This window comes from Nyctereutes procyonoides, unplaced genomic scaffold, assembly GCF_905146905.1.
Source record: "Nyctereutes procyonoides isolate TBG_1078 unplaced genomic scaffold, NYPRO_anot_genome, whole genome shotgun sequence".
Lineage (NCBI taxonomy): Eukaryota > Metazoa > Chordata > Mammalia > Carnivora > Canidae > Nyctereutes > Nyctereutes procyonoides.
The window spans coordinates 12,561,529-12,844,010 of NW_026575052.1; the positions used below are offsets into that span (position 1 = coordinate 12,561,529).

Here is a 282,482-nt window from a genome sequence, read left to right on the forward strand (position 1 = left end):
TTACATTTAAAAAAAATAATTATAAACTATTTCAAACTTTTAAAAAAGTACAGATAATAATATAATCAGCAAGATAAAAGTTTAATATTTTTCTATATTTACTTCTAATCTTTTAAGATATAAAATGTTACAAACATAGTTAAAACCTCATCCCTCGCCTCTTCTTTCATTTTTTTTCCCAGGGGCAACCATTCTCCCAAAATTGCTGTGTGTCTTTCCCATTTCAGTTTGTGTATTTTTACCGCCTATATAAGTATCTGTAATAAATGGTATTTTTTGTGTTAAATTTTACATAAATGTCACAGTGAATGTATCATCTTTCAACTTCCTTTTTCCATTCATTATTATAACTATCTTGACAGCATGTAAATAATTTAGCTAGTTGTCTAGTACTTTATTTTATGAAAAAAACATAATTTATCCATACATTCCCCTACAGAAGGACAGCTAGGTTGTTTTGACTTTTTTTTTGCTATTTTTTTTTAAATTTTTATTTATTTATGATAGTCACAGAGAGAGAGAGAGAGAGAGAGGCAGAGACACAGGCAGAGGGAGAAGCAGGCTCCATGCACCGGAAGCCCGATGTGGGATTCGATCCCGGGTCTCCAGGATCGCGCCCTGGGCCAAAGGCAGGCGCCAAACCGCTGCGCCACCCAGGGATCCCCTTTTTTTTTGCTATTTTAACAAGGCTGGAAGTAGGGTTCCTTGCCCATGTCTCCTTGTGCACACATGCAACAGTTCCTCTAAAGTTTAGAAGTAAAATTTCTGGGTTGTAGAACAAGAGCATCTTCAATTTTAGGTCAAATATGCCTCCTTTTGCCCAAGTGTCCAATCAGCAGATGAAAAAGTTTGTATCAGTGACTATCTCTGCAGAGCTGATCAATTGAGGCATTATCCAGTGCACTTAGGAGAGAAAAAGGAGCTACATTCGTTGTCACAAGCCTTATTTGAATAATCCTTGTCTTCTTCCAAAAGCCAAACAAGGGAATATTGGAATTAGTCACTTAAATATCTACCCAATAAAACAACTGTTCCTGTAGTATCCTGGACAGATGATTATATATCCTAGCCTTGAATACTACCAAAGACAGAGGGTTTACAACCTCCCAAAGTAGCTCAGCTCTGTAAGTTAGAAAGTTTTCTCTGAAATTATCCAAAAACACCTATGGCTGGGAGGGGTGCCTGATTCTGAGCTTAATTCTCCTGTGAGCCTGTTTTTCCTTTGTGAAAATGGGAGTAAGAATAATACCTAATTCATAAGGTAGCTATAGGAATCAAATGAGTTAGTGTGTATGCGAATGTATGTGTATACATAGATAAATGTATGCAAATATACATGTACGTATGTACACATATATATATGCAGTATACACATATAATATATATGCATATATTCATATATGTAGAAAACAGAAAGAGAGTACATGAGAGGGCAAGTGAGCTCCTGGTAGAAAATAATCAATTAACTATAGCTGCATCTATTTTCTTTTTAAAATTTTATTTATTTGAGAGAGAGAATGAGCGATGGCGGGGGGTGGGGTGAGAGGGAGAGGGAGAAGGACAAGCAGAGCCCAATGTGGGGCTCGATCCCAGCACCCTGAGATCACAACCTGAACCAAAGTCAGACCCGACTGAGCCACCTAGGCATCCCCCAGCTCTTATTAATATTCTTTATCCTATCATCCATTCCTCACCAACAAAAGTTCATTCTGCCAACAAATATTTACCATCTACTATGTGTCAAAGACTGCTAGGAGCCACAGACAAATCACCCACACTTCTCTGTTGGTATTTCTAAGAGCCTCTGTGATATTGGCAGCAGAGAGCAAGAGTTTAAAATGGGAATTCTGGATTCAAAGAATCTGGATTTGAATCCCAACTGTATCTCTTCCTAGCAATGCAACTTGTGAGGACAGAACTTACCCCTCATGGTAAGTGTTCCATACATGTTAGTTATTATTCAGTTTAATTGAGCCAGTGACCTTAGCCAGGTTTCAGCCTGAGCCTGGAGAGCTATGGAGAGATAGTCTCAAAGCTTCCTTCTAGTCCCAAAGTTTATGATATTTTATATGCAGTGGAACATCTGTGGGGGGAGAGATCAGGAAGATGACCCACAGTTACAAGAGAAAAACATTTCACAAAGCTGAATTCACAAGTAGGTTCTAACTCCTCCAAATGGGAAGAAATCACCCTTTGGGAGCTCACAGACTAATTTATACACTTGATGTGAGCAGAAGCAGAAAAAACAAGCAACTCGTGGAGTGATAAACACGGAACAAGCGCTATGGATGCTAAATATGTCTAGTCCTTCCTGAGAGTGGGTGCTGCCTGGTTCTCACTGGAGGGACAGGGAGTCTTCAAAAAGCTCAGACTCTGAAGTAATGCAGATCTAGGTTTGAGTCCCAGTTTGGTTCCTTGTCAGCTATGTGACCCTGGGCAAGTTGCTTTTAATCTCTTTGTGCCTTAGCTTTCTCTTCTGCAAAACCCAGTAAGAGTATCTAGCAAACTGTACTTAATACAGCGGTGACACAGTAAATACTAAATAAAAGCTAATTATCGTTATCTGACAAGTGGCCCCCACCCTATGGGTGAGTGACAAGTTCCATTCTCAGTAGATGATGACAGTATCTTCTTTTTCTGACTTGAGGAGCCTCATGGGTGGGGCCTGGTCTCTGCCTTCAGAAGTTGGGCAAGATGCCTCCTCCCTTGTCACCTTGGGAACTTCCTTAGAGAGGACGGTGTCTCCTCCATCAGACTTGGCACTCCGCTAGGCTGGAACTGCCTCTTCCTTCGAGGCGGGAAACAGCAGTGCTTCCACCGTTAGTCCCACATGGACCCCGTCTCTCTCTCTCTCGGTCAGGCTGAGGGTTTCCAGAGTGTGTGTGGCTGGCTCCCGACCGAGCCACTCGGTTGTAGGACTGATTACCTTTTATCCGCCTCCTTCAGGCCCAGGAGCAAGAGTGAGGAATGTGCCATTTCAGCAGCCCCCCAGGGCAGGAAGAAGTAAGATGAAGCTCGGCTCCGGGGGATGGGAGGGAGGCACTGGGGCCCCAGTCTGAAAAGTCTCTGTGGAGCTCTTAGGAGACTCCGTCGGGCTCTGAGGGGCAATGGGTGAGTGTGATGGGTGTCCCAGAAGCCACATGAGGGAGCATTTTCCTTGGATGTGGGGTGGGAGGTGCGTCAGGGTAACTAATGGCAACTGGGCGGGGTGAGCCCACGCGGCAGGAGCTCTTCCACGGAGAGAAACTACGACTCCCAGGATGCCTCGGGGCTTAGTCCGGCTTTCCCGCCTGCCCACTGGCTGCCGGTCCGGTTAGCGCAGGAGCGGATTGGTCGCGGCGGTGCGGGGCTCCCCCACTAGCAGGTTAGTAGGCACCGCCGGCAGCAGACGTTGACCGGGCGCGCGGGGCGGGGGAGGGGCCCGGCTAGCCATTCTGGAAGCCGCCGGACGCCGTCTCCGTAGCGTAGCCGCCGGCTGTGAGGCGCGGGGCGGGGGCGGAGACTGCGTGGCGCAGGCGCGGTGCCGGGCTTCTCCTGGGTCCCCAGACAGCTGGAGGAGATAAACAGAGGAGGAGGAGGGAGGGGAGTGCGTGTGTGAGAGCGCGCGAGGGAGTGTGAGTGTGTGTGAGCGCGGGTGTGAGGCGGTGCGCAGGGGCGGGCGGAGGCGCTGTCCGGCCCCGGCCAGGCGCCGGGCGGGGAGCATGGGAAGGGGCTAGAGCTGCCCGGGCCCCCAGCCCCCTCCCCGGGATCCGCGCCCCCCCCCTCCCGGGAGAGGGGCCGGGCCCCCCGGACGGACATGGGCTCCTGAAGTTGCGCCGCCGCCGGTCCTGGGAAGAGGCCTGACAGGTACCGGTAGCCACCGCCCCCTGCCCTCGCCCGGCGCCGGAGCGAGAACCGGCTCCCGCAGTCCCGGCACACGGGCCGCCAGCTCTGGGCCGCCCGCAGCCCTGCCGGCCCCGGGGCCTGAGGCCGCCAGCCTCGGGGCTCAGGGGTGTCCCGAGAGGGGGCAGGCCTCTCTGGGACGAAGGGCAGAGTGGGCCGGGGGCGGAGTGGGATGGAGGGTTGGCCGGGACGTGGGTGGTGGGGGAGGCTCTGGGAATCCAGGGAGACTCTGCCAGCGGAGAGGTGGAAGTCGTCCCATCACGGGACTTTTTTTTGCGGAGTTTTTGTTTGACATCTGATCTGGCGCCGGTCTCAGGAAGAAGGGGGCAGGTGGAAATGCCGGGAGGGCTACGTTGACCTGACCTGCTCTCTTAGTTTCCTGCTCTCCTGCTCTCGCTCTGTCTCGCTCGCTCTCGCTCTCGCGCTCTCTCTCTCTTGCTCTCTCTCTCTCTCTTGCTCTCTCTCTGAGAGAGAGAGTGTGTGTGTCCGTGTGTCCGTCCGTGGTCAGGCTTTTTGCAGCCGCAGATGCCTTCAGTGGCCCATCCTGGCACCAAGCTGAACTCTGCCAAGGTGTTCCCTCCGGGCGACTGTAACGCCCTTACAGAGGGCCTTTACTTGGGTACCAGCTATTCAGTACCCACTTCAAAGGGAAATAGGAAGTGTGGAATAGAAGAGAGACTGTGAACCGACCAGCGGGATCCAATTCTTGTCACTGAAAGCTGCAGTGGGACGCCCCCTTGCCAGCCAGGTTGAATTTGCTTAGTGACCTCTGACTCTCCTCTGCAGGTGTACCACCAGGGTCTCTAAGAAAAGAGGTATCAGGACTTATGACTAAAGTCTAACTGCCTAATTTGACTATTTTCCTCAAAGTCCTTTTCTTCTGTGACTTTTTTTTTTAAACTTCCTGAGGTAGTGGTAGAGCAACTTTAAAGTTTTCCTCTTAAGTTTATGAGTTTAGAAACCTGATAGGGTGTCTGTAACTTCCCCATTCTTCCCAAGGATGCGGTAGATGATCAGTGTAAAGTGGCAGTTAAGTGTTCCCTTTTAACAAAGTCTGAAACGGTTTTGAGAAGAAGATGATTCAGAGGACACCAACTGACTCAAAGATATTAGGAAGTCTCTGCCTAGGGCACAAGGTCTGTCCAGTGGTCTGTACCTTACAGTCCCTCCTGAGTGGCTAGTGTCTTCACTAAGTGAGGGAACTACTTAAGGCTATTTCTGGTTTGAGTTCTGGCTTATTCTTCCTTGTAATTCTTATATTTTTAAAGAGATTGAATTGAATCTTGTCTGTTGAGTATAATAATTGGATCCTCTAGCACAGACTAGGGAGTAACTAGAAAGGCTCATTTGGGCTGACCCTGAGACTTAACAATGAAGCTTCATTGCAGGTTGTTGCATTTCATTGGCAGGTGGGAAGCAGCCTTTTCTGCCATAGTTTATGATCCTGCTGCTTTAATACTGGGATATTTTGACCTATTTGGGGGCACTTATGATCAACCCACATCTCAATTTGTAGTGCTTTAGGTCAACTCTGAAGAATAATTGGACAACAATCCATAGTTCTGCCTGAGACTCCTTCCCTTGGACTTACTAAAAGAAAAAGCGTATGTGTAATGATTATGGTGATGATACTAACATTGGCGATTTGCCACTTGTGGGTTTTAGAATTTTCATGCACTGACAAATTTTCTAGCTAGAAGAAACTCAGTAGTGACTCATGGGACATCCTATTAGGTTCTTTTTTCACACACCTAGGCTTTAGGACCTGAAAGGATACAACTGAAGATCTTAAAGCCCTTTGCTAAACGTCTTTGGATTTTGAGGGACCAAATGCTGCAAAGACCCAGAACTGTGACTTTAATAATTTTTAAATTTTTTTCTAATTATTTTCTTCTCTCCTTTTTGTATTAGGGAATGTGGTCCACATGTGCAGTCCTGGGTCTCAAAGAGGGAATCATAGACAACATTTAGTATGGTGATACTTACCTGTCTTTTGGGTCACTGATTCCTTTCCACTGCATCTTTGGGCTGCCATTGCAGAGGGACTCACATAACTTCTTAGGCTTTAAAAACACAAGCCCTGAGAGTTTCCATCAGAAAACAATCCCTTGGTGTTAATATTTAATTATGGCTACTTACTTTGAGAGATATTTACTAATTAGAATACATTCTTAAAAGTGACTCTGGCATTTATTGAGAGCTTGGTATATGTTGGGCTGTGTGCTAAGTGGTGTTTTACTTTATCTAGCTTAGCCCTCATTACTGTCCTATATGAGGCAAAAATCATCTTCCCTGTTATACATATGAAGATACAAGTACAGAGAGGTTAAATAACTTAAGGCCACATAGCAAATAAGGGAAAGCATCTAACAAATGGCTGGCACACAGTAAGTATGCAATAAAGGTTAGTTTTTTACAGATCAAAATGACAGGAGTTTGGGATCCCTGGGTGGCGCAGCGGTTTGGCGCCTGCCTTTGGCCCGGGGCGCGATCCTGGAGACCCGGGATCGAATCCCACGTCGGGCTCCCGGTGCATGGAGCCTGCTTCTCCCTCTGCCTGTGTCTCTGCCTCTCTGTCTCTCTCTGTGTGACTATCATGAATAAAGAAATAAAATCTTAAAAAAAAAATGACAGGAGTTTGACATCATTTCCATATAAAAACAGGGTGTAAGGACACCTGGGTGGCTCAGCAGTTGAGCTTCTGCCTTCTGCTCTGGGCATGATCCCGAGGTCCCGGGGATCATGTCCTGCAGGGAGCCTGCTTCTCCCTCTGCCTGTCTCTACCTCTCTCTCTCTCTGTCTCTCATGAATAAATAAATAAAATCTTTAAAAAAACAAAACAGGGTTTAAAATACCGAAAGATGGGAGCCTGGGCAGCTCAGTGATTGAACTTTTCCCTTTGGCTCAGGTAGTGATCCTGGGGTCTTGGGATCAAGCAACGCATCAGGCTCCCTGTGGGACTCTCCCTCTGCAACTCTGATGAATAAATTTTTTAAAAAAATCTTAAAAAAATTAAAATACTGAAAGACTACTTATAGTCTAATTACTTACATAAGTATGAACTCCTCTACCAAATCATTGTAAGAAGTGGCAATGCCTCTGCTTGAATGCCTACGATGATGGATAACTCCTTCCTTCACAAGGTGGCCCATTTTACTTTTATAGAGCCAAATTCTCTCCTATCAAGCCAACCCCTCTTGGAATTTCCATCCCTTGATCCTTGTGCTGCCTTCCAGAATCACACAAAGAAAGTCCAGTTCCCTTTCTACAGGACAGTTAAATACTTGAAGGCACATATTGTGTTCTCCCAGGCTCTCAGTTTTGGTCCTTTCAGCTCTTCATGTGTCATAGCCCAAAAGGAGACACATGAAGTCTAATGGGCTGCTTGATCCCAGGACCTGAGGATCACTGTCTGAGCCAAAGGGAGAAGTTCAATCACTGAGCTACCCAGGCTCCCGTCTTTCAGTATTTTAAATCCTGTTTTGTTTTTTTTAAAGATTTTATTTATTTATTCATGAGAGACAGAGAGAAGGTAGAGACAGGCAGAGGGAGAAGCAGGCTCCCTGCAGGATCCTGATGCAGGACATGATCCCCGGACCCCAGGATCATGCCCAGAGCAGAAGGCAGAAGCTTAACTGCTGAGCCACTCAGGTGTCCTTACACCCTGTTTTTATATGGAAATGATGTCAAACTCCTGTCATTTTGATCTGTAAAAAACTAACCTTTATTGCATACTTACTGTGTGCCAGCCATTTGTTAGATGCTTTCCCTACAATATTTACCCTCAGATCCCCTATGAGGTAGAAATTATCATTATTCCCACTTTACAAATGAGGAAACTGAGGCTCCAGAAAATTAAAAAAAAAAAAAACAGACTAACGTACAGGTTACACAGCTAGTAGTAGTAGGACTGATATCCGAACCTTTGTCTGTACCTTCTTAGCTCTGTAACATAGGGTAAATCATTTTTCTCTGAGCTATAGTTTATTCCTATGTGAAATGAAATTTGTGACAGTACCTCCTTACAGTGGGTTTATGAGTACTAAATGGTATAATACTTTTCACTAGACCTCACTGATTGCCCTTTAGAGCCTGGTTTGCGGTAAAAGAGTACCACTTTGCTTCTTTAGGGTGAATACAGGCCTGACAAACCCTGAGAATTCTGGGGTTCATTCTTTGTACTATTTGTAATAGTTGCTGACTCTTTGAAGGGCTTTGTGGCATTAGTGACTAATACCTTAAAAACTTGAGGCTGAGAAAGAGGAGGGTTCAGCCAATAGGTTGGAGACTAGGAGGCAGTGTCAGAGGCCTTGTGGGAAGAAAGTCCTTACCCTACTAGAGAGTCAGACTCAGGGTTCACTGTTTACATTTTTATATTTAATGTCTGATTTTAGAATGAACAAGGTCACAATTGCTAGAGCTCTGATAGAGCTGGATGCCAAGAATAATAACCCTTAATCCTCCCTGTAGCCATCTGGGGAGGTATTAACCCCATTTTCTTGGGGAGTGGGGCAGAGCAGGATCAGACCTTACCCAGGTAGCTATCCAGGGGCTCCCCTGAGGCAGTGTTAGGATCAGGATGGTGGCAAAATTTTATCCTTGTTCACAGCCCCCAGATTCTGTTTTCAGAAAGTACAAAACTGCTTATCTATATACCTTTTAGGGAGACTTTCTCAGAATGGGAGTCAGGCATTTCTGGTGTTGGAGCTTCATCAGTTGAGCCCTAAGTATTTGGGTCCAGTAGCTTTACCTGGTTCCTTCTTGAGTCAGACATCTGGATGTAAGCAATTGAATTAACAAGGAAGCATTTCCACATTGATTGGCTTAGTTTTCCTTAACCTTACGGCTAGGAGGAAAGTTAGAGGGTGAAACTTCAAGGGCTTTATTATGAGACATACTTTGTATAGTGGCAGAATTTGGAAAGATGCAGGTTAAAGGCAAAATCCAAGACTGCAGATGCTCATACATACAGTGAGAGAGGACAGCATTATCAAAGTATGCTCTGTTTTGTTTTCTCTTTCTGTTCCCTTCCATTACCTTAAGGTAATTGTGGCTTTAGGAGAAAGCAGATAAATTAGCTGTAATCACTGAAAAGCAAAGTCTGAAAACATCAAAAAAAATTTTTCACAAAACACAAATGGCAATACAGAACCCATTCATGCAGAGAAGCCATCGAAGTGAGTTTTTATCCAGTTTCCCACAAAGTGAAGCATTTCTTAGGATAGACTTCCATAGAGAAAGCTTTAGTCAACCCTTTATGGAATCATTTGAGTCAGGAACCTCAAAGATGGCAAAAAACTTTTCCAAAGATGCTTTGCTGATGGGCCTAGCCCATCAACCAAAACTTTCCCAGATACTGTCCCTTGTGCCAACTTACCATGACTCCGAAACACATTCTTGAAATTTATGTTTGAGACTGGCAGAGTCAAGATGATTTTAATTCCTTAGCTTAACCAAGGAATGCTAAGAGCTTCTTTTAGATCTTTTAAAAGATCTGCTTAAAGATAGTAACTATTATTTAGTGGCCAGTGACTTGGGTTTTAGAATTAAACTATCTAGTTTGACTCTCCATTTAATAACTGTAACTTTGGGCAAATTAACTTCTCTGTGCCTCAGATCCTGCATCTGTAAAGTGAGGATAACAATAGTGCCTGCCTCATAGGTTTATGAGGAATCTGTCAGATAACACTTATGAAATGCTTTGAATGTTCACTGAATATTTTTACCAGGCTTGATATCAGGCATCTTACATGCGTGGATCTTCACTCTGAAGGTAGGCATTATCATCCTTGTTTTGCAGGTTAGGGAGCGGAGGTTTAGAAATGCAGTCACACAGAAAATAGGTGGCAAAATCTGTCAAACTCAGCGCCCAGCTCTTCATTTTATTATGCTACTTCCGATGACCTTTATACTTTGGAAGTGCATTTTTTTTTTGTCATCTATAGGGTTGCTCCAGTAGGTAAACCACTGCAAATAGAGTGAAAGGACTTGCATATGTCTCTCGCATAATTCAGAATGTTTAAAGGGGGGGCAGTGGTCACTCAGGCTGGGGAATTTTTCTGCAGTGGGAGGCAGCATGTCCAGAGGAAAAAGAATACAGATAACTGAGGTTCCATCTCCACTCTACTGCTACTAGCAGTGTATCCCTAGAATCATGAGAAGAGGTTTTATAGCTCATCACAGAGTCTGCCTCTCATTTTGCAGATAGGGAGATAGGCTGAGACCATGAAATGCCTCACATGGGGTCCTTCAGCCAGTTAGAGGCAGAGCCTAGCCTGGAGCACAAGACCCTAGATCCTGGTCCAGTGCTTATTCCTCAGTACCACACAGCACTCTGCTTCAGTTCTCCTTTGTTAAAAGCGGTGATGATAGCTTTCTAATTTCCTTACAGGATTGTTGTGAAGTTCAAGTTAAAAGAAGGAACAAAAGCACTCTGATGGGTATAAAGCACTGTATGTATTGCAAGATAGTCATGCAGTCATTCATTCAGCAAGTACTTATTGGCACCTGCTAAGCCCACATCACTCCTTAGAGACCTAGGAGGGTCAGTAGATGAACCAGATGAAGAGCTGGCCCTCAGGATGCTTTTAGTCTCTTCAAGAAGCTACAAAAATAATTAAGGCAGGAGATAGAAGGAAAGGGTGAGAACAAAATTTTCATAAGTTCTGATTTTGAGGCAGAGAAAAGAAGAAATGGTTTTGTGGACTTTGTAATTGAGATATAATTCACATGCCATAAAATCTACCCTTTTAATGTGTAGATTCTGCACATTAAATTTCAATTCTGCACTTGTTAATATATCCACAAAGCTGTGCAACCATCACCACTATCTAATTCCAGAACATTTTCATCATGCCCCGAAGAAACCCATACCCTTTAGCTATATCATCACCACCCCAATCACTCCCATCTTCTTCCTCAGTCCCAAGCAACCACTAATCTACTCTCGGTCTCTGTAGCTTTTGCTATTCTTGACGTTTCATATAAATGGATTCATATAATATTAGTGGCCTTTTGTGACTGACTTCTTTCAAATAACAGTGTTTTCAAGTTTCATTCCATTGTAGCATGAATCAGTGCTTCATTCCTTTTTATAGCTGATTAATATTCCATTATGCGGATATATCACCTTTTACTTATCCATTTGTGGACATTTATCCACTGGTGGACATCTGGGTTGTTTCTACTTTGGGGCTATGAACATTCATTTGTGAGTTTTTGTGTAGACATATGTTTTCGTTTTTCTTGGGTTATACCTAGGAGTGGAATTTCTGGGTCATATGGTGACTCTATGTTTAACTTTTTGAGAAGAGACCTGTCTTCTTCCCCCCCCCCCCTTTAAGAGAGGGAGAGGGGCGGAGAGAGGGAGAGGTAGAGAGAATCTTAAGCAGGCTCCAAGCCAGTATGTAGCCCAACATGAGGCTCAGTCTCACAACCCTGAGATCATGACCTGAGCTGAAATCAAGTGAGATGCTTAACTGACTGAGCCATCCAGGCACCCCAAGAGGAGGCTTCTCTTAAACAGTTTTTTTCTTATTGCAAGTAATACTATCATTCATACTTAATAAGTATTTACAGTATTTACAATGTGCCAGTTATCCCATATAATCCTCACAATTCTGAGGTAGGTGCTATTATATAATATATCTTCATGTAACAGGTGAAAAATATCCAGTATTTCTTGAGCACTTGCCAGGTATTATGCTAAGTGTTTTATAATGCATTATCTCATTAATGTTCCCAATAACCCTATGAAGTAGATATTATTACATATATCTACATGTAAAAAACAAACAAACAACCCAGGAGCTTAAAAGGTAAATAGTTTTACCCAAAATCACACAACCTAGTGTATAATAGACCCCGGTTCAGACTCCAGTTTCTTTCAGTTCAAAGCTTTTTCCTAATGGCTATTTCTATATTATTATAAAAACAATAAATGTTCACAATAGAATACTTGGTAAGTACAGAGGAACACACACACAAATATATATATATATCACCTGTTGTCTTACCAGAGAGAAGACCACTGGCACATTTTTGATGCATATTCTTTTTGTTGTAACATTGGAGAGATTTACACTTTTGTGTGTCTTCTTTTTCTCCAAGGCTAAGATGGCCATAGATATATCCTAAGCCTGATTTTTTAAAACTATATATGAATGGTTTTCTATTTTATTAATCAGTCTTCCATGTTTTGAATGATTCTGTAATAGGAAAAAATAATTTTAAAAGGACTTATGAGAGGGACACCTAAGTGGCACAGTCAGTTAAGCATCTGACTCTTGGTTTTGGCTCAAGTCATGATCTCAGAGATTGAGCCCCACATTGGGCTCCCTACTCAGTGAGGAGTCTGCTTGAGATTCTCCCCCTCTGCCCCTCTTGCTCATGTACTCTCTCTTTCTCTAAAATAAATAAATATTTTCTTTAAAAAAGGACTTTATTAGAATTTCAAATTTTATGAAGTAAACAATATTGAACCCCCATATATCTGTCCTCCTATTTCAATAACTGTCAGTATTCTGTCATTCTTGTTTTATCTATATCTCCTCTGCTTTCCACCTCCATTCTATTTTTAAGTAAGATTTCCAAACATTAAAATTCACTAATCTTGATGGTGCTATTTTGACAAATGGTTATACTCGTGTAACCCATACCCCAAATACCCATGTAACCATGTTCCTATCAATATATATAGAGAGAGCCTGTCACTCTAGAAAGTTCTCAGGTGTCCTTACCTTGTCAATCTCCACCCAAGCAGCACCTTTTTGTTTTTTTCCACTGAATTTTTGTCAATTCTAGAACTTCATATGCAGTTGACTCTTGAACGATGTGGGAGTTAGGGGCATCAACCCTGACACCCCTCCATGCGGTCAAAAATTCACATATAACTTTTGACTCCCCCAAAATTTAGCTACTGTTCACCAGAAGCCTTACCAATAACAGTTGACCACATATTTTGTATGTTACATGTATTATGTACTATATTCTTATAATAAACTAGAGAGAAAATTTGTTAAGAAAATCATAAGGAAGAAAAATACATTTATAGTATTATACAGTATTTATTGAAAAGAATCCACATATAAGTGGACCCACATATTTCATATTTTCATATTTCTTCTGTTGTTCAAGAGTCAACTGTAAAGGGGATTGTACAGTATGTGCTTTTTAAAAAGATTTTATTTATTTATTAGAGAGTGCGAGTGAGGGAGGAGCAGAGGGAAAGGGATAAACAGACTCTTGCACTGAGTACAGAGCCCTACATGGGGCTTGATCCCATGACACTGAGATCACGACCTGAGCTGAAATCAAGAGTCAGATATTCAACCAGCTGAGCCACCCAGGCGCCCCCAGTATGTACTTTTTTTTATATCTGGCTTCTTTTGCTCATAATCCATGAGATTCATCCATATTGTTACCTGTATCAGTAGTTCCTTTTTAAAAGTATAATAACTTCAATAGGATATAATTTACATACCATACAATTCACCTGTTTAAAGTGTACAATTAGGTGGTTTTTAGTATTCTCACAGATGTGCGCAACAATCACCAGTTAATTTTAGGACATATTCATTACCTCACAAAGAAACATCAAGTCACAATGAAATATCACTTCATACCCACTAGGGTAGCTATAAATAATTTTTTTAAAGCAAGCATTGGTAAGAATGTGGAGAAATTGGAATCTTGTACATTGCTGGTGAAATTGCAAAATGGTGCAGCTGCTATGGAAAACAGTTTGTCCATTCCTCAAAAAGTTAAATATAGTATTACCATATGACTCAGCAATTGCGCTCCAAGGTACATACACTAAAGAATTGAAAACAGGTAGTCAAACAGATACTTGTATATGAATGTTCATAGCAGCAACTATTTGCAATGCCCCAAGTGGATAAACAGTATGCGATATAGCAGTGCAATGGAACAGTATTCCACCATAAAAAGGAATGAAGTACTGATGATACATGCTACAACATGGATGGACCTTAAAATATTATGCCCATTAAATGCCAATTTAAGTGAAAGAAGCCAGTCTCAAAAGGCCACATATTGTAGGAGTTTATTTATATAAAAATTTATATAAAAATTCTAGATTATATATATAAATATATATATATAATATATAAATTATATATATAAAAATTCTAGAATACGTAAATTTGTAGATGTAGAAAGTTAATTGGTGGTTGCCAGATGGCGGGTGGGGGCAGTGAGGAAGGAAGAAGGACTGACTTCTTAATAATTATGAGATTTTCATTTGGTGCAATGGAAATGTTTTGGAACTACCTAGAGGTGATGGTTGCATAAAATTGTGAGTGTACTAAATATCACTGAGTTGTACACTTTAAAATGGTTAATTTTATATTATATTAATTTCACTTCAATTAAAAAACACCTATCCTTTAGCTATCACTACTCTATCCTCCATCCCTCTAGCCCCAAGAAACCACAAATCTACTTTCTATTTCTATGGATTTGCCTAATTCTAGGCATTGCATGTAAATGGAATTACAGGCATCCTCAATTCTTAAAAGTTCAGATTATGCCACTTCACTTTGTGAAAGACCTACATTAGCACCTGTTTTTGCTAACCAAAGGAAATCTAAAGAAGATTTTTGCTTTTATGAAAAGGATGAAAATTGGATATAGTGTTCAGCATTTGTTTTGCTGTGAGCCCATTATAGAGGCAGTGCACACCTTGAGCAGCGAGGGTGGCACTTTCCAGCTTCTCCCCTGGGAACTACATTCGGCATCAAGACACCATTGCTTTGAACTGTGTCTTTGAGCCTCTGTGCTTTATCTTCATTTATTTTGTTCATCCATTAGCAAGGTGATATCAGAAAAAGCCTAAGAGAGGTTATTTTTTGGTTTGGGAATGCTCAAAAAATTTTCCATATGAACTAATGGTAACTGCTTCTTCACGTTATGTCACTGCACCTTAGGATAGGTTTCATAGGAATGATTTACTTTTGGATAGCAGGAGAAAGCTATATACAACATGTGGCCTTCGTTCACTTAGCATAATGTCTTTAAGTTTCATCCATGTTGTAACATGTATCAGCTCTTCATTGCTTCTTATGGCCAGATAACATTCCATTGTATAGATTTACGACATTTTGTTTATCCATTCATCACTTGATGGGCATTTGGGTTTCTGCCTTTTAGCTATTATGAATAATCCTACTATAACCTTTCTTGTACACACTGTTGTATGGAGTTACTTTATTTTTAACAAAGTCACCTTTTTCCTCCTGATCTTGCAATTCTAAACTAGCAGAGGTGAGAAAGACATCCCACTCTCTGTGCCCCACCAGGCTACAATGGAGTCCTCAGTATCAGCTTTGTCTCTCTGGTAGAAAAGGAAGTAAGGGAGAAATGTAACCACACCACTTCTGAGCATAGATCAGAAGCTATCAAGTCTTACTAGAATTCAGATTTAGCTAATAATATCTGTTGAGCACCTACTGTAATCCAGGTACTATTTGTACCTGTACCTTCATATATATTTTATCATTTATTCCTCTAACAACCAATTTAAGTAGATGAGCATCCCCATTTTACACATAAGGAAATTGAAACTCAGAAGGGTTGAGTAACTTGCCTAGGTAGGTACTAATCGGTAAGAGAGGGCTGGATTTGAGGCCCAAGTACCTAAGTATTTTAAATTTGCTTCCCTTTCTGCTACCAGAGTCCAAACAAGGACTATGGCACACCTGATATGGGTGGCTCCTCATGTTTATTTGGATATTACCATTCAATCTTTGGTTCCAAATGAGTTATCTTTGCCAGGTGTACTTTGTTCTAAGGCCTGTTAACCTCAGGCTATTATATTACTAGTACCTTTTGCATTAGGAAGTAGATTAATTCCTCCAAATTGAGCTGTTAACTGAAACTTCTTATTAACTTCCTTTGTAATAGCAGAGATCTGCCCATGGTAGAAAGTTTCCCAATAGCCTGAGTTAAAAATTTGTGGAAGGGATAGGGTTAAGTGGTGACATGCTAGGCATTTTAGACTCTAGGAGTAGAATATACCTTTTGGGAGGTATATCATATGCATGGGAGCTCATATTTACTCTAACATTATGTCATATGTTTTCCTCTGTGCTTTAGGCATTTTTTATATTTTTCATATTCCCAATTCCCAGAAGCAGGCTTCCTTCTTCCTTCTTTTATTGTCAACTAGAGTTGGCTTGCAGTATCCTCAATGACAGCAGATGCCATTCCTAAACCTTTGTACTTTACCTAGAGAAATTTTTTTATTGAGCTTTCTTGTTCTGCTAATTAGTCCTCAATGTCATTAGAGCTTTAAGATGAACATAAGTTCACTGTGCTATCCTTAGAATGAAGAATACACATTAAAAGTTGGTTGTGGTTTGTTATAGTCCTAGTTTTTTGCTTGTGATTTCCAGGTGCCCTTTCTTGCTCTCCTGCCATGTTTAGTTTGTTTTTCCCCACTGTCATTTTTATGCTTTCTTCTAAGATGTATGAGTAAATGAGCATAAATAAGATTTAATTTATTATTCTTGTTGTTCCTTCTGAATTTACTGTCCTAGCTGTTCATTTTGGTCATTTGGTTAAATTGGCCGTTTTCAGTCCCTTTAAGGTGTTCTGGTCACAATAGCCTTGGTGCCATTGATACTCAATTCATGACAACTATATTGTGTGCTCTTGAAGAGAATGGTCTGTGTTTGGCTTGTTCTTTGCTGTATTTTCAGAGTCTCGTGTGGTGCTGGAATACTAGGCATTGAAAATGTTATCTTATGGATTCTTGAAGTCACTTATTTCAGTATTTTTGCATCTCGGCAGAACTGAACACATTATTTGCATACTGCACCAGAGATAGAAATCCCCTTGATGTAGTCTTTTCTGGTGTTTAATCATGTCATTCTATATCTGTGAGTTCTCTTTGTTCTATGGAATTTACTATTCCAGGACATTCCTTAAAATAATGCTTTTAAATTTTGACTGTGATTAATTTTCTTCATATTCAAATGACTATTCCTTTATTGATTTTATTATTTGTATTTGGGGGACTTTTGAATCAAAGTATGAAACTAATTATGCCCCTTATAGATATGGGGTTATTTCCCTCCTAATGTGAACCTTTTAAATAATCTCTGCTTAGAAGTGTTTCCAGTTAATGATTGCCTGCCTAAAAAAGTTTGTAGAAGGTACTGAATCCATGTTTCCTGAAAGGGGAGTGAAGATGGGCTGTGTTCTAGAATGAGCTGTCTGCTGGTATGCTATCATTTCTTCTTAGGAGGGGATCGATCAGAAGTGTCTACCAAAATACTAATGGAGCAGTAGTTTTATTAAATTAGACCTTTTGATTTTTAAACCTCTGCCTACCTGTCTGATATTGTTTTAAATCCCAGTTTTCATTTTACCATTTATCTGAATTGTAATGGCTCTTGTGTGTGTGTGTATCTACTTTTTCTGTTTTTTCTCTTCTGTTCTTCCTTTTAGTTTTTTTTTTTTTAAGATTTTATTTATTTATGCCTGAGAGACACAGAGAGAAGCAGATATAGACAGAAGGAGAATCAGGCTCCTCACAGGGAGCCCGATGTGGGACTTGATTCCCGGACCCAGATCACGCCCTGAGCCAAAGGCAGATGCTCAACCACTGAGCCACCCAGGCGTCCCACCTTTTCATTTTTGTAAACACACACCAATCTTAGCTAAAGTCCCTTGCCTTTGATTTCCTGCTTTCTTGGGTGCTGTGTCTTTCATCCCAGTCAGTATTCCCCCATGTCTAGCGCAGTGCCTGATACTTAGTACAAACCCAGTTATTGTTTTAAGAAAATTAATGAATGAGTAGTAACAATTTAGTTGACTCCTATAGTATATTATCATAGTGAGCATTACTCTAGGAAATTACATGATTTATTCATACATACAAAGTGATAGTGTACATATAGCTCTGGGTTTGAGTCTCTGCTCTAGCTTCACTTATTACCTGTGTGACATTGTGAAAATTGTTTCGTGTCCATGACTCTGTTTCCTGTTCTGTAAGATCATGATAGTAACAGCATCCACCACACAAGCTTTTTGAACCAGTCTTCTCCTGTACTCTTTTAACAGTGGTTGTTCTTTCTCCTCAAAAGCACCCTCCCCAAGTTCTTTGTGACTTCTTCCCATTCATGTTTCACCCTGAGTGTCATCTTTTGAGAGGGTTCTTCTCTTTCAGGCAGGATTTGTAGCTGTAAGCAACAGAAACCAACTTTGGCTGATACTGAAAGGTTATTAGGGAAACTAATAAAATATCAGGGAAGGCCACAAAGCCAGGCCTGAAGAATGGGCTAGAACAAGGGAAGTTGGGTAGTAGCCAGGACTCTCAGCCAAAATCATTCACAGAACCAATCCATGAGGTCACTGCTGCCGCTTATAGGGCTTACACCACTATGACCAGCTGACTGGACTTTAACAGCCACTATAGCCACACTTTGCTGCCAACATGGACTCTCCATGGTCCTCTGATTCTTTGATACCAGATCCTACTTAAGGTCTGAGGTTGATGTGTCTGTGTATATTAAGCCCTTAGCACAATTCCTGGTACATAGTAAGGGTATATTTGGCAACTTACTATTTCTTAGCAGATAATAGTATATTATTCTAAGAGTAAAATTAAAGAAAAAACTTGTACCTACATTATATCATTTGGCCTTTTTAGTAGTCTTCCAAGAAAAAAAGTGTTGAGGCTGAAGCACGTGTGGCCCCTTAGGTGTTTGTCCTAGTTCTTCCAGTGCCTGTGAGACACAGGAATAAGAGCCTACGTGGAGACTGAGACTTGACCAAGGCTGCATAGCTTACTTAATACCAGATATACTCACTGATTTTGGTGTTCTTTCCATTCTGATAGGTCTCACCGTATATTCTTGGTGATTGTGAGGGAAATTACTGTTGTTGTTGTTGCTGCTGTTGTTTTGGAAGATGGGGAGGTTGACCACTGTATCACAAACCATAGCCATAAACATAATTGCAGGCCAGCATTAGTTTATGCTAATCTATCCAAATTCACATTTTTAATTTGTTGGCCAGATACCCCTGGAAAAGTTATCATGAAACCATAGTTTTCAGTTGGCATCCCTAGGTGTTCTTCATGTTCACAGGTTTTATGATTCTAAACAATGCCAGTGACTTCCATATCTCCCTGGTAATCCTCACTAAGATGCAATACTCAGTGGCTCCCACATTGTGAGGGAAGGCTCTTGCCCTTTTAAGAGTTTATGATCCCAAAATAGATCATGGAGACATAAGTCCCAAAGAACTTGGGCTGAGTGGGAACATCTAATCAGTAAGATTTTTATTGCCCTACTGTGTGCCTAATGCTAAAGAAGAAAATTTGCAATGATATAGTGTTTATATAGTTTCTTTTGTGATTAAATGCCAAAGGAAAAGGAGTCTGCTTACAGGTCAGGTGGAGAGTGATTTCAGGAGGGTGTGCTAGGAATCTGTAGGAGGGCAGCTGATGGAATACCAGGGCCAGGAGATCCAGAAGCAGTCTTGAGAATCCTGCTGGCTTGGGAGGGTTGGCAGAGAGGCTTGGTGGGTCCTGAAAGCCATCATCACAGCACAGAGGGCTATAATGGGGAAGAAAGACCAGACCTTCTATGTGGCTTCATTGGTACAACCAAGACCAAAAGTTGGAAATAACAGGAGGCAGAACTTTCCTTTAAAGCCTAGTGTTTGTTTTTTCCTCTAGCGTTTTCCCCCGATTGCAATATTAATGTGCTTTTGTAGGAAAAAATTGAAAATATCAAAAAACAGAAGGAAAAAATCACACTACTCTTCAAAGATGGCTATTATTATTTTATATTTCCTTTTTTCAACCTAGCTTTAATAATAGTATTTAAAATCATGTTATATAAACATTTGATGTGATATAAGCATTTTTCCTTCATAAGCAGCATTTCTAATGCTGCTTAATATCATATGGCTATACATTGCTGAGCCATTCCTCTATAATTGGAAATTTGGGCACTTTAAATTTTTTTTAAATAAAGTCTATGATAGGGGTACTTGGTTGGTAGAACATGGGACTCTTGATCTCAGGGTCCTGAGTTTGAGCCCTGTGTTTGGCATGGAGCCTACTTAAAATAAAAATAAAAACAAAATCTGTAATGAATATGCTTGAGTATAGAACTTTTGTATTTCTTGTATTTTTGCATTTTCTAATGGTAAGTTATCATAAATGAGATTAGTAGATCTTTCTAATCATCATAGTTTATTACAAAAAAATAAGTTGGTTCAAGAGGTGAGTGAGACTGAAAGCCTACCTACCAGGATGTTGAAGGGGGATTTCTTTATTAGATTGGATCTTAGCCATAACTACCTTACATTTCCTGTCCACTCTTTGATTCTCTGCATCTGTTAGAGGGTTGAGTACTCTATATTGATATGATTTGGTTTTGGAAAGAACCAAGATGAGGGTCAGGGATTCAAAATATAATGAGAAGACTGGTTGCCACAGATGCATAGTGAGCAAGTAAAATTTGAATCTTTCTTGCTGCATGCCTTGTTCTTATTTTCAGGATATGCTCCCACCATCCTTCTTACTGCTACCCAACCCTCCATTTTCTGGTGAAGCATACATGACTCCGTCAGTGTTTGTTCCCATACTTCCTGTGGCTCTGAGTCATTGTCTCCCCCACCACACACATACACACACACACACACACACACACACACACACACACACACCACCCTTTCACCTTCCAGAGGTTCTTCAACGCTAGGCAGCAGGGCCAGCCCACTGTGTCCTAAATCACAGGCAGTAGCCAGTTCACTAGGTAGGCTGGTGGGCTGTTTTAGGAATGGAACCAGAACTCTGAAGCCACCTTATTCCATTCCTCAGGGTTTGATGATTTTTTTCCCCAGGTAATTAAATGTGTGTCTTGTGGACCTGGGCTTGGCTGGAATGCTCAAGGGTCCTGAAGATCCTTCTATAGCTTCCTGCTGTTGAATCCATTAAGAGAAGATGGCAAAAGTCAACATAACTAGAGACCTCATCCGTAGGCAGATCAAGGTAAGCAGCTTAGACCTTTGAACCAGAGCATGAGGTCCTTTCTTCCTAACAGATTCATTTTACAGCTGAAGAAACTGAGGTTTGGAGTTGGTGACTTGCTTGAAATCACACAACTAGTTAGTGGCAGACCCAGGACTAGAATGAAGGTCTCTTGACTCCCATCTTTTGCCCAAGAACAGGGAAATCATGGAGACTCCTCTGTCCCCATGCTGTGTATCTGCTGAAATTAATGGAGGCTGGTGAGAGAAGGGAGCCATCAGTGTGTTGTGCATGTGTATACACAGATGTGTGCATATATAGGTGTGTGTGTGGGTGCAGCAGGAGAAAATATGGCATCTTCGTGTTGCTCCACCTGCTAGGTTGTGCATGTAACAGAGCCTGGAAGAGTCTTAGTCCCAGTTCACATAGACTCTTCCATTTCTTTAAGGGTCTCCTGTACCTGACTTGTGCAGTTTGTACATTCTGTGAGATGAATGGATGACAGGCAGTCAAGTTTATTTAGCAAGGTTGCCCAGGCTTTGTCAGAGAAACCCACAGTAAAGGAGCGCAGGGATTTAATGGAAGAGTTTCCAGCAAGACATGATATGCTGCTGTAGTAAGAGCTCCAAGCTGGGGTCAGGAGCTTAATCTCACCACTGACCTAATTACCTATAAGACTTGAGTCAATTACCTCCCTGTGTTTTCTGTTGTTAAATGATAATAATGTCTGTCTTTGGGCTGATCATAGAGAGTGAAATCTGAAAGAACATGAGGAAGTTCTTTGAAAAGGTTTAATTAAAAATCTTTTAGGGATGCCTGGGTGGCTCAGTTGTTGAGTGTCTGCCTTTGGCCCAGGGCATGATCCCGGGATCAAGTCCCACATCGGGCTCCTTGCAGGGAGCCTGCTTCTCCCTCAGCCTATATCTCTACCTCTCTCTCTCTCTCTCTCTCTCTCTCTCTCTCTCTCTCTCTCTCACTGTGTCTCTTATGAATAAATAAATAAAAATCTTTTTTAAAATCTTTTAAAAATTAAGTGGCATGCAGCATAAGCTGTGATCATCATCAAAAAGGATTGAGTGTATGCCTCTACATGAACCATGTATTTGGTGCACAACAATCTATGTTTCATGTGTTTTTCCCTGCATCCCTGAATTCTTTGGGAGCTTTGTCCATTTGTGGGGTTTTTTGTAATTTCTTTAGCATGGATGACCCTCAAGGGCTAGGATCATTTCCTAGAGGCATAGAATCATAGAGTTGGAGGAACCATGCAAGTTATTTATTTTCTTTGAATATCCCCCACAGTATGTGTCCTAAAAATGATGCCCACCCTCTCTAACCTAAAAATGGAAACTCTATTTGTTGTTTTCTTTTTTTTAAGATTTTATTTATTTATTCATGAGAGACACACAGAGAGAGAGGCAGAGACATAGACAGAGGCAGAAGCAGGCTTTCTGCGGGAAGCCTGATGCAGGACTTGATCCCAGGACACCTGGATCATGACTTGAGCCAAACACAGGCACTCAACCACTGAGCCACCCAGGTGTCCCTGTTTGTTGTTTTCAATTTTCTTCTTCTTTCTTCTTTCTTCTTTCTTTCTTTCTTTCTTTCTTTCTTTCTTTCTTTCTTTCTTTCTTCTTCTTCTTCTTCTTCTTCTTCTTCTTCTTCCCTTTTTTTTTGTAACCCAACAAGCACAATTTAGTGCTTAATTTTACAGTCTTTTATTATTCTCTATAATCCCTGCCCAAGTATAGTGCAGGCTCCTGCAGGCCAACTTCTTGTTACATTTCATAACTCCTGTGGTGCCCAGCACAGTGCTGGATACATAATAGGCACATCATAAGTCATGTTGGATTGAATTAATGAAACTGTGAGTTTGTTTTTGTTCCCCAGGAGCGAGGTGCCCTGAGCTTTGAGCGGCGCTACCATGTCACTGACCCCTTTATCAGACGGCTGGGCCTGGAAGCAGAGCTACAGGTAAGAAATCCAGTTTGCGTCCTAGGTGCAGATAGCCGGCTCCTCCATTCTCTGTCTGTAATCTTTTGCATTAATCAAGGCATAAACAAGATTTTCTCTGCAGGTCATATCTGATGGTTACCTCTCCTTTCCAGCAGTTTTATTAGGCAGGTAAATATAGGCAGGTGAATCAAAGTTAGTGATTGGCATGGTCACACAGAAATTGTTTTTTGATCGTATTATTTGCTTTGTGCTTGGAAAAAAAAGATTGTTGAAAGACATACCACTGTTTTTACTATTGGCATGGACAATAATCTTACCTTTGCAGAGGAAGTTAGAGTTTACATAGTGTTTTTACACACACACACACACACACACACACACACACACACTTTCTCATTCTAGCTTCAAAGTAATGTTGTGGGGAGGTATATAGGAAATGGGTCTTTAAAAACAAAGTTTAGAAAGGTCCAACACCTTTTCCAATGTTGTCCAGTCCATGGAGAGCCAGGTCTTCGGTACAGAAGTTCAGTTTTTTTCATTATGTCTAACACAGAGACACTCCATAATGTTAGTTCCAGTCCCTTTCCTTCCTCCAGATCATGTTTGGTTTGTTGTTTTTTTTTAAGATTTTAATTTATTTGAGAGAGACAGACATAGATAGCACAGAGATAGCCACACAGCACGAGAGAACACCAGCAGTGGGGAGAGGGAGAAGCAGGCTCCTCACTGAGCAGGGAGCCTGACAACAGGCTTGATCCCAGGATCCCGGGATCATGACTTGAGCTGAAGGCAGACATTTAACTGACTGAGCCACCCAGGGGCCCCATAAATCATGTTTTTAATCCAACTTTTAGCTGTCCTGTCCAACTTAGTGTTATCTGCAGGTTGAGTTAGAATTCTTTTTTGCTTCCTTCAAGTTAGTGTTTATAAATGATCATGTTGATCTTAGAAGAAGACTAGACAGAAATTTTTTGAATGTTCACAAGTGTTATCTCGAGGTAGTGCGACTTACAGATGATTGTTACTATTTTCTTTTAATTATATACTTTTATCCGTTTTAAAATATAACTACATTAATAGGGCAGCCCAGGTGGCTCAGCGGTTTAGCACCACCTTTGGCCTAGGACATGATCCTGGAGACCTGGGATCGAGTCCCACATCAGGCTCCCTGCATGGAGCCTGCTTCTCCCTCTGCCTGTGTCTCTTCCCCTCTCTCTCTCTCTCTCTGTCTCTCTCTCTCTCTCTGTGGGTCTCTCATGAATAAATAAAATCTTTTAAAAAAATAACTACATTAATAATAATCTTGAAAAGATAAAAATTAATAAAAATTACTTCTTAGTCCCATTTCCCTAATAGAATTACTATTAGCATTTTGTGTACTTCCTTTTATCTCTTGCATATTTTCACGTGATTGTAATCCTACTCTACATTGAATTTTGGATCTTAACATATAATAATCCTTTTCTCCATGTTAACAAGTATTCTTCACAACTTTCACTTATAATTTTTCTGATTATAGAAGTAATAAATATTATCAAAGTAGAAAATATGGAATAGAAAAATATAGTGAAGAAAATAAAATTACTTTAAATTCTATCATTTAGAGATAAATATAATTAACATCTGGTAGGCTGCCTTTGGACATTATAAAGCAGAATACTAGTTAATAAATGGGTATTACAGCTGGATAAATTTAGTTTTAAAACTTGTTTCCAGGCAGTCGGGTGGCTCAGCGGTTTAGGGCTACCTTCAGCCTAGGGCCTGATCCTGGAGACCTGGGATCAAATCCCACATCATGCTCCTTGCATGGAGCCTGCTTCTCCCTCTGCCTGTGTCTCTGCCTCTCTCTCTCTCTCTCTCGCTCTCTCTCTCTCTCTTTCTCTGTGTGTGTGTGTGTGTCTCTCATGAATAAATAAAATCTTTAATAAATAAATTAATTAATTTTTAAAAACCTGTTTCCTTGAGCTGTATGGCCTTGTACAGGTTATCCCTAGCTTCCTGATCTGTGAAATAGATCTGTGAAATAGAGCAGTAACTGAGAATTGTTGTGTTGATTAAATGAGATTTGTGTGAAGCACTAACACAGTGCCTGGATCATAGAGAGCTAGTTCAGTGATAACAATTATGATTCTTAAGTCTTTCATTTTTTTCCCATGCTTATATAATTTTTTTTGTCCACAAAATGGGGCTTGTACCATTTAAACAATTTGGTAAACTCTTTTATACTTTTCTATCATGATTGCTTTCCCATATTTCTAAAAAATTATTTGAAAACATAATTTTTAAAAAAGATTTTATTTATTTACTTAATTGAGAAAGCACAGAGGGAGAGGGAGAAGCAGACTTCCCACTGAGCAGAGAGCCTGATGCACAGCTCAAACCCAGAACCCTGAGATCATGATATGAACTGAAGGCAGATGCTTAACCAACTGAGCTACCTGGAACCCTGAAAACATCATTTTTAATACATTTATTTATCTTAGCATGAATTAAAGCAAACAGCAACAAATTGTCATTGACTTATTAAAGCCATGCATTTGCAGTAACAAAACAAAACAGGTTTTACTTAAAATGTCCTTGATGTGAAGCAGTAAAAGTTACTAGTTTTATTAAATCTCAACCCTTGGAGATCCCTGGGTGGCTCAGTGGTTTGGCCCCTGCCTTTGGCCCATAGCATAATCCTGAAGTCTCTGGATCAAGTCCCACATCGGGCTCCCTGCATGGAGCCTGTTTCTCCCTCTGCCTATGTCTCTGCCTCTCTATCTCTCTGTCTCTCTGTTATTCTCATGAATAAATAAATAAAAAAAATTTTTAAAACACCTTATGAAAAAAAATCTCAACCCTTACATACACATCTCTTTAGTATTCTGTATTGGGGATGGGAAGTACCCATAAAGTACTACTAGTGCACACTGCACTATGATGGTTGTCTTGAGGAAAGAGCACTGGTGCAATTGTTTGAGTTGCAAGCCCAACCAACCACTTTTTTCATGAAGTACTACTATCTGAAAGAACCAGACAAAAACTGGTTATTCAAATATGAGTATTTGGTGTACTTTTTCTTAAAAATAAATGAACTGAACAGTTAATTCAAGAAAAACAACTGACAGTATTTGTTGCTAAGGATAAAACTTGAACATCTAGGGAAAAAAAAACAAAAAAAAATAGAATATAGGAAAACTTGTATCTGCTGCAATGAGCTTGATAACTTCTCAATACTTAAAAGGGTTTTTTGACAGGATCTGTGGTAATAATGTATAATGAATGTTAACATTGAAGACCTTTAAATTCAGTGAGTCACTGTTTTCAAAATGACAAATGTATGGTGTAACAGACTCATACATGTTAAAAGACCTATGCATTAAAAAAAAAGACTTATGCATAATATGTACTAGACCAAGGCATTTTAACATAGTAGGGTACCAATAGTTCATTTATATGGTTTCAGATTCTACACTCTAACTTAAGAAACCATTACTTGTGAAGTTTTGGTGCAGTATCAAAGAAGAATATCTAGAATTATCTGAAAAGGGTATTAAAATACTCCTCCATATTGCAACTACTTATCTTTGTGATGCTGTATTTTCATTATATACTCCAATCAACCAAAATAACATATTGCAGCAGACAATACAAAAGTAGATATGAGAACCCAGTTACCTTCCATTAAGCTAGACATTATGTAAAGCAATGCCTCTCTTTTCATTAAATTCTTTTGTCTTAGAAAATATATATACTTTTCATTTAAAATGTATTAACTTGGGCAGCCCAGGTGGCTCAGCAGTTTAGCGCCACCTTCTAAACTGATCCCAGGGTCTGATCCTGGAGACCCGGGATCGAGTCCCACGTAGGGCTCCCTGCATGGAGCCTGCTTCTCCCTCTGCCTGTGTCTCTGCCTCTCTCTCTCAGTCTCTCTCATGAATAAATAAATAAATCTTTTTTAAAAAGTCATTTAAGAGTTAGAATAAACAGAATTCTTGGTAACTTGATATGAAAAGTTAGGAAAGAGGGAGTCAAGAGTGAAGGTCAATTTTCCGGCTTGCCTGACATGTAGTATTATCATTCACTAAGTTAGAGAGCACTGGAAAAGGAATAGGTTTGAGGGGAAAGATAACAAGCTCAGTATGGATGTTGGAGCTGTATGCTGTGTGTTATTTGGTGCTTTCTGGATAAGTAGTTGGAATACTTGGGTCTGAGCTTAAGATAGAGGTATATACTGGAGATGTTGATTTGGGAGCAGTAAGCAGCATAGTGATTGGATTAGTGAAAGAGTTTTGGTTCCCTTTGGGGAATGTGTAGTGGGAAGAAAGCCTAAGGTAGAGACTTAAAGAAGACCAACGTAAGGGCCAGTGAACAAGGAAGAATATGCAAAGGGTACCAAGAAAGAGTAACTAGAGGAGTAGGAAAGAAAACAGAGACGGTGATGCTACAGAAACCAGAAGAAAGTTTCATTGAGGAAGTGGTCAGCACTATCAAATACTACCAGGGGCCAAGTAAGATAAGGATTAAGAAGTGTCCATTGATTAAGGGCAAGGAAGCTGAATAGTAACCTTGGCATGAGCCATTTTTGTATGTATGGTGTAGATGATAGAAATGGGTTGAGGAATTACTGGGAAGTAAGACAGTGAAAATATTAAGTATAGCTACTCTTTCAGTCTAGCTGTGAAGGGGAAGAGAAATGGAAGGCCATAACTAGATGTAAATTTGGCATAAAGGAAGTACTTTTCTGGGCAGCCTGGGTGGCTCAGTGGTTTAGTGCTGCCTTCAGCCCAGGGCGTGATCCTGGAGACCTGGGATCCAGTCCAGTCCCATGTCAGGCCCCCTGCATGGAGCCTGCTTCTCCCTCTGCCTGTGTCTCTGCGTCTCTCTCTCTCTCTCTCTCTCTCTCTCTCAAATAAATAAATAAATAAATAAATAAATAAATAAATAAATAAATTTTTTTGTTAAACAAGGAAGTACTTTTCCAGATTAGAGGAACTTGGGCTTATTTAATTACACAGGGAAAGAATCAGTATAGAAAGGGAAGTTGAAGATAGAGGAGAGGTACGCCTGGGTGGCCCAGTGGTTGAGCGTCTGCCATCATTTCAGGGCGTGATCCTGGGGTCCCGAGATCAAGTCCTCCATCGGGCTCCCTGTGTGGAGCCTGCTTCTCCCTCTGCCTGTGTCTCTGCCTCTCTCTCTCATGAATAAATAAATAAAATCTTAAAAAAAAAAAAGATACAGGAGAGCTAGAATATCATCCAGGGTTGGGGTTCTGTCTGATAAATGTTGGAAGAGTATGATTTTAGTAATGAATCATGGATTCTTAGGGGAATAGGAAGGGAAGTAAGGGCAGTATGTAAAGAGAGAATAGAGGGGTTGAAGGTTGACTGACTTTGAGGACTTTTTGAGGATGAAGAATCAGTGAGGCATGACTTGAGATTATATATATGTATACATACACACACACACTCTTTTCATTTACCAGTGTATCTTGGAAATCACTTGTATCAGTTCGTAGAGTTCTTTTTCATAACTGGATAGTACTATATTATGTAGATGAGCCAAGATTTATTATTTTTAAATATTTTATTTATTTATTCATGAGAGACACAGAGAGAGAGAGAGATACACAGAGACACAGGCAGAGGGAGAAGCAGGCTCCATGCAGGGAGCCTGATACCCGATGTGGAACTCCATCCTGGGACTCCAGGATCATGCCCTGGGCCAAAGGCAGGCGCTCAACTGCTGAGCCTCCCAGGTGTCCCATAGCCAAGATTTATTCAGTGAATTTCCCATGTGTGGATTCAGAGTTGTTTCTAATAGTTTATAATTACAACAATACCATCATGAAGAACCTTGTGTATATGTATTTTAGTTTGGCTGGAGATGTATCTTTAGGGTAAAAACCTAGAAGTAATAGTGCTAGCCAGAGGGTAAACACATATATGGTTTTGTTAGATATTACCAAATTTTCCTCCATGAGAGTTGCACCATTTTGCCTTCCCCGTAGTAATGCATGAGAGTGTCTGCTTCTCCACAACTCAGCAACAGACTGGGATGTTAGGCTTTGGAATTTGTTTTTTACCATTCTAACAGATGAAAAATGGTGTCTCAGTATATTTTTAAGTTATATTTCTCTTATGAGTCAAATTGGATATCTTTTCCATATGTTTAAGGACTATTTTAATATAATTTTTGCCAATTTTAGTGTAACAAAAGAAGGGGAATAAGAATTTATAGAGGTACCTACATATTTTTGCCAACACAAGCATAGAATAGATAAGCAGAAACTAGTAAAATTGGTCACCCCTAGTGGATGGAAGATAAAGGGTAGAGAGGTTGAGAAAAGGGAGGTGACTTTTTTCTGGACATTTTGGTAGAGTTTTTACTTTTATTTTGTATTTTTTTTAATAAATGTATTTATTGGTGTTCAATTTACCAACATACAGAATAACACCCAGTGCTCATCCCATCAAGTGGCCCCCTCAGTGCCCGTCACCCATTCACCCCCACTCCCCTTCCACCACCCCTAGTTCGTTTCCCAGAGTTAGGAGTCTTTATGTTCTGTCTCCCTTTCTGATATTTCCCACACATTTCTTCATATATATCAGTGTTGTTCTCACTATGGGAGAAAGGAAATTTAGATATGGAATAAGGAAAGGCAAAGAATAACTCTGAGGTAATGGATTGGAGTTAGTATCAATATGAACTCATAGTTTGGAGCACCTGGGTGGCTCAGTCTGCAGAGTTCTGGGATCAAGCCCCTCTTTGGGCTCCCTGCTCAGGGGGGAAGGGAGTCTGCTTCTCCTTCTTCCTCTGTCCTTCCCCTTGCTCATATGTGCCCACCGTCTCTTGCTGTCTTTCTCTCTCTCTCTCAAATAGATTAATAAAATCTTTTTAAAAATATGCACTCATAGTTTAACAAATATGTATATATTAATATATACTTGCATATTACTTCCAGCTCTATGTTTTGATAGAGTCCAGAAGTAATAATACCTCAATAACTATAAGCTGTATAAATAGCATTCCCCACTAAAAAGAAACTAAAAGGTCTTAGAAAAATAACAGATACTAGGTCTCAGACAAGGAGTGTACAACATATTCTAGCAGAAGATAAAAAGCAAATAAATACATGAAAAATGAAAGAAGAGAGATATCATTAGGACACAGGGGCTAAAAAAAAAAAAGGACACAGGGGCTAGCTCAAAAGGCATGCTACTGGCCAAATCTTTGACAATCTTTTTTAAACATTTTATTTATTTATTTATTTATTCATGAGAAACACAGAGAGAGGCAGAGACACAGGCAAAGGAAGGAGCTGATGCAGGACTCGATCCCAGGACTCCAGGATCACACCCTGGGCCAAAGGCAGGCACTAAACTGCTGAGCCACCCAAGGATCCCCAACTATTTGAACATCAGGATGAATAGTGACAGTAATGAATTAAATAAAAAATAAAAAATATCTGAGTTACACTGAAGAGAGAGGGAGGGAGAGAAGAATGGGAGGGGAAGAAAGAGAAAAGCCCTTTATTCCAGTTGATTGCCGACTCCTGAATGAAGAAATGATAGAGTTTGAAAAACCACCATTTTATAAACATCATACCACATTATCCTAGTAATTGATTCAGACAAGAATAATCAAATAGTGAAACCTTTGAGTGGAAATGTTATAGATATTAGGACCTTTATTTGCACAACGTAAAAGTATTTCCTCACAGATAACAAAAGGAAAATAGTAAAATTATAGGGGAGAAACTTGAGAGATACCACCTTAAGCAAGACAAATAGTACACATACACCACCAAATTATGTACAATGACAAAGACACAAAATTGCTTAGGGAGTATTTCTGTCAAAATTCATTACCTAAATCTAATCATGAGAAAATAATCAGACAAATCCAAATTAAGAAACATTTCTCCAGGATAGCTCTATATTCTTCAAAAATGTCAATGATATAGAAAACAAGATGGGCTGAGGAATTGTTGTTCCAGGTTAAGGGAGACTAAAGAGAAGCTGACCTCATTGTCATCCCAGTTTGGGATCCTAGATTGGATCCTAGATCAGGAAAAATCAAAAGAGCATTATTAGACAGTTGGTGAATTTTTAATATGGACTACATATTAAATGATAGTGATGCAATGATATCAGTGTCATATTTCTCAATTTTGATAATTGTGCTCTGGTTAAATAAAAGAATGATCTTGGGATGCCTGGGTGGCTCAGTTGGTGAAGCCTCCGAGTCTTGATTTTGGCTCAGGTCATGACCTCAGGATTGTGAGATAGAGCATTATGTTGGACTCCATGCTATGTGTGGAGCCTGCTTGGGATTCTCTCTTTCACTCTCCGTCTGCCCCTTTCCCAGCTCTCTCACACACACACTCTCTCTCAAAACAAAGAAAAAAAAATGAATGATCTTATTCTTAGAAATATATACTGAAGTAGTTGCGTGTGTAAGGGGTCCTGAAATCTACAACTTATTCGCAAATGGTTCAGGAAAAAAATGGATATGTGTGTAGAGAAAGGAGAGAAAGGGAGAGGGAGTAAGCAAATGTGGCAAAAATGTTAACAATGAATTAGGGGAAAGGTATATATGGGTGCTTTTGTATTATTCTTGTACCTTTTTTATATGTTTGAAATTGTTTCAAAATAGAAAGTTATGGGGTGCCTGGCTGGTTCAGTTAGAAGAGTATATGACTTTGATATTGGAGTTGTGAGTTTAAGCCACACATTGGGTATAGAGATTACTTAAAAAGAAACTGGTATGAAACTCAAACAGTATGGAGGTTCCTCAAAAAAGTTAAAAATAGAACTACCCTACAACCCAGCAATTGCACTTCTAGGTATTTATCCAAAGGATATAATTTTTTTTTATTTATTTATGATAGTCACACAGAGAGAGAGAGAGAGAGAGAGAGAGAGAGGCAGAGACACAGGCAGAGGGAGAAGCAGGCTCCATGCACCGGGAGCCCAACGTGGGATTCGATCCTGGGTCTCCAGGATCGCGCCCTGGGCCAAAGGCAGGCGCTAAACCGCTGTGCCACCCAGGGATCCCTATCCAAAGGATATAAAAACTGATTCACAGGGAGTACATACATCCTAATGTTTATAGCAGCAACGTCCACAATGGCCAAAATATGGAAAGAGCTCAGATGTCCATTAACAGTTTAATGAATAAAAGAAGATGTGAGATATGTATACACACAATGAAATATTACTTAGTCATCAAAAAGAATGAATCTTGCCAGTTGCAGTGATGTGGATGGAACTAGAGGGTATTATATACTCTAAGTGCAGTAAGTCAGGGAAAAACAAATACCATATGATTTCACTCATGTGGAAATTAAGAAACAAAACGTAGGGGAAGGGAAGGAAAAATAAAAACAGAGAAGGAAGCAAACTATGAGACTCTTAGCTATAGGAAACAAACTGAGGGTTGCTGGAGGGAAGGTGAGTAGGGGTTAGGGTAACAAGGGCACAGGATGTAATGAGCACTAGGTGTTATATGCAACTGATGAATCACTAAATTCTTCCTCTGAAATTAATAATACACTATGTGTCAACTAAATTTATTTTAAATTTAAAAATATTAAAAATAAAAATAAAAAGGCAAAAAATAAATAATAAAAATAAATAAAACTTTTAAAAGTTTAAAATGTTCATTAAGAAAATACAAGGAGTGGTGTAGTCAGTTAAGCATCCAATTCTTGGCTTCAGCCCAGGTCATGATCTCAGGATCCTGGGATTGAATCCCATGTTGGGCTCTGCATTCAGTGTGTAGTCTGCATGAGATTCTCTCTCTCACCCTCTGCCCCTGGTCTTGTGTTGTCTGGCTCTCTCTAAAATAAATAAAATCTTTAAAAAGAGAAAATAAAAAGAACTGGTATATTGGCAGCAACTGAGTAAGAGCCAGAAAAGAAGTTGAGATTAGAGGATTTAAGTTTAATATTAATTAGTATTAATTCTAAGATGTTCTAGTATGTATTTTCCTTGGACATCTTTGCTGATTACTCCACGTCCCACTTTAGTTACATGTGCTAGCTCATCTTGTCTTGGTGAGTTTTAATGTCATAACTGGACAGGAGCCAAATATCCTGGGATTCTAGTTTATAGCCTGCAGGGCAGGGATCCTGAAATCTACAGGGTCCTGAAATTTTTTTGCAGGACACTTTCATTTTTGGTGCATCATCAGGATCTCCCAAGTTCCACTTTAAAGTTTTGACCACACTTTGATCCATTCTATTTCTTTCACTTGTGGGGGTTCTTGGCACAATGTTCCACACCTGTAGAGAGAGGGCGAGGAAAGGATCTTCCTTTACAAATAAGAAAAGTAAAATCTAGCTTCCAAGGTCACATAAGTGCTAGAAACATGATTAATAACATTGTATCAGGCTTGTCTGGCCACACAGTTTATAATCCTTCCTACCTCAACCATGTGTCTACTTTTTTAGAAAGGGTTGAGCAGTACCTGGCTGGCTAAATCTGTAGGGCAGGCAATTCTTGATCTCTGGGTCATGAGGTCAAGCCCCACATTGGGTGTAGAGCTTACTTTAATTAATTAATTAATTGGTTTAACAAATAGTTCTTGGCTTAGTGGATTTATTCTCTTGCCTTATTAGTTTTTTTTTTTTAATTATTTAATTAATTTGAGAGACAGAGGGAGAAGCATACTCTCCACTGAGCAGGAAGTACAACTTGAGGCTTGATCCCAGGACCCTGAGCCAAAGGCAGCTGCATAACCGACTGAGCCACCTGGCTTATTAGTTTTCTTAATATTTTCCTTAAATAAGTTGCAAACATTACCTATCTCACCTTCACAATTGGCTTGATTTACTTTTTTGTTTGTTTTGTTATATAATTTGAGCATAAATTCACTAGAAACAAGTCATATCGAACTAGATTGGTTTTCTTTTTGAATATAGTAGTAGACCAGGGAAGTTTTATTCTTCCTTATTCTAACAAAGACTTGTCAGAATTCTTTTTATAATATCCTTATAGAGAAGTAAATTATATACCAAGTTTATTAAATAGTCACCCACAAAGAAAAAGATGGAAGTGAGAACTGACTTTGTAAGAGATTTCAAGGAATGTCCTTCAGATCCAGGGGTCAGCATATCAGGGCCAAATCCAGTCTGCCACCAATTTGTTGGCTTGTTTTTAGTTCCTTTTTTATTTTATTGAAGTGTACGATTCAGTGTGTTTTTTAGTGTATTCACAAAGTTGCATAACTGTCACCACTATCTAATTCTAGACATATTCATCACCCCCAAAGAAACCCTTTACCCATATTAGTTATTCCCTCTCCCTGCCAGCCCCTAGTCTACTGGCTATCTCTGGATTTTCCTATTCTGGACCTCTCATAAAAATGGACTCATACAATACATGGCTTTTCTCTCTGGCTTATTTTACTTAGCATGATATTTTTTTTAAAGATTTTATTTATTCATTCATGACAGAAAGAGAGGCAGAGACACAGGCAGAGGGAGAAGCAGGCAGAGGGAGAAGCAGGCAGAGGGAGAAGCAGGCTCCATGTCAGGACCCCAACGTGGGACTTGATTTGATCCCGGGACTCCAGGATTGTGCCCTGGGCCAAAGGCTGGCACTAAACCACTGAGCCACCGAGGAATACCCTTAGTATGATATTTTTACGATTCATCCATGTTGTAGCATAAGTCAGTACTTCATTCTTTTTTATAGCCAAATAATATTCCAGTTTGGATATACTGCATTTTGTTTATCCATTCATAGTTGGTAGACATTTTGGTTGTTTCCACTTTTCAGCCATTATGAATACTGCTATGAACATTTGTGACAAGCTTTTGTGTCGATTGTACATTTTCATTCCTTCAGGTTTATACCTAAGAGTGAAATTGCTGAATCATATGGTTTTTGTTTTTATGTTTAATTTTTTGAGGAACTGCCAAACTGTTTTTCCAGGTGACAGCACCATTTTACATTCCCAGGAGAAATGAGAGTTCTGATTTCTCCATATCCTCACCAAAATGTATTGCTTGTCTTTTTTATAATAACCATCCTAGTGGTTGTAATGTGGTATTTTATTTTTGATTTGCATTTCCCTGATTAATGATTTTTGTGTTTATTGGCCATTTGTATATTTTATATGGAGAAATGTCTAGTTAAATCCTTTGCCCCATTTTTTTTTTAAATAGGCATTACATCAGCATGGAGCCCAACACAGGGCCTGAACTCAACCCTGAGATCAAGACCTGAGCTGGGATCCCTGGGTGGCGCAGCGATTTAGCGCCTGCCTTTGGCCCAGGGCGCGATCCTGGAGACCCGGGATCGAATACCATGTCGGGCTCCCGGTGCATGGAGCCTGCTTCTCCCTCTGCCTGTGTCTCTGCCTGTCTCTCTCTCTCTGTGTGTGTGACTATCATAAATAAATAAAAATTAAAAAAATATATTTAAAAAAAAAAAGACCTGAGCTGAACCAAGAGGCAGACACTTAACCAACTGAGCCACCCAGGCACCCTTCCTTTGCCAATTTTTTATTTTATTTTATTTTACTTTATTTTTGAAGATTATATTTTATTTACCCATGAGAGATACAGAGCGAGAGAGGGAGGCAGAGACACAGGCAGAGGTAGAAGCAGGCTCCATGCAGGGAGCCCAGCGTGGGACTAGATTCCAGGTCTCCAGGATCACGCCCTGGGCTGCAGGTGGCGCTAAACCGCTGTGCCACCGGGGCTGCCCCTTTTGCCCATTTTTTAATGGAGTTTTTTGTCTTTTTATTGTTGAGCTGTAAAAATATCTTTTTTTTTTTAAATATTTTTTTATTTATTTATTTTTATTTATTTATGACAATCACACAGATAGAGGCAGAGACACAGGCAGAGGGAGAAGCAGGCTCCATGCACCGGGAGCCTGACGTGGGATTCAATCCCGGGTCTCCAGGATCGCGCCCTGGGCCAAAGGCAGGCGCCAAACCGCTGCGCCACCCAGGGATCCCCCTAAAAATATCTTTATATATCCTGGGTACTAGACCCTCATTGTATATGTGATTTTAAATGGTTTTCTGCCATTTTTTGGGTTGTCTTTCACTTTTTTCATATCACCTTTGACACACACAAGTTTTTAATTTTAATGAAGCCCAAATTGTTTTTTTTACTTTTATCACTTGTATTTTTGGTATCATGTTTAAGAAATCACTAATTATCAATTATAGCCCTACCACCAAAAAAAGGGGGAAAAAAGAAACCATTACCTAATCCAAGGTCACAAAGATTTATATATCCATGTTTCCTTCTGAGAGTTTCATACTTTTTTTTTTTTTAAGATTCTATTTATTTAGGGATGCCTGGGTGGCTCAGTGGTTGAGCATCTGCCTTCGGCTTAGGGCGTGATCCCGGAGTCCTGGGATTGAGTCTCACATTGGGCTCCCCGCAGGGAGCCTGCTTCTCTCTCTGCCTGTGTCTCTGCCTCTCTCTCTCTCTCTCTCTGTGTCTCTCATGAATAAATAAATAAAATCTTTTTTTTAAGATTTTATTTATTTATTTGACAGAGAGCACCGGTAAGGGGAGAGGCAGAACCAGAGGGAGAGTGAGAAGCAGACCCACTGCTGAGCAGGGAGCCCCTCCCATGGGGCTTGATCCTAGAGCCAGGGATCATGACCTGAACTGAAGGTAGCTGCTTAACCAACTGAGCCACCCAAGGCACAAGGTTTCAATACTTTTTCAGATCATATGTGTAGGTCCTTGATCCACTTTGAGTTAATTTTGTGTATGATGTGATATAGGGGCCCAACCTCATTCTTTTGCATGTGAATATGCAAGCCAGTGTCCTCAAAGATCCTTTAAGCTTGTTCCGAAAGCCAAATGTTCCTATCTTTTTCTAGGTTTTTTGGGTATCTCTCTCCTTTATTATGGTAGAGCTTTGCCTCATGTTGCCATGGACATGGGCCTGTTTTTTGTTTATCCAGTATTTATTCCCTTTTCTCCCAGTACTTTATACATAATGGGTACTGAATAAATGAATTTTCTGTTTGATCATAGCTTAGGATAGCAATTTAATAGCTGTAGAAAATAACTCTTTTGGAAAAGTAAGTAAATAAGGAATCCAGTTGTTCAAGATCTTTATCCTTTGTGAGTATCCTAGCTATGTGAATATACCAAGTATATGAGAGATTATACCTGAGGACTAGTTCCAGGGAGGGGGGCCAGTGTTTACCAAAATGTGCTTGCATATATTACATCATCTGATCTTCACAGTGATCTTGTCAGGTTTACATTATCATCACCCCCATTTCTAAATGAAAAATCTGAGATTCTGGGAATCTTAAGTGACCACCCATACAGCTTGGAAGAGGCCAAGCCAAAGTTGAACCCAGACGACTTTCACTTACAATTCTGATTCTCACTAACTAGCCTCAGCTTATTTAAAAAATAAATAAATAAACTTGGGACGCCTAGGTGGCTCAGCGATTGAGCATCTGCCTTTGGGTTCAGGGCATGATCCTAGAGTCCCGGGATCGAGTCCCACATTGGGCTCCCTGCATGGATCCTGCTTCTCCCTCTCCCTATGTCTCTGCCTGTCTCTTTCTGTGTCTCTCATAAATAAATAAATAAAATCTTTTTAAAAATAAATAAACAAAATAAGTCTGGACAAAAGGCTCTCTAATCCTTTTGGTTATACCAGGATACACACTGATTTGTAGACTTCTTAGCTCTTTGCTTCTCTTTTTTTATTATTATTTTTATTTCCTTATACAATGGGTCCCATTTTTTTTTCCTCTAGAAGTGAATGACTAGAATGACTTTTCTTTTCTCCCTTTGGATTCCCACATTTTGATAGATTGCTGTCTACTAACTTGTACTTATTTATTTTCAAAGATTTTACTTATTTATTTATTTGAGAGAAGAGAGAGAATGCATACACATAAGTGGGAGGAGGAGCAGAGGGAAAGGGAGAAGCAGATTGCACACTGAATGTGGAGCCCGATGTGGGGCTTGATATCATGATCTTGAAATCATGACCTGAGCTGAAATCAGGTTAGGCACCCTTACTAACTTGTATTTATTAACAATGTTTCCCATTTTAGTACAGTTTTTCACACCATGACTGCTCATCATGCTCCTAAATAGCACAGGTGATATCTAGCATTGCAACACAGATTTCTAGGGGTCCCTGGGTGGCTTAATCAGTTGAACATCTGACTCTTGGTTTCGGCTCAGGTCAGGATCTCAGGGTCGTGATATTGAGCCCTGTGTCTGGCTCCGTGCTCATCAGGGAGTCTTCCAGAGGTTCTCTCTCTTTTCCTTTCCCTCTGCCCCTCCCCCTTCCCCTCCTCTCTCAATAAATAATTTTTTAAAAAACACAGATTTTATATATTTCCGGTCAAGTGCCATAAAATAAAAAGAGCAAAAAGCCCCCCAAAACATGACATTATACCTAGTCAGAACTGGCCAGTCACCTGTAAATGTTCTTTTCCCACTAGAATTTTAAAATAAATCATCTCGCCAAATTTGCAACTAACTTATGTGTATAACACTAAGGTAGGGGTGGATATGGTTTAACCTTTGGAGGAATATTCTTTTTTTAAAAAAAGATTTTATTTATTTATTCATGTCAGACAGAGAGAGAGAGAGAGAGGCAGAGACACAGGCAGAAGGAGAAGCAGCCTCCATGCAGGGAGCCTGACGTGGGACTCGATCCTGGGTCTCCAGGATCATACCCCGGTCTGAAGGCAGCGCCAAACCACTGGGCCATCAGGGCTGCCCTGGAGGAATATTCTATAACCATTTGAAGTGATGCTTTTGAGGAGATTATAACAACATGGGCAAAGGCTAATGTTACATGTTTGGAGAAGAGGAGGAGAAAACCTCATCAGCTCTATGAGGATAGAAGATGTGTCTGACTCAGTCATGTCTCTACGAGCCCATACAATACTGGTGGGCGCATAGCAAACATTTAAGTTTTTAGGAGAGACAGCTCAGAATTTAAAAATTTAATATATGGTATTAACTTTTTCCTCACCTGAAAGATGAAAATAGTAATGATGTTTCCATCATAAGACAGTTATAAAGATTAACTAAAAGCTTATATGTGGGGCACCGAGGTGGCTCAGTTGGTTAAACTTCTGCCTTTGGCTCAGGTTATGATATCAGGGTCCTGGGATGGATCCCCGTGTCAGGCTCCTTGCTCAGCGGAGAGCCTGCTCATCCCTCTCCCTCTCTCTTTGCCCCTCCCCCTCTGCTTGTACTCTCTCTTGCACTCTCCCTCTCAAATAAATCTTTAAAAAATAAAAATAAAAGTATATATGAAGGGCATAGTACTGTCCCTGGTACATGGTGAAATAGTGCTCAGTATATATCAGCTGATATATTATCACTATTGCTATTATTACCTTTTTCTCTCTTTATTGAGGTATAATTTACACAAAATAAAGTGCATAGGTCTCAAGTATTGAGTTAGATGAGTTTTGACACTTGTATAACTACCATCTGCAATAAATTAGAAAGTACTTCCATCACCATAGAAAGTTCTCATGGTGCCCTTTCCAGTCAACCCTCCTACCTCAGAGCAGCCACTTTCTAGATTTTGTCTCTAAAGAGTAGTTTTGCCTGTTCTTTATCTAATGTAAATAGAATTAAATGGTACATTTTTGTGTGTGCGTGGCTTCTCTTGCTTAGCATAGTGTTTTTTGAGTTTCATCCATGTTGTTGCATGTATCTATAGTCTGTTCCTCCTTTTCATTGCTGAGTAGTATTCTACCATGTGGATAGACTATATTTTATTTATCCTTTTTCCTGTTGATTACTATTTGGTTTCTTTCCAGTTTGGAGCTTTTATTTATTTTTCATTTTTTAAAGATTTTATTTTTAAGTAATCTCTATACCCAGCATAGGGCTCTACCTCACAACTCCGAGATCAAGAGTCACATGCTCCTCCAGCTGAGCCAGCCAGGTGCTCCTGGAGCTTTCAGAAATAAAGCATCTACAGATATTCCATAGATGTCTATCTTTGTGTGGGAAAATGTTTTAATTTCTTTCAAGTAATTACCTAGGAATAGAATTTCTGGGTCATAGGGTAGATATAAGTTTAACTTTACTTGACACTACCAAACAGTCTTTAAGGTGATGGTAGCAATGAGATCTCTTTTTAATACAGACAGTAATAAGCATGGCAGCTGAGATAGTCCAGCATAACCAGAGAAATACTTTGGTGTTATTCTGACCTGAGTTCCCATCTGGGCTCTGATATTTATAATTTGTGCGACCCTGGGTAAATTATTTCATATCTCTAAGACTTGGTCTTACCTGTGAAAAGGGAGTGATAATTAAATCATGTATATTAATATCTAGCATTCTTTCTATTAGTGGCATACCAAGGTGGGGGCTGTAGTGCAGGCTATAAGGGGTACATAGTGTGTAAAGAATTTGAAAGCAGTAAGAAAACCCACTAAAAACCTTTTGCTTTTTAATCATCATTATGTACCTAAAATATTGAGCAGTGTCAGAATAAAACACTTCTTGCCTCGTCCTTCTCCCATAGACCACACTACCTAGCAAATTATAGGGACTTCTAATAAATAGTAATTACAATCAATATTTAACAAAGTTAAACAGTGACTAAGATCATAATTTGGAAGGTAAGTGAGATTGCACTGGTTAAGGGCTTAGTCCAATAAGACTGCCCTGCTGCCCCCTGCACCACCCCCCTCAGATGCCAATCCAAGTTCAGGTTATCACATGTGCTTCTGACAAACTGTCTATAGACTGGAGGTTCCAATAACCTCCTCCTTGAATTTGATTAATTTGCTAGAGTGGCTGACAGAACTCAGAAACATTTTACTTCTAGATTACCCATTTATTCTAAACAGATACAACTCAGGAACAGCCATAGAGAAGAGATGCCTGGGACAAGATATGTAGGAAGGGGTGCAGAGCTTCCATGCCCTCTTGGAATGTGCCACTCTCCCCCAAACCTCCACATGTTTATTAACCCATAAGCTCTCTGAACCCTGTTTTTTTTCAAGATTTTTATTTATTTATTTATGAGAGACAGAGACAGAGAGAAGCAGAGGGAGAAGCAGGCTCCATGCAGAGAGCCCAACATGGGACTCGATCCCAGGACTCTAGGATCATGCCCTGGGCTGAAGGCAGGCGCTAAACTGCTGAGCCATCCAGGGATCCCCTGAACCCTGTTCTTTCGAGTTTTTGTGAAGGCTTCATTATGTGGGCATGATTGATTAAATCATTGACCGTTGGTGATCTGTTCAGCCTCCAGCTGCCTCTCTGCAGAGTGGGCCTGAAAATTCTAACTCGCCAGTCACGTGGTTGGTTCCTCTGGCAGCCAGACCCCATCCTTAGGTACTTTCCAAAAATCACTTCATTAACACAACTTAGATGTATTTGGGAGGGACTTGTTATGAATATCAAGACATCTTTTTCACTGTTACCACTTAAGGAAATTTTAAGGGCTTTAGGGGTTCAGAAATGGGGAACAAGACCAAATATGTATTTCTTATTATAAATTACAGTATCACAGGTTAGCTATCCTCTCTGAGCAGTTTTTCTTACCTGTGAAATGAGTAGTGATAACCTGTTTCTTAAATAGGATAATGGATGTAGAGTGCTGTATTAGTGTCCTGTTGCTGTCATAACAAGTTACCACAAACTTAGTGGCTTGAAACAATACAAATTTATTATCTCACAGTTCTATAGATCAGAAGTCTGCTCCAGGTCTCACAAGGCTAAAAGCAAGGCCTTGACAGGGCTGTGTTCCTCCTGGAGGCTATAGGGTAGAATCTGTTCCTTTGCAATTCCCAACTTCTAGAAGCTGTTGCATTTCTTGACCCATAAGCCCCTTCTTCATCTTCAAAGCTAGAATAACAGGACAAGTCCTTTTTATAACTACATATCTCTGTTCTCTGCAGCCAGGAACCGTTCTCTGATTTTAAGGACTCATGATCATATTGGGACCACCTGAATAATCTAGAATGCTCTCCCCATTTCAGAGACCTTAACCTTAATCACATCTGCAAAGTCCCCTTTGCCACCAAACATAACATATTCATAGGTTCTAGAGAATCAGAACATAGACACCTGGGGGCCATTTTTCTGCCTACCACAAGTACTTAGCCCTGTGGAAGCCCTCAGTGGATGGCAATCACTCAAGGCTTTTGGTACTTTGGAACATTGCAAGCTATAGATGTGACAACCCCCCCTCCCCCCCAGGCACATCATTTACATCCTAGTGGGAAAATGAAATGGCTGAGGACAGAAATGATTCTGACCTAAAAAGAGTGACCAGAGCCATGCATGGAGGTTTCAACCAAGTATGATGAGAATGTGAGAGAGGCTCAGGTCACCAAGTGATCTGAAAGTCTGAACAGAGTGAATGCACATAAGTGCAGAACCTGGAAAGAAATCTGATTCAACCCCAGTGAGAATCTTTATAGAACAAAGGGTAAAAGGGAAGGAGAAGGCAGAAGAAAAGCATTTCTAACCAGATAGTTGGGGAATTAGATTTGTTCATATTGCTCGATCCTTCCCACTAATCCCATTGGTCTTGTTTGTTCATTCAGGCAATGGATATGTGCCAGGCTCTGTATCTGGCCTTGGGGATGCAATGAATATAAGACACAAAGTTTGCTTTCTCTGGGCTCAGTCTGGTGAAGCAAACAACGATGTCAACACAGAGCCATAATACAGTGTGACAATAGGAGTCCACAAGGAAGGGTGTTCCTCCCTCCCAAATTTACGGGACAGGAAAGGCATCTTAAAGGAAGTACCCATAAACTGAGACCTGAAGAGTGAGTTGGAGCTATCAGCACACTTTGGGCCACAAGTAGCAGCCTGAATCAAATGACCTCAAACAATAATGAATTGACTGTCTCACTTAACTAGAAGTCCAGAAGTAGAGTAGGCATCAGTATTGGTTACTCTGGTCACTCTTGCTCCATATTTGTATGATTCCCTTTGGCAGGATTATCCTCTGCGTGTTGACTTCACTCTCAGGCTGGCTTCCCTTGTGGTGGCAATTCCAGATGTCACATCAATACACTCAGCATTCAAAAGAAGAAAGGCATCTATCTCTTTCATAGACTGTCCTCTAAGAATGAGGAAATTCCTTTTCCAGAAGCATCCCAGCCGCTGTGGCCCTGGCATCTGATTGGGGTCACAGGGTTACTTCTGAGCCAATCCCTGTGCCCAAGTGAATGCCATGTCCAATTTGACTAAGACCTAAGTTTCTAAACCTATCAGTATGGCAAGGACAGTGGATTTACACTTGCTAAAACCCATGGTCTAATTTAAAACAGGGAGATAAATAAATGAACATCTAAGTACCATTTAGGAGTAAAGGAGAGTGAAAGAACAGAAAACAGTATGTAGGAATGCCTGGTGAGTTGCTCCTTCCTTCTCCCATGTAAGACTAATTTCTGCCAATTTATACCTTCTGCTTTTCATGGGTTCTGTTTCCTCATTGCTCTAGCTTTGCCATGATTTCTCTCCATGCATGCTCTCACCTTCAGTGTATTGGTAACTGCCTCACTCTCTCCATGTTTCTCAATTCAGACCTCTAAGCTCAAGACTGTCCCAATTAATCTTTCTATATCAGGTTTCATCTACTTGTAGTAAGCTCCAGAAGATCAGGGACTTTGTTTTGTATACTGCTGTATCCCCAGTTTCTAAACAGTACCTGATATGCAGTAGGTGCTTGACAAATTAAATATATGGCAAATGGATGAAAGATCAATCAGCCTCCTAGTTAACTGACTGCCTTTGGGTCACATACTCCTCTGGGCAAATTTTCTGTGGCTGAGGGGATGTCCCTGGAAGGGGACATGTCCCTTTTGTGGTAGAGCCAAAATTTGTTTGGATCTCATTCCCACTGCTTACTTTAATCTGAACTTCAGTTTACATTTCTGCAAAATAGGATCGATAAAACCTGTCCTTTAAAAGGCACCTGGAAAAATAAAAATAATAATAATAATAATAAAAGGCACCTGGGTGGCTCAGTAGGCTAAGGGTCAGCCTTCGGCTCAGGTCATGATCTCAGGGTCCTGGAATGGAGCCCTGAATAGGGCTCCCTGCTCATTGGGGAGGCTGCTTCTCCTTCTTCCTCTGCCACTCCCCTGCTTTGTGCTCTCTCTCTAGCTCTCTCTCTTTCTCTCTCAAATAAACAAGTAAAATCTTTTTTTTAAGATTTTATTTATTCATGACAGACTCAGAGGGTGGGGGGTGCAGAGACACAGGCAGAGGGAGAAGCAGGCTCCATGCACGTAGCCTGATGTGGGACTCGATCCCAGGTCTCCAGGATCACACCCCGGGCCAAAGGTGGCGCTAAACCGCTGAGCCACCGGGGCTGCCCAAAAGTAAAATCTTTTTAAAATTTTAAATAAAATCCGGGGATCCCTGGGTGGCTCAGCGGTTTGGCGCCTGCTTTTGGTCCAGGGCACGATCCTGGAGTCCCGGGATCGAGTCCCGCATCGGGCTCCGGCATGGAGCCTGCTTCTCCCTCCTCCTGTGTCTCTGCCTCTCTCTCTCTATGTCTATCATAAATAAATAAATCTTCAAAAAAATAAATAAATAAATAAATAAATATTTAAATAAATATTTAAATAAATATTTAAATAAAATCTAAAAAAATAAATTTAAATATTAAATAAAAGGCTCAGGGGTTCAGTATTAAGTGAGATTGTGATTATGAAAGTAGGTTATATATTCTTAAGATTCCAGGCAGTTTAATTCAAATCTGGTCACTCACATGCACCAGGAAAACATGGATGATGGAAAGGCCAGCTTACCTGTTTAATTCTTTTCGGTGTTGTGTTCCCCCAGAAGAACCTCTAACTGGCTCTCTTCTTGTTCCTTTCCGTTTACTCCCCCAGGGTCACTCAGGATGTGTCAACTGTCTGGAATGGAATGAAAAGGGAGAGTGAGTATGAGCTAGTGCACCTCAGAAGGTTCTGGAGATGGGAGTGAGGAGGCTGAGAGGGGATACTTTCCTCCTCCTTAGTAGAACTAAGGAAGAGAGACTGCTGCACTTTTCTGTATACTTCAGTTTAGTCCATCATTATCAACACAGAGTTGAATGATGAATTGGATAACTGCCCAAACCCTGTTTTTCTGATAACATAAGGCACTTAAGGAATAATGAGAAATCCTTAGGACAAAATAGAAGAAACTCAAGTAATGTTTACAAGATAACCTTGAATTCTGTGATATCCCTGTTTGTTGTACTCTATGTGGCTTCATTCCCTATGAATAGGGAATGTGGGGTAAGGGAATGGAGCCTGGGAACTTGAGAGGTCAGAACCCCTCATTATGCTTGCAGTTTGCTTGCCTCTGGTTCCGATGACCAGCACACGATTGTGTGGGACCCTCTGCACCACAAGAAGCTGCTCTCCATGCACACGGGACACACAGCAAATATCTTCTCTGTCAAGGTGAGCAGGATAAGGCACAGAGCAAGTACAAGGTGTGACTAGGCTGTGCACATGGTTGTATTTGCCCATTGGTGTTCCATGTTCCCCCTGGGGTCACAGACACCTTTGTGATCTAGAGCATCTGACTATGATTCCTGGAACCCCATCTCTTTTTCATGTTCTGCTTCCTTACATAGAGCCACAAGGCCAGCTCTAGGTGAATTTACATTTATTTGAGTGGTGATCGTATGTGGTATGGTTCCAAGCATGAACTTAGATAGCAGAAAGACTTCTCTGCCTCTTAGAAGCTGTGTGACCTAGGCAAGCCCCTTTACTCATCTGTAAATAGGAAGTTAGCTTAGGAAAACCCCCCAGATTCATGAATAAATGAGTAAATAAATCATTTAATTTTAAAAGGGAAGCAGCAATCCATAGGCTTAATATTATAGTTCAATGAGATGATTGTAAAAAGGCACCTGGCACAGGTGCTTTTAGCTATTCTACATTTGGGCTACTGACTCGTTGGTGGAAGTTGAGCTGAGGAGAGTTGGGAATAGGACTTAGAAGTGTCTTCAGACCTCTGAAGGCTTGTAAGTGGAAGTGACATGAACTTCTGCCTTTTGGTCCCAGAGAACAGATGTGAGATTAGTGACTCTTAAGTCCACAGGAGCAAATGTGGACCAGATGAAGGAGAGAACTGTCTAATGCTAGAGCAATTTGGAAAAGGTAGAATGGACCCTTTGAGAATATAGGAAATGTCCAAGCACTGAGGTACTCTCCACACTGGGAACTTTATCTGCCAGGTATAAGGTTGGAGGAAACGACCTTTAAGGACCTTTCCAGCTCTGAAATTCTATAATGGATGTATGTGAGAATGAGGCTGTCTTTTGGAAAGCCTCACTAATCTAAGAAATATTTCCCTAATTAATATCAAGAAGAATTACAAGATACATGAAGAAGGTAGATTTGAGAGTGGAGAACCTACTTATCTCCCTAAACCCTGCCTCCTTCCTAAGCTCTGATTTTCACCTCCTGTTCCAGGGACCAATCCTAGATGATTTTCTGCAATTTTAGAGACAGAACAATGCTGACTCACCTCTTGCATGGCAAGCAGGGACTGTTTTCTGCCTCCTGAAAAGTGTTAGATTCAATTTGAATCCAGGGGGTGGGATCTGGGAAAGGGACCTATGCCATCAGTTTGGCATCATACAGCACAAAATGTTGAGTTCGGAAACCAGAATTTGACAATGGTCTTGATACTCGCTAATAGTTAGGGCAAGGCACTTACATTCACAGACCCTCAGCCTCCTCTTCCATTCAAGTGTAGAAAAGGATTCTTCTCTCTAGATAGTAAGTAGCACTACACACAATTTTATTTAACCCACAAGCTCCCCCTGGTGGCAACTACAGTGTGTGAGTGTGGCTCTAGCCCTCAAGAGCTCACCTGTTCATTTCTGTTGTGCATGAGGTATATGCTGTCTCCAGACAGGATTAAAGACAACTAGTTGCCCCTGAAAATGATTAAATTCCATCTATTTCATCTATCCCTTGCCCTGGTGATCCATTAGAGAATGGTATGTGGAAAGAGTGAATTGTTGTTCTTTTGTGAACAGTTAAGTGGGACTTGAGCTCCTTAAATGCAGAATAATGCCCTACCCCCAGCACCCATTCAGCCTTATTTTGGGTAGGAAGAAACTTTTCAATTAAGAAAGAAGATAATTAAATTTTTTGAACTCAAGAAAAAGGAAAAAGTTAACTAACACCACACAACACCACACCTAAATTTTTTCTTCTCAAAGCTAGGTGACAGAACTGCACACTTTTGTAAAATTACTGTTCAAAGCTATGCTTATGGCTGTTTTGTTCATATCACATGTCATCTGGAATATTTTGTTCTCAACTTCTTCTGAATGGCGGGGTTCTCATTCTTTATAATAGCTACATGGAGATGTTGTCTCCTGATGCTCAATCTTTCCCTAGGGTCCAATATTTGAGCCATTTCCAGTATTTGTTATTATGAGGAGGGCCACTGAGCATTTCTGCACAGGTCCCTTTTTTCTAATAGAATTATTTCTTGGGAGTGGAATTTTGGGGTCGAAAAATAGAAACAGTTTTTATTTTATTACCTATTACCAGATTATTCTCCAGAAATATTTGAAGCCAACTTAAAATACTACTTCCTTCTTAAAACACTGGAAGTACTTTTCATTTTAAAGATAATTTATTACAGAATTCTCAGTTTATCAAAAAGTCCTCATAAAGTAGTGTGCATATGGGAATCAGACAGACTTGAGTGAACCCAGTGTTAGTGCTGAACCTCAATTTTAAGGGGTTATTTTAAATATGAATAAGATATTGTACCTGCTCAGGTGTCTAGCGCATAGTAAATGCTTAGTAAATGGTAACAGTCATGATTAGCATCCACTCAGCTCTTACCTGGGGAAGAATCAAAAGAAAGGGATTCCTTAGGTAGTCAGTTTAGCATGTCAGGACTACTACAGCAAAGTAAAGGTGTATGCCCCAATTTTGACCTGTAGGCCTATGGACTGATTCTTGAGATCCAGTTTTCTTAGTGGACTGTCTTAGATGGGCTCATTTTCTTACCTGATATGAAGAAAAGAGGGTGCTAACATCCAGGCTAGTCTTCTTTCCTGGCCAGCCCTACCCCCACTACCTGCCAATCTCTTCTTCAATCTTTCTGGAGCAGTTCCTGCCTCATGCTGGGGACCGAATCTTGATCACGGGGGCAGCCGACTCCAAAGTGCATGTCCACGACCTGACAGTAAAGGAAACGATCCACATGTTTGGAGACCACACAAACCGGGTGAAACGCATCGCCACAGCGCCCATGTGGCCCAACACATTCTGGAGTGCTGCTGAAGATGGGCTTATCCGGTAAGGGCCTGAGGGATGAAGCAGGGCCTGTGCCTTCCCTGGTTCCACTGCATGTTGGCTCCCCTGTCCCATCTGCTGCTTCCTTCTACAGGCCTCGTTCCTTCCCTTCAGCAGAGTTCCAGCCTCACTTGTCTGCCCAGGGCACTTGTCTGTGAACATTTGCTCTCATCTTCCCCACTCTTTACCCTCTCCTGCACTATATCCAGGCCTGCCAGCCTGCTCTCACCAGCACAGAGTCTGCTTCCTCCGGGCTTTCACACTTGCTTTCCCTCCATGTGGTTTCCTCTGTCCTCAGTTTTTTCAGTGTTTGATTTTCTCACCCTGAGATCACCTTAAGAATCACCACCTCAGAAGCACCTTCTCTGACTATCCTGTCTGAAGTAGAACCCCCTTCCATTATTCTGTCTCAGCACCCTAATTATATCCTCTATAACTCTAATTACCATCCGTAGTTCTCTTATTTTATTTACTTGTTGGTTTATCTTCTTGTCTGTATCACTCACCAAACAGTGAACTGTCAGAGCACTCCACCTGTCTCTTGTCCCTGGTTGTGTCCTTAGAGACAGTGCCTGCCACATAAAGGTGCTTGATACACTTCTCTCGAATAGTTGATCAGTGAGCGTATGTGTGAGAAGAGAGAGATAGCCAGCCAGAAATGGTAAAGTGGGCTTTCTCCCTTTGCAGTGGCCTGGATTGTCACACCTTTGCCTCTACTTCCCTTCATCCTAAAATGGTCTCAATGCCCTTTAACTCCTTTCTTCAGAGGTGACCTTAGAACTTTTATCTTATCTCCCCAACCTGCTTTAATGCTTCCCTTTAGATCTTATAGGGCTTTATGCCCTCTTCCCTGTTACAATGGTGGAGAGATATGTAAATCATTCATAAACAGCAGTTAGAAGCAGGGCACTGATGTCAGACAGACCTGGGATCAAGTCCTACCTCTGTCACTCAGTGTTTGGGGCAAGTCACTTTACCCCCTGAATCTTAGTTTATTCATGTATAATGGGAATTATATTATCCCCCTTGCTGGCCTGAGTATTAAAATTGAGATAACGGCTGAGTGTAGTAAGTCAATCGGAGAAGGACAAACATTATATGTTCTCATTCATTTGGGGAATATAAATAATAGTGAAAGGGAATATAAGGGAAGGGAGAAGAAATGTGTGGGAAATATCAGAAAGGGGGATCCCTGGGTGGCTCAGCAGGTTTAGTGCTGCCTTCGGCCTAGGGAATGATCCTGGAGACCCGGGATCGAGTCCCGCATCGGGCTTCCTGTGTGGAGCCTGCTTCTCCCTCTGCCTGTGTCTTTGCCTCACTTGCTCTGTGTGTGTGTGTGTCTCATGAATAAATAAGTAAAATCCTTAAAAAAAAAAAAGGAATATCAGAAAGGGAGACAGAACATAAAGACTCCTAACTCTGGGAAACGAACTAGGGGTGGTGGAAGGGGAGGAAGGCGGGGGGTGGGGGTGAATGGGTGACAGGCACTGGGGGGGGCACTTGATGGGATGAGCACTGGGTGTTATTCTGTATGTTGGTAAATTGAACACCAATAAAAAATAAATTTATTTAAAAAATAAAATAAAACAGAGATAATGCCTGTGAAAACCTTAGGATAGTACTTGGAAGAAAGAAAGCGCTTGGCGATGGCAGGTGCAACTCCATGTTACTCTTGTTGACCTTGACTAATTACTGTGTGCCAGGGATGCAGGTAGAAGCTAAGCATCTAGAATTGGAGCCTAAGCACTTAAGCAAAGGCGCAGTCAGGGAAGGTGTCCTAGTAGAAGGTGAGCATACACTGGGCCTTCCAGAATAGACAGGATTTGCGTGGGCAAGGAAAAGCAGAGTGGCCTCCCCAACTTAAGCAGAGTTTGTAAAGGCAGGGGTAGATAGGCCACATAGGGGATAGTTGTAACTGACACAGAAAACTGAGGAATAAGACTGGTATGAAATCAGGTCTTGGAAAACAGACTGAGGAGTTTGGTAAAAATAAACTAACAATAAACTCATCCTAGAAGTGTTGGGGAATCTGCAGTTTTTTGAGCAGGAGAGTGATATAACAAAAACAGTATTTTAGGAAAAGTAATCTAATGAGATTGGCTTAGAAAGGTAAGGCAGACAGGGTAGAGATTATTGCCAATGTCTAGGTAGGAGGTGAGTGAGCATACAGGCGACATCCTCCCTCTTTCTCTGTGCCATTCTCGACAGCACAACAGTCCCCCAAACTGCACTGAGGGGCGTGTTACTGCCCGGGATGTCTGGCATGACCTTTACCGCCTGAGTGGGATTCAGAGTTGTCTTGGCGCACTGTTTCTAGATAGCTCTTTGGTGACCTCTAGATTCTTTTTTCTGTCACCTCTATACTTCTTCTGTTTCCTGTAAGAAATTAGATTAAAAGTAGAGTTAAGGAGAAGAGCCAAGTGGTTAAAGGCTGTCTCGCCAGCTCTGCACTATCACAGCTTCACACTTATTGGCAGTGTCATCCCAGATAGGCTCTTTACCTGCCTTCAGCCTCAGTGTTCTAATGGTACCTGGGGATGGTGGAAGGATTTAATTAGATAAGCCATGCACAACACTTAGGGACAGTACTGGACACAAAGCAATTTCTCACTCTTATTAATCAAGAGTAATAGTATTTAATAGCAATATCACTGATACCTGTTAAAAAAAACAGTACAATAATATTTACCTTCAGTAGTTATATGAAGAATAAGACAGATTGTGTGAGAAGCCTATTTCAGGTGCCTGGCCCACAGTGAGCACTCAAGAAATGGGAGTGGTTTTTCAGGGCATCTGGCTGGCTCAGTTGGAGGAGTTTGCAACTTTGGTATCAGGGTAATGCGTTCAAGCCCCACACTGGGTGTAGAGATTACTTAAAAATAAAATATTTTAAAAAGAAAAAGAAATAGGAATGGTTTTTGCCATTCTTATTATTAAGGAACAGGTCAAAGCCACTCTCAGTTGCTTTATATAACAAGGCATTAGCTTCTACCCTGCTTCACAGGAGGACCCAACCCCCACCCCCTAACATTGTCCTCTCTCACAGCCAGTATGACCTTCGGGAGAACAGCAAACACTCGGAAGTGCTGATTGACCTGACAGAGTACTGTGGCCAGCTGGTGGAGGCCAAGTGCCTCACTGTCAACCCCCAGGACAACAACTGCCTGGCAGTAGGGGCCAGTGGGCCCTTTGTGAGGCTCTATGACATTCGCATGATCCATAACCACAGGTATGAATAGTTCGGCTTCCCCTGGGCAAGTCTCTGGGAACCTGCTGCCCCTTTCCCTCGTTGCCATGCCCTCTTCTTTTTGAGGTAGGTTTTTAAAATTTTGTGATTTAAAAAAAAAAAATGTAATCCATACTTGTTTTGGAAAATATGGGAAGTATAATAAAGAAACTACCCGTAGTCCACCACCTGAAAGAAATCACTGTGTATAATATTTTCTTCTGTTCTTTTACTCTGAGTATTTGTACAGAGTTATAATCTTGTAATTCTTTTTTAGAAAATTTAATTTTTTTATTCTTTTTTTTTTTTTTTAAACAAACGTAGAATATACTCAGAAACTCCACATAAGTCCCAGACCTGCTTTGCTAGCTTGGGTTTTCACTTGACTCCTGGGACAGACACAGGGATGTCTGGCCTGCTTTACTTTCATTTGTGGGTTTAGGCAACCACTGCTTCTCCTCACACACTACATGACCTGGAGTGGACCTTAACCCCTACCTTCATCATCTGTAAAATGGGGATGATAGGGTGGTCATGAAGACCAAGACAATGGACAGGACCTACTTGTAAAGCACTGTAATGTATGTGGCCATGGCTATCTAGTTGGTGAACCTTTGGGGTTGCTGAGGTAAGGAAGAAAGGTACCTCCTTTCAGAGATACTCATTTAGGTTTTCTTTTTTTTTTTAATTTTTATTTATTTATGATAGTCACACACACAGAGAGAGAGAGAGGCAGAGATGTAGGCAGAGGGAGAAGCAGACTCCATGCACTGGGAGCCCGACGTGGGACTCGATCCCAGGTCTCCAGGATCGTGCCCTGGGCCAAAGGCAGGCGCCAAACCACTGCGCCACCCAGGGATCCCTCATTTAGGTTTTCTTTTAGGAATTGTTGTCTGGGGATCCCTGGGTGGCACAGCAGTTTGGCGCCTGCCTTTGGCCCAGGGCGCGATCTGGGAGACCCTGGATCGAATCCCACGTCGGGCTCCCGGTGCATGGAGCCTGCTTCTCCCTCTGCCTGTGTCTCTGCCTCTCTCTTTCTCTCTGTGTGACTATCATAAATAAATGTAAAAATAAATAAATAAATAAATAAATAATAAAAAAATACTACCCTGTCACTCTTCAGTTCCACTTCCACCAATCATCACATTAGAACATAGCCAAAAGACAGGACTTTTTTAAAAAAAAAAAAAAAAAAGAAAAAAGGAATTGTTGTCTGGTCCAGCCAGGGGTAGTGCTAGGGGTTATAATCTATATGCTTTGCCTTCCCACCAGGAAGAGCATGAAGCAGAGCCCTTCAGCAGGTGTCCACACCTTCTGTGACCGGCAGAAGCCCCTTCCGGATGGTGCAGCCCAGTATTACGTAGCAGGTAGGACTGAGTACAGCTCTGGCCCCAAATTCTTGGCTGGGTGCTGACTCTCTCTGGGGTGGTACAGGAGACAGCATGGCATGGTGGTCAAGAGCAAGAGTTTTAGAGTAAGGCAGATGTGGACTTTAATCCTGTCATTGACCAGCCATACTGTGACCTTGGCAAACCATTACCCTTTATAAATCTTAATTTCTTTTCCATAAAATGGCATCATAATGATTAAATGAGATAGAGTATTTAAAAAGCAATTAGCCTAGTGCATCTAGTAAGTGTTCAACACTTGAAGCTTCTCTTATGATGAATGTAATTGCTACCATTATTGATATGGTTGGCTTCATACAATCCCCTGCCCCTCTGGGGGGAGATGGAGAAGCTCAATTAGGGTAACTAAGCTGTTCCCCACAGGTCACCTGCCAGTGAAGCTGCCTGATTACAACAACCGTCTGCGAGTGCTGGTTGCCACCTATGTGACCTTCAGCCCCAATGGCACAGAGCTACTGGTCAACATGGGAGGGGAGCAGGTATGTATGGCTGCCCAGGGTGGCTTTGTTCCACCACCCATATTCAGTAGCCAGGTCTTATTTCTCACTTCCCACTACCATGAGGCAGACAAGAAGCAACAGCCTTATTGTAAATGACTTTATGGTGAAATGTAGGAGCAACAAGGCATCATTGGAATTCCTAGAGAAGTGCCCTGGCCTTGGCTTTTTCTTAAACTTTAGAACTGACAGGACCGGGATCCCTGGGTGGCGCAGCGGTTTGGCGCCTGCCTTTGGCCCGGGGCGCGATCCTGGAGACCCGGGATCGAATCCCACGTCGGGCTCCCGGTGCATGGAGCCTGCTTCTCCCTCTGCCTGTGTCTCTGCCTCTCTCTCTGTGTGTGTGTGCCTATCATAAATAAATAAAAATTAAAAAAAAAAGAAATTTAAAAAAAAAAAAAAAAAGAACTGACAGGACCTATCTTCTGTGTACTGTGAATTCATTCTTCATACTGTGTCTTCATTCTTCTGAGCCTCAATTTCCTCATCTTTTTTCCTAGGAGAAAATCCTGGGGCTCAGAGCCAGGCTGTGGGTTAGGGCCAGCTGTAGGAGTGTTCCTTGATTATGGCAGGTTACTATTTGCATATTCTCAGGATATTTAGTAAGCCTTGCTCAAATCCATTTATTCTGCATACATTCACTGAGTACTTTCTGTGGGACTAGCATTATTATAAACATGAAGGAAACAAATGTGAACCATGATCCAGCCCAGGTTGACAGGGGAAACATGACAAGCGAACCAGTTGATGACATTACAAGGCAAGATGGGTTATGTACCAAAGAACTGGGATAGAGAACAGGCGAGCACCTGAGTTCAGAATATAGTTCTGGCTTCAGATTGCTGAGCCATCACCTGGCCTAAAGGTAACATACGGATGAGTAGAGAGGCAGTCTAGCAGATTGGTTTGGAGCCAGACAGACTTGGTTTTGGGTCCTCGCTGTGCTACATGTTGCTTTTATGGCCCTGGGTAAGTAAAGTCTGAGCCTGTATTTCTTCCTCTATAAAGAGGTGATAATAGCAATTCTTAGGGCACCTGGCTGTCTCAGTCAGAAGAGCATGCAATTCTTGGTCCCTGGGGTTGTGAGTTTGGGTCCCATGTTGGGTGTAGAGATTATTAAAAACAATAAACTAAAAAAACAGTAGTACCTCTCTATGGGGTGGTTTCTAGGATGAAATGAGATAAATCATATAAAACAATTTGCAAAGTTTCTAAAGCAAAGTAAGAATTCAAAAAATGTTATAATAGATAATAGTATAATAGATATATTACTATTAGCATAATAGATATACTATAATAGATACTATGGATGCTATAATAGATATACTAATAGTATAACGGATAATAATATAATAGATAATGTTTGCTGAGATAAGTAAGTAGCAGTGTTAATTTGGGCAAATTGCTTCCCTTCTCTGAGGCTTCAGTTTTCCCATCTGTAAAGTGAGACATTTGGCTTTGTGACCTCTGAGGACCTTTCCAACTTAAACGTGATTCTAATTAATGGCAGTGTTTTAAGCAGTCTACCCTAAGGGCCAGGAACTGGGAATATTTTCCTGTCTGAGGTTTGCTCCATAGGAACCTCTCCTGGCCTTGCTTGATGGCTCCCTCCTCAACACCCACTGTGTTCCTGAGAGCCATCAAGCCACCAAGGCCTTGCTCATGGCTAGCCACATTCTTACCTCATGGTCTCTGTCTCTTTTCTTGACCCTTCCTCTCTAGGTCTATTTGTTTGACCTGACTTATAAGCAGCGGCCATATACCTTCCTCCTGCCTCGAAAATGCCACTCCTCAGGGGTAAGTTCTCTCTTGGGATAGGGTATCTCTGCTGGGAGCTTGAATGTGTGTCACCTCTGCTGAGAAAGCTGCCTCTTCTCTTGTACTGTGGCTGTGATCCACCAAAAGGAATGATTCCCTGAAAGAACATTTTTCTGTATAGTAAGAAGGAAGATAACAGTAGGCCAGAGAGATCCATCAAAGAGGTTGGCATCACGGTCCTTTTCACTTCCTTCTGAAAAATCAGTTTCTTTCCATGGCTTGTCTCTTGAGGACCTGAAGTAGTTGCCCTTCCTTTCTCATCCTGGATCAGTCTCCTCACTGACTCCTCTCTGAGCCTTACTGTTGATTTAGGCACCTCTACTTCTCCCTCCCCAACCCCCAGCTAAGGGTAATGTCAAGTTGAAGCTGTGTCCCTCTCCAACCAGCAGAGGGCGCACAGGCTTTTCTTTATGCATTTGCCTGTGTGTCAGAACTTGCTTTCTGGGAATGGATCTCACCCCGGGAGAGATCCATTCACCCCGGGAGAATGGCCCACAGTGGAACCATCAGGTCCTGTGATGGAAGCTGGAAGGCTGCTGAGGAGAAATGAGGACTTTCTCTTGAGTTGTTGCTGTTCCTTTCTCCCCACCCCTGCCAGAAGTTCAGAATGGCAAGATGTCCACCAATGGTGTATCCAACGGTGTGTCCAATGGCCTGCACCTTCACAGCAACGGCTTCCGGCTGCCAGAGAATAGGGGACATGTCAGGTGAGGCCAGACTGACTTGTCCAGCCCTCTCAGTCCCAGTTACACCTTATGGTACCTTACCATATAATTGGAGAAAAGAGCATGTCCTGTAAAGCATCCAGGCACACACCTCAGAGTTTGAGGGGCTGGGGCAAGGGTTGTAATGAAGTAACGGAGTATTTCTGGATATGGCTAGTGTTTCCAATACTGCTTCTCCCTGGTAGGATTCCAGTCATGCTCAAACTGAAGCTTCAGTCCCTTGGTATCAGTAACTAGGTCAGGAACTGGGGGCCAGCTGCCTCTTAGTACTGAGCTCTCTCTTAAAGGTGTTCCACACAGATGGACCTCCCCTATTATATTTTTCTTTGTCCCATACCATCTTTTGGTTTCTGTTCACTGCCAGGCCCAATGCTGGACTTTAGATACAGAGGTGCTCAAATCCTCTGAGCTTTGAGAGAAACAGATGTCTCTATAGATCCATGGGAGGAACTTGGGTGGTCATAAGGTTCATGTCAGTGCGGAGACAGGTGGCTAGCTACTGTCATGCCCAGGAATTTGATTAAGAATTGCCTCTGGGAAATAGAGTAGAATCGCTCTTGGGGTGCCTGGATAGTGGAGCATGCAGCACTTGATCTTGGGGTCATGAGTTTGAGCCCCATGTTGGTTATAGAGTTTACTTAGAGAGAAAATTGCCTTTAACCTGTCTGTGATAGCTTCATTTCTGTTTCTCTTTTTTTTTCACTGGTTCAGTGTATCTGGACTGTGCCCACTACCTATTACAGTAATCCAGGCCAAGGATAGGAGTGGTCCCCTCTTCTAAATGATAATGGAGATCTCACAGACCAAGAAAATACGGGTGGCCCTCAGGCAAGGCTGCAGACTTCTCTGACCTTCTTTGGCTGGCCTGACTTGGTTCTCCTTCCCCAAAGCCCCCAGGTAGAGCTGCCCCCATACTTGGAGCGTGTGAAACAGCAAGCCAACGAGGCCTTTGCCTGCCAGCAGTGGACCCAGGCCATTCAGCTTTACAGCAAGGCCGTGCAGAGGGCCCCTCACAATGCCATGCTCTATGGGAACCGAGCTGCTGCCTACATGAAGCGCAAGTGGTGAGTGGACTCTGGCCAGGATGAGGGATGAAGACGGGGACTGGTGGAGCCAAGTTGCCGAGGCCTCCAGGGAAGGTGGCAGTGGCATTCCACTGCCTCTTAGGGCTCCTTAGCCTCAGGCTTCTCCTCCCCACCTCCAGACTGGAAGTCAGGAAGTCTCAAGCACCAAGGAAGCTCATAATGAAGTAGGACAGGTTCACAAGTAGCTTCAACACAGTATTTTGTTATAAAATGATGTGGTCACTGGGCAAGTAGGATTTGAAGAGAATGATTAATCCCAATTGCTGCATAATTGTGCCTTGAATTGGACTATGAAGGAGCAGTGGAATTCTTGTTAGATAGAAAAGAGGCATTTGGTGAATTCAGGTGGTATCTATCTGATTCTGCAGCTCCTTGACCTTGGGGCCTGCTTCCCTATGCTCTTAGACCATTGGACCAAGCACAAACAAGATACCAGGGATCTAAAGCTGGCTGTGGGTCATGTTGGGTCATAGTGGCTGGTGGTAAAAGGGTGGGTCCATATCCTGAAGAACCCGCTATCTTTGGAGACCATCAGGGCTCTCAGCCCTTCTGCCTGCAGCACCAGCAGGCAAGCAGGCAGGCATACCCCATCCCCCAGCCGAGGCCAGGACTGGAGATGGATAGAGCTGGGCCCACAGCCATTTCTGCTCCGTCTGGCATCCGTCGGCTCTGCCCAGACAGACAGGCCAGCTGGTGTGCCATCGTCTGGCTGCAACAAGGCAGGCCAGAGAGGGAAGTTTAAGAAACCCACCCAAGTCAGCAGGATGGTAGATGGGGGTTTGGGAAGATGCTACCCCCATAGGCCTTAGCTTAGGCATCAAGAGTTTGCCAAAGGTTCAGATGGCAACCCAACCCAGGAGGTGATGGTTTGGGGGCCATCCTGATGTGTTTTGCTTCTCTGTCCAAGGAGTTGGGTAGAATACAGTGTCCTCATCCAGGCTTTAGACTGAGAGCTGTTTCACTTCTACATTCTTGCTAAGAATGGCTAATGATTTCCCAATCCATGGGTGCCCTTGACATGTTCTCTGAATTCCTACTATGCACTAGAGACCAGGGACACAAAGTTCTTCACTTTGAGTTCCTGTGTTCCAGAGTGCCCAGCCTTTGGACGGAGGACAAAGACATCATGGTTCATCATCAAAGAGGCAGGAAGCAATGAGTCTTTGAGTGATCAGGTGAAGCGCTGTGGGCATCAAGAAAAGTTAGGTCACTTTAGCTGGGGTCAAGGAAATGTCAGGAAGATGAGGTGTCTGATGAGCTTTAAGTGTGGGCAGGCTTAGGCAAGGAAATGAAAAGGAGGAGGGGATTACAGGGAAGGACATTCCCAGGAAGATGAATGGTGTGAACAAAGGCGTGGGGGTGGGGGACTGACTGAAGAGCTTGTTTGCAGAACAACAAATCCATTTGGCTGGAGCAGAGGGTTCTGGAAGGGACTGGCAGGAGATGAGTCTGTGAGGTAGCCTGGGGCCGGCCTGGGAAGGACTTGGAATGCAGAGCGGTGGCGTTTTGGCCTGGATTCAGTGGGATGATGGGCAGCTACTGAGGAGTTTTGAGCAGGAGAGGGATGTGCTGAGGGCTGTCCTTTAAGGGAGATTGATCTGGCAGTGAGTCTGGATGGGTGAGCCCTGGGGCCAGCCTGCTCTCCCCATCCCCACATGCCTGCCAGTGACCCCTAGAATGTCACATTCTGTCCCAGGCCTGTCTCTCCAGGGCTGCCATCTGCTCCTGGATGCACTGGGAGCTGTCACCCCCTGGCTCCTGGTTGGTCTCTGTCTAGCTCTCTCCAGGAGCTCTGAGGGGCACTTTGCAGGTGGTAATTGGGTTTCTAAACAGTGCCTGCTCCTTCATCACAGCCAGTCGTTCTGACGCAGGCCTTGCCTTCAAAGCACTCTGTCCCCTGCCTGCTCCCACACTGATGAGCTGCTTGTTGTCGAAGTGGGCATGGCTGCTGCAAGGGCTGAATGCTCCCTCTGAGTGCTGTAGGAGAGGAGGGTCAGGAGGGCATTTTCCCTGTCGGGCCTGCTTTGGCCCTATGCAGGAGGGTTGTGAGCTCTATGTTGGTGGAAGGAACATCAACCCTGGAGAGTGCTGCTTGGCACATTTGGGTCCTAGGCCCATCTCAGCTCAGCAGGGAAAGGAAAAAAACAAAACACAAAAAAACAAAACAGTTACCGAAGGAGAAGAAGTCGTTCTTATGACCTCTCTGGCTCTCCAGATGACAGGTGGGAACAGATGAGAGGTGCTGGGGAGTGTATTCTATATTCTGGCATAGGGTGGGAGAGCAAGAGACTTTCCTTTGACCCCTCCCCACTCACTCTCCCCACAAAACCATCCCCACTTCCCTTCGACCATGCTATGGGAGGTTGAAGAAGTGAGTGGGGATGATTTGGAGCTCCTGGCGTGCCCACCCCCCTTTGCCATCAGCTTTCAGAGAGCTGACTCTGCCAGTCTGTCAGTCCCCATTCTTCAGCCCCGGGAGGTAGAGGCCACAGCTGCTGTGGATCAGTCAGCCAGGACAGAGGGGGGTCTGGCTGAGGGCTTGCTGCCTGCTGATCAGACCCTGAGTCCCCAGCCTGGCACTTCTGGCTTCCCCAGACCACAGAACTGTCCTTGAGGGCCCCCTGCCTTGGCCATGGCTTTGAAGACCAGCCGGGGGGATTTGAGGAGGTAGTTGGAGGAAAAGAAAAGGAGGGCTTGGGGAGCCTGAGATGGGCAAGATGCCAGGCCTTCTGCTGCAGAGAGCTGCGGGTGCCTGGGGTGAGCCAGTGCACAGTTGCACTCTGTGCCCAGCAGAGGGCAGCCTGACACTGCTTTCCCCCCCAAGAGCACACACAAACCATCACCACCACCCACCACCCACCCCACCCTACCCCCATCCGCCATCCCCACCATGACTTCAGGGTTCCTGACTTAACTCCTTAACATACTCTGTCTCCTGGGGATCAAGGCCTGGGCTGAGCTAGAGTTCTTTCCATCCCCAAGTACCTTCTCCCTGAGATCCATCAGAGGTGGGCAGAGGTGGCCACAGCAAGCAGAAGAGACTGAGTGGATTCCTTGCTCGCTATGTGGCCCCACCTCCAAGTCACACTCCCCTGCCTTCCCAGGGATGGTGACCACTACGATGCCCTGAGGGACTGCCTCAAGGCCATCTCCCTAAACCCATGCCACCTGAAGGCACACTTTCGCCTGGCCCGCTGCCTCTTTGAGCTCAAGTATGTGGCTGAGGCCCTGGAGTGCCTGGATGACTTCAAAGGGAAGTTCCCGGAACAGGCCCACAGCAGCGCTTGTGACGCATTGGGCCGAGACATCACGGCAGCCCTCTTCTCCAAAAATGATGGTGGTGAGTGAGCACTGAGGAGGGGTTACTGTCACTTTCTATTTGAGGTCCTATGTGACATGCTAGAGAGGATATAGTTCTGAGATCAGTGACGCCTGGATTCAGAAATCATGTGGCTTTGGAACAGTCATTTGGTCTCTCTGAGACTCAGTTTCCTCATCTGTAAAGGGGGAGTGATAGTACCTCCCATTCAGAGTTTCTGTGGAGGATTAGCAATAGCGTGCTTAAAGCACCTGGTATAATGCCTGGAACTCAGGACCGGAATAAGCTCAGCTCAGGCCATCTATGTAGCTCCAGCTGGGCCTGCTCAACCTGCTCACAGATAGGGCCTTGGCCGTTCCATTGGACATCTGAGTAAGAGGCAGCAGCTGGAGGTTGCACTATACCAGTTTGCACACTTGGAACAGAGGCAGCAGCATAGCACAGTAGAAATACCTCATGCATGTGGTGTAAAACCTTGGGTTCCAACTTCGGCTCTGCCGTGTGGTAATTATGTGATCTTGGGTGAAGCGCAGCCTCCCTGAACCCACTGCCTTACCTGCACAGAGAGCATTCAAAAGCCCTGTCTAGCTCACCTCAGCAGCATTGGAGAGTGAGCTGGGTATTTGGTGAAATGTGAACTCACTGGAGGCAGACATGGATCCTCATCTCTCCTATGCAGTTTACTAACCGTGCGATTGATTCATTTGTTTGAGTAGTTATCAAGCATCTACCATGTGCTAGGCACTGTGCTGGGTCCTGGGAGTACAGCTGTGAACAAGTCAGATGAGATTTCTGTATTCATGGAGTTTACAGCCCTAGTGAAGGAACCAAGCGATGGAGGAGAAACAGAGTGTGATGAGTGCCATGGGGACCCGATATGGTATGGGTGCATGGGGCAGGGCTTGGTATCAGACTGGGGTTCTAGAGGAGGAGACATTTAACCTGAGATCTCGAGGATGAGGGAGAAGAGGTAACTAGATTAAAAGTAGCTGTGGGAGGTGAAGACTTCCTGGTCTCGGGACCAGCACATGCAAAGGCCTGGAGGCAGGCAGAACCAAGGCACTTTTAAGGCACTGAGAAAACTGTTGTGATTTTACCCAAGGCTCTTAACCAGTCAGTGCCTCAGTTAGGATCTGTAACTTGTCTTCCAACGAGGAAGGGCTTGGACCTTACTGCCTTCAGAGCCATGGATCTATTTAGAAAAATCTCCCCTTCAAGGCTCTCGGTAGTGCTTCACCTTCTCCTCCCTGCCTCTCACCTCCACAGAAACAGACTGCGGGCCTCTGCATCCCTGGGGCTTTCAGACATTTTTCAGGGACCTGAGCCAAGGCCCTCCTAGCATCTGAGGTCCCCTCTTGAACATCCTCAAGGGCTCTGTCCAAAGATGCTTCTTCCTCAGTCATTCTCAGCTTTCCAGGGTAGGGGTAGGGCTGAAAACAGGGCCAGGGGTGGAGACAGGGGAGGGCAGGGGAAGAGGGACAGGCCTCACCTTTCCATGCTCTCTGCCCCCAGAGGAGAAGAAGGGAGCTGGTGGTGGCGGTGGCGGCCCTGTCCGCCTCCGCAGCACAAGCCGCAAGGACTCCATCTCGGAGGATGAGATGGTGCTGCGGGAGCGAAGCTACGACTACCAATTCCGCTACTGTGGCCACTGCAACACCACTACGGATATCAAGGAGGCCAATTTCTTTGGCAGGTCCGAGGTCCTGAAGAGGAGGAGGGCACAGGCTAGTTGGCAGCAGGAGGTCAGGGGTGGGGGTGGGGGCATAATGCTTTTAGAGAAGTCTCAAATCCCAACTCTGCCTCTGTATCCTTGACCAAATGGCTTCACCTCTGTGGGCCTCAGTCTCTTCATCTATAAAATGAGACCAGCCATCCCCACTCAGAGGTCATCCATAATGAGGATTAATGAGGACAACCATAAAGCATCTAGCACAGGGCCTGGACTCTGCCCTTATCCCCTACCTCCTCTCCCTCGGTCTCCATGTGCCAGAGCTTGGTTTTTTGATATTGATACTTGGAGCTTTCCTCTGCTGGAGGTATGAGGCAAGAGCCCTCAGAAGCTGGCGGTCTTGGCACATCATGTGCTCAGAACTGTGCCCAGTTACTGAGGGACATAGCCCATGTCTCAGATTCCATCACCCCTAACCCTCCTTTGTAGATGGTGTAACTTTCTTTGGGTAGGTGAAACACTTGAATTCGAGAATCTCTCCATCAAGATCCCCTCTAAGTGTAAGTCATGTGTGAGGGGCAGATGTACTGTAGGGTCTGGACCCGGGAAGGCTAGAGCTGCTGAGGGAAGGCTTAGACAAGAGTGTTCCCAGAGACCTAAGAGATGCAAGATCTGATCCAGCACCCAGGGAGCTTATAATATGCTTTGAGGGAGAGTATCTTGAAGGGACTGAAACAGTCCCTAATCCTGAGCTTAATAATAGCTGGACAGTGACTAGGGCTCAGCAGTTTGGAGAGAGGATTACCACGTGTGGGAGTTCTGAGTCAAGTGAAGATCCCAGAGTTCGGGGGGCTGAGCAGCTCCAGATGTCCGTGTTCCCCCTCGCCCTAAGCCACACAGCCTCTACTTGAGGCTGTAGGGCAGTACCCCACCTGACCTCCCTGCCCTTTGCCCCTCTGCCAGCAACGCTCAGTACATCGTCAGTGGCTCTGATGATGGCTCCTTCTTCATCTGGGAAAAGGAGACCACCAACCTGGTCCGCGTGCTCCAAGGGGACGAGTCCATCGTCAACTGCCTGCAGCCACACCCCAGCTACTGCTTCCTGGCCACCAGCGGCATTGACCCTGTTGTGCGGCTCTGGAACCCACGGCCAGAGGTAAGGGTATAGAGAAGATGGGCAAAACTAGACAGGGAGGAAGGTTGGGCTGGACACTGTGCAAGGCCTCTGGCTGACTCAGGAAGGGTTGGGAGGGGAAATGAGTCACCCAAAGGCTAAAAGCTGCTAAGATGAGTGAGCTATTACCCAAGGGTCCAACACTGTGTCAAGGTGGGAACCATCAAATTCTGGAAGTGCCAAATGTAGTGAGTGGGCAGTTCCGGGGCAAGAGTTGGCACCTGCCTTCTAGGGGCATATCCCTGAGCAAGTGGAGATGAGACTCATATACAGGAAATAGTAACCAAGGACAGGGGTACAGGAGACAGGGAGGGAGGGAACCAAAGCAGCTCCAGCACCACCTCGTGAGAACAGTACCTCAGACGCCTCCTAGGTACCTAAGTACCCTGCCCCTCATAGACCACTGTGTTGTGTCCCCCAGAAGCTGGGCAAAAACCAATCCCTTGGTTACATGGGAAGTATGCAGGCTTTGGAGTCTGGTGAACCTATGTTTGAATCCTAGTCCCTTCACTCACTGCCTGAGGGATTTAACCATCTCTGGCCCAGGTTTTTATCATCCGTACATTGGAATGGAAATGACAATACCACCTCAGAAGGCTGTTTTAAAGAAGTGATTCCTATGAAGTGTCCAGTCCATAGCGACACTTAGGGTGTTATGGTCCCTTCTACTCCCAGAGTGCGTAGCCAGGCAGGCTGGCCTGAGGCCTCCCCTGCCCTCTGACCCACTTCCCTCCCCTTTCTAGCCAGCAAAGCAGAAATCAAGTGGTGTATCTAATTACAGAGGCAATTTACTGTGAATTTTAAAGAGAACCCTACAGGCCTCTCCCATGAGGGGAGAAGAGAAGGATAAAGGAAGCATTGTTGGGAGTGATGACAGAAGGGAATAGGATGGGGGTGTTGTCCGTGCTCCCCATCCTGGGTATCTAGCAGGTGTGCCCAATAGACCCTGTGTGAGTCCTCTCTTGTATGTGTCCATGCACAGGCCCCCCATGTGGTATGTCCCCATCATTTCTGGTATGGGGCCCCATCAACATGTATCCTGATAGGTGTGTGCCCCCATATATATATCTCAGTGTATTGTGTTGTTCCCTCCCAATGTATATTACCAAATGGGCCCCCCATGTGGTATGTCATATCCTCACAGAAGTATCCTGGTGAGCATGTCCCCGTACATGTCCCAGTATGTGTATTCCCCTGCACCCAATATACACACGAGTTTATGTACAAATCTCATGTACATCTCCTGGTATGTATGTCCCCTCCAAATTTATTGCTCCCTGTGTGTGTGTTTGCCCCTGCATACACATTCATCCCAGTGGTGTGTGTGCCTTCCCCCACAGAGTGAAGACCTCACAGGCCGAGTTGTGGAGGACATGGAGGGTGCTTCCCAGGCCAACCAGCGGCGCATGAATGCCGACCCACTGGAGGTGATGCTGCTCAACATGGGCTACCGGATCACAGGCCTGAGCAGTGGGGGTGCTGGGGCTTCTGACGACGAGGACAGCTCCGAGGGCCAGGTTCAGTGCCGGCCCAGCTAGACCCTCCTAGCTCTGGTCCCCAGCCTCTGCTACTGGCTGGACCCTCCGCCATGGGCAGGAGGTCAGGGGGTTCTGTTTTGGTTTGTCTTCCCCCCCCCCCCATTTTTTCATTTTCCTGTTTTGTTTGTTAGTTTGGCATTGGGGGTGGGGGGTTGCTACAACTTGCTGGCTTTCAGACTTTTGGGCAGATTGCCCCTTGACTGGTCCCAGCCCTGAGCAGAAGAGCAGGAGGGGAAGCCCCTCTTAATGCCCCCCACCTCCCACTTCCATGTCCCTGGAGGGCTCTGGCCTGCCTCAGGTTGGGAGACAAGGGCTGAAGCTGTCTTCAAGGACTGCCCTATACTTCAGTTGGCGGCAGGAAGGGGAGTGGAATTCCAGTCCGTAAGGGCTAGCCTTGTCCTGTTGCCACTCTTGCTCCTACGGGCAAGGCTAGCTCCTCCGTGGCTTCAGGGAAGGTTCTGAAAAAGGATGGGGTCCCACCCTCCCTCCAGAGCTACCATGTCGGGGTGGAAGCAGAAGGAAAGTGGGAGTTCTGCAGTAGGCAAGACCAGCCCCCTGCCTGGGCAGTAGAGCGACCTCGCCCTTCTCCCAGTGCTGGCTCTGGACCCTGCGCCTGCTCTCTTTGGCCACCCCTGGGGGCTTAGCCTTTCCCAAGGGCCCTGGCAGAGGGTAGGGCACCATGCCCGTACCTTTCTGCACTGCACTACGACTACTCCCACTCCTCTTTCTGGGGGCTCCTTGGCCTCACTGTGACCTTTCTGCCAGAGCTCCCAGCCAGTCCTACTCTGCTGAGGTGGCACTCCCCGCTAAGGGCCCATTCTGCCCTCCCTCCCACCCCACTTGCTGAGCCGCCACAAAGACCAAAGAAGTGATGGCTTTTCTCTGTCCCCTGCTGCTCTGGGAGGGGGGGGGGTCTCCGGAGCCACTCAGATGGGAAAATCCCTAACTCGGCCCCCTCCCTCCTCAGCAGCCCCAAGCTTAACACTGGACAGCGGTCACCCACCACCCACCAAGCCTCTCTCTGCCCCCTGGTCTCAGCTGGGAGCTGCTCCTGAGAGTGGCTCAGCCTTCCTCCCCTCTCCCTCCCTCTCCTTCTCTCTCCCTCTCCCCTTAGTGCTTACTTGGCTCCAGCCCTCCAGCTGCAGCCTCTGGGGAGCAGCAGCCTCCCTCCTTCCCTCCCTCTGCCTGGTCTCTGCCAGGTGCCTCCTCTCAGTCAGGCTTTAGAGCAGCCCTGGAGACAGGAGGGCCATGTTAAAAGCTTTTTCACAGTTTTAAGAAGAAGGTTGGGGGGTGGTGAGGTTAGTGGTGGGGGGTCTGGCACCATCTCGTCATTGCTTTAATCCCAGCAACACAGGTGGCAGCTTCTCCCCCCTTCCTCCCCACCCAGTCCCTCTCCCACCCCTCTCTTCTAGCTTGGTAATGAAGTATATTTATTGGTGAAGGAAACAGCTGCTGCTGCTTTTCCTGCTGCTGGGACTTGCTCCCCTGTCTCTTCTCCATGACCTTTCTCGAGCCAGGGAGGGGAAAGCAGGAGTACTGGGGCTGGGCCCTGGGGCCCAAGGACCAGCAGGGGCCCCTTTGCTTTCCTGTGTTCGAGCCACCTGCCATTTCCTCTCTCCCTGCCTCCGTCCCACCCTCCCTCCCTCCCTGCCTTCTGCCCCCTGCCTGCCCAGCCTGGGCCCTGCAGTGTGGAGAGACACATAAGCCTTACTGTCCTCTGGGGGCAGGAGCCGAGCCTTTTTGTTGCTCCGCTCCCAGGAGAGTGAGGGTGACGCAATTGATTAAAACCATTTTGTTCTAGGTGTGGCTGCTGGCATTTGTGGGGTGTAAATGGGTCTTGGAACCAAAATGAGGGTAACTGATCCCTCACTTCTGTAGCTATGTGACTTTGAGTGACCATACCTCTACAGGGTAGAATGAGGCCTGCCTTGGAGGATCCCTGTGAGCACTGGCCACCCAGCATAGCAAGGCTGAGTGCAACAGAGCCTGCCACTGGTGGCTGTGAATTGCAGTAATCAGCTTTCACTCTCCTGGCTGTTTTCTCATCTCTAAAATAAGGAGGTTGAAGTCTTAGTGGCTTTTCAGCTTCTAAAATCATCCCAAACAAGAAATACACATTTTACATTGTGACCCAAGATACCCATACTTATTTGTATGTATACATAATGAACATAAGTTTTATGCAATAATATTTACCTTTGCTACATGCAATGTGTTCTATTTACCAATCTATTTTATTAAGGAGGAAAAAAATGCTGGCCACAACCCACTAAATGGACTTCACAAACCTACAGTTTTTTAATGTGCCCTGAATTAGAGGATTTATTAGACTAGAGGTTCCCAAACTTTCTCAGCTCACAGCACTCACCTCAGCACTAGTGGCTCAGTCATTTTCTCATGGAGCCTTTAAACCATAAGAAATGCCTAACAGTTCTATTTATCAAGTATTTATGCTCAAATCACATAACAAAAATTATGTCCTACTAAGTCATTTAAAAAAAATAGTACATATAAACTAAAGGGAAACAATACTTTTATTTCATTCTTAAATACAGTAAGTAATGGGATCAGTGTGCCTGTTGGGCACTATAAAACTTGTCACACTTTCTAATCAGATTAGACACTACTGCCTTTATTTCCTGTTCTGCATCAACTTTCAGTTGCTTTTTATCACAGCAACCACTAAAAACCCAGCTCCTCAAAGATGACATAACCATAAGAATGTATCACAACTTAATGATGAAACTATGAACTAACTACGTTGAACTAGTAGATCTCTTTGTAGCCAATAGATGTTGAGTATCTCCCAAATTTAAAATCCTACCATACCGCTAAAATTTGTTATGGCACCTCAAGGTTGTTGATGCATAGTTTCAGGACTGTGGTTCAATATTGTGGGAATAATAGCTTCATTCCTGAAACGTGATTCTTCTGTTTGTACATTTGGAAAGAACAGGGGGTGATGAGGAGGCAGCAGGGTATGTTAGGGTATGCTCAGTTTAGTGCAGGAGACTGGAAGGAGATCCTGACAGAAACAGGTGCTCCAGACAGAAACACCTATTGTGGTGTTATGAAGCAGGTGCTTTGGACTAGTATCACTTCTTCGTGCCCAAGTTGAAGTCTGCAGGAACTTCAAGACATTTGCAGATCAGGCAAGGGAGGGACAGTGTTACAGATCAAGAGAGTATTGTAAAGTCCCAGATTGCCTCCTGGAGCCTGAGTGATTCAGTTCAGCTGCACTGTAGATGTTGGGGTGGCTCATGGGCTGAAGGGGCAGTCCAGTTATAGAGGACTCTGTGCTTGGTAAGAGGCTATAGGCATGTCAGCAAGGAGGAGCCACTAGAAGACTTCATTCACCAGGCGTTCCCTTTCATTTGGAGTTGGTATTCACCCTCCCCGCCTCTTTAAAATACTTTGGTTTTTTTTAGAGCAGTTTTAGACTTATTCTTTTTTGTTTTTAAGATTTTTATTTATTTTTGCATGTGTGCACACACGTGCCCATGAGTGGGGGCGGGGGGGGCGGGGGAGGGCAGATGGAGAAGCAGACTCTCCCCTGAGCAGAGAGCCCGATGGGTCCTGGTATCATGACCTGAGCTGAGCTGAAGGCAGACACTTTTTTTTTTCTTCTTAAAGATTTTATTTATTTATTCATGAGACGGGATCCCTGGGTGGTGCAGGGGTTTAGCGCCTGCCTTTGGCCCAGGGCGCGATCCTGGAGACCCGGGATCAAATCTCACGTCGGGCTCCCGGTACATGGAGCTTGCTTCTCCCTCTGTCTATGTCTCTGCCCCCCCCCCTCTCTCTCTGTGTGTGTGTGTGTGTGACTATCATAAATAAAAAAATAAAAATAAAAATAAAAAATTATTTATTCATGAGAGACAGAGAGAGAGAGAGGCAGAGACATAGGCAGAGGGAGAAGCAGGCTCCGTGAAAGGAGCCTGATGTGGGACCCGATCCCAGGACTCCAGGATCACGCCCTGGGCAGAAGGCATGCACTAAACCGCTGAGCTACCCAGGGATCCCCCTGAAGGCAGACACTTAACTGACTGAGCCACCCAGGTGCCCCAGGCTTACATGCAACTGAGCAGATAGTAAAGTCAAAGAACAAAGGAAAATTGGCACTACTCAACTTCAAGATTTATCATAAAGTTACAATAATTAAGACAGTGTGGTATTGGCAAAGGACTAGACAAATAGATCATTGGAATGAGTAGAGAACCCTGAAGTAGATCCACATAAATATAGTCAGCTGATCTTTGTCAAAGGAGCAAAGTCAATTCAATGGAGAAAGGATAGTCTTTTCAATAGATAGTGCTGGACTTAAACACTATACACCATTCACAAATGTTAACTCAAAACGGATCGTGGATCCAAATGTAAAACACAAAACAATAAAACTTCTAGAAGATAAACAGGAGAAAACCTGGGTGACCTTGGGTTTGGTGATGAGTTTTTAAATTTTTTTTTTTTTATGATAGCCACAGAGAGAGAGAGAGAGAGAGGCAGAGACACAGGCATAGGGAGAAGCAGGCTCCATGCACCGGGAGCCCGACGTGGGATTCAATCCCGGGTCTCCAGGATCGCGCCCTGGGCCAAAGGCAGGTGCCAAACCGCTGCGCCACCCAGGGATCCCGGTGATGAGTTTGTAGAAACAACATCAAAAGCACAATCCATGAAAGAATAGATAAATTGGGTTTCATTAAAAACTTCTGCTGTACGAAGCCATTGTTACCAAAATGAAAAAGACAAGCCAGGACTGAGAGAAAATGTTTCCAAAACAGGTCAGATAAAGGCATTGTACCCCCAAATATACAAAGATCTACAAAGAACTCTTAAAATTCAACAATATGAAAACAACCTAATTTAAAAATGGGCAAAAGATCTGAATAGACACCTCACCAAAGAGGATTACAGGGGACTAATGAGCATACAAAAAAAAAAAAAAAAGCTCAGCATTGTGTCATTAGGGAATTGCAAATTAAGTCAACAATGAAATATCATCACCCATTAGGATGCCTAGAATCCAAAAACTGACAATACCAAATCCTGACAAGGATGTGGAGGACCAGGAATTCTCATTACTGGTGTGAATGCAAAATAGTACGGCCTCTTGAGAAGATAGTTTGGCAGTTTCTTACAAAGCTAAATATATAGTCTTTCCATAAGATCCAGCAATCGCTCCTTAGTATTTACCCAAATTAGTTGAAACTTATGTCCAAGTTGGAAGCAACCAGGAAGTCCTGTAAAAGGTGAATCAGTAAATTATGATATAGCCACATAATGTATTATTCAGTGATAGAAAGAAACGAGCTATCAAGCCACAAAAACATGGAGGAAACGTAAATGCATATTGTTTAATGAAAAAAGCCAGTCTGAAGGCCACATTGTATGATTCCAACTATATGACATTCTAGAAAAGACAAAACTAGAGAGAAAAAAGTTCCCTTGTGCTCCATTTTTAATGTGCTTCCGCATATGTGACTCACCCAAAGCTCTTACCAGCCGTACTGGTAAGAGAGGCGGGGGTCGGATAAGCCCTCTCAGTGAATGCACAGCAAAACAATCCTTTTTAAAATTTTTGTTTTATTTTTAAGTAATCTCTACACCCAACGTGAGGCTCACAACCTCGGGATTAAGAGTCACATGTGCCACCAACTGAACCAGCCAGGTGCCCTGGCAAGCATAACAGACATTAGAATTGGGCCCCCTGTGGGGCACCTGGGTGGTTCAGTTGGTGAGCGTCCAAGTCTCTATCTCAGCTCAGGTCCTGATTTCAGGGTCATGAATTTAAGTCCCTGCCACCACATTGGGTTTCACACTGAGTGGAGCCTACTTAAAAAAATAAAATTGGGTCCCCTGTTTGTGGTGAGCAGTTGTAGCCCTTAGAGGCCTGCTCCCCATCTCCATGCTTCAGCACATGCTGAAATGTGGCTGCAAAATGTAAAGAGCAATGAGAGATCATCTAGCTCAGAGGTTCTCCACTCTGGCTATACCATCAGAATCACCCAGGATACTTTTTGGGGGGATGGTCAGAGGCAAGAAGAATCTTCAGCAGCCTCCATCTGCCCTCAACATGGAGCCTGACCTGGAGCTTGATCTCATGGCCCGGAGATCATGACCTGACCCAAAATCAAAAGTCAGACTGAGCCACCCAGGGGCCCCTCACCCAGGATACTTTAAACAATGTCCCACCCCAGAGATTGTTTTAGTTGATCCGAGGTGGGACTCAGGCATCCACCCATTAGTTTTAAGCATCCCAGATTCATTCTAAGTATGGCTAGAGCTGAGGATCACTGATCTAACCCTAAAGTCTACATTTTCTGAAGAGACAGAGTTCCAAAGAGGGGCAGGAAAAAGGGATGAGCTGTCCAAGGACTCCAGTGAGTTACAAGCAAAACCAGGGTGGGGTGGGGGGTGCATATTTAATTTTATAAGGCAGGGGGCACCTAAGTGTCTCAGTGGTTGAGTGTCTGCCTTTGGCTCAGGGTGATTCCGGGGTCCTGGGATCGAGTCCTGCATCAAGCTCCCCACAGGAAGCCTGCTTATTCCTCTGCCTGCCTCTGCCTCTCTCTCTCTCTCTCTCTCATGAATAAATAAAATCTTTAAAAACAAAAACACCAAAACCAGGACTAGATCCCTAAACTCTGATTCCTAGTCCAAGTCTTTTTTTTTTTTAAGATTTTATTTATTCATGAGAGACATACAGAGAGAGGCAGAGACACAAGCAGAGGGAGAAGAAGCAGGCTCCATGCAGGGAGCCTGACGTGGGACTCGATTCCGGGACTCCAGGATCACACCCTGAACCAAGGCTCAACTGCTGAGCCACCCAGCGATCCCACCTAGTCCAAGTCTTTAAAAATCATCTTATTTAAATATCATGAAACTTTTTAAACTCCTCCTCTGTGCCCAGCACTGGCTTAATGAAAGTGCATACAACAGACTAATCCCTGCCCTCCTGGTACCTCCACATTATTTGGAAGATATGGAATAGATATGCAGACTGTGCATCGTCCCTGAACATTGGATTTCAGTGGGAATCAGGAGTCCTCCCCAGTACATTCTCCCCACTGGTTTGCCAGACTCTGTGTCTGGTATGGGTGGTAAAGGAGGAAAGCATTCTGATGGATATGATGGCAGGCATGGGGTACTCTATTGTTTAGTCTTGTTCTGCCTCCTGCTCTTGACTGGTTTCTTTTTTTATATATAAAATAGCCTGGTCCTAATGAGCTATACTTTGCACCTATTTTGTGGTGATTTACGGAATCTCAAGCTGGTCTCAGCCTCGTGACTCTTCAGTAGACCTAAGAGGGGTCACCAGCAGAGACAGCCAGGGTTGAGGCTCAAAAACCCCAACTCTTATCTAATATGTGCTTAGATTTCAGAAAAGTTCTTGAACCTCTCTGGGCTCATTTTTCTCATCAGTAAAATGGGTATATTAATTTACTCCATACATTTACTTCACTACATTGTAAGAAGGTCCCAAATCATAGATTATATGCATCAAAGTGCTTTTTAAGTAAGAGTTCTACAATTGTGATGTGTGGCTTTCACTGCTATAATACCTAAAATTGAGTTTATTTGGGGCCAGGAGCTGTTCAGGTATAGCCTGTCAAATAAACCTTATAAGAACTCTATATGTGAATTACCATTTCCCATATTAGATGTGAGGAAACTGATGCCAAGAGTCTCAGTTACTTTCCTAAGATATGACAACCACTGACAAAGCTTAGGTTGAAACACTGGGCTTGCTGGCTGACTCCAGAGTTCACATGTTTAACCGTCATGCTTTACTGTCCACCAGGGTGTAGGAGATGTAGATTCTGGTCCTAGCTGTGCTTTCAATAATCTCAGGCAAGTTTGCCATCTATAAAACAGAACAGAGAAGGAAGTCGTTTTGTAAACTCTAATGTCCGAAGACTCAGATTGTCTATTCTCCCCACCATGGAGAGGTTTGGAGCCATCCTGAAAGACAGTTCAGGGTTTAATGGGGGAGAATCCCAATGTCCAGGAGCCAGAGAAGATAATGAATGGAGCAGGAACAGAAAGGCTGAAGAAGAGAGGACTCCACCCTCCCACAGGCCAGACACACTGCATGATGCCCAGCAGCAACTCCAGCCTGTCCCTGACCGCCCACTGGCTTGGCCCTGCTTCCCTGGGGTTATTGATCGAGGTCATTCTTCCCCAGAGCCTGAAGGAGACCACCTATGGTCAATAAATAGCAACGGTGGCGTTCCCTGAGCACTCCTATCTGCAGGTGCTGTGCTTGGCTACAGGGACCAATAGATCCAGTCAGACCCCTTCTCAAGGAGTTCACAGTCCCTCAGCGGAGACAGACACGTAAACAGCTAATGCTAATGCAAGTACACATGAATATTCAATAGGTAGAAACACAGCCTTCGTGCTCTGGGAGCAAAGAGGGAACATTTGCCAGAAACCTTGAAAGTAGTATGAGAGAGTAGGGGAAGGGCATTCCACTGAAGGAATAGTGTAAGCAAAGACATGAGGTATGAAGTCCAGGTCTCATTCTCTGAAGGGCAAACAGCTCAGTGAGGTTAACTCCAAGCAAGTCCGGAGGGAAATAGTGAGAGATGAGGCTTGAAAAGTAGGTTGAGGTTCAGAGCCAGACCATGGGGGCCTTGAATGCCAGGATGAGGAGTGAGATAGTGGAAGGCAGGTGGCGTGTGAGCCCCGGGGACTCATAAATGGAGCCAAGTGACGGGGTGCCCTGACTCCCACCGAGAGAACGTGCCCTGAGTTCACCCATCAAACAAGCAGCATCTTGCCCTCCAAGATTTCCCAGCTTGACAGTTCCGGCTCTACTATCCTTCCCTCCCCCAGCCAGCCCTATAAGTGGATCCAGATGGTCATTCCTATTTTAGGTCGGTGTGTGTGTGTGTTGAGGGGAGGGGTAGCTATGAATCCTATCAATCCTTTCCTGAGCTGCCTGTTAGTGGAGCTTCTTCCAGGACCCTGCTGTGATCCTCTGAGCCTGGAAGGAAGTGTTAGTCTGATGGAGATTTCCCATCTGTCTGTGGGTGATAGAGGTGGCAGCAGCAGAGGAGGCAAGGCACAGGCTAGGGAGGCTTTTACGTTGGGTGGGAAACCCAGGTGATGTGTGCATGTGAGATGGGGCCTTGTGGAGAGACTGAGAGGTGGCGAGGGGAGAAGCCTGGGAGAGAGCCCCAGAGACGTCAGAGGAGCTGGTTTCTTTCTCCAGGTACCTGGCCATCTTTATGCCTACACTTCTGCAGCTGCCTAGGCCAAGGAGCTAAGGATCTTTGACTAGACGCTACTCCCAAGCACTGTGCCCAGCAACCTCCATGGGCCCCTTAAAAAAGCTTGGGACACCAAGAGGTAGCAGGTGATAAAGACAGGCCCCTGTCCTAGGACAGTCTGTAGCCAGCATGATACCAAGTTTATAAGTGTGTGCCATTTCATTCATTTTTGCAAATATTTATTAAGCAGATGCAGATGCTATTCTGCTAGAGACTACTAGGCACTAGGTTTACAGAAGTAAACAAATGTATTATCTGCCCTCAAGGAGTTTCCAGCCTAGTGTGGGATTCCAAAAATACAGTTAAAAATGTGCTTTGAAGGAAAAGAACAGGATGTCCCAAGGGAGATTAACAGGGGCCTTCTGATTTACATTGGGAAGGACTCTCTGAGAAAGCCACATTTAATCTAAGACTTGAAGGATAAATAGAAGTTAGCCAGCGTGGGCAGCCCCAGTGGTTTAGTAGTTTACCAGGTTTACCACCGCCTTCGGCCCAGGGCGGGATTCTGGAGACCAGGGATCTAGTCCCACATCAGGCTCCCTGCAGGGAGCCTGCTTCTCCCTCTGCCTTGTGTCTCTGCCTCTGTGTGTGTGGGTCTCTCATGAATAAATAAATAAAATCTTAAAAAAAAAAAAAAGCTTAAGGGGCGGGTGGGAACATTCAGCAAAGAAGTGTGTGCCAAGTCCCTGGGGGCATGAAAGAGTGTGGTACATGAGAGGAACTGAAAAAGAAGCCAGGGTGGCTATAGTGTAGTGAACAAAAAAAAAAAAAAAAAAAAAAAAGGCCTATGATGCAGGGCCTTGCAAGCCATGGTAAGATACTTGTGTTTTGTCCTAAGTACAATGAGAAGCCACTAAGGCTGTCAAGAGTAAAGGTGGTACTTGTGTTAGTACTACCACATTTGTGGCAGACCCTAAGAAAAACTTACTTTGGTTATTTATTCACCCATATACACAATATGTGACTAACGGGCACCCGCCAGCCCCGTGCCAGAATTATGGATTGACTGTGATGACGGAAGAATATCTAAGCCAAAGACCTTCCTCAGAGCCTGTGATCCAGAAGAGATTACCTATCTTGATTGAATCAAGAAGTAATATAATTTATTCATCAACAATCATATACTGCACACCTAATAAATTCCAAACTCTGTGCTAGATGCTGGTTGTTGGTCTTCAAGGATTCCACACTACACATGGGTCACAGGAGAGGCACAAACCTACTCAAAAAATTTTGAGAACATTAGAATCATTTTCAGCTGTGATATCTGTAAGGCCTTTATAAAACATCCATTCAATCATTAAAACACATCTAGTGGGCATCTGCTCTGTACTAGGAGCTAGGCTAAGTACTGAAATCGAGGAATTTAGAGTTCCATAACAGATATGTAACAGGACAGCAGGCTTTCTATAGGTCAGCATTGAGAGGGTAATTCAGTGGAAGAAAAAGACGTTCCCAAGAAGGCATAGCTCTCATTTTTCTGATTTTGTCCCTACCTCCTCCTAGCCTGATTTTTAGCTGCTGTCTTCCTTCTCATCCCACATTTCCCCTTCCCATCCCAGTGGATTCCATTTTCTTTGGCTATCTTGGCATCCTTTAGAAAGCCCAAAAAAACCCAAGATTTAAGCCTGCCTGCCTTATACTGGTTGTGCGTGATCTCAAACAATTAATGAACTTCCCTGAGCCTCAGTTTTTCCATTTGCGCCACGAAGGGTTCGGATCACAGCTAAGGTTTGTGATTGATTGCAACCAAGGTGATATTCACAGTCCTGTACCCTGCGCTCTGCAAAGCCTTTTCTTTCTTTGCACGGCTTCTTTCTTTGCACGGCTGCACGCATCCCTGCACCCCCAACCTCTGTGCCACCTGGCCAACACCAAGACGGCCCAGGCAGCTCCCGGCAAGTCTCCCCTGCTCCTAGCACACGACACGGCATCTTAAGTCTGGCCTTCCTCTGTGCCACCACCTCATGAGAGACCACAGAATGGAAAGGGCAAGGGACATAGACTTGGGCTCGAGCGTGGCCACTCACCGCACCTCTTGAGCCTCAGTTTCTCACTTGCAACCTGGGGGAAACACCTAAACTCGCTTGTCAAACCAGTTTATGGGGGTTAAAAGCAATGTATGTCCAGTGCTTGGCCCCCCAGGAAGCGCTCAATAAATAGCGACTGCATCGCACCTCCTGGGAGGCCTCGCGTTCTGAAGCACGGAGTTCTCGGTCTGGCTCCCGCGCCAGACTGCGCGCTGCCTGAGGGCATCCCTCCCTCCGCGCGGCCGTGCGGCCGCAAACCCGCGAGGCTGGCCGGCGCCGAGGCAGGGGGCCCGGCAGGCCCGGCCCAGAGGCTTGCGGCCCCGATTCCCAGGGGGAAGGCAAAGCCGGCGGACCCCACCTCCAGGAAGTGACGCCACGGGGCGAGCGGCGCCGGAGCCCGGGGCCCGCCGGAGCGGGGGGCGCGCAGCATGGCGGAAGCGGAAGGGAGTTCGCCGCTCCTGTTGCCGCCGCCGCCGCCCCCACCCGGGATGGCGGAAGTGGAGGCACCGACGGCGGCCGAGACGGACAAGAAGCAATTCAGCGGCTCGGGCAGCAGCGCCATGGACGTGGACCGGAGCCGCTTTCCCTACTGCGTGGTGTGGACGCCCATCCCGGTGCTCACGTGAGTCTCGCCCGGCGTCCGCCGAGGGACGGGGAGAGTCGGGGGGGCGGGGAGGGCCGGGCCAAGCCTGCGGCTCCGACGTGCTGCAAGCCCTTCCCTCGGTCCGGCCCGCACCCCTCGCCCAGTCACAGAACCCCGTCACCTGCGCCGTGCCAGTTTCTGATGACAGATGGGACTCGCTCCTCGCCCTCATGACACCTGGTGTAGTCAGGGAGAAGGACGGTTGTAGAGCGGCGGAAAAGGTTCTGTGTGTCTGGGAAGCGCAGGACCTGTGGGCGTACGGAAGAGGGGCCCCTCACCGGGGCTGAGGAGACACCTTCACTCATTCACTGCTTTATTCGTTCATTGAGCAAATGCTTGCTGATCACTTCCTTATACGCAAGACAGTCCAGAGGCGAGAGCGGGAGTGTGGCTGGGACCACTCTGCCTCCTGAGATGTCAACAGTGAAAAGGGGCCCCAGAGATCTGGGAGTCCAACGCTTTGTCTCCCAGGTGCTGAGGCTGGAGATCACACACTATTTCAGTTGCAAAGCGAGGTTAGGTCCCAGGATGTCTGCCTCCCAAGGCAGCGCGCCTTCCTTGACCTCCTTCTTTGTCAGGAGAGAGAGCAGGTGCTCCTATAGGAGAGCCACCTTTTAGAGAAGAGCTCCTGGGTTGGGGGAGCTGGTTTGCTCTCCTCCCTCAGCCTTGACAACTGCTAAAAACCACACCTCACAGTGCTGGACCATCGGTCAAGTTCTTTCACACCCATTTCCTCTGAATGGCACGGTCATTTTCTAAGGTAGTAATTTCAGATGATGACACTGAGCTTCCTCTTTACCATTAAAGGTCTTGGTCAGGTTCACATGCCAGTGAGCAAGGGCATCCCAAACTCAGTCGACTTTCTGACTCCATAACATGCTCTCTTTTGATTGCCTCCCCTCACCTGATGAGATAAATTTGTTCCCTGTATCATAAACAGCCAAGTGGTGTGGAGAAGGGATCATTTTTCTGGTCTTATATGTTGATGATCCAAAAATGACTTTTTGTATTATGTTAAAATACTTCACTTGCTTGTGTTTTCAAATGTTTATGCATTTGGTTTAAAAGTTTTCAAGTCTGAATCCTTTAAAAATAAAAATGTTAAGAAAGTGTGTTCATTCATTCATTCATTCATTCAGTGTTCTTGTAATACATTTGCTAAGTTGACTCCTTTGTGCCTAGAGTAGTTCAAAGTGATAAAAACATAAAGTGACAAATGAAGCAGATAGGATCCTTGCTGTCATAGAGTTTAAATCATGGTGAAAGGAGATAGTAAACAAGTAAGCTAATAAAGTACTTCTGATAGTGACTAGTGCTATGAAGAAAATAAAATGTTAACATGAGAATAACTGGAAGGGGTATTCAAGGAATGTATCGGTTTTACTGAAAACCTGTCTTTTTTTCTTAAGCCCTCTTTGGTTTTCCCTGTTTTCAGAAACACATTCATAGAATCCTCTCTTTTCCAGAGACCTGGTAACATCAGGTGGAGGCATCACGATCCCCAGTCAGCTGGGCCAGGAGCAGCTCACACCATTTCTGTTCTCACCTATGTGCATGTGTTCATAAAATAAATAAGCCAGAGTTCCCCTGTCAAACCTCCAGTAGAAGGGGGAAACAGGAACTAACCATCGCAGTGCATCGTGTTGATAGCTGACCTAGAGTACAGAGCTAGGAATAGATGTGGCACAAGGAACTGTCATCTGTCTTTGGAAAGGGGATCAAAGAGGAGGCAAATGAATCCAAGGATCTGTCCACCCCTCAAAGATGTGATAATTCTGCATGAAAAGCCAGATAATAGCTACTGCTACTAATAAAAGTAGCTAAGATTGGATACATGCTCTGTTCTGGACTCTATTCTAAACATTTTATATTCATTATCTCATTCAGTCCTTATGTCAACCTAATGAAAATAGATACTGTCATCCCCATTTTGTAGATGAGGAAATAAAGGCTTAGAAGCCAGCGTGAGGCTTTTTCCACTGAGATAGTCTACCAGGTGGAGCTCTCCAAGGTTAGGAACTTCCTAACTTCTTTCCTTCCTTCCTCCCTTCCTTCAATGAGTAATTATTAAGGATCTATTATGTACTGGGTCTGAGTGGATAGTAGTCCACAAAGCAGCTTTGGAGTTTGCCTTCATGGTGCTTCCAGACTGATAAATACTTAGAGAGTTTCTTCTCTGAGGCTTCCCTAGGCTGAGGGCTCTGCTGTTGTCTCCAGCCTTTACTCTGATTTCCGGCATAGCTGTGGTATGTGGGTTACTGGTCAAACCCAGACCTTCTCCCCATCCAGATGAAAGGAACTGAGATGGGGGTGGAGGGTGGTTTCTGAAATCAGGGTCTGAGAAAAGCCAGAGGAGTTACTTTCCCATAATTCTGAGTGTCTAGCCTATAGCCACCGTAGCTCTTTAGCAACTTATTCTATGCCAGTCCAGCCAATTAGATAGCAAGTACTTATCGAGCACTTCATGGTAACGACATTGAGCAACTACAAATGCAAGGAAGTGTGTTAAGCACTTCGCAAACATAGCCTGTTAATCCTCAGAGTAGCCCCACATTGAGGTAATTATTACTATCCACCTCTCACTGACAAAGTTGGGAATGAGTAACTTGCCCAAAACAAAGTCAAGATTCAACCCAGCCCTGAATTCAGAGCCTGACTCCACTAAAAAATTCAGGACATTCCGTCATTCATCATTTATCAGTCAATGAATTCTTAGCTCCAGCTGCATGCCAGGCACTGTTCTGGGGACTGTAACAAATAAGGAAATCCCTGCTTTCTTGGAGTTTATCTACTAGTGGGGAAAGAGAGTATCCCTGTGAGTAAACAAGATTAATTTCAGATAGTAGTAGATACTATGAAGAAATTAAAGCAGAGTGATGAGATCTGGGATTCCTGGGGTGGTGTGTGGCTACTCTAAAAGACATGGTCAGGGAAAACCTCCCATGTGAACAGTCAAGCTGAGGCCTAAATAGTGAGAAGCAGCCAGCTGTGTGAAGCTCTGGAGGAAGAATGTTTCAGACAGAGGCAAATGCAGAAAGCATTGAAGTGGGAACATTTGGTGTGTTTGAGGAACCTGAAGCAGGCAATGTAGCTAGAAAGAGGGGTGAGGTTGATATCAAGGAATAAGCAAACCCAAACTGTTGGAAGGAATTTTAAGTATATTTTAAGTGTAACAGGAAGCCATTAATGAGTGTTAAGCAAGGGAACGGTGGAACCTGGATTATGTTCCCAAGACACGGCTCTGGCCACATCATCCTTTCAGATGCCTAGGAAGCAGATCTAGGAAGGCCTTTGTCCCATTGGTCATAAAACTGCCCAGTGTTCTTTTTAAGGATCTTTTGAATCCATCTGCGTCTCAGCCACCTTACCACCCACCAATACTCTAGTCAGGATCACCATCATCTCTTGCCAGTATTCCAAAACAGCCTCTGAACTGGCTGCCTTTCTTCCCTCCACTCTTGGTCCCCTCACGTCCTCCAGACACATGCAGCACTTTGCTGCTTTGGAGTTTTGCTTTCTGCCTGATGACAGACATCCTGTCCTTTCACGGGTCAGGGTTAAAAGTCACCTCCTCTGCAAAGCTTTTGCTGACTGCTCCATCCCCTAATGATTTAGGTTTTACCTCTCCCTAGCAGGATGCAGCTTTCAAACCAGCACTCGGCCACTGGCCTTGTAATGAGTTCTCTCCCCACCCCCTCCCCACGAGTCCTCAAACTGGATCAGTCTGTTCAGCACCTACACCCTTGTAGTACCATGGTTCTCATGCCCTAGACAGATCAGGGGTTCCTATATGTTTTGCATATTGGGGTCCAACTGAGATTTGGTTTTTTAAAAATTTGGGCTTTAAGTTCCTGGAATACACCGTGCTTTTGTCTTCATTATCCTTCCACCTATTGTTACTTCATCATCTCTTAAGAGCAGCCATCCCTGAAACCCTTCCCCCACCAACAGATTGGTTTCAGTGTCTCCCTCTCACACTTTTTGTAACTTTTTTTTTAAAGATTTATTTATTTATTTATGATAGAGAGAGAGAAAGGCAGAGACACAGGCAGAGGGAGAAGCAGGCCCCATGCCGGGAGCCCGACGTGGGACTCGATCCCGGGACTCCAGGATCGCGCCCTGGGCCAAAGGCAGGCGCCAAACTGCTGAGCCACCCAGGGATCCCTACAGTGTTTCTTATGTCTCAATAAAAAAGTTACAAAAAGGGGATCCCTGGGTGGCTCAGCAGTTTGGCGCCTGCCTTTGGCCCAGGGCGCGATCCTGGAGTCCCGGGATCGAGTCCCACGTCGGGCTCCCGGCATGGGGCCTGCTTCTCCCTCTGCCTGTGTCTCTGCCTTTCTCTCTCTCTATCATAAATAAATAAATAAATCTTTAAAAAAAAAGTTACAAACACTGTAAAGTGGACAAATCTTAAGTATGTGGTTCAGTGAATTATTGTATATGTATATACTCATGTCACCCAGGTGAAGATAGAGAGCATTTCCAGTACCAAAGGACTCCCTTGTGCCAGTTAATTCTGCCACAGAAATCACCCCTCTTTTCCCCTCTAGCACCATAGGTTAGTTTTGCCTCATAGTTTCTATAAGCAGAGAATTTTTTTTAAAGATTTTATTTATTTATTCATGAGAGACACAGAGCAAGGCAAAGACATAGGCAGAGGGAGAAACAGGCTCCCTGCAGGGAGCTTGACCCTGGAACTCCAGGATCATACCGAGCCGAAGGCCGATGCCCAACCACTGAGCCACCCAGGCGTCCCCATTAAAGCAGAGTATTATACATGGACTTTCGTGAAAGGTTTCTTTCACTGCCTAATGCCTGTGAGAATATGTGTTGTGTGTAGCAGAAGAATATTCTTTTTTTTTTAAAGATTTTATTTATTTATTTATAGAGACAGAGAGGGAGAGAGAGAAAGAGGCAGAGACACAGGCAGAGGGAGAAGCAGGCACCATACAGAGAGCCTGACGTGGGACTCGATCCAGGGTCTCCAGGATCGCGCCCTGGGCTGCAGGCGGCGCTAAACCGCTGCGCCACCGGGGCTTCCCCTCTTTTTTTATTGTTACATACATTTCATTTCATGACTATACCCTAATTTACTTACTCATTTTACTATTGTTGGACATATGGATTATTTCTAGTTATTTTTTTGAAAGATTTTATTTATTTATTCATGATAGAGAGAGAGAGGCAGAGGGAGAAGCAGGCTCCATGCCGGGAGCCCGACGCGGGACTCGATCCCGGGACTCCAGGATCGTGCCCTGGGCCAAAGGCAGGCACCAAACCGCTGAGCCATCCAGGGATCTCTTCCAGTTGTTTTTAAAAGCAACTTTATTGGGAGAGGTGGAGAGGAGGATGGGTTAAACAAGTGACGGGTATTGAGCTGGGCACCTGTTTCAATGAGCACCAGCTGCTGTATGTAAGTGATGAATCACTAAATCCTACACTTGAAACTAATATTGCACTGTACATTAACTAGCTGGAATTTAAATAAAAACTTGGGGGAAGACATCAACTTTATTGGGATATAATTTATTTTTTTTATTTTTTTGGGGGGGATATAATTTATATACAATAAAGTACATACATTTTAAATGTGCAGTTCAGTGAGTTCTGACAATGTTATTTTGAGGTATGCTGAATGAAGGTGCTATGAGTATTCTCGTACCTGGCATTGGTGTACATTTGTTTCACCTGAGTGTCCACTCTTAAGTGGGATTGCTGAGGCATAGAGTAACTGCTGGTTTTTGAAGGCAGTAGAAACATTTCCAGTTGCCCCCCAACCTCCCCATACTCCATGTTACCATCCCTATGGTTTAGCCATTCTTGGGGTGCAGTGGTATTCCACTGTGGTGTTTGTTTGCACTCACCCCTCTTCTGTCCTTCCCCAGCCTCCCAGCCTCCCTAACTGGCACTCATTGCACAATATTCACATACTCTCACACTGGATGGAGTGTCCCCAGTGTCTTTCTGACCAGCTGAAAGACACCCTAAGCTCTGTCCCTTCCCTGTCCTTTTTTCGCAGGTGGTTTTTCCCCATCATCGGCCACATGGGCATCTGCACATCCACAGGAGTCATTCGGGATTTTGCTGGCCCCTACTTTGTCTCGGTGAGTTCCCGTCTGGCCTCCCTCCAGTGGGTTCCAAGGCTTATGTGGAAGACTGGCCTGTCCTACCTGAGGCAGCTTTCCAGTCTGCCCAAGGCCCAGGAGAATGTAGGTACCAGACAGTCCTGGCACTGGCCCTCTGCTCTTCACCAGTGTTTGACCCCTCTCCCCCTTCTCTTGCCTCCAGGACAGGCCAGGAGGGCAGTGTGGCCAGAAGGATTCTTAAGTAACTGACCCAGTCCTTTGCCCATCCCTGGGGTACCAAGACATGGGTAGGGGTTAGAGGCAAGAGTGGAGAGTCAGACCATCCAGGAACCACATCTCTGGACCTTCAGAAGGTGGGAGTCACAAGGTGGGGACACGGGAGGCTGATGTGGTTCTCTGGGTGTGACCATGGAGAAGAGGGGGTGGGGCTTATAGAATGGAGCAGCTGTGTTCTTAGGGGATGTGCTCAAGATGGGTACAGTGGGCCTGTTCCAGATGAGCAGCAGCACCCTGCCTGTTGCCAGGGCATAGCTTTATCTCCATCAGAGGCTGGAATGAAGGGATGTGATGGTACCAGTCTGTTTGTATTAATAGTTGTCATGACCATCTTAACATGACAAAGGTTTTTTGCTCTTATATATTCTTATCATAATTCATCTTTGACCAGCTCTGTCAGCTGGGTCTTCTTGATTCTGAACCCAAAATCTGCCCCGGCCCTTGTATGGCAGGTCTGGAGCTTGAATGAAACATCCCTCCCTCATAGGAAGCCTTCCCCAACCCCTAGACTTGCTCTGAATGATTCAGTCAGGTTACCAGACAGAGAAGAGCCTCTGTGGGCCACTGTTGTCGGGTCAGGAGGTCAGAGAGTGTTGTCATTTATACCACAGAGGAATCTGCCTCCCCGTGAGCAATCTGAGATTGATCAGAGAACTTGGAGCAAATGAGGGCTAGAGAGAGTGAGAGAATTATACCTGGGAGCCACACAGAAGGGCAGTCGTGACTGGCCCTCCAAGTGTTTGGTTCCTGGGTGCAGAGCTCTGTGCAGTCCTGCCGAAATGCTGCCTTCTCACAGAAAAGCTGCTGCTGGCACTTTAAATGCTCTGCCAGCCCCAGAGCAGGGCCCAGATGCCACTTCTGCCCACCTCACATACCCCCTTCTTAATCACTGCACTTCCACCGCTGGCCAGTCCTGTCTGCCAGGCTAGATGCAGGTCCTCCACTGACTTCTGCTCTTGTCCCTCAACAGGAAGACAACATGGCCTTTGGGAAGCCCGCCAAGTAAGTGATGAGCACCCATGTGACTAGCCCTAGGGCCAGGCCTTCTGGGACACAGTGAGAGTCAGCACCCCGAGAATGGGATGAGGGGAAGGATAGCCAGGCTCTCCCAGAGCAAACAGCGTGTGCCAAGCATCTCGTGCACCAGTCCCTGGCTGGGTCTTCACCCACAGACCATCTAGAGTTTGCCTCAGCTCTACAAGGTTGTATTCAGGTCCCTTGGAAGGATGAGGAAAGAAAAGGGTCACAATCATACAGGAAGTGGCAGAGCTGAGACTCATACCCAGGTATCTCATTCCAAAATCTAGATTCTTCTCCTCAGAAATAAACAAGCCATTTAAGGTATAAAGGAGGCACTGCTTGGAACTCAGCTGGAAAGTTCTGGTTAGAATAAAAGTAGTCAGGCCCTCTGGGAGCTATTGGTATGTCTGGGTGTTTGGAATTATTGGTCTTCGTTTTTTCTGTCTTTTTTTTTTTTTAAGTGATCTCTATACCCAGCATGAGGTTTGAACTCAAAACCCCCAATATCAAGAGTTACATGCTTCACCAACTGAGCCAACTAGTCACCCCTTAATTTTTTCTGTCTTGGGGGCCCTCTCAGCTGTGGGCCTGGTGACAATGTCTCTGTCATCAGTATGCTTAGAACAGCCCCTGTGGTCTGGGGCTGCCCCTGGTGAGTCAGGCCCCAGGGAAGAGTTGGTATCCCGCACAGCAGAGGCAGTCTGGAACTGGTTCCCCAATGCTTGCTGACTTCTACAGGCAGGTGGAAATGTTGGCCAGGGACCTCTGGGCTGAATGTCTGCTGCCAGGCTGTTTTTTTAAAGGCACCTGTTTCCAGACAGGAGCCTCTGCACAGCCAGCCACAGGACAGGCACAGCCTCTAGGCTCTTCCACCAAGCTGTTCCCACACACAGCAGCCAGAGGGCGCCCTGCCCTCCCAGCACTTCCCAGCTGGAGACCCTCTGGGCCCTCTGCCCCTTGGCATAGCCACTCTTACTCAGCTCCAGGTCTGTGAGCTTTTAGCTCCACAGGCTCTTCTCCCATTCACCCTAGTCTCGTGTGGGGAAGGGAGGGGCAGAGAGCATGCTGCCTGTGAATAAACTCAAAGTGACATTCAGGTCCATGTGGCCTCACCTGCATTTCCTGATTCCCCTTCCAGTGTTCTGTCACTCTGTTCCTCTCTCTGACCCCTCCAGCCATGCCCAGTCACTTAACTCCTGGTACATGCTGCACAATTTTGTGCCTCTCCCTCTATTCACACTGTGCCCTCTGCCTAGAATGCCCATTCCCTTTTCTGTACATGGCCAACCCCTCTTCCTTCAAACTAGATTCAGATGTCACCCCCGAAGCCTCTCATATTCCCCCATATCATCTCCAGGATTCACACGGCACCAGGCATGTCACACCATGTTGTCCCCTGTGTGGCTCTTTTCCTGGACTTGTCTCACCCCTGCAGCCTCAGCACACAATCAGGGCCCTGCACAGAGCAGGTGTCCAGAACATTTGTGAGGCTATCTGTAAGAGAGGTGAGCCAATGCCCAGAACCCCTTCTTTCCTCCCAGGTACTGGAAGTTGGACCCTGCTCAGGTGTACGCTAGCGGGCCCAATGCATGGGACACAGCTGTGCACGATGCCTCTGAGGAGTACAAGCACCGCATGGTAGGTGGGCTGCTCCTGATCACAGGAACTGGGGTGGGAGTTCCCCCACAGCCCAGCCTAAAGCAACCCTTCCTGCATCTCTAGCACAGTCTCTGCTGTGACAACTGTCACTCACATGTCGCATTGGCCTTGAACTTGATGCGCTATAACAACAGCACCAACTGGAACATGGTAACGCTCTGCTTCTTCTGCCTGCTGTATGGGAAGTATGTCAGGTGAGCTATCCACCCGTAACTCACTTCTGGGGCTGCTCTCCCAAGGATCCCATCAGGGCCATTTGTGGAGTCCTGCAGTGAACAGGGACAAAGCAGTTGCTGTTTGGAACCATGTGAGTTCTAGAGTAACTAGCTGAGATCCTGATGGAAAGGAAGGTGACCATGCTGAAGTCTGTGCAATCTCAGCCACCTGCCTTGGCCTCTCTAAGCTGCAACTGCCCCTGGTCAAATGGAGGTAATGATTCTGACTCCTTGGAGAGGCTGAGAGCCCACAGAGCCCTGTGCTCAGGTCAGGTGAACATGGAGACCCTCCAAGGAGGGGGTGGTAACTGCCCTACAGGATCCCTTCCCACCCTTCCTCATCAGAGGCAGGGTTCTGGGCAGGTGGGCCTTAGTGGTGGCCTGGGAGGACCTTTGAAGCCACAGGCTCAACCTGTAAGGTCAAAGGCATTTTGACCTCAATTCTTAGGTTGAGGATGGTCAGAGAGGTTGAGTGATTCACCCACCTGGGAGCCAGCACGTGCCTGGTCTCACCTCGAAGCCTCTCTAGGCTTCTCGCTAGCTTTATGCATCATTAAGAGCTTCTGAAAAGGAAACTCTTAGGGGTCTTTTTTTTTTTTTAAGTCCCAAAGTCTTTTAGAGGTCCCCAGAGAAGACCGTAACCATGGTCACACACAGACTGAGGCAGAGCCCTGACTCCCAGCCCCTCAGCTCCGGCCACACCATCCTGTGCTAACTTGCTGATCCCTCCCCTCCCGGTGGGCCTCATGAGAGGGCAGCCCTTGGCTTCCACACCAAGAGTGAAGAGTTCCCCAGAGAGGGGTGATTGTGGATAGAGCAGTGAGGCCCAGAGACGGTGGACGCATCTCTTGTACTTGCTCAGTGAGATGTCAGATGCTACCAGGAACCTGGAACAGCCCTTGCCCGGGACTGTAATTGGCAGCCCTACAGGGTCGGTGCTGAGCCAGGCTAGGCCCATTCCCTTGACTGACCAAATGTGGGAGTGGAGGAGTGGTTCCAGGAGCTTCCTCAGGAGCAGCAGCCCCATCTGGGTCCGTGGGCAGACAGGACTCTGTGAAACACACCCCACTCATCGGGTCTTCCTATTCAGACTCCCCTCTCTCTTCTCTGTCAGTGTCGGGGCTTTCGTGAAGACCTGGCTGCCCTTCGTCCTCCTCCTGGGCATCATCCTAACTGTCAGTCTCGTCTTCAACCTTCGGTGATGGCTGCGTCATGGCCCTGAGCCCACCAGATTCCTGAGCAGGCAGTTGCCACCCCTTTTGGTTCCAGATTCTTCTTTCTTCTTGCCCCAAAAGGCAGGGATGGGTTTGCTGGTTAGACCCAGGGGTCTGGGCTAGACGGGATTGAATAGGGACTGAAGACAAGGGGGGGTGGGGGTGTTTGCTTGTCGTGTCTCACTGGTCACTAAGAAGCTCCCTGTCCCCTCCTCTCCAGGCTTGTGAGCCCTGCCCTTGAGGCACCCTCTTTGTTCATCTGTTGGAAAGGCCTTAGCTTCCCTCTGTAGAGCTGCTCCTGCCACTGCCTGCTGGGCTTCCTCTGCCTCAGCCCAGTGCCTGATGGGGAAAGGGAACACATTTGGACCACCGGACAAGGCACCACAGGGGGCCAGAGCTGGAATTGGAGAACATCCGCCTGCCAGGTCTCTGGTCCCAGGGCAGGTGGAGTATACTAAGAAGTCTCCACAAGCTAATCTGCCCTAGGACTTTCACCACTAGACTCTAGAATGATCTAGTAGGGCTGGATGGGCCCCCAATCAGATGTCTGCCAGAAGCTGCACTAGGGGCAGTGTGCCCCATCTCCTGGCACCCTCCAGCCCATGTAGCCCCTGCTTCCCACCCTGGGTTTCCCAGCACTTGAGCCCATCTTCCCCTGCAGTTGGGGGCCTGGGCTCCCCCAGCCAGCCTGGAGAGATGAGTGATGGCTGACAAGTCCAGGGTGACCACCCATAGACCAGAGCAGTGGAAACAAAGCTTGGGTCCCACCCCAGCTACAGGCCTTGCCTGGGGGCACTGGTGATGGTGCCCCATGGGTCCAGGATGTGGTGGGGGGCATCAGAGCAGCCAGTGCCCAGGTAGCTGGAGGGGAGCTGTTTCCTTCCACCTGCCACTGGCGCCCCCTATCTTCAAGTTGTGGAAAGGGCATGTGCTGCCCCTCACTTTTGCTCTGTGGATTCCTTGCAGGGCTCCCTGGGCAGGGCAATAAAGAGTTTGACTCCAGACTGTGTCTTGTCCTTGTTTCTCCCTCCAGTGGCCCCTGGGCCCTCGAGCTCGTTTCTTCTTGATGTCCTTGAGTACCTCTGCCCCCTGGCGAGGGCTCTGGTTGCCAGGGCCATGGTTGAGTCCTCATCCAGTGCCTACATCAGGCAGAGCTTACAGAGAGGTCTGCCTCCCTCAGGTCCCTCCTGCCATGGGTCCAGGCTGTGGGAGCCCCCACCCTTCCACGTGTACCATTCCAGAGCTTTCTCCTCAAGGCAGGTGAGTATTGAAACCCTCCTGTATTTCCTGTTGGGAAGAACTGGCAGTAGCATTGGGAGGTGGGGCTGTGCAGACCAGTGCCCTGGACCTGTCGGGTGCACAGCTGGGGATAAGCCAAGGTGATCACCCCGGCCTCTGGCCTCTCCATGTCCATCGGTCCTATTGCCAAGTTCCTCATGCCCACCCCCAGTGATCAGGTCACTGCCCTGCCCTCCAGCAAGACGGCAGAGCCTGCTCATTTCTGGTCCTTTGCCTCCCACCTGTTGAAATTGTGGCCCTCCTTTCCAAGGCTTGGTGTAAAAGCCACTTCCTCGGTGACGTCTCTCCTAACCTTGCCATGTGTCATGTGTCATTTTAGTTGAACTAGCAAAGAATTTGGTCTCTGAATCCTGAGGGCCTTTTGTGTTCTTCCTGAGGCTGGCCTTGAGGACAGCCCTAGCTGCTCTGGAAGGTTCTATCAGCTTATCCCAGACCCTGCAGTGCTGGGGTTTCTCCAGAGCAAGAGAGATGTGCCCCCTCCTTCTCCATAACGATTCCATTTTCAAAAATATGTTCTGCATGTATATTGAGGTCCAGCTGAGAGTTGGTTGCGGGGAGGAAGAGTTCCAGTATAGAGGACAACCACAGCAAAATTGATAGAGAAAGCAATAAGGCCTGCCCCCGCCCGGCAGAACTTTAAAATTAGCCTGGGGGAAACAGGATACAGAGAGGTGCCATAAAAATCACCAGGTTACTGAGTGTTCAGTGTGTGCTAGGCCTCATCAGAAAGTCCTTTACCCTCACCACAGCCCCATGAGTTTGGGGCTATTGTCCCCATTTTACAGATGAAGTGAGCGCAGAGAGGTAAAGTGCTTTGCTCAAGGACACAGAGGCAGGAAGAGTGGAACCATGTTCAAGCCCAGTAGCCTAGTTCCAGAGCCCCCACTCAGAACCACCATGTGGGCAAAGCACAGGGGGTAAGGTGGGGAGGGGCTCTTCTCCAAAGGACTGGGTGCTGTGACCTAAGAGAAGGGAGAATGGATGCTGGAGGCAAGCCAAGGGACACTCCTTAGAGCAGTCCCAGGAGATGTCTGCTGTCACTGCCCTGGTTTTATAAAGGCAGACAGTGAGGCCTACAGAGATTGTCACTGATCCAAGTCCACTGGGGACCACATGGCAGAGCCAGAAGTTTAAGCCAGACCTGTTGGCCTCCAGCCCCCCGCCCCCCCTCTTCACCTAAGCCCTAAGCTCCTTGCATAGTGTGGAGGCAGGGGAGCCCAGGGAGAGTTGGGGTGGGAGGGGCAGTGGTAAGTGGGGAGGGACAAGGGAGCATCAAGGGAAGTGGAGCTTTTGGGTAGGCCCCTAAGGATGTGGGTGGCAAGGACACCAGAGCTGCACTTACCTTGCAGCTATGAGAGTCAGGCCTAGGAGTGGGGCAGCCCAAGAGTTAGTCAAAGGGCCTCAGGGAGGCCGGGCTTCTTGGGAGGACTTTGGAACCAGAGGGTCACCCTGCTTGTCTGTCAGCACCTTCCAAAGCTGAGGAATCACAGATAAAAGTAGGGCTCAGAAAGGGCCTCCGACAGCCTTGTGCAGGCAGGACCGGAGGGGCTGAATGGAGGCCAGGAGATAGGGAAGAGGAGGACTCCAGAAGAGGCTGGGCCGGTACTGACTGACACTTGGGCAGTAGGAGAGCAAAAGTGATGGGGGACAGATGGGGATGGGGGGCAGGGGGCAGGCAGTCTGGGCACTGGCAGCAAGCAGCAGGAGGCCAGGGGCTGTTCACAGCAATGGGAACTTGGAAATAAAATTTGGTTGGGGGTGGAGGATACAGAGTTAGGGGGCAGCGCGGCTGGGCTGTGGCCAGCACTTCCTGGGAGTTGCATATGGATATAGGGAGGGGCAGCAATGCCAAAATGTACCGTGTCTGAGAGGGGACACCTGGCACCTCCTATGTGCTGGCTGGGCAATTTCTTGCCCCCTGGAATAGGCTCTTCACACCACTGCCCATAGTTTGCATAGGAGGAAATCGCAGCTCAGCGTGGTTGAGACACCTACTTAAGGTCACACAGCGGCAGAGAAGGAAATCTACTCAGGGTCGAAATCTACTCAGGGTTGTCTGCCTGCAGTCAGCAATCCTTCCTTGACTCTGCTTCTTAGAAAGGTTTCTAACCTTGCTTTCAAAGCAAGTTCCTATCAGCAACTCAGCAGTCAGGGTGGGGCAGCCACCCATTCTATAGATGAGGCAACCAAGGCTCTGAGGGGCTGGTGCCTGCCCTGCTCCCAGGAGTTACAGAATCAGTCTGCAGCAGGGCTGGGGCCAAGCCTCAGGTGTCTCCCACCCACCAGATCAGCTCTGGGTTCTCTGAAAGCCAAGGCTGGCGTGCACCCCAAGGGTGCCAGGAGTCCAGGCCCGGTTTTGCATCAGGCCCTGCTAAGAAGGTGTTTCCTCCTCCTCCTCCTCCTCCTCCTCCTCCTCCTCCCTGGGCAGCTGCTTAGGGTGGCTGGTTGAGTCAGCCTTAGTCCCTCTCTGCTCTTCTCCAGAAGTTCTGCCCTGAAAGTCGGCTGCCAGGAGTGCAGGAGAGCGTGGGTCACCCTGCGGAGGTGTCTGATCCATACTGGACCCCTACAGGTAACACACCTCAAGGCCAGTTCCCTGACAGCGTCCCAAGGGGCAGATGGTCCCACCTCGTATCCTGGGTACCTTTTGGGGCCTTGGGGGTCCAGGGAGGTGGGAGCAGGCCTGGGACTGGTACAAACTGACCAATGGATCTGTCCTATAGTGTTGAAATAGAGTGGGGAGGACGGGACACTGAATTCCGCCTCTAGGAGAAGGAACTTCAGGGAGGGCTTACTGCTGGGGACCCTCGGCTCAGATGCCCAGAGCTGAGCCCAGGCTGACCCTGCCGAGCAAGGGCAGGGTCAGGTCTGCAGGACGTCCCCCACCTCCACCCGCAAACACACACTCCGCCAGCCGGTGGTCCCTGGGGCACCAGAGCACACACCACCACACAGCCCGTCACACAGCCAGCATAGGGAGAAATCTACAATGCATGAACCACACAGTGCTGTCACCCAGAAAGTTACTGAACGCAGACAACAGTCACCCACGCGGCATTGCATTGTGACATGATGCATTGACACACATGCGGTGACACAATATTCACATCCACAGAACAAACAGCCTCAAAGACCCCACGGTATGCAGACATGTGTGCCATACTCAGACTCTCACAAGGGCACAACATAACACAGAGACCTCAGCACAGGCTTGTGCACCACGCCATATAAGAGCCCTCAGCCGTGCATTTGCAGCACCCAGCACTTTGAGCACGCAGATGTTCAGGAAGTGTTGTTAATATGGGGCAGCCAGGCATTCACACAGGGTTAGACACAGTTCTACCCCTAGACAGGAACCCTAAGCTCCCTGGTGAGGGTGAGGCAGCAGAGGGAGAGTGCTCTCTCGGGCTCAGACACTGACTCAGCTGGGAGGGCACAGCTCAGGCAGTGGCGGGCACAAGCCAGGACTTGCCTGCAGAGATCCCTCTTCCATCTCAGTCCTGCCTGTCCCTGGACCTGGCATGGGAGGGGGTGGGAGGGGCAGCAGGGGAGGAGACTGCCCGGTGGGCTTGGGCCATGCCTCCACTCCGCCTGTGGCTCAGTCATGGGCCCCTTGCCACGTCCACATGCCCCTCAGAGCTGGGCGAATGTTTTCCTTCCGGAGTCACCATGGTACCTGGGCAGCCTGAGCTGCTTTGCAGCACTTGGCCTCCACCCCTGGGACCCCAGCCAGGTCCTGGGTTGGGGGAAGGGGGAGAACCAATGTGGCCAGAGCAGAGGGGCCCCAGGCTCCAGGCAAGAGGGTAGGGCTGGCAGCGGGGACATCCCTGGCTGGAGGCCTCAGTGGGAGTGGGTACAGTGGTTACCTCAGGGGGGAGGAAGTGGAGGTGTAGGCTGGGGAGGAGGTTGCCTCAGACAGGAAGGCCAAATGGGACAGGGCAGGGTGGAGGTGAAGGGTGGAGGGAGGGAACCCATATTGGGAGCTTCCCAGGGTGGGGGGCTATGGAGCGGGGAGCAGATATGTGTGTGCACCTGTGTGTCTGTGTGTGTGTATGTGCATGCACATAAGTGTATTTCTGCATTCGGTTAATCAAACTTTTACCAACCGTCTGTTGTGTGCAACGTATGGGCTTCTGAGGTGAGGCCCTGTCCCTGTCTTCAAGGAGCTCATGATCCAGTTGGTGGAGGGGCGATATGTATGCAGAAGTCTGTGTGACCCGTGCATATCTCGGGTTGTGTTTTTGTCCCCAAGTTCTACATTCTGTGGAGCCTTGTATGCAGGTTTAAGAGTGTACATCTCTTGGTGTGGGCATGGGCCTAGCACTAAGACTGCATTGGGTCCTGAGCGGGGGAATGGGCATGCACGTGCCTGTCTATGCAGCTATCTGTGTGCGCATGTGACCGAGTGTGCATCTCGCTGTGGGTGGATGTGTCTACATGTACCAGCATGTGTGCATCTATGACTCTGCACACACCAGCTCCCTTAACCATCTTCAAGTGTGCCTGTGTGTTCATGAGCCAGCGTATGCACAGGTCCATGGGTGCGTCTGATGGCACCTTGATCTCAGCCTTCCTGGAGTTGTACCATGCCCACCACCTGGGCATGTATTTGGGCAGAAAAGAGCAGTCAGCTCCAGGATGTGCCTTGTATTTGACTTGCCCCTTGATCTGCTCCCAGGGAACCACGCGTGCCCTCCTGGGGCACTGCCCCAGCTGATGCCCCAGAGGGGCCACCCATCTCAAGAGGGGCTGTGGGCCCTGCCCAGCCTCCCCATGGCGCATGAGCCAGAGCCTGAGGCTGATGGCCTGTTGGACCTCAGCTTCCTGACGGAGGAGGAGCAGGAGGCCATTGCCGATGTCCTGAAGCGAGATGCCCACCTTCGCCAGTTGGAGGAGGGCCGGGTCAGGTGAGGCAGGGCAGAGGAGCTGGGGAGGACAGGGCCTCGGGCACTGGGAACTCAAGTGCACCCCTGCCCTCTCCCAGTGTGTGGCCTGTCAGATATCTGGGTGGTTCCTGTTTTTGCCCACTGGTCACCTCCGCCCTTAACCCATGCAGCTCTCTACCTCTCCCAAGGTGGCTGCACCAGCTCCCTTACCAGCCTTCCTGCCCACAGGCTTGTCCTCTCTGACCACTGGTCATACTGCAGCCCAAGCTCCCAGATATGTCCGTAATATCCCCTGCTAAGGGACGCCTGGGTGGCTCAGCCATTGAGTGCCTGCCTTTGGCTCAGGGCATGATCCCCGGATCAAGTCCCACACCGGGCTCCCCACAGGGAGCCTGCTTATCCCTCTGCCTGTGCCTCTGCCTCTCTCTCTCTCCCTCTCTCTCTGTGTCTCTCCTGGATGGATAAATAAAAATATTAAAAAAAAAATCCCCTGTTGAAACCGCCCATGGTTCCTCAGCACCTTGCTTCAGGGGCAAGTTCCTACGCGTGCTCCACAAAGCCTCCCTGATGAGTTCCCTGCCAGCCTCCCCCATCTCATCCTCCACCAGTAACCCCTGCCCCTGACAGACATACACAGAGTATCCACTAGAGCCACTCAGGTGCTTCAGAGTCCCTGAACACACCCTTCACTTCTATACTGTTCCTTCTTCCTGGAAGAACACAGTGGCAGAGGAACATGGGGCTTACCAGGAGTATTTGGAGACAGACACCTCTTAGCTATATAACCTTGGGCAACTCAGCTGACCTCCCCAGCACCACTCTCCTCATCTGTAAAATGGGACTAAGGAGCACTATCTCATAGAATTAGAAGGAGAGATTATGCACAGTAGTCATTTATTTATTTTGACAGAGTGTGTGTGTGTGTGTGTGTGTGTGTGTGTGTGTGTGAACACAAGCAGGGGGAGTGTCAGGCTCCCCATACAGCAGGGAGCCCGATGTGGGGCTCAATCCCAGGACCCTGGGATCATGACCTGAACTGAAGGCAGACACTTAACTGACTGAGCCACCCAGGTGCCCCCACAGTGGTAGTTTAATGAATAATTACTCTCCTTCTCTGCCTGGAGAACTCCAATTTGTCTTTCAAGAAGCAATTCAAATGTCACCTCCTCTGGGAAGCCCTCTTGGATTCCCACAGGCAAAGCTGGCCTTTGTCATATCCATCATGGCACCCACCTCATTATAGTGTACTTGTCTATTCTGGATCCAGTCTCCCCATCAAACTGAGCTCCTTGATCCAGAGTAAGCATTGAGTCTGATTTGCTGTTGTGTCCCTGGCCCCAGGTACAGGGCCTGGCACAGAGTGGGTGGCAGAAATGTTGGTTGGGTGACAGTCGTGCCCTCCCTCATCCTCTAGCAAGCTCCGGGCCTCAGTGGCAGACCCTGGGCAGCTGAAGATTCTGACAGGAGACTGGTTCCAGGAAGCACGCTCACAACGGCACCACCATGCCCACTTTGGCTCTGATCTTGTCCGAGCCTCTATCCGCAGAAAGAAGAGCTCCATGGGTGAGAGGAGATCCCCGGGATGGGGCTGGCGTCATACAGCCCAGGGCACTGGGTGTACACGGACAGGAAGAGAGGGCCCCTGGTAATGTGTCTCTGGGTGGGCACCACCCCTCAATGAGCTCCGGGCAGTGAGTGAACAGCTCCAAAGGCCAGACTTCCTGAGACCAAGGGTTCACAGAACTTCTCACCCAGGCACAGGAGATCAGGCTCCAGGCAGCGATGGGGAGGCTGAAGCTGCTGAGAAAGATGCTGAAGAGGAGGTGGAGTCCAGGTGAGGCAGCCTGGCAGGGAGAGGAGAGAAGGGTGTCTACTAGTCCCCTGGGGCCTCTCCCCTGACAACCACTTCTCCCTTCTCTTAGGCTCCCCATGGACAAGGCACCCCAAGAGATGCCCAGCAAGGCTAAGGTGAGTAATGAGTGACAGAATGAGCTAAGCAGTGGGCCTCCAATGCTGCTCAGGTGGAAGTGGGATGTGAGACTCAGGAAACCCTGGTCTGGGCACTGTCATCGTCCTCTGTCAAAATGGGGTTATGGACCTGGCCTCTAAGGGAATCTCAGAAGCTGGCTATTAGGGGTGGTGGGGGACTGTGCTGGGTGAGTTTCAGGTCTCAGGTACTGTCTGCCACCCACGGACCCTGGGAGTCAGGCGGAGCAGCGCCTGAACATGAGGAGGTGTGAAGGACAGGCCCAACTGGTCCTGCAGCTGGTTGCCAGCCCTGCCTTGAGCACTGTGCCCAATAAATCTGGGGTAACCAGCTGGAGCCTCTGGTGGCTGACCCCATTGTGACCTTTGACCCCTTCATCACTAGTTTCCCCCACACACACCCTTTGCTTCTTTCAGGAACCTGATTTTCCCTCACCGTATGTCCCCCTAAAGGCTTCAGATCAGGAGGAAGAGCCCCAAGCCCAGGAAGGTGAGTAGGAGGGTGAGTGTTGGGGAGTACAGAGAGGTTTCAGGGATCGGAGGCGGCTCTAAGTGACCCCAAACTGTGTTCCCCTTCCTTCACCTTCCAATTCTCTCCTTGATTCCTGCCCATGCGTGTGTGTGCGTGCGTGGGTGTGGGTGTGGGTGTGTGGTCTCCAGGGGTTTCCCGCAGCACCGGACCTGAATCTGCAGGTCACAGGGATCGCAAACCAGTCCCTCCCAATCTGCTTAGGGCGGGCCGGAGAGGGCCAGGCTCAGGAGCTTATGCCCCACCCCAGCCCCGGGCCCCGGGGACCCGCAGGTCTCGGCAGAGGAGGCGGACCCGGAGCCGGAGCCGCGGTCGCGCGGAGAGGAGCCGCCGCCTCCCCCAGCCCAGGTAGGCGGGTGGCCCGCGGCTGCTCCCAAGACCCGGAGCGGATTCTGGGCGGGGAGTGCCCCCGCCCCAGGCTGAGAGCCGTCGGGGGAGGGGCTGGGAAAGAGAGGGCGCCCAGTCACTCCCCACCCCCCAGACCCAGGCGGCACCCGAGATCCTGGAGAACGGGGAAGAGGCTCCGGGGCCCGGCTCCTCAGTCGACCGCATGCTCAGCAGCAGCTCCTCCGTGTCCAGCCTCAACTCCTCCACGGTGAGGGGTGAGGGCTAGGGCCGGGGGGCAGAGGAGACGGGTGGGGGACGCCTTCCCTGCAGATCCCGGCGCGTAGCCCTGGCCTGAACGCTCCCTCGCCCCCTGACCGGCGCCCCGCGACCGCCACGCCCACGCCCTCCCGGCCCCCCAGCCCTGACTTCCAGCCCCTCCCGCAGCTGAGCGGCAGCCAGCTGAGCCTGTCCGGGGAGGCCGAGGCGGGCGCGGTGCAGGTGCGCGGCTCCGTGCACTTCGCGCTGCGCTACGAGCCGGGCCCCGCCGAGCTGCGCGTGCACGTGATCCAGTGCCAGGGCCTGGCGGCCGCGCGCCGCCGCCGCTCGGACCCGTGAGTGCCCGACCCGCTCTCACCGCCCCGCCCCACCGCTCTTCTTGGCCTCAGTTTCCTTGTCTTCAAAATGGGACTATCAACGTCCTTGGGAGGCGTGGGGGTTGAGTGAGCTAACTCTTGGACAGCCCCGCTAGGGAAGCTGTGCCCCGGGCTGGGGCCGGAGGCCCCCCGGGTGGGGGTAGGAGCTGGGAGGGCCCCCCACTAAGCCCGGGTCCTCCTCACCCCTACCCCGCCCCAGCTACGTCAAAAGCTACCTCCTCCCGGATAAGCAGAGCAAGCGCAAGACCACAGTGAAGAAACGGAATCTGAACCCGGTCTTCAACGAGACCCTGCGGGTGAGGCTGCGAGACCGGGCGGCCCCCCATTAATGAACCGGACGCCCCTTTCCCCGGGGGCCGGGTGGCAGGGGCAGCCATAGTATGGTCGTTCCCCGTCGCTCCGATCCTCCGTTCCGCGGGAGGAACCGCAGGGAGGCCCTCCGTCCACGCGTTCTCCAGTGGGTCCGTCTAGGGGTGGGCATGGCGCTAGTCTAGACCCCCACTAAGGCCCCTCGGGGCTCCCCTGGATTCCCTCGTGCAGGGAGCGCTGTAGGACAAGCCCCCGTCCACACTGCCGGAGCGCTGAAGCGGGGGCCAGGCGCGACGGTCCCTTACAGCGCACCCCCTGTCCCCAGTACTCCGTCCCGCAGGCCGAGCTCCGGGGCCGCGTGCTGAGCCTGTCCGTGTGGCACCGCGAAAGCCTGGGTCGCAACATCTTTCTGGGCGAAGTCGAAGTGCCTCTCGACACGTGGGACTGGGACTCTGAGGCCACCTGGCTCCCCCTGCAGTCCCGGGTGAGGCAGCCAGGCCGCGGAGGGAGGCCCTGACGCCTAGGTCTCCTGCACCCCGCCGCGCTTTCCTCCAGCCCCCTCAGACACCGCCTGACCCTTCACCTCCCCCTCGGCCTCACCTCCCCCTCGGACGGCCTGTTCGGTCCCCTCCGGCCCCCCACCCCCCCTCGGTGTCCGGAGACCCCGCCCCTTCAAGGCCCCTTTCCCCGGGGCGGGCTCCCGCCCCTGACCCGAAAACCTCTCGCAGGGCCCGCCCTCTCCCGACGACCTCCCCAGCCGCGGGCTGCTCTCCCTGTCCCTCAAGTACGTCCCCGCCAGCTCCGAGGGTGAGTGACCGCCCCGAGACCCTGGGAGGAGGGGGTCTCCGGTCCTGCTACGGTGGCGGGGGCAGCGTGGCGGGGGCAGCGTGGGGCAGCGGGGCCTGAGCTGAGCCTCTCCGCAGGCCCGGGACTGCCCCCCAGTGGGGAGCTGCATTTCTGGGTGAAGGAAGCTCAGGACCTCGTGCCTCTGCGCTCAGGAACCCTGGATACCTACGTACAGTGGTGAGGGGCATGGAGACCTCCCCACTTCCCTTCCTCCACCAGCCCCCCATGTGCTCTGGAGCTCCCCACCTCTGACAAACCCCTCCTAATCAACCACCGGTGATACCCTGCTCCCCCACCACAGTCTGATCTTTGACCACTGTATAGGGGTGAACGGGACAACTTGAGCAAAAGCCTGGAGTCAGGAAAGTCAAAACACATCCTTGAGGAGTTGCATTTCAGAGTGACTGACACCCATAGGACTCGGAGAACTGAGGCTGGGACCTGGGAGGTCACAGGGACTCTTCCATGAAAAGACCTGGAAGGCCAGGCCTTGGGGCTTGGCCCTGAACTTAAAGTTCAATAGTTTTCAAAGTAAGCTCTGGGGGGCCTCTAGGGGGGCCTCCAGGTGCTACCCCACACTTAGAGCGTGAAATGCTAAGAGTTAGGTGGATCAGGTTCTAAGTTCCTAGCCCTGATTCCACCACAGACATTGTGCTTTTACTTCTGAGCAATATTTTGTCTTGCAGAAAGGGTTGGGAGGCTTTAAAAAGTTTGAAAACTACTTCTGGGGGCAACAGGGAGCCGATGAAGGGAATTGTGCAGGGAAGTAGCAGAACTGTATTTCTGTATTCTGTGGGGTCCTGTGAATAACAGCTGTCACTTTTAAAGACAAGAGGCCTGAGAGGGGGCTGGCCCAAAGGTCCACGAGTAGTGAAGGTCTGAGGCTGGGTCCCAGGCAGGAGCCAGAGGACACGGACATTGTGAGGGAGAATGGGGAAGATCTGGTGACTGGCTGGTCCTGGGGAGTGGGAGGGGATAGCCATTTGACTGCTCCCTCCCGCACAGTTCAGTGCTGCCTGATGACAGCCGGGCCAGCCGCCAAAGGACAAGGGTGGTACGGCGCAGCCTCAGCCCTGTGTTCAACCACACCATGGTTTACGATGGCTTCGGGCCTGCTGACCTGCGCCAGGCCTGTGCCGAGTTGTCCCTCTGGGACCAGGGGGCCCTGGCCAGCCGCCAGCTGGGGGGCACACGCCTCAGCCTGGGCACCGGTGAGTAGGGCTGGGCCCTGGGAAGACCTGACACCAAGAGACAGGGGCTCAGTGTGTGGCCCTGGGCATTTCTCTGCCCTTTGCTGGTGTCCACTGAGAACTGCCTGCAATTCAGAATCTGGGACCAGGCAGGTGTTCCTTAGGACCTAGAATGTCCAATGCAACGATGCCCTTCACCCCTGTCGGCACATATCCAGGCAGCAGCTATGGGCTCCAGGTGCCCTGGATGGATTCCACGTCAGAGGAGAGGCAGCTGTGGCAGACGCTCCTGGAACGACCGTGCGAGTGGGTGGATGGCCTTCTGCCCCTCAGAACCAACCTGGTCCCCAGGACATAGCTGCCCTGCAAGCCCCACCAGACTCCTCTCCAGACCCCCCCCCCCATCTCAGGGCCTGCCCTTGGCTAAAACCAATAAAGTCTATTCAAAGGGCAGCGAGGGGCTGATGTCTGTTTTTGGGCAGCAAGAGTGATGGCAGGAAAGGGTAAGGTTAGTGAAGGGGAACAGGTGAAGGAACTTTAAACTCAGACAGACAGACCTCAGGGAGCTGGTGCCAGGACCCCCCCCACACACACACACACCTCAGAAGTTACCAAGGCCCAAGTGTACAAAGGTGTTCTGTTTAATAGTCTTTGCCTGGTGGTACTTGATATGCTTGGGGCATCTCTGTGGTTGACTCCCCCCATGGGGCTAGGCCTTGGCCCTACCCTGCCCGCTACCCCCAACCTGGCCTCCTCCAGTTGGCCCCTGAGTCCTGGGGTAGGTGTATCAGAAGCTGCTTGTGTCTTCATTCATCTGTCCTTGGGTCTAGCCTCTTGTCTCAGCTCTCATTCGGCCTCCTGTCGGCCAGGGGTAACTGGTGTGGCTCCTGCTCGCTGTGCCAGGATGGCTCTCCAGATGCGGCATACCATCCCTCCCCTGGGGACAGCAGGCTCCATGTGGTTCAGCCAGAATAAGGCCCTGGGCTCTCTCTGTTACCCCACTCTCTGCCTGATCCCCCCTCTGTCCCCAGAGGACACTGGTTTCCAGGGAGGAACCTAGGCAGGCATGCAGCAGGGGGTCAAGATCTGGCCAGCACGAAGCCATATACATGAGTCATCCCTGAAGGGCTGAGGACATACCTGATGCGGGTGTAGATGAGGTCATCTCGAGTGGCACAGGTCAGTAGGGTACGGAGGGTGAAGCTGTGGTTCAGCAGCTGGTTGTGGTCAAAGACCCGGATGTAGAAACAGTGGAAAAGAAAATCAGAGGAAGATGTGTCCAGAGACCCAGGCACTAGCTCTGTTCTGCTACCAATATGCCAGGGCAGATAACACCCCTTCCTGAGCCCCCCTTCTCGTCTGTACAATGGGGAGTAGACTAAGTTCTCTTCCAGTACTGAGATTCTCTACATGCGGAAAAGAGTGAGAAGAGCTGAAAGATGGACAGAGATGAAGTCTTTGGTCAGTGGGGATCAAGGGTGGCCAGCCCTCTCCCCCTCACCATCTGGATGGTGCCTGGATCCACGTTCAGTTCCTGTAGCCACTCTACCAGGCCCTGGTCCCAGGTGGGAACAGCTGTCGAGGAGAAGTCAGGTGGTAAATCCAGGGGTACTTCCCGGCAGAGGCAGCCTCACACTTGCTATTAGTGTTCTCCAGCCAGGTGCCACTCACCTGGGGGCTCGGAGGCCAGGGCGCAGATCCGGGCCTCCCCATTCACCCTCTGTAGAGCTTGTTGCACCAGGGCCTGGCACTCCCGTTCTTTCTCAGCCAGGACATCCCGAAGCCTGGGGGAGTGCAGAGGCCGTGTGAGTAGAAAGAATGGAGTAGCGAATGAGAGGGAAGCTGGCCCAGAGGCCATGGGCAAGTCCCGGGGGCTTCACCTGTCAGTCTCCGCTCGCAAGAGGCCCAGCTGCACCATCCGGGGCGGGGGTGCCTTCTCTGCTTCCTTGGGGAGCTGGCTGAGCTGGACCAAGGTCTCCTGCCGCTTGGACTGGGGTTCCTCTTCTTTACTCGACTCCTCTGACCTCGGTGGGATGGCCTCCGTCTCCACTTCTGCCAATCCAAGTGACTGGGGTGAGCTCGGGCAGGGAGAGAAACGCCCATTTGGGACCCCCAAACGGCCGGCTGGCAGAGGGCACAAGGCTCTGGCTACCCCGGGGTTCCTAACAGCCGGCCAGAGCCTAACCCCCGATGGCCACGCCCCCTACCGGCCCCATCCGTGCCCGCCACGCCCCCCTCGGGCGGGATAGCTCCTCGCCAGGTTTACCGGGGCCCAACACAGCCAGGGCTGCCCGGACCGCTCGGCTGAGCAGCGAGTCCAGCACGAACATCCAGTGTGGGCGGATGTGGCGCCTGCGGAGGATCTGCTTCACCTGCAGAGCGAGAAAGGGCGCAGCGACTCTCAGAAGTGGGACATTTGCTAGAAAGGCCTAGAAAGTCTTCCGCCAGAGGCAAGTCTGGCAAGTCGTGTAGGCGGGCTGGGGGCAGAGAGAGGCGCTGAGAAACTAGGATTGGGCAGATGTCCCTTTCCTGATGGCTCCATCTTCACGGGGAAGACCTGCAACCTTGCAACATCAAGTCCTTGCACATTCCCAGGCACAGGGAGCTCACTACCTCTTATTGGGCAGCCTGAGCCGCGAGCAAGCACCCTCACCGCATCCGGGAAGGCGAAGAGCGGTCCGTGCAGAAGCGCAGGCCCGAGGCCTTGGGCCCGCAGCTGCGCCTGCAGCGCCCGAAGCTCCTGGGCCAGCTGTCGGCGGTTGGGAGTGTGGATGTGCGCCCCCAGGCAGCGCAGGAGCTGTTCCACATGATTCCTGCCTGGCCCGGGACCCTGAGAAGGCAGAGGGTCGTCAGCGGGCGGCCGCCTGAGTCGGCAGAGGTGCTGTGGGGGTGGAGGTGAGGGGGAGCCAACCCCCGGGAGCGCTGGGCCGGGCTCGCCCACCTGTTCCTGCTTCAGGCACAGACTGTCCGCCAGCGTGGACAGCTCCTGCTCCAGTACAGCCGCCAGCATGGCCCGGCGCTTGCTCTCTTGATGCAGCAGGCTCAGCCCAGAACTCTCCTCAGGGGACGTGGGCTCCTCTGCTCCCGGTTCCTCGGGCACCCTAGTGCAACAGGGAGCTGCGGATGGAGGGCGGGTAGCAACACCATCCAGCCACCTCCACCCCAGGGTTCGAATCCTGGCTCTGCCTTTTACTTTTATGCCAACCTCACAGAGGCACCATAAATACAGGTTGGAGCATCTGGAAGGGAGGCACCAAATGCCATCCTTGAACGTGGTGGAAGGTGCCCAGGCCCCCAGGGGGAGGGGGCTTCTTTTGGAGGGAGTACAAAGGCAAACCCAGATGAGGCAAGGCCACTCTAAGACCCTGGGCTCTCACCGGAGCTGGCTGGTGTCTCCATAACTGAGGCAGCGCTTCGGGGGACTGGATGGGTGCTGAAAGGGTGCCTGAGGGCGTGGGAATGTCTGGGACTGGGTGGTCAGGTCAGCTGAAGGAGTGGGGCTGGCTGAAGGGGCATCTGAGGGAGAGACGAGGCTGTCAGCCTGCCCCCCCCCACCGTCAGCCCTCTCCCCTCCACAGCTCCTCTGCCCTCGCCCCAGTGGGCCCACTCCCTCCACCTGCAGAGTACCTGAGGGCCGCAGTGTATGGCGGGGGGAGCCAGGGCTGCGGCTCCTCTTCCCGGGCTGCAGGAAGGGGTCCCCCAGCAAAGCTTGAGCACTGGCTCGGAGACGGGGGTCTGGCTCAAAAGTTCGGAGAAGAAAGGCTTGCGCCTCCGCTGACAGAGAAGGGGGCATTGGCGGATGCACCTTGTACATGCCCACCTGGGAAGGGTCAGGGAGGGCAAAGGTCAAGGTCAGAGGAGTTCGGGGCTCCGTCTGTCCCCATCCCACCTCATGAGCCAGGCTGTGAGGAGTCTCACCTGAAACATGGCAGCCTGTGGGCTCCCTAGCTCATGGAAGGGTGGGCGACCTGTGGCCATCTCGATGACAGTGCAGCCCAGTGACCAGATGTCAGCTGCCTTCCCATACCCTCGTGGGCCCTGGTCAATGATTTCTGGTGCCATATACTGTAGGGTCCCTAGGGCAGGAGCAGTAGCAGTAATGCTCACCTAGGCTCTAAATGATTTGGCGGGGTGGGGGGTCGCTCTCATCTTCTAGCCACCTGCACCAACCCTGAAGTCTGTCATCCAAACAATTCCTGTCACCTACCCTGCTGGTAGGTGACATCTATCCTGAGTTTTCCTCCCTCATCTTAGGTTCCATCACATTCCAACTTCTTCACCCACAGTAGGTTCCATCATACATCCTGGACAGCATCACCCACTCTGAATCCCATCACACACTTTTGCCCGTATCGACTCTTCTGGGTTCCGTTTCAGTTACTAAATTCACCACCAGCAGCTACTCAAGCTCCAGTTCTAGATCCTGTCACCTCAGCCCGGCTCAGTCACTGGCCCTTGGTTCTGTGTCCCATTAGGGTTCTAACTCCATGGCCAGGAGAAGCACCATTCCCTGGAAGGCCCTAAGGGTCCTTCTGTCCCAGTGCAGCATCCCCACTCACCACCCCACACCCCACTACCTGTGAAGGTCTCAGTGCAGGGTGTGATGCCTGCCAGCCTCTTGGAGGTGCCAAAGTCAGAAATCTTGAGCAGCCCACTGAAGGTGTTGATCAGTACATTGTCCCCCTGAGTAGAGCAGACACAGTGGACATCAGGCTGGGCTCTTGGTGGCGGAACTGGATCCTCTCCTGGGATCCCATCTCCTACAATCACAGCCTGACTCTGCCTCTATCGACCTCCTCCCTCTGCCATCCCACTTATGACCCCCTGGGAGCTGGCACCTGGTTTGGGTTCAGGTCTGAAGTTCTCTCCTTCCCTAGGAAGTCTCCTTGCTGGATTCCCCATCCTTTCCAAAAGGGTGTGCCTTCTTAATATAAACTGCCGGCCTCTGTCTAGAGCCACATGTCCTCTCCCCCTCCTCCAGCAAGCCAGGGTGGGCAGCTACAGGACTTGCCTTGATGTCTCGATGCACTATGCGGTTGTCGTGCAGGTAGCTGAGTCCCTGCAGGATCTGGCGGGTGTAGAAACTGATGGTGCTCTCGTTGTCCTGCAGGGGTCCCCACACGGAGCGCAGCAAGGAGGACAGGCTGCCTAGGCAGACACAGTCCAACATCAGCACTGGCACCCACTTACTCTAGCCCTCAGCTCTCTGCTCAAGGCCAGGCACACCCATGCCACCCCCAAGACCCCATCACCACCCAGGTGCACTGTGTCAGCTAATTATGGGCTACACCACCACCACATGCTAGGATTCATTGTCCCCTAGGGTTCTCCACCCCTACGTGGCTCCATCCCTATGCCCCACACTTCCAGTTCCACTGCCATCCCACACAGGGCACGTACCTCCGGGCACTTCCTCCATGAAGATCTTGAGGTAGCCGCCCTGGCTGGTCGAGCCCAGGTAGCGCACGATGTTCTTGTGGCGAAGGCGTTTGTGCAGAGCAATCTCTTCGTGCAGGGGCTGCGAGAACCTGGGGCAGGAAGGGAGAGGAATAGGCCGCTTTGGGACAGAGGTGCCCACCCAAGTCCAGCAAGAGGCAGGCCACCGCCCCTCCAGACCCTGGGGCCGCGGGGGTTCCCTGCCATTCTGCCCCCCCCCCCCCCCCCCGCCTGGGCCCCTCTGCCATGTGAGCCCGACCCCCTGGCCTCGTGGCCCCGTCCGCGCCCGGCTCCGCACCTGCTGTCACGCTCAGGGATCTCCTTAATGGCGATGCGCACCCGCGTGTGCCGCTCGCGGCCCGCGTACACCACCCCGTACGTGCCCTTGCCCAGCACCAGCCGCTCGCCCGTCTCCGTGTACTCATAATCAAACTGCAGGGGGCGGCGGAGACGGGGTTCAGCCCGTAGGCCTTGCCCCTCCTCGTGCTCCCAGGCCCCTTCCTCACCTCCAGCACCTCCCTCACGCCCTCCGCCTCCTCCGAGGGCGCCGTGGAATCCGGATTCGTCACCAAGGCTTGGATCAGGCCGCAGAACCTGTGGGTGGAGGTCAGGCCGGCGGGAGGGGCACCTTGGGTGGGATCTCTCCCCTCCCAGGCCAGGAGCACCCAGGGAACACCGCCCTTGGTTTCCCCCCTCACCATCACTACCACCCCCCACCCCGCACCCGGGCACCCGGAGAAGCCGCGCACCACCGGCAGTGCCCGACGCTGGGGAAGCACAGCTGGACGTCCTGAGCCGGGGGAAGCGCGTAGAGGAAGCAGCAGCGCTCGTCCCGCTTGGAGGAACTGGGAAGGGATGAGGAGCCACAGTGAGTGCCCTCCGGTCCATAGCACCCCCACGCCGCACTCCACCCCAACGCCCCAGGTCTCCCCTCGCACCTGACCCCGCAGATGGAGGCCACGGGGAAGGTCCAGCTGGAGGGAACGTCCTGGGAGAAGAAGGTGGGTCTGAGGGGAGAGTCGGGGGACTGGGTTTGGGGATGGGAGAAAGGTTCCAGAGAAGGGGTGCACAGCGGTGAGTGGAGGGCCTCAGCGACTTCACCTGAGTTTCTGGCTCCAGCAGACTCAGGGTCACCGCGCTAACGGGATCAGTACCCTGAATCTCAAGCCTCCCAGGCAGCAGCACCTTGTTCATCTCCAGGACCAGCACCTACAGATGACAAGGAAGGGGGCGGGTGAGAAGGGGCCCTCTCCTCTCCTAGGCCCCACACCCCCACTGGGCAGCCTCACCAAGCACTGGTCCCCCTGGGGACCAAGCACCACCTCACCAAGCACTGGTCCCCCTGGGGACAGGCCGTCTTGAATGGCTGACAGGACTGCAGCAAGAAGTGGAGCCAAAAGTGGGCACGGTGTGGGGGTCCTTCCGGAAGCTCTAGCATCGGTCTGAAGTGCTGGTACAGCAGGAAGGTTTCCATCATGGACACCAGGTACCTGCAGGCACAGGTACCCTGTGCTCAACTCAGCCCCGGCCCCAGTTAGCACTGCCGGGGGAGCAGACTGGCCTGGATGTAGCCTGAACATGGGCGCTGAGTGCACCAAGCAGTGGTCTGGAAGAGGCCAGGTCATTGGCTAGAATGCCAGCGGACACGCAGCCTGGGCCCGGCCGAGACTAGAGAGGGGCCCACCTACCATATGGGAGCATTGAGCTTGTACAGCTGCTCTGCAGCCAGTGCCACCTGGGCGAGGTCATTGGCGAGGATCTGAGCTCCCAGGTAGAAGCCTACGTCCCAGTAATACTGCATCTTCTCCACACAGCCTTTTCGGGCCAGCAGGCAGCCCAGCTTCATGCCTGGGAGAGAGGGGTATGGGCCCTAGGGAGTGTGGTTGCAGGTTTGAGCAAAGCATAAGTGTGGGCCACAACATCCAAGTGGGCAGGACCATAGAAACAGGTGACGGGTGCCTGGGTGGCTCAGTCAGCTAAGTGACCAGCTCAGATCATGATCTCAGGGTCATGAGATCAAGCCCCACATCAGGCTTCAGGCTCCGTGCGGAGTCTGCTGGAGATTCTCTTTCTCTCTCTCCTTCTGCCCCTTTCCCTACTCTCCCTCCCTCTCTCTCTAAAATAAATAAATAAATCTTTAAAAAAATAAAAGACAGGAATATGTGAAAACTTAGGTATGACTCTCAGGTGGGAGTAGGAGCTCAGGCACAAGGAAGGTTTGGGGAACAAGTGTATGTTGAATTCAATGTGTAGGGAGTGCAGGTGTGGGCTCAGGAACACTGTGGCCTCAAGGGCTCATGAGGACCCAGGACGGGTATGAGGGTCCAGATGGGGGTTCAGGAAGAATAGGTCCAAAGGGGGACAAGGCCAGTCCCAGCTCCAGCCCAGTGTCCTCTCTGCCTGAGCTCTGTCCTGGCCCCTCTGAGGCCTGCTGGTGGGAGGAGGGGTGCAGGACAGGGACTCACCTATTAGCCGGAGCTCCTCAGAGTCCTCAAAGCGCTGCCCAGCAGCAATGAGCAGCACAGCTGCGTTGATCCCCGAGTGGAGGCTGGGCTCTATGTCAAAAGCCTTGCGATACCTGGGGTAGGGGGCAGAGACTCAGGGCCAGACTGATGCCCACAGCCCCGTCCTTCAGCCCACTGCCCACTTGCTGCTGCCCCTTACCAGTGATACGCCTGCTCCCGATGCCCAGCATCCTGGAAGCCAGAGCTAAAGAACATGTCCTTGTAGACGCGGCCACACATGCAGTATAGGTCAGGGGCCACAGAGCCCTCCCCCTGCACCAGTGGCAGCAGCACAGCCAGTGCCTTCTCCCGGTCCCCAGGCCTGTTCCTCCTAGGGAAAGGGGGAGATAGGCTGGGAACTTACGGATGGCCCTGCCCCCACTCTATCCAGGAACCCCAAGACCCTGAACAGCAGGGACCCTTCCAAAGGCCTGACCATAATGAGCCCAGAATAACTGTGACTCTGGTCAGCATTGACCTTTCTAGAAGTAATAATCCCAGATAGAGGTGATTCCTAGCAGCTCTGACTCTGAGGGACAGTGACTGTGGAAGCTGTGACCACTCCAAGGACAGCGGCACCATCCCACCACACCCCAGGCAGCAGTAATAGAACAACAGGGACCATCTGACATCAGTGTGACCCTGGTCAGTCAATTCCCTGAACAGCCCTGATCTCAGACTGCAATGACCTCACATAGCAAGACCCACGTCTCCAAGGGGGCTATGACCTGAACCGTGTGCTCTGTCACTCACCGGTTGAGGGCAAACGTGTAGTGGAAGCAGATGTTGTGCTGCTCGGCCACGTCACAGGTGGGCAAGGCCTGCAGTGTCTCCACCAGCTCAATGATGGCTGAGTAGTCCTGTGGGAGGGAACGGCGCACACTGGCACGGTGGCCTCTGGTGGGTCCCATCGCCCCCGGACCCAGAGGAAGACCTTGAGTTGAGATCCCCTCCCATCCCTGACACTCCATCTACCCACCCACCATACCTGAGGCCCGGGAGGTAGTGTAGACACCACACCTTACACAGAACCTGCTGTGTGCCCCTCCTTCCCTACTGCCCCGGGAGACAGTGACATGACCATTCTCTATACGGATTAGGAAACTGAGGCTCAGAGACCTCAGACAGCCAGGAGATGGACTCGGGTTTTCCTGACACCGAACGCCGCTGCCCTGCCTGCCTCTCTGAGCGCCACACACCTGCACGTCGCGGTAGGAGAGCAGCAGGTTCATGATGATGTCGGGGCTCAGCAGCTCCACGCTGTCGAGCCTCCGCTGCAGGCGAGCCAGCTCCTGCCGCAGCTGCTGCCCGGAGAACCGCTCCCGGGCCCGCCGGATGTCCTGCCGAATGGTCTCCCGGAAGTAGCCACTAAGGCCCCCAGCAGAGGAGGGAGGGGGAGAGCGTGATGGGGCCTGTCCCTCAGCCCCAGCCTGCTGTGCCCTCACCAGCCTTGTCCCGGTGCACCCTCCCTGCACCCCATTACCAAGAGTCCGTGGGCGTGGTCTCCAGCAGGCGGGCGAGCCGGCCCACCAGGGGCGTTAGCAGGGCCTCGCTGCCCACCCCTGCCTGGACTAGCCCATCAGCCAGGCCTCTCAGGAGGCCCGCATCACCGCACAGCACCCGGCCACTGGCTGTCACCACATAGGGGATCAGTGTGTAGCTGCCAACACAGTCCTGGTGGGAGGGAGGCAGGAGTCAGTGCGGGTCAGAGGTCAGCACCAGACAGAGATTAGAACAGCTGAGAAGGGGCATACTTCACGAAGGCTGGCAATAGGGAACAGAGGCCACCCGGATGTCAAGAGAATCAGAGAGGTCAGAGGTGACTGAGGAGGCCAGGAATGGTAGTAGAGAGTGGAGGTCAAAGGGTACATTGGAGTAAAGGGTGGATTCTGCTCACCGAATTCTTCTGGAAAACGTCTTCCTGCAGGGGGACAGTCAGATTGGTATCGTAGATAGGCCCCAACCCAGCCTGCCCCCCACCAGCCACCTGGCCACCTACCCGAAGGGCCTGCAGGTCAGGGAGGTCAGCCTGGGAGCAGAGGAGCACATTGTTGGTCATGCTGAAGCTCTCACGCACACCAAGGTGGTAGAAGAGGGAGGGCTGTGCCAGGGAGCTGCTCACCTCCAGTACTACCACGTCTGCGGGCACACAGGTGCATGCCCTGAGCCCCTCAGCCTAGCTGGTGGGGGAGGAGTCTGGGGACCCCTCCTGGCTCAGGTGGCCTTCCCACGTGACTCCAGCAGGGTCCAGTTTTGCTCTGGTCTCAGTTTCCCCTTTCTAGATCCCTCTGGCTCTCATACAGAACTGATGATATCTGTGGTGTTGCGGGAGAGGATTGGGCTCAGTGGGCTGGGACCCTCATCCCACTGTTCCAGAACCTGTGGGCACTCAGCACCGAGAAGAGGAGGCGGGCACCAGCCACCAGCCTGTTCTAGGCCATGTGAGAGGCAGGTGTTGCCCAGACACAGACGTCCCCTACCCTGGGAACTCAGCGCAGTCTCTTGAAAGGGGGGGCGGCACCAGCAGTGTGTAGACAGTGCTGCGCCTGTGTGTGGGGCTGTTTCTATTTCTGTGTGTGACAGTGTCTGCGAGGGCCAGTGTGAGTCAACACATGTGCGATTTGCGAGTCTAAGGCCGTGTGTGTCTTTGAGTCCTCGACGTCAAGTCAGCCTTCATTTTTAGGCTGCGATTTTAGGGCCATCAGGCAAGGCAGGTTGCCAGCCAGACTCTTGGAGGAACAAATAAGTGTCAAGGGCGAGGCGTCGGGGTGGCGGAAGGGAGGGGTGACGCGCGCGGGAACCGCCACCTTTCTAGCCCCGCCCCCTGGCGACCCCGCCCACCACCTCGCCACTTCTGGGACCTCAGAACCCAAGCGCCCCCGCCTAGAATCCCGCACCTGTGGGCCCCTTCGTGTCTCTTTCCCCCTCTCTAGCCCGATCCTCGGAAGTAGCTACCGGCCCTGAACTCCAGCCCCCAAGCACGGCCCCTGCCCCTAGTCCAAGTTCCACCTCCCAGGATCCGCTCTCACGAGCTCCACGGAGATCGCCTTCAGCCCCACTCTTGAGGTCCCACGCTCCGCCCCGCCCCCAGCCTCGCCGAACTCCCCACCCCGCTCCCCAGGCACCGGACCAACCCCAGAGTGCTTTAGCCCCAACCCTGGACCCCGGGGGCTCCGGGCCCGCAGCCAGTAAGTCCCAGCCCAAGCCCGGCTGCGCCCCAGATCCCAAATTCCACTCTTATGGTGACTCTGCCTCGAACCCCTCAGCCTAGTCACCTTGTGTCCCCCAGACCCTACACCCATCCCGGGGTCTCCCCGCATCGCCGAGCCCCGCCCCGTTCGGCCCTCTCCGGGCCCCCAAGCCCCGCCCCGGCCCGGCCCCGCCCCCGGCGCGCGCTCACCCGCGTTGTAGAAAGAATCCAGCGCCGCGGTGTCGCCCAGCGCCAGCGTCCCGAAGGGCAGGCTGCATAGCTCGGGTCGCGCTCGCGGCCCGGGGAGCTGCGCGCAGGCCTCGCGCAAGCAGCGCAGGGGCAGCGGCTCCGCCTCGGCTCCCGCCTCGGGCTCCACGCGGGGCTGCGGCTCCCGGGTCAGCACGTAGACCACGCGGAGCGGCCGGCTTCGCGCGCAGCCCCGGCCCGGGGACGCGGCGGGGGGCCGGCCTCGGCTCAGCGCCTCGGCCAGCGGGTCCTGCCAGCAGCTGCCGGCGCGCTCCAGGGCTCCGGACCGCACGCACCGCCCTGCCGTGCTAGGGCGCTCGGGCGTCGGGCGGCCGGCTCTGGGCACCCGGGCCGGGACAGGAGCCAGCGGCTACGGATCCAGGGAGCTCAGCAATCTGGCACGGGATCTGGAAATCCAGACTCGGCCAGAGGTCCTGTTCCGGGAATCTGGAGCCCAGGGCGAGATCCGAGGTCCGACTTGCAAGGTCCTGAGGATCCCAAGTCGGGGACAGGGTCCCGGGAATCTGGGGCATCCAGTGACCCGCGGCTGAGTCACGTAGGGGATCCCGGGAATCGGTCCAGCCGCGTCCAGCACCCGGACACCGCAGGAAAGAGTCTGCCTGCCTCTCCCCTGCCCTCACATGTAGGCCGGGCCCAGCCCTTTCCCGGCCCACTGGGAAAGCTCCACCCTCGGCCCTGGGGCAGCGCCCCTCCCTAGCGGCCCGGGACTTGGCCTCTCCCCTCCCTGCTCTCCCGGCAGAACCTCCTGGCGGCTTCCGGAACCGCCTGTGCCCCTGTGCAGGCCAACCGGTGTGGACCGCACAGGCCAGGGCTAGGGGGACGTGTGAACCGCAGGACCTGCCCTGCAGGGACCTGTTGAATGAGTGGATCTCCAGAGACAGCAGGGTGTGCGGAACACAGCGAGGAGCCGACATCCCCCCACTCCACCCCAGCTGTGCAGGCCCTTTTGCCAGGGGGCTGCTTTCCCCCAGAATCCCATCTGACCTTTGACCTCCACCCAAACAGGACTACGGGACCTGAGTCCCCACATTTCTCTGCCACCTGAAGAAGAACCAGAAACCAGAAACCCTTGAGCTACCACACCTGCACAGCTCCAAAACCCCCTGGCCTTCCAGTGTGAGCTAAGGAGGCAGCAGCCTGGTGTAAACCTCGGTGTAAACCTCGGTGGGTTCTGAAATCAGGAACTGGAGACTCAGCTGCAAGATAACTCAGCTCCGGGACAGGGCAGCATGCAAGCCCAGGACTCCCTGCCGGACTGCAGTTATCACAGTCTCAACTGTGTGTTGCTCTGCCACTTTCTAGAATGTGCTTGATAACTGCTACCCTGTGGAAGACAAACATACCTTCCCTGGCTTGACTCTGAGTTCAAACTAGCCCAGAATGGGACAGGCAAGAAATAGTAGAGAATGAGAACTTGGCTCACAAGAGAGGTGGCAGTGAGGGGGAAGGGGGCACAGATGGCCTAGAAGCACAGGTATGTGCCAACTGGGTGAGATGCTACACAGGTCGGCCCACAAAAGCATCCACTTGTAGGACCTGGAGGGCACCAGAGTGCTATCCGTGGATGCTTGAATCCTTCCAAGTCCTCCACTACATGCTCCTCTGGCCTCGGCTTGCACACCTCCAGAGATGGAAGCCTCACTACCTTACGAGGCCAACCCTTCCATCTTCCTGACTGGAAGGAAGGTCTTCCTTGAATGAAACTGAACTCTGTGTCTCTGCTCTGCCCTCTTGAGTTTTTCCCAGTAACTGGAAGAGTCCTACAAGTCAGGAAAGGGTTAACGTGTTTTAATTTTTAAATGTGGGCAGGAGAGCAGAGGCAGTTAGCCACAGGGAGGGTAGCTGAAGGTCCGGAAGCTGCACGGGAGAGATAAGGAGACTGGCTGACAGGGTATCCTAGTAAGCATCATGTGAACCTTGCAGTAAGGGTGGCCCATGCCCTGGCCTGAGGCCCACTGATGCCATACTTGTGAGCAGTGGCCTCTGACATTGTGTAGTGTCCACTGAAATTGGACTGGCAGTGTGATGTGTACTGCCTGGCACCGTGGATGACCTGGCAGCACATGCTTACATCATGGTCAGCATCGTAGGTGGTAAAGGGCTTCCGGTTGTGGCAGCTCGGGGAGTCCCCCGACAGGGAGGCTATGGAGGCACCCTGGGGCGGGACACCATGCCTGGAATCCTTGAAGAGACAATCTTACAGGAGCCTCAGAGCAACTGTGGGGCAGACGTCATCAGGTCCCAGGAGAAAACAGCAGCACCAAGGAGCCAGAGTCTTTTCCCAAGGTCACTGGGCCCGTCACAGGGGTACTGGGACTTGAACTCAGTACTGTGGCTCTAAAGCTACTAGCTCCTCCCCCTGCCTTGCCCCCTCCCAGAATCCCCAGTTCCCAGTAACAGCCTGAACAACTCTGCAGGGTGAGGGGAGGGGGGACTGGGAGGGCTTTCCCAATGCCTGGGCCTGCAATGAGGATCCTGGGGCACCTCCTCATAACCACTTCCCTCTTGGAAGTCTCACAACAGTCACTGTTACTCTGAAAAAAACAAAAAACATAAAAAAACAAAAACCCTTCCCCACTTCCTCTTCTTTTTTTTTTTTAATTTATTTATGATAGTCACAGAGAGACAGAGAGGCAGAGACACAGGCAGAGGGAGAAGCAGGCTCCATGCACCGGGAGCCCGACGTGGGATTCGATCCTGGGTCTCCAGGATCGCGCCCTGGGCCAAAGGCAGGGGCTAAACCGCTGCCTTTGCCACCCAGGGATCCCTCCCACTTCCTCTTCTGAAGCAGATAACATAGGCATGCAGCAGGACCTCAGATGGCTCCCACAGCCTCCCTCCCTGCCTCCTTGCCCATTTTACTGGGGAGGAAACTGACACGGAGGTGACTTGCCCAAGGTCACATGATTAGTAAATGAAAGAGCTAGATTTGTACTCAGGACTCTTTGCCTCCAAAGCCCAAGATCTTCACTCCTGCACCGCTCTGTCTCATGATTGCCATTTCTCAGATGAACAGACGGAGGCCCACAGAGGGGAAGGGATTGCCCTGGATCATTTACGAAGGTCATGGTAGCGCTGGGAAAGGATCCAGCCTCCCTCACCTTCTTCTCCAACTCCAGGCCCACCTCAGGCTCACTCGCTTGCACTGCCCTCTGAGAACTTGTCCAACACCAGCTGGTACCCATCTGCCTCCCCAAGGAGGTGGAAGGCCTCATGGGGGCAAAGGTGTGTTCGCCAAAAAAGTCTTCCAGCTCCCCCTGCAGCTCCCAGGTACCTGGGCGTAAGGAAGAGGCAGGGATGGAGGGGTCCCCAGATCCCAGGGTGGGGATTCAGAGTGCCAAAGAAATGCCCCCCAGGCTCCCTGGGCCCTGCTGGCAACTTACCCTGAAGAGTGAGCTGGTGCAAATTCTCATGCCCCAGCCAGAATTCAGATTCTTGGCTCCCCAAACCTGCTTTATAGGAGGACCAAGAGCAGAAGAAATCCACAGAACCACCCTGTCGCTTTTGGAACACTTAGGGAGACAGAGAAGGCCAGCACAGCAGCCATTGCTCCCGGCTGGACAAGAGATGAGGAGAAGCGGGGGATGGTGGCGGCAGAGGGTAAGCACACTGTGAGGGGGCTCCTCTGGATTGGGGGCTTGTTGATAACGTGTGAGTCCGAGTGATCTTTGCTCCTGAACAGTGACGAACTCGTTCCCCTGACGTTCCGCCCCCACCGCAGTGCGCCCTCCATGGTGCAGCCTGAGTGCTTTCCCTAAAACAAAAATCTGACTGTGTCCCTTCTCTGCTTACAATGCTTCCATGGCTCCCCATTGCCTCCTGTGCTTCTTGGTCAGCCCTTCAGAGCCCTCCATGAACTGGCCTTTCTAGAAGCCCTAGAAGCTTCATGCTTGACCTACACCCGTACATCACCTACATGCCTGACCTCTTACTGCCCTCAGCTCATTCACACAATTTCCTCAAACCCTCTTGTACTCTCTGCCTCCCTGTGTGTTTGTCTATCCCTCTACCTGGAACGTCCTCAGCTCCCATCTAGCTGGAGAACTTCTACACAGCCTTCAAGGCCCTTTCAAATGGCATCTCCCCTGTGAAGCCTTCTGAGACTTCTTCAGGCCCTCTGGGAGCTCAGGAAGCCCTGGTCAGTGGGGGACTAGGAGGCCGGCCTTGCTCCAGTGGGCTCTGGCTCCCCCTAGAGGCCAAGAGGAGAAGTGCCCATTGGGCCTGGCCTCTGAGCCCTTTGAGCCTCTCTGACACTCACCCGCTTTGGTGTCCGTGTCACACAAAAAAAACTAGGAGGGCTCTGCCCTCGAGTAGGCACAGATTGCACCAGCCACTCAACGTGCCATGCCGGCTCAGCAGCCCCTAGAAGCTTCTGGGCCTGGGGAAGGGGAGATGGGCTGAGGGGAGTCGCCAAGAGGGCGCCGCCAACCCTCACCCTGCAGGCAATGGAACAGGCCAACAGTGGGACCCCAGGAGCCCTCTCGGCTCGGTCGGCCCCTGAAGAGGGCTCTATGGAGGGCTGAGCCATGTCTGGCAGCTGGCGGACACCCCAGCACCCCGTGATGCCAAGTTCCTGGCTCCCGTGAAGGCTGCCTCCTGGAACACAGCAGGGTCTCTGGATCTCCTGCCCTAGGAAAAGACAGAGTGTTGGCTCTGAGGTCTGAGTACTTCCAAAGCCCACAAACCAGAGGGGAGGGTGCCCAGACCCCTGTCCTAATCCTTTCTGCTTCTCCCAGCCTTCCATCCCCCTGGAGGGCAATCATAGTGGATTGCACAACAGCAGCCAAGCAGAGACACCCCTGTGTAGTCCTGGGGACAGAAGCAAAGGAAGCAGAGGAGTCCTGTAGTCCCACACATTCCCAGACTCACCCTTGGGCTGAGTGGCCACAGGGTCGACCTGGGGGAGTGGGCATATCTCTTTCAGACCCCTCTGCGGTTCTCTTTCCATCTCCAGAGTCCAGCTATCAGGACTCTTGCCTCCAGAGCTGCCAAGGGTAGAGGGTTTGCACCATTTCCATCTATTTTTGCATAAATTTACAACGCAGAGCCCAGATTCTCACCTTCCTATCCTGCTCCTTGAGGCTAATGCGCCTGGATGGGAGATAGACACCAGGGAAGGAGTGAGGGTTGGTGGGGAGAGCACCCTCGGCTGCTACCTGGGCAGCTGGGTGAGCTGGGTCCTTTGGCGGCCTGGCTTCACCAGCAAGAGGAGCAAAAGGGAGAATAGGGTCCACAGTAGGCCCATCTTACCGGTGCCCCTGAGGGAGGATGCCTATAAAGGGGCCAGGCTGGTGGGAGGACATGAAGCAAGACTTCTGCCCCTTGTCCCTCAGAAGGGGCACCCCACCCAGGCTAGAACCAGCAGGGGGTAGAGGCATTTCCTCCCTCAGCTCCTGAGGCCAGAACGGAGTCCAACTTCTGATCCTGGCCTCCAGACCTTTGGATTCGCACAGGGTGAATTGCCTTTGCACCTTTGCTTGTTCTGGGCCTTCCATCTGGAATGCCCTCCTTTCCATCTCTACCTGCGAAGCCCCACCTGTCTGTGAAGGTCCGGCCCTACGGCCATCTCCTCCAGGGGTCCTTCCCTGGTCCTTGTCAAGTGTTGTGACCACCACACCTACTGCACTCCCCGGGTCCTGCTGGGGATGCTTGTGTGTTGGCTCTGGTCCTGACACAACCTGGCTCCTAGTCATTATTGGCCCTGGGCTATAGGCCTGGCACAAAGCAGGCACTCAATAAATATTGGTGAAATGAATGAATAAACAAGGAGAAACTGAGGCCCAGAGACAGGGCATGGCTTGTTCACTGCCTGGCATTTCTATGCCCAGGGCCACAGAGATTCTGTTCAAGCCTCCCACCAGGAGGAGACATTCTCGGCAAAGTGACCTCATGCCCACTCGCGAGTCCGCTGGGGAGCTCCCGGCAGCAACTAGGAAATAGTTGCTAATACAGGCAGGCCATTGAGTTGGGCAGACCGTGCAGGGCAGGCCTGGAGGCTAGGAGGCCAGTGAGCGGGCAATAGCCACAGTGCAGATGTGAGGGTTGAGGTCTGAGCTGGGGAGGGACCTTGGGTGATAGGAGAGGAGAGGGATGGCTCATTCACTTGTTTGCTTACTCATCCATTCACTCATTCGTTCATTCATCAAGCCTTCCTTGAAGGTCTTCTCTATGCCAGGCCCAGTGCTTGTGGGGGCGGGGAGGGCTGAGGTACCAGGGGGTGTCAGGGAAGGTGGAGGCCAAGTTCACCACATGGGATGGAACCATGAGGACTCTCTGGGATCATGAAATTCTAATTTCAGGGATCTCTCCTCTCCAAACTCTCCCACAAGGGTGCCAAGATCTGCAGACAAGCCCAGTTATCATGTGAAATTTTTTTCAAAGATTCATTTATTGGGGGATCCCTGGGTAGCTCAGCAGTTTAGCGCCTGCCTTTGGCCCAGGGAATGATCCTGGGGTCCCGGGATCGAGTCCTGCGTCAGGCTCCCTGCATGGAGCCTGCTTCTCCCTCTGCCTGTGTCTCTGCCTCTCTCTTTCTCTGTGTGTGTCTCTCATGAATAGATAAATTTTAAAAATCTTTTAAAAAAATAAATAAAAGATTCATTTATTTATTTGAGAGAGAGAGAGCATGAGCAAGAGGGGCAGAGGGAGAGGGAATCTCAAGCAGACTCCATGCTGAGCCCAGAGCACAATATGGGACTAAATCTCAGGAACCTGAAATCATGACCTGAGTGGAAACTGAGAGTCAGATGCCCTTAAAAAAAATTTTTTTTAAATGGGTACCTGGCTGGCTCAGTTGGTAGAACATGCTACTCTTGATCTTGGCCTCATGAGTTCAAGCCCCACATTAGGCATAGAGATTACTTAATTTAAAAAAATTTATCATGTGCTGTTTATAATCAACATGGGGGCACCTCTGTGGCTCAGTCAGTTAAGGGTCTGACCTCAGCTCAGGCCATGATTTTGGAGTGCTGGGATCAAGCCCCATGTGGGAAAATCCCTGCTCAGTGAGGAGTCGGCTTGTCTTTCTCCTGCTCATGCTAATCAAATCTTTTATAAAAAAAAAAATCAACATGGAAGTGAGCCAACTGAACACGAATAGGATACAGGCAAATAAAATATCACCATCTGGACAAGTCATAGGGCAAATCAGATCTCTAATGAAAGGGGCAAAGTTTCAGAGCAACATGTATAGCAGGACCCCACTTTGTATTTTTAAAATGCTGAATGTGGGGGTGCCTGGGTGACTCAGTTGGTTGAGTGTCTGCTTTAGGCTCAGGTCATGATCCTGGAGTCCCAGGATGGAGCCCCACATTTGGCTCCCTGCTTAGCGGGGGGGGGGGGGGGGGGGGGGGGGGGGACTCTGCTTCTCTGACCCTTCCCCCTCTCATGCGCGCGCGCATGCGCGCTGCGCTCTCTCTCTCACTTTCTCCCAACTAAATAAAATCTTTAAAAAAATTTTTTTTAAATGCTGAATATGTGTACGTATGTTGCAAATTTACAAAAAAGGTCTGAAATGTACTGTTAAGCACAATTATTTCTGGGGAGTGGGACCAGGGGAAAGTGTTTCTCACTCTTCATATACATTTCCTTATAGTCCTTTTGTTCCCTACAGGCATTTACTACTTTGGAAAAAAACAAACATCCGATAAAGAAATTTCCATAACTGAGTGGAAAATCGAGGGAGGTGGGGGTATTTTCTCCTTCTTTCCCTGGAAAGACTGGCACTATCCCTGCCAGCACTTAAGTGCTGGGAGGAGAAGCCAGGGGAGGGTGATCCAGGCAGGAGAAACTGCATGTACAAAGGCTTGGAGAAGAGAGAAAGCAAGACAGGCTGGGTAACAAGAGGGAGATCCAAGTATGGAGAGAGGGGTGCTCGCAGGGGAGGCTGATGTCTGGATGGGGGCTTTGATGGAAGAGAGTGGAGGGGTGAGGAGGTGGACTGTATGGCATGTGGATGGTGGCACGACGTGTGGGCAGGTAAGCCATGAGGCCAAGGAGTAACCAGAACTGCTCGTGGGCCCAAGTGTCCCTCAGAGCCTGTCCAGCTGGAGGGCAGGGAGGCTGGGCCTGGGGGAGCAGAAACACTAAGGCTGTGTGGGCTGCACAGCTGGAGGGTGATGGGTGCCCTGCAGTGCAGGTGGGGCACGTGCACCGGCTCTGAATCTGTCCCACATCCCACTGAGATGGACACTGCTGTTACCCCCCTTCACAGATGGGGAAGCAGGACCAGAGCTGCGAAATAACTTCCTCCAGTTCACAGAGCAGAGCGGTCGGGCTCCACAGGCCGGCCACGCCACTGCCACCATTACCTGCTATGGCCTCTCTGCTTCCTCGGACAATCATGGGATGAAATCAGATAACACTGCCAGACTCTTAGCCACATGTCCTGTTTCCAGCAAATGCCCAGCAGCAGGAGATGTTATCAGTCAAGGAAGACTTCTGGGCTGGGCGGGGGTGGGGGGATGGGGATGAGGGGGGAAGGGGGAAGAACTGGCATGGGAGGGCACAGGCTTTCCAGAAGGGCCTGAGTGAGGAAGGCCAGAAGTGCAGAAATGGCTGTTGAGTCCTAGGGGCATCTCCACCATGGCAGATGGGCGGAGACCTAACTTTAGGAGCCAAGAGAGCCTAGAGATGCCTCTGCAGGGAGATTCTGAACTTCTGCTTATTCTGAGTCAGAAAAACCTCGCTTCGGGGCACCTGAGTGGTTCAGTCAGTTAGAGGTCTGCCTTCAGCTCAGGTCATGGTCCCAGGGTCCTGGGATTGAGCCACTACATCAGCAGAGAACCTGCTTCTCCCTCTCACCCCTGCTCACTGTGCGCGACGCCCCACCCCCAAATACATGAATAAAATTTTTTAAACAAAGAAAAGAAAAGGAAAGTCTGAATTCAAATCCCAGTCCTGCCTCATCCCACCGTGTGATCTTGAGCAAGTATACTTACCTTTCTGAATCTCCACAGACTTACCTAAAAAGGCTAGGGGCAGGGGGTAAGACAGGGAGAGGGTGAACATGTATAACAAACGAAAATATTTTAAAAGGTGATGGGGCGCCTAAGTGGCTCAGTCAGTTAAGCGTCTGCCTTCTGCTCAGGTCATGATCTCGGAGTTCTGGGATTGAATCCCGCATCAGGCTCCCTGCTGAGCAGGGAACCTACTTTTCTCTCTCCCTCTGTCACTCTCCCTGCTCTCTCTGTCAAATAAATAAATAAAATCTTAAAAAAAAAAAAAAAGAAAGAAAAGGTAGTAGTAGCAATCCAAGGCTGAATTGAATTCCCATTAGGGAGACAATGGCTATACCCCAACGCCTACAAATCCACACACAGCCCAAGACACAGGACATGAAGCAAAGTGCCAGAAAGAGTTGTTTTATTTGGGGGCAGTGCCAGGCCGGGGGGGTGGGAAGAGGCAGGCACAGACCTCGTGTCAGGAATGGGGCCCACAGTCATGATGGATAAGACAGAGATGATTGAAGAATGCTCTCAGCCGCAGGTACCAGGCCCAGGCCAGGAGGGAATGTCACACAGCAGGCCCTGAGTCTGCTTGATGGCCCACAGGGGCCAGAAATTTGTGGCCAAAGTTTTTCCCACCCCCAGTGCCTACAAGGGGGCCAAGAGGGCAGCCTCTTCGTCCTCCTTCCCCTGTGGAATCCAGGCCTGAAGGGGGTCAGATTCTGCAGAGGCCAGACAGAGAGAGCTCTCAGGACAGTGGCCCTACCTCAGCTGGGCTGAGGACCCCCACCCCCAGACAGCAGGCAGTGGCTGGAAGAACACACTTTAATGGAGGCTGCAGCAACCCGCCCCATTGCACACACGGCACACGGGGGCCTCGGGGCAGCTCCCCTTCCTCGAGGAAAACCAAACCGCACACATGTCCCATGCTCCTGCCTGCGGCCACGGAGCTGCAAAACGAAGGCTTGCCTGGGCTACCACCTACTGGTTCTCCTCCCTGCTGGCAGCATGAGGGACAAAGACAGGTGGGCTCAGCTGGGCTCTCAGACACGGGTCCAGGCTGAGTCCTGGCCCCAGCCAACAAGGGCAGAGAAAACCCCACAAGTTGAGAAGGGAGAAGTGTGACTCATGTGGGTGACGTCAGGAGGAAGACAAGGCCCTTAGGGCTGCCCCATTGAGAAGACAGTGCAGTGGGGACTGGGGGAAGTGCTGGTGGGCCAGGTACTCACAGTGTCTGGTAGGTGCTGTCCTTGGCCTTGAGGAAGCGTAAGATGAAGAAGGCCGCTGCCTGCAGGCTCAGCACCAGCACGACACCCCCAATGAAGCTGGCTCCATCAAAGCCAGAGCTGTGGGGCTCAGGAACTAGGGGGCTCCCTGCAGAGTCCAGGTCATAGCAGATCACTGGGGCCCAGGATCCCAATCCCACCCCAGTAACCAGCACAGGTCACCTGGGGGACCCAGTCCTCACAATAGGAGCCTTGAGCAGCAGGCTCAGAAGTTCAGCCCAGATCCAGTGGGCAGTTGGGAAGTGCCTGGCTGGGGAGGGTGGGGCCTGGGCTCCAGCCCTGGCTCTGCTCCCAGTTTGCTCTGTGGCTTGATGTCTTTCACATCTTCTCTGGGCCTCAGGATCGCATGGTCCTGATAGCGATGGGCCCCCTTCTAGCCTCCCTACCCACACTGGCCCAGTAGGGTGGCCTTGGGTCTCAGGGTTCAAAGCCTAGTTACAGATGATATCGACCTTTTTCAGGACTCCTAAGTCCTGAGACCCTGGAGTCACCCAATGTCAGAGCCCTTAAAGAAGGAAGAAGTGGAGGCCACACCCTACCAAGTGGATAAATGGAGACTAGGTGATGTATCTTAAAGGTCAAAGCTGGCTTCTGAGGACCAGACTTGTCCAAAGTCACCTCACGGTTAAGGGGTAAGTCATACAGTGTCCCCTGATGTTTTCGAAACCCGCCCCCCCACCTGCCATCTTAGGGCCCATGGTTGTCAGGCTGTCTGGATGGCTCCCAGCTGTGCCACGTTAGCCATCCACTCCCACTAGGGATTCGATTTCAGGTCCTAGGCCAGGTGCCAGGGCAGGGCTGCTGGCAGTGGATCATTCTGGGGCAGTGGAGAGGGGCCTAGCTGGGAGCTAGGTCCACCTCTCAGAGGGTGTAGCTTGTATCAGGGTGTCTGAGAATATGAAGGGCAAAGGGTGGTCCCAGCTACAGCTGAGGGGGCCCCAGAAAAGGACACTGGGGGAAAAGGAGGAGAGGGAAGAAATCAGCTGCCCAAGACCGAGCTGGGGCTCAGCCAGAGGGAGCTGAGCCATCAATAATTCAGCCTCCAAGATCAAGTTTCTGGCTTTAATTAACCAAAGCCTCTGCAGCCATCCCTACCAAGCCCAGTGACCTCCAGACCCTGAGGGGCAGTGGGAATCAAGGGGCAGAATTCTTGCTCCTGCTCTGCCAGGAGCCTGCTTTGTGACCCTCTCTGGACCTGGTGGTTGCGGTAGGTAGTGACTGAGCTACACCTCATTGGCGACCTGAGCCGGACACCCTTCAGCACCAAGGGCAGGTCCCGAGAGGGTCAGCCTGAGCTCCCAGAGCTGGTACTGGGCAGAAGGGATGGGAATCCTCGTTTGCTGACTGCTTTCCATGCGTCAGACACTGGGCTAGGTGCTATACACCTGCTCATAAAATTCTCACAGCAACTCTGTAAGGTATTACCCAATCCATTTTACAGATGTGGGAACAGGCTCAGCAGAAGAGTCACAGGGCTGAGGTCATACAGCATGTCAGTGCCTGAGCCCAGCTGTCTTTGCTGGCACCTCTAGTTCTCCCACCACTACCATTCTCCCAGGTAGCACTTACCTGTTGTGACTGTCTTTGGTTCATAGGTGGGGTGGTGGTGGGCAGCTGGAAGACAGGGAATCCATACTAAATCAGCCCTCCCACTCCCTGACTCCCATCAAGACCCCAGCCCCAGGCAACAGCTGGTCTTCTGACTCATATCAGGCCCCCTGTTCCAGGTCCAGGTCCAGCTGACATACTTTTAAGTCTTAGTTCACACAGTTCCTTCCACCAGATGTGCCCTCCCTCCACCTCTACCTTTCAGAGTCATCTCTGATGACACCTCCTCCAGGAAGCCCTCCCCCACATTCTCTTCTGGACTTCTGATTCTGAAGTCCTCACTATGTTTTACATTAGGCAAGCTAACTCCTCCATCCCCTCTGCACATCTGTCCTGGATTCTCTGGCTGTGCCAATTTTTAAATGGGGAAACAGGCCAGAGAGGGGAAGGGGACTTCTCAATGAGCTAAAAGCAGACCTGAAACTGGACCCAGGTGTTCATGAGTACAGTCTGCTCCCTGAGAGAGGCTGATTCCTTCCTGGAGGGCAGGCTCTGGCTGGGGACACCTTAACTCCCCCTCTCCAACTTGGCTTAGGCCAGCAGAAGTCCCCTTACCTGGACACAACTCTGAGCGGTTATAGATGGAGCAACCTTCCTTGACCGCCTCAGCTTGGGCCACACAGTGTCCTGGTGGGAGAAGGTATAGGGGAGAGATTTGGAGAGAGGTCCCAAGGCCCTGGGGTTCAGAAGTGGGGGCACTTAATTTGGGGTGGGCGCAGCTCCATACCTGGCTCCTCTGGCCGGCACTGCTCCCACACGCAGCCAGAGAGGTTGTGTGCTTTGTGTCCCTCCACACAGTGCTCACAGAGCTTGAACTGTTTGCAGGCCCCTCGGACAGCTGGCCAGATGTTCATGCGGAGCAGGGCTCCCCGCCCAAAGCCTCGAGCTCCTTTGCCTGAGAGTGGGAGCAACTCCTTGAAACTGAGCTGCAGCCCCCCTTCCCCACTACTGTGGCTCTCACCCCTTTGCACACATACACTCACCTGGATCCCCTAAGCCCCACTTACACATCTGGAATTTCCACAAACGCATAGTTACACACACCCACAACCTCCCCTACATTCACCCAGAGTTCCCTCCCTTTGCATACACCTGGGTTCCCTGATACGTGTGGCGCTGTCACCCCCAGACACACCTGAAGCCTCTAATCCCCCACATCTGGAGCCTATTACATACCGAGGCTCCACACAGGGCTAGAACCCCCTTCACCCAACGCTGGAGCCCTGAACTCTCTGGACAGTCCCCTCCTGCCCCCACCTCCCACCCCCAGCCCAAGGGCTCCCGAACGGACGCGCTGGGTGAGGGTACGCTCCGCCTGCCCCTGCCCGGGGTGGGCCTCCAACCAGACCCTGGTCCGCGTTACCAGCCGCAACGAGCTGGGCGCACAGGAGGAGGCAGCAGCAGCCGCCACAGAGCGCGACCCGTAAGGCGCGGGGTCCCGGCGCGGCCATGGGCAGGGCGGGGGCCGGGAGTCGGCGGAGAGCTGGTGCGCGGCGTCCCTCCCGGACTCGTCTCCGCCGGGCTGTGGGGAGCGAGCCCCGGGCAACCTGGGCGGGGCCCGGTGGGCGGGGCCCGGTGGGCGGGGCCTGCCCTGGGGGCGGGGGCGGGGCGGGGCGGGGCCCGTGGGCGCGGCCGGGCGGGGCTCGGACAAGAGGGGGCGGGATCAAGGGCTGGAGGTTCACCTGGTCCTGGGAGCCCCCACCTGCAGCCTCCCGGAAACCGCTGGTTTTCCCTAGAGGTGAGGAAACTAAGGCTCAGAAAAGGTGAGTGCGTAGGCAGAGGTCACAGTGGCAAAGCCTGGATTCTAAGCGAGGTCACTTTCCCGCAGGCTGGGCCTTGTCGCGTGAACGCAACCAGGCCCCGCGCGCGACTGGGGGACTGGGTTCAGCTGGCCCCTAGACCCTGTCCACTTCGCTTCACCCCTTGCACCCTACCCTCCTCTGCCCCTCAGCCTCCCACCACACTCTCACTATTTTTTTAAGATTTTATTTATTAAAAAATAATAATAAAGATTTTATTTATGAGAGGGAGGTAGAGACCCAGGCAGAGGGAGAAGCAGGCTCCATGCAGGGACCCCGACGTAGGACTAGATCCTGGGTTTCCAGGATCACACCCTGGGCTGAAGGCCACGCTAAACCGCTGAGCCACCTGGGCCGTAGGACAACTGGGGCTTTCTGCAGCCTTCCCTCCGGTCTCAAGTCCTACCCTGGCACGGCCTCCTCTGGTTCTTTTCTGGCGCTTCTTCTCAGGTTCCTGAGAGCACCTCCTCTTTCTCTTTCCCCCCTCCTCTTTCACTTCCATTCTCCTTCCTCTTCTCTGTTGCCCCTCCTTTTCCTCCATCCCCCTCTTCTTCCCTGGTGGCCTGATTCCTTCCTCAGAGCTACCTCTTCTGGAATCCTTCTGGCCATTTCACTGCCATCGGTTCCCATCTGAAAGCCATCAGGTCTCATCTCCATCTCCAGCCCAGTGCTCCCTTCCCAGCCGCAACCTGTAACTAATAATATGGTTCACACTATTGACCACTTACTCTCTGCAGAATATATATTCCACTAAGAGTTTTTACTTGCACCTTCTCATCTAATGTCCACAACTACCTTCTAGGCGTGGCTTTTGTTATTCTCAGTTTGTAGGCTTCAGAAGTAAAAATCAGGGGGCACCTGGATGGCTCAGTTGGTTAAGTGGCTATCTGCGGCTTGGATTATGACATCAGAGTCCTGGGATTGAGTACCCCTTTGTATCGGGCTCCCTGCTCAGTGAGGAGTCTACTTCTCCCTCTCCCTCTGACCCTTCCCCTGCTTATACTCTGTCTCTCAAATAAATAAGATCTTTTTTTTTTAAAGATTGTATTTATTTATTCATGAGAGACACAGAGACAGAGAGGCAGAGACACAGGCAGAGGGAGAAGCAGGCTCCATACAGGGAGCCCTATGTGGGACTTGATTCCGGGACTCTGGGATCACACCTTGAGCCAAAGGCAGATGCTCAACCGCTGAGCCACCCAGGCATCCCTCAAATAAATAAGATCTTAAGAAAAAAAAAAAAATTTGGGTGGCTGGCAGACTCAGTCAGAAGAGCATATGGCTTTTGATCTTGGGGTTGGTCTCAAGCCCCATGTTGGGTATAGAGATTACTAAAATAAATAAACAAACTTAAAAAAAAAGTAAAATCACTTGCTCGAGGGCACATGGTTACAATGAGGGGGGCCAGGATGTGAACCCAGGATCCAGTGGGCCCATCTGCTTCCTGGGCACCTCCACCTGAGTGTTTCTCAGGCTCCTAAAACTGTCCCTGTCTCTCTTCCCCACTCATGATACTTCCTTTTTCCTTCAGAACATGTATCAAATGTATAATTAATTACTCTTTTGTATCCTAGGCTGTAATTTCTGTGAAGGCAGGAAACCATGTTTATCTTTTTCTGTAGTTAACTCCCTCTACACTTAAGGACTGAGTGAGTATTTATTAAATAACCATATTGTGGGGATCCCTGGGTGGCGCAGTGGTTTAGCGCCTGCCTTTGGCACAGGGCGCGATCCTGGAGACTCGGGATCAAATCCCACATCGGGCTCCCTGCATGGAGCCTGCTTCTCCCTCTGCCTGTGTCTCTGTCTCTGCCTCTCTCTCTCTCTCTCTCTCTCTGTCTATCATAAATAAATCTTTAAAAAAAATAACCATATTGTATCATGTTGTGACTGTGTACATGTTTGTCCTTCTGGTCTGTGAGACCCTCAGGGCCCCCTACTTAATATCATATGAAATGTTTATTTGTAGATTGCCCCTGTTTCCCCATCAGAATGGAAGCTCTGTGGAGAAACCAAGTATTTTCGTTCATTGCTTTCTCCACTGTGCCTAGAACCATGCCTGGAAGATAGCACATGCTCAATAAATATCTACTGAACGTTGAAAATGCAGGGATGTGGGGGCGCCACGCTGGCTCTTTGTAAGGCATGCTACTCTTGATGTTGGGGTCATGAATTTGAGCTCCGTGCGTGGCATGGAGTTTACTTTTAAAAAGAAAGATTTTTTTAAAAGGAAAAAGAAAAGAAAATGCAGGGATGTGGCCAGATCACCTTTCCATCCACAGCACCCACTCAAAGCCCAGGGAATTGTCAGTGAATACTGGCTGAATGACCAAGTGGGTCTGTGCTAAGAATGTGTGCGCTGGCTATGCTCAGATTTTTGGGGACTGTGCCTCACGGTGGCTCAGCGGTTTAGCGCCACCTTCAGCCCAGGGTGTGATACTGGAGACCTGGAATCGAGCCCCACATCAGGCTCCCTGCATGGAGCCTGCTTCTCCCTCTGCCTGTGTCTCTGCCTCTCTCTGTGTGTGTCTCTCATGAATAAATAAATAAAATCTTTAAAAAACGATAACTGTGCCTCAGACACACACCCCTCCCAAGAGAGCCTGGGTCCATGGGATTCCCCAGACTGAAGAGAGAATGGGGAGGAAGTCCTACCTGGAAGCGAGTGCTCACAGCCATCTGGTGGTCACCTGGGGAACTGCAAGTATTGTCAACCCCTGTCAAACTTCACCCCCAGCCTCTTTTGGGGAGATGGTGATGTTTAGGATAGAATGGAAGGCATTCCTTGGATTAGGTTGCCAGCTTCAGATCCCAGCTCTGCCATTTGCTGTGTGATCTGGGCAAGTCCTTCAGCTTCTTGAGGCTTCACCTATGAAATGGGAAGGCAGGGTTATTGTAAGCCCTGGGATCGGGTCTGGCACCTGGTAGGTGGGAAGGACTGGACTGGGTATTAGTGGTGGGGAGGAAGCAAGGAGGTACGGCAGAGGGCATGAGGGGGAGAGAAGAGGAAAGGGCAGCTCTTTCTCTAGGTAGCAGATCTTTGGGGAAGAGAGACCCAGTTGGCACTGATGGCCTCCATTGTCCCATTCTCATAGGGCAGTTTTAAACAGCATGGAGAGAGTGCCCATGTGAAAATCCATAGCTTGGGCAGCCCTGGTGGCGCAGCGGTTTGGCGCTGCCTGCAGCCCAGGGCGTGATCCTGGAGTTCCGGGATCGAGTCCCACGTCGGGTTCCCTGCATGGAGCCTGCTTCTCCCTCTGCCTGTGTCTCTGCCTCTCTCTGTGTATCTCTCATGAATAAATGAATAAAATCTTGAAAGAAAGAAAGAAAGAAAGAAAGAAAGAAAGAAAGAAAGAAAGAAAGAAAGAAAGAAAATCCATGTTTCACTTGAGTCTCTTGCATCTCTGGGGTTTCTCATGGCTAGAAATATCACTGCACTCCTTTCCTCCCTGGCTGCCTGAGGATCCACTACCATCTTGAATGACACTGTGACTTTCTGGATCAGGAAGTTTTAGCCAACCAACCACTTCAGTGGAAACATGGTCACTGATGTTCTTCACACTGAGAAGGCAACAGTACCTAAGACAGAACTTTGGGGAAAATCAGCCAAAATGTACAAGACCACACCAGATGTCATCTTTATATTTGGAGTCAGAACCGTTGTGGTGGTGGCATGACAACTGGCTTGGGCATGATTTATAATTCCTTGGATTATGAAAGAAAAATGAACCCAAAGACAGCCTTGCAAGACATGGTCTGCATGAGAAGAAAAAGACCTCAAGAAAACAGCAAATGGGACATGAGAACAGAACGAAGAAAGTCAGGGCACCACACAGGCCAATGCTGGTGCAGGCAAAAAGGAGTAAAGATTCTGGAGTGACTTTATCTGTGGTGATTGTGCATGAGAGGATTAATGAACTATGAACATATACAAAAAAAAAATAAGGAACTGGGGCACCTGGATGGCTCAGTTGATTAAGCGTCTGCCTGTAGGTTGGGTCATGATCCCAAGGTCCTGGGATGGAGCCACAAGTCGGGCTCCCTGCTTGGTAGGGGAGTCCGCTTTTCCTTCTCCCTTTACCCCTCCTCCTGCTTGTTCTCTCTCTCTCTCTGTCAAATAAATAAAATCTTTTATTTTTTTTAAATAAGGAGCTATTACTGTCACTCAGAGTAACAGAAGACAGTCTCTCATACAACTCTCTCCTGCCAACCTCCCAGCCACCTTTGCCCATCCCAGAGACCCGCTGAGCGGTTGCTGGGATCCAACTCTGATGGAGAAGAGAGCAAATACCTGAGTTCTGGGGGGCCTGATGCCCCTGTATTCTCTCTCTTTGGTACCCCCACCTTTCTTGACACTGTGCGTATCACTATTCTTCTCTTTCTCTAGATGCTGCTTTTGACTTTAGGCATCCAGTTGACGAGTATTTGTACGAGGCCAGGTGCTGTAGTAGCACAGAATGGAACAAAGTCTCAACCCTCACAGAGCTTATATTCCGGTGGGACTGATCCATAGTGAAAAAGAAAATACATGAAGAAACATATAATCGGAGGAGTACTAAGTGCTCTGAAAAATAATACATGGAGGAAAGGGGAGAGAGAGGGATGGAGGGGCGGGGTCACTAGGATAGAGGAAGGGAAGCCTACTGTGGAAGTGATGAAGACAAAGGCCTGAATGAAGGGAAATGGGTTCCAGGCAGAGGGAAGCCCAGGACCCTTTGCAAGGACACACTCACCCACAGTCCCTGCCTTCGATGACAGTGTTCCCTGGCGCTTTTCTTCCCATGCTCTTCTCCCTCCCGAGTAATATCATCTTACCCCTAGAAACTCAATTACTACCTGCACACCTATGCCTCCCTAGTGTCATCCTCCTCCCAGATAGACACAGCCAGTGCTGATAACGTGCCAGGCCCTACCAACAATCCTGAGGTAGACACTAACATTATCCCTATCTTACAGATGAGAAAACAGGCACAAAGAGCTTGAGAAATTCACCCGAAGTCACACAGTGAGGAAATGGAGGGTTTCATCACCTCCATCCTCGACTCAGCACATCCAACCTGAAACACATCATTTTCCCCAGCCCCTACCCTCTCCTCTTCCCTTGTACCCTGCCACTGGCCTGTCACCTCCTTCCCCCTCCCCACACCTACTGAGGGGACTACAGTGGTGCTGTGCTGGGGGGAGAAGTCAGTGGGGCCTGGGATCTGAGCCCCTCTGGTTTCCTTAATCCCTAACCTGGTCCCTGCCCTCCACCCCCCATCCCAGAGGCCTGGATAATTCCTTTGAGGATCAAAGCTAGAGACAGAGGAAAGAGAAGCAGCCAGTTCCTGTCCCCCTGGGCATATCTGACACCTCTGGAAAAGTCAGCTGGGGTGGTGTGTGTCCCTGCTACATAGGACAGGCAGGGCTGGGGAAGATGGAGCTCCTTCTCCTTGCCCCACCCTGTCAGATGCCTAAGAGGGGAGGTTGAGAGGGGCCTGCCCTGGGGACTGCGCTGCCAGGTTTTCTGCTTCCAAGTTCTTCCCGGCTCCCCCTCCCCTGCTGCTTCGGGGAAGTGCCCCCTCCACCACCACCACCACCACCACTACCCTGCTGGCTTTCCAGATCTTTGAATAAATAATTCAGGTTTTGAAATCTTGCCAGGCCCACCCCTCCCGTGCTGAGAGGGCGCTATTGGGCGGACATGAGTGACGTCACCCAGCTCCTTACCCCAGCCCCAGCATCACGAGGACCTGCCCTGGCAGCAGCTCACCTGCCTGGTCACTGTCAGTCCAGACCCTCTACTCTGTCCCTCTCACCCTGGGGCTCATTCAAAACAGTCACCCGGTATCTTCATTCTAGGACCTTACAATCCTTTACACTTTGTTTTGTCACCTCAGTACCTCAGTAACAGGGTCAGGGTGACCTGAGGTCCTATCATCTGGACACTCCACCTTCCCTTTCCCTCGGCACTGCCTCTGCCCCCATGGGATCCCTGAGCCCCATCATGTCACAGTCACCCTGACACTGCTATAGTTGCCCTGGGGGCTTCCTTTTCTATGCATGGCAGCGTCCTTTGGCCACCATCCCCCAAGATCCTGTCACCATGCTCATACTGTCACTGCCACCCACTTCCCTGCTCCCTCGTGCTACTGTCACCACCACCTCAGGGCCCCATCATCTTGGCAACCCCCGTCATCCTCACCGAGGACGCTCATTCAGCCTCATCACTCGGTCTCCGTCACCCGAATTCCGTCCGTCCCTGCCATCTGAGGGTCCCATCACCCCACAGCCTTTCGGGGTCCCCTATCTGCTTCCCCTTGCATATTCCCTACAACCTCCCCGGGACTTTTCCAAGGCTCTCCCACCGGCGCCCCCCGAAATCCCGGCCCGCAGAGGGCGCCGCGTCAAGGACAGCGCGGGCCAAGTGGGGAGGGGCGGGGCCGCGGCCACGATCGCTTTTTATGAATGGGGGAGCGGGCGGTGCGAGGCCTCATTACTATGCCGCGCAACGCGCGCTGCGCCCCGGCGCGACGCACCCATTGGCCGGCCGGGCCGCTGACGTCACCGGTCCGGTGGCCGGGGGCGGGGCGGGGCGGGGTGACTCACGCCGCTTCTCCCGCGGCCGCGGGGGCTTCTCCGGGTCCGCGCAAACCCTGCGCCGCCGGGACCCGAGCAGAATCTCCCCGCGGCCCGGCCGCACCAGGTCCTGAGAGGTGAGTAGCGGGCCCCGCCGCAGCCACCAGGCATCTGGAAGAGCACGTAGGATGCTGGGGTGCTGGGCCAGCGGACAGGCTCCCAGCGGCTGGCAGAGGTCGGAGGTCGAGGCTGGGAACCCAGAATCTGGGCTAGCAGGCGGGGACCCAGTGTCCGGGTGCTGAGAGCCGTCAGCTGGGTGACCCCTCTTGGGGTGCGCATTCCTCCAAGGCCCAAGGCCCTGGAGGGAATGATGGGTCCTCTGCGATTGGGCCGGCAGGAGGCATCTGAGTCAGGGACCCAGGCGTCCGAGCAGGTGTCTGACTTAGGGATCCAGACATACGGGCAGGATGCCGAGTCAGGCCCAGGATCCAGGTGTCCGGGCAGAAGGAGGGGTCTGACTCAGGGATCCGGGCCTCCAGCAGAGGGTGTCTGTTCCAAAGACCCAGAGGTTGAGGCAGGAACAGGGGTCTGGTGGGGACAGAAGTCTGGGCCGGTGTGAGCTGGGGGTGGGGCCGAGTTCCTAGGTGGTGTTATCCTGGGAGTGCAGGGTGGGGGCTGGCGGGACCTTCACGCGCCTTCCCTGGGGGCGGAGCCTCGCTGGCGGAACGGAGAATCGTGAGGGGTCTGGAAAGCCTCAGAAACTGAGCGTCATCCTCCCTGATGGGGAGGGAACAGAGCTCAGTCTAGAGATGTGTTTCCCTTCCCCAGTCCCGGGCCTACCTGGCGTCTCCTGGATCCCGTGGGCCCTCATCCACTTACGGTAGTCCTTCATCGGGTTCTCAGCTGGCCAGGCACGTGGGAGAAAGGCCTGGAGGACCCAGGGAGTTGGAGAGAGACTGAAGAGACCCAGGACAGTGATAGGAAAATAGGCCCCTGCTGGACTGGGGGCTGGGGGTGGGGGCAGGGGGAGACAGGTATGTCCCAGAAGCAGCCCTGGGGTGTGGCTGGGGGGGGGGACAAGGCCCTGGGACTCAGCTGGGTATCCGGAGGAGACACTCTCACAATATATCCTGAGTGGCACCTTGTCCCCTACAGACCCCTTTACACAGCACCCAGCCCTGCCAACTTCTCACAGGGCCTTTCTCCTACAGGTACCACCATGTGGGGTGCAGGAAGCCCCCTGGCTTGGCTCTCTGCTGGCTCAGGCAACGTGAATGTGAGCAGCGTGGGCTCAGCAGAGGGGCCCACAGGCCCAGGCGCACCTCTGCCCTCACCCAGAGCCTGGGATGTGGTGCTGTGCATCTCGGGCACCCTGGTGTCCTGTGAGAATGCGCTCGTGGTGGCCATCATTGTGGGCACTCCCACCTTCCGTGCCCCCATGTTCCTGCTGGTGGGCAGCCTGGCTGTGGCTGACCTGCTGGCCGGCCTGGGCCTGGTTCTGCACTTTGCTGCTGTGTTCTGCATTGGCTCGGCGGAGATGAGCCTGGTGCTGGTTGGCGTGCTGGCGATGGCCTTTACTGCCAGCGTGGGCAGCCTACTGGCCATCACCGTCGATCGCTACCTTTCTCTGTACAATGCCCTCACCTACTATTCAGAGACAACGGTGACTCGGACCTATGTGATGCTGGCCCTCGTGTGGGGTGGCGCACTGGGCCTGGGGCTGCTGCCCGTGCTGGCCTGGAACTGTCTGGATGCGAGGGCCACATGTGGCGTGGTGTATCCACTCTCCAAGAACCATCTGGTGGTCCTGGCCATTGCCTTCTTCATGGTGTTTGGCATCATGTTGCAGCTCTATGCCCAGATCTGCCGCATCGTCTGCCGCCATGCCCAGCAGATTGCCCTCCAGCGGCATCTGCTGCCCGCCTCCCACTATGTGGCCACCCGAAAGGGCATCGCCACGCTGGCCGTGGTGCTTGGCGCCTTTGCCGCCTGTTGGCTGCCCTTCACTGTCTACTGCCTGCTGGGAGATGCCCACTCTCCATCTCTCTACACCTATCTCACTCTGCTCCCTGCGACCTATAACTCCATGATCAACCCCATCATCTACGCCTTCCGCAACCAGGATGTGCAGAAAGTGCTGTGGGCCATCTGCTGCTGTTGTTCCTCTTCCAAGATCCCCTTCCGGTCCCGTTCCCCCAGTGATGTCTAGTCATATCCTGGTGACCCTTCAGCCCTGATCACTACAGAATTCCAGAATGTTAGGTTCTCCAGGGCTTTGTTCCAACCCCCCCCCCCACTCTCCCAGCTCCACACCCCCAAGACCCAGCTGGTTCTGGAGTTCTAGGACATTGGGTGTTTCATAGGATTCTGTCCAGATCCCTACAGGGCCCAGTTGGCTCCATGGTTCTAGAACGTTCTGGTGGCCAGGGTTCCACTCAGAAATGTCCCACAGCCCAGCTGGCTTGGAATTCCAGAATGCTGCTGGGTGTTTTACAGTGCCATTCCAAGTCCCTGATCTTCCCCTCCCTTGACCTTAATCATGTCACTTTACTTTTGAGTTTCTGAACTAAAGAGTCAGAGAGGTTAGTCACTCAGTTGCCTACATAGGAGAAAGAGAGAAAAATGTATCTATATATATGTGCACATACAAAAAGAGTACCTATTTATAATTTATTTATTTACTTATTTATTTACTTATTTATGGGTGATAAGGGGAAAAAAGAGACCCACACCTTGAAATCCAGGCCATACCAGGGTACCCCCAGTTCCCACACCCCCATTGCTGACCTCAGTTCCTAGAGGGGGGAAAAAGGGAGAAAGAGAAACCACGTATTTTGTTATTATTTTTGCTTATTTTTTATCGAAGAGATCATAGAAACCAGAGCCTTCTCCCCAGGCCCGCCCCTCTCGGGTTTGCTGGGGGAACACACCAGCCTCTGGTTTTTTATTTTTTTAAGAAGCCATCACCTGAGCAACCAAGAATTCCTCTGCGCTGGGGGCCGGCTGCCCTCTGGTGGCTGTTTGGGGGAAACTGCAGCCCGGCCAGGCAGCCGGGCCAGACCACGCGGAACCCCAACTCCACTCCAGCCTGGCATCCAGCGCCACAGCCAGGACCTGGGGGCCAGGCCCCACCCTGCGGTGCCCTAGAAGAGGCAGGGTGTGTGAGCCAACACCTGACCCCTTTGCCAACCGGGGTATGGCCTCCAGTGCTTCCCTATTCCTGTCCCTGACCCATCACTCAATAAAAAATGATTTTGTGATAAGTATGTTTCTGTCTCTGTGTGTGGAGGAGGGTGGGGTGGGCCTGGGGTAGGGGGAGCTAGGTCAGACCTGGGAGCCTGTTGAATGGCAGGGAACTAGGTCAGGCCTGGGAGCCTGTTGAGGGATTTGGGGAAGCTAGAGAACCAGGGTGGAGGATGGCTGGCAGGTGACACCTCCACCCTTTTATTTTTTTTTTAAGGATTTTATTTATTTATTCATGAGAGATACAGAGAGAGAGGCAGAGACACAGGCAGAGGGAGAAGCAGGCTCCCTGCAGGGAACCCCATGTGGGAGTTGATCCCAAGTCTTCAGGATCATGCCCTGGGCTGAAGGGAGGTGCCAAACCGCTGAGCCACCCAAGTATCCCCCCACCCCTTTAGAGGTCGATCTAATGGGCCCTTCTGCTCAGACCAGGGCACTGCCAGGCAAGGACCCCACCTTATCCTGAGGACAGAAACAAGGGTGCTAGAGCCTTCTCGGACTGAGAATGCCCACGTTAGCTTTTGTTTGGAGCTTTGGCATGAAGTATATGCTCAAAGCATATCCATTTCCTTGATAATAGCTCCTTCAAATTGTGGGTGTTTACCACATGCCAGGCACTATGCCAGGTGTACACGTATGTTACCTCCTATGCTGAACAAGCAGCTCACGGCACAAGCAGCTCAAGCAGCTCACGGCACAGGTGGTATCTTCTCCATTTTACAGACGAGAAAACTGAGACTGAATGAGGGTTAGTCACTGGCCCCAGGGACTATCCATTTTCATAACCTGTGTTCTGTTAGCCCATGGCCTCTCATCTCCCTCCTCTCCAGGCCTCTCATCTCCCTCCTCCTCCTCTCATCTCCGTCCTCCCCATTAGGACGTTCTGGATTTTGACTGGTGGGGTCCATCCTCAGAGTCAGAGGACATATTTGGGAGGAGGTTGGATACAGTGTGGTCATTCTGGAGCTGGAGTGATGATGGTAAGTGTGTACATTTGAGGACACAAGTGTGTAGGCCCCTGAGTGTGGGTGTTTTGGAACCAGAGAGTATGTTGACCAGGCAAGGGCAGGAGCAGGTTTAGAAGTGTGGCTAAAGAGGAAGCTCTTTCTTGACTAGCAAAGGCTCCCAGCCTCCCAGGGTAGGCAAAGCCTGGAGATAGGACCCTCAGAGCACCCCTCCATTGTACAGATGGAGGGGGGTCTGAGACCTGAGGAACAGTCACTTGCTCAAACTCCCATAGCTGTGCCAGGCTAGGACTCAGGTCTTCCTCCATTTCCATGGCCAGAGCTCTTTCACCTGGTGTGAACCTCCTAGTGTTCAAGTCTCCTCCCCAGCAGAGGCCACGGGATTCCAAGGGGAGTGGACATGCCAACAGGGGCTGGGGTAGAGGTGGTGGAGGGCAAACTGGGCCAAGCTACCCCAATTCCAGTCCAAATACAAAGCAGGGGAGCCCCACCAGGTCAGATGGTGACCTTCCAGGACTTCCTTCCTGGAAGGTCCCTGGGAAAAGACCCCCAACTCAGCAAGCAACCTCCCCCATACCAAGTTTTGGCCCAAATATTTCATACATCGCCATGGCCCTTTGCACGGTATTACTGTTCTCTTCATCTTACAGATGTGGAGGCTCTGAGAGTAGAGGCTCTCTTTCGTTCATTGCCATCCTTTTTTTAAAATTTTATTTTTTTAACTTCATTTATTTATTCATGAGAGACACAGAGAAAGAGAGAGGCAGAGACACAGGCAGAGAGAGAAGCAGGCTCCATGAAGGGAGCCTGACGTGGGACTCGATCCTGGGTCTCCAGGATCAGGCACTGGGCTGAAGGCGGCGCTAAACTGCTGAACCACCCGGGGCCGCCCCAGTTCACTGCCATCCTTGAAGACAACTTACATTTCATAGAGGAGACAGTAATAAAGAGACAAGTTTAAGATTTGGTAATGTCAGAGACTGCAGAGTCCTCAGAGAGAAATAAAGTAGGGAAGGGACACAGTACATATAATCTTTAAATGAGGGCTCCCAAGAAAGGTCTCACTGAAGGTGACAATTGTCCTGCCTAAAGTCACATAGTAAAGGTTTTTTTTTTAATTTTTATTTATTTATGATAGTCACAGAGAGAGAAAGAGAGAGAGGCAGAGACATAGGCAGAGGGAGAAGTAGGCTCCATGCACCGGGAGCCCGACGTGGGATTCGATCCCGGGTCTCCAGGATCGAGCCCTGGGCCAAAGGCAGGCGCCAAACCGCTGCGCCACCCAGGGATCCCCATAGTAAAGGTTTGAACTGGGATTTGAACTTAGGTCCATTTGACTTCAAATCTGTTCCTTTCTTTAAATTTTTATTTACTTATGATGGTCACAGAGAGAGAGAGAGGCAGAGACACAGGCAGAGGGAGAAGCAGGCTCCATGCACCGGGAGCCCAACGTGGGATTCGATCCAGGGTGTCCAGGATCGCACCCTGGGCCAAAGGCAGGCGCCAAACCGCTGCGCCACCCAGGGATCCCTCCAAATCTGTTCCTATCCTGAGTAAGGGAGTCCATCTTTACTTTTTCTTTCTTTCTTTCTTTCTGTCTTTCTTTCTTTCTTTCTTTCTTTCTTTCTTTCTTCTTTCTTTCTTTCTTTCTTTCTTTCTCTTTCTTTCTTTTCTTTCTTTCTTTCTTTCTTTTTCTTTCTTCTTTCTTTCTTTCTTTCCTTTTTTATTTATTTCTTTTTTATTTATTTATTTATTTATTTATTTATTTATTTATTTATTCCTATTTTATTTATTTATTCATGACAGACACATATAGAGAGGCAGAGGCAGAGTCACAGGCAGAGGGAGAAGCAGGCTTCTCGCAGGGAGCCTGATGTGGACTCGATCCCAGGACCCCAGGATCCCAGGACCTGAGCCAAAGACAGATGCCCAACCACTGAGCCTCCCAGGTGCCCTTCCTTTTTTTTCTTTTTAAGATTTTGCTTATTTATTTGAGAGAGAGAGAACATGAGCAGGGCAAAGGGAGAAACCGATTCCCTGCTGAGCTGGGAGCCTGATGTGGGGCTCCATCTCAGGACTCTTAACCAGGGTGCCCCAGGGAGTGAATTTCAAGAGCAACTCAGAAAGAGGCTAAGCAAGGAAACCTGGGTGGAGAGCCCTGTCCCCAGGTTGGGGAGAAGCTAGAGGTCTCCAGGCTAACCCACAGACCTTTGGGAGGGGTGGTGTGAAGAAGTGCCTCCTTGCTGCCTACCCGTGTTCCCCAGGAGACCCCACAGGGGAGACCAGAAGGAAAGGGTGCAGGTGCCTGGACTATTCAAGGCAAGTTTCTGGCTCCAGAGCTCAGCAGAGCCTAATGCTTCTCGGCTGGGAGGGCCTGTGGTAGGCTCCCACACTGTGGGTTCTCCTCTGTTGTCCGGGTGTGGTTGTATGGTGGATCTGAGGCATTTCTGGGAGCCTGTATCTGGGGTCTCTCTGCCTTGGGCTCTGGGCCCACCCTGAGGGACACCTGCCTCAGCTACTCGGGTTGGAGCCTGTGAGTGTGGTGGAGCTGGCTGGCTTTTCCTTCCTGCAGGGATTCTGTAGATACAGCTCAGGTCTTCCTTCCGTGACCTCCTACCCTGTGCTTCCTCCAGGAAGCCTCCTTGGCTAAGTCCTCCTGGGGCTATGAAGATGTGGTTTATACAACATGCCTTGCAATACTTCTGGAGTAAATATTAGAGAGAAGTCTTGCCTTCTTCATCAGCATAGGGACCCAGAAGGCAGGGCTGTGTGTCCCCCTCCAACTGAGGGTCCCTGAGAGAAGGAACATGCCTGTGCTCTCAAACTGAAGTCTTCTGTGTCTCTTTCAGCCTCAGATTCATCTGGTACTAGCCTGGAGCTACTTAGCTTTGCATGCCTGGTGCATATGTGTGTGCATGTGTGTTTTTTGGGGGGAGGTTGTCCAGGCCCCTGACACCTTTCCTTTTTCCTTTTTTAAGATTTTATTTATTTATTCATGAGAGACACAGAGAGAGGCAGAGACACAGGCATAGGGAGAAGCAGCCTCCATGCAGGGAGCCCGATGTGGGACTCCATCCCGGGTCCCCAGGATCGGGCCCTGGGCTGAAGGCAGCGCTAAACTGCTGAGCCACCCGGGCTGCCCCTCTGACAGCTTTCCAACCCCATGCCTCATCCCACCAGCTACAGAAGCTTGGGAGGTGAGCTGGGTAGTGGATTGGGGGGGGCAAGGGCTGGGGCCTAGAGCCCTCCCTGCCTTCCTGCCTAGGTAGGCCCTTGGGCCCATCTCTCCTCTCCTTCTTCCCAGGTCCTGGGTGGGGGAGGGGAAAAGCCCCATGTGCTGAGCCCCCACTGGGGCCATGACCGCCTCTCCCTGCAATAAGTGAGGAGACAGCAGCTATTAATATAAGATGAGTTCACGGGCTCACAGCTTCCGCAGGCTGGAAAACAGGCTCCCGGGGCTGGGGGCTGCAGCAAGGCTGGTCGTCTGTCAGATTCTCTCCTGGAGCCTGGAGCCTGGAGCCCGAAAGCCCCACATTCCCCAGCTCCTAACACGCTGAGACTTGCATGCGTGCAGACCTATGCGTACACACACATGAGCACACACAGGCGCCTTTGCGGGGCTCCAGGCTCGTGGCCGTTCAGCTAACACACACACACACATGCACATACATCCAGCATGCATGTATACCCCGGTGTACCTGCACACTGGTATACACATACATGCGGATATATCATTGCACACACATTAATAGACCACATCAACTTATGCACACGTTTGCATGCAGGAGCACATTCATCAGCGCACATATGTGGCCTCACACACAGGAGTATACACACACATACTTATCCCTGTATACACATGAACACACGGGTCCAGACATGTTTGCAGTACAGATCCATTTACACACCATTGCACACCCACTTATAGACAGACACAACACCGCACATGTATCTATAGATGCTATCCAGGCAGGTACACACAAGTACACACACATGTGTGTAAGGCACATAGGCCCACATTCAAGGACTTGAGTGCATGTGTATATGCCCCTTTGCACATAGAGCCACACGGGCTCCCTGCTGTCAGTGCTCAGCAGTCACGAATTCACAGGCAGACCCTTGGTTTCCAGGCACCGGGCTGGCTCAGCCTCCCCTCCTTGTCTCTCCCCTCCCCCACTCCTGTGACAGGCAGCGAGTGCTCCTGCCAACCCCCATGCCTGCCTTCGGCTTCCCGCCCCCCGGGGGTCCCCAGATCCCTGATTAACCCCCTCGCTAATTGGCCACCAGCCCCTTGACTTTGCTGCAGGCCTTCTCAGGAGCTGGGAGCGAGAGGCTGCAAATTGGCCAAGCAGGATGGGTCTGGGGAATAGAGTGCGGGGGTGGGGTGCGGGTGCTGTGAGCCCAGTGGCTGGCGGGAGCCAGGCAGTGCACTCCTGATACCAGAGCTTCAGGAAACACTGCCATCATATTCTCTTGGGAGGGCACCCCTATGATTCATGTGTACACAGTCACATGAAGCCTTCCCTGCACACACATTTTACACACACTCACCAGTCATGTGCATGGACATGATTCACTCTATATTTTCACACAAATGCACGTGAACATTTGCAGATACCCAAGTACATTCATGAACTCTACATGTACAAGCAACATCTTACATGTGCATAAATTTAACTGCCAGATGTAGAGACCATATATACATGTGCATCCAAACACATCTCACCAAAACATACAAGCTCAGTCATATGTATGTAGGCTTGCAAACATGTACACTTACATGTTACACATACCTATGAGTGGACTCTTTTTTTTTTTTTAAAGGAGATGTTTTGTTTTTAATTTTTATTTATTTATGATAGGCACACAGTGAGAGAGAGAGAGGCAGAGACACAGGCAGAGGGAGAAGCAGGCTCCATGCACAGGGAGCCTGACGTGGGATTCGATCCCGGGTCTCCAGGATCGCGCCCTGGGCCAAAGGCAGGCGCTAAACTGCTGCGCCACCCAGGGATCCCCTATGAGTGGACTCCTAAGTGTACTTGTAGACATACATCTACATGTGAGTGCACACCCATGGAGCCCAGGCATGCATTCACAGGTCACTCACGTGTGTGTACATACCTTGATGAACAGGTTACCGGGTGGCCACTGAGTAAGGAGAACCCTCTCTAGCCTGCCTCTGGCTCTGCAGAGGAAGCTCCAGGTTTGTGCAGTTCACTGGTGGGGGTGGGGAGCAGTAGCGATGGAACCCACCCAGGGTGCAAGTTGCCATCACCCAGGCTCCATCTCAATACCTAAACCTGGGACTTCCACTGGGTTCCCCTCAGCCTTCGGTTTCCAGACAGAAGGGCAGAGCTTTTGGAGCACCTGGCTGGCTCAATCAGTGGAGCCTGTGACTCTTGATCTCGGGGGTGGTGAGTTCAAGCCTCCTGCTGGGTATAGAGATTGCAAAACAAAACAAAAAACCTTTTAAAAAAAAAAAAAAAGGAGGGGCAGAGCTTCTGGCTTTAGTCTCTGTTGTTCCTGTCTCCTTGGTTCTGGGCTTGAGCCCATGGGGAGAGTTCTGCTTTCTTGTAGGCAGCTTGGGGCCCAGAAGAAGAGGATTTCTATTTCCATGCCTGCTGCCAACTTGCTGTGTGACTTTGGGTAAGTTGCTGTGCCTCTCTGGGCCTGTTTCCTCAACTGTAAAATACCGCTAAAAAGCTTTGCGTTGATAATCCTCCCAGGACTGGCCTGAAGTCAGTCCATGGGGTCATGTTTATGGATGCGCTTTATTCAGGCACACTACATTTGGGAGAGGTGGATTTCCCAAGATGGTGAGACTCCAGGGTGGAGGGGTCACATACATCATGGTCAATGTGAGGGGACAGCAACGTGGGAGCTAGAAGATCTGACCTTTGACTTCTCAGCCAGGAAGTCTGCTTCTCTTTAAATATGTACACAGTGCGAGGTGTGTGCAGTTCCCGAGGTGAGGGCGGGCTGGCTGCCTGCTGAGGTGGGAGGGGGTCTATGCAGGACTCCTGCCACCACCATACCGAAAATTCTACCATGAGAGAGATTCCTTTGGGTGTGAAACCCTTTTTTTTTTCCTGTCGTCCAGCGCCAGACCTCCCTCTAGACACCCTCATCTCCTGGGGCTGAGGGACTGTCTATGAGGAGCTCCTGAACCTGCTCCCAGCCTCATTATCCAGAAGGGAACTAGCTGACAACCACCCTAGAACAGAACTCACAGGAAATGGTGCCAGGTTGCCCTGGCCACCGGGCGGCCAGGAGGGGGCAGTGAGGAACTGGCGGAGGCAGCGCGAAGGGAGGGGTGGCTCCTGAGGACTCTGTGTGAGGTTTGCCTGCGATTATGTGTTCCTGTAACTGTGTGCCGATCTGTGTCCTTGTTTGCACAAGGGCAGGGCTCTGCGTACGGTGTGTGCACGTGTCCTTGGGCCTGGGTTCTCAAGTGTGCCCACTCACGTGTGTAGATGTCGCCTTGTGTGTGTGTACCTGTCTTCGTGTCTGAATGTGTGCATCTTCACAGGTGTGCACGCGTGTACGGAGCAGGGTGCACCTGTGGGAAGCCCCAGCCCACACCCAGGGGGCCCACTTTGTTCCCCGGCAGCTCAGGGTGCAAGGGCTTCCAACTCTCAGGGTCTACGCGTCGGGCCCTCGGTCCTGCCCGCTTGATTTCAGAGCCAGGGCAAGAATAAGGATCACCTGTAACAGGGCGCCAGAGGGAGGGGCAGGCCGGAGGGAAAACCTTAACAAGACTGGGATTCTAGACGGGAGAGGGCCCAAGGCGGCAGGGTGGGCAGACCATGACCTCTGCGGAACAGAAGAGACCACGTGTGAGCTGTGGCTGCTCCCGGCCAGCCACGTGACCTTAGGCAACCCAACCTCTGACCCTTCCCTCTCGAGGCTGAAACGAAGTGTGTGCGGGCTTGGCAGGTGCAGGCTCAGCAAACGCTCATTCCCCTCAGGACTGGCCCAGGAGGGGAAGCCGGGGGCACAGCTCCCAGGGGAGGCGCGCGCTTTGGCCGGGCCGCCTGCTTCCCAGAACCACACTCCTCCCCTCCAGTTCCCCAGCAAGGGCGGCTCCCGACACCACCATTTTGTCTTCTCCCAGGGCGGGCGTCTGGCTGCCTGTCAGTCACCGGCCCGAGGAAGCCAAGTGCTGACTAAACACAGGCCTGAGCAGGAGGGTGGAGCAGCGAGGGGCTCCGGCGGGGCGAGCTGGCTCCCGCGCCCCCTCCCCTGCACCCCCACCCCGGGCGATGAGCTCAGAGCGGCTGGCGCGGCACTTGCTGACAATTCAAAACTTCTGCCCCCCCCCCTCCTGGGACGCCGGTGGGGGACTCTCCTTCCCTGAAAGGCAGGCGTGGCCACTGGGGTCACCAACCTTGCTCCCCGCCCTCTCCCGGGGCAACTGGAGCTGGGTGTCTGCCCATCAAGTGCCCCCAGGGACGGCCACCCTCAGCAGCTGTGCTGCCAACAACCGTTGCTTCCTGGGTAGGTCACTTTTGGGGGTCAGAATATAAACCCAGCCCCTTCGCCTTCCCAGGCAGGAGGGGTACACACAGCAGCCTCAACTTTTTATCGGATTCCACTGAAAGTCCTTCTACATTTAAGGTACGTTGCCTGGGTCAGAGAGGCAGACAAGATGCCGGCCAGATGCTGGGAGGCAACATCGGCATCTGCCAGCGCCTCTCTTCTCCCTGATGCAAGTGGCCAACTGCTCGTCTCCCCAGCTGAAGACGGCTGGGGATCCGGGCTTCCGGGTCCCCCAGCTTGGGTCTCCTCCTAAATCAAAATGGTTTCTGGCCTCCACCTCCCCCTCCCACAAAGGCTACGCCATCCAGACCCGCAGGCCTCCTGCTCCTCGAACCCACTCACACAAGACCTCCCTCCAGGGCTCCGGCCACCACCTGTGGCTATCAGTGTCGGCCCCTTCCAACCACTTTCCCATTAGAGACAGACAGAGACAGGCACAGACGCACAGACACACACAGACACCAAAGGTGGCTGAGCAGCTACAAAGATTTATCAAATTATTTAAAATGTTGGCATTTACATATTTGCACGTATAACATAAAATCGTTACGTGGAATCCTCAGGCCATGGGGTGCTAACGTGGTGCACACATGAGCCAGCCAGGGAAACAAATGAGACCAGGCTTGGAGCCACAGGGCTTTAAAAAAAACTGGACGTCCTTCTAAGCCTAAGAGGAGCAGGGCGAAGAGGAAAGAGTCACCTCGGGGGTTTGATTTAACCCCACCCTCACAGGTCTCTAACCCCCACCTCTCCTCTCCCACCCTGAGGGGAAAGGGACCCATTTCCAGACTATATCCCTACTACATATATGCCCACTCCCTAAAATCGATGTGGCAAACACACCCAAGAATCCACTGGAATAGGTGCTTATAAATATATTTATATCAGAGAAAAACAAGGCACTTTGGGAGCATTATAGCTCACTCTCCTACATGTACATCATTCTAGACAGAAAGTAAAAATTGGTTAGTTTCTCAAGTGAGTTAACTGAGTCAAGTTAATACAATAACAGAATTGTTCCCTAGCCCTCACGGAGGCACAGCATGAGGCATATCTCCTAGTGACACCTGGTCCCAGGTCTGCTGGACCCCAGTAGAGCTCAAAGCCTGATGACGGACGCCAGGAAGCCTGACATCTCTCCTGAGCAACAGCCCTTTGCCCTGGGGCACTGGCCCCCTCCCCAGGCCCTGAGGTCAGGTGACGGGGTGCTGTGGAAGGAGGCAGGCTGAGAGCAAAGCTGGGACACGGTGGGAATGCTTAAGCAGGGTCACCAAAGCCACAGAGACCTCAATCTGTCCAAGCTGGCGCTGCAGAGCCGGAGGATCGGCGCCACGGGAAGAAATTTCACATTAGCCCTGACAACACTGCCTCGGCTCTGCGGTGACATTGGCCAGGGTCGTTTCTGAGGGCGCTTGAGCTTCCGTTGGAGGCGAGCTGGAGCTTGGGCCAGCTGCTCTGAGCCTCCAAGGGATTGCAGAGCCTGCCCCCTCCCTGTGGCTGCTCCTTTGGAATGTAGTCATCTCACAACCATGGCAAAGCCACAAGTCACTTCTGACACTGCCGACTGGAAGCTGGGTCCCTGGGCCACAGGAATGGGGGCAGGTCCCCTGGGCTGGGCAAACTAGGGAAGGGAGGTGGCTCCTTAGCTTCAGCGCTTGAGTCCTTATGAACTACTGCTCCACACTCTTACCAGCCTCAGCCCAGTTTAAATAATCACTAAACTTTGCATTCTACAATTACAGGATTCCAAAGACACACAATTACCTGCATAGGGTCCTTTATCATCTTAAAGGGCTCTGGGTTTAGGGAAGCATTGTGGGTTTTTTGTTTTGTTTTGGTGCACATATGCATAAATAGAGCCCAGAGGGCCTCTCGGCTGACTGGGTCCCCAGCCCCCCGAGCTGAGGAGGCTTCGCAAGGCCGGCTGCTACAAAGCACAGAGCTTGGCTGCATAGATTTTAATGAGAGCGTCAGGCAGAGCTGTGCTGTTGCTCTCCGGGACTTGCAGATCATTACCAAACCAGCTGTAGGATGAGAACACAGCACATCGAAACCCTAGGAGGTCACTGAGCTAATGATCTAATCCTACCTTCCGCAGGCAGTGCCCCCCCTTCTGCCCCCAGCCCTTTCCAGGGCAGACTGTGTCCATTCCAGAAGCCAGGCCAACACCGCCCCCTTCAAGGTCAGAGCAGAATGATAGCAAGTGACGCTAGCTCCCCCTTTTCCGGAAAGGAGGGGGATGGGGGTAATTTAGTCAAAGCCATTAGGCCCGAACCCTGGCCTGGCCAGGCCCCAGGACTCCTATTTGGGAGAACCACTGCCCTCCACCTGCCTCTCGAGCCACTGCTGGGCTGCAGCCAGGGACACCTTCAACAGCCATTTTAGGGTTCTGAAGAAAGCACCTTCAGCTTCCTAAGTACAAGGTGGGAAGCAAGGTGTGGGCACACACAGTAGGGTATGGCCAGCACGGAGCACGGTGCCCGCCCCATGGCAGACATCTGATCTGGGGAGGGCGGGGGTACAGTCTGCAGTAGCCCCGGCAGGAGGGCATGCTGGCCCCTACAGGCTCAGTCCCCACGATAGAGTTCAAGGAAAGAAGGCAGACGGGGAGCATCCAGCCAGGGCACAGCGGTAGTACCCATGATTACACACTCCCCTCAAGCCGGAGGGGTTTATGAGGGCTTTGGCAATTACTACAACCATTTGCTGTGCTGGGTAGAGACAGATCCTGTTTCTCTTTGTTTCAGGGCTCTGAAAGCCAGAGAAGCCAGGAGAAGCCGGTTTCAGCATAAGAGGCTACACAATAGGGCAGAAGAGAAGAAACCTCACTGTTGGCCAAAGCTGACCAGTTTTTTTCTGAATAATAGCACCTGTGTATTAGCTCTGGGAAAAGGGGGAGTGAGGGAGGGAACATCACGGCACACAGTGAGGAGGGAGCTGGAAATAAGACCCAGAGCCCCTCAGCCTTTCAGCCCTGCTCACAGCTGCCAGGCCCCCCTAGGCAGCTACCTGCGGCAGCCGCCAGCCTGAGGGACTGAAGTTTCTATAGTTGGCAGAACCTATGCTTAAATTGGGGAAATAAAAGGGGGACGAGTTGTAGAGGAATTGAAAGCAGCACCTGTCAAAGCTGCATACCCCCTTCCTTCTTTCACTACCTCTGGTCCCCCAGAAGGGCAGCTCCCAAGGCCATGTGGTTCAATGGCGATAGTAAAGGGGGAGCAAAGAATTGTAAGACAGGCTATAAGGGTCTGAGCAGCACTGAGAGGTCCGGCACTGGCTCTGAGCCCTCCTCCTGGGACTCCCACCTATGGTGAGGTCTGGAGTAGCAAAGAGCCAAGACTGCTCTACCTGGACTCCTCCAAGTGCCCACTATTTGGTCCCAGAAGGCACAGGTGACTTGGAACCAGGAATTCTGGGCTCTAGAGTTCTGTCACCATCCAACCGTGTGACCTGAAGACCTGAAGCAAGTCATTTCCCAGCATCATTAAGAGGGTAGGATCCAAGGAGTTCCATCATTCTTCCAGTTCTGCAGTTCTGAGTCTCTAAGCTTGGCCCCTGACGGCCAACAGAGGTCCAGATCCCTGTCAAGGCTAGTTTGGTCATGGGTACTGGAGGTTTGAACTAGGCTCTGGTGCCTAAAGCACCTGGTAGTGAGGGAGGAGTATTTAAAGGACACTTGAACACCACACTCTGCAGAAAGAGAGCCTGAGGGGAGGCAACAACTTCAGCCTTCAGAAAGGCACCATTTCTGGGTAGAGAGGGAGACACTCTTTAGGGCCTGATGGCTCCTAGAATAAAGCGCACCGAGACACAGAGATGGCTTAGCAAAAGATAGCTAGCTCACCCTGCTGACCACGGCACAAAGGTGTGGCAGTCTGGCTGCTAGGGCATGTGGCCTGCTCTGCCCTCTCAGCGCGTGGGAAAGAGGCCAGCCATGCCCATGCAGGCTTTAGGACCAGAAGATGGCTGGCACTATTTGAAGGGTAAGGATTTTGGAAGGAGACTACAGATGAAAATGGCTCCCAAGGGAAGATACCAACTCCAATCTAAACCCAATCAAAGGGATCTGCTTTGGAGTTTTGCCTTCTCTTCAATATGCAACAGTCACTTGAAGGGAAGAGGGAACATCTCAGCTACTGAATCTCAGGAGCCCCCATGGGGCCTGTCCATGGGGAGATGGGAAAATATATGTTGATTTGGAGGAAGCACTTGGATATATCTTTGGTTGCTTCAGGGAAGACTTTGGCCCCTTGAAATTCTTTTTTCCTCTCCCCACCCCCCATCAGACTGTTGGGATATGCATCAAAGAAGGCAGCAGGAGGAAAGAAAAAGGAGGAGGGCAGCAGGCAGAAAGAGTTAATCCGACCAGTCGTCCTCATCAAACTCAGAGGAGTCATCTTCTGAGTCGCTGTACTCCACGGCAATTCGACGTGACAAGATGGTGGCTACATCGTTGCCCACGACATCTCGTTTCTCTTGTTCCTGCTGCTCCTCAACCTTGCGCAGCTGAAAGCCTGATGAGATAGAGACAGAGAGAAGGGTTCAGAAGGTGAGTGGGTCTCCAAAGGTCTGGGGATCCACACAGGACTGAGGAAGGGGGCGTGGCCAGGGGTGGGCAGAGTCTGGGAAGGTGTGGGGATCCTCTGAAAAAGTAAAAAGGGAAAAGAGAAAGCAAGAAAAGAAGTAAAGATGAGGGTTTATCCAAGCCTGGCCCCAATGCAATAGGCATGTTGGAAAGAAGCCTGCCATTCTTTCCATTTCCACAGTCAGGCTGGTGAGGATGGCACTTCTCAGGAGGCTCTGAGTGGGGAGTAGCCACCAAACTGTACCCACTAGGCACTCAGTCTCCCTGGTTCACTGATTACCACTGAGCCCAGCTGCCCCAACTGGTCTCCCTCAGACAACCCCTAGTTCCAGGAGTCTCACAAACCGAAGAAATGACTTTAAACCACTGGGATTAGACCTGACCTCTGAAAGAAAGAGAATAAATACTCCACAAGGGTGAGATGATAAGGGAGGGCAGGAAGGTGGGAAAAAGGGAGGGAATGAGACAAGGAGGGAATAGGAGAAAAAGGGGAGAAGGACGGGGTGAGAAAGGGGAAAGAGAGAAGGGACAAAGGGTAAGAGGACAGGGCATGACTGGCCAGAGAAGTATCTTCTAGGGCAGTGATACTTGGTTTTCTCTGGGGCACAAAATGAAGGCAAACACAGGCAAAGCCATGTCTTGTCAAGGAGTTCAAAGACCCCAAGTTAAGAATCTCCTACTTTACTTATTTAAGGTAATCTCTACACCCAAGGTGGGGCTTAAACTCACAACCCTGAGATCAAGAGTCACCTGCTCTTCTGACTGAGCCATCCAAGGCCCCAAGAATCATTATTTTATCTATTTTGTTTTTATTATTTTTTAAAGCTTTTATATATTTATTTGAAAAAGAGAGAGAGCACAAGCAGGGGGAAGAGCAGGCAGAGGAAGGGGGAGAAGTAGGCTCTCCACCGAGCTGGGAGCCTGACTTGGGGCTCAATCCCAGGACCCTGGGATCATGACCTGAGCCGAGGGCAGATGCTTTGGCTCAGGTGCCCCAAGAATCCTTTACTTTAAACTAAGATGGAAAGAAATCTAAATCTCCGTATTTTCAGAGTGAAGCCTTTCTTTAGGCTGATGTGAGGCCTGAGGTCCCTCCCAATCTCTCCCCACCCAATGGAAGCTATCCCTTGGGAAGGGCATGGAACCCCTAGGCCACCCTCTAACCAGTCATCTCGGCTGTAGAAATTGACAAGTGGTCCTGGACCCAGCACTGGGAATTACCTTGACGTATGGCTGAAAGTAAGTCGCTGCGGGCATCACTCACAGGAGGCAAGGAGGACTTAGGCTTGGTGGCATCAGAAAGTGGTGGTGGTGTGACAGGCTGGACATTGGGACCACTGAAAAGGAGAGGAGGGGGCCCCGGGGGAGGGGGAGGCGGGGGAGGCGGAGGTGCACTTCCTATTGGTTGGGACAAGGGAGGTGGTGGCAGAGTCGGGTAGTCAGCTGCAGGCGGTGGGGGAGGAGGTGGAGGGGCAGCAAAATCGGGGTGAGGTGGAAAAGATGGGGGTGAAGGTGGTGGTGGGGTCCCTGGAGGCCCAAATCCTCCAGGCGGTGGAGGGGGTGGAACGCTCATCATTGGAGGTGGAGGTGGAGGGGCAGGTGGTGGAGCAAACCCGGGTTTGGAGCCTGGTGGAGAGCCCAGAGGAGGAGCTGGCGGTGGATGGCTTGGGCTGACCACACTGGATCTTTTAGGTCCAGCTAAGCCAGGCCCTCTTTGGTTGCTGTCTGTTGGGCAGCTAAAAGGACAAAGAAAAAAGACCCACCATCAGTCTCAGCACGCAAGCATCCACCTCTAATAAAGCTTATCTAGGAGCCTAGGTTTATTTTGGTTGACTACTATCATTTCATTTTAGCTCAAATAGAAAAAATGATCAGAACAGACCAACAATGCAATGGGAAGCCTTGTAATGCAATGAAGCTTCTCATCAGCAGAGGGATATAACTAGTAATTGAGAAAAGCTATTTGAAAGAAGTTTACACTGAGTTCCTCTATCAGGTAAGGGTTGGCTGAAGTCATTTTCTAGGTCTCCCTCAAACTTTCCAGCTCTCCAAAGGAAGGCACCCTCCTGAACCCTCCACTAAAAGGGATAGTCAGTTTAATCCTGAAACCAGGAGCAAGAAGGCATGCAAGAAGAATTGGAATAAAAATCTAAACATTACCCACCCACTGGGCTCTATTACTCAGGCTATTATCATTTACCAAATCTTGTGAGGGCAGGAAACCCAAGCCAAGCTAACCAAAGCTGAGCAGAGTACAGATTTAGGTAAATGCACCTCCAGTGCTCACGTGGAAAAACCTGAGAAGGGATGACGATCTGAGGGTCAGCATAGATGGGAAATGAATGTGCCACCAGACTTTAACTGGGTTGAGAGACAACTGAGTTGTACCTTTCCCGGGTCACATGTGCTTGGCTGTGGCTGCAAGGTCTCAGGCTATGTGTGAGGCTGAAGGATTTTTTTCCACCTTGGTACCTGCCCTCCACTAATAGTTACTTCTTAGAATAAAGCATCCATCTTGGGATTTTCCATAGACCTTCCAGCCTTGGCTGCATGTGATGGCACAATCAGCGGGAAGTGATCTGGGATGAGTGGTTTCTTTTATTTATTTATTTTTTTTTAATGAGTGGTTTCAAGAGCCAAGAAGAGTGGATCCGCGTGAGGGGAAGGGGTTTATAGCACTGCTTTAGGTGTCCATCTGAGGGGTCCTCAACATAACCAACCTCTGATTCAACAGTGTCCGAGGAGAAAACTGTACCTTTCAAAGCTCTCATTTGTCAGGCATCAGAAAGGGCAAAGTAACGGAGCAAACACTGAAATCTGAATACTCTTCAGATCCCCATTCAGTCATTACTTTCTTTTTTTTCTTTCCTTTTTTTTTTCTTTTTGAAAGATTTTATTTATTTATTCATGAGAGACACAGGGAGAGAGAGGCAGAGACACAGGCAGAGAGAGAAGCAGGCTCCATGCAAGGGAGCCTGATGTGGGACTCGATCCCAGGTCTCCAGGATCACACCCCAGGCTGAAAGCAGGCGCCAAACTGCTGAGCCACCCAGGCGTCCCCAGTCATTACTTTCTAACTCTTCCCCTGTACACCTCTGCCAAACACCAGTACCAACAGAGTCTACGTTTGATCTCCCTTTTCCCTTTGTTTCATTCTTTCTGGAGATCTATCCAGCAGTGAAATGAACCAGAACAGGGGAGGAAGGTAACTGCTAGGTTCCTAGATAACAGGGCACAATGTCTGCTAAATACTGTAAGGATGGCAGATTATACCACTTCATCATGCCATGCTCAGTTAAAGCTAGGTAAAAACAATAAGAGATATGATGGTGATCTCCATCTGTTCTAGTATAGCTAACAGTTAAGAATATGGGCTCTGGGATCCCTGGGTGGCTCAGTGGTTGAGCGCCTGCCTTCGGCCCAGGGCCTGATTCTGGAGTCCCAGGATCGATTCCCACATCAGGCTCCCTGCATGGAGTCTGCTTCTCGCTCTGCCTTTGTCTCTGCCTCTCTCTCTCTCTCTGTGTGTCTCTCATGAATGAATGAATGAATGAATGAATGAATGAATGAATAAATAAATAAATAAATAATCTTTAAAAAAAAAAGAATATGGGCTCTGCAGACTGAATGACCTGCTTTCCAATCATGGCTCTGCTTATGACTGGCTGTGTGACCTTAGGTAAGTTCATTGACTTCTGTGTGCCTCACCATTTACTCATCTGTAAAATGGGTACCTACCTCAGGAGGACTATTGTGAAGATGAAGCATCATATACAGTGTTTGGCATAATGCCTGGCACCTCACAGACACTTAATAAACATTTTATTATCTACACAGACTTGACTCAAGTTATTTTATTGGTCCTGCCCTGAATTTGGAACACTTATATTTTTTTTTCCTTAAGATTTTATTTTTTAAAGTAACCTCTAGGGCACCCCAGGGGGCTCAGCAGTTTAGTGTCGCCTGAATCAGCCCAGGGATGATCCTGGAGACCCGGGATTAAGTCCCACGTCAGGTTCCCTGCAAGGAGCCTGCTTCTCCCTCTGCCTGTGTCTCTGCCTCTCTCTCTCTCTCTCTCTGTGTCTCTCATTAATAAATAAATAAAATCTTAAAAATAACAATAATAATAAAAATAAAAATAAAAAATAATCTCTACAACCAACACAAGGGCTTGAATTTCATAACCCTGAGACAAGAGTCTCACCCTCCACTGACTAAACTAGCCAGGGACCCTGAGGTATACTTATTTTGTTCTTGAGCGTGTAACCACCCAGAGTAGACAGGAGAGATAGCACAATTTACCTGAATTCTGCTGGTGGGGGAGGCAAGCTGTCCTCAGAGAAGGAAGGAGAAGGCGGAGAGGTGGAGTCTGACAGCGGTGGTGGTGGGTAGCTGCTTCTGTCCACATTTTCAACAGAGCCAATAGTGCCATTCTGGTACACCAAGGTGGGTGGGTACCTGACAATGAACCCAGTGTCAAAACTGTCATTTCAAGTGTGACTGGCACTTCTCAAGTTTTTTTAAGAGACCCTACAAAAATGCATTTGGTACAAAAGCTTTTAGGAAGAAAGAAATATTCCCCACATGTTTTCTGCTGTTCGGAAATTTTACTTTAGGATTAAATTCAGGATTAAAATTCAGGACTAGGGATGCCTGGGTGGCTCAGCAGTTGAGTGTCTGCCTTCAGCTCAGGGCATGATCCCTGGGTCCTGGGATCGAGTCCCACATCTGTCTCCCTGAGAGGAGCCTGCTTCTCCCTCTGCCTATGTTTCTGCCTCTCTCTGTCTCATGAATAAATAAAATCTTTAAAAAGAAATTTTAGGACTGAATTCTGTTGTATTAAGTATCTCCCAAATATTCCTGCTGGATTCAGAGGAATGGGATTCAACCCAGCTAATCAAAACCATGCTGTTCCTTTCCCAGTGCAGGTTGGCCTTGTCAAACCCAGCAGTTCTTTTAAATTCTCTCCCAAATGTTAAGAGCAGCCTATACCCAACTCCCAAAGTCAGTCTTGAGGCAAAGGGCAAAGCCAAGCCCCAAGGCTAGTGAGCTACAAACACGTGACTGGCACACAGCCTGGTTTGGAGGTCAGCAGGCCTCTGGAGTACTCAAAGGCCAAGGAGGCATTTGATTGCAAAACCAAGCTGAGGACAAATGCAAGTTGCTGTGTGGTAGCTAGACTCGGTCTCCCTGCCAGGTCTCTTATCCAACACTACGAGCTGCCAATTTAAGTAGGGTGCTTAGGGCCTGTGCCTCATAAAAGCCTGTCCCTCAGAGCACTGGGCCTTGGGTGAACAACAAATTTCCAAATAACACATATACACAAATAGCAACTAGCAAATATGGTTGCTTCTGTTCTACCTCCCCCTTCTCTCCACCACTGATGGGTTCTAAAGAACTCCTTTCAAACAGACCCTGGAGGGAAGAGAGTTGGAGAGAACTAAAAATCAAATGATGCTCTGATGCAGAAAATCCCCAAGGCCTGGAGTAGGCTTGGTACATCTCTTTGTAGGTTTACCAACAAGCATACATAGACCAGCCATGTAGCCCAATCCCAAACTTCCTGGACAACAGAAAAATGGCAAGCAAAGTCTTCGTTTTCACCAGCCCCATTCCACACACACACAAACCAAACACGTAATAACTGGCAATCTGAATGTGCGAGGTTCTGGCCTTAGAGTCACGGAACCTAGGACAAGGCCTGTCTGAACAGGATGGGACCATGGAACCAAATGGCCCCTTTTACTGGGAGGTAAAGGTAATGAAGGTACCCTCAGGGCTGATTTCTTGACAGAGAGAAAGGTTCATTTTTTTCTCTTACCATCTTCATCACTCTTTAAAACAAATCTCTTAATCCAAGAAGAACAAGTGTCAGAAGTGTCAAGATTTTTAAAAGTCAAGATTTTCATGGTAGAGTTATTCCTAAAAGCAAGAACAACTCAACTCTTTCCTTTTATCATTCCTAGACACCCGGCATGGGCTGGCATGGTTCTCTGACAGCCAGGATGCAAAGTATTTAGAGAAAAAACCAGGGCAACATTCATGCCAAGCAGTCGTGGTGACTTGGCTTTGAATGTCACACAGGTCGGACACCAGGATAAGCATCAAACCAAACTCTAAAACCATTTTTTTCCCTTTTAAAAACCTCCAGTGTGATTTGGTATTGGGAAATGGGTCAGGCTGACATCTACTGTTTCCCCCCGGAGATATATAGCCTCAGTACTGGCCGAACGACCTTTCCCACACTGTGTCTGAGGTCTGTTTTCAGGCCCCTGGCCGGCTTCTCTCCCTAGACAGACAAAGGCTGACTGAGAAGTTGCTTTGGTGATGTGCACAGATTCTCTACCAGGCCCTCTCCACTCCTGTGAAATGCCCAGCTCTTAGGCATGACCTTCAGATCAATGCTCTGGAGGCAAAGGGCTCCCAAGACCACTCTTCTTCTCTTTCCAGTCTTTCCTTTCAGGCCCACAAACATACTGTGTCTGGCAGAGCAAGGGCACTAGAAGCCATAGGCTTTCTTTTCCAGACTACTACAGTCACCTCATTTAAACTGCTGAGTCTCTTGATTTATTTGCAAATTTTAATCACCAGATGGATGCACGTGAAGGTAGCTGATTAATAGCGGTATTGATCTTAGCCACATAGACACACTTCAGGGGGGTGTGAAACGTGGCACACCAGAGCTGTCAGGCTGTTGCCCCCAAAATCCAAGCCCTTCAAAGAATGTTACCAATTATATGAAAGCATTACCTACCCAGAAGGCCCCAGCTTTTCTTTGGATTCCACAAACTCTTGTCCCATCTTCATCTTCTCCCACTCTTCCTTCCGTGTTTTGATTTTACGTGGATTTACATTCCCTCGATTTGGATTATCTTTCTTTTCTCTCTACAATGGAAAGAAACAGAAAAGCCTTTGTAAGATATTTTTCCAAAGTCCTTCATTAAAATTCCATCCACCTTCCTGGATGCACACCCAAGAAATGATTTGCTTAGACAACATACAGTAACTAGAGAATTTAGAGACTTACTGGTTTTGGAATGACCTAGAGGTCATCTAGTCCAAATCACCTCCCAAGGTCAAACACATTCACTCACTCCAAGACTTAGACACCTCCACAGATGGGAAACTCATTACCTCTTTGGGTAACTCATTCATGTTCTCAACCGCTCTAATTGTTAGGAAGTTAGTAAAAAGCTATTTGTTACTTGCTCTGACACTGAAGTCAGTCAGTATACCTGGGACAAATATAAGGAAATACAGCCTGTGCAGCTACACTAGCCCCTGGCACTCTCCTGGGCTTCCCAGTAGCCATGCTAATGGGATTATGAGGTTGCAACTGGTAGGTCATATGCTTATACACATCACTGGAGGTCTAAGGGGAGAGGAGCAGCTCCCAAAACCAGGCCTATACCCTCACCCCGCCCCATCCAACCAGTAGTGAAGGTGTTAAACTGTTCCTGTTTGTAAATCAAACACTGTAGAGCCCTCTGTGCTGGTCTCTGAGAAATGAGCTGCAAAACTGGTGGGGAAGGGACTAGCCTAGCTTGAGTGTCCAGCAGAGTCAGGTGCAAATTGCAAGAGAAATAAATGGTGAATAGAAAAGTCAATTTCTAAAACTCAGCCTGAATATACTCAATTGTTAATAGCGCTAGGGGGAACAAACACATTTTTGGTGTGATTTATACTTTCATCTTGGTTGTGCTTGGAGTGGACACATTTTTTAAAGAGTTTCACCTGGCATCCAAGCAAGCAGCCACTCGGAATGATTACTTCATATAAGACTGGCTTTCTTTTTATCCCCCCTCCACAATCGTGCCTACTGATGTGTAGAACAGAGGCCCCTTTCCCCTCACCCTATGCCTTCTCTTCTCTTTCATGATATCCTTGGTGTCCTGCAGCATCTTCTCCTTCCAAAGATCAAAGAAGTACGAAGGGTCTGTGTAGAATTTGAGTGCCTCTTTCCCATCGTCCCTGGGATGGAAATGAAGACAAGTGGCTGTCAGATGAGCTCCCAACCAAATCCAGTATTCCAAATACCTACCAGTTAGCAGTCTTTACACTGAGGAATCAAGAAGTCATTCAAATCAACTGCATACTTCCTCTTCCACATCAGCATTCCAATGCCCCTTGAATGGTATCTCTTTACTTACCTGGCTTTTTAAGAAACTTAGCCTTACTTTTAATTCTTGGTAGAGGAATTTGCATGGTCAGGGCAAGAATAGGCTAAAGCAGCAGGGATCCTGATTATTTCTAATGATCTGCATGGCTACAGACATTTCCTTGAGGATATCCTAGCACATCAGAGGGGATTTCTGTCACTGGTTCCCAATCCTCCACCACTTCCCCAGGACTCTCTATGAAGCATTAGTGGCTCCCCCATCCATCTGAAACCTGTACACATATATGCAAGTTCACATGTGTACATTATGTATCCATATATACACATGAAAGCATATATATGTGTAGTTGTTATTCCTCTGTAAAAACAGGTAACCATGGCAATCCACCTTCTTGCTCCCTTCTAGATTAGCTCAGCACCCCCTACCCCACACATCAACCACAAGGGGGCCCCAGTGAGAAAGATGGCCAGCTGTTTTATAAGGAGATTTAATTACCATCTTTTAGGGGCTGTGACAGAAGTACAGAGGGAGCTACTGAGTGTCCATGTAAGGGATACCTGCCAGACTTGATCCTGGTTGGAATCCTGCACCTTGGCATGACTGAGTCTCTCTCTCTTTCTAGAAAGTATGTGCTGGGGTGGACATTTATTTTAACACTAAACTAGAAAGAATTAGAAAGGCAATTTTACTCCCTGGCGTGTCACGACACACAGAAAGCATTTCCAAATCAAACACTAATGATTTCCATATTAAATCTTGTTCTGAGTTAGCTACACCACTGCTCATTTCTGTTAGGCCAAACCCAGATAATTGAGAGGAAAATGATAAAAAGGAAAATACCATTAACTGAAAAATAAACTTGTCTCAATATCATTTGTTTACCCTATTCTACCACACAAGCCCTAGGCCGTACATCACACTCCCTTCAGTATCGGGTACACACTCTCGTCTTGCCCTGAAACCCCCTGCCCAAATCCAACTCAATAAATGATGGAAGCTACAGAGTCAAATCTCTGTCCTGCTGTTAGCTAGCCCCTTTGAAAACCAAGGTACAAACGTAATTTTACACAGTAATAACATAGGATAGATGCTATGTACTTTTATCTGTGTGAAGAGCTACCATGCTCCTATTTCCAGGCTCCCGGGAGCAGGTAGGTGTCCTTGAGTTTCACACACACACATTCTACTTTGCAGTATCCCCATGTCTCGCAGAAGACATCTGCCTCCAGCTATCTGTAATTACTTTTTACCTGTTCCAAACATATTTATGGATACAAGCAAGATAAATATTCGCTTTCTGCCCCTGCTCAGTGGTATTTTGCAGGATGATCACATTACGGACCACCGGAGGGGGAGGGGCTTTAAGTTGTCTATAAGGCTACCTTCTTTCCTCAAGTTTAGCTGCAACAGTGTAGGTCCTAGCAGAGGGGAATGTCAAAAGGATGTTCTAAACAAAGTGAATGACACTCATCTGGAAGAATGCCAATTATTCCTTAAGCTTTGGAAGGACCCTCAGGGCCCAGAGCAGCCAGTTCACAAAGCTAGCCCCACTAACACACCCAAACATCTGGTAATCTAGTGGTTTCCGAGTAAGTGGGAGCCTTGCTAGAATGTTGCCCCTGGGATGCATGCTCCAGGACTGCCTTGTAACAAAGTCCTTTTGGTTCTATAATAACTAAATTCCTTGGATGGAATCCAAGATGGACCTGGCTTATACCAAATTAAACTCTGCAGCATGCAATGCTATAGCAAACTTTCAATACATATTATATTTACTATGAATTTCAGAAACCAAACAATAATAAGTGAGAAGTGTTTATATGGTAAACATTAGCTGCTGCTGCTGCTGCCACAAACAACACTGGGGTAGTAGTAAGCTTTTGAATACAATCCTCGGATGTAAACATCTTTAAATAAAAAGACAATCTAGTGCTGTTAGCCACAGGTTGACAAAGGGAGGAACTAGCCAGGTTACCTGTAAGGGGTAAGATTGTTGAGAGGTGGAGGAGTATCACAGGTGTTATAGGTTTCCAAGACAGGTACTGGGAGAGAGTTTCTGTCAAAAAGCTTCTGGTCTTGAATGGTAGAGCTTCTGAAGGCCTTCCGGGTGTTGATTCCTTGCAGTGACACTGAGAGAAGATGGAAGGCAGTAGAAAATGGACGACAGGCTATTTGAGCAAACACTGAGTCACACCAGTCTGAGAGGCCTCAGCTGCTGCGTTTCTTGGCTGCGGCTGTCTGCAGCCAGGTTTTTTTTCTCCCCCTCTGGGGAAGCCCCACAAGGCTGTCAGCAGCCCAGCCATTTCACGACTGAACAAAATGAGGCAACACAAAGGTTTACTATGTGGCCAGATCTAGCAGGCCTCTCCTTAGGAGGAATGAATCTTCCAAGTACTTTTATGGTAACAAAATACGATTGGGGGGAGGGGGGATTTGAGCAAGAATTGGGGGAATGGGAGAAAGGCAGCATGTGGGGGTGTGGTAGAGCTAAAAAGGTTTCTTTACACCATCCAGGCTTGTGTCATTTCAAAGCAGAACTCCATAGGTCTCTGTGATTTTTTCCCCCCTCATTTTTTTATAAATCAGGAGAAAAAAAATCTAAGAAACTGCTCAGCAAAGCCTGCAAATGCTGAGCTCAGCTTCCTTACCTTCTTCTTCCTTGGGATCCAGCTGAGTGACTTTAACTTGTAGGCGGTCGACCCTCTCAGCAAGGGAGCTTACCCGAGAGGCAAAGGTATTTGCCTGAGTAAAGAGCTCTCCAACAATGTCCTCTGCATATTTACCTGAAAGAGCAAAGAAACCAAGTCACTAGTGCATAAAAATGACATAAACGGTTAGAAAAACACTACTAAAGATCTTATTCCCCACTTCCCCAACCCACACACCCACCCCCTAAGATGGTTTGGGTTACATGCAGATGCTTGCTCTTGGAGATAGACACATGCCCTCCATAGCTTGAACAGTGGGCATTTTTTTCTCTAATAGTCTTCTCGGCAAACTCTGAATAGTCACGAACTCAATGCAGGCTGAATAATATCAAGAGGTGCAATACACAAAATTAATCCTGGAAGAGTAGACAATATGTCTACACATTTGCCTATAGCCCTTAGCCCCTTGCTGCTCTGTAAAAAGCAACTTGTCAAATGGTTCTGGAAAACAGATTGGGAGTTACGAGCACTTTGTAGGTGTCTACACCTGAAAAATAAGAAATTACATCCTTAGTGAAACCTCCAAAATACATTCAACAACTAGGATGAGTTGTGGTATCTTCGAGAGGCCTTGAACTTATCAACAACTCACAGCAGAGACCTATAACTTCTTCTATGGGGTGAAAAGGTTATCTTATGTTTCATAATCTACAACTTTGCTTTAGGTTATAATCCTTCAAATCTACATCTCAGGGAACAAGGGAAAGACTGATATTTTCAAGGCCTCCCTCAAAACCAACATACCAGTGGTCTCTTTCTACAATATCTTATTTTTTAGAAAAAGAAAAGAGTTTCATACTTTCAACCCTGGAATGCAAGGAGAATTTGCAGCCAAAGAAACCTAACAGCAATTTGACACTACCTCCATATTGTCATTCCAAGCCACAAAGCACATTCTTGCTAGGAATGAAGAGCGGCACACATGAATAAATATACCATCTGAGTTTCTTACTTGCAAGGTAAAGGTAGGCACAGTTTTTGTGCCCAACCACAAAAACTGAGAACTATTTTAAGTAGGCTCTGATTTTTAGCTTCTAAACTATATTTATGCTCAGTCCACACTTGAGGGGGAAAAATATTAGTCAAAAGGCCAAAACTGCACCTTCACGGTGAACCACAGTTCACCTTCCCAGCGTAACCTAGAGAGTAAGGATAAGACCAATCAACAGCATATTTTTGAATTGCTGGTAAATTTAGTCAATAATGAGTTTCTAATCAAGGAAGGAACAAGTCTTTGCATACTGAACGATTTTGTGATTTAAACAACCATGGGAACCTCCTGGGCTCAAAGAACACAAATCGGCTAACGAAGCTGCATTTCTGTTCTGCAAGGTAAGAATTGTATCTGAACTCTGTCCATACTGCAGCCAAGTTCCTATAAAAACCATACTGCATCAATGCTCCTCCAGGTAATGGAAAACTGGAAAGCTAAAGCAGATAAACATGCAACATTATGTGCTCAAAAATATCTGTTAACCAGGGCACCTGACTTTTGATCTTGGGATTGTGAGTTCAAGCCCACATTGGATGTAGCCAATTACTTAAAATAAAAAAAAAAAAAAATCTGTTAATGGACCAGGTATTCTGGAAGAAAAGAAAACCCCAAACCAACCCACCCTTAAGTCACCAAGACAGTACCCAGGATGTCCTGCTCCTCAGTGAAGGGAGTAGTAGTAATGTGAGTAATATGGCTAAATGTGGCACAATGATTTTCAAGATAAAAATCTTATCCCTAACACAAATAGGCAAACACTGAGAATAGTATTTGAGAGGTGTTACAGATTTTTTTTTAAGATTTTATTTATTAATGAGAGAGAGAGAGAGAGAGAGAGAGAGAGAGAGAGAGAGGCAGGCAGGCAGAGAGGAAGCAGGCTCCTCACAGGGAGCCTGATGTGGGACTCTATCCCAGGACTCCAGGATCTTGCCCTGAGCCAAAGGCAGACACTCAACCACTGAGCCACCCAGGTGTCCCGAGAATGCTATTTGAAGAGGAAGTGAAGTGGTATGAAGGTTTTCCTACTGTCATTTCATCACATCAGGCCCTGGGCCTACTTATAACTACATGATGATACATGGAAGAAGCAGAGGACTTCAATCAGAAAAATCTGGATTTCGGGGCAGCCTGGGTGGCTCAGTTTAGCACCACCTTCAGTCCAGGGCCTAGTCCTGGAGACGGGGATGAGTCCTGCTTCAGGCCCCCTGCATGGAGCCTGCTCCTCCCTCTGCCTGTGTCTCTGCCTCTCTCTCTCTGGGTCTCTCATGAATGAATGAATGAATGAATGAATGAATGAATGAATGAATAAATAAATAAATAAATAAATGAAATGAAATAAGAAAGAAAAGAAAAGAAAAGAAAAGAAAAGAAAAGAAAAGAAAAGAAAAGAAAAGAAAAGAAAAGAAAGAAAGAAAAAAGAAAGAAAAGAAAAGATCTGGATTTAATCTCAATTCTTTCTATTTATACCTGGATACTCTGCAGCAAGTCACAATGTCTGTTTCCTCATCGGTAAAATGGGGGTAACTATTATCAACCTCACAAAATTGTCATAGGATTAAATGAATTAAAAATGCTAGGTTGTTGGGCAGCCCCGGTGGTACAGCGGTTTAGCACCGCCTGCAGTCCAGGGAGTGATCCTGGAGACCCTGGATCGAGTCCCACGTCAGGCTCTCTGTATGATGCCTGCTTCTCCCTCTGCCTGTGTCTCTGCCTCTCTCTCTCTCTGTCTCTATGAATAAATAAATAAAATCTTAAAAAAAAAAATGCTAGGTTGTTACAATGAAATTCTTTCTTATAGTGAATGGTCAACCACATTAGATAACTTTCAAGACTGTATCTACATATCCTGTTTTACACTTACTTACAGGAATTTATTAAATTAAATTAATTAATTTATTTGAGAAAGAGTGTGAGAACAGGGAGAAGGAGAAAGAGAAGCAGACTCCCCACTGAGCAGGGAGCCTGACATGGGGCTTGATCCCAGGACTCTGGGAATGACCTGAGCTGAAGGCAGACACTTAACTGACTGAACCACCCATGAGCCCCCACTTACAGGAAATTTAAGATATAATTCCAGTCAGTAATATGATAGTCCCAATTCTCCAAGTACTAAGTATTACTCCAATCTGAAAACAGAAGTGGTTTTTTTTATTTATTTTTTTATTTTTTTGAAAACAGAAGTGTTATACTTATATAGGAGAAAACCAGAGTGCCGTGTTCTGAGTTAAATTTCATTCATTCAGATTACCAAGACAGACCCACGATCCCACCAGGACATTCGTAATAGTTATCAACCACATTTTGCAAGAGATTCCAAAAGCACTCTTCACTTTTCTTTTCCTTAACAGAACCGTTCAAATGAAATCTTATGCGGAAGTGAACAAGTAAAACTGATTTTTAGAAATGTGACACTGCTCTTGCTTGAAGTCTAAATGAAAGTCTTGGAACCCCCCAGTGGCATGGCCCCACTACACTCAGAAAACCCTATATCATAGCATGATTTCCTAATTACCCAAGTGAGGGTTCCATTCTACCGGGTGGTCAGGATACTGATTCAAAAGTGCAGGCTGGCTGGCTGTGCCTATATATCCTAAGATACGGCAACCAAATATGTGAAATGCCAATCTCTGCACTGAGGGAAAATAAAAATTCTGGATATGCTATCATGGAGTAATCCAAAGCTCTGGAATTTTTAGTTTTGTGTTTTATCCATTCCATAATCAGATTTTGCCTACTAGATCAAGCACTTCTGGCTAGAGTACATGAGGCCAAGGTCATGAATGTGAAGCACATATGAGACTGTTCCTGCCTTGCTATCTGCTGGATGAAATACTAGTCATCTTTCAAGGCCTGCCTGGTTCAAATCTAACCTCTTCTATGAAGCATTCCCTAAGTCTCCTTATGCTCCCACATCATGGACTGACTCCCCATAGAAAGAATTACTTCCTTCCCTGTATTCTCTATGCACTAACATCATGGAATGGTGGAGAGAATATAGGTATGAATCATTTGACAAACATTTACTGAGCTTCTACTGGATGCCAGATACTACACAAGATAAACACTGGGGTTCAAGACCAAACAACACGTGATTTCTGCCTTCAGAGAACTTTTTTTTTGAGAACTTTTAATTTAGTATAAATACAGATAATTTGCAATATAGTGTGGTAGGTAATAACACAGGCACATAATTGGAGCTCCAAGGAGCACTTAGTGCAACCTGGTGCAGGAAATCCTTGAGCTAGGCCTTGAGGATCAGCTACAAGGATGGTAAGGGTTTTCTAGGCAGAAGGAACAGCAAGGGCACTGCATTCAAGTATGAGAGGTTATGGTCTATCTCAGAAGTACTACAAGTGGATGATAATTCATTATTTCTTTCTTCCCCATTTTCTACCTTTTTCATTAAAAAAATGTTTTAAGAAGAGTGTAAAGTGGGAAAAGAAGGATTGCAAAAAATGAGACTGGAAAGGAAGGCAGGTTTGAAAAGTCTTGAATGCCAAGCCAAGAAATTTAAATAGTCTCACAGTGAGAACAGGGAAGATGTTTAACCTTTGTACGCCTATTTCAAAACAAATTTTATTTTTTATTTTTATTTTTTAAGATTTTATTTATTTATTCATGACAGACACACAGAGTGAGAGAGGCAGAGCCACAGGCAGAGACAGAAGAAGGCTCCATGCAGGGAGCCCGATGTGGGACTCGATCCCGGGACTCCAGGATCACGTCCTGGGCTGAAAGCAGGCGCTCAACCGCTGACCACCCAGGCGTCTCACATTTTATTTTATTTTAAAGATTTTATTTATTTATTTGAGAGAGACAGAGATAGCGAGAGAGAGTACAAGCAGGGAGAAGAGGGAGAACCAGACTCCCTAACGAACCCCACATGGGGCTCGATCCCAGCACCCAGAGATCATGACCTGAGCTGAAGGCTGATGCCTAACCAATTAACCAACTGATGCCTCCCCCAGGTGCCCCTCAAAACACCTTTTAAATATTTATTTATTTATTTATTTATTAAAGATTTTATTTATTTATTTATTTATTTATTCACAAAAAGACACAGAGAGAGGCAGAGACATAGGCAGAGGGAGAGGTAGGCTTCCTGCAGGGAGCCCAATGCCAGGACTCATTCTGGGACTGCAGGATTCCGGGATCAAACCCTGAGCCAAGAGCAGCTGCTCAACTGGTGAGCCACTCAGGTGTCCCTCAAAACACTTTAGATAGCAAAACACAGATTTAATTTTCAAAAAGTCAAACAATTCAGAATTATAAAAGTAAAAAGTGAGATTTGTTTTGAGCAGACCAGTATGGCAACGATACAGATTTAAAATTTTTAAGATTTTCAGATTTATAGATTTAAGAGGGTTGACCAGAGAAAGGGAGGCCAGAGGGAGGATAAGGCAATCATTTAGGTGAAGGGCAACGAAGGTCTGAACTAGGGCAGTGTTGGCAGAGACAGAGAGTAGAGGACAGAGCTGAGAAATTCTCTGGAAGTCTGACTTTACTTCTTATTGGCTGTTGTTTCTCTAGACAAGTTACCTTACTTTCCTAAGCCTTCATTTTTTCACCTGAAAAACGGGAATACCACCACCTCCCCTCATAGGATCATCAAAGGGATTAAAAGAGATCATCTATGTCAAGATCCTATTAAAACCTGGCATAAAGTAAACAATCAACAAATATGAGTTCCCCTCTCATTCTCTCCCCTTAAGAATTATTTATCTCTGTCTCCTCTGGTAGATTATAAGCTCCTGGAAGGTGGAGACCATTTTTTATTATTGCTGTATTTCTTCAGCATCTGGCACATAAAATATATTCAATACATGTTTTTGGACGAATAAAGGGTCAGTTAGCTCCACAATGTGAAGAAATCTTGTTTCCATAGGCACAAACTAACACTGGTTCTCAGACTGGCTTCCTCAAGACAGGAGTGGTCTGATCACTAGTGGGAGAGTGAGCAATGACATCCATCAACACTACCCTGGAAAAACACCTGAGAGAGAGCATAACTCCTGCTGAGTGAGAGTAAGAAGCATCATTAGCTAGATGTCCTTTGTCCTATGGAGAAGGAACCAGTGTGTGATTGACTTTCACCCATTTGGCCTTCTCAGGGTGACAGAAGCAGAAATGATGCTTTTAAGAAGCAGTGAGGCTCTCTACTGCCTTCATGTGCTTCCTTGTCAGCTGCACTGCTGTTGCACTGCTGTCAGTGTTCCTTTGTGTAAGACAGGCACTAGCAGGGTTTCATTTCTTCCCGACATCCTATCCAGGTTTCCCTAAGCCCTAGATCAACTGAGCTAGGTAAAGGCTTAGGAATTTCAGACCCCATATATCATATGGTCACAGAGTTCGGTCCCCTCAGACCCCTGTTTTTAAAGGTAGGGCCTATTACTACCTGGGGGAAGGCAGGCTTTCCTGAATATCCCACTGACTTCACTAAGGGCAGTGACGTGATAGGAGCAGTTAAGTGTTTCAAAATAATTCACACCAAGATGCCTTTGCTAAGGAATATCACTAAAATGGCAATTTGACGGACATTCTTATGGGAGCTGGAGTGGTACTAGACAAATGCAAAGCTTATCCAAGTATTTGCCCTTCCCATACCTCAGCTTCAAACAAAGTCAGCTTGATTCAGAGTGAAATCCAAACCCATCCATGTACCCCACCCAAGGCAGTCTCATTCATTCTTGCCAACTAAAACACACACACACACACACACACACACACACACACACACACACACACGTAGAGCAGGCTTTCCCTCAGCTCCAAAACAGACCAGGCTAACCCCTATCTTCCTCCTAGAGAAGAATGGCTCCAGCTATACTTTGTGTCATTGTGTGTAAACGTAGCTTGCAAAACTCCCAATACCCTAGAGACTGCAAAAGTAATTTGTACCCTGAACTTGGACCTGGGGGGGGCCTGCAGCACAATTAAATGTGTACCAGGGTAGACAAGTCACCTAGAATCTCTCTGAATGCATGTTTGCTTTACTTCTCTTTGGGAAGAAAAGTTGGGGGGAGGGGGTGTCGGGTAGATAAAGACTATTGGCACATTTGAGGCTTCAACAAAGTCAGCTACATCGAACAGCTCATGCAATTACAGGCACATTCCCCAACCCAAGATACTGCTCTGTGAACCTCCCACTTTACACACAGAGAATTCTGCTCTGTCATTCCATCTGCAGTTTCTGCTGCAGCCCTTCCTGCTACCCTTCCCACAGATTTCTTTTGAAGCAGGTGGAGGGGGAGGTGGAGGGAACCTAGAGGGTGGTGGTAGATGAAGAAAGGGTTGAGGGGAAGAATCTGTACCAAAAAGGAATCTCTCTCTCTCTCTCTCTCTGGGGGGGGGGGGGGGAATACATTTTCGCATTACCTAGGGAAGGCAGATGGGGGAGAAATAGGAACACGGGAGGAGAAGGAAACTAAATAAAGAGCACCAACGACCCCTGAGGGCAAAGCACAGGCTCTCTGCGGCACTCACTCAGGCTGCCCAGCTGTCGGATGACATTTGCCAGGGTGATGTTGGTCACGCATTCCAGCTCGCTTCTAACGCTAGGCAACGTCTGACGGCACAGGTGCCTTGGCTCGATGTTCCTCGTTACTAACGGCATGGTGGACCTGCTTCAGGCAATGTTCTGAATGATGAAAAACAACCTAAAAAAGAAATAACAGGAAAGTATTACTCAACCACAAATTCCAGGCACACTAGGGCTGTGCGTCTTTTTTTCCTTTTGTCTTGCTCTGATCTAAAACAGCTTTTAAAAAATTTCTCCCCCATCATTTTTTCTTTTTTAAGCCCCTCCCTCCCCACAATCTTTAAGGTTTGCCATTAGAAAGCTTGCTGGTAAGTTTAGAAATTCTGAACTGGTGACTGCTGGCTGAGTTACACAGGCAGCATAAAAACCTAAAACCCTTAAAATAACAACCGTGCTCCAACCAACAAGAGTCTCCAGAGGCAAGGAAGCATGGTCAGCAAACAGTCCATTCAGCAGGCTCGGGATGGTACAGATGGATCCTATCCTTGGTATGTCCATAATCAGGAAAGATCAGATTCTAAATGATCAATTATAAGGATCAAAAAAGAGCTACTGTCACCTGATAATCTCCACAATGAAATTAAGTTGCCAACAGTGATTCCACTGATCTACATCAGGACATAACTTCTCCAGTTCCTCCCTGATGGATTAGTTCCTCCCTAATATACAACAAAACACTAGCTGCCGGTGTCTATTAACACTACTAAAGTTTCGTCTGTAAATTGACAGAATTAAAGAATATGAAGGAAAATTTTACATGTTCAATATGTCAAACACGATGCTAAGCAAACCGTGCTGTAAGACTTCCTAGTCCTTTCTCTTCTACCCAACAGCTCCCTTTCTCTCTTGCATCCAGTTCAACACACCTGGGCCAAAAGGCTCTTGAGACAGCAGGAAGTGTCTGGAGCAGATCCGGAAACCTTCCAGTTACCGTTTCTTATCCTGTCAGCTGAGCCCCTTTCCCTAGGAAATCCCCCACCACTTCAGGTTCACGCTGAGCTATTGTTTCAGAATTAGATTACCAAATTCCTAGCTTTACAAGGATAGGAGGAGGTTTTTAGTCTCCACAAAATGGGTATGACTACAGCCAAAGGCACACTGAGCCGGTCCTATCTCTTGAAAACCAAAGAAATTTAAAACAGCCTAATGGTTTTCACGCTAGGGAAAATGCATATTCTCTTCAAATGAAAAAGGTAAAGCATAAAGGTAACATACCCACATCCCCAATATTGCAAACTCCTCTTTTATATACACATATATAAAGAAGCAAGCAGAGGTTTACTTACATCAAATCTTAAAACACCAGCTCATCACCAAAAAAAGTTGACTGGGAATACAAAATGTTTAAACCAAACTAAGTATTATAGATCTTAAATGTAAACCAACATATTGTCTGACCAAAAGAAAAAAAAAAAAAAGCCCTTCAGGCTCAAAGGGGGAGTAGAACCCTTTGGAACAGACTGCTCCTTGTTATGGACATTCTGATCTACTAAGAGTAAAAATAAAACAGGAAGCCAGCAGCTTGGGGAACAAGATTTCCTGTCACCAACAGCAACAGCCCAAGAACCAAGAGAATCAGCTGTTTGCTCATAACTTTGAACCTCCCTTTAATAGTCACTGTGTGGCAGCTGTGCCTATCTTTGGGGGTGCAGAGGTGTTTCCTGAATATTTGTCTACTATCTAAGGAAATAATTTTCATGCCGTTCCTCTGCTAAGTTCCCCTTTGACTCAACAGGTTTTCTAATCCAAATTCTGGACTTTCCCTTTCAGCCTAACTCCTCTTTTTTTACATGATGTAGAGGGTTATCAGATACTAAGATGCAATCGTTAATTCGTTAATAACTCACTGGTGAAGAATTTCTAACAAGAAAGGAGGCAGGAGGTTACAAATTAAAGAACCTCACAGGGCTCTGTACACCATCCTCTGGATGCTCTTAGACTCTCAAATGTCAACCGTTCTAGAAGAACCAGAAATTCAATGGTGCAGCCAGAGATGATTGAAAACAGCCACTGTAGCTCCCTCTATTAACAATCATTTCAGTATTTGTTCCAGCTCCTCAGAGAAGCTAAAGAAGCCAGATGCCCTTGAAATTCTGTGTTGAATGTGGCTACTGAAAAGACATTGCAGACATTCTCTTTGGACACCTAATGGAAATAGAATTCCAGATGGCTAGGTATATGGAGAACTGGGGGCCAGGGAGAGGGCACTTCTAACACCTTTGTATTTTAGCGTTTGCACTTTCCCAAGGGCCTTGAGTAAGCAGGTACAAATGGAGTCAACTCTATGTCCCATGGGGAGAATCAAGTTTTCGATAGCAAGATGGTTTCCTCTTACCAAAAAAGCTAGTTGCCACAACCAGCTAGAGTATTCAAGAAATGACAGTATGTCAGTATCAAGACAAAACAATTAGAAAAGTAAATCTGCCACTAAAAAAAGCCATTTAGTATGTTTCAGAACCACCAAAGATTGATAAGACTGCCTGTTTTATGGAATTACCTGATTCACTATTCATTTTCCTTCTGGATAATCAGTTAAGTTATATTCAGCAAAAGAAATATGCATGATCTGAAACACAACAGTAACTTGACCAGAAAAAAAAAAAAAAAAAGCCTACATTCCAGTGAAGATAAACTTAGAAATAAACTCAGCTTCAAGTTGTGGAGTTGAAACATACTTGGGTTGGTTCTCTGACTCTGACACCTTACTAGCTGTGTGATCTTGGGCAATTTTCCTAGAAACATTAAATAATGTAACATACATAAAATGTCTACTAGGGGCTAAGAGAAAAAAGGTAGTTATTTATAGTTCCATGGACCCGAGGAAAAATCTTCCAATAAAAACCAGTTTCTATTCATTGATAAATATTTTTAAGACTCTTTTAACTATGGACATATCATGTGGTAGAATGCACTAGTCCACAACCCTAGACTGATAAGCCATTTAGTGGGGCTTTTTATTTTTTTCTGGAGGTTGCTCCTAGCCAGGCTTCTGGACCTCCTAATGAACATACGTTCTCTCCACTCTTTCACAGTGAGTTCCTCATCTGATCCACAGAACAAAGAAAATGATTAGAGTGACTATTTTCTCAATTCTCCTCAAGACTGTACATAACTAGCACCATTCCAGATGCATTGGAGAAAAAGTTAATACATTACATACAATGGATGCCTAATGGCATCAGGGTTTAATTCTCTCATGGAAATCCAGTTGAGAAAGGCTCCTCTATCATCAGTAGTCATTTAGTGGAAAATATGTGGAGTACTGAGTGTTTAGACACCACTGAATTAAGGAAGTGACATGGTCAAATTTGCATTTTAGGCAAATCATTCTAGCAGAAGCAAAGAAGTTATATTTGGGCAGGAGAAGGCTGGAGGTAAACAGTTGGGACTCCTCCCAGGCTAAGAAAAAGACAATAGAAATGGAGAGGCCCACTACAGCTAGCAAATATGAATGGAGAAGCCAGACAGGTTCTAAGGGTGAGTCTTGACCCTTCAGTCCTATTTGCTACTCCTTCCTGATACTTCAGAGTACAGTTATACAAAGTGATCAAACAGATGTTTCTTTATTAAAGAGGTAAATACCAGTAATAAAGAGGTAAATGCTAGTGCCAGTGACAGAAAAGAAGAGAAAGTGAAGAAATCTAAGAAAACAGTGGTTCTTAGCTGTAAAAAGCAGCTTTGGATCCATAAAGAGTGAATGACCTATCTTCACAGAATCAATCAAGTTCTTTTTCAGTTATGTTTTACTCTGAGGAGGGAAACTAGATGCTATAGTGATATTTGCTGATTTGGGGATTTGAGGTCTTACACCTTGGGAGATGTTACACAGGAAAGGAATTAGGACTACTGAGAAGATAAAAGTTACAGGGAAATAGATTTCAATGTAGTTAGCTCCTTTTAATTAGAGCTGTCCTATATTAGAACGGGTCCTCTTCAGAGGCTCCCAGTACAATCCTCTGGATGACCAGCTATCACGAATGCTGGGGGAGACATTATCAGACTGTAAGATGCTGATGTTGAGAAGTCAGACTGGATGACTTCTATAATGCCTTCTAAATAGAAGACGATATAATTCTCACTCAGGGCTTCAGTTTCCTCATCTGCAAAATAAAGGGACTAAGCCAGATGATTTTAAGAAGTTCCAAAATTCCTAGATTTGCTTCTACCTCAGTTGCCATAATCTCCTCACTGGCCAACATCCAATATCTAACATCCATTGCATTCTGAACACAAGGCCAGAGGCAGGTCTAAGAAATACAGAGAGGGATGGATTATGGCTATGGATCAAAACGTTCTCCAGATCTAGGTCCATCTAGTTACTAGGACCTGTAGGACACAGAATGGTATGAAGGATGTTCCAGACAGTCCTGAGGTAAAGTTATTTACACCCCAGGAGGCTCCCAGACTGATCTGGGAGCTGGCTACCCAAGTAAATCCAAAGGAAAAATTGGCTTTGGAACAGTTCCAGACATGCAGCCAGACTCAGCAACAACCCCATCTTTACTCCTGGCTATTTTCAGCCTAAGGGACTTGAGAATGAGTCTGAGAACAAGTAAGTAAAAGGCTTTAAGGCATCCCTCCCTAGCCATGGCCTGGCAATACACAGACCAGTCTAGACTCTCAGCACCATGGTTAAGATTCATGCTATGAACTGGAAATTGGATGAGGTGTTCTCTCAGGTCCCTTCAAACAGTAAGATTCTACAAGTTCTGTAAATTAGAAGTTATCACGAAATATTTATATATCATACGTGGTCAGTGTAAAGTCAAAAGGAGACTTTGAGATCTGCCCTACATTCTCACAACTCTGATGCCAACATCCTGAGGCAAAAGTGGGGTGAGGTGAGAAAGACCGGGAGGGTAGAAGATAATAAAGGAAGGCTACATGTGAGGGAGAACACATTCATCTATATCCCACTCTGAATTCTTGTCATTACCAGGAAAGAAGAGATGACTGCTCATTCTGGCAATAATATTTATTACTGGCTGTTTATTATAAATAAAGATACAATACTTCATTTAGAGTCAAGGGCACTGATAACACCTGCAGATTTCTATGGTTGCATCCAAAAGCAAGTATATCTGAGCTATAGCAATAACCATAACAACAGAAATGCTTCTCAAGGCAGTTCCTCTTTGAAACACACCCCTAAAATGCTGATCAGCAGTAGCAGGGGATGAGAACATGTGGGGATGTTATATGTGTGGCAATTAGGACTTCTGCTTTCACTTCAGCATTTCCCACTGTTCTATAGTTAACAGCACTTTGGATGGGGACATATGAGAAGAGCTTTACTTTGTAGACCAATTTCCTCTTTCAAGAGACAAATTTCTTCATGTTAAATATGCATTCTACAGGGGTTCAAAAATTTCAATTGAAAAGTCAAATAACTTTTATTTCAAAATGACAGACAACATACAGGGTTACTGTAATCTAAATCTGTCTACTAAAATGTTTTAAAAGGTATGAATTTAAAAAAAAAATAAAAGGTATGAATTTACTGTTGCATACAGCAGCCCTCACTACCATGCAACAACCACAAAGAAGAATGCCTCATTATAGACTTAAGCACCTACCCACTTCCTGTTGAAATGCAGGGTGAGGCTGAACCTACAAATATAACTAGAGTCCCTCCAAACACAAGGAATTACTGACAAATCAGTTTAGGTCACTAGAGTTATGTCCAAAGGAGATAGTAAGACAGAAATGGAACTCCTAGAGTGGACAGAGAAAGTATCTGACTGGGAGAACCAAAAAAAGCTTATATGTGGGGACACCTGGGTGGCTCAGCAGTTGAGCAGTCTGCCTTCGGCTCAGGGTGAGATTCTGGAGTCCTGGGATCAAGTCCCACATCAGGCTCCCTGCGTGGAGCCTGCTTCTCCCTCTGTCTGTGTCTCTGCCTCTCTCTCTCTCTCTCTCTCTGTCCCTCATGAATAAATAAACTCTTTAAATAGATTCATTCATTCATTCATTCATTCATTCCAGTATCTTACTCCTCTATCAAGAACCATTCACATCTGGTAATTCCATAACTTTCTATTACCTTTTGGGGGCAATACCTTTTATTTTTACTTTTATTACTCTTTAGACCCTAATCATAGCTTTGCTCTTAAATTTAAAACTGGGGGATCACTTTTGCCTCTAAAATTGCTTTTTTCTTGGGATGCCTGGATGGCTCAGTGGTTGAGTGCCTGGCTTTGGTTCAGGGTGTGATCCTTGGTCCAGGATTGAGTCCTGCATCAGGCTCCCTGCAGGGAGCCTGTTTCTCTCTCGGTCTGTGTCTCTGCCTACCTGTGTGTGTCTCTGGTGAATAAATAAATCTGAATGAATGAATGAATGAATGAATGAATGATTTTCCCCCCCTAGTATCAACTATTCCATAGAAGACTGCCTGTCTCTTAAGTGGCCAAAATGAGGTGTTTTCAGTTGGTTGTCTAAAAGAAAATATATTTAAACAGTAGAGCTAGAAACCTGGATTCTAGTTCTTAATCTAATGATGACTGGCAAATGTGGAAAAATTTCAATTCATCCTTCTAGTTCAGCTTTGGGCTATACTAAAAAAATGCTCAAAAGATTTATACTAAACTGAGATTTTGTTTGCAAAGTATTCTGATCTCCAAAGAAAAGATTTATTCACATAAAATCTTTCTTGTATCTCTATCCAGGCCCAAGTTTCCTGTTATTTATCGAGTTATAATACATAAGGTCTACATTGTTATCACTGATGACTTTCAGTTACAAAGTTCATTCCACATTACAAATCTAATGCCAATTTCTAGCAATACCCAATTCATCAAAATGCAATCGTTTGAAATTATCTATCTAAATGGGCTTACTTTTACTGATTGAATACATATAAATTTTGAATGATTTTACTCAGAAATGGAGAAATCTTACCCCTGGTATTTGTGGGTACTCAAATACCAGATTTCTTTCAGCTATAGTTCTTAATTCAGCATTAAATTCACACAGGAGTTTAACTAGCATTTAAATTAAAAAATTGAAAAGAAAAAAAATTCCCATAGGAGTTTAACATGAAAAACAACTAAGCTGTTCTGAAAAACAAATACCAACACAAAGCACAAAACAAAGTATCAAATCTCAACAAATCAATTCATTTAGAGTTAAGATTACTAGAACTATGCCAATAATTCACACAAGCCCCAATAAAGTATCTTTCATTTATAAGACCTTCATTTTTTATTTATTACCAATGACAGAAAGAGTGATCTCCAGTTAGTGGTGCCTATAAATCTGAGGTAAGAGGATAGATACAAATTACATCCCTCTTGGGGCACTTGGGTGGCTCAGTCAGTTAAGTGACCAACTCTTGATTTCAGCTCAGGTCATGATCTCAGGGTCATGAGATGGAGTTCCACACAGGGCTCAGCGCAGCATCCACTTGAGATTTTCTCTCCCTCCCTCTCTGCCTCTCCCCCTGCTGTGCACGTGATCTAAAACAAATAAATAAGACCTTAAAAAATATTCCTAAAAAAAAAAAAAAAAAAAATATATATATATATATATATATATATATATATATATTCCTGCGCTTGTGCTATATATGGCAACACACTGTTGGTTTTTGTGTTAGAATATCTAATCCCATTAATCCCATTTTATTATTTTACTCAAAGGTAGAGAGGAAGTGTAACCTAAGTGTAACCTTTCTTTCCTGGTTCCTACAAGTAGCAGTGAGTATTATACTAGGTTAAGATCCCTACAGACAAGTCACTGGAACAACCATTGGTGGATTAGATACAGAGGCACATCAGAAAAGGAGGGAAGGAGATATTCAGAGCAGAATCACATATCAGGCACTAAGTCTCATCCTGCCAACTGTCTAACCATTCATTTGATTCTTTTTTTTTTTTTAAGATTTTATTTATTTATTCATGAGAGACACAGGAAGAAAGAGAGAGAGAGGCAGAGACATAGAGAGAGGGAGAAGCAGGCTCCATGCAGGGACCCCAATGCGGGACTCGATCTTGGTACTCTAGGATCAGGCCCTGAGCTGAAGGCAGATGCACTTAACTGCTGAGTCACCTGGGCATCCCTATTTTTATTTTTTTATTTTATTTTATTTTTAAGTAACCTCTACACCCAATATGGGGCTCAAAATCACAACCCCAAGATCAAGAGTTGCAAGCTCTTCTTCTGAGTCAGCCAGGCACCTCTAACTTTTCATTTTAATCTCTATGATGCCTCACTTCATATTTCAAGCTTCTCTCTGGGGTAACTACTCCCTCTCTGGGATAGAAAGGCCAAAAAAGAAACTGACTTTACACAACTGCGAAAGGCCAGGGGAAAAAAGGTTGCAGAGCAACAACAAAAAAGGAGATTCAGCAAAATGTTTTGCTGACAGCTCAGGGCAACATACAAACACACCGTGTGGTCATGGAGCAGGCAGGAGCAGCAGTCCTGGATGTGACTGTTAATATACCAATGTAAGTAAGGAGAGAGACCTAGCAATCACAACTGCATCTGAACACCAGGGAGTGAAATTATGGAGCAAACTGCCATGCAATTCTGTATCAACTGTTCTATTCTGCCAGCTGTAACAAGAATTCATTCCTGAAAAAGTGTCACACACTCATCTGTCACTAACGGCCAAGCTGCCAGCAACTGACTAAGAGTCAGCAGCAAGGGGCAGCTGTACATCTACTTCCTCTCACAAGGTCTATTCACCAATCAAAATATGGGATTTATAAGGAAAAGTCCTTGATCAGAGGGGAAGTAAGTACCTATTCTTTTCTTTCTACCCTCAGTTTACTAGGCAGTTACCAAAACGCTCAAAATCTAATCAGCAGTGCTGTAGAAGAGTAAGAACATGGACAGTAAGAGACAGAGATATGGGTTTCAACTCACTACTGCCAAATTTGAGCTTTGGGACCTTGGCAAGCAGTGAAATCTGTTTTCTAATCTGTTAAAATAGTGTAATGATTCCTAGTCTGTAAGGCTGTTGTGAAGAAAAATGAAATAATATATGTATAAAATGCTTAACACAGAGCATGGCACAAAATAATTATAATAGTTGTAGCGATGGGTGCCTGGCTGACTCAGTCAGTAGAGCATGTGCTCTTGATCTTGGGCATAGAGCTTACTCTAAAATACCCCATACTGGACATACAGTTTACTTTAAAAACAAACAACAACAAAAAACAGCTGTAGTGATTGTAGTAGTAACAGTAGTAGTAGTGGTGGTGGTGGTGGTGGTGGTGGTGGTGGTGGTGGTGGTGGAAGTACTAGTTCTATACATATCTAGCATTTAAGTATGTGCAAGGCACTGTTCTAAATATTTTATATGTGGTTCTCTCAACCATTAAAACTATTAATAAGTTTCAGGTCGTATTAAAAGTTAATTATAGTACCCTTATTAATCAATGAGTATTTATCAAGTAGACACTAAGAGACACAAAGAAGTAAAAATCCGTCCCTTGACTAAGAGTTTATATAATTTAATTGAAGAGACAGATAAAACCACAGTTAAGTAACAATACAGCAAATAAATAGAAGTTTGGTTATCAAATGAACAATAAAGTCAATGATGACAATAGAAAGGATGAAAACATCACTGTGAACTGAAGGGATTGAACAGACTTCCTGGAATAAAGATTTGGGTAGGATCTGGATATAACAAAGAGGGGTACACTTATCATGATGAATGCTGAGTAATGTATAGAATTGTTAAACTGTATATTGTACACCTGAAACTAATGTAACACTGTATGTTAACTCTACTAGAATTAAAATTTAAAACTTCATTAAAAAAAATACATCTAGGGGCATCTGGCTGGCTCAGTTGGTAGAGCATGAGACTCTTGACCTTGATGTTGTAAGTTCAAGCCCCACATTGGGGGTAGAGATTACTGAAAAATAAAATCTTAAAACAATACATCTAGGGATGCCTGGGTAGGTTCAGTCAGTTGAGCATCTATCTGCCTTTGGCTCAGGTCATGATCCCAGGGTCCCCCGGGCTCCCTTCTCACTCCTTCTCAGCGGGGATCTGCTTTTCCCTCTCTCTCTGCTTGTGCTCCCCTTGCTTGTGTTCTCCTACTCTGTCAAATAAATAAATAAATAAATAAATAAATAAATAAATAAATAAATAAATAAATAAAATCTTTATCGAAAAAGTATATCTAAAACATTAGAAAAGATAGTAATAAAGACAGAAGGTTTTGGGATCCCTGGGTGGCTCAGTGGTTTAGTGCCTGCCTTCAGCCCAGGGCATGATCCTGGAGACCCAGGATCGAGTCCCACATCAGCCTCCCTGCATGGAGCCTGCTTCTCCCTCTGCCTGTGTCTCTGCCCCTCTCTCTCTCTCTCTCTCTCTCTCTCTCTCTCTCTCTCTGTGTCTCTCATGAATAAATAAATAAAATCTTAAAAAAAAAAAAAAGGACAGAAGGTTTTCCAGGTGGGAGTAATATAAGCAGAAGTCTCGAACTTAAGTCTACCACTAAGAATTTATGGAAAGGTCACAATTGTAACGGGCTTTTTACCACATTTCGTCATATCTAAGATGCCAATGATCATGAGATGTATTATGATTGAAGACATGTTAGAAATGTGGGGAAAATATACCTCTCAGAATCAATGAAATACACTTTTTCCTATGAGAGTAGACAAGATGACCTATATGCCATGTATGATTTCTTGAACTTAGATTTATAAGAGAATATTCAAATTTCACCAAACCATCAATACCACAGGAAGAACAAAGATAATAAAATGAGAGACTGGAACTCTACTCCACTATTTGCAAGGCCACAATATTTACCTCCTAATCAGTAGGTTATATACTTGAACATAATTATCATCGCTGTTTTAATATCTTTGTTTGCTAATTCCATCATCTCTGTCATTTCTGTTTCTACTGCCTGATTTTTCCCCTAGTAATGGACCACATTTCCTGGTAAATATGGTATCTTCTGATTGGATGTTAGATATTATCATTTTAAAATGCTGAATATCTAGAGCTGTTGCCTTGGTTTCAAAAGTGCTGGACTCTGGGATGGCTGGGTAGCTCAGCAGTTGAGCATCTGCCTTTGGCTCAGGGCGTGATCCTGGAGTCCCAGGATCGAGTCCCACATTGGGCTTCCTGCATGGAGCCTGCTTCTCCCTCTGCCTATATCTCTGTCCCCCACCCCGTCTCTCTCATGAATAAATAAAACCTTTAAAAAAAAAAAGTGTTGGACTTCATTCTGGTAGGCACTTAACTTTTGGCTCAGTTTAATACCTGTGAGGCTTATTTTTTTAAAATTTTTATTTATTTATGATAGAGGCAGAGACACAGGCAGAGGGAGAAGCAGGCTCCATGCACCGGTAGCCTGACATGGGATTCGATCCCGGGTCTCCAGGATCGTGCCCTGGGCCAAAGGCAGGCGCCAAACCGCTGCGCCACCCAGGGATCCCCTTATTTTTAAGCTTTGTTAGAAGCTCTAGAGTAACCTATACTCTGGATATTTTAGCCCCAAGCAAAGATGTGGCCCCTCTGTGATCAGTGCTGGATGCTCCCTGTGAGCACCCTGGGTTCTCTACTCCGGCTGGTAGGAACTCAAACACCTCCCTGCTCCGGTAACCAGTTAGCTCACAACTTCCTGGTCACTCTTTCCTCCATCTCCCTCAGTGTGGAACCCCCCCCCCATCATATGTATATAGTCAGCAAAGATTCAAGGGAACCCTGAGGAGATTTCTAGGCAGTTCTTCTTCATATCTTCCCTCTTCTAGAACTCACCCTCACAGCTTTCAGTTGCCTCAGCTTCCCTTGAACTATAATCTATCTCTTCAGTTCAGCAAGACCAATGTGCTCTGCTTGGAATCTGTGCCCTGCTCCATGGTTAAGAGATATCTAAGCAGAAAGCCGGAGTAATCACAGGGCTCGCCTCCTTTATTTTCCTTCTCACAGTGATCACAGCCCTGTGCTTCCTGTTTAGGTCAGGGTTGATTTCCACTCTACTTTTGCAAGGCCCTCAATAATAAAGAGGTATTACAAAATTCTTAAAGTCAGATTAGTTTTGATTTATCTTCAAGTGTATAATATGGGGTACTTTTGGAACAACAGGAAAAAGTAGGTGTCTTAAAATCAAACAAACAAGAAAGCATTGCAAATAAGTAGGATACTATCATTATAAGCATATAATACATTTGGATAATATTTAACTTTTTGAATCAGAATTAAGAACAATGACAGAAAGTTCTTTTCTTAAAGCTAATACTCATTATTAATATGAGTACCTACCTACCGTCAAAAATCTATAGCTTGGTGAACCCAGAGGCATGTTCAGGCAAGGGATTCAAGGATTTCCTGAGCCATTAGTTATATGACTTTGCGTCTGGTTAATCCCTCTGAGCCTCATCTGTACAATGGGCAAAATAAAGCCTATTTCATACAATGGTTCTAAGGATAAAATAAAATAACGTATGCGAGCCTTCTAGAGTGATGTCTAACACTCAGTAAGTACTCAGTAACTGATAGCTCTCATTACTACCATTAATTCAAAGGAATGCTGAGTTTGTTTGGACTCACTTCCTAGTGGTAATGAAATAATTTAAGGACAGCAGGTCAAATTAAACAGCATTGAACACTACACAAAGATCTCTCCTAATTGGTCCCCTTTTCTTCAGTGTCAGGGAAGGCCAAGTAGTAGGTGGGTCTCTTACCTTCTGAGACCGCTCTCTAGGAGTGTGGAAACAAATGCTGGGAAAGAAATGATGGCCTCTGCTTATATTATACCAATTTTAAAGATTAAGATAAAGGGTATCAGTCTTCCAAATCACAGTCAAGAATCAATCTAGTATTTTCACTTTACGTACTTCGAAAGAAAAAGTGTCTTAAAAGGACTATTATCTGGATTGTGGCATTTCTTTAAAAAATTCCTTTCATCTTAAAGGCCCAAGGCAAATGTCACCACTTCTAAGAAGCCTTCCTTGACTCTTCTAGTCTGAAGTCATTTCTCTCTCCCTTTCCAAAACGCCAAAGAGTTATGTTGAACCTCTTTCATGGCAGTCACTACATTCTATTTTGTAGTACAGATTTTTGAAGCGCACAACTGAGTACAGGAATGGAGAAACAAAATATCTTTAAACCAAACAGAAATAGTAGTAACAACAGCAGCTAATGTGGGATTCTTAAAATTCCTTTGTATGTTATATAGTGTCTGCTCATTAAATGTTTGTTGAATTCCTAAAACATGCCCAGTATTTTTTCACATTTTCTTTTTTTTTTTTTTAAAGATTTTATTTATTTATTCATGATAGACAGAGAGAGAGCCAGAGGCACAGGCAGAGGGAGAAGCAGGCCCCATGCAAGAAGCCTGACATGGGACTCGATCCCAGGACTCCAGGATCAGGCCCTGGGCTGAAGACAGGCGCTAAACTGCTGAGCCACCCAGGGATCCCTTTCACATTTTCTTATATATCTTTAATTCTCAAAACAGTTCTGTAAGGTAAGTATTAGCATTCTGATTTTATAGATGAGAACTAAAACTGAGAGCAGTTCTTTATCAAAGTCACACAGTCAGCTTTTAAACCCAGGTCCATCTGTGTCAATAGTTTATTTTTTATTTATTTTTTTATTTTAAAAAATATTGTATCTATTTATTCATGAGCGACACAGAGAGAGACAGAGGCACAGACACAGCAGAAGGAGAAGCAGGCTCCATGCGGGGAGCCTGATGTGGGACTCCATTCAGGGTCTCCAGAATCACACCCTGGGCTGAAGGAGGCGCCAAACTGCCAAACCCCTGGGCTGCCCCATGTCAATAGTTTATGCCTTTACCATGACACCAAACTAACTCTTCACAAAACACTCAAACCAAGAAGTTGAACAAATATGCTCATATTTCTCATTTTCATACACAAGTGCCACCAAACCCCAGACTAGTTTCTTCTCCCTTGAAAAAAAGACTGCGTGCTAACACAAGAAAGCCTTCCTGACATATTTACCCTAGAACTGAAATGGTGTTAATGAGGATAACACACTGCTTTCTCCCTCTCTACACCCAATTTTAGCCAGCTGCTCAGGGGCTTCACATCTTTCACTTTAAACAACATAAACACTGGCTCATTTAAAGTGCCAGCCTCAGATAACATGCTCAGATGCTACTGCTTTTCAAACAAACTCCTGTTTTCAAACAGCCAGGCATTTGGGGTTCCATCATTTCTGATGAGTTACTTTTATCTACAGGGTCCCTGAAAATCACTTTAAGTTTCATTCTCTGTGCACTGTTTGGCTCATCAAATCTTGTCATCAGGGACTTTTTTTTTTTTAAGCACCTAATCCTTTATCTTCTTTTACAATGAACCAAAACACATTCCTATGGGTAATTCCTAAACTGTGCATGTATGCTTTAAAATAAAATTCTTTTTCCAAAAAAGCACAGTTGTTTTCCCTTTTTAGCCCAAGTAAAGATAATTATATCAGAAGTGAGTTTTCCCCCACCTCTTTCTGCATATGGGGAATACTGAAAAGATAAGTCTTTTTTAATTATTAAATGTAAATAGCTCATTAAATATAATCCAATTACTTTAATTGTAAAAAGGAAGTAATTACAATATGTACATGTATTCTTGCCTAGTAGATTTAATATCTTAAATTAATCTTTTCAGCATTAATATTTTAAATTAACCTTTGACATTAGAAAAATGCAAGAAATGGATGTCTCTTTTTAAAAATGTATATATATAATAAAGCCGTACCTTATTGATCTTTGTTGTGATTTCACCTACAAACAATTTTAGTGAGAACAGCCCCATTCCCACAGAGAGGGGTAATTAAATACCACCTGCCCTAACCGAACTGGTATTTCTGGTCTGCCATAAATCATGTTAAAGGGTGTTTCTAGTGCCTTCTGGGACAAAAAGCCAAGAGATGAATTCTGAGGCATTCCAATAATCACAGAAGCTTTACTTAGACAATTCCAAGCCAAAATTTGTTAGAAGCATGTCTTTGCGTATAGTAGCCTAAGTTTTCCATTACCTAATTTAATTTACATTGTTACTACCATCTTAACTCCCTAAGACCATCCCAAGTATTCTCCTTGCTCTTTGATCTTTAGCTCCTCAAGTTTGCTCTTACATTTTCCCTCAACAGCCATGTGGTTCTTTGGGCTCTGCCATGGTCTGTGCACTTAAAAATTTCTATTAAAATGGAGGGAAAAGGCTTACACAGATGAGGAATTAAGAAGATTGTACTTAGTTTTTCTACATCCTACCAAAGTCAATGAATTTTTTTTTTTTTTTTTTTTAGAAATAGTGTGCATGTGGGGTGATAGGGGCAAAGGGCGAGGGAGAGAGAATCCCAAGCAGGCTCCATGCCCAACACAGAACCCAATACTGGCTCAATCTCATAACCCTGAGACTAGACCTGAGCTACAATCAAATCGATGGACTAACCAACTGAGCCACCCAGGCGCCCCTCAGTAAGTGTGGTTTTAAAATATGAATATAGGGGATCCCTGGGTGGCGCAGCAGTTTGGTGCCTGCCTTTGGCCCAGGGCGCGATCCTGGAGACCCAGGATCAAATCCCACGTCAGGCTTCCGGTGCATGGAGCCTGCTTCTCCCTCTGCCTATGTCTCTGCCTCTCTCTCTCTGTGTGTGACTATCATAAATAAATAAAAATTAAAAAAATAAAATAAAATAAAATATGAATATATATTTACGGTCACCTGAGTGGCTCAGTTGTTAGGCAATCGACTCTTGATTGTAGCTCAGGTCATGATCTCAGGCTCATGAGATCCAGCCCCGTGTTGGGCTCCATGCTGGGCGTGGAACCTGCTTGGGATTCTCTCTCCCTCTCCCCCACCACCCCACGAGCATGCTCTCTTAAAAAACAAACAAATAAATAAAAATAAAACTTTATTTAAATTGGGACGCCTGAGTGACTCAGGAGTTGAGCATCTGCACTTGGCTCCGGGCGTGATCCCAGGGTCCTGGGATTGAGTTCTACATCGGGCTCCCTGAAGGGAGCCTGCTTCTCCCTCTGCCTATGTCTCTCCTTCTCTGTGTCTCTCATGAATGGATAAATAAAATGTTAAAAAAAAAAAAAAAAAACTTTAGATTAACACAGAACTCTGTCTAAACTTTAGAAAACAGCAAGAACTATATGAAAATTTATGTTGTACAGATTAACAACCAGGACCATGTTTGTATGGCACTTTCCCTCCAAAAGAAAAGTTTTATTTAAAGTACTAAAAAGTGGGATCCCTGGGTGGCTCAGCAGTTTAGCACCTGCCTTCAGCCCAGGGCCTGATCCTGGGGTCCAACGATCAAGTCCCGCATGGGGCTCCCTGCCTGCTTCTCCCTCTGCCTATGTCTCTGCCTCTCCCCCCTCTCTGTGTCTCTCACGAATAAATAAATAAAATCTTAAAAAAAAAAAAAAAGGAAATGGAGGAGGGCGACTATGACTAACTCCTTTGGTCATTCGGTCTGTAGCCACATTGGAGCAATTCCTGACTACATAAGGCTGGCTTCTGCTGTCATCTGGGCTAACATTCCAGGAAAGTTATTTTATGGTCTGAAAGGACAGTAAGATGGGTCACTGTGGGTTCCTTCATCTCCAAACACTGTAATGGACTCTGAACAGTTACTAAAGGTTAACAGAAGGAATGGAGCCTGGTATCTGATGATGATCACAGTCCTCCAGGACAGTACCATTAAAAGACAACAAGTAATTTCATAGGCAAAAGGTGTACTAACAGCTAAAACTTAGCCCCTTTTAGGATTTAAATGATTCAAGTTTCATCTTGATAACACTAGTATTTTTGTACAAAATATATCTTATTAGGCCAGCACTTGAAAGTTAAAAAGGTATCTTTAAATGCCTGCTGACCTAAAATTGCCATGTTCCATGCTTTAAAGGGATTGATTTTCTGAAGAAGGACAATAAGATGCCAAATTCTGTTCAATGGAGATCAGAATACTACTTGGTAAACCTATTCTGCACCTGTGGAAGTAAAAGAATAAGACTGGCTCACACACCCCAGAGGGAGGATGGTATTTATCTGGGCTCTCCCTATGACCTCTTTGGCAGCAAATGTAAGAAAGTCCTTTTTTGAGGCTAAGGGGCGGGCCCAGGACTTTCAACTACCCATTCAAGCAGGGTTACGATTCCCCTCCTCCATAATTAAGTTCTCTTTCCCACTCTCCATGCATGCATGAATTGCAGTGACATTGACATGGGGGCCTGACATTAGTCTTTGAAGGTCATTTAAATCCTCCTACTTCCAAGCTGCCTTAAAAGGAATGCGTCATCCATTCCACAATGCCCGAGTGTGGGGTTTGACTAGATGATACCCAAAGCGAACTCATCTAAAGCATAAAAAGAAAGAGGTCTCCAAATGCAGGTATCATAAAAAGGACAAATCAAAGAAATAAAACACAATAAAACTCAGTTGCTCAAGAGACAACAATAAGAGAAACACTAAACATTTAACACTGGATGAATGAAAACACTTGTACTGATAATTCCTTTTATTTAGGAAAGTAGAAAAGGTCATTCACAATATGGTTCCTTTATATGGTTCCAGTCTCCTCTCTTATGACATCTTCATATATACATACCCTTACCCTGAAGTTCCAGGCTCTTCCCATGGTTCCCCATCGCATCATGTTCTCTCCTTTGCCTCCACACTTTTGCTCAAGTCTGACCACCCACCATGCCCCCAACAACTTCTAAGGTCTTCCAAGATTGAGCTCAAGTGAAATGTCTCTTGACATGCCTTGCCCCAAAGAAGATTGATGCCCCTCCCCATGCACTTTCTAAACTTCGATAACACCATGTCCATGCCTATCCCTTCACACTACATTTAAATGACTGATTTTCTTACTTGCTCTCCTACTAGACTCTGGACTCTTTAAGGCCAGTGATCAATTGTCTCTATTTTTAGTGCCCACCACCATGCTAAGCACAAAGAGAATGGTCAATAAATATTAATCAAATCAATGAAGCCACAGTTAGCAACTCCTGTGCTCTGGCACTCATGAAGGTAAGGATAGGGAAGGTATCTGGACCTCCAGTCTTATAGTACTGCTTTCTGAGGGAAGAGAACTCAGTCTGAATAGCCCAAGTTCAACCTCTGTTTTAGAATTAAGATTCCTGGTAACTCACCAGATCACAAAACAGAATCTACATATACTCTTGTAGGAAATGCCCAGGGGTCTAATCTGGTACAGAACAGAATGAGACATTAAAAATTAAAAATCAGGGCACTTGGGTGGCTCAATTGGTTGAGTGTCTACCTTCAGCTCATGACTCAGGTCATGACTTGAAAATCCCAGGATAGAGCCTGCATCGTTCTCAGGCTAAAACATTAATAATGGGATCCCTGGGTGGCGCAGCGGTTTGGCGCCTGCCTTTGGCCCAGGGTGCGATCCTGGAGACCCTGGATCAAATCTCACATCGGGCTCCCGGTGCATGGAGCCTGCTTCTCCCTCTGCCTGTGTCTCTGCCTCTCTGCCTCTCTCTCTCTCTCTCTCTCTCTCTGTGTGACTATCATAAATAAATAAATTTTAAAAATTTAAAAAAAAATAAAACATTAATAAGCCTCTGAACCCACCCTTTCCCCACTAAATCAGCTTCTTGCTCCCAATACTGTCCCCACCAACTTACCCACCCACCAGCCTGCCTGACCTTTTTCTTTCCTTCCTGCCTGTCTTTATAAATATAGATAGAGTTGGTGAGAATCTGGCAAAAAAAATGACAATTCTAACTATATATGAGATCTGTATAAGGCGATATCCACCCCTCCCTCCTTCCCTCCCTCCTTCCCTCCCTCCTTCCCTCCCTCCTTCCCTCCCTCCCTTCCTTCCTTCCTTCCTTCCTTCCTTCCTTCCTTCCTTCCTTCCTTCCTTCCTTCCTTCCTTCCTTCCGTGAACCTTATATACCAGGTACTATGCCACACTCTGGGGATAAATTCAATAATGTCCTTGCCCTCATGAAGCTTGAAAACTACTGAAGGGGACAAAAATACTCTGTGATAAGTGTGACTACAAACATTAAGTTCGAGGTTTTAATGGAGGCATCCAGCTCAGACTGGGAGCAGAGAGAGTCATTAAGAAAGGGTATCTTTAGGGACGCCTGGGTGGCTCAGCAGTTGAGCATCTAACTTTGGCTCAGGGTGTGATCCCAGTGTCCTGGGATCAAGTCCCACATCGGGCTCCCTGCAGGGAGCCTGCTTCTCTCTCTGCCTATCTCTGCCTCTCTCTCTCTGTCTCTCGTGAATAAATAAACTTTTTTTTTTTTTTAAAGTATCTTGAGGGCAGCCCAGGTGGCTCAGCAGTTTAGCACCGCCTTCTGCCCAGGGTGTGATCCTGGAGACTCAGGGTCGAGTCCCATGTCCGGCTCCCTGCATGGAGCCTGCTTCTCCCTCTGCCTGTGTCTGTGCCTCTCTCTCTCTCTCTCTGTGGGTCTCTCATGAATAAATAAAATCTTTAATAAAAATAAAATTAAAAAAAAATAAAAAAGTATCTTTAAAAAAAGGGGAGGTAGGGATCCCTGGGTGGCTCAGTGGTTGAGCATCTGCCTTTGGCCCAGGGTGTGATCCTGGAGTCCCAGGATCAAGTCCCACATCAGACTCCCTGCTTCTCTCTCTGCCTATATCTCTGCCTCTTTCTGTATCTCTCATGAATAAAAAATAAAAATAAAAACATTTCTTAAAAAAAATATAAATAAATAAATACATAAAAAAGGGGGAGGTATATCTTTATTAAAAAAAGAAACAGGGAACCCTGGGTGGCGCAGTGGTTTAGCGTCTGCCTTTGGCCCAGGGCGCGATCCTGGAGACCGGGGATCAAATCCCACATCGGGCTCCCGGTGCATGGAGCCTGCTTCTCCCTCTGCCTGTCGCTCTCTCTCTCTCTCTCTCTCTCTCTCTCTCTCTCTCTATGTGACTATCATAAATAAATAAAAATTTAAAAAAATTTTTTTTGAAAAAAAAATATGGGTGTCCTAAAGGACAAAAAATTTAGTTAAAAGAAGTTGCAGATGAGGGCAGCAGTGTGTGCAGAGGCAAATAATGTTCCAAGAACAGCAAATAGCTTGGTGTGACTGAAGTACAAGAAGGCATGAGTGATGAAGCTAATACGGCAGACAGTAGCCAAAGCACAGAGAGCCTTGCATACTGCACTTTCGTACTGCACTTTTGCACTTGGAATGTGCGGAAGGCTACTGGGAACTATTTAAGATTGAGGCCAGAGAGTAACATGATTGGATTTGCATTTAGAAAGCTCTCTCTGGCAGCAGTGTGGAGAACGTACTACACGGAAGGGGTGAGAGACTGAAGCAGTAATCCAAGCGGAAGCACTTCTAATTGATCGATAGAATCTACATAATGCAACATAAAATGATAGAAAGTGCTCTGTACAGTTTGAGGCCAGGCTGTCACTGATAAGCTTTCCCTCTTGAACAATTAAATTACTTAATCTCTCTGGGACTCAGTTTTTACATTCTGAAAAATTTGTTTGTGAAAGTATTACTAGAAGAACACTAGACTAGATCCAATATCACCAAACTTACCTTAATGCTTTAAAATTTATATATACAGGCATTTTAAAAAATACATGTAAGGTAGGGGTACCTGGGTGGCTCAGTAGTGGAGTGTCTGCCTTTAGCTCAGGTCGTGATCCCAGGGTTCTGGGATCAAGTCCCACATCAAGCTCCCCATAGAGAGCCTGCTTCTCCCCCTGCCTAGGTCTCTGCCTCTCTCTGTGTCTCTCATGAATAAATAAATAAAATCTTGAAAAATATATATACATGTAAGGTATAAAGAACCATGATAGGGATGCCTCACTGGCTCAGTCTGAAGAGCATGTGACTTGATCTCAGGGCCGCTGAGTTCAAGCCCCACACGGAGTACACAGATTACTTAATGAACAAACTTTTAAAAAAATTGTGATATAGCCTAGTTTAAGAATATCACTATTAGCTTTAAAGTCACCTGCATGACTCTCCCCAAACCTGTTTCCTTCTCTACTATCCAGAAATGTTTACCATTCCCTTATTTTTCTTCATAGTTTTATCATATCTGTATCTCTTAACATAGTTTAGTTTCGGGATCCCTGGGTGGCGCAGCGGTTTGGCACCTGCCTTTGGCCCAGGGCGCGATCCTGGAGACCCGGGATCGAATCCCACGTCGGGCTCCCGGTGCATGGAGCCTGCTTCTCCCTCTGCCTGTGTTTCTGCCTCTCTCTCTCTCTCTCTCTCTCTGTGACTATCATAAATTAAAAAAAAAAAAAAAATAGAAAAAGAAAAAAATGCATGTTTAAAAAAAATAGTTTAGTTTCTCATGTTTCTGATCTTTACATGAATCTAATGTACATTCTTCCACAACCTTTCACTCTACAATTTGTTGAAATTCATTCATGTTGCTACAGCCACAGTTTAATCATTTCCACTGTTACATGGTCTTCTATTTTATGACTATACCATGATTTATTTATCCAATCTAAACATGATAGACACTGGATTTCTCCCAGTTTGGAATTTTTGCTATCACCGACAGTGTGGCTATGGACATTTTTTTCCATGTCTCCTGGTACATGGATAAGGTAAGGGTAGATACCTAGGAGTGGAACTGCTGGGTCATGGGCTATGTAAATATTCAATTATGACATAATGCCAAATTGTTTTCTGAAATGGTTTATACTTCTGCTTGCCGGGTTCTGGTTCCTTCTTATCCTTGCCAACATCTTTTGTTGGACTTTAATTTTTGCCAATCTCATGGACATAAAAGATTGTATCATGTAGTTTTAATTTGCATTTCCCTGACAACTGCTAATGAAGCTGAGCATTCCTGACCTTTTGGTAGGAAGGAGCTGCATTTCTCCAAAACACCAACATCAAATACCTTCTCTGAAAGCCTATAATGCCTGCAGGTCATTCAGGATGCTGCTTCCCAGCAATTAACCAGATAAAGACTGGTCTCCTGGGCAGCCATGGTGGCATAGCCATTTAGCGCCGCCTGCAGCCCGGTGTGTGATCCTGGAGACCCGGAATCGAGTCCCACATCAGGCTCCCTGCATAGTGCCTGCTTCTCCCTCTGCCTGTGTCTCTGCCTCTCTCTCTCTCTCTAGCTGTGTCTCTATGAATAAATAAAATCTTTAAAAAAAAAAAAAAGAAAGAAAGAAAGACTGGTCTCCTACAGCACTAAGGTAAAACTCTATAACCAAAAATCAGCCATACTGACTGACACCTGTCACAGAAAACCTGAAATTTTTCATCTGAGAACTGAAGATGAGTTAGGGATTTTAGAAGGACTGAAACTGATGGGGCACCTGGATGGCTCAGGTAGTTAAGTGGCTGCCTTCAGCTCAGATCATGAGCCCAGGATCCTGGGATGGAGCATCCCATTGGGTTCCCTGCTCAGCCAGGAGTCTGCTTCTCCCTCTTCTCCCTCTGCCCCTGCTCTCTCCCACTTTCTCTCTGAAATAAATAAATAAAATCTTTAAAAGAAGAAAGAAGAAGAAAGAAGAAAGAAGAAGGACTCTGAGACAGAGAAAAATCTGAGTGGGAATGATCAGGGCAATTATGTGATATTTAAAACCAACCCCTCAGTGGGCAGCCCGGGTGGCTCAGCGGTTTAGGGCCGCCTTCACCCCAGGGCATGATCCTGGAGACTGGGGACCAGTCCCATGTCGGGCTCCCTGCATGGAGCCTGCTTCTCCCTCTGCCTGTGTCTCTGCATCTCTCTCTCTGTTCTCTCATGAATAAATAAATAAAATCTTAAAAAAAAAAAAACCCTCAGTAACTGACATCAACATACTTTTTTTAGCCTCCTTTCTGGCCATAGCTTTCCAGTGCACTTACACCTCAGCCACTGCTCATCAGAGGTTGTCCTGTTCTCTCCTGCTTCTGTGATCATTCAAGATATTTCCTGCTTCATGGAATACCCACCTTTTATGGGTTTCCCCCCCTCCCTTCTGCTTCTTGAAATTTTATTAATCCTTCCCTGTCCAGTTCAAATGAACTGCTTCCACAAAGCCATCGTGATCCTGTTCCCTAGAAAGAATTAATCAAGTCCTCCTCTGTGTTGATAGCACTCTATTATTCTGTTACTGCATCCATCCCACATTACAGTTTTAACAGGGATAGACTGTGAGCTCTTTGAGGGAAGGTACCATCTTTTAAGGTGGTAAAAAGGTAAGTACCCATCAAACCCATCATAAAATACTGGATAGAAACAGAAGCACAATCTGCTGAGAAAATAAAGTCTTTAAACAATGGAAAGATCCTCTCCGACTCTTGCTGACTATGAAGAAGAAATGAGAGGGATGCCTGAGTGGCTCAGTGGTTGACCGTCTGCCTTGGGCTCAGGTCGTGATCCCAGAGGTCCTGGGATTGAGTCCCCCATGGGGCCCCCTGCAGGGAGCCTGCTTCTCCCTCTGCTTATGTCTCTACATCTCTCCCTGTGTCTCTCATGAATAAATAAAATATTGAAAGAAGGGAAAGAAAGAAAGAGAGAAAGAGAGAAAGAAAGAGAGAAAGAGAGAGAGAGAAAGAAAGAGAGAAAGAGAAAGACAGAAGAAAGAAGAAAGAAAGAAAGAAAGAAAGAAAGAAAGAAAGAAAGAAAGAAAGAAAAGAGAAAAGGTAAGAGGAGAAAAGGAGTGGGAGCTAATGAAGAACAAATTGGGGGATGTCTGGGTGGTTCAGCGGTTGAGCATCTGCCTTTGGCTCAGGGCGGGATCCTGGAGTCCTGGGATCGAGTCCCACATCAGGCTTCCTACATGGACTTCTCCCTCTTGTCCCTCTGCCCATGTCTCTGCGTCTCTCTGTGTCTCTCGTGAATAAATAAAATCTTTAACAACAACAAAAAAAGAACAAATTGGGACAAAACTAGGTCCCTCCCCCTGCTTTTTTTAAAAGAGAGTGAGAGAGGCAGAGACCTAGGCAGAGGGAGAAGCAGGCTCCATGCAAGGAGCCCAATGTGGGACTCGATCCTGGATCCCAGGATCACACCCTGAACCAAAGGCAGACACTCAACTGCTGAGCCACCTAGGTGTCCCACGAGGTCCCCTTAATAAAGAGCCATGTCAGGAAGTCTGAGAAATGAAAATGTAAATCATGCACAGCCACCTTCTTAATTGGGGGTTCCAAAAGCATGGAAAAATGGAATTTATAACTAATTCTAAAACCTTAGGCTGGAAACACTCTTTTTAAGATTTTATAAATTTATCCATAAGAGACACAAGGAGAGAGGCAGAGACATAGGCAGAGGGAGAAGTAGGCTCCCTGTGGGAAACCTGATGCAGGACTCAATCCTAGGACCCTGGGATCATGACCTGAGCCAAAGGCAGATGCTCTACCACTGAGCCACCACCCAGGTGACCCTGGAAACACTCTTAACTATAGAGAATGCACTGAGGCTTGCTGGAGGGAAGAGAAGGTAGGTTAAGTGGATGATGCGTTAAGGAGGGTACTTGTAGTGAGGAGCACTGGGTGTTGTTTTTATTTTTTAAGATTTTATTTATTTATTCATGAGGGACACAGAGAGAGGCAGAGACATAGGCAGAGGGAAAGGGAGAAGCAGGGTCCCTGAGGGGAGCCTGATGCAGAACTTGATCCCATAACCCAGGGATCATGCCCGATCCAAAGGCAGATGCTCAACCACTGAGCCACCCAGGTGCCCCTAGCACTGGGTGTTTTACTTAAGTGATGAATCACTAAATTCTACACCTGAAACTAATATACTGTATGTACACTAACTGGAATTTAAATAAAAATTTGAAAAAAAAAGAGAAAAATAAATAAAATCTTGGGCTATATCTTGAAATTCATCTGTGCACGGTGTTTTCTGGAAGAGAACTACTTCAATTTATTTAGTAGTTAAAGGTTTTCAATTTTTACTTGAGACATCTTGTAAGTTATCTTTTGCTAGGAGTTTGTCCATTTTATCTAAATTTCAAAATAAACCATGATAGTATTCATACTATTCCCTAAATTGAATGGCAAAAATTATTGTTAGAAGTGTAAAATAGCTATAAGAATGGAATAGTGGCAGAGATTAGGATCCAAGACATAAAGATCTGAGATTCCACAAATTTGCAACATCTTCATGTATCTCTGTGTTCCCAGAATATAGGCTTTTTTGGACACGGGATCATGCCAATCATCACCCTTTCATATACAATATATTCTCACAAGTATTTGTTGATTTCCTGTATCAAATGAAAAATACAAAATTGATAATTCAAGTCAATATTATTTTAATAAGCTGATTTTGATTAATGCATGGTTAACCAGCGTGACACTTGCAGTTGTCTTTAAAATAAATGATCTTGGGACGTCTGAGTGGCTCAGTGGTTGAGCATCTGCCTTTGGCTCAGGCCGTGATCCCAATCCCGGGATTGAGTCCCACATCCAGCTCCTTCGGAGGAGCCTGCTTCTCCTTCTGCCTGTGTCTCTGCCTCTCTGTGCATCTCTCATGAATAAATAAAATCTTTTTAAAAATGAATAAATAAAATAAAACAAAGGTTATTTTTAATAAAGTAAAAACTGGTTTAATAGGCCATTCATTCCTTAAATTAGATGTAAAAAAAAAAAAAAAATCTATCCCTTGGGATGCCTGGGTGGCTCAGAGGTTAAGCATCTGCCTTCAACCCAGGCCATGATCCTGGAGACCTGGGATTGAGTCCCGCAACAGACTCCCTCGATGGAGCCTGCTTCTCCCTCTGCCTGTGTCTCTGCCTCTCTCTGTGTCTCTCATAAATAAATAGATAAAATCTTTTTAAAAAAAATCTATCCCTTTAAATATAGCAATTCACTGAATTTAAAGAAAAAAAAATCAGAAATTTAACAGCTCTTGGAGCACCTGGGCTCAGTGGCTGAGCGTCTACCTTCAGCTCAGAGAGTGATCCTGAGTCTCGGGATTAAGTCCCACATCAGGCTTCTTGCATGGAGCCTGCCTCTCCTCCCTCTCCCTTTGTCTCTGCCTCTCACTGTGTCTCTCATGAATAAATAAATAAAATCTTAAAAAAAATTAATAGCTCTGAACTATACAATACATATTATTTTTTAAAATAAGAATGCAATTAAGAAAAAAAAGAATGTAATTAAGACTACGGTTACTATAAAAGCATATTTCGTTATAGAAGAAAAAAAGTCATTTAAGTGGCTTTAAAAAATCATGCTAGTCATTTGTTTAATCTACTCCTTTCCTAAACTTTATGCTGCAGTAGCTAACTAGAAGGAAAACTACCTAAGTTAAATTTCAGTGTCCTTGCTCTGTCTCATCCTTTCCTGCTCTAGTGGAAGTATACTTGTTTAAATACATTCTATTTGAGGAAGAAGAAGCAAAGAGATAGTTTGATCTTTAAAATGCAGAGTGAGTGAGTAAATAAATAGATAGATAGATAGATAGATGATAGATAAACAACAAATAAATAATAAATAAATAAATAAATAAATAAATAAATAAATAAATAATAAATAAAATGCAGAGCAGAGGGATCCCTGGGTGGCTCAGCAATTTGGCATCTGCCTTCAGCCCAGGGTGTGATCCTGGAGTCCCGGGACCAAGTCCTGCGTCGGGCTCCCTGCATGGAGCCTGCTTCTCCCTCTGCCTGTGTCTCTGCCTCTCTCTCTCTCTCTCTCTCTCTGTGTGTGTGTGTGTGTGTGTGTGTGTGTGTCTATCATGAATAAATAAATGAAATCTTAAAAAAAAATGCAGAGCAGATTGTACTAGAATAGTTTTGAAAGCCGGTTTAGAGATTGACCAAAAAATACTAGTCCTCTATTAGTGAAGGTCAACATCTTTAATTGGACAGAGCTCCAGGGCAATGAAATTGTAAATGATTAGAAAAATAGGAATGGGGATGCCTGGGTGGCTCAGCACTTGAGTGCCTGCCTTCAGCCCAAGGCATGATCCTAGAGTCTTGGGATCGAGTCCCATATCGGGCTCCCTGCATGGAACCTGCTTCTCTCGCTGCCTATGTCTCTGCCTCTCTCTCTCTCTGTCTTTCATGAATAATAAATTAAATCTTTAAAAAAAAAAATGGGAATGGACATTACCTGGGAAACAGATCGATGAGACAGCACATCTGCCTTTGATTCTACATTGGTATAATCCTTTTTAACTAACATTAACGTAGCCTCTGGCACCATACAATAACGTTTTTCCAAATATCTATGAGAAGTTGACAACAGTAATACTTCTCTGCCAATCTAGTAATATAGATGCATTTTACCAGCCCCTTTCCTTGTAGAAATCACATTAATAAAGATGTTTGGAGGGATCCCTGGGTGGCACAGCGGTTTAGCGCCTGCCTTTGGCCCAGGGCGCGATCCTGGAGACCCGGGATCGAATCCCACATCGGGCTCCCGGTGCATAAAGCCTGCTTCTCCCTCTGCCTATGTCTCTGCCTCTCTCTCTCTCTGTGTGTGACTATCATAAATAAATAAAAATTAAAAAAAAAAAAGATGTTTGGAGATTTGTGGTTTTAAATGCCAGTATTTTAAAAAACTGGACAAGTGTTATAGAAATTCTTGTTGGTATTTTTCAGTCTTAGAGGAAACTGAGTTTGACAAAAAGCATTTCCCAAGTGGTCTGGAAGGAAGCAAAAGAATTAGCAAACTTGAGAGGAGAAAATATGAAAATGTATCAGGTGAAGACCTGAGGTTTGTTGGCAGGAGAAAAAAAGTGTCTGTATTGTGTAAACTAGAATCCATGGTAAACAAGATGCAATTATAATGAAGCAATTATCATGTCTTGTCACATTTGTTAAAACTGGAATCTGCCAAGCAGCAGTATCCTTTTAGGGTGTCCATTCTTCTTGGTTTGCATCAATTGTCCCACAGTAATTATTAATAGTATTCTTACTCTTTTTTTTCTTTTTTTTTTCTCTCTTACTCTTAAAAGTGAACTGGTTTATACAATAAATTATATTACTCTATCCTTGAAGAACCAGGAGGCAGGGCTGCTAAAACAGCTTAGATTTCAGGGTCCAATCATAGTCCCAACTAAAATTCAGTACAGATTTACTTCTCATAGGTAGCACCATGAACAGAATAGCCAACTAGCATTATGATTAAAAACACAGTGAGGGGGATCCCTGGGTGGCGCAGCGGTTTGGTGCCTGCCTTTGGCCCAGGGCGCGATCCTGGAGACCCGGGATCGAATCCCACGTCGGGCTCCCGGTGCATGGAGCCTGCTTCTCCCTCTGCCTATGTCTCTGCCTCTCTCTCTTTCTCTCTCTGTGACTATCATAAATAATAATAAATTAAAAAATTTTAAAAAAATTAAAAAAAAAAACAAAAACACAGTGAGGGCAGCCCAGGTGGCTCAGGGGTTTAGCGCCGCCTTCAGCCCAGGGCGTGATCCTGGAGACCCAGAATCGAGTCCCACATTGGGCTCCCTGCATGGAGCCTGCTTCTCCCTCTGCCTGTGTCTCTGCCCACCCCCCCCGTCTCCCATGAATAAATAAGTAAAATCTTTTAAAAAAATAAAATAAAATAAAAGCACAGTGAACTGGGGATCCCCTGGGTGGCTCAGTGGTTTGGTGTCTGCCTTCAGCCCAGGGAATAATCCTGAGGACCCCAGATCGAGTCCTGCATCAGGCTCCCTGCATGGAGCCTGCTTCTCTCTCTATGTCTCTGCCTCTCTGTGTCTCTCATGAATAAATAAAATATTTAGAAATTTTTTAAAAAGGGCAGCCCCGGTGGCACAGCGGTTTAGCGCCGCCTGCAGCCCAGAGCGTGATCCTGGAGACCCTGGATGGAGTCCCACGTCGGGCTCCCTGCATGGTGCCTGCTTCTCCCTCTGCCTGTGTCTCTGCCTCACTCTCTCTCTGTCTCTATGAATAAATAAAGTCTTCTAAAAAAATTTTTTTAATAAAATAAAAACACAGTGAACTGGAACCAAATGGCTGGAGTTCAAATCTCAGCCCTTTAACTGTGTGACCTAACGAAATTTTGTCGTTTTACTCCTTATTTTGAAATAATTTCAATCTTATAGAAAAGTTGCAAGAGTATTACGAAAGACTCCCTTATATCCTCCATCTAAGTTCACCAATTATTAACATTTTATCACATTTATTCCCTACCCCCACTTTTTCTATATTACTAATTTTTAAAAAATCATCTGACAATAGGTTGCAGACATGGTCCCCCCGTCTCTAAATACTTCAGGGAGTTATCTCCTGAGAACAAAATATAGTACAAATATCACATTAGGAAATTTAACAATGAGGGTGCCTGGCTGGCTCAGTCAGTTAAACATCTACCTTCGGCTCAGTATATGATCCGAGGGTCCTGGGATCAAGTCCTGCTTTGGGCTCCCTGCTCAGTGGGGAGTCTGCCTCTCTCCCTCTGCCTTTCTCCCTCTGTGATCTCTCTCAAATAATACAATCTTTTAAAAAAAGAGAGAGAAGGAAATTTAACAATGATGCAATATTATTATCACAAAGTCCATATCTAAATTCAATTTTTAAAAGATTCTTCTATTTTTATGTAATCCCTACACCCAATGTGGGGCTTGAACTCACAACCCCAAGATCAACAGTCACATGTTCTACTGACTAAGCCAGCCAGGTCCCCCCTCCCTGGCCATAACTAAATTTTAGATAATGTCATCCCAATAAGCTCTTCATAGAAACTTTTCCCTCAATCCAGGACCTCTACCCAGAATCGAGGGCAGGTTTCTTAATCTCTTTGTATGTCAGTTTTCCCATCTGCAAAGTAGTAGATAACATTATCTACCTCATGGGAGTATTGGGAAAAATAAAGAGGTAAATATATACAAAAACTTTAGAACAGTTGTTGGCATTCAGTACAGGTGTTAGCTGCTTTCAGGAAATGAAAAAGACTCTACATAAGGTAGAATTATGTCAGATAATGGAAATAACTCTTTAGACACTTATACTTTCTGAAGCCATTTTAATGAAAATCTCTGTAAAATATACTATGCATATCCATTATTTCCTAAACAGAATATACTAAATATAATTTAACATTTTCTTAGTAACTCAGGGCCTTCACATCAGCAATGGTATTATGCTATGAAACCATGATGCCGTCAGAGGCTCCTGAGGTATGTGGGCTATATGCTTCTGTTGTAAAATGACCATAAAGTTCTGGACAGACATCTTGAATCTCCTCCTTCTGCTGCCATGCTTCTGATCACTAGTATGTATTAATGCCTCTAATCTATATTATTTTTTAAGATTTTATTTATTCCTATTTTTTTTAAGAGAGAGCGAGCAGGGGGAAGGGCAGAGGGAGAAGGAAAGAATCTTAATCAGGCTCTACACCCAGCACGGAGCCCAACTCTGGGCTTGATCCTATGACCCTGAGACCATGACCTAAGCTGAAATCAAGAGCAAGTCAAACGTTTAACCGACTGAGCCACCCAGGTGCCCCTAATCTGTATTATTCTAATAATGCTTATGGTCATACAAAATTTCTGATTAAAAAAGCACTTTCATATCATCTCTCATTAATTCAATGAATATCTACAATGTCATTTGATTAATTAACTGATTTGAATCTCACAAGAAGTCTGTGATGCAAAAAGAACATATATTACCACTCCCAATTTTAATTACCTCATTATAAATGAATAAATTAAGGCTCAGAGAGGTCAACTGACTTACTTTGGGCCACAAAGCCAACAGGCAACACAGCCAACCCTCACACAACTGGATCCTCAGTCCCTCAACATACAGTTATCTCTGAGTGAGGCCCTAAAATGATGCTACTTTTGAGGTAAAATGAACAAGCTTTCTGATAGCTCTCTGCCACTCAAAAGCACTTCTAGCTTACTTTTATATGCTAGGAGTTACGTTCTGGTTGGCTGAAACTGCCAGATGTTCTTCCTCTGCACTTTCTCAATATCCTTTCTAAAAATTTCTGAACTTTATGGCTACCCTATATTAGTATAGGCTCCACACATTTGCAACTTGAGATAAATTCAGATCTGAAATAAAGAAAAGACTGGCTAAGAAAAGAGTATAAATAAGATTACGGGGAGAAATGTTTAATGAGCTGTTTTTAAGCATTTTAGGAGTCTAATTTACATACAATTAAAGTTAAATTGCACATCACTCTCAGCTATTCATTAAAGCAGGTACAAGGACCTCTACCTAACAAAATAACCTGGTAACACTATTAGCCTAGTTTCAGCTACCGTATAACTCCAAGTAACAGCTGCACCTAAAGAAAAACAACACACAACACTCTCACTAGGATTTACCCCAATTAGCCCAAATTAATGAGGTTTGATTGTACCTCCAATGATGACCCACAAAACCTATCTTCCCCTGACAAACTAGAGTAGAAACTCAAATGCAGTTAAACCATCAGTCCTAAAACTAGGTAGAGGAAACAAAACAAAATAGCCATGGTATAGAGTTAAGAGCCAGAAGGCTAGTGTACTAGGCCAGATTATGCTGCTGAATCTGTGACCCTGGTTCACTGTACTTGTCTAGCCTTCAGTTTCCTCATTTACCAAATGAAGGAGCCAATAATGTGGGCACTAAAAGGATCCAGAGCTCTTTGGCTAAATAGGAAATGTACAAGAAAAGTCTATAACATCTTATACTAGAAAGCAAGAAACACTAATCAAAGACTACTGCAGTTATGTCAGAAGAAATCAGGAGCTGGGGTACCTGGGTGGCAGGAGCTGGGGTACCTAGGTGGCTCAGTTGGTTTAACATCCAACTCTTGATTTTGGCTCAAGTCATGATCTCAGGGTAGTGGGATCGAAGTTGGGCTCTGTGCTGAGTGTGGAGCCTGCTTGAGATTCCCTCTCCCTCTGCCGCCCCCCACACCTTTCCCCCACCCCAGCTTGCACAGGTGTGTGCATGTGCCCATGCAAGCAAGCACATGCTCGCTCTCTCGCACTCTCTAACAAAAAAAGAACTCAGAAGCCAATGTGAAAAGGCCCCCAAAGATCCAAAATGGAACAAACTGAACATCATTAAGAGTAACTACAATGGATTAAAACGTATCAAATATGTTAAAACTCATAAATTCATAATAATCCTTAAAAAAAAAAAACAACTCACTGATCCCCTTTAGAGTATGTCAGGAACCAACCCATTATTTTGAAAACTCGTAAAGAAACAGAGAAAGAATCAAGCATTTATCCTGCCTTTCTGTACAAATCAAACCTCAGAGTTGATAAATGAAAGTTTTTCTTTTTTGAAATATTCCAGTTAATAAAGAATATAAAATATCATCATCTTGCAAACATCTAATGAAATAAAAGAGCTAAGTAATCGTCATCCATGACCACGTACAACATAAAAAGAGACATCTGAACATTATAAAACCTCCTGTTGGAAGACTACTACACCACTCATGAAGCATTACTGCCAAAACAGGAAACCGATTCAGGCCAAGAATTGTGCTGTCCGACAGGTAGCCACTACACACATGTAGTTACTGAGTACCTGAATGTGGCTCACCTGAACTAATATGTGCTGTAGCTATAAAACACACACCAAATCACAAAGATTTAGTATTTAAAGAAATGTAAAGGGCAGCCTGGGTGGATCAGCGGTTTAGCGCCGCCTTCAGGCCCAGGGTGTGATCCTGGAGACCTGGGCCATGTTGGGCTTCTTGCATGGAGCCTGCTTCTCCCTCTGCCTGTGTCTCTGCCTCTCCCTCTGTGTCTCTCATGAATAAATAAAATAAACTCTTTAAAAAATAATAAAATAAAATTTAAAAATGTAAAATTTCTCATTAATAATCCTTATGTTAATTACATGTTGAGGGATGCCTGGGTGGCTCAGTGGTTGAGCGCCTGCCTTCAGCCCAGGGCATGATCCTGGAGTGCCGGGATCGAGTCCCACAACAGGCTCCCTGCATGGAGCCTGCTTCTCTCTGCCTATGTCTCTGCCTGTCTCTTTCTGTATCTCTCATGAATAAATACAATCTTTAAAAAGAAAAATCAGGGATCCCTGGGTGGCGCAGCGGTTTGGCGCCTGCCTTTGGCCCAGGGTGCGATCCTGGAGACCAGGGATCGAATCCCATATCGGGCTCCCGGTGCATGGAGCCTGCTTCTCCCTCTGCCTGTGTCTCTGCCTCTCTCTCTCTCTCTCTCTCTCTCTATCATAAATAAATAAAATTTAAAAAATAAAAAAAATAAAAAAATAAAAAGAAAAATCACATATTGAAATAATAATTTACAACTACTGTGTTAATAAAAAATATTATTAAAATGAATTTCACTTGGGGCACCTGAGTGGCTCAGTCGGTAAAGATCTTCCTTCTGCTCATCAGGTGGTCATGATCCCAGGGTCCTGGGATTGAGACCCACATCGAGTTCCATGCTCAGCGGTGAGTCTGCTTCTCCCTCTGCCCCTCCCCACTGCTCATGAGCATGTTCTCTCTCTTAAATGAGTAAATAAATCTTTAAAAAATACAAAAAAAAAAAAGTAAACAAATTTCACTTGTTTCTTACCTTTATTTTTCTTCTTACCTTTTTTTTTAATTTTTTTTTTTTTAATTTACGATAGTCATACAGAGAGAGAGAGGCAGAGACACAGACAGAGGGAGAAGCAGTCTCCATGCACTGGGAGCCTGACGTGGGATTCGATCCCGGGTCTCCAGGATCGCGCCCTGGGCCAAAGGCAGGCGCCAAACCGCTGCGCCACCCAGGGATCCCTTCTTACCTTTTTAATGTGACTATTAGAACATTTAAATTTGAAGCCTGAATATCTCTATTAGATAATGATGCTCTAGATCTAACAACCAGTTTACAGGGAATACAAGAGATAAAGAACATAAATGAATTGTAGAAATTCAATTAGCAAAACCCAGAGTAGGAAAAACTACAGAACTTGCTTTCTTCACAACAAAAAGATACAGGGGAAAAAAGGAGGCAAGAGGACCTATAGATTAAAAGAGATTTAAGAGTCATTAAACCAAATCAATATATGGACCTTTTTTGGAAACGGACTTTTGAATACACCAAAATGTTTAAAGAGAAATGGGGGGCAGGGAAGAAGAGAGAAACAAAGAGAAAGCAATTGTGGAAATTTGAAAATAATAGAATATTTGATGATCTACCCCCCCCTTTTTTAAAGAATACTTATCCTTTATGTCTTATAGCTACATAGAGAAATGAATGGACATAATGTCTGGGATTTGTTTTAAAGAATCCAATGAGGGATCCCTGGGTGGCGCAGCGGTTTGGCGCCTGCCTTTGGCCCAGGGCGCGATCCTGGAGACCTTGGATCGAATCCCATGTCAGGCTCCCGGTGCATGGAGCCTGCTTCTCCCTCTGCCTGTGTCTCTGCCTCTCTCTGTGTGTGTGTGTGTGCCTATCATAAATAAAATAAAAAAAAAAAAAAAGAATCCAATGAGGGGTGCCTCAGTTAGTTAAGAATCTGCCTTCATGAAGCTCAGGTCATGATCCCAGGGGAACCTCTCCTTTGGGCTCCCTGCTCAGTGGGGAGCCTGCTTTTCCTTCTCCCTCTGCCCCATCTCCCACTATTAGTTCTCTCTCTCTCAAATAAATAAATAAAATAAAACAAAAAGAATCAATGAAGGTGAGGGAGTAAGCAGTGGAAGTGGTACAGATGAAACAAGATTGACCATGGGATGATCACTGTAGAAGCTGAGCAATAAGCATATAGAGGTTCATTACATCATTCAGGATATATATGTTTGAAATTTATTTGTTTACATATATGTTTATATATGTTTGAAATTTTTCTTTCTTTCTTTTTCAAAGATTTTATTTATTTATTCATGAAAGACAGAGAGAGAGAGCGCAAGAGGCAGAGACAGAGGCAGAAGGAGAAGCAGGCTCCATGCAGGAAGCCTGACATGGGACTCAATCCCAGGTCTCCAGGATCAGGGCCTGGGCTGAAGGCGGCGCTAAATCGCTGAGCCACCCGGGCTGCCCCATGTTTGAAATTTTTTCAAAAAATTTACTAGAGAAAAACAAAATTAAAAAAATTTAAAAAATTAAAAAAAATTTACTAGAGAAAAGTTTTTTTTTTTAAGACTATTTATTTATTTATTTATGAGAGAGGCAGAGACATAAGCAGAGGGAGAAGCAAGTTCCCTGTGGGGAGCCTGATGCAGGACTTGACCCCAAGACCCCAGAATCATGACCTGAACCAAAGGCAGATGCTCAACCACTGAGCCGCCCAAGCATCCCTGAGAGAAAAGTTTATATACAAGTTTTTCAGTCTACAAGGGTGACTAGGTGGCTCAGTCGGTTAAGCACCCAACTCTGGATTTCGGCTCTGGTCATGATCTCAGGATCCTGAGATCAAGCCCCTGCAGCAGGCTCCATATTCAGTAGGGAGTCTGCTTGAGGACTTCCCTCCCTCCTCCTCTCTCCCTTGTAGTATTCTCTCTCTTAAATTAAATAGATAAGTCTTGGGGATCCCTGGGTGGCTCAGCGGTTTAACACCTGCCTTCGGCCCAGGGCCTGATCCTGCAGTCCCGAGATCGAGTCCTACATGGGGCTCCCAGCATGGAGCCTGCTTCTCCCTCTGCCTGTGTCTCTGCCTCTCTCTCTCTCTCTCTCTCTCTCTCTCTTTCTCTCTCTCTCTATGTCTATCATGAATAAATAAATAAATAAATATTTTTTAAAAATTTAAAAAGTTCTTTAAAAAAATAAAAATAGGGATCCCTGGGTGGCGCAGCGGTTCAGTGCCTGCCTGCCTTTGGCCCAGGGCGCGATCCTGGAGACCCTGGATCGAATCCCACGTCAGGCTCCCAGTGCATGGAGCCTGCTTCTCCCTCTGCCTGTGTCTCTGCCTCTCTCTCTCTCTCTGTGACTGTCATAATAAATAAATAAATAAATAAATAAATAAATAAATAAATAAATAAATAGATAAATAAATAAATAGGTAAGTCTTAAAAAAAAACTCAAAAAATTTTTAAAATAAGTTTTCAACCTACGAAATCTATGAAAATAAGTCACAAGGTTGGCTAGCAGCTCCAGAGGCCATTAAATTTAGGTTTCTGCCTCTAGGAACATTATCTTCAATGTTACCTCACTTAACACGTATTTATTGAGTTACTACTAAGTGCAAAGGCCCCAGCGTTGTAGATGTTCAGAGATACAAGAAATAGCTTCTATTTAAGGAGTTCAGTCTCATAGGAGAAATGAGAAAAGTCTACAAATATAAAACAAAATAAAAAGTGATGAAGTTACGGTTTACCTCTGGTTACATAAATCACAGAAGCATCACAGAGAAATATAACTGGACATTAAAAATAAGCAAGATTTGGATATACAGAAACAAGGAGTATTATATCTGAGGCAGACAAACAATGTGAGAAGAAGCACATAAGCAGAAAATAATGAGACATCTCTGGGGAATGAAGATGAGTACATTATTGCAAAAGTAGTGGGAAACAAGGCTGGAAAGACAGGTAGGGCCAGATCACAGAATCTTAAACAGGTTGAATTTATACTTTAGTCAGTAAGTGATGAGAGTCACACAACTCGAGTTACAGATTACAGAATATTTAGGAAGATGTCACACATCTCACACTTAAACACAGTAGAAGAGAATAGAGCTGAAAAGGGAGAGCAGAATTAGGGACAAGAGTCATGGCCAAGGTAACAAAGGCACTGAACTTGATTAGTGGGAGAAAAAGACATGAAGGGACCTAAGAGCCTTGTCATGAAAAGAGATAGGGAATTCAGGGAAGCCAGTAGCAACTAAAGCCTTACATCTGGATGAACTGGGAAACTAGGGGAGCCAAAGCTTGGCATGTTGGCAGACCTATAACCCAGCCCTAAAATGTGCTGAGCGGCACCTGGGTGGCTCAGATGGTTGAGCATCCAACTCTTGGTTTCAGCTTGAGTGGTGATCTCAGGCTTGTGGAATTGAGCCAGGTGTTGGGCTCTGTGCTCCGTGCTTGTTCCTCTCCCTGTGGTGCTCCCTCTACCTCGATCTCTCATTAGTAACAAATAAGATCTTTTTTTAAAAAATAAGAAAATGTGGGACGCCTGTATGGCTCAGTGGTTGAGCGTCTACCTTTGGCTCAGGCCGTGATCCTGGGGTCGAGTCACACATCTGGCTCCCAGTAGGGAGCCTGCTTCTCCCTCTACTTACATCTCTGCCTCTCTCTGTGTGTCTCTCGTGAACAAATAAATAAAATCTTAAAAAAAAAAAAAAAAAAAAGGAACGAGCAGAAGAAAAGCTTCTTATTTTAACCTATAAGGAAGTCAAGGTCCTGAACGAAAATGCTACCCAGGTGTGCTAAAATACCTTTCTTAGAGAAGCATATAAAACACTATTTGAGATGACATGATCTTGTATATAGAAAACACTAAGGAAGGGTACCTGGCTAGCTCAGTCAGGGGAGCATGTGACTCTTGATCTTAGAGTTTTGAGTTCAAGCCCCACATTAGGTGCAGAGATTATTAAAACATAAAATCTTTTTTTAAAAAATGCTATGGAGGGATCCCTGGGTGGCGCAGTGGTTTAGCGCCTGCCTTTGGCCCAGGGCGCGATCCTGGAGACCCGGGATCGAATCCCACGTCGGGCTCCCTGCATGGAGCCTGCTTTTCCCTCTGCCTGTGTCTCTGCCTCTCTCTCTCTCTCTCTCTCTCTCTCTCTCTCTCTCATGAATAAATAAATAAAATCTTAAAAATATATAAATAAAAATAAAAAATGGGGATCCCTGGGTGGCGCAGCAGTTTGGCGCCTGTCTTTGGCCCAGGGCGCGATCCTGGAGACCCGGGATCGAATCCCACGTCGGGCTCCCGGTGCATGGAGCCTGCTTCTCCCTCTGCCTATGTCTCTGCCTCTCTCTCTCTCTCTCTATCATAAATAAATAAAAATTTAAAAAAAATAAAAATAAAAATAAATAAAAAATAAAAAATGCTATGGGATCCTCAAAACCCCCAAACCCTCTAGAACCAAGGTTAGCAGAATATGAGATCAATATACAAAATCAACTGTATTTTTTTTTTTCAACTGTATTTCTATGCATTAGCAATAAGCAATCCAAAACGGAAATTAAAAAAACAATTTCATTTACAATAGCATCAAAAAGAATAAAATACAGGGGTGCCTAGGTGGCTCAGTTGGTGAGCATATGACTCTTGATATCAGCTCAGGTCACGATCTTGGGGTCCTGGGATGGAGCCTTACATCAGGCTATACTCTGATCATGGAACCTGCTTATAATTCTCTCTCCCTCTCCCCACCTTGCACTTACTTCCTCTCTCTAAAATAAGTAAGTCTTTTAGTGAAATCTCCTTTTTTTTTTAAGTAGCCCAATGCTAGGATCGAATTCATGACCCTGAGATCACGACCTGAGCTGAAATCAAGAGTTGAACATTTAACCAACTGAGCCACCCAGGTGCTCTCATCATGCCCCGTAAAGTACAAGAGTTTTTAATTTTGATGAAGTACAATTTACCTGTTTTTTCTTGGTTTGTGCTTTTAGGTGTCATATGTAAGAAACTACTGCCTAATCTAAGATTATAAAGATTTACACCTATGTTTTCTTCTAAGATTTTTATATATTTAGATCATATATTTAGGCCTTTAATCCATTTTGAGTTATTTTTTTAATGTATTAACATAAAGGTAGGTTGAGGTAGGCTTAGGGTTAGGTAGGGTTCTAACTTTATTCTTTTGCATGTGAGTACCCAGTTGGGGGGGCGGGGAAGAAAGGCAGTGGGGCAGGAGATAGTGACTACAAAGGTGCAAGAGGAAACATTTAGGGGTGATAAATATGTTCATTATGGTTTTCTTTTTCTTAAGATTCATTTTATTAAACAGAGAGAGAGACAAAGCAGAGCAAGCAACTAAGAATACCAGTAGGGGGAGCGGGACGGGACAGAGAGAGAGAGAGAGAAAGAGAGAGAGAGAGAGAGAGAGAGAGAGAGAGAGAGAGAGAGAGAGGGAGAAGCAGACTCCCTGCTGAGCAAAGAGCCTGACACAGGGCTTGATTCCAGGGCCCTGGGACTGAGCCACCCAGGCATCCCGCTATGTAAATTTTCTTAACTATGGTTGGGGTTTCACTGCTACATACATAAGTCAAAATCTACTAAATTTTACATTTTAAATATATGTGGTCTGGGATCCCTGGGTGGCGCAGTGGTTTAGTGCCTGCCTTTAGCCCAGGATGTGATCCTGGAGTCCCTGGATCGAGTCCCACATCAGGCTCCCTGTGTGAAGCCTGCTTCTCCCTCTGCCTGTGTCTCTGCCTCTCTCTCTGTGTGTGTCTCTCATGAATAAATAAATAAAATATTTAAAAAAATAAAAAATAAAATAAAAATAAATAGATGTGGTTTATTTTATGTCAACAATATATATTTTTTAAATTTTTAAGTAGGTTCCACACCTAATGTGAGGCTTGAATTCACCACCCGGATTAAGTCACATGCTCTACTGACTTGAGCCAGCCAGGTGTCCCTTAATAATATTTCAATAAAGGTATTATAAAAATAAAAGCACTATTAATTCAAGTATTTAAACTGCTAGGGTTCTATAAGCCAGACAATAATTATTTTTTTAAAGATTTATTTTACTTTTAAGTAATCTCTGTGCCCAACCTGAGGCTTGAACTCATGGCCCCAGGATCAAGAATCACATGCTCGGGATCCCTGGGTGGCGCAGCGGTTTGGCGCCTGCCTTTGGCCCAGGGCGCGATCCTGGAGACCCGGGATCGAATCCCACGTCGGGCTCCCGGTGCATGGAGCCTGCTTCTCCCTCTGCCTGTGTCTCTGCCTCTCTCTCTCTCTCTGTGACTATCCTAAGTAAATAAAAATTAAAAAAATAAAAATAAAAATAAATAAAAAATAAATAAAAAATAAAAAGAATCACATGCTCTACCAACTGAGCCAGCGAGGAGCTCCAATAATTTTATTTTTTATCTTTAAAAAAAAATTTTTTAAGATTTTATTTATTTATTAGAGAGAGAGAGAGAGACTGAGACTGCGCATGTGAAGAGTGAGGAGTAGAGGGAGAAGCAGACTCCCTGCTGGGCAGGAAGCCAAATGGAGAGCTTGATCCCAAGACCCTGAGATTATGATCTGATCCAAAGGCAGACACTTAACCAACTGAGCCACCCAGGTGCCCTTACTTTTTTTTTTTTTAATTTTTTATTTATGATAGTCACACACAGAGAGAGAGAGAGAGAGAGGCAGAGACACAGGCAGAGGGAGAAGCAGGTTCCATGCACCGGGAGCCCGATGTGGGATTTGATTCCGGGTCTCCAGGATCGCGCCCTGGGCCAAAGGCAGGCGCCAAACCGCTGCGCCACCCAGGGATCACCCCCCCCTTTTTTTTTAAAGTAAACTCCACTCCCAAACATGAAGCTCAAACTCAAGACCCCAAGATCAAGAACAGAATATCCAAGACAAAAACAAAACAAAACAAAACAAGAGTACCACGCTCTAGCAGCTGGCTCAGACAGTAGAGCATGCAATTCTTTATCTTAAGGTTGTGTGTTCAAGCCCCAGCTTTTGCGTAGAGATTACCTAATGAAATTAAAAACAATGACAAAAAACAAATTCCTCCCCCCACCCCGAGAATTCATTTAGAAACAGGAATGAGGGTTCTGATATAGTCCCCTCTTAGATAAAGATGTATAAACAAAGGGATCCCCCCAGGGAATGATGTTGAAACCTAACCCAAGTAACATTTTTAGAAATCATCCAGAAAAAACTATCTAGTGAAATCTTCTCTGTTGGCAGATGACTCTACAGAAGTAGCTAGAACTAGGAGGATACAAAGTTGTGTGTTGAAAAAATGTGGAAAATAGCTTCCATGTAGACAAAAATAAGGTAATGCAGTAATGGAAAAATAGTCTAAACTATAATTATCAGATGATGAGCTCTAAAGCTACCTGTTACACTATAAGAAAAGGGTTTCAGAGTCCCTAGGCTTATCCCGAATACAGCTACAAAACGCAACAAAATGCTGGCTGTTATTATGAAAGCTCTGGAAGCACAGAACACATTATCCTGCCCTTGTACAAACCAAAGTGTATCTATCTGTACCTAGAAGAGAATGTGTAGTTGTGGTCATCATTGCACAAAAAGGTAAAATAGAGCAGGCCTATAAAGGTATCCAAAAAGACCAGAGGAGCTTCTATACTTCTGTATGTTTACAGATTTTTTTAAAAATTATATATATATTTATATATACACATACACGCACTCATACATATATATGACTTTAATATAAAACAAAGAGGGTGTGAAATGGTAAACAGATTCTGCAACAAATCTTAGACATCATAAAGCAGTTAGAAGTCTAAAGAAACAATAAAGTATATTAAATTATTTTTTAAGCCCAGATTTTAGGATCAGATAGAAGTTCTTTTTTTTTAATTTTATTTATTTATTCATGAGAAACAGAGAGAGAGAGAGAGGCAGAGACACAGGCAGAGGGAGGGAGAAGCAGGCTCCATGCAGGGAGCCCCATGTGGGATTTGTTTTTTTTTTTTTTAATTTATTTATTTATGATAGTCACACACACAGAGAGAGAGGCAGAGACATAGGCAGAGGGAGAAGCAGGCTCCATGCACCAGGAGCCCGATATGGGATTCGATCCCGGGTCTCCAGGATCGCGCCCTGAGCCAAAGGCAGGCGCCAAACCGCTGCGCCACCCAGGGATCCCCCCATGTGGGATTTGATTCTGGAACTCCAGGATCACACCCTGGGCCAAAGGCAGGCACTAAACTGCTGAGCCACCCAGGGAGCCCCTCAGATAGGAGTTTTATGTGGGGGGAAAAAGGGGTGGAGTGATAAAAGGAAATAAGGAAGGGAGGGAGGAAGGCTTTGAATTCTAGTAGCAGCATGATTAACTCTGTGACCAAGGGCATGTTACTCAATTTCTTTCAGCCTCACTTTTCCCATCTGTAAATAACTAATTTGAAGGACTGCGATGAGAAGGAATGTGCACACTGCCTGGCACACAGTATACACTTACTACTCAGCAGCTACTGCTTTTATTAGGACCAATAAAAAGAAATAGCTTACTACCCAATCCAGCATATAAAGTAGTAAAACTCATTACTCAGATGAGGTGTACAAAATGTAAGAAAAAGTAATTTACATAGTCTAGGTAAAAAGCATAGGTTACATTTCCATGAGAAATTCCAAAGAGAAATTATGAACTATGGGCAATGTAGTCTTAAATTTTGAAACTGAAATCTTAATCCCTTTCCCAAAAGCAGAATTCAGGACTAGACAGGTAATGTATCCAACCAAATATGTCATTTCCTAATGTTTAACAACAACTGTCAACATTTACTGAGCAATGGATTAAATAATGATGTCATTTAATTCTTCTAATACCCTTGGAGATATGCTCTGTATTTTACAGAAAAATTACATAGGTCTCCGTTTTACAAATAAGAGAACTGAGGCTGAATCATTGCCCAAAATTACATACAAAACTAGTAGTGAGGGTAGCCCTGGTGGCTCAATAGTTTAGCACTGCCTTCAGCCCAGGGCGTGGTCCTGGAGACCCGGGATCCAGTCCCAGGTCAGACTCCCTGCATGGAGCCTGCTTCTCCCTCTGCCTGTGTCTCTGCCTGTGTCTCTGCCTCTCTCTCTGTCTCTCATGAATAAATAAATAAAATCTTTAAAAAAAGAAAAAAAAAAAACCAGTAGTGAAGAAGCCTACATTTGAATTCAGATGGATTGACTCCAAATCTACACTCATAACCACAGAACTATACTGTCTCACACTATGCAAGAAATGTTGGGTGCTGGATATTCCAAGAATGAGGTGAATGACCAAAGAGTACATGGGGGGGATCCAGAGGCACACCCCGGGCCAAAGGCAGGCGCTAAACCCGCTGAGCCCCCCAGGGATCCTCCCGGGCCAGGGATTGAGTCCCACATACAGTCTGGCATCCTGCTCCCTGCAAGGAGCCTATTTCTCCCTCTGCCTGTGTCTCTGCCTCTCTGTGTCTCTCATGAATAAATAAATAAAATCTTAAAAAAATAAAAATTAAAAAAATTAATAAAAATTCCTAAACTATGGTCTCAGCTGTGGTAAGCAAAATGCAGAGAAAGAGGAAAATATGTCAAAATGCTAAATGGTAGTGGGGCATCTGGGTGGGTCGGTCAGTTAAACATCTGACTCTTGAATTCTTGGTTTCTGCTCAGGTCAGGATAGCAGGTGCTTGGGATCACTCAGTAGGAGAGTCTGTTTCTCTCTCCCTTCCCTCCTACCCACCCTCTGCTGTGCAAGTGCATGCACACTGTGTCTCTCTCTGTAAAATAAATGAATAAATCTTTTTTTAAAACATGCTAACTGGGCAGCCCTGGTAGCCCAACAGTTTAGCGCCGCCTTCAGCCCAGGGCATGATCCTCAAGACCCAGGATCCAGTCCCATGTCGGGCTCTCTGCATGGAGCCTGCTTCTCCCTCTGCCTGTGTCTCTGCCTCTCTGTGTGTCTCTCATGAATAAATAAATAAAATATTTAAAAGAAAAAAAAAAAAGACCTGGGTTCATAATGATATCCCATGAATTTGGATGAATCTCAAAAATTTTATATTGAACAGGAGAATTCAGGCACAAAGAAGTACATATGGTGTGAGTCAAGAACAGGCAAAATTAATTTGTAAGGACAGAAATCAGAACAGTGGTTGCCTCTAAGATAGTAGGGACTAATTGGAAGGGTGGAAGGGTATGTGAGGGAAGACTGGAAGGTTATAAAAATGTTCTATATCCTGACTGGAGTGCTGGCTACACATGTGCTTACATTTGTCAAAATTCATCTAATTATATATTTCTTTCTGTCCATTTCACAGTATGTAAACTGTACCATTAAAAAATCTCATTAAGGGATCCCTGGGTGGCACAGCGGTTTGGCGCTTGCCTTTGGCCCAGGGCGCGATCCTGGAGATCCAGGATCGAATCCCAAGTCGGGCTCCCAGTGCATGGAGCCTGCTTCTCCCTCTGCCTATGTCTCTGCCTCTCTCTCTCTCTGTGTGTGACTATCATAAATAAATAAAAATTAAAAAAAAATAGAAAAAATCTCATTAAATTCAAACAAAGAAAGAAGACAGAAAGAAATCTCATTAAAAAAAAATGAAGGAGGTAAAAATAATAAATAGATAGGAAAATAAAATAATAAAATAAATAAAATAAAATAATTTAAAAATTTAAATTAAATTAAAAATAAAATAAAATAAAATAAAATAAAATAAAATAAAATAAAATAAAATAAAATAATAAAATAGGGCAGCCTGGGTGGCTCAGCGGTTTAGCGCCACCTTCAGCCCAGGGCATGATTCTGGAGACCCAGGATCCAGTATGGCATAGGGCTCCCTGCATGGTGCCTGCTTCTCCCTCTGCCTGTGTCTCCGCCTTTCTGTCACTCTCTGTGTCTCTAATAAATGAAATATTTAACTAAATAAATAAGCAAATAAACAAATAAATAAAGGGTAGGGACCCCTGGGTGGCTTAGTCGGTTACCAGTCCCTCTCTCTCTCTTTTTTTTTTTTTAAAGACTGATTGAAAAAAAAAAAAAAAGACTGATTGATTGATTCATGAGAGACAGAGAGGGAGGCAGAGACTTAGGCAGAAGGAGAAGCAGGCTCCATGCAGGGAGCCTGATGTGGGACTTGATCTGGGTCTCCAAGATCATGCCCTGGGCTGAAGGCAGGCGCTAAACGGCTGAGCCACCCAGGAATCCCAGCCAGTCTGACTCTGGACTCCAACCCAGGTCATGATCTCAGCATCCTGTGATCAAGCTCCTCCTTGGGTTCTATGCTCAGTGCAGAGTCCACTTATCCCTCTCCCTCTGCTCCTCCCCATACTCACTCTCTAAAATAAATAAAATCTAAAAAACAAATTTAAAAGATCTTATTTATTTATTTATTCATGAGAGACCCAGAGAGAAAGAAACACAGGCAGAGAGAGAAGCAGACTCCCTACAAGGAGCCCCATGTGGGACTAGATCCCAGGACCTCAGGATCATGACCTGAGTCTGAAGGCAGACACTCAACCACTGAGGCACCCAGGCGCCCCAAATAAAATCTTTTTTAAAAAATTAAAAATAAGGGGACGCCTGGATAGCTCAGCAATTTAGTGCCGCCTTCAGCCCAGGGCATGATCCTGGGGACCCAGAATAGAGTCCCACGTTGGGCTCCCTGTAGGGAGCTGCTTCTCCCTTGGCCTGTGTCTCTGCCTCTCTCTCTCTGTGACTCTCATGAATAAATAAATAAAATCTTTAAAACAAAACAAAAAAAACACCTGGGTAGCTCAGCGGTTGAGAGTCTGTCTTCAGCTCAGGGTGTGATCCCTGACTCGCAGATGGGGATCGCAGATGAGGATCATACTGGGCTTCCTTCTCCCTCTGTCTGTGTCTCTGCCTCTCTCTCTGTCTCTCATGAATAAATAAATAAAATTAAAAAAAAAAATAAAGGTCAGAGGCTGGGAGGATGGGCAAAATGGTTGAAGGGGAGTAAGAGGTAAAGGCTTGTAGTTATGGAATGAGTAAGTCACAGAGATGAAAGGTACCACATTGGGAATATAGTCAACAGTATTGCAATAGCCCTGTTATGACGAAAGAAGATCACGCCCCGGGCCAAATGCAGGCTTTAAACCGCTGAGCCACCCAAGGATCCCCAGGAATACTATTCTTTAAAGACTATCAATATTCTACAAAGGGAAATTAGAGTTCTCAATTGTGAACGGAAAGGAACATCAATGGGCATGACCTAAGACCTCCTTCTACACAGTTAAACAACAATTTCTCAAGATATGATTTAAGAGAAAGCTTTCAGGGACGCCTGGGTGGCTCAGTGGTTGAGCGTCTGCCTTCCACTCAGGGTGTGATCCTGGAGTTCCAGGACTGAGTCCCAACATTGGGCTCTCTGCATGGAGCCTGCTTCTCCCTCTGCCTATGTCTCTGCCTCTCTCTGTGTGTCTCATGAATAAATAAATAAAGTCCTTTTTATTTTTTTTAAGATTTTATTTATTTATTCATGAGACAGAGAGAGAGAGAGAGAGAGAGAGAGAGAGAGAGAGGCAGAGACATAGGCAGAGGGAGAAGCAGGCTCCATGCAGGGAGCCCGAAGTGGGACTCAACCCTGTGTCTCCAGGACTACACCCTGGGTCAAAGGCGGCGCTAAACCGCTGAGCCACCTGGGCCGCCCAATAAAGTCTTTAAAAAAAAAAAAAGAGAGAGAAAGCTTTTTATTTTTTTTTTAAGAGAAAGCTTTTTAGATTGCTTGTTAGTACTTGCTACAACAATGGCATAATCACAAAAAAAAAAAAAACACAATGGCATAATCAGGGGGAAAAAGGCTCACTTTTGAATACTTGAGAGTAAAAGAATTGTTTTTATTATTTTACTATGTCAATTACAAAGTTTAAATATCACAAAGTTTAAATATCACCATAAGCCACATCATATATTTGTGTGTATATATGCCCCCACGTGTGTATATATGTATGTGTGCATATATACACATAGTCATTGAAATTGGAACTAAGCTGAACCACTGCTTCTTTTTAAAAGGGCTTCTACAGTCTAAAAATAAGAAACTGACTTCTGTTCAACTGGAATTAATCTTACAACTAAGAGAGTATGCCTCAGACTCCCATATTTTACCAGAAAAGAAAAACAGCTTGAAAAATATTATAGGCAAAGTTTAATAGCCTCTCCCATCAATCTCAAACTATTTTTCTTTATTAGTGTGTAGAAATCATGAAGAGCAAATTTTTCTGATATTTCTATATCTGAACATTATTTCCTCTGCAAGCATTCAACAATTCTTGTTTCTATTCTTCTCTTTTCTAATTCAATTCTGTTTGGTTTCTAAGTTAAGAAGTGTGTTTCATTTGCATAAATGGTAACTATTCTGAGATACCATTCATAACTATACATTTGAATTCTCCAGAGTACCATTCATAACTTCAAATGGAACAGGAAAAAATTCATTCAACATCACTTTAGTGGTGACTAAAACATGAATGATTATAATGTTATATTGTGGAGGATTGGTCAAAGGAGAGTGAAGTCCCCAAATGTTACTACTAACTTTTAATCACTTTATGAATGCCCCAAGGGACCAAGAACCATTGCCTTGACCAATCTACCCATCATAAAACATACTGAGCTTAGAAAAACATGCCCATTAGCTAAACATAATTTTTTTAGAGTTATAAAGTATCTATGTAGGAACATCAAAAGATGTAACTTAGCCATAAAACTCAAAAATTATCAAAGAATCCTGACAAGTCATGGCAAGTTTTCTACAAAAACCAATGCTGACTTTTCTTTAGGTGTTCTTTTCATCTATGAGCTCTTCCAAGAAAATCTTTTATGCAAGGTAGTAGTAGTCTAGTAGTTCTTCACACCATTAATCAGTGGTAGAAACTAAATTTACATAGATCTGCACAAATAATTCAGCTATCTATCTGTACTTCTCTAATATATTTAAACCAAATAAAATAAAATTTGAACAGAAAAAGAAAATAATGGGGCTATTTTAAGGCTGGTCACCTCCTGGTTTCCCTCGTTTTTCTTTCTTTTTTTTTTTTCTCGTTTTTCTTTCTTATCTGAAAGTCATAAACAAGAGATTGTATAACTAGAAAGAAGGAATAAAAGGAGACTGTATACCTAAGAATGTCTATATTACTTCCCTCTATGATCCCACCACCTCTACCCTTGATATAGTAGTTCTATATACAGGGGACAATTGTGCCCCTTGGGAGACATTTCACAATACCTAGAGACATTTTTGGCTGTCAGAACTAGTGAGAAGAGGGTACTAATGGGTAGTGAGTAAAGACCAGGGACGCTGCTAAACATCCCACAATACACAAGACAGCCCTCCACAATGACAGATTATCCCACCCAAAATGTCAATAGTTGTCAAGGTTGAGAAACCCTACCCCAAGGCCTAACAAAGACCTACCTCTCAGAAGACAATAAATATTTGCTGATCTGAACTGAAAAGACCATGAATTAGAAGAAAAGCAAAACCTACAAGAATGAAGAAGACAGAGGCCATGATTTAAGCAGTATCAGCATCTATAAGCCTTTATTGAATGTTGAGCACCAGTCACAGCAAAAATGAACAACCCAGTCCTGCTCTTAAGAAGCTCATGGTCAAGCAGGGAGAAGAGTTTTGTAATTCGTCTAACATCAGATTTGACAATATGATAAATGTTTTAACAAAGGAGAAAACAGGGGCACCTGGGTGGCTCAGTCAGTTAAAAAATCTGCCTTTGGCTCAGATAATAATCCCAGATCCCACGGTCCTGGGACCCAAACTGAGTCAGGCTCCTGCTCAGCAGGGAGTCTGCTTCTCCTCCCTGTCTGTCCCTCCTTCTCCACCCATCCTCTGTCTTTGGCTTTCTCTGTCTCAAATAAATAAAATGTTGGAAATAGGGACGGCTGGGTGGCTCAGCGGTTAAGCACCTGCCTTTGGCTCCATGGCGTAATCCTGGAGTCCCCTTGGACTCCCTGCATGAAGCCTGCTTCTCCCTCTGCCTATGTCTCTGCCTCTCTCTCTGTCTCTCATGAATAAATAAATCTAAAAAAAAAAAAAAAATCTTTGAAATAAAAAATAAAAAGAGGTATAGGAAAAAATAAAAACAAAATTTAAAAGAGGGGTAGAGCGTCATTCAAAGATCTGTAACAGGGAACAATGAGGATATTAAAAGGAAATTTTGGTATTTAAGGAAAAATGTACATTGGTATATATTAATTAGAATATGATAATTACACGAAAGAGGACACAAAAAGTGTCTTCTATGTATTACTGTTTTTAGGACTCATGCCTTTGAAATTAGTTTGGTTTACAATATTTTCCCTTGTAATTGTCCTTGTCATCACATAAGTTTTATCCACACTTATTTATCCATGTAGGTTTTATCCATTTATCCACAATCCCTTCAATTTCAAAATCTAAAAGGCTATAAAAACAAGTTTTTAAATATTTATTTGGTAGCAAAACCTGACAAGAAATGATATGATAGTAATTATTTATACCAGTTGGTGTGAACATTCTGACATTTTACTACACATGGGAATGTGTTTGATTACAAGGTGCTGACCCTGACCTCTCTGGGATGTTATATAACATAAAGTACATGTACTATATTCCTTTTCTAAAATCCCAAAAATTAAAAAAAAAAAATTAAAATAAAAAAATAAAATCCCAAAAATTCTATATGCAAAAATATCTAGTCCCAAGAACTGTTTTGTTTTTTGGGTTTTTTTTGGCCCCAAGGTATTTTGATACGGTATGCTAACTAAGATTAAGTCTTAAACAGGCTTATACTAAGTCTTATTAGTCTTATAACTAATAAAGCGAATTAAAATAGATCTTCACATACAATAAATTCAATGCCTTAACAACTATTCACATACACAATCCTTTAAAATGAAGCATCAAAAAGATTTTTACCAAATGTCAAAACTCAAATATACCATTACGTTTTTTCAAGTGATGGTGATATTTGCATCATCCAGTATCTAAATCAATTCTTCTTAGGTTGAAATTCACTAACTTAAATCATAGTTAAGACAGACCAAAAGACTGCAATTGGTTACTGAGGAAAAGAATCAAGGGACGCCTGGGTAGCTCAGAGGTTGAGCGTCGGCCTTCGGCTCAGGGCGTGATCCCAGAGTCGCGGGATCGAGTTCCACTTCGGGCTTCCTGCATGGAGCCTGCTTCTCTCTCTGCCTGTGTCTCTGAGTCTCTCTCTCTCTTTCTCTGTGTCTCTCACAAATAAATAAATAAATAAATAAATAAATAAATAATAAATAAATAAATAAACTTAAAAAAAAAAAAGAATAATCATCCACTGGTAAACAACAAACTCAGTAAAATGTTCTGATTTTTAAGAAATTTCTCTCAGAGGGTTTCATACCTAAAATTATTGCATTCTAGAATACAATTCCTCAACTTTGAACAAATTACAATTGACTTTTCCTGTGAAAGCAGGGCCTCAGACACGGACAGCAACAGGGATTGCTCCTAAGATATTTGAACTGCAAGAAGAGTTTCAAAGTTCTTTCCTTCCTTCCTCCTTCAGTTGCTGCTTTTCTGGTTTTAGAATTTCAAACAAAGAAATACATATTGGCTCCACTACTAAGAAACGCCCTCTTTCTCAGCAACTTCCTCTTCCAATTTTCTTCCCCTATCATTGACACATGAGAACAATACACTATGCCCGTCCTACCATTTTGATTAACCAAAAGCTGAGGCTTGAAAAAAATTAAGGGCTACAATTTATAGTATCCAGCTACTAGTCTTTGACTCCAGGTCCAAAATCTTCACTCATCTAGAAGTCAGATAACAAGGAACACAAAGAAAGGAAGGAATATTATTCTTCATCAGAGGCAGGGTACTGAAACTTTCGTTCCAAGAATCGGAAGAAATTTGAACAAATGGAAAATTTCTCTCATCACAAGAAAATTTAGCCTTCTTAGGGAGGAGGAAAAGCTACTGGGCTGGCACCACTCTGAACCAAGAGTCAAGTCTAAACACCAACAGTTGGTGAACTTCTACAGGTCACTTGGGTCAGCATCCAAAATGAGTTCTTTGAGGTTTTGACCTTTTACACTTCACAGTAACTTCTACCATTTAGAAATGGTCCTTTCTAACTTACAAACTGAAGAAAGGGGATGCACTTATAATTAGCAATCTGGAGATCAAGGTCCAGCCTGTCTCCATGCCATAAGTCAATTCAAGTGTCTGGGACCAGACCCCTCCCCCCGGTTGGGACAAAGCAAACTTCTTTTAAGTGGACAATGACTTCCCCCTTGTCTGGTGATTCTCAAAGGAAACCACCTTATGGTTGGTAAGCTCTGTACCTCACCATGTGACCCTGGACAAGTTACTTAACTCCCTGAAACTCAGTTTCCTTATGTGTAAGTTCTCAACAGCCGCTGTAAAAATTCAGTAAGAACATAAGCTCAAATAAGCACTGGCACATAGTAGGAGCAGCATAAACGCTCCCCCTCCTATTCCTAACCCACCGAGAATTCTTTTGGGCCTAAATTTCAATCATTGCCCCAAGAAGCCCCAAGGATGCTATCCTCTCTTCTGATGCACTAGTGTATAAAACTTTGCCATCTCAGAGGGTCTAGGATCCTGGAGGATCAAGACAATCGGGAGTCCACCTCATCACAGTCTGGGGTCCATCCAGAGCTTTCACGGAAGAGCCCCTCTGGCCAACTCTCCTCCTGACCCTGCAGAACCATCCAGTACACATATATACGCGCACACACGTACACACAGTCCTCTCCACCACTCCTCCTGACCTAGCAGGCCAGAGGTCTCAAAGAGCACTTCAATTCCTTCATGGCCCAGAGATGGAAACTGGGGAAGAACTTGCCCGAGATCTCCGAGAACATCAGAGATCCAACTCATGTACAACTGCCTGCAAAGCCTTCGTTCTACAAATAGGGAAACTGAGGCCCAGAGAGGGAAGTGACTTGCCCAAGGTCACACAGCGAGTTAGTGGCAGCGCCAGGTCAGGTTGGGGGCACTTTCCAAGCCTAGCAGATTTGCGGGGCCCCTCCAAGTCTCCGAGGGGATCTCCAGGACACCTCACCCCTGCGGAGGGGAGTGTACAGTAAGAGGCCACCCCGCGCTGACCGCTCGCCCGGCCACTGCCCGTCAGCGGCGGGAGGCGCGCCACCGACTCCCCGGGGACCCCCGCGAGGTTCCGGGCAGGGGGTAGGCGGTGGCGGCGCGGCCGGGCCCGGCGCCTCACGGCGGGGCCCGCCCGCGGGGACTTGTTGCTCACCTGGTCGCGCGCGGCCGCCCTCAGAGATAGAGGGGCCGACCAGCCGCCCTTCTCCGCACGGGGTCTGTTCCCGCGGGCCGCCTCCCGGGACGCCACACAGCCAGACCCCCCTCAGCGCGCTACGCCCCCAGCCGCGCTCACCCGGCCCGCGTCCGCCATTACGCGATTCCCCGCCCTGGGACGCAGCCACACCCCGCCAAAGGCCCTGATTGGCTCCCTGCCCCACCCTCCTGGGGCTTTCGGGCATTCCATTGGCCTGAGTCGAGTGCCAGTTAAATAGCTACGCAAAAGACGTACTCCCGGGCAGCGCCTGGGGAGCTCCACCCGAGCTACTTCCGCAATCGGAGTAAACAGCGGGGGGGCAAACCAAGTGAAGTGGGGGTGGAGATGAAGCGGGATCAACTCCTAAATTCAGGATAGGAAAATCCCACCGAAGAAAGTGGGAAAACTCGTACGAAGTGTATTGAAAGATGGGTTCTTCTCGGAAGAGTTCAAAGAACCAGGATTTTTCGTGTAAAAAAGGGGGCCAAACCTCTGAACTTTCTGTGGACACCCCTCAAGTTGCAGGTAGTTTTGTCCCTTCTCCCCGGGTCTCGGGCCCGACTGAAAGGAGGGTGGGGAGCGTGAGTCAGAGGCTCCTGCCCGCCGCTAAACGGTTCTTCCGGGGCGAGGTCCGGGGTTTGGGACTGGGAGCTGGTTCTGAAAGGCCAGCGTGAGGTGAGCAGGACCCTGGTTCGGGCGCCACCTCATTCTGCGACCTCAAACAACTTCCTGGACTTACCTGGGTCTCAGTTTGTCCTTCCGCAAAATAGGAGCACGCATGTCTGCCTCCTGTCCTGGCATATTTGTTGAGGCCACGTGCCTGAGTTGGGTGCATGTGCGGTTTTTGGTTTGGTTTTGTTTGGTTTTGTTTTAATTCTAAAAGGCTGCGGCTGGATATCAATGTGACAAATTCACAAGTTAGCGATAATCTCTCATTTAGTTCTCTGCAGCTACTCTGTAAGGCGGAAACTTCCCTCCTTTTGCAGGAGAGAAAATTGAAAACTCCACGACTTAACCTAAGTCACCCAGGGAATTTGAAACAACCCTAGGAGGCAAGCCTGTATCTTTTGTCTTCCATTTCTGTATTTCTCCCCCACCCCCACCCCCCAGGCTTGGTGTCCCCTGAGAAAGACTTTCCAACACCAACCCTTTAGCGTTGCAGGGGCCAGGCCAGTCCCCATTTCTTTGGTCACCATAGGCCGCAGCTGTTTCCAGGGTCCTAAGAATCAGGACGTGAGTAGGGGATGACAGGTGGGTCAGCAACCCAGACAGAATCCCAAACAAGGACACAGAGAGGCAGTGACACATTGAGAGCCCTCAGCAGGGCAGCCTCCATGCCAAGACTTAAATCCAGGTCTCTCTGCTCTCAGAACAGGGCTCTTTTCATTGCAGGATTGTTTTTCCCAGAAGGGCTGCCTTGGCTGTAATTCCTATTCCTTTTCCCTCTCTGGAAAGGAAGGAAGCCAAGATGGGAGTGGGAGGGGAGCAGCCTAAGACTTTAGAAGGGCAGAGACCACCAAGTGTGTGGTGCTGAAAGAGCCTCAGTGCTGGCTGAGTCAGTGACCTCCAGGCTCAAATTGGGACATGTGGTCTGACAACCAATGACTATTTAAATCGTGACTGTGGCCATTGAGTGCTGAGAGGCAGCAGGTGCTGTGCAGAAGTCAGTGGCTTTGGGTCAGCCTGACCTGAAATTGAATCCAAGCTCCACCATTTTCTAGCTCTCTGACCTCACCTATGTATTCTCTAAAATGGGGACGACAGGGCACCTGGGTGGCCCAGTCGGCTCAGGTCATGATCTCCAGGTCCTGGGATTGAGCCCCAAGACAGGCTCCCTGCTCAGTCATGATGAGTCTGCTTCTCCCTCTCCCTCTGCCCCTCCTCCCACTCATGAGTTATCTCTTTCTCTCTCTCTCTCTCTCTCTCTCTCTCAAATAAATAAAATCCTTAAAAAATAAAATAAATAGGGGGCAGTCTGGGTGGTTCAGGGGTTTAGTGCCGCCTTCAGCCCAGGGCATGATCCTGGAGACCTGGGATGGAGTCCTAGGTCCGGCTCCCTACATGGAGCCTGCTTCTCCCTCTGCCTGTGTCTCTGCCTCTCTCTCTCTCTCTCTCTCTCTCTGTCCCTCATGAATAAATAAAATCTTTTAAATTTTTAATTAATTAATCAAAATAAATAGGGAAAACAGACATCACTGCTAATACATATATATATGTATATACATCCACATCACTGCTGAAAAAATTAAAATTTTAAAATTTTAAATAAAATGGGGACAACAGGGCAGTTGTGAGGATTCAATGAGTTAATTGTAGAATTAATAAGTCATGTGTGTAGATACCTAGTAGCTATCCATTCGTATATTCATCTATTCAATAAAAAATTGTTAGGGGTGCCTGAGTGGCTCACTTGGTTAAGTATCTGCCTTGGGTTCATGTTCGGGTCATGATCCAAGGGTCCCGGAATAGAACCCCCTCACAGAGCTTCCTCCTCTGCAGGGCGCCTGCTTCTCCCTCTGCCTACCACTTCCCCTGTTTGTGCTCGCAGTCTCTCTCTCTTTCTATCAAATAAAATCTGTCAAATAAATAAATAAAATATTTTTAAAATAATAAAAATACAAAATTATTAAGCACCAGGGCACCTTGCTGGCTCAGTCAATAGAGCATATGACTCTTGATTTCAGAGTAAGTTCAAGCCCCATGTTGGGTGTAGGGTTTACCTAAAAAAAATTATTAGGGGATCCCTGGGTAACTCAGAGGTTTTTTTGGTTTTTTGTTTTTGTTTTTGTTTTTGTTTTTTGACTCAGAGGTTTAGCACCTGCCTTCAGCCCAGGGCCTGATCCCGGAGACCCGGGATTGAGTCCCACATCGGGCTTCCTGCATGGTGCCTGCTTCTCCCTCTGCCTGTCTCTGCCTCTCTCTTTCTCTGTGTCTCTCGTGAATAAATAAATAAAATAAAAATTAACCACTGACAGTATAGGCAGCCTGCCAGTGGTACAGCTACAATGGTGGGCAAAACAGACCCTCATGGAGCTTAGAGTTTAGTGAGGAAGTAAGTCATAAAACAAATGACCAAAGGAATCAAAATACAGTTAAGAGCTGTGATAAGGAACAAGAAGGCAAAGTACAATGTGTTTATAAAAGTGAATGTTGGGATGGGGTGGGGCCAGAGGATGCTTCCCGAAGAGGTAATATCTGAGGGTGAGTTGGTGAATGGGGGTTAACTAGGCAGCAGGTGGTAGGAAGACATGTTGCAGGCCAAGAGAAACTGTGTAGAAAGCATCTAAGCCAATTGGGCTGGGTGGCAATGGGGAGGGAGGGCCAAGCTCATACAGGGGCCTAAACAAATGAGGTGTTACAGGGGAGGGAACCTGGCTTTGAAAGTGAGGCTGATTTCCAAGGGTCTATGTATTTTTCTGGTAGTCCTTGAATGCAAGCTTTGAGGCCATCCCACCTGGATTTGAATCCTGGCTCTGCGTCTCATCTCAGACTGTGTGACCTTGATCAGTCACCACACCTCTCTCAGCCTCATCTACTTTTCTAAGAAATAGGGATAATAATAAAGCATCACAAGGTGGGGGTGAGGATTCAATGTGGAAATGCGTATGAAGCGTTCTGGCCCATAATGGCACTCCATAAAAGGTGCATGGTCTTCTCAGCAGGGAGGGAGGTGAGCCTGAGGCAGCAGATCCAGCAGATAAGTTTGGGAGAGAGCTGATGCAAGCGTCTATACACTGGGCCAATTGTCATCCGACCTTAATTGTTTTGGAAGACTTTGAAGCCAGGGAAGTCTGGATTCAAATCACAGCTACAACGCATCCTAGCAGTGTGACCTTGAGTAAGTGACTTCACCTCTCTGAGCCTCAGTTTCCTTATCCGAAAAATCAGAATTGTAATTGTTTTTATCTCCCAGAACTGTGAAAGTTAAATGAAATAATAAATGCAAAGCACTTTGCACAGTGCTTGGCACATAGTAAGCAGCTGTTGAATGTTAACTTTAATAATATTATTGTCATGGACTCTAAACAGTAACTTTATTAGTAATTTAATAAAAAGTATTATTGTCAATCTCAGCATTACTACCTACACGAGGTAAGATTCCAGAGCTTTGTTTGAAGGTTGTCTGGCAACAGGAGCTATAGTTTCTCCTTATCGCAATGGACATAGACAATCTCCTCCTTTCTGAGATGGTGCTGAACATTTTAATAATGATATTAATAAGCACTAACACTGAGCATTTACTATGTGTCAAACATGTGTTGAGTGCTGTACATACATTAACTAGTAAATCCTCCTACTAGTCCTATGAGTGAGGTCCTGTCATTACCGTCATTTTACAATGAGATAAAGGAAGCAGGAAGAGGTTAAATGACTGGCCACCCAGTCAGCAAGCGGCAGAGCTGGAATTCGAACCAGCCTCTGAACCTGAGAGGGCTTACTGCTCTTGAGGGGTAAACCCTCCCTCTCCTACCCAAGGGGATAGAGTTATCACCTGGAGGGATGAAATTATCCGCTGTCGGTAGCTGGGTCCCCAGATTTTTTTTTTTTTAATTTTTATTTTTTATTTTATTTATTTATTTATGATAGGCACACAGTGAGAGAGAGAGAGGCAGAGACATAGGCAGAGGGAGAAGCAGGCTCCATGCACCGGGAGCCCGATGTGGGATTCGATCCCGGGTCTCCAGGATCGCGCCCTGGGCCAAAGGCAGGCGCCAAACCGCTGCGCCACCCAGGGATCCCGATTTTTTTTTTTTAATTTTTTTTTGAGTCCCCAGATTCTGAAGGCCAAAGAAACCTGCTCCTTTCGCACTAATTCTGAAAAGTAACCCATGCCTGTGTGTTCCCTGCCCCCGAGGCAGATAAGAGCAGGGAACAGACCCTCTTCCACTGCAAAGGAAAGCAAAAAGACGTTTAGAGTCACCAGAACTGGGTCTGAGTCCCAACTTTGCCACTTAATGACTTTGCGGTCTTGGCCAAGTCACACTCCCTGTCTGAGCCTCAATTTCCTTATCTATGAAATAGGGATGATAGCAGCTCTACACACAGGGTTGTTGTGAGGAACAGAAAAAATAAGGCCTGCATAAACTATGAAGTGCTGTCAGCACAGGCGTGCCTCTCCTTGTTGCTATGGGGATGGCAAGCATCCTGGAGAAAGCAGCCCAAACCAGTATAGCAGGCAAAATTGCCATCTCTAGAAAAAGTCCTGGGTTTGAGTCCCAGATCTGCCTTTCACAGCCTGTATGAACTAGAGCAGGTTATAAAACCTGGCTGAGCCTCAGTTTTCTCATCTATAGTATGAAGTGAATAATATTGATCTCATAGACCTATAGAGAAAAACACATTGAGGGAATGCATAAGAAGCCAAGAACCAATTCCTGGTATGGACCTGGCAAAGCCCAGGGTCTTAAGGGATTCTAAGGGAAGAAACAAAACACAGAGACCATGAAGATTCACAGTGATCCCTCTTAACCACCCCTATTTGAGGGGAGGAGAGTGGAGAGCACTGTGTTCAGAGCCCAGGATGGTCTCCAGCCACGACCCTACCTCTAAGCATCCTCAGCTCTTGCTGGGTCCACTGCATCTCTCTCTCTCTCTCTCTCTCTTTCTGTTTTTCTCTCTCTCCCTCTCGTCAAACAAGTTCTTCTCCACTGAGCAATCCCAGGGGGCCCTGAACCTCGGTTCCAGCCAAGCTCGCAGGCTTTCCCCGCCTCCACATCCTTAATCCACAGCTTTTGCATTTGCCATTCCTTCCACCTGGAATGCTCTCTCCTCCCGGAGCGCCTATGATGGGGAAAGGGGGGTGCTGGAGGGAAAGAATCTGGAATGATGCTCCCCTACCTCCTCACTCCCCTCCCCTACATCTCCCACGCTGCATGCCTGACCTCCCCCCTCCCAGTGTAGGGAGGATGAGGCAGCACTGCGAGGGGGAGGAAAAGGGGGAGGACTCAGTGAAGGGCCCTCTGTGGGGTTTTTCACCTGCTCAGAAGAGGCAGACGGAAATGAAAGCTCTAGAAAAACGCCTGCCGCTCTGCTCCGGAGGCCCCAGCTCAGTGAAGCCTCCCTGCCTTCCCACTGTGCCATCTTCGCTTCCTCCCCCTCCTCCTGCATGCAGGTGCCACAGTCAAGGAACATGGGTGGGCGGCAGGCCAGAGAGACCTAGGTTCAAATCCCATCCTGTCCCTTACCTAATGAATGGCCTTAACAAGAACCTTGGGCCCACACACACCTCATTTCTTGGTAAAAGGACACAGCAACCCTGCCTCTCAGGCTGCTGTAGGACTAAGTGAGGTGCCAGATGAAAATGCCTGACATAACCAAGGTGCTCAGCAACGGAGATATTAAGTGACAGCAAATTCACAAGTGCTTGTGTGTGCCTGGCACAGCTCTCAGCACCTAACGTATATTAGCCCATTTAATTCTTGGCGAGGTATCTACTATCTACTATCCCCTTTTGACAGATGAGTAAACTGAGGCACGGAGAGATGTTATACCTTATCCAAAGTCACACAGCCAGTGAAAGGCAGTGTTTAATCTTCCTTCTTACCCACCACACTCAATACTGGTGTCGGGAGTATTCTTTTTTTTTAAAGATTCATCCATTTATTCATGAGAGACACACACAGAGAGAGAGAGAGAGAGAGAGGCAGAGACACAAGCAGAGGGAGAAGCAGGCTCATTGCAGGGAGCCCAATGCGGGACTCAATCCCGGATCCCAGGATCACAATCTGAGCCGAAGGCAGGCGCCCAACCGCTGAGCCACCCAGGCATCCCGTGGAGTATGTTTTTTTTTTTTTTTTTTAAGATTTTATTTACTTATTCAAGAGAGACACAGAGAGAGATGCAGAGACATAGACAGAGCGAGAAGCAGGCTCCCTGCGAAGAGCCTGATGGGATCCCAGGACCCCAGGATCGCGACCTGAGCCAAAAGCAGATGCTCAACCATTGAGCCACCCAGGTGCCCTGGTTTGTCAGGAGTATTGTTGCTGTGATTTGTTTTAATCTGCACTGACTCTGTGTCCTCAGTGAGTACATGTTATTCTTCTCCCACATTCAAAATCTTGCCTGAATTTTCCCTCCTTTGTGACATCTTCCAGTCTGTTCATTTAAAAAGCATATATGGCTCTCTCCTCTGGCCAGGCCAATGCAGGGGCCTAGGGACCAGTGATCCATCCACCTAGTCTCTGGTTTTTCAGTAGCTCCCAATTGGGTGAGGGAGAAAATACACAGATAAAATTTTTTTAAAAGATTTTTTAAAAATTTATTTGAGAGAGAGAGAGAGAGAGAGCACAAGCAGGGAGAGTAGCTGAGGGAGAGGGAGAAGCAGGCTCCCAAGGAGGGACTTGACCCCAGGATCCTGATATCATGACCTGAGCAGAAAGCAGATGCTTCACCGACTGAGCCATCCAAGTGCCCTGACATACAGAAAAATTACAATAAAAGAAGGAGACACCAATAGGAGCAGGAGCTGTGGGGCAGCCCGGGTGGCTCAGCGGTTTAGCACCTGCTTTCAGCCCAGGATGTGATCCTGAAGACCCAGGATCAAGTCCCACATCAGGCTCCCTGCATGGAGTCTGCTTCTCCCTCTGCCTGTGTCTCTGCCTCTCTCTCTCTCTGTCTCTCATGAATAAATAAATAAAATCTTTGGGGCAGCCCGGGTGGCTCAGCGGTTTAGCGCCGCCTTCAGCCCAGGGCCTGATCCTGGAGACTGGGGATTGAGTCCCACGTCGGGCTCCCTGTATGGAGCCTGCTTCTCCCTCTGCCTGTGTCTCTGCCTCTGTGTGTGTGTGTGTGTCTCTCATGAGTAAATAAAAAAAAAAAATTTAAAAATAAATAAATAAATAAATAAATAAATAAATAAATAAATAAAATCTTTAAAAAAAAAAAAAGGAGCAGGAGCTGTGAATTCACAAAAGCTTATGCTCAACCTAACAGAACTGAGGGATTGGGCAGGTTTACAGAAAAGTGGTCATTTGAATGGGGTCTTGAAGGGTGAGTAGGAGTTCCTCAGATGGGTTATAAAGTAAGAACATAGAATATGACGTGTAGTGCAGAACCTGCAAAGGGGACTGAATAAATGAAGGCTAGAGAGTAACATATCTGGTGGCAGTTCTGTGCCAGGCTCTGAACTGTACACTGTAGGTATAGAGGTGGAAAGATATTACCTGGGCCTGTTGGTGGAGGATGCTCACCGACTTGGTGTGAGGGCATAGAAAGCAACAAGTAAAGCAAAAACATCCATATTAAAGAAAATTCTAGAGATCCTTGAGACTACCAAAAAGAGACCTAAACCTGTCAAGGGGGGCAGCCCGGGTGGCTCAGTGGTTTAGCGCCACCTTCGGTCCAGGGCGTGATCCTGGAGTCCTGGGATCAAGTCCCACATAGAGCTCCCTGCATGGAGCCTGCTTCTCCCTCTGCCTGTGTCTCTGCCTCTCTCTCTCTCTCTCTCTCTGTGTCTCATGAATAAATAAATAAAATCTTAAAAAAAATAAAACCTGTCAAGGGGTCAGTGAAGGCTTCCTGGGGGAGGGGATCGGCTGATGTCTAGACTGAGCCTCAAAGAGCAGAACCAGACGATGTCATCTCTGCCACCCCAGCCCCAGTATGCATTCAACACAAAAACAATGCTAACTATAAAATAAGGGTAAGGAACCCCAATAAAGTTCTAATTTTTCTCAAGAGTAGCTATTTATTTTTTATTTATTTATTTTTTAAAGATTTTATTTATTTGTGACGCAGAGAGAGAGAGAGGCAGAGACACAGGCAGAGGGAAAAGCAGGCTCCATGCAGGGAGCCCGACGTGGGACTCCATCCCAGGTATCCAAGATCACACCCTGGGCTAAAGGCGGCGCTAAACCACTGAGCCACCCGGGCTGCCCAAGAATAGCTATTTAAATGTTTTTTTTTTTTTAATTATCAAATATCAAATTAGTTTTTCTTTTTTTTAAAGATTTCATTTATTTATTCATGAGTGACAGAGAGAGAGAGAGAGGGAGAGAGAGAGAAAGGCAGAGACACAGGCAGGGGGAGAAGCAGGGTCCATGCAGGGAGCCCGACGTGGGACTGGATCCCAGGTCTCCAGGATCACACCCTGGGCTGAAGGTGGCACTAAGCCACTGAGCCACCTGGGCTGCCCCAAATTAGTCTTTCAAAATAATATTTTGGGGAATCTGGGTGGTTCTGTCAGTTAAACATCTGCCTTCAGCTCAGGTCATGATCTCAGGGTCCTGGGATCGAGCCCCACATGCTTGTCCCTCTGCCTTCCCCCTCCTTGTGCCTGCCTTCTCTCAAATAAATAAATCAATAAAATGATTTTTTTAATAAAATTATATTTTTAAAAAATTGTATATATTTGAGTGTCCCTGCTTTGCTGGTGCCCTAAATACATGCTTGTTCTGTTCATTGGGTAATCTGACAGGGTGACAGTACAGAGGGAGCCATCCAGGTGAGAGGTGGAGACTGGTGTGGAAGGCAGAGGGAATTTCACATGCAAAGGCCCAGAGGCAAGAGAAAAGATGGCACTTTGGGGAAAAAGGAAATCCTTTGATGAAAGCTGGCAAGTGGGAAGAGGTGGCAATAGAGAATCGGACTGGATTCTAAGGGAGCCGGGGAGAAGGGTTCTAACTGGGATATACCATGATCCAATGTCTCTTTTTCAAGATCACTCTGAATATTTCTAGAGACCTCTTTCTGTTGAAATCCATTCATTCCAGAGACCCCATGTATGTTTCAAGCACTAACCGGAGTGCTGGGGCCGCACCAGATAATTAAGGGCTCTGCAGTCAGAGCAAGACGTGGCAGGGACACTGAGTGCCACCCCTCCAGTGGGCTCTGGCCGGATAAAGGTGTGGAGTGTGGGAGTGCGTGACCCACAGGAGAGCCAAGCCCCATGCCAGACCGTGAAGTACTGGGGTGGGGCTCCCGCTACCTGCCACGAAGAGGCCAATGGTTCCTCAGATGGAAGAAGAAAGGAAAGGAAACAGGAGTAGAGGCATTGGGGTAGGGGTGAGAAGTCCTCATCTTGTAACCTTCTGAGAAGGCGGCCAAATGGGCAGAGGGGCAGAGGCCCCAGCCAACCCCTGCAGCCCCCCCCCCTCCTGCTTTCCTAGCCCTGCAGAACCCTGCAGCTGGTCTCCTGGAGGCTCCAGCAATCAAACCAAACCCAGAAGGAGAGCAGAGCAGAGGCGGGTGGGGAGGGGGCAGGAGACCAGCCCAGGCCGCTGCCCAGCAGGGCCTGCCTTCCCAGCGGCTGGAGCCAACTCGGCTGAAGAGCCAGAGGTTATGGGGAAGGATAAGGGAGTCGGTTGCTTTTTTACCCAAACTGTGGCTGAATTTCTCTCTCCTCTTTCTTTCTTTCTTTCTTTCTTTCTTTCTTTCTTTCTTTCTTTCTTTCTTTCTTTCTTTCTTTCTTTCCTTTCTTTCTTTCTTTCCTTCCTTCCTTCCTTCCTTCCTTCCTTCCTTCCTTCCTTCCTTCCTTCCTTCCTTTCTTTCTTTCTTTCTTTCTTTCTTTCTTTCTTCTTTTTTTTAAAGAAAAATGTTCCTGTACATGCACCCGGAGGCTTTTGCAGGAGGCGCCTGTTGGAGAACCGGGAAAACAAGCCAAGAAACAAGAGAGAGGAAGAAGACCACGCCTCGCCTGGCAGATTCCTAATGGCCCAGGAGACCTGAGGCTTTACTGTGGGAGGCCAGGCGGGGGGGGGGGGGGGGGGGGGGGGGCGGCTGGCTCGGGTGGGAGGGAAGGGCAGGCCGAAGGACAGCCACTTGCTGGTCGGTGACCTTGGGCGGGATGCTGCCTGCTTCCCTCTGGTGAGAGTGGGGGGGCGGGGGACAGGGGCCGGGCTGGCCGGCTGAGGTCACAGGAAGGCCCCTTCCAGCCTGAAACGCGATCTCGGGATGTAGGGCCTGCCAACCTGCAGCGACCCTGGGCCAGCAGAGATGAAAGGCTGCCTGTCCCCAGCTTCCGGACCCCCGAGGCCCCAGTGCCTCAGGCTTGAAGGGCAGCAAAGCTGCTGCAGCTGGCTGAAGCTGGTTGCTGGACTCCCCACCCCACCTGATGTCATCCAACCCTCCCTTCCCTGTTTGGCTGGGGACACTCAGGCCCAGAGAGGGCTGCTGACCTACCCGAGGTCACACAGCAAGTTGGAGGCTGAGCCAGGGCTTACCACAACATCTTTGGACTCCCGAGTCCAGGCCTCATTCCTTTTCCCAGAAACTTGGCTGCCTGGGGGCTTACCCCAGGGAGTTGGAGAAACTCAGGGTTAGGAGAGACAGTTGGGAGCTGTGTCGTTTGAAGTCAAGACTTAATGTTGACTAAAGTGCTTTTTCTTTCTTTCTTTCTTTCTTTCTTTCTTTCTTTCTTTCTTTCTTTCTTTCTTTCTTTCTTTCTTTCTTTCTTTCTTTCTTTTTAAAGACAAAAAAGAACGTTCCGGGCCCCTGCCATGAGCCTGGACTTGCTCTGCTGGCAGGGGAAGGAATGCAGCTCTGGCCGCCACAGCCGCTGGTGGCCAGCTGCAGCCTCAGCTCCTGCTGCTCCCACCCCAGTGGGCACAGGGACAAAGGCCTCTTCTCAGGCCCATCCCCTCCAACTCCCTGGATCAGTGGAGGCAAAGCATCAACCAGGAGACTCAGTGACTGACCAGCTAAGTCCCTGTTCCTCTCTGGGCTTTTAGTGCCCTTTCTAGAAAATGGGAGCAGAATGTCTGACTGACCTACTTCTCAGCATTGTGTTGAGGCTCCAGAGAGGTAAAGTTGCAGAAACACAGACCTCAGACCTTCAGCCTGAGGGTCTGCCTTCCTCAGAGACCCCATCTGCCTCACCTGACCCTCTCTCCCTCCCTCCCTTCCCCATGCTTTGCCTGGTCAGCCCCACTCACTCAGCTTGGCTCAGCAGGACCATCCCTTACTCTGGGGAGGGGGGGCCCTTCCCTCACCTCCAGACTGCCCTGCTCCTTCAGGGTATTTATCACTGTTATAATGAAATAATTAGTTGGGTAATTGGATCTGTCTCCCCACTAAAACGTGAACTCTAGCAATAGCCGACACCAAATGCTTACCTGGCACCAGAAACATCATGCGTACTCACCCATTTAATCCCCGTGGCAGGTATCATCAGTTCCCCCATCTTACAGATGAGCAAACCGAGATAATGAGAGATTCAGTGACTTTCCCGAAGTCACAGCAAATTGGAGGCTGGGCCAGGACTGAGCACAAAGTCTTAGAAGCAGGATTCAAATCCAGAGCCCAGGCTGTAACCCTTACCCCACTAATAAGGCATGGTTAGCTTATTCCCTGCTTATTCCCAGCTCCTGGAACATCTAGCACACAGTGGGCACCACACATATACTGGGTGAGTGAATGCACAAATGGGTGATGAATCCACATTTTGGAGAATAATAAAACGCCTTCCAGGAGTGAGTTTTGCAGGCACCACATGTGGAGCTGAGCCACAGTTGGGGGACGGGGTGCCCGATAAATTGTTAAAGACCAATTAATTATTGGACTGCCCTCTGGAGCACACATATGGGCCAGAAGCCCTGAATGTCATCTTTTGTTTTTGTTTTAAGATTTTATTTTATTATGGGATCCCTGGGTGGCGCAGCGGTTTGGCGCCTGCCTTTGGCCCAGGGCGCGATCCTGGAGACCCGGGATCGAATCCCATGTCGGGCTCCCGGTGCATGGAGCCTGCTTCTCCCTCTGCCTGTGTCTCTGCCTCTCTCTCTCTCTCTGTAACTATCATAAACAAATAAAAAAAAATTAAAAAAAAAAGATTTTATTTTATTATTATATTTAATATTTATTTATTTATGATAGTCACACAGAGAGAGAGAGAGGCAGAGACACAGGCAGAGGGAGAAGCAGGCTCCATGCACCGGGAGCCCAACGTGGGACTCGATCCCGGGTCTCCAGGATCGCGCCCTGGACCAAAGGCAGGCGCTAAATCACTGCGCCACCCAGGGATCCCTTAAGATTTTATTTTTTATGAGAGACAGAGACACAGGCAGAGGGAGAAGCAAGCTCCTTACAGGGAACCCAATACAAGACTCCATCCCCAGGGCAGCCCGGATGGCTCAGCAGTTTAGCACCACCTTCAGCCCAAGGCATTATCCTGGAGACCCAGGATCAGGTCCCATGTCGGGCACCTGCGTGGAGCCTGCTTCTCTCTCTGCCTTCTCTCTCTCTCTCTGTGTGTCTCTCATGACTAAAATAAATAAAATCTTTATTTTATTTTTTTTAAGATTTTATTTATTTATTCATGGGAGAGAGAGAGAGAGAGAGAGAGAGAGAGAGAGAGAGAGAGAGAGAGGCAGAGACACAGGCAGAGGGAGATGCAGGGAGCCCGATGTGGGACTTGATCCTGGATCTCCAGGATCAGGCCCTGGGCTGAAGGTGGCACTAAACCGCTGAGCCACCAGGGCTGCCCAATAAAATCTTAAAAAAAAAAAAAAAAAAGACTTGATCCCCAGACCGGGTTCATGCCCTGAGCTGAAGGCAGACACTCAACCACTGAGCCACCCAGGCATCTCCACAATGTCATCTTTAACTACACCTTCTATTTTGTCTGCCAGAGGTGATCAGTCCCCCAGCTCTCCTTGGTTTCTCCCCCATGTACCACCTCTTCTCCATCTTCAACCCTCATCTCTTTCTTGGCTTTTTTTTTGTTTTAAGTTTTATTTATTTATTTATTTATTTATTTATTTATTTATTTATTTATTTATTTATTTATTTTTAATAGTTTATTTATTTATTCAGAAGAAACACACAGAGAGAGAGAGGCAGAGACACAGGCAGAGGGAGAATCAGGCTCCACACAGGGAGCCCGATGTGGGACTCGATCCCAGGTTTCCAGGATCACGCCCTGGGCTGAAGGCAGGCTCCAAACCACTGAGCCACCCAGGCTGCCCTATTTATTTGTTAAGAGAGAGAGAGAGAAATAACAAGTAGGGGTAGGAGAGCAGAGTGAGAGGCACAAGCAGACTCCCGCTGAACAGGGAGCCCGAGGCGGGACTCAATCTCAGGACCCTAAGATCATGACCTGAGCCAAAGACAGAGACTCAACCAGTGAGCTACCCAGGTGCCCCTCTTGGATTTTTAAGTAATCTCTGCACCCAGTGTGGGGTTTGAACTCATGACCCCAAGATCAAGAGTCACATGGTCTACTGACTGAGCAAGCCAGGCACCCTTTTTTTGGATTTTTGTAGCAACTCCTGCACAGGTTTCTCTGTCTCTGAGTTCTCCTCCTTCAGAGTGGGCCTCTTGGGATCCCTGGGTGGCACAGTGGTTTAGCACCTGCCTTTGGCCCAGGGCGCGATCCTGGAGACCCGGGATCGAATCCCACGTCGGGCTCCCGGTGCATGGAGCCTGCTTCTCCCTCTGCCTATGTCTCTGCCTCTCTCTCTCTCTCTCTCTGTGTGACTATCATAAATAAATAAAAATTAAAAAAACAAAAAAACAAAGTGGGCCTCTTCATATAGAAAGCTGCATGTGAGTGCTATGCCTCTTTACCCCCTCCTTCACTAATGAACCCTCCATGGCTCCCCATTCCTCTCTGGATAAAGCCCATACTCCTTACCAAGGCTCCTGCCCCAGAGCCCTGCCTCCACCCCTCCGGCCTCACCCCCTGCCTCTCTCCTTCACATGTCCTTTGCCCAAGCCACTCTATGTAGTAGGAGTTAAGAGCATGGAAGCAGAGAGACCTGGGCTCAAGTCTTGCTTCTACCACGCATGGCCATGAGAGTTTGTAAGCAAATCGATTCTCCTTTCTCTAAGCTTCGCGCGCTACTGCATCTCGAAAATGGGCATAATTATAATACCTACTTCACTGAGTCATCGTAAGGGGTCAATGAATACAGAAAGGGCGAAGTCCAGTATCTGACATTCCCAATGGTCTCTATCATTCTTACACTTTACACTGTCTCAGAGAGCGTTTCTTACTGTCAGTTTTACTTATTTTTATGACCCAGCTCAGATGTCGCCTCTTAGAGGAAATTTTCCTGGCTATTCACATCCTGTTCTGCAGGTGAAGCCAGTCTCCCTTTCTACACTCACTTGCCCTTTGCTCCTCTATAAAGCACTTGTATGTTTTGCTCTCTCTTTCCCCCATCACCCCAAGCATCCCTGGCATGGAGGAATAATACCCTTTAACTCACGCACCTGCCTGGCATGCAGCAGGTGCTCAGTAAATGTTGGTTGAATTGAATGGGGCCTTCAGTGCCCCAGTGAGCAGCTTGCAGGAGAAAGGCCTGAGTGGTGAGACAGCGAGACTCTGCTGGGCCCTGGTCCTGGGTATACTGGTGTAGGGGGGGGAGTGGGAGGGGGTGGAGGAAATTCCTGACCTCTGGGCTCTTCCCGGTGAGACTCCTTAGTCCTCCAAGGGAAGAGAAGGGAGAGGATGCATGAAGATCCAAGTGTGAGCAGGGGTGAGGTGGGGCTATAGCAAGAGCTGGGGTGTGGGTGGGAGCTGGCAGTCTCCAGCTCCTGTAAGACCAGGGCTGCGCCTCACAGGACAGGGCCTCACAGCCCAAGTCCCCACCTGCCACACCCCGCCTCATCCTGGCACCTGGATTAAGTGACTTTTCAAGTTGTAAAGCTACATCTTGATTTGCAAGGAAGCAAAATCCAAGCCTGGCCTTGTCTGGTTGCTGAGCAGGGAGAAAGGGAGGAGTTTCCTTTTATCCCTCGCTCTGCATAGGCCCTACCTGGCAGTCCTGGGCATATCGAAGAAGGTAACATTTGATTTTGCAAACCCAGACTAAGGTCACATCATCCCCAACTGTTGCTTCAGTTGCTGCTCCAGCCACTCCCCAACTAAAAACCCTTCTCTTGGGGTGCCAGGCTTGCTCAGTCAGAAAAGCAGGAGAAAAGCAAGAGATCTTGGGGCACCTGGGTGGCTCACTGGTTGAGCATCTGCCTTCAGCTCAAGTCATAATTCCAGGGTCCTAGGATCCAGTCTCACTTTGGGTTCCCTGCAGGGAGCTTGCTTCTCCCTCTGCCTATGTCTCTATCTTTCTTTTTTTTTTTTTTAAATTTTATTCTTTTTTTTTTTTAATTTTTATTTATTTATGATAGTCAGAGAGAGAGAGAGAGAGAGAGAGAGGCAGAGACACAGGCAGAGGGAGAAGCAGGCTCCATGCACCGGGAGCCTGACGTGGGATTCGATCCCGGGTCTCCAGGATCGCGCCCTGGGCCAAAGGCAGGCGCTAAACCGCTGCGCCACCCAGGGATCCCTCTTTTTTTTTTTTTTTAAGATTTTATTATTTATTCATGAGAGAGAGAGAGAGAGAGAGAGAGAGAGAGAGAGGCAGAGACACAGGCAGAGGGAGAAGTAGGCTCCATGCAGGGAGCCCAATGTGGGACTTGATCCCAGGTCTCCAGGATCACGTCCTGGGCTGAAGGCGGCACTAAACCACTGGGCCACCGGGGCTGCCCCTGTCTCTACTTCTCTCTCTGTGTCTCTCATGAATAAATATATAAAACCTTAAAAAAAAAAAAAAGGAAAAGCAACTCAATCTCAAGGTTGTGAGTTTGAGCCCCATATGGGGTGTAGAGATAACAAGAAAGGAAGAAAGGTAAGAAAAGAAAGGAAAGAAAGAAAGAAAAGAAAGATAAACTTAAAAACTCATCTCTGACTGCCTAGTGCCCTCCCAATAAACTCTCAGTTCCTAACCCAGACTCTAAAGCCCAGGCTTGTCAGACTCCTATCTCCTCTTGGATTTTCTCACACTTCACTTTCCCCCTGCCTTCACTTCTTCTAGCCCTCTCTCAGTTCTTCTCACATATCTTGGCCCTTCTTTCCTCTGGGCCTTCACATGTTGTTTTCTCTGTCTTGAATGCTTTTTCTCTATCCCCTGACAATTCTGGTTTATGTGCGGTTTTTGATGCCTAAGAAATTTTTGCGTCTCCCAAGATCATGCAGATATTCTCATGCATCTTCTTCTAGAAGCTTTATAGTGTTAGCTTTCACATTCAGGTTCATGATTCATCCTGAATTATTATTTCGTTTAAGTAAGCTCTACACCCATTGTGGGGCTCAAACTCACGACCCTGAGATCAAGAGTCTCATGCTCTACCACTGAGCTAGCCAGGAGCCCCATCTTGAATTAATTTTCAGGCTGTGTAAAGTAGGGGCTATTGAGAATTATTCCTACTTTCTAAATTCCTGCTCATTCTGTATAGTTCAGTTTATCTCTCACTTCTTTTGAGAAGCCTTCCCTGGCTACCCTCAGATTAGATCAAGTTCTCCTACTCCATAGCCCTTAGTACCCTCTACTTTCATTGTGCACTTGTCACAATTGTAATTAATCAATTATTTGTATCATTAGTTAACATCTCACCTCCTCTGCTATATTGTAGCTCTGTAGGCTCAGTGCTTGTGACTGTCTTTAAAAAACATTTTTCAGGGACGCCTGGGTGGCTCCAGCAGTTGAGCGTCTTCCTTTGGCTCGGGGTGTGATCCTGATCCTGGAGTCCTGGGATCAAGTCCTGGGATTGAGTCCCGGGATTGAGTCCTGCATCAGGCTCCCTGTAGGGAGCCTGCTTCTCCCTCTGCCTATGTCTCTGCCTTTCTGTCTGTCTCTCATGAATAAATAAATAAGATCTTTAAAAATGTTTTTAAAAATTGAGGGACGCCTGAGTGGCTCAACAGTTGGGCATCTGCCTTTGGCTCAGAGCGTGATCCTGTAGTCCTGGGATCGAGTCCCACGTCAGGCTTCCTAAGTGGAGGCTTCCTGCTTCTCCCTCTGCCTATGTCTCTTCCTCTCTTTCTGTGTGTCTTTCATGAATAATTAAATAAAATCTTAAAAAAATGTATAAAAATTTTTTAAAAATTGAAACATTCAGAAAAGTGTACATCTCAAAATGGAGAACTCAATGAATTTTCACAAACTGAACACACCCATGTAACCAGTACTTAGATCAAGATGCCAAACATTTCCTGCCCAGGAGACCCCTCATATCCCTACCAGCTATGATTGTCTCTTTTTACCCTTATATTCTTAGCAACCAGCATAAAGCCTGGCAGCAATGGGCTCTAAAACAAAACAAAACAACCTTTGTTGAATGAATGAATGAACTAGTTGGTGACGCTTACTTTTTCTTCAGAGAACTTGACACAGAATTCAGTCTCAGCTCTAGCTCCCGCTTGGTGTGACTTTGAGGAGGTCCCTTCTGGTTTTGAGGTTTCAGTTTGCTTGTCTATGAAATGGGGGTAGATGGAGGGAGGGTTGGACCAATCATCTCTCTGGAGCTTTTCCAGATCTGGCATGTGAGGAAGAACTAACCCCCCAGCTTCCGATAATACATTGTTAGAAACCCTTTTGGTCTCCTGCCTAAAAATGAGGACCTGGGAAGATGGGAAACCTGATCAAGGTAGAATGTCAGAGGGCAGCCAGTATGGCTCAGCGGTTTAGTGCTGCCTTTAGCCCAGGGTGTGATCCTGGAGACCCAGGACTGAGTCCCACATCAGACTCCCTGCAGGGAGCCTGCTTCTCCCTCTACCTGTGTCTCTGCTCCCCCCCACCCCTCTCTCTGTGTGTCTTTCATGAATAAATAAAATCTTAAAAAAGAAAAAGAGAGAGTGTCAGAAAGCTGCATCTGAGAGCTGGGGGACCCGGGTGTGAGTACTGGCCTGGCCTCTGGGTGACCTCGGGCAAGTCCCTGCTCCTCCCTGCACCTTCTGGGTTTCCTCTCCTAAAAGGAGGGGTGCTTTGATCTTGAAAGCTTGAAGAACAATGATGCCTGCTTCGGGCCTCTGCGCACCAAGGATCAATTCCTAGAGCATGGGCCGCTCCAGCTCTGGGCTCCTCCCTGCCTGGCACTGTGGGGGGAGAGACAAGCACACATGATGTGATAACCGCCTTGGGGAAGAGAACTCACAGTCTGGCCAGGGGGACCCAATGTTCAGCCAGGAACCAAATGGAAAATGGACTGATGGTCCAAATGATTCTCTATGTGTGGGGCTGAAGGGAGAGGAGGTGGAGCGTTCCAAGTAGGGGTAGGAGACCTGGGGCTGGGGGTGGGGGGAGGACAGAGAAGGCTTCCTGGGGGAGAAGCCTTTGGAAATTGGCAGGGCAGCCCAGGGGCGCTTCCCAGAGATGGGAGGAGGCAGGAAGGAGGAAATTGGGTCCAGGTGACCACAGAGCAGAACTTGGCCAGGGAGTAGGAGAGGCGGGGCTGGTGGAGCTTGGGCAGCCGCCCCACAGCTGGGCCTTGGAGAGGAAGGGGGAGCTGCCGCCTCTGCCTCTGGCCCTGAGAAAGCGCCATCTTCTCAGGCCACAGGCTGGGAGGGAAGACAGAGTCCTGAGCCCAGGCCAGAGGAGCCCCTCCGGGTAGGCCCGGGGCCCTGCGCAGCTCTCCTGGGCCTGCAGGGCAGGGGGTGAGGAGGCCCAGTCCCCCAGCAACTGCCACATGGCCCTGCTGCAGCTTGGATCCCGTTTCTGTGTCTTCCTGGCTTTACAGCCTTGGGGCAGGAGGCATTTTTACCATACCCATCCCTCAGACAGATGACTGAGCCAGTGGTTGCCGGCCATATTAAGGAACTGAGTTATAAGTCATGATGGTAATAGACAGCAGAGCTTAACGTTAAGAACTGGACTGCCAAGACTGAACTCCCAGCTCTGGCACTTCTGGGCCGTGTGACCTCAGGCAAGTCCCTTAACCCTGCTGTGCCTCAGTTTCCTCACCTGTAGAGTGGGTTGCAATATTGTTTGATCAGAGGCTTGCTGTGAGGATGAAATGAGAGATGCAAGCACCTAGACAAAAAGCACTGTCGCCTCAGAGGCAAGAAAATGAACAGGCTTTGGAGTCGATTCCTCCGGTCTGAGCCTCAGTTTCTTTTTCTCTAAAATGGTGCTAATACTTCCTTCCTTTGGGGGCCTGTGTAAAGATCAGTAAGGGCAAGCTGGTCCCTAATAAGAGCACACCAGAGACCCTTCTTCTCTCCCATTTCCCTCCCTGTCCCACCCCCAGCAAATTCAAGGTCAAGCTCACCCACTCCCAGCAACCAGCTGTCCCTTGGCCAACCCTCAGGTCTGGAAATCCACCCTGGCGGTGGGGTTTGGATTAGGTGAGGACCCACCTAGGCCCCTGGAGCTAGCTCAAGGGAGTACGGGGTTTGGGAACCCAGAGGTGGTCTCCAAGTGGTTAGAGGTATGTGTGGCCACCCAGCCTCTCTGATCTGAGCTCCAGAGGGAAGGGTCAGGTGGAGAGTGCCTGAGGGAGCTCTTTGAAATGCAGGTTGCCTGACTGAAGGCTCACACTGCTTGAGAATAAACGACAAAGTCCAGCATAGTGTGGGGCAGACACATGGGGAATGGCAAGAATGGCTGCTATTCACTATCTTCACAGCCGACACTGAAAAGGAGGCACTACTGACTCCATTTTGAGGATGAAGGGACTGAGACTCAGAGAGGTAAAGTAATTTGTTTGGGGTAACACAGCTGAGATTCAAAGCTGGATCTGAGGGCACCTGGGTGGCTTAGTGGTTGAACATCTGCCTTTGGCTCAGGTTGTGCTCCTGGGATGGAGTCTCACAATGGGCTCCCTGCAAGGAGCTTTCTTCTCCCTCTGCCTGTGTCTCTGCCTTCTCTCTGTGTCTCTCATGAATAAATAAATAAAATGTGTGTTTTTTTTTAAAGCTGGATCTGTCTGATTCTGAGGGGGCTACCTGCTAAATTATGGGAATCCCAAGGTCACCAGCAGCCCCTTGTTGGCATTGGGCCAGGAAGTGGACTGGGCATGGTGTCTGTCCCAGGTAAGGACCAGAACCACTCAGGGTGGAGAGGTTTCATCCATCCTCAGAAAGCTGTCTGTGGGGGCGCCTGGTGGCTCAGTTGATTGAATGTCTAACTCTTGGTTTTGGCTTGGGGCATGATCTCAGCAGGGAGTCTGCTTGAGATTCTCTCTCCTTTTCCCTTTGCCCCGCCTCCTGTTCTTTCTCCCTCTCCAAAATAAAAAAAAAAATAAAACTTTAAAAAGCAGCAAGCAAGCAAGCTGTGTGGGAGCCCAGAGCACAACCCTCTAGTAGCCTTCTGGCCAAAGTTCTTCATTCACTCTACACACAGCTGTACCCATTCCTGTGTGTGGAGTCATATACTGGACACTGGGGAGCCTAGGTGAATCGGACAAGAATGCTGCCCTCCAAGTGCTGCTGGTCTGCTAATGGAGGCACATACGTTGCTAGGAAAACTTATTAGAGGGTGAGATTAAGCACATGAGCTGTGGCAGCCAGGGCCTGGGTTTGAGTCCCTGCTCTGGCACCTGTTACTTTTGTGTGTTTTTAAGATTTTCTTTATTCATTCATGAGAGACACACACAGAGAGAAAGAGGGGCAGAGACACAGGCAGAGGGAGAAGCAGGCTCTGTGCAGGGAGTCCGATGTGGGACTCGATCCCAGGACTCCAGGATCACGGCCTGGGCCAAAGGTAGGCGCTAAACCGCTGAGCCACCCAGGGATCCCACCACCTATTACCTTTGGAAACTAGGTTAGTCCCTTCAAGTTTCTGAGCCTCAGTTTCACATGAATAAAATGAGGCTGATAATAAGATACTTTTGTAAAGAATATCATGAACATGAAATACTTCTCTCTCTCTCTCTCTCTCTCTCTTTTTAAAAGATTTTATTTATTTATTTGAGAGAGAGAGAGGGATCACAAGCATGAGGGAGAGGAAGAGGTGGAAGCAGCCTTTCTAACGAGCAGGGACTCGATTCCAGGACCCCGGGATCATAACCCGAGCCAAAGGCAGACGCTTAACCAATTGATCCACCCAGGAGCCTGAACAGTGAGGAAAAAGCATCCAATGAATATTAGCTCTCTGGGCAGCCCAGGTGGCTCAGTGGTTTAGCACTGCCTTCAGCCCAGGGTGTTATCCTGGAGACCTGGGATTGAGTCCCCCGTCGGGCTCCCTGCATGGAGCCTGCTTCTCCCTCTGCCTTTCTCTCTCTTTCTCTCTCTCTCTGATTCTCATGAATAAATAAATAAAATCTTAAAAAAAAAAAAAAAGAAGAAAGAAACACCTGAGTAGCTCAGCGGTTGTGTATCTGCCTTCAGCTCAGGGGTGTGATCCTGGGATCAGGGATCGACCCTGGGGGATCGTATTGGGTTCCCTGTGGGGAGCCTGCTTCTCCCTCTGCCTCTCTCTCTGTGTCTCTCATGAATGGATAAATAAAATATTTTTAAAAAAAGAATATTAGTTCTCTGTAATTAAGTGTAACAGGGCCATAAGCGAAACTTACTCTTGTTGGGGACGGGGTCAGGAGAAGCTCTTTGGAGGAGAAAAGTATGCTTTGGGCCCCAAAGCATGAAGACTTCACCTGGAGAAGTGCAGGAGGGCATTCTGGGAGGCCAGCATTACAAGGACAAAGGCCCAGAGCCGTGAAAGGATATGACCTGTTCGGGTGTGGCTGAGCAGAGTCGGCTGGGAGGAGGAGCGATAGGAAATGAGGCTGGCCAGGCGGTTTCAAGGCCCTCAAGTGACTTGCTGCCCAAGGTTTGGACTTTAAAAGACTGGGGACAGAACAGCATTTTAAGAGCTGGGAAGGGACATGGTTGTGCCAATTGTAGAAAGATTCCAGCTGAAGTGTGGAAAGCGAAACAACGGATGCCGGGGAGCAGATCTGAGGGTGCGTCCCCATGGCCCCCACCAGCCTGCACATGAGACTCTCTCTCCTGCCTGCCCATGTGGCCTGCCCACATGTTCTTTCCTTCCCCCTCTCTTTCTGCGGCAAATTCCTCACCCTCCCTCAGGTCTCTGTTTAGCCACACTTTCTCCTGGAAGCTCTTCTAGGCACCTCTGTTCCAGATTAGGTCCTCCTACTCCTCCTGCGGACTTGTGGATTTGCCTGTCCTCCAGACAAGGCTCAGCAGGCGGCAGGGACTGCGTGGTCCTGCTTCCTGGTGTGTCCACAGGCCCGGCCTTGTGCCCAGCACATAGGGGGCGCTCAGTGCATGATCAGATGGGCGAAGGGACTAGAGAATGATAGATAAGCCCCTTAGGGATCGGGTGTGATTGTGGTGCAAATGATGGGGTCCGCAGTAGCAATGAGGAGAAAGACAGTGGAGCGCAGTAGAATTGGGAGGAACAGGAATTGATGACAGGTGAGCACGGGGTGGGGGGAATGGGAGAGAGTTGGCCATAACATGGAGGGCTCTCCCTTGAATAAGCCTGATGTATTAACCAAGATAGGAAACATGGGTGGGGGTGGAGGAGCAGGCCAGGCAGAGAGATTGGGGCCCCGGCGCAGGCTGTTCCCTGGAAAGTTCTTCCTCCCTGTCTCCTCACTGGTGGATTGCCATCGATGTCTGTTGCCCTCTCAGGGAAGCCACACTGCCACCCTAGGTAGGCCGGCCTCCTCTAGATTAATCTCTGCCAACACATCTCTCCATTTCTTCCCAGTCCTTGTCATGATTGTAATCAGGTAAATATTGATTTGTATTTTGTCTACAGTGTGTCTTCCTCACTAGATTGGAAGTTATGCGATGGCAGGGATCTTGCTCGTTTTACTGACCATGTATACTTGGCAGTCTCCCTGGCACATAGTAGGTGCGCAAAAACAGATGTGTTATGTGAATGAGTGAATGAAGAAATGAATGAGCGAAGACCTTGAATGCCACAATACAGAATTTGACTCTTAGCCTCAAGGGAATGGGGAGCTATGGAAAGTTCTTGAAGGAAGGCAATGTCAGGATTCAGCTTGTTTTAGAAGGCTCCCCCTGGGGGCTGTGTGGAAGATTGATTGGGAGAGAAGGCAGGGGGAATTGAAGAGCCACTGGGGGAGACAAAGACACAGCACCTGGGCCTGGGCTTGGGAGTGCTTCCCAACCCCCCCCCCAGCCCCCCTGTTGTCTCTGAGCCCAGCAGCGGGCGGTGGGAAGAGCAGAGCTGGCAAAGCTGACACTCACTAATCACGGCCCTCACCCCGGAGCCGCACTGACTGTCTGGTCTCCATGGAGACACGGCAACCTCCGGCCACTTGTTAATGGCAGCTCAACAAGGCTGCAGCAACGGGGACAGGCCTGACCAGTGTGTCCCAGCCCCGCACCACCTGGCCCAGCCTGGGCCCCTGCAGCAAACCCCAGGGGCGCCTGAGTTGGGGGATAGGACCAGAGGTCTGGTGGCTGGGAGGCCCCCCTCCCCTGCCCCTCCCCGGCCCCGCCTCCCTTGGCACTGCCAAGCAGCGAGAGGGCAGAGGCAGCCTCTGCCCTGGCCGACTCCTCCGCAGGGCTGCTGGGAAGCTGAGCTCATGCAGGTCACCCAGGCAGGGCCAAAGGGCTGGAGGGGGATGGTGAGGAGAGTATGTGGGGGGGACCTGCTTGCATCCCACACACAAGAGGAATGGAGGGGAGGGCGCTTCGCTTGCCCTGACAACCCTCTGCTCTGCTAGCCCGAGGCAGGGACCCGATTGGGAACCATCTGTCCAGAACCTCTTCCCTAGTTTGCTGTCACTACATCTGAAATCTGAAATGCCACCATTAGCAATTCACTCCTTCGGGAGGCAGCGTGGCATAGCACAAAAAACACTGGCTTTACAGTCAGGCAGGCCTGGATGTACGGCCTGGCTCTGTCCCTCCACTTCTGAGAATTGATTTCCCCATCTGCAAAATGGGATGGTAATTGCACCCACATGGACACATATATTCGGGCACGCATACTTCCCTAGGCTTACTCTGACCTCTCCCAGAAGCTCAACACCTTGACTTGTCCCAGAAGCCTTCCTTCACCCTCACAGAGGAGCTGGGAGCCTCCTTCATAGGCCTCAGGCCTAATCCCTCAGGGTTCACCACCCTCCTGGAGCTGCCCCAGATTTGTCCTCCCTACAGACTGGCCTGTAGGGTAGGGCAGAGTGACCTTCAAGGGACAATTGTGGAATAAACAAAGGAGGCAGGTAGGAGGAGAGCCTCCCTCAGCCTTTTGTCCTCTTTCCTCCTCAAGGGGTGCTCTGTCCCTAGAACACGGGTTGAGGGCCTCTGTTCCCTTCTGTCCTTCATACCTGTGTTTGTCCTTCTGTCTGTCCATCCATCCATCCTGCAAATCCTGAGTGGGACTTCAGAGAGGACCTAGAAGTGACCCCAGCCTACGAGTGAGGCGGAGGCCAGATTCTTTGGTCCAGACACCTGGGGCACGCCCATGGCCTACCAGGGACCTTGGGACAGCTGCCTCTCCCCACCATGTTTCTCCTTGGTCACTCCCTAGGCAACTGTCCAAGCTGAAAGGGCCCTTGGAAATCATCTAGTCCAATCAACTGCTGCCAGATGAAGAAACTAAGGCCCAGAGAGGACTGTGGCTTGCCCAGGATCCCACAGCAGCTCCGTTTTTGAGTTGACAATGTACCAATTATGTGGGTCTGCTTGGGAGGCGGCTTTGGCTCTCCTGGCTCTGCTGACAGCTGTGTTCCCAGTGGCAGCTGGAATGCTGGTGGGAGGCCTGTCTGGCCTTTGAACCCTCACTCCCCAGGGCAGAACCAGGTGGCTCCGGTGGGGCCCAGGGCTGGGAGGTGGGGAGCCTCCAGGGGGCAGCCCAGATACCAGTGGGGGCGTGGGATGATTGAAAAATGAGGGAGCAGTGTTGATTGCAGAAGCCAACTCTTGAGGTGAGCTCCTTTCCCTACAGCCCTGGCAGGCACTTGCTGTGTAGCCTTGGGTGCATCATTTGACCTTTCTGAACCTTAGTTTTCTTTTTTTTTTTTTTTTTAAAGATTTTCTTTATTAATCCATGAGAGAGAGAGAGAGAGACAGAGAGAGAGAGGCAGAGACACAGGGAGGGAAGTCCCTCCATGCAGGGAGCCCGATGCGGGACTCGATCCCTGGACTCCAGGATCACGCCCTGGGCTGAAGACAGACACCAAACCGCTGAGCCACCCAGAGATCCCCTGAACCTTAGTTTTCTTATCTGTAAAATGGTGCTACCTTTATAGAATGAAAATGCTTTGTCAACAGTGACAGCTGTAAGAGAAGGCAGGAGTTTTTACTGTGGGGCTGAAAGGCCAAGCACCGAGGGGGGGGGGGACCAGCCTGAGGCCACAGAGTGAACTCACATCTCCCTCCTCTGAGCTGTCTACCCTGAATTGGATGTGAGGTTTTGGAGCTGAAAGAGGCATCAGGTCCAGACTGTTCACTGAAGGAAGAACCGGGACCAGAGAGGGGAGTGAGTTGCCCAAGGTCGCCCAGTGAGTCTGGGGCCGTTGTGGGCCCGGAGCCCAGGCCGGGCACAAGGGGCCCCTGCCCAGCTGCATCGCTTGCTCATCCAGCCCCCTTGGTGTTGTCTCCCCCAGCGAGTGGGCGCAGAGCGGGCCCAGCTTCCTTCCTGCCGCCCTGCCCGCCGTCTGCCACGTTGGCAGCCGCCTGCACCCTTCTCGCCACTGCTGCTGCTGCTGATGCGGCATCAGCCGAGACCAACCCGCCGAGAGTTTGCCCGGAACAGCCAGGGCTGCTGGAGCCGGGGCTGGGTTGGCTGACTCTGCCAGACAGGAGGGAGCGAGCCAGCCGGCAGAGGGAGGGAACAAGGGCTGAGCCAGCCCCTAGCCTTCCCAGTCCTTCTCCACCCTCACCAGCCAAGGGAGGGACGCAGGAGCCTGGGGGGGAGCCAGAGGGCTGGGGTGTCTGTGTGTGTGAGGTTCAGAGAGCTGGGTCTGTCCGGGGGAGCGTGCATACTTTCGTATGCAGAGAAGAGCGTGTTGGGGGAGATTTGTGAGTCTGTGATTGCCTCGGTGTGCACAGATGCTGCCGCGTGTGTGTTTGTGCCCGTTCGTGCGTACACAGGGGGTCACTGTGTGTTTGTGTAAGCACAAGGAAAAGCCGCATGTGTTCCGAGTTTGAACACATGCCTGTGTTCAGAGAGACACTGCGTCTACCAGTGTGTGCATGTGGAAGCCAACTGTTAGTGACAAGGAATCTGTGTGTTCACTAAAGGGTCAGTATGTGTGTCTGAGTTCATGCGTGTCACATCTGGGTGTGTTTGGGGCCCCTGTGAATTTGTCATTGTGCACAAGAGGATAATGATGTGATTGTGAGTTTAAGCTCATCTGCGTGTGCCCGAGGGACAGTGGTTGTGTGTGCGCCGAGGAATGTTGGGGGAGCTGTGATTGTATGCGTGTGTCCATAAATGCGTGGGCTACCCCAAATGTCCCTGGCGTGGGCACACTGTGTCTCTGTGCCCAGCAGCCTTTGTACGTGTGGCTACCTACAGCGATGCAGGAGATCCCTGTGTGGGACTGATGTGCTCGGCCTTGTGTACAAGGGCCCAGAAAGCATAGGCATTGTGTTGCTGTGCTGCGGCTGCCCAGGGTGGTGGTGGTGGCGGTGGCGGTGGCGGTGGCGATGGTGGCCGTGGTGGTGGCGCTGTGCAGGGAGACAATATGCTATGGGTTTGCACTTGTTTCTCCGCACAACAAGGCCCTGTTTGTGATCATGTTTGTGTGTGTCTGTGAGCGCTGTGTGCTGGAAACCGTGCGTGCTTCTGAGTCTGTGGTAAGCTGAGTGTGGGAAGGAGGGGGGAATACATGGCTGTGTTTGTACTTGTCCGTGAGCCCAGGGTCAGATGCGCTCCATGTGCTACCTCCTGTGTGCACAGGTGGCCGCTGTGTCCAACCGTGTCTTTGTGTGTTTCGGGTCGTCTGAATGTGCGCAGGAGGAGGACCCCGCGGAGGGGGGATTTGAGTGCGTGCCTGTGCAGGCCCCTTTAACGTGGCAAGTCTAAGAAATGTCGGCCTTCTTGGCAGCAGATCCGGGCTTGGTTCCACTGGGGGTGTCTGCAGAGAGGGGCTCTTAGAAGGGACGTGCTTGAGCGAGAGAGACAGGAAGGGAAGGGGGGGCCAGCCCCAGCTCGGGGTTTCCAGGAGGGAAAGCCAGACATTGGAACTTGTCAACGCTACCTCCTTCCCCACCCCCACCTCCCCGACTGCTGCCTCCCCTCCTGGCGCCTGAAGGCTGCTGGCAACCAGACAGACAGACAGACAGTGCACACATAGACTGGCTCACCGGCACAGAGCCCAAATGTGAGCCCCAAATACACAAGCCTGGATGCCAAAGGTCCAGAGAGGGCAGAGGACATGGCTGAGGGTTGAGGGGAGCACATGTGTTTATACATGTTGGGGGGCAGGGGGTGCTGGTGGCCTCTCAGAACCCAGGCTTAGAAGGGGGAGGATGCAGCTCTGGTTGGGGACCCTCTGGGGAGGGGGCTCTTGTTCTAATCAGACTCCCAAGGCTCCAGGCCTTCTCCCTGTTTATACAACCACTGCAGTGTCTCTGAGAATCTCATTGCCTCAGAAACCATCTTCTGCAACTCCCTCTTTGTACAGAGGCAGAATAGAGGCCCAGAGAGGGACAGCAACTGATCAAGTGTAACACAGCTGTGCATGCTAGCCCATGGGCCAGTCAGTCCTATTCTCCTTTTCTCCCTCGGTGAATTTATCTCTTTCTTCCTCCCAGGACTTCAGGATTTGACAATGACTCTTGCTTTTTTTTTTTTTTTTTTTTTTGGCCTCTAGGACAGCAGAACCTGGAAAAGAACAGAATTTGGTTCTGGGCCAAGGGCTACTGGGGAGGTGGGACGGGGAGATAGAGAAATAAAAGGAACTCAAGGAGAGAGGAAGGAGGGAGCTGGGGGGAGATTTGAGAAGCATAGACTTTCCTTTGCCTCCACCGAGAGCCTGGGCACCAGGGGCAAACTCTGAGCTCAGAGGGAGTCCTGCCCCTTGGGGGTTGGAATGAGGACAGCAGGATTGGAAGCTCAGGGATATTCTGGGTGCATGTATGATGTGCAGTGACCATACTCACCTCATGAGAAATGAGGGAGGGGCTGTGGGTGGGAGAATGAGTATGTATTGATTTAGGGTATGAGGCCTCTTTTTTTAAAAATATTTTATTTATTCACGAGAGACACAGAGACACAACACAGGCAGAGGGAGAAGCAGGCTCCATGCAGGGAGCCCAATGTGGGACTTGATCTGGGATCGAGGATCCCGCCCTGGGCCCAAGGCAGGCGCTAACCCACTGAGCCACCCAGGCATCCCACGAGGCCTCTTTAGAGCATGGAAGTTGGGTGTATATAAAGTTGTGAGTGTGCTGGGAGTCCGTGTGTATACCTGTGAATGTGTGGCACCCACCTGGACTTCACTGGGTTGGGGCAGGATTATAGGAATGCGTGTATGTGTATGTCTGTGATAGGGAGAGAGAGAAATCTTACCTGAGGGAATGGTCCTGTGCATGTATGTGTGTGTGTGTGGGGGCAGGGTTGTGTGATGCTGCACCTATATGCTCTTGTGGAGGTTGTATTCTGCGTATGTAGGTAAGGAAAGCGTACAGCTCTGTATAGTGTGTGTTTGTGCGTGGCTAGATTTGTGCATGTGTATCATGTGTTTGAGGTGCATAAGTTTTTATATGTGAAGCATGTAACTGCATACGTGTGTGGGAGTGTACACATGTTGGAGATTGTTGCAAGGTACATGTGTGTCTGTATGAGTCTTGGCCACAGGTTGTGTGTGCAGTTATGTGTATTTGTGGGGAGCTGTTCACATGTGTGGTTGTATATTTTGGGGGATTGGGACATATGTGTGGTTCTTGAAGCAATACTTTGCTTATTGATTTTTTGTTTATTGTTAAACTTCCCTCACTGAAACGTAAACTCTGTGAGGGCTGGAGAATTTTTGTCGATTTTGCTCACAGTATCCCTCGTGTTTAGAATAGTGCCAACATACAGTAGTCACTGAATCTTATTTCTTGAATGAATGACAAACAAGTGTGTATACACTGAGCTAGATGTGGGAGGCGCATTTTAGGTATGAATTGTGTGTGTATCTGGGTGTGTGAATGGACACACTTTGTGTCCAGGTATGTGAGGTCTTAGGCGTAAGTGGCATGTGACCAACTGTGCACACAGGTGCACATGTGTGTCTAGGTGTGTGACCTGAAGCTGTGCCCCTTATATGAGCATTGGGGTGTTGAGGGATGTGGCTGTGTGTGTGCACAGTTGTGTGTGTGTGTGCATGGGGGCGGGAAGGCGCTGTCGGCTGCTCCCAGCCTTCAGCACTCACTCAGCTTCACCCCAGGTCGCCTGCTGCGAAATGTCAGTGGCAGAGAAGCTAAAAATATCCGCTCTCCTCCTCTGCTCACTGCTTGGGCTGCTGGGGCTGTGGGGCCCCAGCAGGCCCCTTGGGCCCTGGGGGGAGGAGGAACTGCTGGATGAGGGGCAGGGTGTGGGGTAAGAAAAGGAGGCTCTCCTCAGCATGCCTCTCCCCCACTTCTTCTTGGGCTCCAAAGTCAGGTCCCAGGCTCACCTCTATCAGGAAGCCCTAGAGAACCCCCCAGGAGCTGCCACATGCTAGTGTGTGTGTCTGTGTGTGTCTGTCTCTAGTGTGTCCAGAGCTGCCTGAGAGGGAGATATGGCCTCCATCAGACTGGGGCTCATCCGAGCAGGACAGTGCCTCTTTTGTCCAAGGATTCCAAAGGACTTCAGACAGGGGCTCCTGGGGCGGGAGTTGTATCTTTTCCCTCAGTCTGGGTGCTCCCAGCAAAAGAGCTGGTGGTTTTCTCCCTACAGCTGATGGTCAGGGGTACAACACAGGATATATGGGCTCCTCTGGCACTGGTTCTGGGGCCACTAGGGCTCTCTGACCTCAAGGCACAATTGCTGACACTCAGGGCTCTGAGCCAGGAGGAGTCTGAGCTCTGCCCACACCCTGGGCCGGCATGTGTTTGTGCTACAGGTATTTGTGTGGGTGCGGGTGGGACATGTCAGGGCCCGTGGTCTTTCAGGGACCTGTGCCTCTTCACAGGTTGGGCTCCTGGGTGTGTCTCTGCTGAAGCAGTGGTGTCAGTGACTGTGTACTTAGGGCAATCAATAAAGGTTTGAGGAGTTGTGGGTTTCTCTGTGTGCATGTGGGTAACTCTGTATGTGGGTCATAACGTAGACCTGCAAACTCTAGCTGGGATATACTGTGTTCACATGAGAGTTGCTGGTGTTAGTCCATGGGGGTTTCTGGATATATGTCTGTGTTTGAGTGTGTCTCTATTGGATGGCCAGTGCCTGTTTATCTTCTGTATCAAGATGTCTGCGGGTCAGGGTTTCAATCACTCAATTACTGTTACTGTGTGTTTGTGTGTCTGTCTGGATGTCATCATGTCAATGCGTATCTCTGTGCCTGTATGTATATATGTGTGTGTGTGTGCGCACATGCGCCTAGGTCAGTTTGATCTTGGGGGTCTGTATGTTCATGTGTTCCTGTGAATGTGGGTGTTCTCTGGGTGGGTTGAAATCTATGCACAAACTGGGCACCTCCCTCCCCTGTCCCTTTCTGAGTCTCCCACCATTTCTCTGTTAAAGGCCCTCAGGTTGAGTGTGTGTGCCTGTGTGATTGTGTGTGTGTGCGTCCATCAACTTTCCCCAGCTCCAAAGCCTCCAGCTCTGAGATCCGCCCTCCCACTCTCTCCCTGGTTGGACTTGAGGTGGGAGCTGAAGCAGAGAGGGCAGGCAGGCACAGAGCCCACCGCAGCCGGGGGCCGGGGCCAGGCTGCCACGAGGGCCCTGCCTCAGCTTTCCTCCAAGCAAGCGCTAAGCCAGAGCCTCGGTTACATGTAAACACCAGCTGTGTCAAGACAGCGCAGCTTCTTCTAGGTCAACAGACAGCTGTGGAGTTGCTAGGCAACCGCCTGGCTCCCCCCCCCATTAGGCCCCCCTCCCACTGTCTCTACCTGCAAACCCTCTGCTGGATGCCCCCCCCACCCCAGGGTACCGCCGTGCCCCTCCATGCCAATTAAAACAGTGGGGTTTAGGGGGTAGCGGGTCAAAGCTGTATGAAAGGGGGACTCTGGGACTGGGGTCCAGGTACGGGGAGGTGTTAACTGTTCCAGTGCCACCGGGCCCCTCCCCTCAGGCCTCAGGGCACCCCACCACATCCCTGGTCAGACTACAGGCAGAACTGAAGGGATGGTAACTGATGCCCCCTCCGCTGTAGGTCAAGTCAACGCTGGAGCCCTGCGGATGCAGAGAGGGGTGTGGGTTGTCCTACGATTGGTCAAGGGTCAACGGGTCATCGGCCCGTCCGCGCCCGCCCCCCCCCCCCCCCCCGCAGTCCAGCCTGGGGAAGACAGACTGATGGGCCCTCTGGCAACCAAAGGGTTAAGTTCCCCCTTTCTTTCCCACCCTCCCAGGATAGCCACCCCCATTTCGAGGTAGCACCTGCGCTCCCAGCTGCTGTGCCCGTTTGGTGCCCGCGCCCGGGCGGAGCAGCAGCCCCCGCAGCGCCCCAGACCTCGCTCCGCCCTCGCACGGCTTCCCGGTACCGGCCGGAGCCTTCCCTGGGGAAGTGGGGCAGGCGACGGGCCGGGCCCCGGGCCTCCTGACAGCCCCCCGGCCCCCCTCCCCCGGGTTCCGGCCCTTTGAGCCGAGGGTCGCCTGCCCGGGTCGCGGCCCAAGGAAGGAGCTGGCGGCGGGGCCCGGCGGGCGAGGGGGCAGCGCCCGGGGCCGCCCCATTAGTATGCGCCGCGCTCCGCGCACCATGGCAACCGCTCCGCACCCCGCCCCCCCGCGCCGCGCCAGCCGGGCAGCCCCGGGCGCAGTGCGCACCTCTCCTCCCACAGGTGGCGGCGCGCACGGGCGGGCACGCACGCACGGGCACGCACACTCGGGGCGCCTGGGGGCGAGCCGTGGGCGCCAGGTGCGCTGGGGCCGCGCTGCTCCGGCTCGCTGCTCGCGCCGCCTGTGGGCGTGTCCCCAGGTGCTTCAGGGGGGGGGGGCGGGGGGCGGTACCTGAGGCCCTTCTGCCTGCGCCTGGGTGTGTCCCTCAGTGTGCCCGTCGTGCCTCCGTCTCTGGTTGTCCTTGAGGGGATTTGCCCGTCTCTCATTTGCCTCCCTGTCCTGAATGTGTGTGGCTCTGGGTGTGACAGCCCAGGTGTACCTGAGTGGACCTGGGCCTTTGTACATGTGTGGTGCAGTGATTGCCGCTGCGGTCTTTGAACCTGTGTGTCTGCACACGCCTTCAGGCGTGTGCATGTTTGTGTGTTTGTCCATGGCTCTGAATTTTTCTCTGGAAAAATGCCCCGGGGTGTGCCTGCGACAGTTTTGGTGTGTGCCTGAGTTTTGTCCGTTTGTGTGTGCCTGGTCCCTTAGTATTTGCGTGTGACCCTCTCTCTGTCTGGCATCCTTGTGTTTCTGGGCTTAGCTGCGTGTTGAATTGTGCACCTGTGTATATGTCCCTGAGAACCCATCTCTCCATGTATGTCATTGGACGTTCCTGTGAGAGCCCTGAGTGTGTCCTGGAGTGTGGCTGCGTGTCCAGGGGCTGCTGGCTCTGTGCCCTCCTTGGCTTCACTCCCTGCTGCCTGAGTGAGCTGACACCTGCTCCCTGAGCACTGGGCCCCTTCCCCCACCTGGCAAGGACAAGGAAGGACACGGAGACAGAGGCAGACATGGAGGCAGAGATAGACTTGGAGGGGGGACACTGAGAGCCAAGTAGGCTGGAGAGGTGGTGACCCAGAGTCATGTGATTAGCCTCAGAGCCCAAGACCCAGAAGAGAGGAAGAGTGATGCCAATATCCGGACATCAGAGAGAGGGAGACCCAGAGTCACAGAGACCCAGAGCACGGAGTCCGGAACTGCTGAAACAGACCAGAGATCAAGGATGTGGCTCCCCAGCCTCCCTCCCTCGCTCTCCCTCCCTTCCTCCCACTCTAGAGTTTCCAGCCCCAGCTGTGCCTCCTCCACATACCCAAAGCAGAGTTCTCCTGGCCCTGGGAGTCTGTGCCCTGGGACTGGAAACCAGTCTCCTCCTTATAGCAGTTGGCTGGTGTGTGTTTGTGTGTGTGTGTGTGTGTGTGTGTGTGTGTACGTGTGTATGCATGTGTCACCATCCGTGTGCTCTCCTGGGCTGGTGCCTACCTTGCACACAGCCCTTCCTCATCGTGCCCCCTTCATACTGCTGTCTACATTTTCACAGGTTCCTATCATGCACATCTTTACACGTGCCACAGTCAGCCACACTCATTCAAACCCAGAAACATGCCCTAGGTCTCCTTCTCTAACACATCTGCACTGGGGCCAGGGGGCTCCCGATGCATAAGCAACCAGCAAGTCTCACCCTCCTAAGCTCTCCCAGCCAGCCATTCCCCCTTCAGCAACCACCAAGGGCAACTATCCCCCTGCCACACATAGGCAAAGACAAAAGACCAAATTTTGTCAATTCCAAAAGACAATGCACTCAAAGGCAGGGACCCCATCTGTTTTGCTCACTGTTGCATCCCCAAGTGCCTGGGCCATTGCCTGGAATCTTGTAGGTGCTTAAGAAATATTTGTTGAGTGAATGTGTTTATAGTGTTTCTAACAGTCACTCAGAGAACCCATAGTAATTTACAGCCACTCGGAAAAACACTAATGGATACCACAGTGTATACACAAGAAAGCATCTTACGAACATCTAGGACAACACATTAAGTATAGGTGTGTGCATACAGGTGGCTGCTTGTGTGCAAACACTGAGCACAATAGATGGATTAGTGGTTCTCAACTCTGCACATTAGAACCACCAGGGTAAGCTTTTAAAAATCTCATTGCCCAGGCCCCACCCAGCCCAATGAAATCAGAACTTCTGGGCCGAGAATCACTGATCTTGATGAAGGACCTGAAAGTGTGGACGTGTGGATTATTAGCAGGGATGTGGGTAGAGTGGATTTTCACTTTTAACAGGACAGCTAAGCAGACTCCCAAACCAGATTATTTGGGTTTGATTTGAACCCTGTTATCACAATTCAGTCACTGAGTGGTCTTTGTAAATTGTGTTTCCTGTCTGTAAAACAGGATAATAATCATCACAATAAAGCCTTATCATAGAATTGTGGAGATGGCATGAATTTTACACACACTCACACACACACACACACACACACACACACACACACACAGAGTACCTGGTCCATAATTGAATAAAGTATTTCCGATTCTTGTTATTTATTTAAACTTTGAAAGAATTTTTTGTAAGTGGGCTTTTTTTCCCCCTTTAAATTGTTATGAAAGGGACACCTGGGTGGCTCAGTGGTTGAGAGGCTGCCTTAGGCTCAGGGTATGATCCTGGTCTGGGATTGATTCCCACATCAGGGTCCCTGCAGGGAGCCTGCTTCTCCCACTGCTTGTGTCTCTGCCTCTCTCACGAATAAATAAAATCTTTTAAGAAAGTTGTTATGAAAGAGCGAGGGCTCATACTACTTACACCCACTTCCCATGTGGTCTAGGACAAGTCACTTACTCTGCGCCTCTGAACCTGTCTTCTATATATCTATAAATAAATTTATAGACGAAATCTGTATCATCTATAAATGAAGTGACTATCTTCTCTACCTCAAGGATAGGTTTTGAGGAATAAAAACTCCAGGGAAGTATTTAATAATGGTGGTGAAACCCAAACATCTGGCAGCCACACTACCTTGATGCTTTTTGCAATCAGGTAAGGTGTAGGGCTGTGGCCCTGGTTAAGGCTGCAATTTCTGAAAAGAACAGATCCAAATAGGGTGACCCCCATCCCTGCCCCACCCACCTGGACAGGATCAGAGAGGCTTCTATCCCAAGGCTGGGCCCTTGGTCCTAGCAGAAGTTCCAAGTCTGCTCTCCAAAATACACCTCTACCCTCTTCACGGCTTACTAAGCCACAGGGTGAGATACCTCCCTTCCCCGAGCTCCTGTTCTCTCCTTGCCCTTCCACCCTCAACTTCACTTTCCAGGAGTTCCCTCTCCAAGTCTCTCTCCCAGCCCAGAAACTGGAGCTCCCCACTTTGCTGTGAATCCCCATCCCTCCTCCAAAACCCTCTTCTAGTTAACAAGCCCCCTCGCTGGGCTATAATCACCTCCCTAAACTCCCATTTCCTTCTAGGGTTGTCCCTCCCAACCCCCACCAATTCCTGGGCACACAAACCTTCACTGCCCTCCCTCCCCATTTCAAGTAGAGCCCTATTCTCTTCCACTGAATCCCCTCTACCGTCCCCTTTCCTCACTGAAACGCTTCTGGGCACCCTCACCGCCCCCGACCTCCTCACCCCACAGTTTGTCCCCACCTGGACAGCGTCCCCAAGCTGCTTCTCCTTCCTCAGCAGCATTGAACACTCATTTTCTCCCTGCAGGTGGTTCATGGGGCTGAAAACAAGCTTCTCTGGTCTCCTGCACTGGTTCTGTCCACGCCACCTACTCCCAACCAGCCTCGGCCAGGCCCCAGAGTGACCTTGCCAAAGCCCTCTCCCCGTCCCCTCCCCAAACAGACCTAATTTCGTGTGGCTTCCACCTGCCCCCTTCCCTGCCAGGCCTCTGCACAAGTGGTTTACTCCTCCAGGAACAAAGTCCCCCTTCCCCACCCTGACTGGGTCTTAAGGCTCCCCGCCCCCACATGCAGCACCACACAGGCTACTGGATTATAGCCTTGAGCTTTGTGTTGACACCCTTGCCTTATCATGCAGTGAGGTGACAGTGGGTTCATTTGAGCCTTGGGGATGCATAGAGGGGGCCTGGCGGGTGGATAAGCCTCACATCCAGCACAGAGGCTGTAGTTTAGGGGACTGTTTTACCTGCCCCATCAGAATCCTCTGGTATCCTCTTTCAGATAGGAGTTCCAGCAGCTGGTGGTCTGGGCCCCCCTCACTCTTCCAAGGCCAGAGCCTTGCTGTGTGGGCCCCCTGGAGCTGTCCCTCAGGGTCTCCCTGACCTTCAGTGGGGAGACACCGAGCCATATTTGGCAAAGCTTTAGCACGAAGCGGATCTATGGGAAAAGCTGCTTGCTAAACACCAGGCAGCCCAAAGTGGGCATTATTTGATCAAGGGCAACCAAGAGCTCCCAAAGTCAGGGAGTAGGGAACAATTTTAGGCTTTCCAGGTCCACTAGAAATAGGCACGGTATTGAATTTTCTTTATACAAAGTTTACAAAAGCAGGGAGGAAACAGACCCGGCATTTGGGGTTCAGGGTGGAAAGGGGAAGGCAGAAATATTGGGCTTACAGGCCTAGACAAACTCTGGAATTTGCACAGGCAGATGCAGGTGTGTCAGGTGTAGTGATGCAAAATGGGGAGCCTGGAGACAGAGATCCAGGATCCATGGTGAATGGGAGATACACAAACGGGGGGTACTTTAGTCCTTGTGGGAAAGGGGGCGCCCCACAAGGGTTCTTGGGCTTGGGACAGCAGGAGAGCTGCAAAGACAGGTGTCTCTGAACCACAGTAGAATTGTAAGGCCCAAAGGCTGGGGTGACATAGTACAATGAAGGGGCTGGAGTCAAGAGACTTGGGATCTAGGATGGAATGGGGGTCCGGAAGCAGAGGGCCTCATGACCTAACTCATACTGGGGATCCCACAGGGAGAAGAAACTTTGAGGGGAAAACATGGATCCTAGAGGCAAGCATCCCTCCCTGCACTTGTGGGGTCCTGGAGCATGGGACACAAGATGTGAGACCCAGGACCAAAACCAAGGACCTAGGAAGCAGAATCCCTGGATCTGGGACATAATGCGTGGACCAGGGGCCTCGAAGCCCTAGGGAGCAGGCTGGCAATCCCAGTGGCAGGGCCTGCATTGTAATCTGGGAGTTGGGTGTGTGTGTGGGGGCAGTTCCCAGATGCCAAGCAGACTCAGATCTCAGGCAGAAGGGCGAACTCAGAGGGAGGGAACATATGAAGGTATTTTGACTCTGGGGAACCAGTGTCTGGTGACAAAACCCAGCCAGGCGTCTTCCATTCCATCCACCCTCACTCACCCCCTTTCACAAGACACAAGGTGATTTTTTTTTTTTTTTTTTGCTTTTTTTCATTTCTTTTTAATACAAACTTGGATCTTTGGGTGTGTCCTGCCAAAACAGAAAACAACAACAACAACAGAAGAGAAAACCCAAAAGAGTGAAAAATAAGAAAGAAAGAAAAAAAAAAGCTCCCGCAAGAGGTTCTTCTCCCTCCCCCCTACCATGCGAATTTGCACACCACGGGACCACAGCAGGTTTACAGAATGCAATATACAATCCACGATTTATAATAAAACAGTATATACAATAAATAGGATATTGTTCATTTTTGTCAAACGACCTGTAGATAAATTTCTCAGTGCATACTTGCAGGGGCTCTGGACACCTCGGGGCCCCGCTCGCAACCTCTTGCACACGCTCTCTCTCTCTCTCTCTCTTTTTTTTTTTTGTCTTTTTCTAAAACTGTGTTTTGTTTTTAAGTTTTGTACATTTTTAAAAAGTATTTACAATTGCTGGTTTTGTGCAGAAAGGGCTCACCTTCGGCTTCTGCGTGGAGGAGATGGGCGGGGAGGGGTGGGGGGAGATGGTAGTGCAAGGGGGTACAGGTGGGGTAGGGTGGGAGGCAGAGGGGCAGGCGCTCCTGCCAGAGGACAATGTGGACGCTGGGAGGGGTCTTGGCGTTGGTTTTCTGAAAGCTGCAAAGAAACACAAAAGAAGAGCCAGAAGTCAGTGGTAAGCAGACATGGAGCTCTAAGAATGGAGAGGCTATGAGCAGGACCCCAACCCTGTTCCTACCAGGATTCTGGGAGAAGCTAACCACATTGTTCCTTCTTCCTGAAGACTCCAAACAGCCCCTCGTGAGACAATGGACTGTTTCTGGCCTTCTCTGAACTCAGTTTCCCCATCTGTAAAATAGGTTTGTATCCAAGGCCAGCCTCAGGGGGAAGGTAAAGGAGGCTCTGGGAGAGGAGTCGGGGTCCCAGGTGGCACAATTTGTTAAGAACTTGGGCTCTTGGGGGCAGCTCCAGTGGCGCAGTGGTTTACCACCACCTGGAGCCCGGGGTGTGATCCTGGGGACCCCGGATTGAGTCCCACATCGGGCTCCCTGTGTGGAGCCTGCTTCTCCCTCTGCCTGTGTCTCTGCCTCTCTCTCAATCTGTGTGTCTCTCATGAATAAATAAATAAAATATTAAAAAAAAAAAAAAAAAGAACTTGGGCTCTTGGGACACCTGGGTGGCTCAGTGGTTGAGCATCTGCCTTTGGCTCAGGTGGTGATCCCAGAGTCCTGGAATCAAGTCCTACATGAGGGTCCCTGTGCAGAGCCTGCTTCTCCCTCTGCCTATGTCTCTGCCTCTCTGTGTTTCTCATGAATAAATAAAGTCCTTACAAGAACTTGGGCTCTGAGTCAGACACAGCTGAGTTCAAATGCTAGCACCCCTGGATAGCTCTAGGACACTGGACAAGTCAGTGAATCCCTGTGAGCCTCAGTTTACTCATCTGTAAAAAGGGGATAACCCAACTATCACATAGGTTTGTTTGGAGGATTCAGTGGCTTAGGGGTGGATGAAGCCTGGCACATGAAACATAAAAAAAAAAGAAAAAAAAAAGATACTGATTATACATCATTATTTTCCTGGGGCCTTATTTTCCTATTTACCAGCTAGGTGCCCCAAGTCTCAGTTTCTTCATGCAACAATGAATTTAGTAATTCCTCCAAGCTAGGCTCTGGTGAGGAATGACACAGGGGGGAACACAGGGCTTGAGTACAGCAGAGGCATGAACTGCACACCTGTGCATTTTCCTTTCTTCTAATTCCAGCCCCTTCCCAATCCCCTCCAATGCCATTCTGTTCCTTACAGAGGCAAGGTGACCAGAAAGTCTGTCTGAATAAAGAAATTGCCCTGTGCAATACTATCTGTGTTTGGCTGCACCCCTGCCACCTCCTGAGGCTGGGGAACTTCTAAGGTCCCATCCCTATAATCACCAGACACCAGAGGTCTGATGTACCCTTTCTTCAGACTTCCCCGTCCAGAACCCAAGACTTTGCTGAGGCTGCTGGGAAGATGCCCGGTTATCCTCAAGACCTGCAGTCAGGAACCTGGCCCTTTCGGGGTTCTGGCCCCCTTGAAGAGCCCTGAAATTCCTGTCCCCACACTTGGTGAGTGACCATCCCACCAGAATTATGGGGTGGGAAGTGCTAAAACTGCCTTCTCAGACCCCTTCGCAGAACACCCTCCCTCCCCCAGCCCTGCAGGAAGCAGGCGACCACAGAAAGCCTTTCCTCTCTTGTCCTTTCTTGGCTTCCCTTCCCAACAGGGCCACATTTAAATTCTGCTCAGCCTTGGCTGCTGTCTGCTGGGCAGTCAGCCCTGGGGAAGACTTTTGTCCTGAGGCTGGACTTGCCAGGACTCCCCCCAGGGCCAGGGGAACCAGGTGGGCTCCTGAGAGGTAGGGAAAGCCCCCATCCTGGTCTATCAGCCCAGGTGGCAAGCAGAGTCTGGGAGGGGAAGGGTGGGAGGTGCAGCTCTGTTAAGCTGTCAGGTCTCCTGGGGGGGGGGGGCGGCGGCGGTGAGGGAGGATGAAGGATTAGCTGTAGGGGAGAGGGAAGAAGTGCCCCTGTTAGGGTGCAGCTGTATTATAACCAGGGCAAATGGCAGAAAAGCAGTTCCTGGGGTAGGGGGTGCTGTTGGGATGGCTGTCAGTTCTCCAGTTAGGGTGATAAACAGGAACAGCTGTAGCCATAAGCCGGGTATCATTAGAGCACAGGACTACTGTATCTGGGGGAAGGGGTTCAGCTGGGGGGGATGTGCTGGAGGCATCTATCTGTAGGGCAGCTTTACTGCAGTTGAAGAACAGCTGCCAAGATAAGGAACCTCTATTGGGGTGGCAGGTATAGTGTGCTGGGGTGACAAGTGAGGAGGAGATTCAAGACTGGCTGCTCCAAACCACTCAGCAAGTGGACTGTACCAAACCCCAGCCTTCCCTGCTCCCCCTAAGGGCCCCGGGGCAGGCTGGGAGCCTCTGCACAAATCCCTGTCGCCCCCGCCCCCTCCGGCCCTTAGCCACATCCAGTGACCCTCTCCAAGCCAGGTCTCCATGGTGATCTCAGCCCAGCAGGCAGCTCCTGCCAGAACCATTCCCGCGGTGCCGGCGGCCAGGCAGCAGGGAGGCTTTCTCACCCTCTGCTCAGCCCTCCCAGTCTCACCTTCCTCCTCCCTCTGCCCTCCCTACCTTTCAGGACTGGGCCAGAATCTGGGGGATGGTGGGGATGGGGCCTGGGGAGAATCAGAACCAGAGGTTCCCGAGCTGGGAGAAGGGAGGATGCTGCAGCTCTGCAGAACCCTTGACCTCTCTGGGTTTAACTCCCTAAAACAGAGCTAGTGCTGGGGTGGCAGGCGGCCCCGTGCTGGGCACTGAGGACAAAGCAGAAGAGACGATCTGGCCCCTGCCCTTGAGGGGCAGAGAGGGAAGCAAAGCAGACCCCCCAGCAGGCAATTACAATGTAGGGAGACGGGGGGGGGGGGGGGGGTGTGCCAAGGGGAGCCCTGGGGGGCCCTCAGGGAGCTCAGAGGGGGCACCTAACCCAGCCTTGGCAGGAGGAACTATGGCTCTTCAACTTACTGCCTAGCATGGTGCCCAGCACACGCCAGGGTCAAGAGTGTGTGCTGACTGAATGCCAGAGCAATGACCGGTCTAAGTCCGATCAGCGTGGTGAGGTCCAGCTCAGGTCTTGCACACCTCCAGGACGCCTCCTTAGACCACCCTGTTACCATAGCTACTGGTGCACTTGTCATTCCCTTCCCTGCTCCTCCAGGGCAGAGACCTGTGTGTGGTACCACCACGTCCCCAATGCCAGCATGAGCCCGGGGCCCCAGGACACCAGCCATTGTTCCTGAGACTTAACCTTTTAGTGCCTCTATAATGAACAACTGCAGAAGCGCATTCCACTGAGTCCTTGCGCTCCAGCAGTTTTACCGTCAGAGGTGCCAAGGCATTAACTGGTCTCTGCCTGTCAGTAGGGGCTGGCACCGGGAGCATCAAGGGATAGCTGAGCGGGGATCCACAGTGCTGCAGATCATATATAAATCAGGCTGTCCTCAGAGAGCTGCTCTCCCCCTCAAAAGGAGCGCACATTCATGCATTCATTTAAGGGACCAGCAGACATTTATTCACACCCACCAACTGCCAGGCCAGGAGCTGCGATCTAACCTCCACCTTCTGGTCTCTGCCCTCCAGAAGGGGGTCTTAACATCAAACAAGGCAGTGGAGCAGAAGGCAAAGAGAATGCAGGAAAGTTTGTGACTGATTTGCCGTGCAAGTCCTTTCCCTCTCTGGGCTTCAGTTTCTATATAAAGTTGGGGGCTGAACAGGTAATGGAGAGCATATTCGGGCCCCAAAGGGGTCTGGGGCAAACCACAGCTGCCTAAAGGCTGATCCAGTTAGGTCTGTAGGTCCCTCAAATGTGGGGAGGAAACTGCTTCTGGGGCTCAGACCACACATGACAGATGGGAGACACCCTCTGGGAGGATGTACGGGCTGTAGGGCGTGGGTCTGGCTCTCCTCCCCACTCCAGGGAATGTTTTCAAAATCTGTGTTCACCAGTGACCAGAGGTACTCCTTAAACTCTAGGTCTGGCAGCCATTCCCTCCTTTAGAATCTTTCCCCACCTTCTCCACTGCTGGGCATAGAGGGGGATGCTAATGGGACCAGATAGAGTTCATAGCCATGGTCACCCACCAAGCTTGTGCGGATCTCCCACCTTGCAGAGCTGCACACTGCTTACAAGTCCTAGGAGGCTCTACACCCAACACTCACACTCTCTGCCTTCCTGATCAGAGATGCCTCTGTAAAGACAGGCCCTGGTGATGGGCTATTGACACTGAGTGATCACCAAGGGCCCTTTCTGGCTCTATCATTTTATGCTTCCTGCCAGGGTGGCTGTGTGTCTTTGGGCGAGTTCCCCCACCCTGTCTGTAAACTGGGTGGGGTTGTACTTGGAGAACTCCAAAATCCTAGTTAGCCCAAAGAGTCTGAATTGGTTTATTTATATGCCCCTCCCCAGCCCCATTTTAGGAGCATATCTGAGGACAGTGAGGGTGACAGGAATGGTCTCATACCCACTCCCCAGTGCTTGCCCTTTCTGCTCTCTATTCTCTCTAGTCTACATGCATGTCTTTGACTCAAGGCAAAAAACAATGTCCCAGGCATGATGAGACACTGGGGAAGACAGGGAGTGTGCACAACAATGAGCAACCAGCCTAAAGGGGCCGATGATGTGGTGAGGACATTCTCAGGAAGGGTTGTCATGGATGCATAAAGCACTGGAGATTAAGTGGGCCTGGGAAGGATCCTGGAACGCTTCTTGGAGGAGGTGACGGCTGAATGAAAGATAGGAACTGACAGGTGGGCGATGGATGGTGGGCAGGAAAGGGCAGCCCAGACCAGGGACAGCTAGAGAAAAGGTATAGGGCATTCCCTCCTAAATCCACATTCTGGGGCTGGAAAGCAAGGGTGTGTGAGAAAGACGTCAGGGCAAAAAAGGACCTGAATACCTGGGATACCAGGCCAGCAGCTGTAGACAAGGAGACGGGTGTGTGTGTGGGGGGGGGCGGCGCAGGAACAGGGACAGGGAGAAGTATGAAATCCACAGATGGTAAGCAATGGAGTCACAGGACCAAAGGGGTTTGAACCAATTCATCCAGTAAATATTTGGGGGGGAGGGGCTCCCGACACCACATATTCAGAAATGCTGAAGAACAAGCAATCTGGTGGACACAACGAAGGGAACAGTCTGGGTGTCGAGGCAGAGTCATGGCAGCCATCAATTGCACCGACCCAGGGCTACAGCTTTGGAAGCCTTTGACTTATTCAAGACCCATTTTCTTTTTGTAAAGTGGGTTCCAGGGGATCCCTGGGTGGCGCAGCGGTTTGGCGCCTGCCTTTGGCCCGGGGCGCGATCCTGGAGACCCGGGATCGAATCCCACGTCAGGCTCCCGGTGCATGGAGCCTGCTTCTCCCTCTGCCTGTGTCTCTGCCTCTCTCTCTCTCTCTCTGTGTGACTATCATAAATAAATAATAATTAAAAAAAAGAAAAAAAAAGAAAAAAATTAAAAAAAAAAAATAAAGTGGGTTCCACCATGGACGGGGCTTAAACTCATGACCCTGAGATCAAGACTGGAGCTGAGATCAAGAGTCAGACGCTTAACCAACTGAGCCACCCAAGTGCCCTTCAAGACCCATTTTCTGGCTCCAGGAAGTTCCTGCTGCCTGCCTTGCTCATGGTTCAAGAGGCGGTCCCTGGGATTTCCAGGGAGACTAGTTCAGTCCCTGCCCTGGAGAATGATGCCTACATGGAGACTTTGAATAAACACCTGTTTATAGGCTGTAAACTCCATGAGGGCAGGACCCTGTTGGTCTTGTTCAGTAGTATCCTGGCCCAGGGCAGGTGGCTAGTTCATGTGCGATGAACACAGAATTAACCTATTTCTCCTTGCTCCCTCGCACAGAGGGCACTATGGCAGCAAAAGTTATGACAAAGATGTCAAATCTGCTGGGAGAAAAAGCCATGTCTTATGACAAAGTCATAAGGCAATCTTTTTCAGGTGACCTGCGCTGAGAGGGGATTGGTGTGAAGAACTGCATGGGAAGGGTTTCTAGCTGACCAGGGTCATTTAGAAGCTTGGGTCATCAGGCTTCAGGTCCCTTGGGGTGGGGCCTGTGACTTACCTTGTCTCTGGGTCCCCAGGGAAGAGCCTGCTCAGTTGCTAAGGCCAAAAACTAGGTGGGGTTTCACAGCCTCCCACCAAAGGACCCAAAGCCACACGGGACATAAAGTCCTGCCTAGGAGGCAATAGGGGTAGCAGGTAAAGGGAGGCTGGCTACAGAGTCCTGAGCAAGGAGGGAAAAGTCAGAGGTGTGTGTGTCACACAGACTGAGTGACAGAATTTAGTTGGTGGGAGGCTGCTGTCCACCCATTTACCAACAGATGACTACATGCTTACTGGGGGCCAGGGACGGGGCTAAGGGCTTCATGGGTAATCTCATTAGTTCTCACAAGAGACACAGCAAGGTGATGTGACTCACCAGGTCACATAACTGGTAAGAGATGGAACCAGGCTCTGCACAGAGGCTGCTCTGTGCCTCCAGGCATGCTCCTCGCCACCACCTTCCAGTCTCAGGGCCTCACTCCCTTGGGCTCTTCCGGGTCCACAGGGATGTGGGGAGACGGGAGAGGAGCGTGAGAGGGCATGTTCACAGAGATTACATTTCCAGGAAATGAGGGCTCAGCACAAGAAGGCCTGGCCTGAAAATGGCCGTGGGAGAGGCAAGAAATAGGATGGGAGGGAGGACAGCCTCAGAGAGTGTGAAGAGAAGCCCACAAGAGGCCGGGCAGGGATGGCTGACCCCTGACGTGAGGGCTTCTTGCTCAGAGCCAGAGGCAAGATCAAGTGACCTCTTGAGGTTTCAAGACACAGAGAAACAAAGCCCAGAGCAGCTGGGGCCTGGCCCAGGTCCGGGCATGCCTGCTGACCCTGGTTGGCTGGTGGCCTTGGAAACTGCTTCCTGCTCCGGTCAGGCCCCAGGCTGGTATAACCTTGGAGGACCTGTGACATTTCTCTTGGCCTCAGGTCCATGCCTGGGAGGGAATGGGGAGGAGAGGGGGACTAGAGATTCCTGAGCGCCTTGGAGGGCACTTCCTGATTGCATACCCAGCCCCAGGGTCTGGTAGGGCTGATCTTCAGCCATGAGGGCCCAAGCGCTCCCCATCTTCTACCCCTTTCTTCTCTGGTCTGGAGGCTCAGCACTCAGACCAAGGGGGTCCTCTAGTCCTCTGGCTGGCTCCCCTGAGGGGACTCTTCTAGTATATGTGCTGCTGAAGTGAGCACCTGAGCTTTCCTCTTCTAATTCACAGAGGGGTGTGGCCCTCCCCTTGCCCACAGTTCCCTCTGCCTGGAATGTCTCCCCTCCCCCGCCAAGTCTCTGTCCATCCAAATCTCGCCTATTCTTCAAGTGGAGCTCAAATGCATCTTCTTCCACAGAACCTCAAGATCTGTGTAAAACATCAGACCCAGCAACATTGGTAGGGAGTGTCCAACCAACCTGTCATTTTGCAGATGGGGAATCAGTGGTGCGGGATACAGAGGGAGTAGTATGGTGGGATACCCAGGTTCTTGGGCAGGAGGTGGGCAGTATTGGGTTTCAATCCTGACTCTACCTTTTACTAATTGTGGATCCCCTGGGCAAGGTTCATAGCTGCACCTGCCTCCTCAAATCTCTAATGTGGCAGGGGCAGGGCATGACCCTTTCCTAGCCTGCTGTGAAGGGTCAGTGTGGCAGTGTGGCATGAAGGGTCCAGCACAGACATGTGTCCCTTTTCTCACCAGAAGGTCTGAAAGAGGACCTCTGACCCTAACACCCACCCCCTGCCTCTAGGCACCTGCTGCTTGCCACTAGGTGTTTTCAGGTTGCATCTTAGGTTCCTAAGGTGGATGCTGAGCTCCAAGAGCAGGAACCATGTCTGCTTTGTCTCCCCTACACCTGGCGCTGGGATGGACATCGAGGGGCTCATGAGGTGGGCTAAGCCAAACCACTGCTTCTCTGGTGTCCCATGTCAGAATGCTCACTGCCCATTGGCAAATGAGCAGATCTCCCTCCAACACTTGCTCTGCGGTCTGCGGTGTGTGTGTGCCTGGGGTGGGAGCCTTCTAGCTGATAACTTTTCAATGGCTCCCCACTGGTCTTGAAATATACTTCAAACTCCTTCCAAGGCCCTGACCACCTCACCCGCTCACTCAGTGTTACTGTCCTTTCTTATCAATGCCCCAAGGTTGACCTCCTTCCTGCCCCAGGGCTTCCCCCAAAGCCGTTCCCCATGCCCAGAATGCTCTTCCCACTCCCTATCTAGCTGATGCCCCTTCAGCCTTTAGGGATCAGCTTCTGGATCAGGTCAGCCTGCTGCAGGCTCCCATAACCTCCTAGCTTTTCCTCTTTCGCAGCCCTTCCTATGCTAAGTGCTACCAAATGCCCCGCGTCATTCTATACACCATCTCTCTCTAAACTGGAAGCCCCCTGAGGGCCAGGACCTCATCTGTGGTGTTCACTGTGGTGCCCCCCAATGCCTGGTTCATCGTAGGTGTTGGACAGATGTCTCCAGAACAACTGAATGCATTGGTCCGAGGACAGTGCTCTCAGCTCCCAGCTCTGAGTGGGGAGTGTGGCCAGAATGTGGGGCTGGATGGCATCCCAGTTCCTCCTGTGTTCAGGCCTCACTAGATGGTTCCATTATGTATCTCACTGAGCTGTGACCTGCTCAAACACCCAGCCCCCACACTCGTTTACTTTCCCATCCAGAGCCCAGGAGGAACGGTTTTTGGATTATTTCACATTTCTGGATTATCCGGGAGACATCTCCCCTCCAGTGAGAAGGATCAAGAGTTTGACATTTTAAACCCTAAGCAGCTTCTCCCTGGCCTGCTTCAGATCTGCAGCTCTGCTGCTTGCAGTGAGACGCATGGGGAATGGAAGGCCATTTTAATCTTGGCCTGGCTTCATTAGGAGGAAAATATGCTGCCAAAAAAAAAAAAAAGTTTGGTCCACTGTCTATGCCACGCAGAATTGCAAAACCTAAGAGATTATCAAAGTCAAACTTCTTGATCAGATGGGGAAACAGAGGCCCAGAGCTGGGGGGAGTAAAAACATGGTCAAGGACATGTATGCGCTGACGGCCAATTGGGGAATGGTGTTTCCTCAGGCCTCCTGATTCCCACATGCTGCCCTTTGCCACCTTCAGCCACCAAGGGACCTGGGGTCAGGCAGAAAGGGGATAACAAGTTTCCACTGACATGACTTCAGGACCCTGAGTCACCCTGGCCTTGAATGACCTCCTCAGAGCAGGGATGGGACTTTCCAGGAGCCCTGCTATTCCTTCTCCAGGAAGAGACACTCCCAGGAGGCTGCAGTGGCAACAGAGGTGGAGGATGAGGGGCTCAGACAGGCCCTCAGCCCACTTCCCCACCACCCACTCAGCACCCACTATATCTGAGGCAATTTTGTGACATGTCTGCTGTTCAAATAGTGGGATCTGATGGGTCAGTGGTGGCTGTTATTTCTGGAGCAGTTTGTGTTTCAAGAAAGTGATTCTTCTGACCCTGTCCCTTTTTACCACTTTGGAGGCATTTCCCCCTTTTGTGCCTCTGACCACTCTGAGCTTATCTCAGGTCAAAGGTATTGAAAAATAATCTTTGGGTGTACCTCGAGAAACTCGGGGGGATATTTTAGGCCATTGTGTAAAGCCCTTGCAGAGTGTGACCAAGATGTAGTGACCACACCCTCATCCTGGCCCTTGCCAGACTGCATCTTGAACTAAATGAAGCTCCTAGAGAAACAAGCAAGCCTGGCTAGGTCGGTACCTCGGTTGGGCCCTGGCAGTTAAATTACCCACCCTGCTTCACCCTTCACTCATCTCACACAGGGTCATGTAAATGCAAGAGTTCAAGTGGTGAGTGTTTCCTGGGATTTGGGCAGCGCCTGCCCCAGACCTAGCAAGGACAAGGGAAATAAACATTTGATGACCCAAACCTGATGGCCCCATCCAATCTAAGGGTTCTCCGACCACTTTAGTAACTGAATGTTCGAGCCTCGGGCTGGGTTCCCCACCTAGGTGCTCCCGTCTTTTCCTGAAGGCTGTCCCCAACGTCTAATCTTGGACTCCTTCCTGAATCCCAACTTCCTATTAAGGACCTATTAAGGTCCCTGATCTTGTCCTTAAACCCTTCCTGCTCATCACTGTATCTCTTCCCTTTGCCCTAACTCTAATGTCCTCATCCTCCACCCCACCCCCTGCCAGGCCTCCCCGCCTGCTCCACCCAGACCCCCAGACTCACCCAGGAACAAAACCTCGAGGTCCAGTCGGCACTTCAGTTGGCACTACAGGGAGGTGACGGTGAATGTGTCCTCAGGGTGAGGTTCCGCCATGGGCCCCAGGAAGCCGCTCTTGGGGCCCCCACCCAGGCCGGGATGCGCCTGTGGCATAAAGCCTGGATACCTGTAGGCGGTATCCTGCAGGGGCAGCAGCGAGTCCCTCGGCACAGGGGACAGGGTCAAGTCACTAAGGAGTGGGCAGCCATAGCCAGCGGCGGCGGCAGCAGGGCCACGGGGCGGGCCAGGCGGCCGGGCCATCTCCAGCGGCTCCTTGTCGGCCTTGGGAGTGGCTGGCGGGCTAGCCAGGTGTGGGGCACTGAGGCACGCGGCCTCCGTCCTGCCCAGGAAGTCAGCCAGCAGCCCCGTACCCACCTTCCCTTCGTAGGGTGGGCTGCGGGCTGCCGAGCCCGGCGGGTACCAGTAAGCTGTGCCCTTGCAGCTGGGGGAGTCATAGTGGGGCTGGCCCAGTGGCAGGTCCCGGCAGCTGAGGTGGGCCTGGGCTGCAGCTGCGTGGCCCAGGCTGGCCCCCTGGAGCCCATGCTTGAGGGGCTCACAGGTGGCCAGCTTTGTGGGTGGTGGCCGCAGCTCCTCCTTGAAGCCCAGAGTGGGTGAGCAGGTGGGTGAGTACGCCTTCTGCAAACCGGCATCAAACACCGTGGGCGGGTGGGCCAGAGGTGGGAAATGCTTGCCATCTAGCTCGGGAGCACCCAGGCTAGGCGAGTCGCAGTGGAAGCCTTGGCCGAAAGTGCCATCGGAAGGAGTGGACGGGTTCATGGAGTAGGGTCCCATGAAGTCACAAGGGTCTCGCTCACCCACACCGAAGGCCCTCGACTGGGAGGGCAGTGGTGACATGCTGCTGTCCCCACTGTAGTAGTCCAGGCCAAGGTCTGGGCTGTCCTGGAACAGGGGGTTGACTGGCTGTGGCTTGGGGATGAACTTGGCTTTGGCTGCTGCACCGCCCCGCTCCTTCTTAGCTGAGCAGGCCCCACCACCCCGTCCACCCCGCGGCTGCCGGGGCCCGGTGCTTCGTTTGGATGGGTAGCCTGAAGCAGTGGCCGAGGCGGATGACGCGAAGCCCAGATGTGAGGCCTCGAACAGGTCCACCTTCTTCCGCCGTCCACGGCCCGGCTTGGAGCTGCTCTGGAAGAGGACGCTCTGGTTCCAGTTGTAGCCGGGGGCAGAGGATGCCTCGTTCCAGTCCATCATCAGTTTCTCCAGGCTGGACAGGCTTGACTGGCCCTCACTGCTTGAGGCCTCGCTGTTGGCGCGCCGAAAACCGCCGCCGACTGGCTGATTGAACTGGGTGCTGTCAGAGGATGACTCGGAGAAGGTCTCGGACACAGCTGTCTGCTGCTTCACCTTCTGCGGCGTGTAGTTGGAGATGTCCAGGATCACGTTGGGCTCGCTGACATGGCAGTCGAAACCAGGATTGTAGAGCTGACTGAAGGCCTCCGAGGCCCAGTCCAGGCCTCCATAGCCCTGCCGGAAAGGCCACTGAGAAGCCCCCACAAACTGCCGACAGTTTTCAGGCGAGGGCTGGAAGGAGGAGGAGGAGGAGGAGGCGGCAGAGGCAGCGGAGGTGGCAGAGGCTGTGGTGCCCTTGGGTACCATGTAGCCACCGGGGGAGACGGTGCTGGCCCGGCTGTCACAGCGCAGGGGTGTGGGGGCTGAACCAGAGAAGGGGGCCTCAGAGCTGTTGAAGAAGGAGGCCTTGCTGGGTGGCAGGCAGGGGCCACCGGTAGGTGGTGGGGCGTAGCCGGCGCTGTGGGCGCTGCTGGGAGAGGCAGGCAGGCTATTGCCACTGCCATAGGCGAAGCTGCAGTCCTTGCTGTTAGCACAGTCCTGGCCCGTAAAGGGCTTAGCTGGGGCAAAAACGCTTTGTCCGGCCCCGTAGCCACCATACTGAGGTGGGTAGGTGTTGGCGGGCGGGTGGGTGGTAGGTGAGCGGGCCACGGCCGAAGGCGGGGGAGCCAGTTTCGGGAAAGTCTCGGCCGCCCGGCAGTCGGACGTGGCTGGAGTTATCCCATAGCTCGCTGCCCGGCCAGGCGGGAAGCTCTGGCGAGCGGACAGGACAGGCTGGAAGGAGGGGTCCGCACCAGCCCCACTGCTGCCCACAGCCACTGGGCTGGCCTTGGCCCCCCGGCTGGGGAAGCTGGCCAGGCCCCGCTGGGCCGGCAGGGTGCTGGTGGGGGGTCCCGCGTAGGTGCCCGATGCCTTCTGGGACTCCGGGCGAGAGGCTGAGAGGGCAAAGTCTAAGAGGTCGGAGGAGTCATCCGAATCCAGCAGTGAGCGAAAATAGCCGGTGAAGAGGTTCTGGCGCTCCTGGCTGAGCTCCGTCTGGCCCGCGGGCGCGCCGGTGCTATAGTAGCTGCCTCGGCCTGACGCCCCGCTCTCTAGCCCAGTGGAGGCAAAGGCCTGGGCCTCGGTCCCCTGGAACCCGCAGTTTCGGCCAGCTTGCCCGCCCGGGTGCCCGTGGTGAGGGGCCCAGCCACCACCCTTGTCCCCGGCCCACTCAGCGCCTGCCTCCCCAAAGCCGGGGCCGCTAGGCACCTGCTCTGGGAACAGAGTCCCATTCTTCCGGGACCGCCTCTTGCGCTTGGGCTTCCCGGTCATGGCGTCCACCTCCCCCCGGCCCCGTTTGCGCGGGTGCCCCAATTCGGTGAGGCTGGGACCCCCAACACCAGCAGCCGCCACCGCCACCACTTTCTTTTTCTTGCCAATGCCCTCAAAGAAGTCACTGAAGGAGCATCGGGCTGCCTTGGCTGCATGGCCCCCACCCCGGCCACCAAAACCGCCTGCTTTCCCACCACGCCGTCGGAAGCCCTGCACACGGTGCAGGAAGTGGGAGATGCTCTGCGTGTCGGGCGCCTGGTGTACCGACTCGGGCTCGCTGGGTGTCCAGCAGCGGGGGGGTGAGCACCGCCCGGCACACTGGCTCTGGCGGTTCAGGAAGGCCAGCTTGGCGAGGACATCGGAGTACTCGGCCTTACTGTCATTGGCGTCTGCTGCGTAGGACGGCTGGGGAGAGGCCAGCTTCTGCTTCCGCCGCCGCCGTTTCTTCACCTCTGGCATGGCCATGGCGGCTGCGGCCACAGTTGCCGCTTCAGCCGCTACCACTGCTGGCTCCTTGGGCTTGCCAGGACCCAGCAGCAGGTTCTTAGGGGGGCGGCCGCGTTTCCGCTTGAGAATAATGGGCATCTCCCCAGGTGGGAAGACCACCACCACGTTCCGGCCATTGTTCTTCATCTTCAGCAGCGGGGTGGGCTCTGCTGACACGCGCAGGCCCAGCTCCTTGCCCTCCACGCTCAGACTGCTGCTCAAGGATGACACCTTGTATGTGGTCTTGTTCCGCCGCCCCAGCGAGACGGGGATCTTGGCCATCTTCACCACCATGCGCCGCACTCCCCGGCACTTGCCTTTGCGGGTAGGGACCACTGGAGTCTGGGAAGATTCCGGCTCCAGCTCTGGGACTGGGCCTGGGCCCGGCAGGGCAGGAGGTGGTGGTGGTGGTGGTGGTGGCGGGGGCTCGGCCAAAGCGGCCGCCAGCCCCGTGGGCATAGGCAGGGGCAGCAGGCGGCCCTCTGGTCCGGCGTCTGCCTTGCGTCCCCGTCCAGCTTTCCGTCGGCGACACAGGATCTTTGGCCTATCAGTGCGCCGCAAGGCGTACTTGGGGTGACCCTCAGGCCCGTGGGGGCCATGGGGCGAGCACAAGTCCAGGCGCAAGGGCTCGGCCAGTGGGCAGGGCCCCAGGGGCTGCTGAGGCTCCAGGCGGCGGCCAGGGACGTCAAGCAACTTGGGCAGAGGGTCAAGTGCCTGAGGGTCGAGCAGCTGCGACTCTAGGGAGTCAGGCAGGGTATCCAGGGCCTGTAGAGCCAGGCCTGGCAGCCCCAGAGGATCAGCGAGAGGTTGCAGGGGTGGCAGCTCCAGAGCTTCCCCAAGTGGCTCTAGGGCCTGTGGGTCCAGGAAGCGGGGCTGGGGGTCCAGAAGCTGGGGCTCTGGCTCGGGAGATGGTGGCTCAAGGGCCTGGGCCTCCAGCAGCTGGGCCTCAGGGCAAGTCAGGGAGGCCAGCTCACTGAGGATGTCGGCGTCAGCAAGTTCCGAGTAATCAGGGCCGTCTGGCTCAGGCTCCGGGGGCAGACCGGTGGCCGCTGCTGTGGCTCCGGGACTATGGCCTTGGCCAGGCTGGGGACTGTCCCTAGGCTCGGGCTCCGGCTCATAGAGGGGGTGGCTAGGCCTCTCGGACTTGGCATGAGGGGCAGCCCGCTCCTCAGGGCTGCGGATGCTGTTGGCCAGGCTGGGCGAGGAGAAGAAGCTGTACTGAAGGTCACCGGGGGGCGGGGCAGGTGGGCGGCTGAGTCTGAGGCCACCGCAGTCCAGGTGCACGCCGCTGTGCTGCAGGTCCTGGGAGAGCCGGGTCAGGTCCTTCATGATGTCAATCAGCTGCACCACTGGACGCAGGTTCACCCGCCCGTTGTCCCAGCGACGTCGGGAGCTGTTGCTGTCTCCCGCAGGAGTGGGGCAGCGGGCCTGGGAGACGGGACGGGCTGCCCTAGGGGGCAGCGGGTCGTCCCCCTTGGCAAGGACTGGTGGGCGCCGGGTGCTGGGGTCCCGGCGTGGGGGTGGGCGTGGGTTCTCGGAGAAGGTGTGGGCGAAGGCCTTGTCAGGTGGGCTGGCAGGGGGCCGGGTGGGAAGCAAGGGCCGTGGGGTGGGGGGGCCACCGGGGTAGTACTTGGGCTCCCGGAGGTAGTCAGGAGAGCTGCACACGGCACTGGAAGTCACCACCAGGCCCTGGGGCTTCACACGCATCCTGACCTTGTCCTCCGCGGGCCGCCGGGCGGGGCCGGGGCTGACATGAGGGTGCGAGAAGCCGGGACCAGGACCTGTGGGGCAGGACGGGCAAGAGAGCCCTCACCGAATGCCTAAGACCTCAGCTTCCCACATCCTCAGTGAGCCCCCTGCACCCCTCCTGTGAGTCCCCTCAAGTCTGATCCCCTGGATGATCTCTGCCTTTTCCCAAAACCATCACATGCACCATGAACCCCTGAGGGGCCCCAGTTCCGCTACTGGACAGCTCACCCACTTCTAGACCCTGGCTTTGGGCTCAGGGGGAAGCCCATCAGCAGGCTGGGGCAACCGTTCCAGATCCAACTTAAGGAGGGGGCCAGGAAATCCTATAAAGCGCATGATCTCTTCCCTCACATCCGCCCCCCGCCCCTGCCCCATCCCCAGGGCTCTAAGAGAAGCCTGGCCACTCACCCTCGGCTCTGCCGCCTGGGCTGTCACACTGGAGATCTCTGTGGGCAACAAGATGGGCAACAGGGGATCTGAATTTTCAGGTGGCCACAGCCCAACCACTCACCACCCACAGGCCCGGTCTCCTCCACAAACTTCCCCCGGCTCCCCTGGCATCCCCACCAGTGCACACACCCGGCTGACCTGGGAGAGAGAGGGCCCCCGTGCCCGGGGGCTCTGCCAGTTGCTGGCTGTCAGCTGGGGGTGCTGTGGAGCAACTTCGGCCTGAGCCCAGGCCTCGGGGCGTGGACAGCGCCTGGAAAGGACCATCGCAGCTCAGGTTTAGTGAGCACCTACTGCGCGCCAGGCACTGGGCTGGAAGCTGTCCAGGCATCGTTTCATTTAATTCTTCATACAAATCCTGTGAGGTAGGGGCTATTAATAACCCCATCTTGCAGATGAAGAAATGGAGGCTCAGAGATGAAGCAACATCATTCATTCATATACTCATTATTTATGGAGTGCCTACTTTGCACAAAGACCGGGTAGACAAACAGGGATCAGATAATCATACATGATTTAATTATTACTGGGATAAGAGCTGCAAAGAAAAAGTGAAGAGTGCCTCAGGTCAGAGGTTTGACAGTCATACTAGGGAGTCAACAACAATAAAAGCTCACACTTGGGGGGTACTTTCTCCATTGCCAAATGTTGGGCTATTAATGAGCACTTTATGTGGGTTATCTCATCTAAGCCCCGTGTAGACCTGAGATCAGTATGATTATTATCCCCACTTTTACAGATGAGGAAACCAGCCACCGGAAGGGGGTGAGCACCACGAAGATAAGGACTTTTGTCTGTCCACTTCTGTGTCTATCTCCTAACGCCCTGATCAGCACGTGGCCCACAAACATGCTTCAAAAAATATTTACTATTTCTTATGAATAAATGAACTAGGTGCACAGAGCCATTAGCCCTGCCTTTTCCCATGTGTTCCCTCTTATTCATATTCAGACCCAAAGGTGGGACCCCCAGAAGGGTGTGGAGAGAGGATGAGAGACAATCGTGAGGAAAGGGATATTCTCTGACCTCTCTCCCATCTTTATCAGAGAGCCCTCTCTGATCTCTCCCCCTACTGCACCTATGGCCATAATCTGGCCCCTGCCGTGCACTGAGTCCTCTCTATTTCCCCTTCACCCATTACTGGTTGCACCAGGTCACCAAGCCAGTCATCAAGACTGGCTTTTCGGTGCGTCTCCCCCACAGAATGTGGGCCCTTCATGGGTAGGAACTGCTCTGTCGTTTAGCACTGTATCCCCTGACCCTAGGGCCTGGGCTTTGGATGCTACATAAATATTTACTAACTCCCTGAGCTGGTCAGGGCACAACTGGGATTTAAATCCAGGCATGTCTGACTCCCAAGGGAGCCTGGGGACTCAGTGCCCTGACCACTGGGAGGGTCCTAAAGATGGACCCCGATCAGTCCTTACTGTTCGGCTCTGACCTGATTCCCAGGGTTCACCGCCCACCCCCCCAGATGTGTAGACTCCCACGGGATGCCATACTGCCCAGGGCTGTCACCCCACAGGAGGATCACGGAGCCGACTGAGGGACAGGATGGTGTGGGAAGGAACACTCTTCCACTCCCCTGTGGTGGGCAGCAGTTTGCAATCTACAAAGCACTTCCACACATATGACCCACCGAATCTTCCCAGCAACCCAGGAGGCCTGGTTTATTATCCCTGTGCTCTAGAAGAAAATAGGCTTGGAGCGGTGGTTGTGGGATTTGCCTGAAGTCACATAGCTGCTAAGTGGCAGGATTCCTAATTCTGCCCTAAGCCCAAAGCCTTCTTCCCCTCCCAGCTCTAGCAACTTTCCTTCAGCCACTCCTGAAAGTGCTGCTCCTAGAGCTGAGGTCTAATTTAAGGCTGGGAGGAACCTTCAAATCGCCAAGCCATTTGGCTTCCAAACCCTGGGCCTGGGGGAGCTGTGCAACATTCCAGATACCCAGGCCCTCATCCAGGGGAGTCTGACTCACAGATCTGAAGGGACATCTGGGAATCTGTATTTTTAATCAGCTTCCCCAAGGGTACACTCTTCTAGAGCCACCTTGCACTCTTCCCATTTCACAGACAAGGAAACTGAGATCCAAAGAGGGAAAGGGCCTTGCCCAAGGTCACAAGATGTTGCTTATCCAGACAGAACATCCCTGTCCTCTGTCTCTCTTCTCTTGCAGTTCCCAGGCCTCAGCTGCTCCTCACTGTCCTGCCCCCTCCATCACTCAGGGTCCTGCTCTCTCCCAGGACTAGCTGCGGACTGTGGACTGGCTCCTCCCAGGCCAGGCTCTCTCACCCGTTGGTCCTGCAAGAAGGGCTGTGGGTGACTTCACAAGGGAGGGAAGGGGCTCAGGCTGTGGCATCTCCAAGCCCCATTTTCAACAGTACCGCTGACCCGTGGCTCCTGAGAGTCTTTGAGATGCCTCCCTTCCTGAGGGTGGGGCTCCCCAAGCCTCCCTGCCCTGGAGACCTCCCACTTGGGGCCTGAGGGTGTGATCTTGGCAGAAGAGAGAAGCTCCTCTCCAGTGGTTGCTTCTGTTCCACCCACCCGTGAAGACCTTTGGGCATGTCCTCCGGCCAGCCCTCCTGACTCTGTCCATGGCTCTCTCTCACAGCCTCCAGGATCTGAGGGAAGCAGCTGGCTCCCCTCCCCACCACACCCAGGCAGCCATTTTCTTGGACCCCTCCCAAGGGCACCACCTATCCCATGTCTGTGAACAAAGTCAGAAGGGTCCTTGTGTCTGACAGTCTGCTTCTGGGTCAGTGTGTCTGAGCCTGCCTGTGGGGACACCAACCGGCTGGGAGGGGGCTGGGGGCCCCAACCTGCAGAGCACGGTGCCGGGAAGCGCCAGCCCACATCCTTGCGTCCCCCGCCCCACCCTCCCCCGCTGCGGCTGTGACCACCCCACCCCTTCCCCAGCCCGCCTCCCCCTCCCCCACCCGCAGCCTCCCCAGGGGAGCCAGGCTGCCAGCCCCAGCTCTCACTTCCGGCCTCATGACCCTCTCTCCAGCCGGCACACTCCTCCCCCCACACCATTTCCCTCCCAGCCAGGATTGCAGGCCCAGGGATGTCCTCAAAGGGAAAACACTGTATCAAAAGGGACTACTATAGCCTCCAAGAGCCCCTCCCTATCACCTCCCTTCGGGGCTCCCCCGGGATCTGCCCCCCTGGGGATCTGCAGCACCCCTCTCAATCTCCTTCAGCCCCCTCCCGCCCACCCACTCGTGCCCAAAGATTTTCTGCCAACCTGACTCCAGCCCAAAATCCTACCAAAGAGAACAATGATGAAAATAATAACAGCAGCTGTCACTTATTTTGGCATTAGTGGCACAGAGAGGCACAGAGAGGTTAAGTTATGCCCCTGAGGACAAACAGCCAGGACGAGGAAGAGCTGGAGTCTGAATTTAGGTGTGTTGAGCTCCAACAAAGCAAACTTCTTCACTGTCCAGAGTCAGCACCCTCCCCTGCAGCCTCCTCCAACAGTCCCGATCCTCATCACCAGTTCTAATTTTTGACTTCTAATCTACCCCCTCCCAGCTTCTTCATCCCCTCCCACCTCAGTCATCTAAACGCACTACCCTCCCTCGCCACTAGGTGTCCCCTTAGAGCCACCGATGCCCCCAAGGGGAAGCAAGTCCCGCCTGGCCTCCTGGAGTCATCAGGCCCCCCCTCTACGGTATAGCACACCCCACCCCACCCTACCCCTAGCTACACAGAGCTCCTTTGTGCAGCCCTCGCCCACCCCCTTCCTGCCCAGAGCAGGGCACCTGGCAAGCAGGTCTTCCCTAGACCCGCCCCCTGCCAGCCCCCTGCCCTGGGTGCCAGGTGTTGCGTCCACCACCGCCAGCTCTGGCTGAACCTGAGGGTCACCCTGCCGGGCGGCCCTCCCTTCCTCCCTCCGAGGTCACCCAGGGACTGTGCTTCCCGCCCTGCTCCACCCCCATCCCCTCCTGCTCTTGGCCCTTACAGACTCCTGTCCTAGTCTTTCCTTCTGTCTCCCGGAGGACTCCCCTCCTCCAGCCCCCACCAGGCCCTCCCCACAGCCTCTCACCCCCGCCCACCTCCTTCCCCTGAGAGCTCCTGGGTCCGCCCCCCCCCTCCCCGCCCAGGTCTGAAGAACTCCTCCTCCTGGAAAGTTGCTGCTGGAAAGGAAGTGACTTCAGCGATTTGGCCACAAGGCTGGGCACTGCTGAGCCGGGCTCAGCTGAAGGCCTGCCCAGCCCACCTCCAAAGCACAAATGGAGCCACATGCACACACCACCCACAAGTGTGCACCCAGAACCCAGAACCCTGAACACAAGCTTCCCCGGTGACATGCGGAGAGATCCTGTGTGCACATTCCACACCATCCCAGTGTGCCCACATATCCCCCCAGCATGTTCAGATTGTTGTTTATACACCTCTCCAACATATACCAGCGCCATGCACACATACACCACACTCCAGCATTGCTACACCCACCCAGTCCACACTCCAAATCCTGCACACTCCCCACTCCCGTGTAGTACCTACACAGCCCTCAATGCCCCCCAGCCCAGTCCACTTATATAACTCCTGTATACAGAACGCTGTGTACCTAGGGACAGAGCCCTACACACACCTGCTTGCACACAAGATGCCCCGTGCATTTACAGTTGGGTACACATAACCCTGCATCCTCCCATAACCACACCTCCCACCCTTACCATCCCAGGAGGCCCCACCCCTAGACCTCAGGCCCCAGGAATGCTCTTTTGGAAGTTGGGTGGAGTCCCCAGGCAGGCTGGGCTCTAGGGAGCTTCCTGGAGCCCAGAGGCTTCATGTGTCAGCTCAGGGAGTTGCCTCCGCAGGGCAGGGCAGCCCCACCTGGCCTCGGTGGCTCTAGAGCCTGGGTGGGCTAATCCGGGCCAGGAGCAGGGAGGCAGGTCCTGTCCCCACCCTACCTCATCTTATGAGGGTGACTTAGTACACCTGAACTACACAGGTCCTCTTGTCACCTCACCTTGGCCTCCCAGCTCTCTGCTTCCACAGACTCCAGTAGGCAGAGGTCCTGGGGGAGGTCAGCTGCAAACATCAGGCATTCTGCTTTCCATCTCTGCCCTGAGTTCTGGTCATCGTCATAACCCCTTTCTCTTCCCAGTTCTCTCAGGTCAACAAGGTGCCAGGAACAGTACCCAGACTAGGAGGCAGGACTCTGGGGTAGGACTTGCTGTATATCCATGAGCCTCAGTTCCCCTTTCTGGATAATGGGGAGTTTTGAGTAAGTTGGGTTAATACATTTTGATTCTATAAAGGGCCTCTTTTTGGCCTAAGCTGGGAGAAGGGATTCTTGCTAAGACTGGGAATGAAGTCCCCCAGATCCCCACTTTTTGGGGCCCAGGCACAGACCTGGCTTCCCTGTACACTGTTACCTGAGCAGGCTGTGTAGGCAAGGTCCGGCTCAGCAGGAAAGGCCTGTCTTCACCAGTGATTCCACGGTGGTCTCTGCAGCAGCCTGAGAGCTGCCCCGAAAACGGGGCCCTCTGCTCGCACTTAGCTGGGCAGGCTCTGGGGTCCAGGCCAATGGGCAGACAGGTAGGCAAGCTCCCATCTGTGGAAGCAAACACAACAAACACCCCATGCATAAGCATGGACACAGGATAAGCCAGATAAAGGGACCATTAGGCTAGCCTGGACAGGGTCTACTCTTGGATACAATGAGATCACTTACAACCTCATTTCACTGGAGAACTACGAGCCCATCTGTTGAAACTCCAGGTTCCTACTGGGGAGCAGTATCTTTATATATGTAGGTACATACATGGATGAACATGAACACACATGCTATGGTGGAAAGAACTTGACCTTTGGGAGCCAGCCGGTCCTGGGCTCAACCCTCACTGTATGATCATGGGCAAGTCAGTTAACTTCTCTGGCTCTCAGTTTTCTCATCTATAAAATGGGGAGATCTTATAAATGGGGAAAGAACCCTTTGGGGAAACTATATAAACTAACAGCTTATTTAGAATGCAGGTGTGAGAACTGCTGTTCAAGGACATGGTAAATGCAGATTTTCAAGCAGGATGTGTATGCAGCTGGCGTTTACCTTCTCCATCAGCAACTGGTTATGTCTCTTGTTTTCTTGAATATCCATGGCCCTTCTCAACACCCTCCTGCTTCCTGCCTATTTGTCTGCCTTACTGAGGTTTGTGCTGGAGCCCAGAGGGGGTCTGGGAACCAGGCCTCATGGACTGCTTACAGGTTCTGGTTGCCTGGGAATTTGTATGTGTGGCAGAGATCATGCCTGTATAAATGCACCTTTATGAATGTTCAGCTGTCTGGGTAAATACACCTGTATGTGGGCTCCTGGGTCTATTTAGCCTTCTGTACATTTCTAAATGTGTCTGTGGATGTACATGTGTGTTGAAGAGTGTACGTGCACGGGATCCTATGTTGGCTCTGTTATGGTCTATGTGGTTAGCCATGTGTGTGTGTCTGTGTGGGGAGGGCTAACATGTACCTGGGTTCAGTGTCTTCAGTTACACATGTGGGTGTGTTTCCTGGGTCTATTCAGCTTTGTGTGTCCAGCTGAGCCTGTGTTTGCACGCCTGTGAGGACATGTACGTGTGCGTCTGCCTATGCGGGAGCACCCTGACTCCAGCTGTGGTTGGGGTAGGAGTGTTGCCTCTGTGTGTGCACATGCTCTGCCTGGCTCTCTGCATCTCGCTGTGTCAGGAGCTGAACCGGCTTCTGCCTGTCTCCGAGCTCTCTGGATGCATGGGTTGGGAGGTGGGGTAGGGTGGGGGCATGCGGCTGATCCTCTGCTGTCCCTGCAGGTTTCCAATCTCGAGGCCTGTGACTGCGGGCACTGGTGTCACTGTGGATCAACGTTACCTCTCTCCTACCTCTGCCTTTTTCTGGGTTTTCAGGGTCATGGCTGACAGTGTGACTGGTCACGGTGTTCCCATGGGTCTGTTTTGCTGTGGGTCACTATGTGCTCGTGTGTGTGTCCACGCATATGTGTGTTGTATAACCTTATCATTGCGTGCCTGCGTGTCAGTGGGTCCTTGTGCCAGATCACTATGTCTGGGCCCAAAAGAGCTATATGTCAGTGTCAACATGTGTGAGAGGGTCTGGGCGCCATGGTGTGCCTGTCAGCACAACAGTGCCTCAGTGTTTGTGCGGTACCTTTGTGTAACTCTTCAGTATGTGTGTGTGCATGTGTACTGCACGCAAAAGACCCTTTGTGAGACAGTGTGTGTCTGTGTCACTGTGTTTGTGTGCCTGCTTCCCTCCTCCCTCCCTATCTCCTGTGCTTGCTTGCTCTCTCTCTCTCTCTCTGTAGGAGCCAGACAACTCCCCAAGCCTGGATTAGGGACAATTTATCCACAGGCAGAGAAGAATTCCAACCTGCCAGAGCCTCCCTCCTCTGATCCATCCCCCTTTCCCCGTGGTTGGGTGGGCACAGAAATGCAGCCCGGCAGCTCCCAAGCCCTGAGGGAGCCCCTACCTCTGCAGTTCCCCAGAGGCCCAGGAGGGTGGAAAAGATGGAAATCTGGGTGGCCCCAGAGCCCTCCAGTGGGGGTGGACTGGCTGCCCCCCATCCAGGCCCCCACAGCTCAGCGCATCTTGGCCCTGCTCTCCTACATATGGTGGTGGTGGCTGGGGGAGGGGGGGGGAGTCTGCATGGGGTCTGCCGGGCCCTGTGGGCTGGAGGGACCTCAGGAGCAAAGCTGCTCCCAGCCCCTCCACAACCTGATACTCCCCAACTGATAAACGCCAGCTCCCCGCCACCCCCTAAAATGGGAATAACTGGGGAACTTGCAACCATGCCCGCAGAGGCTGGGGGCGATGCTGGGAGTGGGGGCAGTGCGGTGGGGGGGAATGCAGCAGAGGGGGGCACGAGGGGGGGCTGAGCTGGGACTAGGGCTCCCTTCACGGTGCTCCAGGCGCAAGGCAGTATCACATGTTTCCCATTAGCTGCTCTGGCCTCCTTGTTCAGGGGGTGTTGGCTGGGGGAGATTTGTTCTGGTTGCAGACACCAGCCGAGACCACACAAGAGAGAGAGAGAGAGAGAGAGAGCGAGGGAGAGAGAGAGAAAAAGAGAGGGAGAGGTTGAACCCCAGAGGGAAAGCAAAAGACACACAGAGAGGAAGATGCACAGAGACACACAGAGGGAGAGAAAGGGAGATAGAGCCACGAGAGCCTCGGGAGCCAGAGACAGACACACAAGAACACAAAGCAGAGAGGCAGAGGCTGGTGATGGGGAGGGGCGCACAGGGAGGTGGAGGCGCAGGTGGAGAGGCTGGCCAGAGGCTCGGAGTGCGAGTGAGGCCAGGAGGGGCCGGAGGGCCACAGGGGTGAGGGGCGGCTGAGGGCACGGCGATGGCCACGTGGCGTGTGGGCAGGGGCAGGGGCCGCTGCGAGGCGGCTGGGCGGGGGCGGCCCGCTCCCGAGCCTCCCGCCTCCTGACCCTCGAGCCTCGGCGAGATAACAGGCCTAATAGTGCTGACTTGCGGTTCAGAAATCCAATATCCTCCGCGGCGCACTAATCGACTACCTGAGCTCCCGGCCCGCGCCGAGCTGCCCCGATTAATCCTGCGGCTCCACAGCCTTAATTAGTTTAACAGTTTCAGGGGCTGAAGAGGCAGGGACTGGGGTCCCCCCATGCTTGCTGGGCCGCAGACCTCCATGCCAGCCCTGTCTGGTGCCCCACCTCCAGCCACACCTGCTCCTGCCACATCGTCTGAAAAACACGGGGTCCTTCCTCCTGGGAAACAGTCCCAAGGGTTAGCACCTAGGTCCAGAAGGAAGGTCACAGGGGACTCAGACCATTCCCTCCTCCCAACCCACCACAATCGTCCTTGTGCTCAGGGCTCCAAATGCTTCCTTTGGCCAGCTCTTGGGGGCCCTGTGGTCTGCATCTGCACAGGGAGGCCCTGCCAACAGTGGGCCCCATACCACTGGGCAACATGTTGTCTCTTTAGGGTGAGAGACAAGCTCCCAAGTTACTGACAACCTCCCAAGAGCATGAGATAATCACACATGTCACTCCCCACAACAGCATGAGATGGGTGCGTGGTGACATCTCACACATCCCCAACAGTCAGAGACAGGCATATGGGTTGGTGAAGACCCTCCTAACAGGAGGAGCTAAGTACATAACCTATCACTCCCCCAGTGAGATGGGCACATCCAATACCCCCAGACAACAAGAGACAGGGACACAGGTGACAACCAACACACAGCCAGGAACTCCCACACCCACCAATGGGATGTGAAATGCAGAGAACCTGTCTCTCTCTCTCTCTCTCTCTCTCTCTCTGACACACACCTCACCTTCCAGGTGTGAGGAAGGTACAGACCCCCCCAACCCCACGAGTCAGGGACACAGCCTCACCCCTTCCCCAGGAGTCCTCCCTTCAGACGACCAGATGGGTAGACGACATATCACCCCTCTCACTGCTTCAGACAGGTGACAACCCACCCCCACTGCTCCCCCATCACTGTCGCCAGGCTGGGTGGTGCCGTCCTCTGCCTGCAGAGGCGTCACAGCTCACAGGGCATGAATGTCACCCCAGCACTGCCAGAGCCGGGCACAGCCGCATGTTGCCCCAGTGACAAACACCACTGGCCCCAGGAGGAGGTGGAGGCACACAGGGCTCTGGGCGTGACCTTGGTCCCTGGACACCAGGAGGGGAGGCGCCTGTGGCCTCCCTCCTGGGTAACTCAGCTGCCTGGTGCTGGGGGAGATAGAGTGCTGGAAAGGAAGCTGCCCGGGCACACAGACAACCTAGAAATGCCATCTCCCCAGGCTGCCACCCCTGCCCCATTTCTAACTGAATGTTATCTAGGGAAGGGGCAGAATGAGCCGGGGAGGGAGGGCTGTTGTTGAGGCCCGAGGAGCTGTTCCCCTAAGACTTCTCAAAGATGGGTGGTGGAGAGGTAGATTGGGGGCTGCTGCTACCATGCCCTTAGGCCCCAGAACCTAGAGGGCGTGTGATGACAGCTTCAGACCTGCACTGCTGCCAGGGAGCCCCAGGTCCTTAGGAAGGCCCCCTCTCCAAATTCAGGCCACAGAGCCTGACAAGGAGGCCAAAGTCCAGGGGCATGACTCACCCAGGGAACAGGCCCAGCCTGCTGGCCAGAGAGTGAGGGAGGCCAGGAGCCAAGAGGCCTGGGTTCAAGTCTGAGCTCCTCCCAGGCCAAGCTGAGTGACCTTGGAGCAGCAGCTCAGTCTCTATGGCTTATGGGGAGGGGGAAGGGGCAGTGGTGAGGAAAGTGCCAGAGAGAAGCTGAGGCTGGAGACCAGCAAGCAGAGCACTTCGGGCCATGGGAAGGACAAAACACCAATCCAGACGATCCCTGGCTCCACTGCTTCCTCACAAGGGACCTCAGCTTTCTGTACCTCAGTTTCCTCAGCTGTAAAGTAAGGATGATGTCAGCCTCACAAGACAATGTGACATGAAGTGGGCAGGTGCTCCAAAAATGGGAGCTTCTTACTGAGGAGGGAAAATAGAGAGGGTGAGAGACTTGTCCAAGCCACAGGGCAACTTAATATCAGCTGAATGCGGCCTCTAGCTAACTCCTGGTTTTCCCACCTAGGGTTGTTTCTCTAAGACTGCCTGGAGATCCACAATGAGCTGGGGGCAGGGGTTACGGAGAGGATGTTGGGGTGTTGATTACAGAGCTGCCCTCCTCTCCAGTGAAGACCAAAGGAAAGGAGTCTGTCATACATCCCGACCTTCACCGGGAACCTCACCTGGCTTGTCTTCAAACACTGGACCAAAGGGCCAACTCTAAGGGAGGGAGGCAGCCTGCAACCCAGCCCACCCATGACCGGTGCCTGTATCTGCTGCTTGGAATATTGGGGGTACCCGGGAGGTCAGTGTCCAGAGGCCGCTCATTGTGCGAGAGTCCAGAGAGGTACAGGCCCAGCCTGAGGTCACACAGCATGACAGCAGCAGAGCTCAGAGCCCTGGCCAGGGACAGTCTCAGAGCAGAGTCCCTCTAGCCCCTGGGGATGGCTGGAGCTGGGGAGCCCTGGGGGACTGAGCGAAACGTGGCGACAGATGGCCTGCCGAGGCAGCGGCGATCTGGGCGGCTGGCAGGCATGCTCGCTCCCGCGCAGGGAAGCGGCTAATTTTAGCTGAGGCCTCGATGCCAGCTTTGTTCCCCCCACCCACCCACCGAGGGGGCCCAGCATGCCTTGCGTGCAACCCGCCTCCCCCAAGCACCCCTACTCCCCCGCCTGGCCCCTTGGTGAGTAGTGCCCAGACCCCAGGGTCCTAGAACTGTCTGCCTGACCAGGTCTCATCACACCCGAAAGCGAGGGCTAGGCCCTAGAGACCTGGCACCCCCATGCCAGGGCCTGTTTCCCATGACTCCAAGTTCATTCCTTGAAAAGAGGTGGCAGAGGGGGGCCGGAGGCCACTACCCAGACTGGGAGGGAGGGCCTTACAGCCAGGGCTGGTCATCCTGGGGGAGGGGCACTGCTCTCCACTCCATACTTAAGGGCACTCGACCTGTATTCTATCCCTGCCCTGAGACAGATTCTTCTGTGCTGGAGTCGCCCCGGTGTTGGTGAGCAAGGGGACAGCAGTCACTCTACCCCTTCCTTGTTCCGCATAA

General features: G+C 48.5%; 9 protein-coding genes across 14 annotated transcripts; 4 read left to right on the top strand and 5 right to left on the bottom strand.

Annotated features, from left to right (window-relative positions):
• Positions 1 to 3,547: 3,547 nt before the first annotated feature.
• WDTC1 (WD and tetratricopeptide repeats 1) lies at positions 3,548 to 66,375 on the top strand. The gene is made up of 16 exons (XM_055332002.1): positions 3,548 to 3,846; positions 20,764 to 20,911; positions 22,781 to 22,864; positions 44,687 to 44,733; positions 45,133 to 45,244; positions 47,931 to 48,118; positions 51,162 to 51,344; positions 52,614 to 52,708; positions 53,114 to 53,229; positions 54,970 to 55,048; positions 55,664 to 55,772; positions 56,681 to 56,854; positions 59,980 to 60,215; positions 61,707 to 61,887; positions 62,827 to 63,019; positions 64,378 to 66,375. The coding sequence occupies exons 2-16, from the start codon at positions 20,864 to 20,866 to the stop codon at positions 64,573 to 64,575; spliced, it is 2,043 nt and encodes a 680-aa protein (XP_055187977.1). The 5' UTR covers positions 3,548 to 3,846; positions 20,764 to 20,863; the 3' UTR covers positions 64,576 to 66,375.
• A 9,765-nt stretch (positions 66,376 to 76,140) lies between these two features.
• TMEM222 (transmembrane protein 222) lies at positions 76,141 to 87,995 on the top strand. The gene is made up of 6 exons (XM_055332718.1): positions 76,141 to 76,502; positions 82,543 to 82,627; positions 83,856 to 83,887; positions 85,447 to 85,543; positions 85,628 to 85,758; positions 86,894 to 87,995. Exons 1-6 carry the CDS (start codon positions 76,309 to 76,311, stop codon positions 86,979 to 86,981), a joined length of 627 nt encoding a protein of 208 aa, XP_055188693.1. The 5' UTR covers positions 76,141 to 76,308; the 3' UTR covers positions 86,982 to 87,995.
• Positions 87,996 to 90,723: 2,728 nt separating this feature from the next.
• On the top strand, positions 90,724 to 99,468 carry SYTL1 (synaptotagmin like 1). Of its 2 annotated transcripts, XM_055331834.1 has the most exons (15): positions 90,725 to 90,861; positions 92,968 to 93,196; positions 94,590 to 94,738; positions 94,931 to 95,009; positions 95,098 to 95,143; positions 95,579 to 95,651; positions 95,941 to 96,038; positions 96,172 to 96,285; positions 96,462 to 96,628; positions 96,870 to 96,966; positions 97,305 to 97,463; positions 97,708 to 97,786; positions 97,903 to 98,002; positions 98,831 to 99,036; positions 99,234 to 99,468. In XM_055331834.1, exons 2-15 carry the CDS (start codon positions 93,006 to 93,008, stop codon positions 99,371 to 99,373), a joined length of 1,698 nt encoding a protein of 565 aa, XP_055187809.1. In that variant the 5' UTR covers positions 90,725 to 90,861; positions 92,968 to 93,005; the 3' UTR covers positions 99,374 to 99,468. The 2 variants fall into 2 exon arrangements, with proteins under 2 accessions (XP_055187810.1, XP_055187809.1); XM_055331835.1 differs by lacking the exon at positions 96,462 to 96,628 and having other exon boundaries at positions 90,724 to 90,861; positions 95,895 to 96,038; positions 96,172 to 96,292.
• A 170-nt stretch (positions 99,469 to 99,638) lies between these two features.
• Positions 99,639 to 111,326, bottom strand: MAP3K6 (mitogen-activated protein kinase kinase kinase 6). The gene is made up of 31 exons (XM_055331792.1): positions 111,210 to 111,326; positions 110,356 to 110,761; positions 109,078 to 109,094; positions 108,955 to 108,984; positions 108,853 to 108,876; positions 108,439 to 108,629; positions 108,155 to 108,323; positions 107,709 to 107,815; positions 107,116 to 107,286; positions 106,917 to 107,029; positions 106,140 to 106,299; positions 105,779 to 105,941; positions 105,553 to 105,660; positions 105,390 to 105,439; positions 105,201 to 105,296; positions 104,958 to 105,045; positions 104,750 to 104,883; positions 104,416 to 104,543; positions 104,027 to 104,163; positions 103,593 to 103,698; positions 102,934 to 103,091; positions 102,643 to 102,835; positions 102,393 to 102,531; positions 101,957 to 102,116; positions 101,669 to 101,845; positions 101,282 to 101,387; positions 100,896 to 101,067; positions 100,687 to 100,799; positions 100,517 to 100,590; positions 100,156 to 100,232; positions 99,639 to 99,952 (listed from the first exon to the last, which is right to left on the bottom strand). Exons 1-31 carry the CDS (start codon positions 111,324 to 111,326, stop codon positions 99,862 to 99,864), a joined length of 3,975 nt encoding a protein of 1,324 aa, XP_055187767.1. The 3' UTR covers positions 99,639 to 99,861.
• A 906-nt stretch (positions 111,327 to 112,232) lies between these two features.
• On the bottom strand, positions 112,233 to 115,657 carry FCN3 (ficolin 3). The gene is given in 11 exon segments (XM_055331793.1): positions 112,233 to 112,369; positions 112,372 to 112,554; positions 113,559 to 113,630; positions 113,633 to 113,686; positions 113,796 to 113,924; positions 114,665 to 114,692; positions 114,694 to 114,774; positions 114,848 to 115,041; positions 115,282 to 115,309; positions 115,473 to 115,503; positions 115,569 to 115,657. Coding segments are annotated over 11 exon segments (1,023 nt in total). The 3' UTR covers positions 112,233 to 112,235.
• A 4,101-nt stretch (positions 115,658 to 119,758) lies between these two features.
• On the bottom strand, positions 119,759 to 123,788 carry CD164L2 (CD164 molecule like 2). 4 transcript variants are annotated; one of them, XM_055331966.1, is made up of 6 exons: positions 123,615 to 123,788; positions 122,979 to 123,146; positions 122,807 to 122,878; positions 122,213 to 122,257; positions 120,587 to 120,731; positions 119,759 to 120,079 (listed from the first exon to the last, which is right to left on the bottom strand). In XM_055331966.1, exons 1-6 carry the CDS (start codon positions 123,700 to 123,702, stop codon positions 120,073 to 120,075), a joined length of 525 nt encoding a protein of 174 aa, XP_055187941.1. In that variant the 5' UTR covers positions 123,703 to 123,788; the 3' UTR covers positions 119,759 to 120,072. The 4 variants fall into 4 exon arrangements, with proteins under 4 accessions (XP_055187941.1, XP_055187940.1, XP_055187938.1 ...); XM_055331965.1 differs by having other exon boundaries at positions 123,600 to 123,788; XM_055331963.1 differs by having other exon boundaries at positions 123,543 to 123,788.
• A 6,895-nt stretch (positions 123,789 to 130,683) lies between these two features.
• Positions 130,684 to 133,871, top strand: GPR3 (G protein-coupled receptor 3). The gene is made up of 2 exons (XM_055332449.1): positions 130,684 to 130,745; positions 131,820 to 133,871. The coding sequence occupies exon 2, from the start codon at positions 131,828 to 131,830 to the stop codon at positions 132,815 to 132,817; it is 990 nt and encodes a 329-aa protein (XP_055188424.1). The 5' UTR covers positions 130,684 to 130,745; positions 131,820 to 131,827; the 3' UTR covers positions 132,818 to 133,871.
• Positions 133,872 to 142,823: 8,952 nt separating this feature from the next.
• Positions 142,824 to 217,124, bottom strand: WASF2 (WASP family member 2). Of its 2 annotated transcripts, none has more exons than XM_055331918.1 (9): positions 216,958 to 217,124; positions 165,246 to 165,418; positions 157,709 to 157,843; positions 157,036 to 157,189; positions 154,794 to 154,911; positions 153,695 to 153,825; positions 151,243 to 151,398; positions 148,162 to 148,676; positions 142,824 to 146,869 (listed from the first exon to the last, which is right to left on the bottom strand). In XM_055331918.1, exons 2-9 carry the CDS (start codon positions 165,373 to 165,375, stop codon positions 146,712 to 146,714), a joined length of 1,497 nt encoding a protein of 498 aa, XP_055187893.1. In that variant the 5' UTR covers positions 165,376 to 165,418; positions 216,958 to 217,124; the 3' UTR covers positions 142,824 to 146,711. The 2 variants fall into 2 exon arrangements, with proteins under 2 accessions (XP_055187893.1, XP_055187894.1); XM_055331919.1 differs by having other exon boundaries at positions 217,099 to 217,116.
• A 37,594-nt stretch (positions 217,125 to 254,718) lies between these two features.
• AHDC1 (AT-hook DNA binding motif containing 1) lies at positions 254,719 to 276,308 on the bottom strand. Its single transcript, XM_055332851.1, has 6 exons — positions 276,284 to 276,308; positions 275,875 to 275,936; positions 271,041 to 271,152; positions 270,861 to 270,898; positions 265,568 to 270,484; positions 254,719 to 255,379 (listed from the first exon to the last, which is right to left on the bottom strand). Exon 5 carries the CDS (start codon positions 270,408 to 270,410, stop codon positions 265,611 to 265,613), a length of 4,800 nt encoding a protein of 1,599 aa, XP_055188826.1. The 5' UTR covers positions 270,411 to 270,484; positions 270,861 to 270,898; positions 271,041 to 271,152; positions 275,875 to 275,936; positions 276,284 to 276,308; the 3' UTR covers positions 254,719 to 255,379; positions 265,568 to 265,610.
• Positions 276,309 to 282,482: the final 6,174 nt, after the last annotated feature.

Excerpts from the sequence above, each read along its gene's own strand:
- WDTC1 (XM_055332002.1), top strand. The coding sequence starts at position 20,864 with ATGGCAAAAGTCAACATAACTAGAGACCTCATCCGTAGGCAGATCAAG. Across the intron at positions 60,216-61,706 it reads CTTCTCCAAAAATGATGGTG|AGGAGAAGAAGGGAGCTGGT; the intron begins GTGAGTGAGCAC and ends CTCTGCCCCCAG. Across the intron at positions 63,020-64,377 it reads TCTGGAACCCACGGCCAGAG|AGTGAAGACCTCACAGGCCG; the intron begins GTAAGGGTATAG and ends CTTCCCCCACAG.
- TMEM222 (XM_055332718.1), top strand. The coding sequence starts at position 76,309 with ATGGCGGAAGCGGAAGGGAGTTCGCCGCTCCTGTTGCCGCCGCCGCCG. Across the intron at positions 82,628-83,855 it reads CTGGCCCCTACTTTGTCTCG|GAAGACAACATGGCCTTTGG; the intron begins GTGAGTTCCCGT and ends GTCCCTCAACAG. Across the intron at positions 85,544-85,627 it reads AGGAGTACAAGCACCGCATG|CACAGTCTCTGCTGTGACAA; the intron begins GTAGGTGGGCTG and ends CTGCATCTCTAG.
- SYTL1 (XM_055331834.1), top strand. The coding sequence starts at position 93,006 with ATGCCCCAGAGGGGCCACCCATCTCAAGAGGGGCTGTGGGCCCTGCCC. Across the intron at positions 93,197-94,589 it reads TTGGAGGAGGGCCGGGTCAG|CAAGCTCCGGGCCTCAGTGG; the intron begins GTGAGGCAGGGC and ends CTCATCCTCTAG. Across the intron at positions 95,144-95,578 it reads AGATGCCCAGCAAGGCTAAG|GAACCTGATTTTCCCTCACC; the intron begins GTGAGTAATGAG and ends TGCTTCTTTCAG.
- MAP3K6 (XM_055331792.1), bottom strand. The coding sequence starts at position 111,326 with ATGTCGGCTCCTCGCTGTGTTCCGCACACCCTGCTGTCTCTGGAGATC. Across the intron at positions 104,884-104,957 it reads GCGTGAGGGAGGTGCTGGAG|TTTGATTATGAGTACACGGA; the intron begins GTGAGGAAGGGG and ends CGCCCCCTGCAG. Across the intron at positions 101,388-101,668 it reads TCTTCGCCTTCCCGGATGCG|GTGAAGCAGATCCTCCGCAG; the intron begins GTGAGGGTGCTT and ends CTCGCTCTGCAG.
- CD164L2 (XM_055331963.1), bottom strand. The coding sequence starts at position 123,702 with ATGGCCGCGCCGGGACCCCGCGCCTTACGGGTCGCGCTCTGTGGCGGC. Across the intron at positions 123,147-123,542 it reads AGCGTACCCTCACCCAGCGC|GCAAAGGAGCTCGAGGCTTT; the intron begins GTCCGTTCGGGA and ends TCCCACTCTCAG. Across the intron at positions 122,258-122,806 it reads CCGCTCAGAGTTGTGTCCAG|CTGCCCACCACCACCCCACC; the intron begins GTAAGGGGACTT and ends CCTGTCTTCCAG.
- GPR3 (XM_055332449.1), top strand. The coding sequence starts at position 131,828 with ATGTGGGGTGCAGGAAGCCCCCTGGCTTGGCTCTCTGCTGGCTCAGGC.
- WASF2 (XM_055331918.1), bottom strand. The coding sequence starts at position 165,375 with ATGCCGTTAGTAACGAGGAACATCGAGCCAAGGCACCTGTGCCGTCAG. Across the intron at positions 157,844-165,245 it reads CCGACAGCTGGGCAGCCTGA|GTAAATATGCAGAGGACATT; the intron begins GTGAGTGCCGCA and ends TTGCTCTTTCAG. Across the intron at positions 157,190-157,708 it reads GGATCCCAAGGAAGAAGAAG|TGTCACTGCAAGGAATCAAC; the intron begins GTAAGGAAGCTG and ends ATCTTCTCTCAG.
- AHDC1 (XM_055332851.1), bottom strand. The coding sequence starts at position 270,410 with ATGCGTGTGAAGCCCCAGGGCCTGGTGGTGACTTCCAGTGCCGTGTGC.